The 288358-nt window shown below is 43.6% G+C and overlaps 1 protein-coding gene across 2 annotated transcripts; it reads right to left on the minus strand.

Moving 5' to 3' along the window:
- Positions 1-14547: 14547 nt before the first annotated feature.
- CEMIP2 (cell migration inducing hyaluronidase 2) lies at positions 14548-233426 on the minus strand. 2 transcript variants are annotated; one of them, XM_030193858.1, is made up of 24 exons: positions 233090-233426; positions 192208-192541; positions 161917-162057; positions 159758-160319; positions 151521-151690; positions 148710-148898; positions 142015-142184; positions 134517-134726; positions 118949-119154; positions 115285-115354; positions 113517-113645; positions 108942-109030; positions 100920-101051; positions 86221-86256; positions 82665-82820; positions 79126-79303; positions 53074-53289; positions 38931-39130; positions 35383-35565; positions 33482-33701; positions 26509-26610; positions 21100-21248; positions 18375-18481; positions 14548-15142 (listed from the first exon to the last, which is right to left on the minus strand). In XM_030193858.1, exons 2-24 carry the CDS (start codon positions 192536-192538, stop codon positions 14946-14948), a joined length of 4143 nt encoding a protein of 1380 aa, XP_030049718.1. In that variant the 5' UTR covers positions 192539-192541; positions 233090-233426; the 3' UTR covers positions 14548-14945. The 2 variants fall into 2 exon arrangements, with proteins under 2 accessions (XP_030049718.1, XP_030049719.1); XM_030193859.1 differs by lacking the exon at positions 233090-233426 and adding an exon at positions 232760-232956.
- Between the last annotated feature and the right edge of the window lie 54932 nt (positions 233427-288358).

Raw genomic sequence — 288358 nt, forward strand, 5'->3', positions numbered from 1 at the left:
GCTGTTCTGTCTTGGTCTAAGCATATATCTAATCTTTTTGCTCGAAGGAAACATATGAATCTTAATTCCCACTGCTGATAATTAAACTCAGTTAATCTAGGCACCTTGAGAGAATAGAACAATGGTGAATTTCTTCCCTCAGCCATTTTCTTAGCCTTCTGTCTGCTGTGTGGGGGGAGAGAGAGACAGACTGAATCTTTCCTTTAAAACTTAAGAGAAAAATGTGGCCTTTTTTTCTGCCTGGTAATATTTCTCTTCTTTTTCAATTCCTGGACCCTGGGCCCATAACCCTTTTGTTGGATTATTTGTAGTAAATAATTAGCAGATTTTAGTACACACAGCTTCAGCTTTAGAAATGTTAATTTCTTTCTTCATCTCTCTCTCATTCACCCCTGAATAATTCACTGCTGAGTCACTTTAAAGTTGAAGTAACAAAACATCTGTTTACTCACAGTTTGTAGTTAGATTATAATCAGACAGGCTTATATATACATATTCTTATACATTTGTATTATCAGCTCCTTCCATGTGCTTAGATGGTAATGGATGCTCACACCACCATAGATCCTCTCAGGTTAGGAGAGATCATGTGCTCCATGTGCTGCATGTGCTGCATCTATCCCCCACAGGAAGTTGCATAGCTGTGTGACCTCTCTAAGTAATTCACATCAGAGGTCACAGAGTAATCACAGAGAAATAATAGGTGACAGTCAATGCATGCAAAATACAATACATTCCAACATATTCATCATGGATATCCTGAAAACCTGAAGGAACTAGGTATGCGCCAAGGACTGGGTTTGCCCCAAGGGTTGGTTTGGGAATGGCTGGTTTATAGCAGTTCTCAACCCAGTCCTCGGGACACACCTAGCCAGTCAGGTTTTCAGGATACCCACAATGAATATGCATGAGAATAGATTCGCATACTGTGGAGGTAGGGCATGCAAATCTATCTCATGCATATTCATTGTGGGTATCCTGAAAACCTGACTGGCTGGGTGTGTACTGGTTTGAGTACCTCTGGTTTATAGGGATGTACACATGCCCAAAAAAAAAAAAATCCATTTGTTTTCATTTTTTCTGCTGTTTTTTGCCTGTTCATTTCACACATTAGTTTTGAAAGCAATTTTTAACATGCATTTTTGATTTTAGCATGCACTGATTAACTTAACCACATTCATTTGTCAGGGCACATTGAAACCACTTCGCATGCACTGAAACTTTTAAGCACATTAATGAACTGAATATGCAGTACTGAAAGCTGATCCCAAATGTTTTATTACAGTAAATATAGTCATTATGCAGAAAAGGAGAACTTAGTCCCTGAAGTCACATGCTGTAAAATATTTGAGTCTGATGCCCTTTTATGAGGATTTTTCCACTTTGCTCCATCATTCACATCATATTACCAGTCTTGATGATATTTGACTTTTCTGAATGTTCCTATTTAGAGATTTTTACATTCTTTCCTATGTTGTTTTCATATTACTCTTTCAGGAACTCAGAAGACTATTTATATATCATCATTTACTTCAGCGTAGACTGCTTTTGCCCCAAATCTTGGGAACAATTATTTAAAACATCTGCTTTACAAACTTCCAGCCCAGATCTGCCTAGAGTGGTTTTGCTTTCCTGCTTTTTGTTTTTTTTTATATATTTTTTTTTCAGCCAAAACCTTCTTGGAATCTTTTGATGTTTATAATAGCCACGTTAAAACACAATTCCAAAACAATTCCAGCTTTTTCTTTCTAGCCACTCTAATTTTTATGTGGAGCCTGTGACTTGTTTCTGAATTTCCCACTTAAATTTAATCCTCCTGGCACGCACCTCTATGAAATGTGAAGCGTGCCTGTGCTTAGAAGTGTAGCCAGTAAACGCAGCAACTAATTCTATATCATTATGCAGAATTGAACAGGCTCAAGTGCTTTGCTAGATAGACCATGTGATAGCACTATGGGGTAAATTCTATAAAACACACCTAACAAATTGGTGCCAAAAAAACCCTCACTTAAGTGCTGTTCCATAAGCCGTGCCTAAAGTTAGGTGCGGATTATAAAATAGCACTTAACTCCCAGGGGTCGTGTGTAAATTTCAGCACATCCGTTTGCACCAACAGAAATGTGGTGCAAATGCCCCACCTAAATTTACACATGGAATCCCCTTATCATATAACTGTACGTGTAACCCAAAACCATGCCCACAATCCACCCCAAACTGCCCATGACACACCCATTTCCACACCCCCTTTTTAGGGACACATCTAATTAGGCACAAATCATGAGCCTAAATTTACATGTACATCTTGATTCCAATTAGTGCCAATAATTTCTTGTTAAAACGCCAATTATTGGCATTAATTGGCTCATTGTTCAATTAAATTGCACATGCAAAGTGGGCATGTGCACACAATTTTCAGTGACTTTTATAGAATTAGAGGGTATGTATTTTTGATGTTGTTTATAAACTTTCATTTCAGTTTCCTCTTCTGCACTCAGGTTATTTCCATGCTAGCTTCTTGTAGTTGATTAACAACTTGATATACCGCCTCATTCAATAGGTTGAAGTGGTTAACAATATTTATTTATCATTTTTCAGTAATACCACAAGGTAAGTTAATTTCAAGTACATTAGTTCAATATTCCATGTGATTTAAACATGTATAATCTATACTTACCTGGGTATTGCTGTGAATATCGGCACTACCCAGTCATGTCAGATCTGGGCAGGAGAAGGGCAACCTTAGTGTGGAGTCAGAGAGAAGCCAGCTTGGCTGTGCAGGTACCAGCACTGAATGTTAGACAGCACCCACATAGCTTCTAGATCACAGCTGGAATACTGGTCTTTGCTGTACTCTCCCTCTCCCAGAACAATGTTCCCCCGCCCCAACCAGAGCTACCCCTCCAAAAGCACCCCACCTCCACCACAAGGATCCCCGGATCTATCCCTACCTTCCCTTGTAGCCTAGTGATCTTCCAGACAGAAGTGATACCCAGTCACTCCAGCCCATGCTGACTTCAGCTTCAAAATGACTACCTCAACGCAGCAGTCATGCGGTATTGCCACTAGAGATCACAGCAGCCATTCTGAGACTGAAGCTAGCATTGGCAGGAGTAACTGGGCATTGCTCCTGCCTGGAAGACCACTAGGCTGTCAGAGAATGTAAGGTGAGGCCTAAAGAGGGGGAGGGGGAGAGAGAGGAGAGAGGGATGGAAATTGATCATGCCATGACCCGCATTTAAGTCCCAGTGGCCAGGAGTATATGTCCTACAATGTATATGGTCCTACATTGGAGGCGTGACCTAGTGGTTAGAGCACTGGTCTTGCAATCCAGAGGTGGCCAGTTGAAATCCCATTGTTGCTCCTTGTGATCTTGGGCAAGTCACTTAACCCTCCATTGCCTCAGGTACAAACTTAGATTGTGAGCCCTCCTGAGACAGAGAAATATCCAGAGTACCTGAATGTAACTCACCTTGAGCGACTACTGAAAAAGGTGTGCGCAAAATCTAAATCTCTCTATATAAAACGCACCTCCAACATTCTAATGAAGCCTCACTTTCCCAACGTTCTAAAGTGAGGCGGCTGAGACCACTTTTTTGCTCCATGAGTGTCTGCCCCGCCCACGCGTCAAACATAATGATGTTGAGGGCGGAGCACTCAGCAAATAACAGCGCTCAACGTAAAATGACGTCCCATTAGATGGTTGGAAACACACTATCCGCCCTTCCCAACTTCCCCCACCCCCCCAAAGTTGCCGACCGTCACCAAAACACCCCCCCCCCCAAGGTTGCCACCGCTAACACACGGAACAAAACCCCCCAGCACGTCCCCCACCCACCAAAGTCGCCGCCCGTCACCAAAACACCCCCCCCCCCAGGTTGACACCGCAAACACACAACACCATACCCCAGCAAACACCAACCCAGGCAGGGGAGGAGTAGAATCGCTCAAGACTGCTGCCAGGGGCGTAGCCACGGCCGGCCCTAGACGGGCCCTGCCAGCCCACTTTTCCTCCACCGCAACAGCGCCAGCCCCAGCTCCCATTGCCGGCCACTGCTGCTTTTCATGCTCAGCAGCAGGGCCGGTGCTACAAAAAAAAAAAAACAATCAGCTGACTAACCTGAGCGCAAACAACAAAAAATGTAAAAAAAAACACAAAAAAAAACACAGCACCGCAGGCAGCCTTGAGCCATTGGCTGCTGGCTGTGCAGGCTCCGCCTGTCTCTTACGTCACTGCCCCTACGTCGCTCTGGGGGCAGTGACGTAAGAGGCGGGAGGAGCCTGCACAGCCAGCAGCCAGTGCCTCAAGGCTACCTGCAGTGCCGCGTTTTTACATTTTCTTAAACATTTTTTGTAGTTAGCGCTCAGGACAGCTGAGCGCTTCTTTTTATAGCGCCAGCCCTAGGAGTACCAAAGATACAACATCAAGTGGCAGGGCGGACCGGAGGAGGAGAAGGTAGGTGTGTACCAGGCAGGGGGAGGAGTCACGAAGATCGCCGATCAAGAGGCAGGGAGGGACAGAAGAGGAGGAGGTAAACATCAGTGCTAGCAGGCAGGGGGAGGAGTACCGAAGAACGGGATCAAGTGGCAGGGAGGGCTGGAGGAGGAGGAGGAGGTGGGGAGAGAGGGAGGGAGGCCCCTGGCAGGGAAGCAGACAATGGGGGAGGGGGGCCACCCTGGCACACACTCTCCTTCATACACACACACTCTCTCTCTCTCTCACAAACACACTCACACACACTCACTCTCTCTCTGTCACTAACATACACTTAAATCTGGGAGGGGGAGGGGAGGGGAGGGGAGGGAGGCGCCCCACCCTGGCACACACGCTCATTCCCCCACACACACTCTCTCTCTGTCACAAACACACACTTGCACCTGGGAGGGAGGGGGCCACCCTGTGGACGGGGGCCACCCTGGCACACACTCTCATTCTTACACACACTCACATTCCCATACACACACTCTCTCACACAGACACTCGCACACAGTCTCACTCTCTCACACTCACAAACATACACTTGCACCTGGCAGGAGGAGAGGGAGGGGGCCACATCTGAAGGAGGGGGGCCCATCCTGCTACACACTCTCATTTTCACACTCACTCTCATTCCCACACACACACACACTCTCACAAACACACTCACACACACTCACTCTCTCACAAATACACACTTACACATGGCAGGGAGACAGGGACGGGGCACCTTGCAGGAGGGGGGGCCATCCTGGCACACACTCATTCTCACACACACTCTCTCTCCCACACACACACTCTCTCACTCAGAGACACTCGCACACAGTCTCACTCTCTCTCTCCCAATCACTGTATCTGTGTGAAACACACTCTCTCACACTCACTGTGTCACACATACGCACTTCCACACACATCACACACACACTCATTCTCACAGATACACTCACACCCACACTCACTCACTGTCTGTCACACACACACACTCGCACATTCACTCTCTCTCTCACACACTCGCTCAAAAATACACTCCAAGGAAAACCTTGCTAGCGCCCGTTTCATTTGTTTCGGAAACGGGCCTTTTTTACTAGTAAATAAATAAATACATTGAATGTGCAGGTCTAATTGAGGTGGTGACAGTTGGATCATATAAAAATACTGAGTGCTGGTGCCTGAATATTGACAGGTAGGTATGCATCTGTCTCCAGAGAGCTAACAGTCTAGGTTTGCAGCTGAGGTAATGGAGGGTTAAATGACTTGCCATTCTTTCAGTGGCATCATATCATAGACATCAAGAGAAAAGCTGAAATGATCCCACAGATGCACATGGTGTATTGTGAATTAAAAGTGATTGCTGTAGGCTTAAGGTTTGGGATTCTGAGTGTTGTTTCTTGGAAAGCATATACAAGCATCACTATGGAAGTATGAATGTTTTCCAATAAGATATGAATAGTTTTGACATGCCAATAAATCGTGACTTACAGAACACTTGGGGTATATGAATTCTGAGAACTACAGAGAAAGTTTCATTTAAATTTCATTTTCTCTGATTAAGGAATATAATGCAAAGATATTCCCAAATGATGTGGACAATAAACTGTTCTCCCCATCCGATGACCATTTTAAAATTTTCTTACACAGTTTCCAACTCATTCTATAACTGGTTGCCTAAAGTCAGGCAGAAATTTGCATGTGTAGTTATAGAATACCAGTAGTTATACGTATGCGTGATTGCTATAGTTCCGCATGGAAGAGTTATAAAATACCACTGAGTGGCTAACATAGGCAACAACTTGCTTAGTGCAAAAATGTAAGGGGGTGTACATGTGGGTGGGTCTCATATTTACACACAACTTACAGAACTCAGTAAGTTATACACCAAGATGTCACATTTAGAAAGAGTTACCATATGCCTTCTTTTTAGAGGACATGTACTCCTTTTGGACTTCATCAGATATGCCTCCAAGTTCTGTTCTAATTTTTAGCAAAATATCCTCCTTTTCTTTTAATGCCTATGACCAACACCCCTACTCACATAATGAGAGAGACCATCTCTGGCCTACTAGTCAGTCTGGACACACAGGAGGGGGGTGCTAGATAAAGGCATTACCGATCTCCTCTCTGTGTCCCTGCTGGTTGAATCTGTCAAAGGAATTTTATTCGTGCAGCACAACTTTAAGCATATGCAACGACTCTCACATGTATCTCACAAGTCAGCCAAAGCTGTTGAGGGAGACCTGCTGTTCTGATAAATACGCTTGGGCTCACACTCAGTCAAACTAAAATCCGGAAATTCTTAAAAAGTAGATTGTCTATTGCTGTTCTGTAAGTCAGTCATTGTCTGACGAGAGGCCATTAACTAACTGTTTACACATTTTCTAAGATTAAATATTTCTTTAGCAAAAGTAGCAATCATTTTTTAATGCTCTTTTTTTGTCTCTGCAATACGGTAACCCTACATCTAGGTATAGCACTTTTACACCTATTGACATGCTGTAGATTGCCACATCTAGACACCAGCTTACACTTGTACTCTATAATGGCATCTGGTTGTCCTGATGCCATTATAGAATTATTCCTTGGCATATTGGCGCCTAACTTTTGACGTTCTTTATAGAATTGACCCTGAGTTATTGAAAAGAAAACCTGCTAAAGGTGGATCCCTCAAGACAGTTTAAAGAGCCTGCTGTACTCTGGATGGGGGGGGGGGGGGGGGTGCTTTTACCTTAATTTAGCAGCAGGCCTGTGATTCTTATTTTGATTACTGTTTCTTTTTTCTGGTGTGCTCTCAAACAATCGGAAAGGTTATTAACGGAACACTTGAACTGGAATCCTCAGCATAATCAGCTCTTTTCAAGGTGTTACTTTTAGATCAGAACTTTCAAGGTTTACTTCCTATAACAAGCATACATCATCAGCAACTTAGGACCTTTTTTTAAGTGGTGTGTTCAAAAGTGTTAGAAGTTCATTCTCATAGACTAGCATCTTTCAACTGATGTTCAGTGGCTGCTCCACAGGTGTGCTGTGGAGTCTGCAGGGATCCTTCATCAGGTCATAGGCGCCGCTACAGGGTGGCAAGTGCTATCCCCCCCCAAATTGCCTTGCCACCTTTTTGCCATCCCAAATAGAATCAGCATACTTCTCCCTCAGGTCTGGATTTCCTTATCTTCTTCCCTCTCTCCTCTCCACCACAGTTCTACAAACTTTGTGTGTGCGCTGGCAGCTATTGTAACAAGCCTTCCGTTGGTGAGCTCTGGGCTCCTTCCTTCTGATGCAACTTCCTTTTGAAACATGGGAGGGATGTGGCAGAGAGAAAGCACCCAGCTGGCCAGAGGAAGGCCTGTTTTAATAGCTGCTGGCAACTGCAAAGTATGTAGCACTGTGGCAGAAAGGAGATAAGATGCCCAAGGAAAGGAAGGAAGAAGGTAGGAAAAGATATCGGATCCATGGGAGGGAACAGAGGTGGGGAGGAAGAGAGACAATACTACAGAGGAAAATGAGTGAAATGTTGCACATATAGGGAAGAAGGGAGGCATGCTACACAGAAAGGGAAAGGCAGAGGGGAGACATGCTGCACAAGAAGGGAGGCAGACTGAACATAAAGGGAAAGGAAGGGAAGTTGGGGGAGACAGGCTGAACATGAAGGGAAGAGAAGAGGGAAGACATGCTAGCACCTGTGGGTTTTTATTTTTTTGCAACTACATTCAAAGTGTTTTATATAGTATATATATAGATACTTGTACCTGGGGCAATGGAGGGTTAAGTGACTTGCCCAGAGTCACAAGTAGCTGGAAAGAGGAGAGACAAGCTGCACGTGAAGGCAAGTGAAAGGGAAAACAAGATAGATTTGAGGAGGCAGAGAAATTGAAGAAAGTTGAATGTGAGCAATCAGTGCCAAAGGGCAGGAGATGAGAAAAGAAATAGCAAATGGAAAGGAGGTCCTGGAAACAGAGTTAAGAGCATTAAGAGAGGAAAGCAGAACCAGAGATTGGGAACGAGATGGTTGGAATAATGAAACCACCAGACTACAAAGGTAGGAAAGTTGATTTTATTTTCAGTTTAGTGATTAAATTATGTTGGTGTTGAGAATGTACATCTGTTAGCTTCATTTTGCACTGAACAGGACATACATTTTCAGTAGCATAATTAAATAACTACTTCTGTAGGTTATAGGATGGATGGGGATGGAGGAGATTATTTGCGGGGATGGATTTTAGTGGGGACAGGCAGGTATGGATTGGATTCCAGTTGTGAGCCTTGTAAGTGTGCCATGAGATGAAAAAGGTTGCAAGTCACTGCCATACACTATCCCCATGTGGGAGGAAGGGGATCTTATTTTGAAACAAGGTGCAAGTGTTCTCTCAGGGAGTAGCAGAGGAAGTTCTTTGCTGCCCCCTTTCCAAGGAGTGTTGGAAAGGAATGGGGTGGAGGTGGTGGGGATTGCCTTCCACTTCTAGGTGAAAAATAGAGCAAAGGTTCTCTTCCCTTGTAAGAGAGAAATTGGTGTTAGCGTTTGGTTAGAAATCTGTATTCCAAGGAGTATATGGAGCGTCGATAAAAGATCCCTGCTTGGAAAGAGGTGCTTAGGAGTTATTTTAAAAACATTTATGAGAATATTAACCAGTGGCGCAGCTACGTGGGGCCAGGGCCCCCGTGGATTTGGCCCTGGACCCCCTGCTGACGACTCGCCTGCCCCCCTCCCACCACCAACCCGCTGTCACCTGCCTTTGCTGGCGGGGGACCCCAACCCCCGCCAGCCGAGGTCCTCTTCTTCTCGCAAAAGGCTTCCTTCTGTTTCTGACGTCAGAAACAGAAGGAAGCCTTTTGCGAGAAGAGGACCTCGGCTGGCGGGGGATGGGGTCCCCCGCCAGCAAAGGTAGGTGAAGGCGGGTTGGCGGCGGAAGGTTGGGGGGGTGTCGGCGCCGCCGGGGTGGGGGGGGGGGCTAAAATGTGCCCTCTCACCTCAGGCTCTGGACCCCCCCTCCTGCCATAGTCTGGCTAAGCCCCTGATGTTAACAACTAAGTTCTGATTTCTGGAAGTGGCAACAGTAAATAAGTGTATATGTACATAAGCATTGCCATACTGGGACAGACCAAAGGCCCATCAAGCCCAGCATCCTGTTTAAAACAGTGGCCAATCAAGGTTACAAGTATCTGGCAAGATCTCAAAACAGTTTATGCTGTTTATCCTAGAAATAAGAAGTGGATTCTCCCCCAAGTCCATTTTAATAATGACTTATGCACTTTTCTTTTAGGAAGTTATCCAAACTTTTAAAAATCCCACTAAGCTAACTGCTTTTACTAAATTCTCTGACAAACAATTCCAGAGTTTAATTACACGTTGAGTGAAGAAAGCGCGGGGTACAAATGTAACAAAAAAAAAAAAATTGTTTCCGATTTGTTTTAAATTTACTACTTTGTAGCTTCATTGGGTGCCCCCTAGTCCTAGTATTTTTGGAAAGAGTAAACAAGCAATTCACATCTACCCATTCCACTCCACTCATTATTTTATAGACCTCTATCATATCTCCCCTCAGTCATCTTTTCTCCAAGCTGAAGAGTCCTAGCCGCTTTAGCCTTTCCTCATAGGGAAGTCACCCCACCCCCTTTATCATTTTCATCGCCCTTCTCTGTACCTTTTCTAATTGCACTTGATCTTTTTTGAGATGCAGTGACCAGAATTGCACACAATATTCGAAGTGCAGTCGCACCATGGAGTGATACAAAGGCATTATAATGTCCTTATTTTTGTTTTCCGTTCCTTTCCTAATAATACCTTTTCTTGTACTCTTCAGTGTCCCACCCTTTCTTGTAATAGCACCATAGATATTAGCAGATATGAGCATAAGAACTCCCAATGCAGGGTGCAACAGTGCGCCCCTCCCCTAAGAGTAAAAATCCTGAAAAGGGGGTACATAACAGGAGAAAAAGACCATTCTATTGCAACTTCTGAAAATATTTCAATAACTTCTAAATTGGCAATATCAATATCAAATGAACTTCCTTAATTGGGGGGGGGGGGGGGGGAAGATTATTTGCAAAATGTTTGTGCTACGATTTTCAGGTGATGTCTATGTAATGTGGTTAAAGTTTACTTGTTCTCTGGAACCTCCTGTGTTGATACAGTTAGACCAGGAGTTCTCAGCCCAGTCCTCAAGATACTGGAAGCCAGTCTGGTTTTTTAATATAGCCACAATGAATATGCACGAGATATATTGGCAGCAGTGGCGTAGCCACAGGTGGGCTTGGGTGGGCCATGGCCCACCCATTTATGGCTCAGGCCCACCCAACAGTAGCACATGTTTAGTGCTAACTGGTGGGAATCCCAAGCTCCGCCAGCTGAAGATTTTCCCCTGATGGTAACGAAAACGCTACTCTCCATGACACCGGCACCTGCGCATGCTCAGTTTTCAGTGCATGCCTGCTGCCAAGGTGGAAAGAAGCATTTTCCCACCAGCTGAGATCATTTTTTTTTTGGGGGGGGGGGGGGGAGAACACTTGGTGCCCACCCAATTCTTGCCTAGGCCCACCCAAAATCTGTTGCCTGGCTACGCCCCTGATTGGCAGGCACTACCTCCTTGTATACACATACACGTCACGCCTATTCATTGTGGGTATCCTGAAAAACCTGACTGCATTGAGATCCCTTTCATTCCTGGTGTCTGAGGATGGCAGCTCTCGAAAGGGCTTGCCCAAATTGTGCAATATGTTCAGATGACATCACCAGAGTGTTGCTTGTATGAATAAGGTGTAGGAATAAAGCCTTTTCTGAAGTGGGGCCCTTATGGTACAATGAGCTGCCTATTGATAAGCAGCTTGAAAGGGATCTACTACTATTTTACGAAAAAACGAAAGAACCTCATATTTTTACAGAGGTATTTGTGGGGAGGTGGAATGAGGTGGCTAAAGTCAGGTTCTTAGGAATGTGGATTCTAGACCGCATTGCTGAGTTGTTTAATGTAATTGTATTTTTTTAAATTATGCTTGTATGTTGAAACAAAAATGTAAAAAAAATAAATACAGATGTTTAATAGTGATCCAGAGATTTAACTTCCACAGTTATCCCACAGCCTTCATACACAGAAGGAAAAATACTGCTCAGGATAGTTTATATTGGAAGGTGTCTAATCACCCCAATATAACTGTACCCCAAACAAATACAGCCAGATTATATTAATTTATTTCCAACCCAATGGTAGTTGGAAAAATTATATGACCAAAGGGGTCAAGAATGTCTGTCCGTCTGCTTGTCTAGGGGCAAAATAACACTTCTAAAATATATCAGAATGGGATGACATTTGGCATGTGGGAAAATCCGGTACAAAGACACATCAAGTGCATAAGTACATAAGTAATGCCACACTGGGAAAAGACCAAGGGTCCATCCAGCCCAGCATCCTGTCCACGACAGCGGCCAATTCAGGCTAAGGGCACCTGGCAAGCTTCCCAAACGTACAAACATTCTATACATGTTATTCCTGGAATTGTGGATTTTTCCCAAGTCCATTTAGTAGTGGTTTATGGACTTCTCCTTTAGAAAACCGTCTAACCCCTTTTTAAACTCTGCCAAGCTAACCACCTTCACCACGTTCTCCGGCAACGAATTCCAGAGTTTAATTACGCGTTGGGTGAAGAAAACATTTCTCCGATTTGTTTTAAATTTACTACACTGTAGTTTCATCGCATGCCCCCTAGTCCTAGTATTTTTGAAAAGCGTGAACAGACACTTCACATCCACCTGTTCCACTCCACTCATTATTTTATATACCTCTATCATGTCTCCCCTCAGCCGTCTCTTCTCCAAGCTGAAAAGCCCTAGCCTCCTTAGTCTTTCTTCATAGGGAAGTCGTCCCATCCCCGCTATCTTTTTCGTCGCCCTTCGCTGCACCTTTTCCAATTCCATTATATCTTTCTTGAGATGCGGCGACCAGAATTGAACACAATACTCAAGTACAATGGGTCGAATTGGACTGGTGGTACCAGAGAAATAACCCCCCCCCCACACACACACACACAAATGGCCTATTGCATGTGTAAAGGAGACAGCATTCTAGCATCTGCAATAAAGAAACTTACATACAGTAAAACATAGTAGTCAAGGAGTTCCTCCATTCAAAGTACCTTTCCCTGCTCTCTGCTTTACTGATCTCCCCAAACTGCCTCCACACAAAAACCATCCCCTACTCCATAACTGTTCCAGCTCTCAACTATGGTCCCAGCAACTGCCCCACCATTCTACAAATTGCACCCCCCCCTCCAAAAAAAAGCAAAACTATCCCCCACAACTGATCACTCCTATAAAATGTATCCCCAAGTGCTCCATCATTCTGCCAAGTTCCCCCCCCCCCCCCGACTCTCCATAGATACAACACATGCAAAGCATAAACAGTACACACAACAGAGATACTATTCTGATATTTTATATATAGAGAAATTTTCTTTATTGTTATTTCTATTGTAAAAGTTTCTGAATTAAATTTACAGCTTTGTTATTGCTTGTACTGCTAATATCTATAGCTGCGGGCAGGGTTAGATTAACGGGTTGGCAAACTATACATATAACTTGGGTTCAAATCAAGGGGGTTTAATTGACTGGAGGCAACGTAAGTGTGCTTGGCCTTTTATCTGGCCTGAAGCCTTTAGGCGGAGCTTGACACCATACAAAGTAATATATTTTGAGTGTATCAAGATGGCGGCTGCTGCATAGGGAAACAATTAAACCTCCTTGGTGTAGAGACGGCTTCAGCCTTGTCACGTGATGCCACCTCCTATCAATCAAATCTCCTTGGTCCAAATGGTTACAGAAGCCCTGTCAAAATGTGTTCAGGACTCAGGTTAAGATTGACAACTGTCTGGGTTGTTTTTTTTTTTTTTTTAAGGATTCTGATGTCTACATTCATATATGGAAACTAGAAAGATGGCCATCGGGACATATAGAGGGTAATTCTACAATGGCTGCCTCTTTTTGGATGCCCTGATGCTGTATGGTTCCAGCCTATTTTATAAAGCCGACTGGACACCCCAATTCCATTATAGAATATTATTGTAACCCAGTATTGGCGCACTTATTTCAGCCATAGACCTGGCTTAACTGCAGTTGCATGAAAGTGTCAGGGACACATGTAACTGACACTATTCAGCTCTATGTTCTTCCCATGTGCCTGTCCTCCCTGCATTTATGCACTATGCCACATCCGTTCAAATTTACAGAATAGCACTTAGGAGACCTGCAGCCTCTGACATGCGTATGTGTACACTTACCCACCACTGTTCCCTCTAAGCTAAGCGGGAGTCTTCCACATACAGGCCTGCCAGTGGGGAGTGCTGTTTCACTATCACATTTTCAATAAATAGTGAGGGACAGGCAAGTTCTGCAGGACTCAAGAGAACCTGCCTCTCCCTAGCAATTGAAAACACAATATTAAAGCACAACCCCTACTCAGCTTAGAGGGAACACTGTTACCCACCCAAAGTGCTAGTATCTTCTACATTTAAGCATTCAAGTAGCGTGTAAATGTAGTGCTTTGCTTATAGTATTGCCCTTACAGAGGGTAATTCTATAAAGGCGTGATTTGAGTTTATTTCATAAAGCAAAGTAGGCATCTATTTCCTTTACAGAATACCAGCGTAGCAGGGCAAATACACACATCTATTATAGGTGCAACCACTTACACTAGCAATACAGCTGATGTAAATGCTCACACCTCACCCGGTGAGTGGGAAGGAAGCATTCTGGTGAGAGTAGCAACCAGAAAAAGCTGTAACTAGTGAGCCAGGTGCCAGTGCCAGAGATGGTAGAGGATAGTTTTCTCAATGCAGTTTCTGGGCTGACATGGTGCTTGCCAGCTTTCCCTGTGCGACCTCTGGAAAGGTAAAGTATAGTTGGAGCGTAAAATATATCCTTTAAAATCTGCTCAGTAACATCTAATGGTTTCAGATACTATCACATTTGATTACATTTATTATTCTTTCTAAACTCACCGAATGTTTGGGTGCCACACTATTCAAAGCTGCCACCTTCCCAATCTCCTCTAAGTCACACATACACACACAGAGGCGTCACGTGCTTCTCCCACTAATTAAAGAGATTTTAATATGAAAAGAGCTTTCAAGTAATTAAAAGGTGCAATCCATCATTTGCTTTTGTAGCTCTTCCAGGCTAATCCATATTATAAAACACACCATCATATATTCCCCATTAATACAAAAGTATAAAACACATACAAATGTTTACAGGAAATACAAACCAGAAAAAAAAGACAAACATCTGAGGGACACAGCTTTACAAATGGCAATAAATTCTTTCAGATTTTATACAACTAGAAGGTGCACTGGCACTACAATAATAACCATTCAGATCTCTTTCTGTATCAAACAGCAACATGAGCTACTTGGGGTAACAGTGTAATTAAAATGCCATAAATTAAATAAGTTAGTTCACATTTATTTTAGCACTTAAGGTTCATGGGTCCATCTAGCGTGTCTTTAAGGCTTTCTTCAAAAGTTCCACATCTTGGGTCTTGTCGGTGTTGACTCTTTGGCAGCCATATTCTACCAGCTGCAAAGGGATGTATTTCTCCAGTAGACCTAGGCCCTGCCCAGCAGGACCGGAGAACAGCTTAGTCCATGATGGTCTGAAATTTCCTTTGAAACCCAAAAATGCTATGCTCTCTGCCAAATATAAAGAGAGATCAAATTGAGACGCTACAAAAAATTTTTATCACTCATAAAGAAAAGGCAAAGTTCACATATGTATTAAGCATCAGTAGTAACATCAACTGGATACCCAACATTCTAAAGGTCTCACTGTTTGAGCTCTGACTGAACCACTTCCTAAAGCAAGAGAGTACCAGGCAGATGGTGGAGAGAAATCTCCTTTGCTTGGCCTCTCCAGTGCAATATGAGCTCAAAGGTGACAAGTGGAGGAGTAGCCTAGTGGTTAGAGCACCAGCCTTGACATCTTGAGGTGCCTGGTTCAAATCCCACTGCTGCTCCTTGTTATCTTGGGCAAGTTACTTAACCCTCCATTGTCTCTGGTACAAAATTAGATTGTGAGCCCTCCTGCGACAGAGAAATACCCAGTGTACTTGAATGTAACTTACCTTGATCTAATACTGAAAAAGATATGAGCAAAATCCAAATAAATAAATAAATAAGCTCATGAACAAGGGAAGGGGAAAGGGAATGGGACTTGATATACCGCCTTTCTGTGGTTTCTGCAACTACATTTAATACATAGTAACATAGTAGATGACAGCAGAAAAAGACCTGCACGGTCCATCCAGTCTGCCCAACAAGACAAACTCATGTGCTACTTTTTGTGTATACCCTACCTTGATTTGTACCTGTCCTCTTCAGGGCACAGACCGTATAAGTCTGCCCAGCACTATCCCCGCCTCCCAACCACCAGCCCCGCCTCCCACCACCAGCTCTGGCACAGACCGTATAAGTCTGCCCAGCACTATCCCCGCCTCCTAACCACCAGCCCCGCCTCCCACCACCGGCTCTGCCACCCAATCTCGGCTAAGCTCCTGAGGATCCATTCCTTCTGAACAGGATTCCTTTATGTTTATCCCACGCATGTTTGAATTCCATTACCGTTTTCATTTCCACCACCTCCCGCAGAAGGGCATTCCAAGCATCCACTACTCTCTCCGTGAAAATAATGATTATTTCTGATCTGACGAAGGGCTACCTTCGATAGCTAATCAAAAAATGTATTTAGTCCAACAAAAAAGGTATCATCTTATTTTCTTTTCTATGCTTTATTTTATTCTATTTCTATTGATTGCCTTTAGAAGTAGATTAACACGGCTACCACATCTCTCTACTGCAACTACATTCAAAGCGGTTTACATAGTATATAAAGGTACTTATTAGTACCTGGGACAATAGAGGGTTAAGTGACTTGCCCAGGGTCACAAGCAGCTGCAGTGGGAATCGAACCCAGTTCCCCAGGATCAAAGTCCACTAGGCTACTCCTATGCTGGGGACAGAAACTTTGCAACTAGGGTGATCTATAGGGCTACAAGCTAAGGCAGTCCTGGTTTTATCCTACTGTTCTTATGGAGATGTTGCTCTATTTCCTTATTGAGTGCCTGAAGCCATGGAGCTCTATGTTCACCCTATTACATAGGAGAAAATTTAAAGTACTTACTGGATATGTATATTTTGAGCTAGTCTGTTACTAGATGTAAGCAGTCCCTCATTGTCATGGTAAACCTCCCAGTGCTTTGTCGGGAATACCACTGACACATTGCTTTGCAACAGGTTACATTTATTTATTTATTAGGATTTATTTACTGCCTTTTTGAAGGAATTCACTCAAGGCGATGTACAGTAAGAATAGATCCAACATGAGCAATAGGCAATTACAGCAGTAAAAATATTCAAACAGCAATACAAAATATGGCGTAGTATACTACTTACAATGTCAACACAATACGTAATAGAACATTTTAATTGATAGTGAAGGATAAAGCAAAGATGTAACATATAGATAGGTAAGAAAGTAGGAAGTGTTAGAAAGTAAGGTGATTGGTTAAATATCTCAGCTACAGTAGGGGTGGATAAACATGTCCTGCTGCAGTATGTGCAGCCCGTGTCACTCCTTGTGTGTGCGAGTAATCCCAGAAGGGCATTCCAGAGCTCTCTGTGAAACAGCCTGGTGTCAATTTATCATGTGCCAATGGTAAGGAAGTCAAAAGCAAACTCGAGGGCCACATTAAAACAACAACCAAAAAAAAATGTATCTACAATATTACTGTAATGACAACTATCTGGCAGCAGCTCTCCAGAGTTCGAGATTAGTCAATGGGACCAGTGATCTATGCACAAGCAAAAACTAAAACAATGTTTTAATCTACTGACAGGCTCTCCCTGACATGTTTTTTTTTTTAATGTTTCTAAGGGCAATTCTTTAACTGGGCACAAGTGCACTGGGATGCAATTGCAAGCGATGCACATGTGGGTGGAGCATGTGCAGGTCATGGGCATGTCACCTACTTACATGTGAATCTTATGTAATAGTATAATTTGCACACACTGTATGTTGTACTCAGGCATGCCAACCTATGACAGCCATAGACCTGGCATAAATTGGCATGCCTAGCCAAGATGCCCTTACTGAACTGGTGCTCAGTGCCTGGCATCAAAGCACCTAACTTGAGGTGCAAAGTTATATAATTGCCCCCGTGTCTTTAAATGTGAGACAGAGTCACTTACATCTGGACTATCACCTAACTAATCAAGGGGTCTTCAGAAAAGCCAGATTCTCTTACCCCGAAAATGTACCAGAGAAAACACCTGCTACAGGTAAGTAAATTTGTTTCCTCCAAGGACAAACAGGCATAATATTCTCACAGGTGGGACTCTCCAGCTACCAGGCTCACAATTTAAATGAACTTGGCAACTAAGAAGAAAATGAGCCTGGTGGGAAAAAAAGGGCCGGAGGGCAGAGTTGACATTTAAGTAGTAAAACGATTCTACAGTGTCATCCACGGAGTCCACTGCAGACACTGCCGTAGTGTACTGTCACTTTAAAATTTTAAGGCAGTGCCCCCCATGCCTTCCCGCCAGACGCTGGAGCACAGGGCCAGCAGTACAATACTAAAGCTAAGAAAACGGCTCCAAGGGGAGGCGAGATGGACGTAAAAATATATGCCTGCTGTCCTCAGAGAATAATTTTCTTCATCAGACTCTCCCCAAATATTGCCTAAACTGTGAACTTTTATACAAGCAATATTTTCTTTAAAATCCTTTTTCTACCTTGGCTTCTGACTCCCTTTCCATGCTTACTTTGGATCATTTCTTTAATTGCCGGAAGAACAATTTGCATACAATCATCAGGTTAAGAATGAGAGATCAGAGCAGGTAAGTATATGAGGGGACGATATCTACTCACCGTTGTTTCTAAGATGTGCTGGTTTGGCTGTTCCTAGGGAAACCAATGCTTCTGCGATACCATCGAAACTTCCTACATTACCACGTGTACCCAACAAAACTATTGACCTGCCGAAGAATAGTGAAATAGACAACCTTCAGAAAAATTGCTCTATTCTGAAATGTTTCAGAACAATTATTTCTATAAACATGATAGCACCTTGGGCAAGGAAGCACTCTGATACTCAGGTTCCTACATTTTAAACTATTTTCTACCGTTACTACTAATTTCTATAGCACTACTAGATAGATGTACACAGTGCTGTGCAAACACATGAGAGACTGGAAGCTCTACTGAGTAGGAACAAACAGGGCAAAAGAGATTAGAGAGTTTTATTTATTAAAAAACATCCTTAATGAAACAAATCATGCCTCAAACCACTCAAGTGCTTCAAAAAAACACCTCTCACACGACCTTACCTAACACCTTTCCATCTAAATCCTCATCTACCTTCAGCTTATTATCGACTGTATTTAAGATCATGTAATGACTATATCCTAATAACACTCTGTAAGCCACATTGAGCCTGCAAAAAGGTAGGGAAATGTGGGGTACAAATGCAATAAATAAATAAATACATAAAAATAAACAGGTGAAGAGGTTAAGAGTTAAAGGCAGCCTCAAAAGGGTGAGCTTTTACCCAGTTTTGAATTGGGCCAGAGACAGACCAAGACGCACTGACTCTAGAAATCTATTCTAGGCATATGGCAAAGCAAGGTGAAAGGAACAGGGTCTGGTTGGTAGCAGAGGAAAAGGGCACAGATAAGTTTGATTTACCTGATGAACAGAGTTCCTAGGGAGGGATGTAGGGATAAGACAGAAGAGATACTGAGGAGCTGCAGAATGAATGCACAGGCAGGCCAGTAAGGGAATTCTGAACTGTATTCAGAAATGAATAGGGAGCCAATGAAATGACTTCAGAAGAGATGTTAATGTGAAAGAAGCGACACTGGTGGAAGTAAGTCATGGAACAGAATTTTGAACAGACTGACAGGAAGAGAGATGTTTCAGTGGTAGACCTATGAGGAGCAGGTTGCAGAAGTGGGAGGCCTTTGGCAACTATATGAGAATTTGTTTTGACTCCCAGTGGATTAATAAGATGATCAGTGATTACTAGACCCTTCACCTGATGAATGTACAAGACAGGCCACATCCCAGTGTGCTGACTGTATATATATGGGGGTAATTTTACAAAACAGTGCCAATATCAAAGTAGGTTACAATTCATTCAAAAGCTTCTCTATCATGACTGTAGATGTGATCATACCATCTATCCTATGGATTCAAATTTCAGATATTTTATTAGCAAGTCACTTAAGTATTTGGGTACACCTAAGTTGTGGGCCCGACAAGCTAACTCCTTATCTGCACTGACATTCACTTTCTTCTGAAGAAAGCCATTTGTTATTGGTCCACTGTTCTCTCTAAACTTCACCTGGGAATTGGCCCCTGCCTTGTGGAACTCACTCCCAACTGAGTGGTGAACAGAGACGGTGTTGGAGAATTTCAGGTCTGGTTTAAGAACACTCTTCTTCCATGAGGCTTTGCTAACGTTGGGCTCTGTTAAAAAGGCCGCTTCCTTAGGCCCTCAATGATGGAGGGTGGTGACTTAAGTGTGGGGTTGCAGGGGTCTGGATTGGGGGTGAAGGGAGTCAATCAACACCACAGTCCCTTTAAGCTTTGGCCTGGGAGCAGCAGGCCGTGCAGGATTAAAGAATAGGAAAATTAGGCACATGCCTTGGGCCTAAATGTTTAGAAGGCCCTCTTAGATGTGCTAGTTCAATGGCCCCCACGGCAGGCTTTTGCTTTATAAAATCAGTGTGTGTGCTGGGTGGGGGGAGGTGAGGGGAGGGTAAAGATCAAAGCCACCACTGCCCACAGAGGTCTCTCTCTTCTCCCTGGCCTCTGTGCAATGTCCTCCTTTCAGCAAGAGGTGTGGGTGAACAGTACTTTTTACCTACTGCTTCCTCTTCTGTAAGCTTTCATGTGATACATAAACACAGGGGACCCCATGTGTGGAAGTTTTAAAATATATTTATAGTATAATGAGGGGGGCTGTATATAGTTGTTTGCCTGTGGCCCACTAAAAGGTCAATCCTGCCCTGGAAGTTAGTCATACCTTTGAGGCCAGACACTCTCGGGCCACTGAAATAATGCTGCTTATGAGGTGTCATGCAAGCAGCATTATTTATTTACCATGGAAGTCAGCAACCTGCAGTACTGAAAAATTGCAAGTTGCTGATTCCTGTGGTAAATTAATGTGCGGTAAAAGTGATCGGCCAAGATATTCTCCATACAGCTTTTGGCTGGGGTTATTTTACTATGAATTTAAGGCCATAATGAGACTTGCGCTGTGGCATATTATGGTTTTTCCATGACAATCAGATGCTTTACATGCATTTGCATGTAAAGAACCTCATTACTATGCAACTCGGGTGACCTAAATATCACTGCATTAGTGCAAGACAACCTGCGTTAGATTCCTTTAGTCCCAAACAAACTTGATAGCCTCCCCCTTAGTGAAACAACTGCAGTAGGATTGGACACATTCACAGAAACACTACACTATACTTGATCTTGTCCAAAAGCCGAAAAGCAATCAAGGCCGAATATTCTCTAAAGACTTTAGCTAAAACTGCCACTTGTAGGCTGCACTCACAAAGAAAGCTTTAAAATCATACGTTACCTTTGCAAAACTTTGGTTTTTAAATGTGTTGCCAAGCGTTCTGCAGCTCCTTGAGGGAAAAACATGCTCTCTCTTGTTAATCCAGTGCACGCATCCACTACCACAAGGTAGAAACCCTCTTGCTTAAAGGGCAACTTACTGTCACCGACCTGCAATTGCACAAAGCACAACTTTATGAAATTTACAGCGCAGACTGGCCTGGTTTTTAAATGCCAGATTGGGTAGGAACATCAGAAAGGACAGTGCTGAAGGCGTAAGAAATCCAACTGTTTACAACTAATCAATGAAGCAAAAACCAAACAAACAAAAACTAATAAAAATAAAGAATCAGTGAAAATGTGTTTTCTGATTAACTCTCAAGAGCAGTTCCAAAAAGCTCATGCATCACAATTTATTTTTTGTTGGTTCTTTACATCCGTTCTCTCCAGGAACAATACGGTTACCAGGAGCTCAGTATATTCAAAAGCAGATACTACTACTACTACTTATCATTTCTAAAGTGCTACTACACGTACGCAGCGCTGTACACTTGAACATGAAGAGACAGTCCCTGCTCGACGGAGCTTACAATCTAATTAGGACAGACAAACAGGAAAAATAATTGATACGGGAATATCTCTTTCCTTTAGGAAACCGTCTAACCCCTTTTTAAACTTGGCAGAGTTTAAAAAGGAGTTGGACGGTTTCCTAAAGGACAAGTCCATAAACCGCTACTAAATGGACTTGGGAAAAATCCACAATTCCAGGAATAACATGTATAGAATGTTTGTACGTTTGGGAAGCTTGCCAGGTGCCCTTGGCCTGGATTGGCCGCTGTCGTGGATAGGATGCTGGGCTTGATGGACCCTTGGTCTTTTCCCAGTGTGGCATTACTTATGTACTTATTAAAGTGAGGATGATAAAATAAGGGTTCTGAACAAGTGAATAAGGGTTAGGAGTTAAAAGCAGCATCAAAAAGTTGGGCTTTTAGCCTAGATTTGAAGACGGCCAGAGATGGAGCTTGACGTACGGGCTCAGGAAGTCTATTCCGGGCATATGGTGCAGCAAGGTAAAAGGAACGGAGTCTGGAATTAGTGGTGGAGGAGAAGGGTGCAGATAAGAGCTTTACCCAGTGAACGGAGTTCCCGGGGAGAAGTGTAGGGAGAGATGAGAGTGGAGAGGTACTGAGGAGCTGCAGAGTGAATGCACTTATAAGACAATAAGAGGAGTTTGAACTGTATGCGGGAACGGATAGGGAGCCAGTGAAGTGACTTGAGGAGAGGGCTAATATGAGCATAGCGATATTGGCGGAATATTAGTCGTACAGCAGAATTGTGAACAGATTGAAGAGGAGAGAGATGACTAAGTGGGAGACCTGTGAGAAGCAAGTTGCAATAGTCTAAGCGAGAGGTGATAAGAGTGTGGATGAGGGTTCTGGTAGTGTGCTCAGAAAGGAAAGGGCGAATTTTGGTGATATTATAGAGAAAGATACGACAGGTTTTAGCAGCCTGCTGAATATGTGCAGAGAAGGAAAGGGAGAAGTCGAAGATGAGCCCAAGGTTACGAGCTGATGAGACAGGAAGGATGAGAGTGTTATCCACAGAAATAGAGAATGGGGGAAGAGGAGAGGTTGGTTTAGGTGGAAAGATAAGTATAGATGGAGAAAAGAAGAGGTCCCAGGACAGATCCCTGAGGTACACCAACTGACAGTGCGATAGAAGTAGAGGAGGATCCACCAGAGTATACACTAAAAGTAAGCTGGGAGAGATGATAAGAAAACCAGGAAAGAACAGAGCCCTGAAATCCAAGTGAGGACAGCGTATCAAGGAGTAGGCTGTGATCAACAGTGTCAAAAGCAGCAGATAGATCGAGAAGGATGAGGATAGAATAGAGCCCTTTGGATCTGGCCAGGAACGTACTCTTTAACAAAAAAACAAAAAAAAAAAAAGACCACCATCATCACAAAACAAAACAATATTTGTGGCCCTTAAACAGATAACTTTGGCCATTTACTACTACTTATCATTTCTATAGCGCTACTAGAAGTACGCAGCACTGTACACTTGAACATGAAGAGACAGTCCCTGCTCGACAGAGCTTACAATCTAATTAGGACAGACAAACAGGACAAACAAGAGATAAGGGAATATTAAAGTGAGGATGATAAATAAGGGTTCTGAACAAGTGAGTAAGGGTTAGGAGTTAAAAGCAGCATCAAAAAGGTGGGCCTTTAGCTTAGATTTGAAGACGGTCAGAGATGGAGCCTGACGTACCGGCTCAGGAAGTCCACTCCAGGCATATGGTGCAAGCATGCAGTTAGTGAGATGTTTAGACATGTTTCTGGGCGCATAATGCAGAAAAGGGTTTTTGCACAGGTTACTCTGCACAAAACCTCGTATAAGACCCTGGCACACAGCCTATTAAGATGAATGGTAATGTGGGTATTAGCTATTTGGCTCCAATGCAGAGAAATACATAGAAGACTTTAAAGTGAGCACAATGCAAAAACCTGAATGCAAAATCTGAAGAGGTGTAAAAGGGTTAGTTCATTCTTCTGCATTAGGGTCTGTGAGGATTTAATGCCAATTTCTTCTTTTTGCTACGAGTATAACAGTACTCACAAATTTTAAGACTGAATGGGAGGTGACAGTGCTGTGCATAGGTCCAAACAGAAAAACAAACCCTGTATTTGCACATATACTAGGATGTTGTTTTGCCATGTAAGTCATTAAGGGCTTTATTCTATAAAGGCTATGGGGACAGAGCTTGAAATAGGTGCCTTGTTACCCTTTTATCCTAGGCAGTCTGTTAAATTACTCTCCATGAGGCCATAGTTTTCTGTTTAAAATCATGGCCTGGTGTGGGGTGAGCCAGAGGCAGTGCTGTAAGTTATCAGACCTATGTGTTAGAGAATTACACGGGGACAACGTTTGTCCCCGTCCCTGTGGGTTCTGTCTCCGTCCCCCGCCCTATCCCTGCAGGTCCTGTCTCCGTCCCTGCCCCATCCGCGTAGGCTCTGTCCTCATCTGCAGAATCCTCAAAGACTTACAATTTTATATTTAAATCTTTTTATTAAAGTATAAAAAGGAACAATATGCTGAGCAACTGTTGTTTGTAAATCACAAATAGAAAACAGCAATAAAAATGAGCAACTTGTTTTCTTAGAAGATGTGCTGGTAGCAGGAATGTACAGTTTCCCCCATGCAAATTTTGCTAGTTGTGGTCAACATATTTGTTTTTTCCAAAAAATCAACACATCGTCGTCTGAATCACTCAAACATAAATAACAATCCAGTTCATTAACAGGCTTCAAAGCAGAAAATGGCACAGGGACAATGTTTGTCCCTGTCCCCATGGGCTCTGTCCCCATCCCCGCCTCGGTGGGCTCTCTCCCCGTCCCTGTGTCATTCTCTACCATGTGTGTCAATATTGTATTTGGCTGTAAAGCTTAACTTATCCATTTAAACAGCACCACACAAACAGCAGGTATAAAGATAAAGGGATACTGTCTCCATGGATTTCTGGCAGCATCCCTAGATAGAGAGTGCCTGTGAAAACACACAAAGTTAAACCGATATCCATTTAATGTTATGCAGTCAGCTAAACTGATCTCAAGAGTCCCAAGCTAATACCTTTGAGAGGAAACCAGATTTATGCTTCTTACCGCCACCCTACAAAACAAGATCTTAAACATGCACAAAAATAATAAATTCAAGAGAAACAGGTTTCTGCAAAATTTGGGTTTGCAAGAAAATAGTCTACTAAAAAGCAGTGGCCTTTGTCCAGAATGCCTAGTCTGAGTGGGGGGGGGGGGGGGGGGGGGGGGGGGGGGGGATTCTACATATGGTGCCTAAAAAAATCAACGCAGAAAACATTTTCGCCTAAGCGTATTCTATAAGCAGCACCTAGATTTAGGCACGGTATATAGAACACGCTTAGTTGATATCCCAGGTCTATATCTACATGCATCCATTTACGCCAAGGAAAACATGGCGTAAATCCCAGCACATAGATTTAGGCGCACTTGGCCACATTCTATAACTATGCGTGTAAATTTTGGAATGCCCACGAAACGTCCATTTGCCCATCCATAACCATGCCCCTTTTTGATGTGCACATTAGAAGTTAGGCACACTGCGTTACAGAATATGCTTAGTGAGTTGTGCGCGTAAATTATTGCCAATTAGTGCTCATTATTGCTCGTTAAGTGCTGTTAACAACACTGATGCTTGTTAAGCCAATTTAGTTACATGTGTTGTTACAGAATATCCTTGGATTTCGGCACGCTATATAGAATCCGGAGACAAGTGGTTACCCCTATGAGGAAAAAGTATCCAAAGTACATGTCTAGATTTTATTTTCAAATCACAGTGCACTCTGGCACTAAGACCATCAGATTTTTAAACAAAAACCCTGTGGGGTGTTCACGTTTAAAAACCCACCTTACAGACCCACAGGAACTAAAAAGTCCCTGCAATGGCTTAAGATTACCTCAGGGAGCAGAATTATCAAAGACATTTTGTAAAACTGCCCAGCCAAGATGTGGGTAGAAGTACTTGTTATATAGCCTATAAGCACATTTTTTCACCGATAGCAAACAGAAGTTTTTCCACAGGCGGGATTAGGAAGGAGCAGCACCTAATGTGAAAACCTTAAAAAGTCAAGACTATACCACCTAAATTAAACCAGAAAGACTGTACATCACAAAGAACGAGTATAAACTAACTATGAAGATTGTCTAGAATAATTTTCAAAGCCAAAACATGCATATACTTTCACTTTGAAAATCTAGCAAAGAACCCCCCCCCCCCCCCAAATCAAATGTTTGTTCGATTCCCACTTCAGGCACAGGCAGCTCCTTGTGACTCTGGGCAAGTCACTTAACCCTCCATTGCCCCATGTAAGCCGCATTGAGCCTGCCATGAGTGGGAAAGTGCGGGGTACAAATATAACAAAAAATAAAATAAAATAAAAAAACGTTGCTTCTCTGCTGACAGCCAGTATGGAAGAGTCCCATATGGACCACTTCAGTGCAGAAGACGCTCTACAAGCACAGATACCAAAACTGCCACACTGAAGCAAGCCAGGCTAAGGTATACGTTTCACTTTGGACCAGAACATTAACTGCTACTTTTAAACACATCTGCAGTGCTATTAGCTGTAAACAGAACTGTACACACACGCAAAAGAGCCAGGAACTGCTCCCAGGAGCTTAAAGTCTAGTCAAGATAGACAGACAGGAACTTACCAGCTGAAAAACTGCAATATTGTACAGTGTAAACAGGTGTCATCTCCAGGACAGAAGAAAAATGCACACGGCCAAAAACAGCCTGCTGCTGGCAATGCCCATCTATGAAAAATTATAACCACTAATAGATCCGCTACAGATGGCCAAATACCTTGCTGCTCATGGCCGAAGCATAACCTTACCGAGATAAATGACTCCAGGCTTCCTTGCTGTAATTCTGTCTTATTGAGCGACTGAAGCTGAATAACGAGGTAGGTTTTGTGAGGGTCGCTGGTAAACACGGCCTAAAAATGATAAACAAATCCAATAAAACACTCTGTCTTTTCAGGTTTTCCACACTACACATGCAGCTCTCATGCAATTAAGTATTTCCTACATTAAAAGACTGGCTGAAGGTTATTAGAGTATATCAATGAAAACAAGCTGGAAAGGGTTTTTATTAGATACTAGGAAAAAATGCCCGTTTCTGAGCGGAATGAAACGGGCGCTAGCAAGGGGCCCCCTCCCTCCGTCCCTCGAAGCTACTTGCCTTGTTCGCTGTGGGCCGTTTCGGCCCTCGAGTGTCAATAGCTCCGCCCCCAACGTCATGACGTTTTGACGCGAGGGCGGTGCAGACACTCCAGGGCACACCGGATATCTCGGGCGCCTCAACTTCCGTGGAGGCTTCAGAACATTGGGGTTGCCTTTATATATATAGATGAACTCATCTCAGTCACTAGTGGCCAAACCATGACAGGATGTTGTCATAGTTAAACAGATACCAAAGCCCAAGAAAACATGACTGATAAGGCATGCAACAAAAGATGGTTAAATACCCAAAATTAACCAAGTATATCAATAATCCTCAACTCAATAGCAATGAGAAATGCTATTTTAATAATTAAAAACAAAAAATGCAAAGCTACTGTAAAGCAGTTTAAATGAGCACATTAAACAAATATTAGTAGGACTTCATATGTAAATGAGAGAAAAAGAGTCTGGCATTACTCTTCCAGCACTTACTCATCTGTAAGATATAATCATACTGCCCGATATTCAAAGCAATTTGACCGAACAGGATGCTGCTGATGTAACCACTCCTTCAGTCTCCAGTTAGTGCAGGGCAGTCTGTGGGCGGAGCCGGTACCTACCCAGTTAACGGCAATGTTCACACAACTAACCAGTAAGTGGGCAAAAAGGCTGTCCTAACCTTTATCTGGAGAGCTAACTGGGCACCAGTCTGAATATCGGCCAGTGCCTGGTTAACTCCTAGTAGCGGCCAAGGGGATTCTTGGGACTCCCACCATCTCCCTCGATAGCAATCTCCCCTCTCCCCCATAAAGCCATTAACTTAGGGGTCGAAGAGGCCATTTTGAGACAGCAGCTGCAACGGGCAAGAGTGAGTAGGCATTGGTCCTACCAGTAGGACCCTATTGACCACCAGGGAATGAAAAGGTAGGCTGGGGGACTTTGGGGGTGGGAGAGGGCCAGGTCTACAGCTTACTGGCTTGGGGGTGGGGGGGAATTCACAATTGAGAGGAAGGAGAAGGGTTTGCAATCAGGAGTGAGCCAACCTGCTTGTATTTATGCGGGTCCCAGCCGCTATTCACCTGGGGACCCACATGTGTCTTATATGCGTGTCCCAGATGAATATTAGCTGGGACTCGCATAAGCTCTGGCAGCTTCCATATCAAGAAGCAGCCCCGAATATTGAATTCCAGTGCCTGGACATGGCTTAGCACTGTATATCCAGGGCCAATTCTGCCCATGGCAGTCACTGTTTAAAAAAGAAAAAAAAAAACACTGACCACTAGGAACTGAATATTGATCAGATAAGTCCCAAAACATAGGTACAGAAACCTTCACCAGCATTCAGTGTATTTTCTCTCTTTACACTCATATTCTCCAAGACGAGGCTATGCATTTGGCCAGGTCCCTACTGGAGATACCTTTGCTTAATTATTGTATTACAGTTGATGTTTTGATGAACTTGATGGAATCAGTTTATTTATTTATTTGTTGCATTTGTATCCCACATTTTCCCACCTATTTGCAGCCTCAATGTGGCTTACAATTTTTCCGTCATGACTTATGTCATTTCAGAATACATATACAATTGGTAATATATATAGAACATGAATGCTAAATGAACATGGGGTAAAAAAGGGAAAATATACAAATAGTATCACATATTGAACATGGATTGCATATTAAAATTAAACAATACAGTATAGGAAGAGAGTAATCCTATTGTTAAGTAAATGATGGTGAATTACAGTTCCAATTATAAGTCATTATGGTATGTCATATTAAAGAGATGTGTCTTCAGTGCCTTACGGAAGTTAATTAGGTTGTGAATTATTTTCAGGTCCAATGGTAGAGCATTCCACATTTGTGAACTCAAGTATGAAAAGCTGGATGCATGTATTAGTCTATATTTTAGACCTTTACAGCTGGGGAAGTGAAGATTTAAGAATGTGTGTGCCGATCTTTTAGCATTCCTGGGTGGTAGGTCAATAAGGTCTAACATGTAGGTCAGAGCATCACCGTGAATTATTTTATGCACCAGAGTGCATATTTTGAAAGTTATATGTTCTTTAAGAGGAAGCCAGTGCAAGTTCTCTCTCAGGGGCCTAGCACTTTCGTATTTTGTTTTACCAAATATAAGTCTGGCTGCAGTGTTTTGGGCAGTTTGAAGTTTTCTGATGCTTTGTTCTTTACAGCCAGCAAGAAGACCATTACAGTCTAAATGACTCAGTACCAATGATTGTACTAGATTTCAAAAGATTCTCCTGGGGAAGAAAGGTTTAATTAATTCTTTTAAGTTTCCACATTGAGTGAAACATCTTCCTTGTTGTATTCTTCACATGGCTTTCCAGTGTAAGATTCCGATCAATGAAGACTCCAAGAATTTTCAGGGTATCTGAAATGGGAAGGGTCACTACTGCAGAAACGTCTTCCCCTGCCTGGACCTGGTGTCTGGACCACTGTTGCCTCTAAGCAGAACAGGAGTCCTCCACCTACAGTCCTGCCAGTGGGGAGGACTGTTCCAGTGTCACATTTTCAATAGTGAGGGACAAGCAAGTTTGACGGAAAATGAAAAAAAGATACCACAAAAAATGGAGGAACCCTTGATCCCTACATAAAGGCAGTCCAGCAGAAGAAAGAGTAGGGTAGGCTGGCTCTTTAAAGAAACCAAGGGAGACATATATGCAATGACAAGTCTTTATTAAAGGAACATCAAATGACTCAAATACCACTTCTCTGTTCCCAGCGCCTCATCTGACCACTGGTGGAAAACATCCTTCACATGCAACAAGGCCTAGGAACCAGACCAAGGCAGAAGACCTTAGGATGCCTCCACCACTGTCCTCCCCCCCCAGTCCCCACCGCCCCCCCAACTGATACCATCCACCCACAGAACAAGCCCAGTGTCATCAGCGGGAGAAAAAGGAGGAGGACAAGCACTAGATGGGAGTAACTAGCAAGGTAATAAAATTTGCTGATGACACAAAGTTATTCAAAGTCGTTAACTCGCGAGAGGATTGTGAAAAATTACAGAAGGACCTTCCGAGACTGGGAGACTGAGCGGCTAAATGGCAGATGATGTTAATGTGAGCAAGTGCAAGGTGATGCATGTGGGAAATAAGAACCCGAATTATAGCTACGTCATGCAAGGTTCCAGATTAGGAGTTACGGACCAAGAAAGGGATCTGGGTGTCGTTGTCGATAACACACTGAAACCTTCTGCTCAGTGTGCTGCTGCAGCTAGGAAAGCGAATAGAATGTTGGGTATTATTAGGAAAGGTTTGGAAAACAGGTGTGAGGATGTTATAATGCAGTTGTATCGCTCAATGGTGCGACCGCAACTTGAGTTTTGTGTTCAATTCTGGTCGCCGCATCTCAAGAAAGATATAGTAGAATTGGAAAAGGTGCAGCAAAGGGCGTCTAAAATGATAGCGGGGATGGGACGACGTCCCTATGAAGAAAGACTAAGGAGGCTAGGAATTTTCAGCTTGGAGAAGAGATGGCTGAAGAGAGACATGATAGAGGTATATAAAATAATGATTGGAGTATAAAATAATGAGTGGAGTGGAACAGGTGGATGTGAAGCGTCTTCACGCTTTCCAAAAATATTAGGACTAGGGGGCATGCAATGAAACTACAGTGTAGTAAATTTAAAACAAATCAGAGAAAATATTTCTTCACCCAACGCATAATTAAACTCTGAAATTCGTTGCCGAACGTGGTGAAGGTGGTTAGCTTGGCAGAGTTTAAAAAGGGGTTAGACGGTTTTCTAAAGGACAAATCCATAAACCACTACTAAATGGACTTGGGAAAAATCCACAATTCCAGGAATAACATGTATAGAATGTTTGTACATTTAGGAAGCTCGCCAGGTGCCCCTTGGCCTGGCTTGGCCGCTGTCGTGGACAGGATGCTGGGCTCGATGGACCCTTGGACTTTTCCCAGTGTGGCATTACTTATGCACTTATGTACTAACACACTGGATGAAATAGCCCCAGTGAAAACAAAAACACGCAAAACAGCCTCAAGGTATGACAAACAACTGAAAATGGAAAAAAACCTTTGCAGAAGACTAGAACGAGCATGGACAAAAAACAAAAATGAAACAAAACTGCATGGAAAAGATGCTTGAAACAGGTACAAAATCAAAATGAGACAGGCTAAAAAGAACTACTAAAAAGAACATATAGGTTAAGACTACAGGGACACAAAAAAACCTATACAAAATTATGAATAACATAAACACCAAGCCACCAATAACGACAAATGAGGATCCCCCGTCAGCAAACAAACTCGCCATATTCTTCAAAGAGAAGATCCTCAACCTAAGGAACAACCTAACACAAAACGATACAAACTTTGAAACCCTCATACATGAACTCGACTACCCTCCAGAAGCAGCCCCATCGGAGAGGACATGGACCATCTTCACACAAACCACAACTGAGACAGTAGCATAAGATTTAGAAAATTCTCCACCTACTGCATGCTAGATGCATGTCCCAATCACATAATGAAAGCCGCCCCTGATCGATTCACAGACCACCTCACATCGGAAATACATGCTCCAGAAAGGCCGATTCCCACTGAAAAAAAGGCAACATACTGCTCACACCAATCCCAAAAGACCCCAAGAAAAACATCAAGGATATCTCCAACTACAGGTCAGTGGCATCTATACCTCTGATGACAAAAATAATGGAAGGCATAGCAGTCAACCAGCTAACTGACTACATCAACAAATTCTCCATACTACACAAATCTCAATCAGGCTTCAGATCTCACCACAGCACCAAAGCAGTGCTGATCACACTATTAGCCAACTTCAAAAAAATCTCACTTGGAAAAAATATTCTTCTACAATTCGACATGTCAATCACCAAATTTTCAAAAGAGTTCTTGACAAAATTGGTATAGGAGGGAAGGTACTCAAATGGCTCCTAGGATTCCTAACTACCAGATCCTATCAGGTGATGAATACCTCCTCTCCCCTCCATGGAAAGCTATATGCAGAGTCCAACACGGCTCGCTGATCTCACCAATACTATTCAACCTAATGATGGCTCCCCTTGCCAGAACACTATCCAAACATGGATTCAATCCCCTCATATACGCCGATGATGTGTCAATCTACATCCCGTTTAAAAAGAAAGAAATCACAACCAGAATCGCAGACGGCATAAACATAATGGAATCCTGGGCATCAGCGTTCAAGCTCAAACTTAACAAGGACAAAACACAATGACTGATAATGACATCGCCAAACAATGCCGCCCACTTCCCAAACATCTCCGCTGTGGGCACATCCCTCCCAACATCTGACAATGTAAAGATACTAGGAGTCACCATAGACCGTAATCTGACTCTCAACATACAAATCTCAAACACTACAAAGAAAATGTTCCACACCACACGGAAGCTTAAACGCATTAGAAACTACTTCCCAAGAGATGTATTCCGCACACTAATCCAATCCATTTTCCTCTCCCATGCAGACTACTGCAACAGAATTTATGTCGGATGCAGGGAACAATCCTAAAGAGACTACAAACCACAAAATGCTCAAATGCATAAACTACTTAACATTCTGAAAACACATTAAGGCCCACTTCTTTAGAAAATTCTTCTCCGATGAACCCACAATCAAACGGACCTACAATTAACACACTACGATACCTGATCACTAACTAAAACTGAACAAGACAAGCATCATCTTGTAAAGACTTTGTAACATGTTTAAATGAAGTGACTGTAAGCCACACTGAACCGACTACCTGACTGGAAAATGCAGGGTACAAATGCAGAAATAAAATAAAAATAAATGTTTAGTGTACAGCAATGCGTATGTCTAGTAGCGCTACAGAAATTATAAGTAGTACAAGTAACCTTGCCAGGTACTTTGGCCACTTTTGGAGACAAGGTACGAAAGACGCAGAAAACACGGTATATACGTTTTGCTTCTATCCCTGAGAAACAGGAGATGGAGGGATTAGCTAGATTCCTTAGCCAGACGGGGCCATGATCCCTAAACCAGAGCACGTAGAAACCACTTACTGCAAGTTAATAGATGCTTGAGTATTGATCTACAAAATCCTGAGTGGTGTAGAACGAGTAGAAGTAAATAGATTTTTTACTCGTTCCAAAAAGTATAAAGACTAGGGGACACGAGGAAGTTACATGGAAATACTCTTAAAACAAATAGGAGGAAATATTTTTTCACTCAACGAATAGTTAAGCTCTGGAACTCTTTGCCAGAGGAGGTGGTAACAGCGATTAGCATATTTGGGTTTAAAAAAGGTTTGGACAAATTCCTGGAGGAAAAATCCATACTCTGCTATTGAGACAAACATGGGGAGCAACTGCTTGCCCTGGGATTTGTAGTATGGAGTGTTGCCACGATTTGGGTTTCTGCCAGGTACTTGTGAACTGGATTGGCCACTGTTTGGAAAACAGAATACTGGGCTAGATGGACCACTGGTCTGACCCAGTACGGCTACTCTTATGCTTTTACGTTCTTAATGAAAAATGTTCTTTGCATCAAACTCTCCTATATCTAGTCCTGAAATCATCTCAATTAAGCCCTGGTAAAGCAGATGTAAAGCACATAAAGGCATCTTTTTCAGTGCAAACACAAATTTCCTTTCTTACCTGAGTTGCCCCACAGTTCCTACAGGGTGCAGTAATCCTGGTTGGCATTGGCTTGGTAACAGTCGGTGCCTGTGAATACTTTGGATAAGTTTTTGCCATGCAATTGCTGACGTTTTTGGACCGGAATGTGGCTTGGATCTTTACCCTCTCGCATCCCTGAGACGAGCAATAACTGAAGCCATCTCTGCTGTGTCGGGCTTGAAGCAATAAGAAGAGCAGCCTAGAGGGGCAAGCAAAGGCACACCGTTAGAGAACCAGCAAAAATGTGCCGTACTTGCATCTTTTATACCATAAAAATGGGAAACTTGTGATGGCACAGAATTGTGGAAGATAGAAAAAAACAAGCTGCGCTTGGCTTTGGTTTCCCCAGGGCAGTCCACAGCAGGCTACCTGGAGTGGAGGAGTGGCCTAATGGTTTGTGCAGCAGGGATGCAGGAACCAGGTTCAATTCCCACTATTGCCTAATGGTCGGCAGTGGGTTAAGATCCTGGGAAACCAGGTTCAATTCTCCCTGCAGCTCAGTGTGAGCCTGGGCAAGTCACTTAGTCCTCCATTTCCCCAGGTACAATATACTTAGATTGTGAGCCCATCTGGGACAGTGCAAGTACTTGAATAGTTATATATGTAAACCGCCTTGATTTGTGGTTCAATAGAAGGCGGTATATCAAAAATTGATAAGACCGCATAGATTCCTCGATGCTCTGAAACACTGACAAAAAAGCCCAAGAGTGCTTATGGGGAGCTTCAACAGGATACTCTTGGGCAACAGTTCCTTTACACTAGTACAGCATAGCTTCTGAAAATGGCTTACATAAAACACCATGAATTCAGAAAGTTTGAAAATATACACTGTACTTTCAAGTGTATCGGGGAGACAGGGACAGACTGACCATTCGGGCAACCAGGCATTGCCAGAGGACTCAGAGGCAATGCTCGGATGCCCGGTGGACTGCTGTGATCTTGTGGCCTCGGTGGGGGGGGGGGGGGGGGGGGGGGGGGAATGCTATCCCCCCCCCAACACCACATTTTAAAAATGTCAGCTGAGAAACCCTGCAGAAGTCTCGCGAGACTGTCAAGAACCGCAAGACTACCGCAGGAAGTCTCAGCCTCCATTTTGAAAAAACGGTGGCGTTGGTAGGCGGGGGAATATCAGCAGCAATAAACACATAGGACAGGATAGTAAAGGAAGAAGGAAAACAATGAGACGCGCGGGGGGCCACAGCGTAGAAAAGTTTGGGGCCCTTTTACTAAAGCTTAGTGCGTGATAATGGGGGCAGGGGGCAGGTGTCCTTTTTGGATTTATGTATGTACACTGCTATGCGTCCCTCCCTTGTTAAGAGGCTTATCAAGTGATTACTAAACAAATAAGATTTTAAAAATTTAGAGGTAATTTTATAAAGCATTGTCCAAGTGTAAAGCAGATTTCACAAGTGGCAAGTGGATCTTATAAAATGAACAGGATTTGGAAGGGCCAGAGGTAGCACTGCAGTGATGAACAAACTTTATAAATATGCATGTACAGGCATAGAGTACACAAACATAAATTTGGGCGAGGGAATTTATGCATTATTGGGAATGATTTGGGGTGAACAAGTGCTCTTTTGGAATTTTAACAGTGTCTTGTATGAAATTAACCACCTTAAAGAATGAATCTATGATTGTAGTATTCAATAAATGTAACTGTAGACCTACCCCAACACTTATTACAATCGGATTAGTACTTAGACTAATTTCCTCCCTTTCCCCAAGTCACTTTGATTTGTTTTCAGGATCTGTATACAGAGGACAGTTACTGCTCTGAGGCCCTTTTGACATATAAAGCTTTCAAGACCCGTTTCCTTCAGCACTGCAGCCTGCTACCTTCTCCATTAATTATTCCCAAATCCAACACACAATATTACCCAGTGCTGCTATCAAAGTAGTATGTCCTCCCCAGCCGTGTCTTCTGTAGTTCCTCCATGGAAAAGACCGGTGTGTATTCCTCCATACTATGGAAAGCAGAGGTCTGCCTCTGAAAAATGTCCGACATTACTTGGAAAGTGGTGTCTGGCGGATAACAGAGGCCAACCCGGATCCAATCATGTCTGCAACACAATAAAAAGAGAATCAGTTTATATTTATGGATATGATTTGCTCTCGCCAGCAATATACAACTCTAGTTGGATAGAAGATGCTCTAAATTACATTTTTTTGGGGGGTGGGGCCTCAATATTCACTATTTAACCAGGTACAAGAGGCTCCTCCTGGTTAAATTGTGCTGACTGGCACACACAATGATATTCAGCGGCACTTAACCGGAAAATGCCTACTAAATATTTATTTTATTTTTGTTACATTTGTACCCCGCGCTTTCCCACTCATGGCAGGCTCAATGCGGCGGGCAATGGAGGGTTAAATGACTTGCCCAGAGTCACAAGGAGCTGCCTGTGCCGGGAATCGAACTCAGTTCCTCAGTTCCCCAGGACCAAAGTCCACCACCCTAACCACTAGGCCACTCCTAGCTCTGATCACTGCTAATGCAATTCGGTTTCTGCCGGGGTGGTTCAAAGACAGTCAGGGTGAACCCGGAAGTTATTCTAGCATTGCTGATATTCACTGCCAGTGCTCAGATAACTAACCAGGCAAGCAGGACTGAAGAAATAGTAACCCAACCATGCCTAGTTATCCAATACGGATGCTGAAATCGGTCGGATCTGGATAACCTTCTGGCAGCCGCAAAAGTCCAAAACATTCAGTGCCAGTATATGGATTAGGCCCAGCAGCACTGAATATCCACGTCTGATTCAACCCATGGTGGTCAATGTTTAAACTATATGAGTTTATTTCAGGAAAATACCTATAGAGTTTAGATTTCACCATCTCATTTAAAGTACTTTTCAATAACTATGATTCAACACTGCATGAAACCAATTGTTAACCGACCTGAAACAAATTTCAGAAAATATATTTTTATTAACTGGTTGCCAGATGTGGTTCAGGCTGGTAGAATAGCCAGGGTTTCATTTCTGGGGGAAACAGCCTGGAGTGCAGTCCTACCACTTTTCTACTCTCCAGGGCCAGAACAGAATTGGGGGGGGGGGGGGGGGGGGGGTGGAGAGAGCTGCTTCAGTAACTCCTGTCCATGGAGCCTGCAGGGAAGTTCCAGGGAATGGGATGGACCTAAAGCAGACAGAGCAGTGAACGGCCTCTCCTACTAGCGAGTGTGAGGAGTGTGTGTGTCAAAGTTTATGGTACATTGACAGCCTCTCTGCACAATTCATAACAGCCCCTGCTCCCTCCACTTTTTTTTTTTTTTTACTACAAATTAAGCCCCGAGTACAGCTGAGTTTAAAGAGGTTTGAGAAGTTTGTGGAAGATAGGTCCAGTAACAATCTTTAGTTATAGTAACTTCCGGATTGCCACCTCTTAAAGACCAGAAAAAAGCAGTAGAGAATGGGTCTTCCAAATGACCCACACTGGCCACTGCTGGAGACAGGATGCCGGGGTTGACAGACCATCGGTCTAAATGTCAAGTAGTAGTAGTAGTAACCCAGAAAGGCAGGCCTCAAGTTCTCATCAAACACCAAATTCCCTTTCTCCATCTTGTACAATTTACACACTAAGCCTCTAATTCTATAAACTTGTACACCCAATTTTAAGCTTAGTAAGCAAAGCTGCCCATGTTAAGTTTTAGAATAATCAGTTGTGCATGCAAATTAATATGGTAATTAGCTAATTGGTAACCACCGATTGGCTATAATTGGTATTAATTGGCATTAATTAACAGTTACACACAACTGCTCTTAGTTGGAATTCTGCAAATTGTGTGCGCAAAAACCATCACTGTTAGGGATGTGAACACGGAAGGAGTGTGGAACAGTCAGGGTCGTGCTCAGAAATAGCGTGCAATGGATTATAAAATACTAGCACTTAGGCCTGAGCATCTTTCAACTATCTTAAGTGCTCGCGCTTAAAGTCAGGTGCACTCTGTGTATTTACACTAGTATTCCATAAAGGTAACTGCAGTTCTAGACAGTGGCGTAGCTATGTGGGGCCATGGGGGCCCTGGCCCCCATAGACTTGGCCCTGGACCCCCCTGCCGACAACTCTCTCGACCCCCCCCCCTCCCACCGACAACCCTCCCCCGCCGCTACCGCCGAGAGGGGGGAGCAGGGGGACAAAATTCCCTGGGCCTCCAAGGGGAGTCTTGCGCCGCAGTCCCCGGTCTCACCCGCCCACCCTTGGCTCCGTCGACAGCCCCCCTCCATCCACCACTGGGCCGGGCCCCCTGCATTCAAATCACAGCGCCTCACCTCTGTGTGAAACCGCAGCAACAGATAGTGGGTGGGACACAGGGAGGGAAGGCCCGAAGGGAGGCTATCTGCTGTTGCTGTGCTTTCACGTGGAGGTAAGGCACTGTGATTTGAATGCAGGGGGCCTTGGCCCGGTGGCGGACGGAGGGGGGCTGTCGACAGGGCTGGACGGGTGGAGACTGGGGACTGTGGCGCGATGGCATCGGGGAGGGGGGGGGGGGGGCGCCGGCGGCGGCGACCCTGGAGGCAGGGCCCCAGGGGCAGCCTTGCCCCGGGCCTGGCCAAGTCTCTCGGTGGCCCTGCTTAACCAGTTAGTGCCACTGAAAATAACCTGGTAGCACTGAATTGCAAACCGGTTATTTTGGGGGCGTTGTTGGCACTTGGCCATTTAAGTGCCAATATTCAGCACTTAACCAGCCAGGTTAAATCACATAAATTGGACTGCATAAAAAGCAGTCCTATCTTTGGGGGATCTTTTACTAAGGCGTACTAGCGTTTTTTTGTGCACGTTAAAAATAGGCACGCAATATCTCTAGTGTTTAGCGCGTGCCAAAAATGCTAGCGTGCCTTAGTAAAACACCCCCTTTTATGTGGTAACCTATAGCCAATTCGGTACCGAATATCATACTTAACCAGCTATGTACTAGCTGGCTCTACAAAACCTGGAAATTCAATGCCAAAGCCCAGAACCGAGTTTCTGGGTTCAACGCTGGCCGCGGTCAGCAAAGCGCTGATCGCCGCCGGCTGAATACCAGCCTCCCTAGGTGCCTGCAGTTACACCAGCCATAGTCCTGTCTCCTGTTGGTGCTTAAATACAGAAAGGTCACGTGTAACTTACAGTATTCTGTAAGTTACGCTCATAAGCGACAATGCTGACCATGCCCTTCCCATTTGAATATCCCCGTTCCATTTACACATGCCCTTACAGAATAGTGCTTCGGTGTTTTGCTGCCACTTACATAGTAAATTGTACACGTACCTGCAAAAGCACTAGTATTCTGTACCCTTACACACTGAAGTGACATATAAATGCGGGCACCCTGTTACAAAATTGCCCTTTCATTGCTTCCTGTTTTCCTTATAATTCATTTGTTACTTAAATATTCTTATAAGACAAATGTGAAAACAAAAATCTCTCTACAAAATAAGCTGCTTACTTGTCGAAGTTAATGAGGTAGAGAAAAGTGATTTGTGGTGCTTGTTCATTCCAATGGATCGTGTACCCCTTCTGCAACATAACCACGGGCTGAAAGAGAGCTCCCTGATTGATGCCTCGAAGTACCATGTACTTGGATGGATACTCATCCCTAGCAATGGTCATTGTCAGGTTCTGAGGGTTTGAGGTCTGCACATAAAGCTGAGAGAGAGATTGAGATTTAAACACAATGGAAAGTGAGGCCTCACTGCAAAACTATTTAGAGCAGACGGAGCCTTGAAGTCATATTCCAATTTCTTTTTACTCAAAATTCAGATACAAGCTTAAGCAACAATAATCTGAAACTCTTTCTTTGGAAAACCTTCAAAATGCACTAAAAGGTTATTTATTTTAGACATCTCATCCAGTGCAATACAAGAAAATTAAGCATAAAAAGCAAGCGCGCAGGTAGGTGGGCCACAGCTCTTGGCAGAACGCTGTAAAGGCTTTTAAAAAGGAAGCTGACGCGTGGAAAGAGCAGTGTGCCTGTCTCAGGAAAAATGGCTTGAAAAGACCTTTAACAAGTTTTTGCAAATGAAAACAAAACAAAACAAAAAACCCTATCTGAAACAGAAATACATTTTGTGATGTTCTGTGGCTAAAAAGCGAGAGAAAACAGTCATAGGTGAATTTTAGGCACGTCAGACAATGAGCACAGGACAAAAATCAGACGTAATTAATATAATCTCAGTGATATTATACAGTGGGGGAAATAAGTATTTGATCCCTTGCTGATTTTGTAAGTTTGCCCACTGACAAAGACATGAGCAGCCCATAATTGAAGGGTAGGTTATTGGTAACAGTGAGAGATAGCACATCACAAATTAAATCCGGAAAATCACATTGTGGAAAGTATATGAATTTATTTGCATTCTGCAGAGGGAAATAAGTATTTGATCCCCCACCAACCAGTAAGAGATCTGGCCCCTACAGACCAGGTAGATGCTCCAAATCAACTCGTTACCTGCATGACAGACAGCTGTCGGCAATGGTCACCTGTATGAAAGACACCTGTCCACAGACTCAGTGAATCAGTCAGACTCTAACCTCTACAAAATGGCCAAGAGCAAGGAGCTGTCTAAGGATGTCAGGGACAAGATCATACACCTGCACAAGGCTGGAATGGGCTACAAAACCATCAGTAAGACGCTGGGCGAGAAGGAGACAACTGTTGGTGCCATAGTAAGAAAATGGAAGAAGTACAAAATGACTGTCAATCGACAAAGATCTGGGGCTCCACGCAAAATCTCACCTCGTGGGGTATCCTTGATCATGAGGAAGGTTAGAAATCAGCCTACAACTACAAGGGGGGAACTTGTCAATGATCTCAAGGCAGCTGGGACCACTGTCACCACGAAAACCATTGGTAACACATTACGACATAACGGATTGCAATCCTGCAGTGCCCGCAAGGTCCCCCTGCTCCGGAAGGCACATGTGACGGCCCGTCTGAAGTTTGCCAGTGAACACCTGGATGATGCCGAGAGTGATTGGGAGAAGGTGCTGTGGTCAGATGAGACAAAAATTGAGCTCTTTGGCATGAACTCAACTCGCCGTGTTTGGAGGAAGAGAAATGCTGCCTATGACCCAAAGAACACCGTCCCCACTGTCAAGCATGGAGGTGGAAATGTTATGTTTTGGGGGTGTTTCTCTGCTAAGGGCACAGGACTACTTCACCGCATCAATGGGAGAATGGATGGGGCCATGTACCGTACAATTCTGAGTGACAACCTCCTTCCCTCCGCCAGGGCCTTAAAAATGGGTCGTGGCTGGGTCTTCCAGCACGACAATGACCCAAAACATACAGCCAAGGCAACAAAGGAGTGGCTCAGGAAGAAGCACATTAGGGTCATGGAGTGGCCTAGCCAGTCACCAGACCTTAATCCCATTGAAAACTTATGGAGGGAGCTGAAGCTGCGAGTTGCCAAGCGACAGCCCAGAACTCTTAATGATTTAGAGATGATCTGCAAAGAGGAGTGGACCAAAATTCCTCCTGACATGTATGCAAACCTCATCATCAACTACAGAAGACGTCTGACCGCTGTGCTTGCCAACAAGGGTTTTGCCACCAAGTATTAGGTCTTGTTTGCCAGAGGGATTAAATACTTATTTCCCTCTGCAGAATGCAAATAAATTCATATACTTTCCACAATGTGATTGTCCGGATTTAATTTGTGATGTGCTATCTCTCACTGTTACCAATAACCTACCCTTCAATTATGGGCTGCTCATGTCTTTGTCAGTGGGCAAACTTACAAAATCAGCAAGGGATCAAATACTTATTTCCCCCACTGTAATTGTTACATATTTAGTACAAATAATTGTAACCGGAGAGAGAACCTCTAGAGGTTTCACAAGTGACTTGAAATAACATTCTCAGCCTTCTCTTGCTTTGGGAAGCGGGTTAATACTCCGTTTCCTGCTCTAACCTCGACGCTGGGGCCCTGAATGAATTGCAAAGAATGCAAAGGCATAATAGCAATTCCCTGGCTTATTCTTTTAGAGTCTTATGTTTGATAAGTAATTTATAAATCAGCAGGAGAAAATTTTGAGAATTAGTAGCAGCGGAATAAGAAGATATGAAACCAAGGTAGTTTATGATATTTTGCATCTCACAGTAATAAAACAGTTGCTACACTTTCACTGTGCCACCAGTTCTTCAACATGGTTATGGGATGTCCAATCTCAATTACTGTAATACATTATGGTAGTTATTTTACAAGCCCTATTTTTGATTTGCAATAGTAAACAATATTTACATGCACATAATCAATTAAACCCAGAAAACTCCATTTTAGAAAGCCATGATTTACATGTACAAATTGTGAATACGCTCATGTGGCAAGGGAGCATAGCTTGGACATGGTTAGGGCAGGAAGGGTGACAATGTCTATGTGCACCTGGGCACATCTAGGCTTTGGCAAAGTGCCTGCTTTGGGTAGTGCTCTCCAGGAGTGATGAGTTTGGGGGGGGGGGGGGGTTGCCCCCTTAATTTCTCTACTTCCCCTCCCCTAAATGCAATTGTGACAAATGAATGCAGGCTCTTTACTCTGGGCACAGATAGACATATAGGATTCTAAAACAGCAAACATACACATCTATGTTCTGAAATTACCAACATACATGTGTAAGTACTAACACTTAGAAAAGTATGCAGCATATTGCCACCGTTCATGTCTGAGATGTTAAAAACTTTAAAATGGATGTTCCCGCCACATGTGGATAGTATATCCACATCCATTGATGTATGTATTTTAGAAAGGGCTCTACATTGGCAGACCCCTTTCCAAAATACTAACAGAATTGTATATGTCCCAATCTGGATGTTTCAATTCCGATTTGAATGTTCTTAATCTGCCTTCACATCTGGCCAGGTTTCAACTAATTCATAACACAGCAGCCAAAATTATTCCAGGCGGCCACTCCATTGCCGAGTTCTCTACATTGGCTCCCCATTAAATTCAGAATTCAGCTTAAAGCTTCTCTCTATGGCTGTCAGAACTCTTAGGGGCCTGGGTCCCCCTGATCTAAGTAAATACATATAACAATATTTACCTAACGGACCATTAAGATCTCAGCTAGAGATTTGGTTAAAGATTCTTTCAACTACAAAATTAAGATTAATTACAAGGCAGCACTCCAACAGCTTAGAAAGCTTTACCTACTGAATTAAAACTGGAACAAAATTATGTTAAGAGTCATTTACAAATGGTCAGCGTGCACTAACTGCTAGTAAATGATTCCCTTAAATATTTTGAAAAGAACCTGAAAAATTCCTTCTTCAGTCAAAGTAGCAAAGAAGATTAAGCTAGGTACTGGACAATAAAACTCAGATTGCTAGACCTGTTCCCAAATTGTTTCTGCTGTTGTTCCTCCTGGATTTCGTATTTATTCTCATTGGGCAGTCCGCACTAAGTGGTGTGGTCAGCGCTGACCCCAGATATTCAATGCCGGGCCATTTCCGTGACCACCATTGAATATCTAGGGTTATTTGGACAGGCGCTTACTTAACCAGCTAAGGGTCCCTTTTTACTAACTGGCTAAAGATGTAAAGAGCGGTGACAAGACCTTTTTCAGATATATTGGAGAAAGGAGAAAAGATAGGAATGGAATTGCGAGACTAAAAGATAATGAGAATGGTTATGTGGAAAGTGAGGAGGATAAAGCGAATGTGCTAAACAATTACTTCTGTTTGGTGTTCACGGAGGAAAATCCTGGTGAAGGACCGTGGTTGGCTGCTGAAGGAATATTTAGGAATGGAGTGGATACTGCGCCGTTTACGGAAGAAAGAGTTTATAAACAGCTGGAGAATCTGAAGGTGGACAAAGCTTTGGGGCTGGATGAGATACATCCCAGGATACTGAGGGAGCTCGGGGAGGTCCTGGTGGGACCTCTTAAAGATTTATTTAATAGATCTTTAGAGACGGGAGAGGTTCCGCGAGATTGGAGACGAGCGGATGTGGTCCCTCTTCACAAAAGTGGAGATAGGGAAGAAGTGAGAAACTATAGACTGGTAAGTCTCACATTGGTGGTAGGAAAAGTAATGGAGTCACTGCTGAAAGAAAAGGATAGGTAACTTTCTAGAAGATAACGGGTTACAGGACCTGAGGCAACATGGCTTCACCAAAAGAAAATCCTGCCAAACGAATCTCATTGACTTCTTTGACTGGGTGACAAAAGAAATGGATGAAGGCCAGGCGCTAGATGTAATCTACTTGGATTTCAGCAAAGCCTTTGATACAGTCCCCCACAGAAGACTCGTGAATAAGCTGAAAGGGCTGAACTTAGGACCGTAAGTGGTGAACTGGATAGAAAACTGGTTGACCGACAGGTGGCAGAGGATAGTGGTAAATGAAATCCGCTCGGAGGAAAGGATGGTGAGCAGTGGGGTTCCTCAGGGGTCGGTGCCGAGGCCCATTTTGTTTAATATATTTGTGAGAGATATTGCTGAAGGGTTGGAAGGAAAGGTTTGCCTGTTTGCGGATGACACGAAGATAGCCAATAGAGTGGATACCCTGGAGGGAGTAGAAACGATGAGAAGGGATCTCCGAAAGTTAGAAGAATGGTCGAGGGTCTGGCAGTTAAAAGTTAATATGTTTTACTATTACTACCAGTACTCCCTAATGTATCACATCAAGAAGCTTTAATGTGAGACCACATTTCACCATTACGGCGTCTTCAGGGGATTTGTATAGTCCAGACTCTTTACACTGTTCTCATAGTAACATAGTAGATGACGGCAGAAAAAGACCTGCACGGTCCATCTAGTAGATTCAGTTGGGGATAGAAGCGTCAATTTTCTGGATGTACATATTAGTATGCAGCAAGGACAGTACAATACTTCATTATTTAAAAAACCTACTGATCGGAATACATTACTGCATTACACCAGCTGTCATCCAATGGCCTTGAAAAACGGGATACCTGTTGGACAATTCCTGCGAGTTTATGCAGTGATCGAAACATCTTTAAACAACAAGCACATCAAATGATAAACAAATTTAAACAACGTGCATACCCCTCCAAGGTTATAAGAAAAGCACACAAGAGAGCACACAACGCACATAGACAGTAGCTGCTAGCGCCGCAATTAAAAGACAAACACCACCAAAGTATTATTCTATGTGTTCTGCCTTATTCCAATTATGGACAAGAAGTAACAAAGATTATTTACAAACATTGGCCCATTTTGCGTTTACATCCTCAACTTATGAGCAAACCACAGATATCACTTAAAAGAGCCAAAAACGTGGGTGAGCTGCTATCCGTTTTCCGAGTTACAGGGTCTCCAGATGCGACTAATGATGAAGGACATAAACGGTATAAGAATTGCATCTATTGCTCTTATGCTATGGAGAAAAATAATTTAATCAATCCTAAATCTGGTAAGCGATATCACCTACGGGGCCACACAGACTGTAATTCGGCCCAAGTCATATATGGGATACAATGCTCCTGCTCTAAATGGTATATTGGCCAAACCAAGCGCAAAGTTAAGCAGCGCATAGGGGAACATATTAGTAACCTATGGGTCAATAAGAGAGAAGCTCCACTGGTAGAACACTAGGGACAACAGCAGCATTCAATAGCAGACTTAAAATATGTGGTTTTGACCCAGGTGAACTTGCGCTGGGGGGGGGGGGGGGGCCACATATCAGCTGCTTTAGCACACATAGAGCAGAGATTCATTTTTCAATGGGGCACAGTTCAGCCCCAAGGTCTTCACAAAGAAATAGAGTGGTTGCTTTAAGATAAGGGAGTAGCCCTAATTCACACAGCTGGTGGATCAGTATAAAGGCTGAGGTTTAGACAGCAGGTGCCTCTGCTCTGATCACAGGGAGGGACTGGCAGTGATTCAACCTCCTACCGAGGGACAACTGAATCTAGAGAGAACAGTATAAAGAGTCTGGAATATACAAATCCCCTGAAGACGCTGTAATGGTGAAACGTAGTCACACGTTAAAGCTTCTTGATGTGATACATTAGGAGTACTGGTAGTAATAGTAAAACACATTAGTACGTATTGTATAACAGTTTATAGTGATATAGCACCCAAATAGTTAGAGTCAAAATTTAATGCCAAGAAGTGCAGAATGATGCATTTGGGGTGTAGAAACCCAAAAGAGAGATACCGAATAGGAGGGGAGAGATTAGCAAGCTCGACCTCAGGAGAGAGACCTTGGGGTGTTGGTGTCGGAGGATATGAAGGTGAAGAAACAATGTGACAAGGTGACGGCCGTGGCTAGAAGGATGCTAGGCTGCATAGAGAGGGGTATAACCAGCAGAAGAAAGGAGGTGTTGGTGCCCCTCTACAAGTCGTTGGTGAGGCCCCACTTGGAGTATTGAGTTTAGTTTTGGAGGCCATATCTGGCTAAAGATGTAAAAAGACTGGAAGTGGTGCAAAGAAACATGTCACCCAGTTAACATGTGAGGCCTTACCGTTAAGTCAATGGGTGGCAGTAAGGTCTCAGGCAGAAAATGGACGTGTGCCAAGTTTTATTTTGGCGCATGTCCATTTTCGGCAAAAATAAATAAATGAGGCCTTTTTTGCAGGCGCACTGAAAAATGGTTCTGCGTGCGTCCAAAACATGCGCCTACACCAGCGTGCCTTAGTAAAAGGGCCCCTAGAATATTCAGCACTGGCTGGTTAAGTTAATAGCGGGCAAAGATAGGACTACTATTTATGTGGTCAAATTTGCCTGCAAAACTTAGCCGGTCAGTGCTGAATATTGCTGGTTAACTTTCCAGCGCTGAATTAGAATATTCAGTGGAGATAATCAGTTATCTTGTGCTGAATATTTGCAGTTAGGCACCAAAACTCTAATTGGTCAGCGGCCATGTCTGGCCAGTTAAATGGCGTTGAATGTCGGGGGGGGGGGGGGGCTATCTGTTGGTGTTTGCCCCTTCCTTTACTTTCTACTACTGTGGGTGCTTGTGTTGGCTCCTGCAATTTGTCTCATATTACTCTAATTAGCTCATACGTACATCGCCACAATGTGTCCACAAACGAACAGTAAATTAAAATCTTCACAATGAAAGTGATAGCTGGGTTGCAGTGCAGAGTGTAAGCTGGGTTTTATTGTTATTTCAGAACTTGTAATATTGTTATTTAGTGATATTTATATTATATGTGGGACATGAAGAATATAAGTTAGGGTTATAAGAGTGGAGATATGGTGAGTGGATGAGATGGTGTAAGTATTTTAATGCTTGTAGATCATGATTATATATTGAATAAAATTTGAATGAATATTTATACAGTTAATTGAATTCTTTATACATATCAAGGATATCCTGAAAGCCTGACTTGTTTGTGGCCGTCAAGGACAAACTGTGCAGCCCTATCATTATAAATACGAGAGACAATTTGTGTAATTCAGGTCCTGTCTGTTACAGGTACCTTGTAAAATAACATATTTAATGGTTCTAACCAATTCTGTGCTGTTTTTGCTATCAATGTATTAAAGAAACTGATATTCTTGAGCAGAATAAAAACACAGAAATGGGGGCTGCAGGTTTTCTCCTGCAAAATTTCCTACATCAGATGTTTTTAACTCTGTTCTCGAATACCCTTGAGCCAGTCAGGTTTTCATGCTATTCACGTTGAATATACATGAGATAAATTTGCATGCAGAACAGCCTATGTAGGAAAATGAATCTATTACACATTCCCGAAGACTCTGGAGTCACCCCAGGAAAAGATCTTGGAGTCATTGTGGACAATACATTGAAGTTCTTAGATCGGGGGGGGGGGGGGGGGGAGAAAGAGTACACAATAAGATAAATAGAATGTTAGAAATTATTACAAAGGAATAGAGAATAAAATGAATACCATAATGCCTCTGCCTTGATCCATGGTGCGACCACACCTTGGGTACTGTGCACAGCACTGGTTTCCTCATCTCAAAAAAGACTTAGCAGAACTAGAAAAGCTACTGAGAAGAGCAACAAAAACAAATGGATGGGATGAAACAGCTTCCCTATGAATAAAGATGAAACAGTTCAGGGACCTTTAGCTCGGAGAAGTGGTGGTTGAAAGGAGATATGAAAGAAGTCTAGAAATATGAGTATAGAGGAACAGGTAAATAGGAATGTTTGTTTGCCCTTTCAAAAAACACCAAGACTAGGGAACTCTCCATGAAGCTAATGAGTAGTATTTTCAGAACTAACTGGAAAAATATGTGTTCCCTCAAAACAAAGTTAAGCTGTGGAATTTGCTACCAGAAGATGAGGGGAAAGCAGTTAACGTAATGGGGTCTGAAAAGGGTTTAGACAAGATCTAATATAAGACTTGTTTAACATAACATTTTAATGTCTATTCCGCTAAAGTCAATATAAGTTCCACATGGATCACAATAAAACATCAACTAGAACAATACTGGTGAATAACGAATTCAGGGGGTCTTTTACAAAGCGTCGGTAAACCCAATGCAGATATCCCTAACAGGAGGATATCTTAATAACAACTGGTCTTGGAGTCAGTGAGACCGACAATAAGAAGGCTGAAAAAATAAACGAACTATTGGTCCTGGGTTGCTACCTTGTAAAATAACAAACATAATACAGGCTATTTTAAAAGTAACACGTGTTTTTAACGGCGGTCGATGCAAATGCTGTATGTGTTTAGTAACACTTGCAAACTAAGCCACAGTACTGTTTTTAGATTATGATAGAAATCAGCAGACAGTAAATGCTGATACGCCCATAGGAATATAATGGGCATCTCAATGTTTACTGCCAACTGATTCCTCCCGCAAGCTAAAAATGCTTCCACGGCTTTAAAAGATCCCCTTACCATTACTAAACACCTATAGGATTTGTATTGAAAAGTCAAATGGCCTGCCATGTTTTGAATGAAACTGCAATTTTTTTAGCAGGTTAACATTCAAGCCAATACAATAGTCTAAATGAGGTTGTATCAACATTTGAACCAGGTAAGCAAAGTGATGTTTGTGAAAATACAGTCTAACAAGCCGGAGTTGTCTCATTCAAAAGGAAGTCTTTTTCCTACGGTGGGCAACTTGAGATTCAAAAAGTAAGAGAATAATCTAAAACAATATCTAAAACCTTTGAGCTTTTCTCAATTCCGGATGGTAAAAGGATTGCTGTTGGAACCTGAATATAAGGATTTCTAAACCATAAGTTCATAGTTTTGGTAAATGCTACCAAACTATCAGCAGCCCAACTTTGAAGCTTATTAATGCAAGATGATAGTCTATTAAATGTGTCATTAAAAGTAGAACATACTGGAACAAGCATAAAGATATAATCAGCAAACAAGAAAAGACATTAATCCTGGAGCAATTTAATTGAGCCAAGCAAACTCATAAGAACATTAAGCATCGTCGGGCACACCACACTTTGGCTGCCAGTTAAGAGAAAGTATCCTATTTTTTCTGACCTCTATATGTTCTGTTAAATAGACATTCTTTAAACTAGTTTAATACAGGCCCAGCCAGCCCAAAATCATTCAGCCTATTCAATAGCAACAAATGGTCCACTGAGTCGATGGCTGGAGCAGTATAATCTGCTGAAGTAATCTTTAATCTCAGTGACTAAGGAAAGCAGTAAAGTCTCAGTGCTATGCTGGGGTCGGAACCCAAACTGTGAAGGATGTAAAGAAGAGAATTTATCCAAGTATTGAGCTGTTTGCTTATGAGCGTTTCACAAAGTTTAGGAAGGAAAATATCTGCAACAGGCCTAAATTAGCAGTAGATGAAAGATCAAGACATTGCGCCGTAGGTATAGGCGTCAGAACGATTTGCCCCATATTCACCAGTAGACAGCCAAGAACTAAAAGAGAATTAAAAAATGAAATTATCCACCTAATAAGAGGTAATGTAAGATGTGAAGATAAATTTGATCGCCATCCATCCAACATAATGACGAGAAAGGTGTGGAACAAGAAACTGGACTTCTGCAGCAGTAATGGGATCAAATGAACTCCAAAGTTGATCAGCCACTACCGCTATATTACAGTCAGCTAGAAACCCAGATTGAGTATTGTGTGGCAACTGTTCTCCCAGAATATCAGTACGAACACTTTCAATCTTGCTTTGAAAAAAATCAGCTAGCATTTGTGTATTTGGTTGAACAGATAAAACAAGATCAGTTGAAGGAGAAGGTGAAGTCAATTTTTGGACTAACTGAAATACATTTTTTAGTGCTTTAATAACTTCAAACTCCTTTGAATAGCCAAGTAAATGACAGCAGATAAAGACCAGCATGGCCCATCTAATCTGCCTTGAAAGGAAGCCAAGTTATACCCCTTTGTCTTTAGGGTTTTAAATGACTCCTGGTACAGTTTATCCCCCTCTAGGCCTTCTTTCCCCTTTAAAGTGTAAATGTTCTTTAAGTGTTACTGCCAGTAAAAATGCTCTATACCTTTATTCCAACTTCATGCCACATAGGGATTCCCTGTGTATATCCCACACTGTTTTGAATTCTGTCACTCTCCCTCCCATTTCCCACAGAAGAGCATTCCAGGCATCCATCACCCTCTCTATGAAAAAGTTATTTCCTGATACTGCTTTTCAGTTTCCTCTGTAGCAGCTTCAGCTTAATTTCATATCCTCTAGGTCTACAGCCTTCCCCATTTTTGGCAAAGGTATGTTTGTTCATTAATATCCCCAAAGCGATTTGGGAGAGTCTTCAGTTGTCTCTGGATAACAACAACAAGGAACGGAGCTCTGTTTGGGATCCCAATAGATACGTGTGACCTGGTCTGATCACTGGCAGGCTGATGCCCTTCCGTCTGACCCTGTATGACATGCCGTATGTTGTTATCCTGAAAAACTAAGCAGTTAGGGAGTACTCCAGAACAAGGTTGAAAAACCTCTGCCATGCTTTATTGCAGAAAGTGGGAAGGTGTTATCTGGCTGCAGGGACAACGTGAAAACAGAGAGAGGAAATCCTGAAATTCAGCACTGGACGATATCCAAAATTGACTATTTCACTGATTTCCATACATTACTGAAGTTTTATGTTTACAACGTCTCCTTTCCAACTTCAGTCTTAAAATGCTCTTTGAAAATCAAGCTAGGATTTGGATTTTTAGAGTTATTATTCCCCTTTTTCAAATCCAAGCTAAAAGGTACACAAGGAGACGTATTTTCAAAGCGCTTAAACTTACGAAGTTACACAATAACTTATGGAACTTTGTAAGTCTAAGTGCTTTGAAAATACGCCTCAAGGTATTCCTCTGACCAAGCAGAGTCATGATCTAAATTGCAACTGAAGCAACTTGCCCAAGGTTAGGATAAGTGGCAATGACTGATGTGGGATTTTAGACTCCCCATTGTCTTACAGCCCTCAGGTTAATTATCTGTGGAAGAAAACATTGTTTTAAGCCGAAACAGTTGCGGCCGAGACGTTCATTTTTTTACTTGGAAGGCATTTTCACTCCTAGTCCAGTTGATATTGCCCCCTAGATAAAATTATCATGTATTTTATCTAGGGCTGTGTTCTAAGTATCGTAAAAAAACATCAACTAATTCAGAAAACTGCTCTGAGATTAATTTTTAGGGTAAAACAAATTCAGTAATGTCTCAGAGTTTATGGTAAAGCTGCACTGGCTTCTAGCAGCTGAATGTACATTGTTTAAGGCACTTTGTTTATTGTTTCAAATTATTTATGGCTCTGCTTCTCAATTAATAACAGACATGGTTTCCAACACACTGTTTGATCATTCTCCCCAACTGCACAATCAGATTATTCTCTGTACCCTTTCTTTTAGAAAAACACATTTTCTGAGAATAGTTAATACTATTTTTCTGTTATTAATATCCCGGAATGGAACTCTCACATTAGCTATCTGAATATATTTTTGATCGGCGTTAATTATTACTCTGACTCTAATATTTGTTGGTATGCTTTGTTGCTATATTTATGTAACTTTGGGGTCTTTTTACAAAGGCATCCTAGCGTTTTTAGCATGCGCTAAAAATAAACGTGTGCTAAATGCTAGAGATGTCCATATATTCCTATGTCAAATTGACAGGACCTGACAGTACTGGTGTGGCGGCCATTTTGTATATTTGCAAGAGCAGAGATTGAATTGCAAACCTCTACCCTGATGAAGAATCACGAAACCTGGACATGTTGGCACAGGTTTGACTCGAGAATTGCTGCCAAAGTTAAGTACTACTAGTTATAGTTCAGAATAGCTATAAATTAGATGCATTTTGGAATATGAATGGTGGATATTGCATGAAAAATAGTTGTGAAAAAAAAAATTGAAAATAATCGGGTAGATCTATGAGGATGTACACAGCGCCATAATTGTATGGGACGCTGTGCCCAAATGGGAAATGCTGTTGAGTAGTCTGATGATCCCCGGTGTCTTCAAAAAATAAAAAAACACTTCAAATAAAATGTTATAAAATGTATGAAGTAGATTGGAAGATATGAAGATGAAGGCAGTAGAACGAGAGGACATGAAATGAGATTGAAGGGGGGCAGACTCAAGAAAAATGTCAGGAAGTATTTTTTCACGGAGAGAGTAGTGGATGCTTGGAATGCCCTCCCGCGGGAGGTGGTGGAAACGAAAATGGTAATGGAATTCAAACATGCGTGGGATAAACATAAAGGAATCCTGCTCAGAAGGAATGGATCCTAAGGAGCTTAGACGAGATTGGGTGGCAAAGCCAGTGGCGGGAGACGGAGATGGTGCTGGGCAGACTTATACGGTCTGTGCCAGAGCCGATGGTGGGAGGCGGGACTGGTGGTTTGGAGGCGGGGATAGTGCTGGGCAGACTTATACGGTCTGTGCCAGAACCGGTGGTGGGAGGCGGGGCTGGTGGTTGGGAGGCGGGGATAGTGCTGGGCAGACTTATACGGTCTGTGCCCGGAAAAGGACAGGTACAAATCAAGGTAAGGTATACACAAAAAGTAGCACATGTGAGTTTATCTTGTTGGGCAGACTGGATGGACTGCGCAGGTCTTTTTCTGCCGTCATCTACTATGTTACTATATGTTGGAAGTTTGGGACAGTAATTAAACACATATATTCCTATGGGCATCTCTAGTGCTTAGCACACACTAAAAACACTAGTGCACCTTTGTCAAAGGACTGCTTTGTGCCTTTTTCTTCTGCTGTACACCACGCTGAATCCTAGTTTCAGGAAAACTGTGGTTAAAAGTATCCCATTAACATCGACAATGAACCCTGATGACCTTGGTTCATAACCCAATTCTCTAACCACTAAGCTACTCCTTATATTAAAAAGGATACTATAGTCTTTTACTATCCATGACAATCATCTTAAGCTGTACACATGAAGAATCTCGGAGAGAAAAACAAGCTTCACCTGAGCCAACAACAGATAAAATACAAAATAACACTGGACTAAGATCTGTTCACTGTCTGCATGCCAAACTGCAGCATTTCTTATAACAAGGTGAGCTGCATGGAAGGCATAGAAGAGACAGAATAGACAGTGGGAGATTGCTAGTGAACGCCAGGTTTCTGCCGCTGCCTTGAACGGACATGATGCAGACTGCACACAGAAACTGAGGGCTTTCTAGAGCTCTGTGCTTTGGACGGCTACATTGATCTGCAGAAGGGTAGAAATCTAACAGGCTCCCCCTTTACGAACTGCTCTAACCTGTGCGTAGGTACCACTGCACACCACTCCATTCCACTTGGTGACGTTGATGCAGTTGGGGTGTCTGATCAGGTAGTTATCAATTCGAGCCACGTAAGTGTCCTTGAATTCTGTTACAGACCCATCCACATCATGGAAGATGGAGTTTTTATCACCATCTAGTTCACTTTCTTCAAACCAGGGGCCAGGCTTTCCAAAGAACACCCTCAGAGAAATCTGGTGGAAAAAGAAAAGGAAATCAAGGTGCTTTAGAAACACACACGCAGAGGTGAGCCGAGCAGCCAAATATAAGATATACACACAATGATATCTTAGACAAACACAGCCTCGCACCATGTCATTGTGTGTTAAACAATTGCGTGAACACTGGGAGGGCTGAATCAACCACAGCCCAGCCCCATGAGGCTGTACCAGAAAAGTTTTATACACTGAAAGTGCATGATACAAAATTTGCCACTGTACACTTATATAGAGAGTAATCCTACAGATACATTCATACTTGTCTCGAGAAGGCATTCCTGGAAATAGAGCTGGACATGATTGGCAAGATGCAAAGTATATATATCTAACCTGGTAGGTGTATACATGACTTTATGCCAGCTGGTTACAAATAGAAACAGCGACTTCCGAAGGGAAACATACACATACTTTCCTTGTCTAAAGCCTCTGCTTTTTCAGAAAATATTGCCCACATCTACTTATCTGGCCAATTCTAAAATTAGCTCCTAAATTAAATGGTATGGTTTTATACAAAATTCAGTACTTTACAGGGTCTATAAACGGCAATCCAAATTCTGTGTCGAAAAGAAAGAAATTGAGGCTGAACGGTATTCTATAATGGGCGTTCTGGGATCGGTGCCCTTTACAGAATAGCGGGTAGCATCAGGATTCGCACTGAACTTTGGGCGCAAGGAGTTACACCAGCTAAAACCAGGTGTAAATCCCGGCACACAAGTTGGGCACGGATCCCCCGAATTCTATAACACTGTACACATTTTAAGGGAACGCACCTGGCTCACCCATGCTCGTCCCATGGCCACACCCCCTTTGCAGATCCATGCGTAAATGCACATTATTCTATAAATGGGTGCGTGTGTGTGTTTTTGCATGGATCTGCCGCTTCTGCCCTGTTTCAGTACCTTGCATCCATTAGAACGCTTTTTTGCACTGAAAGTTCAGCACGGCAGGAACAACTAATGTTCAGCGCCTTAGATATAATTTCCCAATCTCTATTTAAAATCAGTTTCAGTGCACTACAGAGGAAATTAAATGGCAACTCCCTGTATGTGCAGCTTCACAGTAGACTCAAGCACTTTTTGTAATGTACAGTATATGACTCTGAAAACTTAGTGAGTTTCAGCTAATAAAATCATTAAACCCAATGAACGTTTATTTATAATACACCATTGGTCTAAAAAAGTCTGATAGTCAGTGAACATGGTGGGTGCTTTTAAAATCCTCAGGCCACGTGGGATATGTTTAACTCTACAATAGTTAATCAAAGCCATATAGTGTAATTCATTTCTGATAATTTACTTTTTGGTGTTAATCAGATGAAACCACTTATCTGCAAGTTTTTCTTCTGTAGCATCATCTTAAACTTAGCTGCAGGAGTGGTCTAGAGTACTTGAGAAGAAACACTTAAATCCTGCTTCTCCCGCTGATGCTTCTTGTGAATCAAGTTCATTCACCCTTCACTGCCTATGGGGCAAACTTAGGGTTCTATTTACTAAGCTACATTATGGCAATAATGCTGGCTAATTGACAATAATTTACACTATTTTCCAATACTGCGATTTAATGCGCAACACTACACTCCAATGTGTATTGAAAAAATAATGAGCTGCTTTGCACACAGATCCATATATACACAAACAAAACAGAATACAGACACACACACACAGACTGAAAACAATTCCATGAGGCATGCTCTGCATGCTTTCTCCCCCACCCCACCCCACACATACACATCCCACCCCCATTGCTGCCACGCACTTATCCCTGATGGACTGCCTCTTAGTGATTCAGATGTGTATTTCATTTTCTTTGTTGTAAATTCTACCATTAAAAATTTAGTGGGTGAACCATATAGCTTTCTTAATGGTTGCTGTGTATGGTGACACCTAGTGACTGAACCATGAAGTCTGCTACTGCCTACCAGCTGCGTAGCTAGGAATGTTTTTACAGGGGAGTGCATCCCCCCGCCCTCCTTGTGCTGCCTTCTCCGCCTCCTCCACCTTAAAATCCTTTCAGCTTAGTCAGTGGCTCAGCACTCATAGGCTGCCTGTGGCCTGCTCCAGGACTTACTCCCTGAACTGTCCTGTCCTTCACAAAATAGGAAGTTGCATCAGACGGAGTGGGATGGTTCAGGGAGGAAGTCACAGGCCACAGGCAATCAATGACTACCGCTGTCCCTGCCTGGGTGAAGCCGAGAAGATTTTAAAAGGGAGCCGGGTCTGACAGGGGGTGCGTATGCCACAACACACATATCCTAAATATTCTAATGCTATCTGCTTTGTGTGCTGCTTCCTAGGGATTGAGAAGCATGGCAATGCCTCTTGCTATGAGACAGTGGTATCCTGTGGTCAAACTGTAAAATCTATCATTTGAAATGTGAAGTTATCCCCTAGATGAAGGGTTCTTAACCAGTGGTGCCTGCATTTCCAAGGGGTGTGGGAAGAGGTCAAATGGGGTGCAGAGAAGGGTTTTGAAATCTGAAGCAATTTACTGAAACTCTAGACAGAGTGACGGCAGTTACTAGGACAGTTTTCAAAGGAATTTGCCCAGGTAACTTAGCTAGGTAAATTCCTCAGTCTGAAAACTTCACTCAGTTTCCACACAGGTACATTATTCAACAACATTATGCAAAATTTATTTAAGTGTGTCATCTTGGAGAAGAGACGGCTGAGGGGAGACATGATAGAGGTATATAAAATAATGAGTGGAGTGGAACAGGTAACATAACATAGTAACATAGTAGATGAAGGCAGAAAAAGACCTGCACGGTCCATCCAGTCTGCCCAACAAGATATCATATGTGCTACTTTTTGTGTATACCCTACCTTGATTTGTACCTGTCCTTTTCAGGGCACAGTCCGTATAAGTCTGCCCAGCACTATCCCTGCCTCCCAACCACCAGCCCCGCCTCCCACCACCGGTTCTGGCACAGATGTGAAGTGTCTGTTCACGCTTTCCAAAAATACTAGGACTAGGGGGCATGCAATGAAACTACAGTGTAGTAAATTTAAAACAAATCGGAGAAAATTTTTCTTCACCCAATGCGTAATTAAACTCTGGAATTTGTTGCCGGAGAACGTGGTGAAGGCGGTTAGCTTGGCAGAGTTTAAAAAGGGGTTAGACGGTTTCCTAAAGGACAAGTCCATAAACCACTACTAAATGGACTTGGGAAAAATCCACAATTCCAGAAATAACATGTATAGAATGTTTGTACGTTTGGGAAGCTTGCCAGGTGCCCTTGGCCTGGATTGGCCGCTGTCGTGGACAGGATGCTGGGCTCGATGGACCCTTGGTCTTTTCCCAGTGTGGCATTACTTATGTACTTATCTTTGGTAGTATAACTGTGCACTACTGTAATTTTAACGACATGTTAGCAGCACTGTTCGCAGCTAACAGCTGATGACAAAGGTAGCTGTCAGTAGTCACTAGTGGACATATTGTTTAGGAAGGGGGTGCAAGGGTTTCACTGGTCAGTTAAAGGGGTGTGGGGGCTAAATAAGGTTAAGAACCACTGCCTTAGATACCTCTGTCAGAAGTGTTTTCCATGTGTAAAGCCTGTTTTACAAACAAAACAAGCAGAAGTATTCCCCTAACTATAAAACACAAAAAAAAGTGTAGACAAAAGTAGGGGGCAGACCAAATGTATATCCAAACAGTAGGCTTATTAAACAATAAAACAGAGTTGATGCAGTTCTGCGTTTTGGCGCCTGGCTCAGGAGGAGTCAATCAAATACTCTCTCAACCAATGATGACAACAAATAATAGGCTAAGACATCAAAGGTTACAGCACAACAACGCAATGAATCATGAAGATCGCCAAAACAAAGCATGTTAGAAAAGAGAAACTGGCTAGATCCATGTCAATCTGGTTATGGTACAGTCCTTGTATCCCTACTAGATGATCTCCACAGAAACAGAGACAAGGGATTTGCCTCGATGTTAGTATTGCTTGATTTCTCTGCAGCTTTTGACACTGTGGATCTTGATATCATGCTAGCACGACTGACAGAAACAGGTATCAATGGAACAGTACTTGCTTGGTTCAGATCCTATCTATCTATCAGACAGACAACAATCCATAATGTTTGGCAGCAACTCATCACCACCATGGACACTGACGAGGATCGATACTGTCACCTATTCTGTTCAATATTTACCTCAAACCAGTAGCTGAGCTGATTTGGTCAATGGACACTCAGTTCTACATCTATGCGGATGATGTGCAGCTACTCATACCCATTGAACCTGACTTACCTACAGCCTTGAATAAACTGATTACCTGTCTAACATCAATTCAAGAATGGGCTAAACACAACAAACTTTGCCTGAACCCAAGTAAAACCAAGCTTCTCTGGGTCCCTAACACAAGTAGATACATACCTGACATCAAAATCCCTTTTGGGAAGTATGAACTCCCCCTCAAATCACAAGTCAGAAACCTTGGAATACAGTTAGATTCAACACTTACACTGATTCCCCAAATCCAAGCAACCTTCAAGAGCTGCTTCTACTATTTGCGACAGCTAAGCTGCCTCTCTCCTTACATTGAGAAGGTAAATCTTATCCCAGTTGTACATGCCATGATAACATCAAGACTGGATTGCTGCAATGCACTATACAATGGTCTGACTACAAAGGGCCTGCACCAGCTCCAGTTGATTCAGAATGCAGAAACCATAGAAGGTTGCAAGCGACGTGACCATTTCACACCATATTTGCAAGAAGTTCACTGGCTACCACAGGGCTAAATTTAAAACTCTACGTCTGATCTTCAATGCCCTGAAAGGAAATGGCCCCGAGTACCTGAAAAATAGGATGAACCTTCACACACCACCAAGGACACTAAGGTTCTCCCAAGGATTTTCACTAACCACACCCTCTCCAAAAGACATTACACGATCTGATACCCGCAAGCGAGCCTTCTCTGGAGTAGCCTCTACACTCTGGAATGCACTGCCTGAAAGGCTGCGCTTAACACAAGACTATCTCTACTTCAGGAAGCAGGTGAAAGCTTGGCTCTTCAACCAGGTCTTTACTGGAAGAAGCAACTAACTCGTTAGTCTCACTCACACACACAAGGAGTACTCAGGCTGCATATACTGCAACAGAACATGTTTATCCACTCCTACCCTATCTGAGATAACATTTAACCATTTCTCTGACCTCATGTGCAACTTTCTTTAAATCAACCACCTTACTTTCTAACTCTTCCTACTTTCATACCCTTCTATATGTTACATCTTTGCTTTACCCTTAGCTATCACCTATAATGCTCTATTACGTATTGTGTTGACATTGTAAATAGTATACCATGCCATACTTTGTATTGTTTTTGAATATTTTTACTGCTGTAATTGTCTATTGCTCATGATCTATTCTTACTGTACACCATCTTGAATGAATTCCTTCAAAAAGGCGGTAAATAAATAAATAAAAAGTAAATGTGTGTTGCGAAAGACAAATAAATACCGACACAAAACATGCATTGTTTCAACGGTTTTATGACTCCTCGTGTTGTTATGCTGTAACCTTTGATGTCTTAGCTTATTATTTGGCTGAACGAGTAAGAGGCAGGTGCCACAAGCGCCGAAACGCAGAACTGTGTCGAGTTTGTTTTATATTTTAATAAACCCACCATTTGGATATATATTTGGTCTGCTCCCTACTTTTTCTTTTGTCTACAGTTTTAACGCCTGATTTACAAGTAGAAAAGGGCTTTCGAAAAATCATACAACAGTATAAACATACTCAAAAAGTAGATGCAAGAAATGGGTCTACTTTTTTGCAATCTGCACATACCTGTTCCCGAAGGCATAGTTTTGTGGGCACAGAAGCACAGGTGCAATGTACACGCATATTTTAATAAAATACATGAGTAAATATGTAGAGGACTTGCACACATTCAAACCTCTTGTGGAGCAACTGTAAATTTGTACATGAGCATCGCACTCAATGGAAGCTCCTTCTTGGAACCTATTTTATCAAAGCGCATGGGGGCCCTTTTACTATGGCGCATAGGCACCTACACGCGTCAATTTGGAACTACTGTCCGGCTACCACAAGCCCCGGGAAGTAGTTCCATTTTTTACGTGCATCCGATACGTGTGGCTGAAAATATTTTTTATTTTCTACCGTGTGGCGCTGACTGGGCGGTAATCAGCAGTGTACGCGTGCTGACGACTACCGCCCAGTTAACTCATGAGACCTTATCGCTAAGCCAATGGGTGGCAGTAAGGTCTAAGGCCCAAAATGGACACACACCAATTTTTATTTTGCCGCACATCCATTTTCGGCCACAAAAAAAAAAAAAGGCCTTTTTGCAAGTGCGCTGAAAAATGAACCTGCGCGAGTCCAATACACGCATCTACACCAGCAGAGGCCACTTTTCGGCGTCGCATAGTAAAAGGACCCCATGGATAGGGATTTTCAATATGATGCCCAAGTCCAATTGTAGATGCTTTGCTGAAATCTCATCCTGAATGTAGCAATTTTCAAAGTGGAAAAATGTCTATTTTTTTGGTTTTAAAAATCGCTATTTTCCAGATATTTTCACCAGGATTCTATATACTGCGCTGAGATTTCCTTGCAGAAATCAAAGAGTATTCCATAACAAGGCGCATAGCTCTAGTTAACCAGCACTGATAATTGGATGTTAACAAGCAAATATCAGCACTAATTGACAATAATTAGAATTTACGCACACTACTAAGCGTATTCTGTAACATGGTGGCGCATGAAGTTGCATAGATTATATATTTGTTACATTTGTATCCCACATTTTCCCACCTATTTGCAGGCTCAATGTGGCTTACATAATACCATAAAGGCGATTGCCAAGTCCGGTATGGAAACAAATACAATTTTATATTAGGGTTGGGTAAGGTATGTATATTCAGGTACTTAGGGATCGAGGGTAGGAAGGAATATAAAGTGTCCAATAATAGTCTATGGTTTTGCTGTGTTGCAGAGTTAAGACATCTGGTTGAAAAATGGGCGAGACATGGTCATTTCTAAAACGTATGCGCGTTGTTATAGAATACACCCACTCCGCACCTAATTTAGGCATCGGGATTTACACCAGGTTTTAGTTGGCATAATTGACTGGACCGGCACTCGGCATATTCTATATACCATGCAGAACTTTAAATCTTGTTCTATAAAATTTAGGCATACTTTAGAGAATATGCCTAGGCATATTTTTTTTTCTGAATGGAATTTTCAGACACCATATATAAAATCTAGCCATTTGTGCTCAGAATGAATATCTTTCGATACCATTAAAAAAAAAAAAAAGTCTCGCACAAAAACGCTCAAAAAGAAGCCATAAAGATAGCTGTGTGGCACCATTGCTAGTAAACTAGCCACAAAGACATCCTAGCAGAGCAGAGGGGCAGCCTAGTGGTCAGCGCCGTGGACTTGACATAGAGACCCAGGTACAAATCACACCTTAACACCTTTATTTTGTATTGTGAGCCCTCCAGAAACACCTAAAAAATCTACTTTACCTAACTGTACACCACTACAAAAGCCCTCAGGTGAAAACCATCCATCTGCCGCTTTTGGAACATTTCTCTTTTGAAAATGAGCTCCATAGGTATCTATCATGCTTTTAAAATAGGTGCCCTGTTGAATGGCTCCCACAGGCACCCGTTATACTAGGCATTTGACTTGTAGAGCTGTGGCAGCTATCACGCAGGATCAGAGAGCATACTGTCATCAGCTGGCACTGGAGATAGAGGGAGCTTCTTTTTTGGTCTGAACTCCAAATTGCAAGGCCATCTGTTTTCTCCTTGACAACCTACTTGTAGTGCATTACTCCCCTGGTCACTAAACCGCACGGCAATGCCGACACAGTCCGGGGGGTGGGGGTTACTGATTTGGGTAAGATCCTGTTAGGGTGATTGTTGCAGCTCTCCCAGCATATGCAAAATATTTTTGGCTCAGTTCCGGAACATGTGCTTCAATTTTCACAACATAAGGCTATGCTGGATGTTATGAAGGAAAGCTTGGCAAGTTGATGCAGGACAAGACCATACTGATGAAGACAACATAATTAAAAAGAGGAACCTCCAATTGACAAATTTACTCAAATAAGAGAGAACGTCTTCCAAGGACACGTTTGAAAAATACCTTTTACATATCTTAAAAGCCCCAGATTATTCTGCTCTTCCCGATATATTGTGTCTTTTATTTATCACCTTCTGGAGCAGCTTTAACTGTCGCAGATTTCATCAGACCACCTGGATTTGGCAGCTGCTTCTAGAGAGTTCGTGAGAGCTGCAAATTGTTTCTACAACTATGATTGTGCATTTTCTGCTTGAGCTGTATCACAATTGGGTAATAAGGCCTTTTAATTTAGCAACAGGAAGGAAGTGTTTACAAATCTGAAATATTGAATATATTTATTGACGTAGCTCCTAACATTCCTTCATATGAGGCCCAGGGTACTAAAAATAGTAGTACTATTATTCCTCAAGTTTCTTGTAAATCATATGAAATATATATATATTTTTTAACCCAGCTCACTTGTCCTTCAGTGTTTTTTTGTTTCGGAGTCTGCTCCTATCTCCACACCAGTTTCTGAATTTGACCCAGCAGTTTAGGCCTTTGCTTCCCCTCCTGTAACATCACGTGCCCCTTCACACCAATACATAATTTCTTATTCATTTACTCCTTAACTCTATATATGGTGCTCAAATTTGTACACGTAATTTAACTGAATAACAAACCAATTAGGGCCAGATTCTATATATGGTGACTGAAAACTCAGCGCGGAATAAATTTCCAGTAAGCATATTCTGTAAGTGGCACCTGTATTTAGGCAAGGTATATAGAATACGTTTAATTGATATCACAGCACTTAAAACTACATGCATCCATTTACGTCAAGGGAAATGTGGCATAAATGCTGACACATAGCTTTAGGTGCACAGGGGCATATTCTATAACATTGCATGTAAATTTTGTAACGCCCATGTTCCTGCCCTTAACCACGCTCCTTTTTGGCTGCGCGTATTAGAATTTAGGCGCTCTGTGTTTCAGAATATGCTTAGCGAGTTGTACTACTACTACTATAAATCATTTCTATAGCGCTACCAGTCGTACGCAGCGCTTCACAATTGAACATGAAAAAAAGACAGTCCCTGCTCAAAAGAGCTTACAATCTAAATCAGGACAGACAGGACCAATAAGGACAGAAGGACACATAGGGAAAGGGACTACTGAAGAGAGGAAGACAAGATAAAGGTTACGAGCAAGTGACAAGTTAGGAGTCAAAAGCAGCATCAAACAGGTAGGCCCTTTAGCCCGGATTTGAAGGCAGCCAGGGATGGAGCTAGACGTAACGGCTCAGGAAGCCTATTCCAGGCATAAGGTGCGGCGAGATAAAAGGATCGGAGTCTGGAGTTAGCGATGGAGGAGAAGGGTGCAATTAGGAGAGATTTGCTTAGTAAACGGAGTTCCTGGGAAGGAGTGTAGGGAGAGATGAGGGTGGAGAGGTAGTGAGGGGCTTGCAGAGTGTGAGTTGTGCACATAAGTTCTAATTATTGCCAATTAGTGCTCATTATTCCTCATTAAGACCTGTTATTAATGCTGATTATTTGGTGCATTTTTACCCCACATAAGCAGGAGCAATGTGGCTTACAATGTGATTAGCTTGTTAAACCAATTAAGTTACACAAGTTGTTATAAAATACTTTTGGATTTCGGTGCGGAATACTATATAGAATATATATATAGAGAATACTATATAGAATATATAGAGAGATACTGCTGCTCCCCAGTATCTCTCCACACTCGTCCTTCCCTACACCCCTTCCCGTGCACTCCGCTCCATGGATAAATCCTTCTTATCTGTTCCCTTTTCCACTACTGCCAACTCCAGACTTCGCGCCTTCTGTCTCGCTGCACCCTACGCCTGGAATAAACTTCCTGAGCCCCTACGCCTTGCCCCATCCTTGGCCACCTTTAAATCTAGACTGAAAGCCCACCTCTTTAACATTGCTTTTGACTCGTAACCACTCGCCTCCACCTACCCTCCTCCTTCCTGTACACATTAATTGATTTGATTTGCTTACTATTTTTTGTCTCTTAGATTGTAAACTCTTTGAGCAGGGACTGTCTTTCTTCTATGTTTGTGCAGCGCTGTGTATGCCTTGTAGCGCTATAGAAATGCTAAATAGTAGTATTAGTAGTAATCCAGGAGTTAGTGCCAATTGGGCACTATCAATTATTGGTGCTAATTGGCAACAATAAGAATTTACGTGCACATCTTCCTAGTCAGAATTCTATAAAGATGTACACGTAATTTCTTTTGCATGGATCCATAAAAGGGAGCATGCCATGGGAGGGGCATTCCTAGAATTTGTGGACAGTGTTATAGAACATGATGGATCCGCACCTAATTTAGGAATTACACCAAGTCTTAATTGGAGTAAATCCTTGTGCCTAAAATTGGGAGTGGATCCCGGTGCTAAGCACTGTTCTATAAATAAACAGTGTCCAACTTTGAGCGGTTTATAGAATAACGCTTAGCGCTCATTACTGCGGTGCTCAAATTTCAGTGACATTTACTGAATTTAGCCCTCATTATCTTCTTTGCTCTTCTTACGGCGAACTTTATCTGGAGAATAATGTGGTTTCGTTATAGGAACCTTTTTTCTCTTTTTGTTATTGAGTTCTTTTTAACCATATAAGCTCCACGTTAGGAGGGCTAAAAGATCATATATCACCAATAAACTTTTGAAGTCACCTAATCCCTTGAAAGACCTTTTCTCAATCTACCAACAAATGCTGTCTCGGCCAATTCCTACCTTATCTTGCACCATTCCTTCAGCAAAGGATCTTTCTTTATTCTTTGTTAGCAAGACAGACTTAAGTAGAGAGTCATTCTCTCTCTCTTCTATTCCTCTTTTGTTGGGGTGTCCTTCCTCTGAAATAGTTCCCCCTCCATCCCAGTCCGACGTTATTGTTTGGTCTACTTTTCAATTGCAATCTTTGCAGACTCGGAAAGCCATAATGTCCACAATGAAGACTACCTTCTGCCCTACTAATCCTATTCCTGCATCCTGGTTGAAGAACCCTATATTAGGTTTACTTCCTACCTTCCTATCATTGATCAATCTAAGCCTTTCCACCAGCCAATTCCCAGATCTTTGGAAACTAGCCATAGTGCATCCTATTTTAAAGAAAGCTACGCTTGATCCTGCAATTACTAGTCATTACCACCCAGTATCCAATTTCACCTTTATTTATTTATTTGTTGCATTTGTATCCCACATTTTCCCACCTTTTTGCAGGCTCAATGTGGCTTACATATTACCGTTAATGGCGTTAGCTGATTCCAGTCTGAATGAATTCAAGGTGATATTGGGATAGGTAAGGTACATGTATGGTAGGTACAATTGGGGGGAATTTAGGGAGAGAGGGATGGAGGAGGAGTCAGGTAATGTCCATTACGTTCTTTGGTTACATCGTGTCGCAGGTGTCCATGTATGTTTATGTTGGATCGACAGGGTATGCTCTTTTGAACAGGTCTGTTTTTAGTGCTTTCCGGAATTTAAGGTGGTCTGGCATAGTTTTTACTATTTTTGGAAGTGTGTTCCATGGTTGAGCGCTTAAGTAGGAAAAGCTGGATGCATAAGTGGACTTGTATTTGAGTCCTTTGTTGCTTGGGTAGTGGAGGTTTAGGTATGATCGTGCAGATTTTGTGGTGTTTCTGGCTGGCAGGTCAATAAGGTCTGTCATGTATCCAGGTGCCTCACCGTAAATAATTTTATGAACAGTCGTGCAGATTTTGAAGGTGATACGTTCTTTGATTGGTAGCCAATGCAGTTTTTCTTGGAGTGGTTTGGCACTATCAAAATGTGTTTTTCCAAATATAAGCCTGGCTGCTGTGTTTTGGGCAGTCTGAAGTTTTTTTATGATTTGATCTTTGCATCCCGCATAGATTCCATTACAGTAATCTGCATGGCTTCATACCATTAATTGTATCAGTTTACGAAATATTTCCCTCGGGAAAAATGGTTTCACGTGTTTGAGTTTCCACATTGAGAAAAACATTTTCTTTATGGTGGATTTCGCTTGGGTCGCAAGTGAGAGGTTACGGTTTGATTATTACTCCGAGAATTTTCAGGCTGTCTGAGATAGGGAGGGTGTATCCTGGGGTGTTAATGTTTGTGGGTTTGTATGTATTGTATTGGGATGAGATGATGAGGCAGTGTGTTGTTTCTCTATTGAATTTTAGTTGGAATGCATTAGCCCATGAGTTCATGATGTTTAAGCTGAGCTTGATTTCGTTGGTGATTTCTGCTAAATCATGTTTGTAGGGGATATATAATGTAACGTCATTAGCGTAGATAAATGGGTTAAGGCCTTGGGGGGATAAGGTCTTGGCTAGTGGTGTCATCATGAGGTTGAAAAGGATCAGTGATAGTGGTGATCCTTGCGGTACTCCGCAGTTTGGTTTCCATAGTGATGATATGTTTATTTTTGATTTCACTTGACAAGTTTTTGTGGTTAGAAAACCCTTGATCCAGTTGAGAGTGTTGCCACCGATTCCGAAGTATTCTAGAAGTCTTAGCAGTATGTTATGGTTGACCATGTCAAACACACTTGACATGACAAAAGTTTATGTCTAAAGTTCTCAAAAAAAAATCATCTTCCTCCAGATTCTGTTTTGCTGAAAAGGCACTCGCTTTACATCCTCATCAATTTAGCTTTAAGACTAATTACAGCACCGAACTGTTAGCTCTATTAAGTGAAATTCATTCTCATTTCGATAAACAAACTTGTTTTGGCAGTCTCGCTGGATCTATCTGCAGCCTTCGACCTGGTTAACCACTCCCTCCTGATCTCGTGTCTATCTTCGCTGGGTATCTCGGGTGAGGTCCTATTTTGGTTTATTTATTTTCTATCTAACCGCTCCTTCCAAGCGGTTACCCCCACCTCAACCTCTATCAAGAAGGATGTCTGCTGTGGGGATCAAGGTTAATCATTTCACCACTCCTCTTCAACCTCTATTTAAGTTCACTGGCCGCTCATATTCAAATGTTTGGTGTATCTGGTTACTTCTATGCGGATGATATCCTATTACTTTATCCAACTGATGCATCTTCTGTTTCCATCTCTCTTCTTCAATCCTGCCTAGACTCAGTTGCTAATTGGCTTTTTGATCACCAACTAGTCCTAAATGCAGACAAGACTGTGGCTTGTTGGTTCTCTAGTTCAGCAAGTCCTCCCTCTGTGCCTATTTCTCTTTTTGGGACAGGTGTGGTAGCCGTGTTAGTCCACTCTTAAAGGTTATCAATAGAAATCAAACAAAATAAAACATGGAAAAGAAAATAAGATACCTTTTTTTATTGGACATAACTTAATACATTTCTTGATTAGCTTTCGAAGGTTGCCCTTCTTCGTCAGATCGGAAATAAGCAAATGTGGTAGCAGGTAGTATATAGCGAATGCTACTTACCTGTAGAAGGTATTCTCCGAGGACAGCATGCTGATTGTTCTCACTGATGGGTGACGTCCACGGCAGCCCCTCCAATCGGAATCTTCACTGGCAAAGGCCTTTGCTAGTCCTCGCGCGCCAATGCGCACCGCGCATGCGCGGCCGTCTTCCCGCCCGAAAACGGCTTGAGCCGGCCAGTCTCATATGTAGCAAAACAAAGACAAGGGAAGACACAACTCCAAAGGGGAGGCGGGCGGGTTTGTGAGAACAATCAGCCTGCTGTCCTCGGAGAATACCTTCTACAGGTATGTAGCATTCGCTTTCTCCGAGGACAAGCAGGCTGCTTGTTCTCACTGATGGGGTATCCCTAGCCCCCAGGCTCACTCAAAACAACAACCATGGTCAATTGGACCTCGCAATGGTGAGGACATAACTGAGATTGACCTAAAAAATTTACCAACTAACTGAGAGTGCAGCCTGGAACAGAACAAACAGGGCCCTCGGGGGGTGGAGTTGGATCCTAAAGCCCAAACAGGTTCTGAAGAACTGACTGCCCGAACCGACTGTCGCGTCGGGTATCCTGCTGTAGGCAGTAATGAGATGTGAATGTGTGGACAGATGACCACGTCGCAGCTTTACAGATCTCTTCAATGGTGGCTGACCAAGTGGGCTACCGACGCTGCCATGGCTCTAACATTATGAGCCGTGACATGACCCTCAAGAGCCAGCCCAGCCTGGGCGTAAGTGAAGGAAATGCAATCTGCTAGCCAATTGGATATGGTGCGTTTCCCCACAGCCACTCCCCTCCTATTGGGATCAAAAGAAACAAACAATTGGGCGGACTGTCTGTTGGGCTGTGTCCGCTCCAGGTAGAAGGCCAATGCTCTCTTGCAGTCCAATGTGTGCAGCTGACGTTCAGCAGGGCAGGAATGAGGACGGGGAAAGAATGTTGGCAAGACAATTGACTGGTTCAGATGGAACTCCGACACGACCTTTGGCAAGAACTTAGGGTGAGTGCGGAGGACTACTCTGTTGTGATGAAATTTGGTGTAAGGGGCCTGGGCTACCAGGGCCTGAAGCTCACTGACTCTACGAGCTGAAGTAACTGCCACCAAGAAAATGACCTTCCAGGTCAAGTACTTCAGATGGCAGGAATTCAGTGACTCAAAAGGAGGTTTCATCAGCTGGGTGAGAACGACATTGAGATCCCATGACACTGTAGGAGGCTTGACAGGGGGCTTTGACAAAAGCAAACCTCTCATGAAGCGAACAACTAAAGGCTGTCCTGAGATCGGCTTACCCTCCACACGGTAATGGTATGCACTGATTGCACTAAGGTGAACCCTTACAGAGTTGGTCTTGAGACCAGACTCAGACAGGTGCAGAAGGTATTCAAGCAGGGTCTGTGTAGGACAAGAGCGAGGATCTAGGGCCTTGCTGTCACACCAGACGGCAAACCTCCTCCACAGAAAGAAGTAACTCCTCTTGGTGGAATCTTTCCTGGAAGCAAGCAAGACACGGGAGACACCCTCTGACAGACCCAAAGAGGCAAAGTCTACGCTCTCAACATCCAGGCCGTGAGAGCCAGGGACCGGAGGCTGGGATGCAGAAGCGCCCCTTCGTCCTGCGTGATGAGGGTCGGAAAACACTCCAATCTCCACGGTTCTTCGGAGGACAACTCCAGAAGAAGAGGGAACCAGATCTGACGCAGCCAAAAAGGAGCAATCAGAATCATGGTGCCTCGGTCTTGCTTGAGTTTCAACAAAGTCTTCCCCACCAGAGGTATGGGAGGATAAGCATACAGCAGACCCTCCCCCCAATCCAGGAGGAAGGCATCCGATGCCAGTCTGCCGTGGGCCTGAAGCCTGGAACAGAACTGAGGGACCTTGTGGTTGGCTCGAGATGCGAAGAGGTCTACCAAGGGGGTGCCCCACGCCTGGAAGATCTGTCGCACTACACGGGAATTGAGCGACCACTCGTGAGGTTGCATAATCCTGCTCAACCTGTCGGCCAGACTGTTGTTTACGCCTGCCAGATATGTGGCTTGGAGCACCATGCCGTGACGGCGAGCCCATAGCCACATGCTGACGGCTTCCTGAGACAGGGGGCGAGATCCGGTGCCCCCCTGCTTGTTGACGTAGTACATGGCAACCTGGTTGTCTGTCTGAATTTGGATAATTTGGTGGGACATCCGATCTCTGAAAGCCTTCAGAGCGTTCCAGATCGCTCTCAACTCCAGAAGATTGATCTGCAGATCGCGTTCCTGGAGGGACCAGCTTCCTTGGGTGTGAAGCCCATCGACATGAGCTCCCCACCCCAGGAGAGACGCATCCGTGGTCAGCACTTTTTGTGGCTGAGGAATTTGGAAAGGATGTCCCAGAGTCAAATTGGACCAAATCGTCCACCAATACAGGGATTCGAGAAAACTCGTGGACAGGTGGATTACGTCTTCTAGATCCCCAGCAGCCTGGAACCACTGGGAAGCTAGGGTCCATTGAGCAGATCTCATGTGAAGGCGGGCCATGGGAGTCACATGGACTGTGGAGGCCATGTGGCCCAGCAATCTCAACATCTGCCGAGCTGTGATCTGCTGGGACGCTCGCACCCGCGAGACGAGGGACAACAAGTTGTTGGCTCTCGTCTCTGGGAGATAGGCGCAAGCCGTCCGAGAATCCAGCAGAGCTCCTATGAATTCGAGTCTCTGCACTGGGAGAAGATGGGACTTTGGATAATTTATCACAAACCCCAGTAGCTCCAGGAGGCGAATAGTCATCTGCATGGACTGTAGAGCTCCTGCCTCGGATGTGTTCTTCACCAGCCAATCGTCGAGATATGGGAACACGTGCACCCCCAGCCTGCGAAGTGCCACTGCTACTACAGCCAAGCACTTTGTGAACACCCTGGGCGCAGAGGCGAGCCCAAAGGGTAGCACACAGTACTGGAAGTGACGTGTGCCCAGCTGAAATCGCAGATACTGTCTGTGAGCTGGCAGTATCGGGATGTGTGTGTAGACATCCTTCAAGTCCAGAGAGCATAGCCAATCGTTTTCCTGAATCATGGGAAGGAGGGTGCCCAGGGAAAGCATCCTGAACTTTTCTTTGACCAGATATTTGTTCAGGGCCCATAGGTCTAGGATGGGACGCATCCCCCCTGTTTTCTTTTCCACAAGGAAGTACCTGGAATAGAATCCCAGCCCTTCTTGCCCGGATGGCACGGGCTCGACCGCATTGGCGCTGAGAAGGGCGGAGAGTTCCTCTGCAAGTACCTGCTTGTGCTGGAAGCTGTAAGACTGAGCTCCCGGTGGACAATTTGGAGGTTTTGAGGCCAAATTGAGGGTGTATCCTTGCCGGACTATTTGGAGAACCCACTGATCGGAGGTTATGAGAGGCCACCTTTGGTGAAAAGCTTTCAACCTCCCTCCGACTGGCAGGTCGCCCGGCACTGACACTTGGATGTCGGCTATGCTCTGCTGGAGCCAGTCAAAAGCCCGTCCCTTGCTTTTGCTGGGGAGCCGAGGGGCCTTGCTGAGGCGCACGCTGCTGACGAGAGCGAGCGCGCTGGGGCTTAGCCTGGGCCGCAGGCTGTCGAGAAGGAGGATTGTACCTACGCTTGCCAGAAGAGTAGGGAACAGTCTTCCTTCCCCCCAAAAAATCTTCTACCTGTAGAGGTAGAGGCTGAAGGCTGCCGGCGGGAGAACTTGTCGAATGCGGTGTCCCGCTGGTGGAGCTGCTCTACCACCTGTTCAACTTTCTCTCCAAAAATGTTATCCGCACGGCAAGGCGAGTCCGCAATCCGCTGCTGGATTCTATTCTCAAGGTCGGAGGCACGCAGCCATGAGAGCCTGCGCATCACCACACCTTGAGCAGCGGCCCTGGACGCAACATCAAAGGTGTCATACACCCCTCTGGCCAGGAATTTTCTGCACGCCTTCAGCTGCCTGACCACCTCCTGAAATGGCTTGGCTTGCTCAGGGGGGAGCGCATCAACCAAGCCCGCCAACTGACGCACATTGTTCCGCATGTGTATGCTCGTGTAGAGCTGGTAAGACTGGATTTTGGCCACGAGCATAGAAGAATGGTAGGCCTTCCTCCCAAAGGAGTCTAAGGTTCTAGAGTCCTTGCCCGGGGGCGCCGAAGCATGCTCCCTAGAACTCTTAGCCTTCTTTAGGGCCAGATCCACAACTCCAGAATCATGAGGCAACTGAGTGCGCATCAGATCTGGGTCCCCATGGATCCGGTACTGGGACTCGATCTTCTTGGGGATGTGGGGATTAGTTAAAGGCTTGGTCCAGTTCGCAAGCAATGTCTTTTTGAGGACATGGTGCAAGGGAACAGTGGACGCTTCCTTAGGTGGAGAAGGATAGTCCAGGAGCTCAAACATTTCAGCCCTGGGCTCGTCCTCCACAACCACCGGGAAGGGGATGGCCGTAGACATCTCCCGGACAAAGGAAGTAAAAGACAGACTCTCAGGAGGGGAAAGCTGTCTTTCAGGAGAGGGAGTGGGATCGGAAGGAAGACCCTCAGACTCCTCGTCAGAGAAATATCTGGGGTCTTCTTCCTCTTCCCACGAGGCCTCACCCTCGGTGTCAGACACAAGTTCACGGACCTGTGTCTGCAACCGTGCCCGACTCGACTCCGTGGAGCCACGTCCACGATGGGGGAGTCGAGAGGTAGACTCCCTCGCCCGCATCGGCGAAGCTCCCTCCGCCGACGTAGTCGGGGAGCCTTCCTGGGAGGCGACGGCAGCCGGTACCGCACGCGGCACCGACGCCGGAGACCTCACCTCGGGCGATGGGCCAGCCGGCGCCACGCTCAACGGTACCGGTGGCGCAAGCACCGCCGGTACCGGAGGGGTAGGGCGCAGCAGCTCTCCCAGAATCTCTGGGAGAACGGCCCGGAGGCTCTCGTTCAGAGCGGCTGCAGAGAAAGGCATGGAGGTCGATGCAGGCGTCGACGTCAGAACCTGTTCCGGGCGTGGAGGCTGGTCCGGGCTGACCAGAGTGGAGCGCATCGACACCTCCTGAACAGAGGGTGAGCGGTCCTCTCGGTGCCGATGCCTGCTGGGTGCCGACTCCTTCGGCGACCCAGAGCTCTCGGTACCGACATGGGAAGGGGACCGGTGACGATGCTTCTTCGACTTCTTGGGACGAAGCATGTCACCGGAGCTTCCCGGTACCGACGAGGAGGACGTAGAATCCAGCCGTCGCTTCCTCGGGGCCGAGATCGAAGAAGGTCTGTCTCGGGGGGGCTGTACCGCAGGAGCCCTCAGGGTAGGGGGAGACCCACCCGAAGGCTCACCGCCACCAGCAGGGGAATGGACAGCCCTCACCTGCACTCCAGACGAAGCACCACCGTCTGACGACATCAGCAGAAGAGGTCCCGGTACCACCGACGTCGATGCAGCTGTCCGATGTCTCGGCGCCGATGCAGAGGGCCGATGCCTCGATGCACTGGCCGCCGAGGTTGAAGGTCTGGACGCTGAAGACGTCGATGCACTCGATACCCCCGGTGCCGATGCCGACGAAGAGCCCGAGAACAAAATGTTCCACTGGGCTAACCTCGCTACCTGAGTCCGCCTTTGCAAAAGGGAACACAGACTACAGGCCTGAGGGCGGTGCCCAGCCCCCAGACACTGAAGACACGACGCGTGCCTGTCAGTGAGCGAGATTACCCGGGCGCACTGGGTGCACTTCTTGAAGCCGCTGGAAGGCTTCGATGTCATGGGCGGAAAAATCACGCCGGCGAAATCGAAAGACGAAATGGCGAAATTTGGCACAGAAACAAGGGAAATTTCGACCGGGGCCTAAGTAAGGCCTACCCCGACGACGAAAGAAAACTTAACGGGGCGAAAAAACTCGAAGTAGAGGGAGGAAAAACCAAAAGTGGTTAATCCAAATAATTTCTGGATTTCTCACAGAAAGCAGTCGAAAAACGACGCGCGAGGCCGACTTTTCGGGGCACGAACGGTAAAGCACAACCGTACCGAGCGCGGAGAAAAGAAGACTGGCCGGCTCAAGCCGGTTTCGGGCGGGAAGACGGCCGCGCATGCGCGGTGCGCATTGGCGCGCGAGGACTAGCAAAGGCCTTTGCTAGTGAAGATTCCGATTGGAGGGGCTGCCGTGGACGTCACCCATCAGTGAGAACAAGCAGCCTGCTTGTCCTCGGAGAAATAAGAGAAACATCAAAGCATTACTTTGACAGTCTGACAGAGTGGGAGGGTGGGGGTATGCATGGGGACATCAAAGCATTTCATTGATATTCTAACAGAATGGGTGTTGGTAGGTGAGAGGAGGGTAATAAACAGAGAAATACAGCTTATGGTTTATAATGGGCTAGAAAACCCAGATCCTTATTAAGTCCTGTTTGTTGTGTGTCAAAATACTCAATCATTCTTATTTCAAAGGTCTTACGCTCCTGTATTGTTTTAAAATTACCTTTCAGTATTCTGGCTTGACTGGCACCGGCTATTTTCATGTGATGTCAGGCCAGATGCTTAACACAAGATTCAATCTGCACAGACATCACATGAAAATAGCCGGTGTCAGTCAAGCCCCCACCCCTATGGGCCAACACTTCACAAGACCAGAACACTGCACCAGTGATTTCACAGTAAGAATACTGAAAGGTAATTTTAAAACAATACAGGAACGTAAGACCTTTGAAATAAGAATGATTGAATATTTTGACACACAACAAACAGGACTTAAGGATCTGGGTTTTCTAACCCATTATAAACCATAAGCTGTATTTCTCTGTTTATTACCCTCCTCTCACCTACCAACACCCATTCTGTTAGAATATCAATAAAATGCTTTGATGTCCCCATGCATACCCCCATCCTCCCACTCTGTCAGACTGTCAAAGTAATGCTTTGATATTTCTCTTATATATACTACCTGCTACCACATTTGCTTATTTCCAATCTGACGAAGAAGGGCAACCTTCGAAAGCTAATCAAGAAATGTATTAAGTTATGTCCAATAAAAAAGGTATCATCTTATTTTCTTTCCCATGTTTTATTTTGTTTGATTTCTATTGATAATCTTTTTGGGACAGCAATCACTCCAGTCTCCTACTTTCACTATTTGGGGGTAATTCTCTTTCACTTTTCGACTATCCGTCACCTTTTTAATCACAACGATTTCCATGTACTTATTCTTGTGTTCTTTACTTCATGTCTTGACTATTGCAACATTATCTATTCTGGTCTACCTCATTCTGCTCTCAAGAAACTTCAAACATTACAGAACACGGCTATCAGATTACGTTGTCATGCTAGTCACTTTGATCACACGTCGCTTCCTATAGAATTTCAGATTTCTTACAAAGTTACTCTGTTGACTTTCAAGGCTTAAAGATTGGGTACTCCAGACTATCTCTCATGTCTTACTATTCCCTACTCACCAGTAACAGTCCTCCGTTATTTAAACGGCCATCGTCTCGTCCTCCCAGGTCTAAACCTTGCCCAGCTAGAAACAACCAGACACCATGCCTTCCTTTTTCTCTCTCCTCATATTTGGAACTCTTTGCCTCTTTCTCTTAGTGGTAAACCATCCCTTAAAAAACTAAGGTAAACCTGAAAGCCTGGCTTTTCAGACAAGCTTTTGGAGATCAGGATTAGCCGGAAGTTGCTGTCAGGTGTATGAAACGTTGTTCTCAAAAGTGTGCTTTATACTTTCCTTCGTATGAATGTATTATACTTTTCTTTGTGTGAATGTATTTCTCTTCAGTTTGTTATCTTCTGTGTGATATATCTTTTCTGTTTATAATTGGAGTTCCTTTCCTTTTTCTTTATGTTTTAGTTATGTACATCGCTCTGCAAATCTAATAAAGTAGAAGTATTCTCTAAGTTGTAACTTAGAACTGGTAATTTTAAGAAAATATGTTCTGAAATTAAGAAATCAAGCAGGTAACTTCGGCTCAAGCTTACTAATGCCCAGATGATCAAAAGCCCCACGCTGTTTCAAACAGCGCTCTAAAAATAGTGCTGGAACAGCGAAGGCTTTACTGCCCCTATGATAAGAAATAACAGCATGCAAATTTATGCACACTATTATCTCTGATCATAGGGTAAAGGGCTGGAGGTTCGTGGGACTACAAGACCCCCTGAAACAGGAAGGCCCCGGTGGCCTAGTGCCCCCACCGAACCCCCACCCCAAAGCCAGCGACACAGGGGCTGGAGGTCCGGTGGACCTCCAGTCACCCCGACCCCCCCCCCCCCCCCAACACAAGTTCACAGGGGGATGGAGATCTGGTGGATATCCAGTCTAACCCTCCCCTCGTATCCCCCCCCCCCAAAAAAAAAAGCCCTGGTGGCCAAGTGGGCCACAAACCAAGCCCCCTAACCTGGTGGTCTAGCAGCCCTCTTCCTCGCCCTCCCCTAGTATTTTTGTGTTGGAGATGGGGGTAATACACTCCCTCCTCTTCTAGCGTTGCCTCGAAAATGGCGGTGCCCAGCCCTGCCCAGTGCATCCTGAGATGTGCTGGGCAGGGCTTCACCCGACACAAGTTCACTTGGTGGCCCAGTGGGCTGAAAACCAAGCCTCCCCAACCTGGTGGTCTAGCATCCCTCTTCCTTGTCCCCCGGTACCTTTAGTATTTGAGAAGGGAGTACTATACGTCCTCCTCTTCCAGCGCCACCTTGAAAATGGCGGTGCCCAGTCCTGCCCAGTGCATCCTGATCTCCAGCCCCACGTGAACTTGTGCCAGGGAGGGGGGGGGCATGACAACTGGAGGTCTGCTGGACCTCCAGCCCCTGTGTCGCTGGCTTGGGGTGGGGGGGGCATGGTTCCTGCTACTGCGGAGGGGGGTTATATTAGGGGAAATGGGGGGGCCTGCTAGCATGCAAATGCATGCTGGAGAGTGCCCACCACTCCTTCCCAATGGTCTGCAAACCCTAATGTCAGCTCCAAGCTGGCGTAGGGTTTGCCGCAGACAGCACGCTGCCCACTGATCATTAGGGAGGAATATGTTTAGCATGCATTTGCATGCTACTTGCAGTCAGGGCTCACAAGCACGTTGTTTCACTCTTGGGGGCTCTGATCATGGGGTGGTAGCAAACACAGGCGCTAGGATGGCATTAACAGCCTCTAGCACCCAAATTAACTAACTACTCTAACAGATGAGGAAACCCATCATTCCTCCACTCCCCATCTCACACACAATATAGTTCATTAATTAAGAAAATGTTCCAAGCGGATACTTTTATGCTAAATATTCACAGTGCCCACTTACTAAATCTCATAAATGAGAAAAGTGAAAAGGGAGGAATTATGGGGCCTAAATCTCTAGAAAGGCATGGTGAAGAAGTTGAGTCTAATGGTTTGTGAAAGCGACAAGGATCACCATTCCCCTCAAAATCCTGACTTTCCTTTGCTCAACTGTTTACAATGCCTTCCTTATTTTGTGTGCAAAACATTTCTTTAAATCCTTATTTTTTTTTTCCTTTGGGAGGTATACAAAGTAACTTTTACAGCAGAAAAAGCTTTACGCGTGTTAACTACACTTTCGCGCTATTCTGTTAAGATAGGGCGTAAGTGCTACAGCGTGTAACTGCAAAGAAGCGCGGAGTGTGGGCATGTCTCCAACTTACATGTGCAACTTAGAGAATACTATGTTATGGACTAGATTCAGTAAATGGTGCTCAAAAAAAAAGGTACTGAAAAAGAATCTGCACAGAGCGCTATTCTATAAATGGCACTCCGAGTTGGGAACCATTTATGAATAGCTCTTAAGAGCTGATCTCTGCGTCAAACCTTGGGCACAAGGATTTATACCAGTTGAAATCTGGTGCAAATCCTGGTGCGTAATTTAGGCATGGATCCCTGGTATTCAGTAATACTGCGGACATCTTTAGTGAACAACCCTGACCCGCCCTTGCTCCTCTTATGGCCACGCCCCCCTTCGAGTTGCACGCTATAAGATTTGTGTGCAGATCTTTAAAACAACAGTGTGTAGCAAGATGCATGCAAATCCAAATTGTTGTCAATTAACACCAATAATTTATTGTTAGTGCCCAATTATAGGCATTCATTGGTTCATTAAGACAATTTAGGTGCGTGCGCATCACAGGATAGTGTGCAGAAATTTCAACGTAGAAATCTGCAAGCCATGTATATTGGGGGGTATACATGTTGCATTGAAATTGAAGCACGCTCATTTCCGCCTGCCGTTGACCTAGTGTGAATAGTCAAGCCTAAACCTAGGTGTGCCAATGTAGACTTAGACTATGTATATTTTATAACAGAATAAGGATGTCACAAGGAGCTGCAGTGGGAATCAAATCCAGGTCACCAGGATCAAAGCCCACTGCACTAGGCTATTCCTCCACTCTTAATCTGAAAATGTGTTGCCACCGACCATTTTCTCTGTGTCTTGCGGGATTCCCGACACTGGCCGGAAGGTCCCAAAGCGGGACCACCACTTAACTGCATCTGCAGGAGTCACCATTCACCCTGTCACATGTGCTGCACAAAGTGTCCCAAGCGGTGGGTCAGGATCTCTCCCCTGCACCAAGTAGAACTTGCAGCCCTCCAAGCGGTTCCGAGTCAAACTTTAGTGGGACTTGCTAATGCTGGCTGCTCCCCCCAAGCTCAGTTTCCACAAGTCTTAGCACAAATGAGAAAGGCTCAGGATTGATACTCAATCACACTCTCTCTAGCAAACCTCTCTCCTTTTTTTTAGTTGTGCTGGAAAAGGAGAGCTCCACAGGAAAACAGGGGAGAGGTGAAGGGAGGGAAGAATTATATTTGCAGGTCACCATGGATCTGAAGACTTCCAGATATGACTCTGCAGATTCAATCCACCTGCAAATTTCAACTGGGGCCCAGCTCACCAGCTGGACCAAGAGCAAATCACTCTAAAGCAAAGGCTGAAAAGTGTTTCCTTCCACCTGCTGGAAATAGAAAATACTGAGGGGCTGGACTGGATGGATGGCAAAAGAGATATGTCTCAGTTCAGTTTTCAGTTCTCTATCTACAACTGCTGGTTGATGGATACAACTATCCCATAGGTTTTCGAATAATGGGAAGATACGCAGTGGAATTACCCACATCTGTGTTCTGAATGTGTGATCGAGACCAGGTATTCTATTAGCATGGAGTTTTCTATGTAGGGCTGGTGTTAATGGATTTAACCAGGTGAACCGCCCTGAACCACCATGTCACAGACTGCTTGACTCCTACCCAAAACTGAAGAGGATATAGTCTGCCAATTAGTTTTGGTGGCTGCTGTCCAATTTCTGTCATTGGTCCCTGCATTTCTCTGTTTCTATTAAGAATCTGTAGTAGCCTGGCATGTTCAGTTTTCCACTACCCAAACTGCAAAGGACTCAAATACAAAGCAACCTACGCATCCAGCTTCTCCTATATAAGCACACAACTATGGAACTCTGTGCAAAAAGCTGTGAAAACAACCTACGACCATCTAAACTTCAGGAAATCACTAAAAAAACAACCTGTTCAAAAAGGCATACCCTACTGACCCAACATAAATACCTACATTCTGCAACACAGCAAAACCAAAGCTCGTAATGGACACTATATAACCTCTCCTCTCTTCGATCCCCATTGTGCCTGAACCTTAATCGACCACATCACCACCATGTATTTGTTTCTCTACCGGACTTGGTGAACGCCTTTACAGTACTATGTAAGCCACATTGAGCCTGCAAATGGGTGGGAAAATGTGGGATAAAAAATGTAACAAAATAAATAATTCATATATAAATGCTCTAGTGCTCACTGCAATATTCACAAAGCTGCCTTTTCCCAGGTAATGTCCTTGTGTGAATTCTGAGAGTTAGTGCTGTTATATTATGGTAGACTTAGTCTAAAGGTCCCGAGTGACTTTTGTAGGATTTTGTATTACTTCAAAGTTCTAGTGAGGGTTTATGCTGCTGTTAATGAAATGACACAAGAATCACAATTTTCTTTTGTACGGTGCATTCTATAGGGAAATACTGTTCTGCTCTGTACTCACTGTTGGGCAAGGGGAAACTTCTCAGGTTTTCATTTAACATCATGACATTCGGGTGTGTAGGGTTGGGATTCACTTTTTTTTTTTTTTTCAATTACAGTCCTAAGCTACATAAGTTAGCTGCTACAATATTTGCCGACTATAATCAGGGATTGCAGCATTTTCCTTTTCCTACTATATAGCATGGGAATATAAATTATGGGGTTATTTTCTTGGGGCAACTGCCTGACCAGTGTTCTAAATGGGAAAACACCCTTTTGCTCCCCAACGGACCTTCCCTTTTGTGTGCTTTAGTGGCCCATCTCAAGCAAATTTGAATCAAGCAACAGATTGCCTTGAGCCACCCCTGCACGGCACGAAGATGCTGATAATGTTCCTCTCACTGTAACTCACGTTTGTTCCAAACTTGATCATGGAAAGGTTGTTCTTTGGTGTTATCTGCCAGGGGTTCTTCATCAGGAACCCAATGGCGCTGGTAAACCTGTCAGGAGTTGGCGCGTAGTTTTTGAAGGTGCTTTTTGTAAGACGAATGGGTCCGTCATAAATCTGAAATCCTCTGATTGGGAATGTCCTGGGGGGGGGGGGGAAACAAACACAACAAACAGCTTATTTTTACACAAACACACACAAAAAAACATTGTAAAAGCATACAATACACATTGCATTTTAACAATCAGCTACCAAGATAATAGTTTCTTGAACACAAATTCATGAAAAAAGTTTAGATTGCTCACTTGGGTATTCCAGAAACTTTCTTTCTACAGAAAAAGGGGGAAACTTTTTAATGTTTTAATGTAGGAAAAACGCATATTTAGTCACATAAAAACATAGTTCCTGCCCTGACTAAAATCCCTTCCACTTTTCCCACAGGACAGGGGTGGGGCTGTAAAATTACACTAGGTGGGAAAAGAAGGGATAACTACATTTCCAATCACTGCACATACTTCCGGCAAGTACCCTGCACCTGCTTCAATGTTCTGCACGCAGGCCCTCATTTTCAAAAGAGAATTCTATGACAGGGAGTTGTCAAATTGCTTTTCCCCTTGTTTCTAGCCATGCTATAGTAACAAGGTGAAGAGTAGTTTTCTAACAGGGTGCGTAGATGAGGGAGACACAGACGCATATATTATGACTGTTCCATGAACTGGCCTCCCCAAAATGTCTGACATAAAGTTACACCTGCTCTAAGACAGATTTAACTCCGTTGGGGGAATTCTATAGATGGTGACTAAAGGTGCACATGCAAATTTAGCAGTGTGGCCAAACTGTGCACACAACTTAGCTGATTAACAAGCCAATCAGCACTGATAACTGACCAATAACAAGCAATTATCGGCACTAATTAGAACTTACACGCGTAGCTTTCTAAGTGTATTCTGTAAAGTGCTGCATGTAAATTCTAATGCGTGGATCTCAAAAGAGGGAGGGGTATGGCCCGGTTCTAAAAATAACATGCACGGTTATGGAATACCCTTGAGCTGCACCTAAGTTAGGTGTGGCCATTTACATCAGATTTTATCTGGCATAAATGGCTGCATCTAAATTTTAGCTTGAGGGACGGGCACTATGTGTATTCTATAAACCGCACCTAACTTTAAGTGAGGTTTATAGAATTGTCCTAAGTGCATTTTTTTCAGTGCCATATATAGAATTATCCCCTATATGTGCACATAGCACTCCAGTCTCTGCTCTGCCCATTCTCAGAGTATCTGCAGAAAAGTGATCCCATTGTTTTCTGAGCACGTACGTTTATGCACGTATGCGTCACGGCAATTCAATAAGTGCCTACTGAGCAAGTAAAGAAGTGTTCTACATTCTCAGCTAGCTCATAAAATGAAACCTCCATAATGGCTAGCAATGTACAATGAATGCATAAAATTAGTTTAGTAACATTTCTGATCTTTGGATTATATTAATAAGAAATGCTAGTGGTGGGGGGGGGGGGGGGGGGCAGGCTGGTGTCTCAATGTCAGTGCACTGCCATATGGAGGACCTGGATTTGGTTCCTGGGTCAGGTCTTCTGCTCTGTGGCCCAGCTGGAACTAGGAATGCTGTGAAGGCACTATTCCTCGAGGGCAAGGAAGGGCCGGCTCCTGGTCATCATGCAACAGCGATACTTTACTGACTAGACCATCAATACACTGACCTAGCTGTGAGATGGGAGGGGATATAATTGAAGAAAAACAGCCACTGAGAGATCTGAATGATGGATTCTAAATGAACTGGAGGACTAAAGGAGCAGTTAAAAAAAAAAAAAGCTGCAGTGCAAAAATTAGAATGTGTATGAAGTTTATATCCGGTTAATGGCATGCATTCAGCAGCAAATCTTACTTTACTTTACCAGCAATCCTCTAACTTGAAGAATAGAGATTGCAGTTTCCTCTGAAATGTGCTGCAAGGGCACTCTTCGACCAGCCAATAGATGGCGTGATTGGCATGCAACTGCTGCTGGTACTACAGGATCCCAACCCCTGCCCCGCCTGAGCAGCAGGAATCAGATCCAGGAACTGAACCAGAGTATTTGCACAGCGTTATACCCCACTGCTGGTGTGGCCTTGTGACCCAGAGAACAGAATTCTCTCAGCATGCCAGCTGCCATTTCCTTGTACAACGGGTACTGCACTCACTAAAGATATCTGACTTGTGAGGCATGTTGAGCTTACCACACATCACCCCAGCTTACACAGCAGCCTATGGTTAGAATGATGGACTGGAAACCAACTTCAACTTCTTCCAATCACATTCTTTGTGACCCTGGGCAAGCCAGTGTCTCGCTGTCTCAGATACCTTTTAGAATGTAAGTTTTTATTTTAGACCACCTACCAACCTTTTGGCATCGGAAAAATGTGTTTCATAATTTAATGGCGATTGAACTTGCAGTGGCTTAGTTAGGGAAGGTGCGTTCTGGCATATGCACTGCGTCAGATCTGGCCCCACCTCACCCACTTTAAAACCTCTGAGCAATGTCGCTCCTAGAATGCTTGCAGCCTTCTCCAGGACTTCCTCCCTAAACTGTTCCCACCCCCTTTAGGGAGGAAGTCCCAGAGCAGACCGCAGGCAGCCTATGAGTGCCGCTGCTTGCCCAGGTGAAAACGTCAAGAGGGATTTAAAGGGGGGGGGAGGGAGAGCGGTGCAAGGGAGACACACATCCCCCTATGAAAAGTCCTTGGCTACGCCACTGGACACTTGAGATGCTTGCTTAAACATAAGAAACATTTTTGGGCAATTTGGGGAGATTATATACAATATCTATCACCACGAGCACAAAGCTTACTACTTAATGAGTTGGACCTATAATTTGTGACAGTAGGATCTTCTCACGTTGCTGTCTTTATGATGTTGAAAAGGGTGGGGGGGAAGGGTTAGAGGGTTCAGTTCAGAATGTCCAGATCTTAACTGTCAATCTGTGGAGAGTCATAATAGTCTGGGCTCTCCACACTCAGTTGATCTCTTGCTATACATATCTGTAATTCCTGGTTTGTTTACACTGGTTGTATTTCTTTGAAAATGAATAAACATATTAAATAGAATGTAAGCTCTTAAGCAGAGGAATTTACTGTATCTGAAAAAAAAATGTTGTAATCGTCTTTGAGCTAAAATTGGAAAGGTGTTTTAGAAATACCAAATTATTATTAAACTGAAGCACAACAAAACCAGTGCTGTGATTTAGCCCTGAAGATAAACTGACAAGTTACCACCAGCATTGCACAAATTTGGGATGAGCAAAGCAGGAAAAGTCTGGATCTCTGATCCTACGAATCAGCTTATTTGAACTATAATTAGCAGATTCATTACACACAAAGATTAGTATTGCCACAACAGTCTGGTGCTGTTCACAAATGTAAAGCAATTAAATTCCATATGCATGCTTATTGTCTCACTTCCACAGTACATACAGGCAAGGTTTCATACTTTATACAATGTGTTTTTACCTGTTTCTAGGTAAGGTGCGTGTTTTGTTCTCTATCCCTCCTATTCCCCAGTACTTATTCTGGCCGCCCTGAGACCCGTAGTTTCTGCTTTCTCCAACAAATAGCGATTCTGAGACTTCCTGACTAGAGCCTTCATCCTTTGGGAAGCTTCCATCACTGTCAGTCAAAAAGCAAGTGTTAAGGATCATTTCTGAAACACAGTGGCATTGTGTATGACGGGCAACTTTTTCACTACTTCTTTAAGAAAGTTTAAAACAAATTCCATTATATGTGTGTATGTACGCGATGAAACTACAGTGTAGTAAATTTAAAACAAATAGGAGAAAAATTTTCTTCACCCAACGTGTAAACTCGAATTCGTTGCCAGAGAACGTAGTGAAGGCGGTTAGCTTGGCAGAGTTTAAAAAGGGGTTGGACGGTTTCCTAAAGGACAAGTCCATAGACCGCTACTAAATGGACTTGGGAAAAATCCACAATTTCGGGAATAACTTGTATAAAATGTTTGTACGTTTGGGTAGCTTGCCAGGTGCCCTTGACCTGGATTGGCCGCTGTCGGGGACAGTATGCTAGGTGCAATGGACCTTTGGTCTTTTCCCAGTATGGCATTACTTATGTACTTATATATTATTATTAACATTTGTATAGCGCTACCAGACGCACGCAGTGCTGAACATCTGACATAGAGAGACAGTGCCTGCTCAATAGAGCTTACAATCTAAAAATAATACAGACAGACAAGACAATTAAGGGCGAGGGAGTACTGGGTGAGAAGGAACAAGGGGAGGCAATTGAGTAGTAGCTAGGAGCCAAAAGCAGTGGTGAAAAGGTGGGTTTTCAGCATAGATTTGAAAACAGGTAGAGATGGAGCTAGACGTACAGGCTCAGGAAGTTTACTCTAGGCATAAGGAGGCGCGACGGAAAAGGAACGAAGCCTGGAGTTAGCAGTGGATGAGAAGGGGGACGACAAGAGAGATTTGAGATATATTGTATTTTTACAGATCTAAGGACTAGATTCTATATATGGAGCCTGAAAAATCAGACATAGGCGCCTAAATTTTATAAAATAGGCTTAAATTTCTGTGCGATATACAGAATACGCCAAGCAGCTCGCCAGGCAACCAAATTAGGTCATGTCCATTTAGGCCATGTTTTACTTGGTGTAAATCCCGACAGCTAAATTAGGCACAGAGAGAGTGTATTCTATAATAACACACATAAATTAAAGAAATGCCCACGTCCACTTTTTAACCACCGCCACTTAGAATTTAGGTGCATCACATTACAGATTACGTAAATCTTAATTAATGCCAATTAGTGCTAATTGCTTAACATCCAATTAACAGCACTGATTAGCTAACCAATTAAGTTATGCACACTGTTACAAAATACGCTTCAGTTTCCATGTGGAATTTCAGGCGCCATATATAGAATCCAGGGGACACACCTTAATTCTATACACAGAGCTGAAATTTGCATGTGCAAATTTGGGCATGCACCGAACTTGCACGCACAATTTAATTGATAACTGGGCTCTAACTGGCATTAGTTTAAATTTATGCACTCATCTCTAGGGCCCGGATCCATGAGTAAATTTTACACGTGGATCAGAAAAGAGGGGATGGCCATGGGAAGGGTATGAGCAGATCAAGGGTGGGGTCCTGGAATTTGCTCACAGTGTTACAGAAAAGGAGAGATCCACGCTTAATTTAGGTGTGAGAATTCTACACCAGGTTTCAGTTGGTGCAAATCCTCATGACAAAAACTGGGCACGGATCCCAGCGCCAAACACTATTCTATAAACTGCGCCATTTATAGAATTTAGTCCATAATGCATACATGCATATAACATGCGCCACACCAGTTTATTTTTCTAAGACTGTCTAAATGCTAAACACATGCATTTGTTTTTAAGGGCTTTCCTTTTTATATTCTTGCCTTATTGCTGCAAAAAAATTAAAAAGGACAAAAAAAAAAAAGCCTTAAAAACAAATGCCCTAATTTTCCAATTAGCGCAGTGAGTCTTAGTAAAAATATTCCAGTATAGCATGCCCATTCATACGGCATGCAGGGGATGTGCATGCTGTATGTTAGTAAAACACATGTATTGGACTAGATTCTATATATCACGCCTAAAAATTTGGTGCCGAAATGAAATGCGCATAAGCTCAGTCTATAAATCACTCCTTAATTTAGGTGCACTTTATAGAATAAGCCTAAATTTCCACGCGGTTTATAGAATACACTGAGCGCCAGTCCGCATGGCTAAATTTAGTCGCGGGCAGTTTATGCCAAGTAAGACCTGGTGTAAATGCAGATGTCTAAATTAGGTGCGGACCAGGTGTATTTTATAACAATGCGCATAGATTCTAGAAATGCCCAAGACCCACCAATTCCACGCCCACTTTTCAACTATGCAACTTAGAATTGAGTGTCAATACCTGCTTATTAATTAGCAATCAATGCTGATTGGCTTGTTAACCAATTCGTTTATGCGCACTGTTATGAAATACGCTTTGATTTCCACAAGGAAATCTTGAACCGATATACAGAATCTGGGGAATAATGTGCATGTTATATGTGTGAATATAGGGTACATATAGACAGATTGATAGATATGGAGGGGGAAACAGGAAGAGAGCACAATTTTCAAAGCAACAGAATACAAAACAAACAGGTGTTTGTATAGCTTTCATTACACTGTAAAAGAGCCGAACCCAGGACCAACCACTGAATCCCTGGCTTCACTGAGAAGCCCGAGAAACGTGAAAATTTTCAAGGACACAGATTCATACTTCGGAAAGTTTCTGAATTAGAGCTATTTGCTGTATATATATCACATAGGCAGAAACTGGAGCTGAGACATTACAATCAACCATCTAGGGAAGAAATTCTGTCTGCAGAAAAAAATCCAGCATAGCCAAAAGTTTAGGTCAGAGTCAAACTGTTCATGAGAACTGCACTAAACAACGTTTCCCAAAGTGCAAGGAATGCTATTACAGAAGCAGGCCTTGCTACACAGAGGACAAAGAAATCTTATGGCAATGCTTTTATACCTAGCCCAGATCACATTAATACATCTCTCAGGTGGATTGTTGGGTTCTGCATTTGCTTTGGGTAATGGACCTTAATTTTAAAACAAATAGATGCTGGTATATTCTGAGTAATGCTAAAAATGAATCAGCTGGATTAAGGAAAAATGCATTCTTAAAAACATTATCTTCAAATTTTTCAAACCTTTATACCCATTCCTAAAATTTCTATTAGTTTACACTTCCCCCTGTTGAAGAATGATGTAGAAAAGAACCAAGTCCAAGAGATCAGTCCAATAAAGTTGTGTTTGGAGCATCTTACCCTGTTGTACTGGACTGATCTCTTGGACTTGGTTCTTTTCCACCTTATTTTTTGTTGTGTTTCGTTTTTGTGGAGAGCGTGAACCCCATTTGTTTCTTCTGAAGAATGATGTAGACCAGCTGAGTCAGTCCGAAATAAATAAGTTCAAAACAGCTTCAGCACATCTAGGTAAAAGAAAATTGAATAACTTAAATATTTAACAAACCTGGCAAATGTTAATCCTATCCCATTGTCAGCAAACCTATAACAAAAAGAAAAATCATAAAAATTTCATTTTCTCTCATGTAACACAGTAGATGATGACAGGGGTGTAGAAATACACAACAGAATGCACTGAGGCACCATTACCCAAGATTAGTTTTTCTACAATACAATAATAAACCTTGTTTTCCACGAGATATCTTACCTTATAGATTAACAAAGAAAACTAGTCAATACTAGAATTTACAGTATCGCCAAAACAAAATAAACCATACAGAAATAATCTACAATTTTTTAAAGCTTACTGTAATAAAAATTTCAACTGTCGCCAAAAACAAATGTAACTTCTACAAATTCTTAAAGTAAGTGGTAAAGAATGCCATATTTTGGCTATTTGAAATGGAATGGATTGTTCAAATAACTTTTTATAGGTGACCTCTTTAGGGCCCAGGGAATGAAATTTTGTGAAAGCTCCGAGAGGTTCTTCCCTGAATACCTAACAATGGCAGAAGTAATTTATTCAAATCTCATGGTGCCGGAATATGCAGAAGTTTAAAAGTTATAATACATCATTTAAAAATCCCACGTTCCTGATTAGGGAGCCAATATAAATCATAAAGTAAAAGAGAAGCCCTAATGTATTTCTTTGCACAATACAGTAGATGGGTCACTGTATTTTGCAGTGTTTGTAATTTCGTTATCACAGAGCCTGAACAACCACTGTAACCCCCCCCTTTTTTTTTTTTCACAAAGCCTCGCTAACGGCTACCGCACAACAATGCCAACACTGTCCATTCACTCTGAACGGGCTATGTTGGCATTACCGTACCGGCAACCACTAGCGCAGCTTTGTGAAAAAAAAGGGGGGGGGGTAAGTAATATTACATTAGTCCAGCTATGTTAATAGTAGCAACTTGGACCAGTAATCAAAAAGTACAAATGTCTAATTCTCCACAGCATTCTCAGCATCAGAAAAAATGTCCTTATCAAGCCATTCACATATTATGTCAAGGGATAATGTAGGATCTAATGTGACAGCTAATATTTCAAATACTTCTCTCCCTAGGAAAAGTAATACCGTCAATCTATAAAGAATCTTCGTGGCGTTAACCATAAAAATGTTTGTTTTTCTCCATTAAGATTCAGACAACGTAACATATTCCAATTTTCCACTTTAGACGTAAATCTACTCAATTGGAGTTCGATCTCAGAAATTACATTAGGTACTGTAACTAATAATGTGATGTCATCTACAAATGAATACTTGAACCCCATCCCCTTTCAAATATTTTTAGTCCTTATTTGGATATATTTGACCAGAAATGTTATGCTACAGGAAGCAGCTCAGCTACGTTACCCATTCAAAAGCTATTGCAGCTTGTTTTAGGCACATAAATCGGTTCTTACAAAATTAAAGGTTCTGTTTACTAAGCCACGCTAGAGACACGTGTTTTTAGCACACGCTAATCATATAGATGCCCATAACATTCCTATGGGTGTGTACACGGTTAGCGCGCTCTTAATTTTTAGCACATGCTAAAAATGCTAGCACACCTTAGTAAATAGGGCCCTAGATGGCACCTAAAAGTACACACAGGTCAAACCGGCACATGTTTTCACAGTAGGTGTGATCAGGGGAGGAGTCAGGGCAGAGTGAAGGCGGAGCTCCCATCTCTGCACATAATTTTCCCACTATGCCCTATCTCGGGGCAACATAGAAGATTAAAATCAAACAACAAATAATGAGCGAAATAAAATATGAAATTTGCCAAACAGAAATCAAAAGAACCCAATACCTTTTATTTCAAACACACTAAAGAGAATATAAAAAAATGTTTAAGGCACCTAAATCTACCTTTATTAAAATTCCCCTCCCACTGAGCTCCTAAACTTAGCTTTCTAAAAAAGTAGGCAATGCCAGATCAGAAGTTACTTTCACAATTAACATAAACTAAATGAGGGCATTATCAATTTACCATAATTATATAATACAGATTTTTTTCTGATCACAAACCATCTTGATTTAAGTTCATGCATAAGCCAATCAAAACAAACACCTGAATTGTGCAATGATACGTGTAAATCTGCTTTAACAATACTAAGTACTGCCTTTTCTAAAGTTCACTACTTATATAAATATTCCATTTTGCACTTAAAATGTTTTATTCCTAAAACTCCTGTTTTGTAGAATGAGTTCTATATGTTATGCAGAAAAACATGGCTGGGTTTTAAATGCCTTCAAAGGTCTACACCAGATCAACCACAACACTTTGTTCAAAACGCGTTTAATGAAAAGAAATCCAAGACTAAGCAACATTTCGGCTAGACAAAACCTAGCCCCTAATTAGGCAGAAGCCACAGCACAGCAGGTGGCCGCGGCTAAAATTAAAACTGTGGTTTCTGCAAAAAATAACTCTGTCAAACTCTGCTCCTTAAGGAGTACAAATAGATTTTTAGGAAAAAGTATGCTAACCAACTGTAAATCAATGCCACATTATGCAAATAAGCCAGGTAGATCAATGCCACTCTTTCATACCTTGCTTCACTGATCATTCCATATATATATATCCTCTTGTACCCTTCGATCACTTACCAATAATAGGCTTGTCCTTACCCACCCTTCCAAAGCATGTTGGGAGTCTACCCGGTCCTCTGCCTTTTACTTTTTTGCACCCCACCCTCTGAAACTCACTCCCACAACATCTACAGCTTGAAAAATCTTTTTCTCTTTTCCGAGTATCATTACAAAACCTTTTTTTTTTTTCAATTAGCTTTTGACCATTGACATTCATTCCGGCTGGCCTATATGATGAGAGGAAAGATCCCAGTACTAGTCCTTGCTTTTTTTGTTTTGTTTTTAAAATGCTGTGCACTATTACCTATGAAAATGTTAAAACTAAAAATATGTTAAAAGCACCGTGTATGGACTCTGTCTCTCCTATTCTTGCGTGATTGACTGTGCTTTCCTATTACCTTATGGCGTTCTTTTCCTAGTCTCTTGTTTTTATTATGATACTGTAAAACATTTTGATTTAATGAGAAGCGGTATAGTAAACTTAATAAACGATAGTGCATGTGGCAACTTAGCCACTCACTGCGCATCTGTACAAGCTCACCACATGCCCATAACTAAGACGAGTTCACATAACCTTATTCAATAGTATTATAATTTGCCTTCAATTTACCCACCCATTATATAACCCAATGACACTGTTTTACCCATCTTGTCTGTGTCCTATTTATTTGATTCTTTATATACCGGCATTCTGTGGTACAATCAAAGCGGTTTACATATTACAATTAGGTACTTTCTTTGTCCCTAGTGGGCTCACAATCTAAGGGGCCTTTTTACTAAGTGGTTGTACCACTTGCTTACTGCACGCTAAAAGGCACTACCTTGAGACACACTCAGGCACCAAGTGGTAACCTTGGGATCGGTAGGCGCCAATCCCATGCTAAAAAAATATTTAAAATTTTTTTTAAAAAAGGGGGTATTTGGGGGCAGAGAGTAAGCGTGGCCCTGCACTAAGTGGCAACCATGTGCTGCCAATTAGCGCAGGTAGGGCTCCCGTGCTAATAGCCATGATTATTAATGGAAAAAACTAAAACTGAAGCCATTTTACTGCCATATTAAGAGTAGCCTGCGTGCAGCAAATCCACATGCTAAAAATAGCACAGGCCACATTTTAGCACAGCTTAGTAAAAGGACCCCTAAGTTTTCTACCTGGGGCAATAGAGGGTTAGGTGACTTGCCCATGGTCACAAGCAGCAGTAGTGGGAATCAAACCCAAGTTCTCAGTCCACTGCACTAACCATTAGGCTACCCCTTCACTCCATAACTGAAATGCACTTCCCTCCCCCCCCCCCCCCCCCCAAAGCTGCCATGGAATATTTTAAGACCTTCTTCAAAGCTGTGGCACCTATGGAATGGCTGGTAGGGATGCCCAATCCCCACTAGCTGAAGTGGTCTGCTGCCTAAACCCTGAGCTCCATGCTACAACCAACGACACCAACACCCCTGTGGCTAACGTCAGTGACTGAAACATGTTACAGACAAACTCAGGGAGCATGGAGCTCGGGGCTCAAGCAGTAGACTGCTTCAGCTGCTGGAACTTGGCATCCCCATAAGCAAAAGTAGGACTTAACTCTGCCATCATCGTTGTCATCTTGTCGTCACTGCCAGGGAGTGGAAGGGGGGAGAAGCCCTGAGAGGAAGTGTGTGTCCTAAGGGCGCTGTAAAAACATTAAACACTAAGGGCATTGTGAACCCAGAAAGTTTGGGAACCACTGCCCTTGGCACCAATTACCTTATCTACTCATTCACTCTGCTCCCACATCTATGGGTTCCACTCATTCATTCCCTCCTCCAATAAATCACTTAGCCCCACTGCCACTTATCAGGGATTCCAAGATGGGGGTAGGGAGGGAGGGGAAAAATTCCAAGGCTCGGCCTCCAAGGGGGGGGGGGGGGGGGGCAGGCCCGGCAAGCTTCTTCTTGCCTCCTGCTTCTGGGTCTGTCCTCCCCTGCTCCTGCATGCCGCCCAGGACCCGGATGATTGAATTAGCACGATATCACATTAATGCAATCATCCAGGTCCGGACTCCCAGCACAGACAGGAGCAGGCGAGGACAAACCATGGGAGCAGACATGCAGGAAGCGGCTAGATGGCACCAGGTCCATGCCCCCCCTTCATTGGAAGCAAAGACAGAAAAGTATGGGGGTGGGCAGGAGCAGCGGTGTGAGCGGAGGGGGCGACTTGCGGCGGTGTGAGTGGGGGGGGGGGGGGGGAACTTGCGGAGGTCCGGTTCTGCCCCAAGCCTGGCTATTTCTCTCAGAGGCGCTGTCACTTATGACATTCCCATGTACTGTCATTCATTTAAGCACCCTTGTCACACTTACCCTCCCCCCCCCCCCCCCCCCCCCCATCCACTCACTCATGCTTCGAGCATGCCTTTTTCAACTTAAGAAGTGCTTCTGCTTCAGCTGAATCTCTATTCTTTTATGGGTTAAAAGAACTCTTTATCATTACCTTGTGTGTTCTAAATTTAGAGGCAATAAAAACAAAACAAAACCTTGAACAAGACTAAACCACTGCAAAAATGAAAACTATGTACTTTCTGGGTTTTCAATTTTTAATGAATACAGAGTATTTGTTATACAAGATCCTGTTTTCGCTCCGATTTTCCTCGTAATCAGCAGAGTCAGTTCCAGGAAAAGTAGAGCAGTCATCATATTTATTTTTGTTTGATTTGGTTTTTAGTGTCTTTCTTCTAGCTGCCTTAATGAACAGAAACATATCATGTCAGGCTATAATGTGAATCATCAGCTAGAGATCTTGGAGAAAAAGGTGACTTCCAGGTTCAGACATCCTATATACAAGCCCTGGCGATGCACCAGCGTTCAGTCCCAGCCCAATAATTATGTACAATTTTGTCTTTAAACAGCTGGTAAGGAGAAGAAAACCTCAAACCAGGAAGTCTCTTGAAAATTGTGGCTTCTTCTCTTGCTGGAAAAAGGCTGTCTTGTGCAGCTCGTGTGGCCATTTACTGAATTAATACGGCATGGGGCGCTGAAGCCTCAATGTGCCTTCTCAGGCACAGTTGTAAGCAAAGGCTCCAGTTTATGGCAGCAGTTCAAGGAAGATTCTGTGGCAGATTCACAAATTCTGTTGCGATTGTATTTCTTTGTTACATTTGTATCCCACATTTTCCCACCTATTTTTAGGCTCAATGTGGCTTACATAGTTCCAGAGAGGTTGTTACAGACTCCGGTGTGAACAAATACAAATTAGATAGTACAATTTAAAGATCTGGGGTGGTTCGCTCCATGCGAGTATGGCAACTCTGCATAAATTTAAATTAGTTTGCACATTAAATAATGCAACTTTATTTTGTTCAATAAAAATTAAGCGGTTGTCTAACCAACTTTGTGTCTGAAGATTTTGTTTTTTTCTAGTTGTTTGGGTGGGGTGTTGTAGGTGGAGAATTTGATATTGCTGTGGGATAGGAGAAGAGGTGATCTTGGGGACACAAAGGCGAGCAGGAAGAGGGAACAGAAAGGTAGGAAGAGAGGATAGGATAGAGATGGAGGAGCAGGAGGGAAGACTGGGGGTGAGCAGACTGGATGGAGGAGAGAACACTGAGAAGGAAGGGAAAGGAAAAGCAGTTTTCAATACTGGGGGGAAGGGTGGATGAAGGAGAAGGAAGTAGTTGTTGGGAAGAAGGCAGTGCCCCTCTCTTAACTCTGGCACTGTCCCCCCCTTTCCCCAATCTAATCTTGGTCTTCTCCCTTACTCTCTCCACCTCAGGTCTTTTCTCTGTCCCTTAAAATGCATACTCCAACCCACTCATCTTTCCTTCCCTAGTTTCTTTTACACACAACTTGTGCACTCTTGCACACAGCCACTATTCCTGCCAGCCCTTCTTTCAGAAATCCTTTGCTCCTCTATTCTCATATAATAAAAAACAACTCACAACTCTGAATGTTTTTTCCAGCATTCAGAGTTGTGAGTTGTTTGGTTGATCGTTATACAATAGTTGTGGTCACCTTGCTGGTTTTTTATTATATGTCCTTTATGTTTGATGTGTATAAATCGTATTTCCAGTTGGAACATTGTTTCTCCACAGTCAATAATTTAGCCCCCGACACATCCCCTTTGGGCAAAACACAGCCTGTGTCGGGCAATATTCTGGTATATGCTATCAATAAAATCTTCACGTTTATCTTGATCTACTGTTTTGTTTGTCCACATTGGAGTTTGTAAATCGATTGCCTTGCTGTTTCATACCCACTGAATATCAACAGTGCCCAGTTAACTTCCAGGTGCAATTGGATAGTGCCACTGAATGTTTGGGCTGATCACCATGCACTATTTAAAATCCAAGTTAGGCGCAGTCAGCCAACACAGTTAACTAGAAGTGAATATCGGCCTGTTTAAAACTTATCATATGGGCTCAAAAGGCATAGGCCCAGAACTATCCATAAACTTTTTATTTTATTTTTAAAGCAATTTAAACAATTTTACAAGAAAATTTGACCAAAAAGAAACATATAGCATCACATGGTGAGGAATACATGAAATATAAAGGAGAAAATTAATATAAGAAATCTCTTAATCCTTGCTTTATACAATTCAGATTAAAAAAGGGGAGAAAAATAAGGAAATCAACAATGTGATAATTGTATTTCAAGTCCACAAGGGGACAGAGAGGCAACACACAATTGAAAGAAATAAGGCTACCTAGGAAAAAAAAAAAGGGAAAAAGTCAAAACCAAAAAATATACACATTATGGGGTAGATGTTAGTTGTACAGACAATGGGGGGAGGGGGAGGGTGGAAAGCTGAAGGTCACAAGATGAGAAGGTTCAATGAAAACATGTTTGACTGACTGTAACTTGATTACACATTTAACAAGGAAAATTAAGCCAAAAAATACCCCCTAACTGCAAAGCACCTGGATAAAATTTCAAAAAAAGACCGATGCCTACACTGAGTTCATCTACAGATAATCAGGAAAAATTCTAATTTTATGATTCAAAAATAGTTCTTGCCTACGGCGAAAAAAACATCTTCAAAATCCAATCTCGATCTGGTTGCAGAACAAAGTCAACAATCCAGATAATTGTCTGGATACCCAAAGTTTCATCTTCTATCGTCCAAGTTAATTTCAATTATCAAAATGTACCTCTGACCCCTCTACTATTAATTGTTCAGAAGGTTTCTTTATATAAGGTAGCAAGTAATATATTCTAGACAGCAAGGGGGGGTTACGATTGTTCTGGTATATTCAAAATGTCAGCAAGATATCTTTTGAAAGTAATAAGAGGAGATACAGCTGGCAGTTAAACATGTCTTCAATGTCTCCTGATTTTCCAAATTCTGTAAATTTCTCTGCAACATCAAATTCTCTTTAATTAAAGCAAACTGTCCCTTCTTACGTTTTTCAGTTTCAGACATAGTTGATGATTCAAAGGACTCTAAACGCTGTATTTTACACTCTGTATCAGCAACTTTACCAGGAAGTGATTGAGTTTTGAGCCACAAGAGTTGAAATCATATTAGAAAAAAAAAAGAGATCTCCAAACTCACCAGGGCTTCCCATATTGTCTCTATAGTTATTACAACAGATTTTGCAGGCAGCAGGCATTTACACTGTACCACTGAACCAACCTGGGTATTTTCACTGCCCTACTCCAACACCTCCTCCATGCCAGCACCTTGATCACTTACGGAAATTGGAGCAGCACTCTGCTGCACTGCTACACTCAGCAGTCATTTGCTCTGGTCTGTTTCTGCACCCAGAACTGGCAGTCCCTCTTCCGGGCACACTGGTCCGGGAACATCACCGAGCAAAGCTTCCGGCATCATCGGAAGACTCCGCGCATCCGGGCTGAGAGGGATGTCTGCTTCAAGTGGGGGGAGCAGTTCACCTCCCGCCTGCAGCAAAGATGCTGGCCCTAAACTTGTGCTTGGGACCGCAAATCGATCCATCAGCCCCCCACGGGAGAAATAGGAAACCGTAGGGTAAGTCCCCTACTTTCCCCTTCGCTTAGGCATAGATTAAGGAAAAATTAAAATTAAGACACCAAGAAGTTAAGGAGGTAGAGCAGTGACTTTCAATGCTTTCTACTCCCTCCATTTCTATCCATAAACTTTTATGCTATGTTTATTTTATTAGTTATGATATTAGATTTCTTGCTTATAGTTTTGGGATGTTTTATAGTACAGATTTTTCTGTTCTAGATCTAAGATTCTGGATTCTAGGTCACTGTGATATAGTGGGGTCAGTTCAGGGGCTGATGCACGAAAGCTTGCGCTAGACGAGTGTAATACTATGTCATGCCAAAAGCTGATGGCATACAAATTTTATGCATGGGAAACTTGAGGCTAATGGGGGAGGGGAGACAGGGAGAATGTTGGACACATACACACAAAGGTTTCACAGTAGCATGGCTTCCTGTGCGTGTGTCCAAACAAAAATTGAAAGTGTCAGCACACATTAGCACCTGTTCTTCTGTGACTAAATAAGAAGAGCCTCAAAAAAAAATGCTTGCACATAAAACCTTTTGTAAGGCTCATATTTAAGCACAGAACAGGCACCAATGTGTACTTTCATTTTCCATTTTGTTCAGACACTCGCACATGTGTGTTACCTCCCGTCTGCCTTTGAACATTGCAGGGGCTTCCTTCTGGTTGCAAAATGATACAAAACTGGCAGGTAAATCTCAAAACCTGACATAAAATTTCCTCTGCAAACCTTTATATGCTAAACTTCCGGAAATCACTAAAAACCAACCTGTTCAAACAGGCATACCCGACCGATCCAACCTAAATGCCTGAACCATGCAACACAACGAAACTAAAGCACGTAACGGACACAACATAACCCTTCCGCTCTACAATTCCCTAATGTGTCTTTTCACATGAACCTCATCCTACCAAAACACAACTTTGTATTTGGTCAAACTGGAGTTGGTGAACGCCTCTCCGGCACTATGTAAGCCACACTGAGCCTGCAAATAGGTGGGAAAATGTGGGATACAAATGTAACAAATAAATAATAATGGTCAGATAGCCTCATGCCGTCTCCTGTCTTATTAAACCTCCTTGTGTAGCACTCTGTCTTCTCTGAGCTGGTGCGAGAGGAGATGAGGGGTGTCACTGGAAGGGTCAGCAGAGGGAAGGGTCAGCAGAGGGAAGGGTCCCCCCCCCCCCCCCCCCCACAAATTCTGATGCCCTAGTCCACCTAGTAGCAGGGCTGACAACATAGAGCCTTTTCTAAAATACTTGCAGGAATGCACATGTATATGGTGGCATACGCGGTGAGACCATCCATCTGACAATAATAAACCTGGAAAAAATTCTTAGGGGAAATGTGGAAACTTAGAAGTGTAAGCAGCAACATTTAAACATGTAACTTGGTATTTTCACAACTTACAGTATGTGTGAATGTGTCGGTACTTGTACATGTATGTCAGCCGTTCTGCAAAAATAACATGTGTGTATGCTGCTAATTAAATACAGAGGCTGCAGTGGTCACATATTTTTCACATGGAGGTGGAAATACATAACTAGGGATTAAGGAGGATGCCTCATTTAACCCCTCCTGTAAAGCGATAGCCAAATCGGGCACTTTTTAAGAACTTGTACATGGGAAGGATCAGGTGCACACACCGATGTTGAAATAGTGGGGCATACGGGTGCATTTCCTTTCTGAAATGAGGAGTCCATTTGTAGATAGTGGTTCTGTCCAAACCTGGCCCAGACCATGCCCCTTTGCAATTAGTGTAAATTTCCATGTAGAAATAGCAGCTTTCTGAAATTGGTACTTATATGTGTATGCGATATACACTTGTAAATGCTACTATTTCACACCTGAATAGAGCTTCTGAAATAAGTGTCTGAATATATATTTAAAATATTACAATTAAAACAAATACAACAACCAGAAAACAGTCTCTCTCAGAGCCCATTCAAAAATTGGCCATTGGCCAAGCCCCCAGTATTACTAGGGAAATAAAGTTTTTAGCAATTTGATTCCTTCAGTGAGTCATCTGGTGATGTATTCCAACCCTCTGGGACTACTATCCTAAAGGTTTGGGCAAGTTCCTGGAGGAAAAGTTCATAGTCTGCTATTGAGATAGACATGGGGGAAGCCACTACTTATCACTGAGATCAGTAGCATGAATCTTGCTACTATTTGGGATTCCGCCAGGTACTTGTGGCCTGGATTGACTGCTGTTAAAAGCAGGATACTGGGCTAGATGGACCATTGGTCTGACCCCGTATGGCTATTCTTATGTTTTTCCAAATATAAGCCTGGCTGCCGTGTTTTGGGTGGTCTGAAGTTTCTTTATGATTTGTTCTTTGCATCCCACATAAATTCCATTGCAGTAGTCTACATGGCTCAGTACCATTGATTCAGGTTACAAAATGTTTCCCTCAGGAAGAATGGTTTTACGTGTTTGAGTTTCCACATTGAATGGAACATTTTCTTTGTTGTCGATTTTACTTGGCTCTCTAGGGTTAGGCTACGGTCGATTGTAACACCGAGGATTTTCTGGCTGTCTGAGATAGGGAGTGTTTATATTTGTGGGGTTGACCGCATTGTATTGGGATGAGAGGGTGAGACAGTGAGTTTTTTTTCTGTATTGAGTTTTAGTTGGAATGCATTTGCCCATGAGTCCATGATGTTCAAGCTGAGCTTGATTTATTTCTGACAGATCATGTTTGTAAGGAATGTATGTGACATTGTCTGCATAGATGAAGGGGTTTAGGCCTTGGTTGGACAAGGACTTGGCAAGTGGGATCATCATTAGGTTGAAGAGGATCGGTGATAGTGGTGATCCTTGGGGTACTCCGCATTTTGCTTTCCACGGTGATAAGTTTGAGTTTGATTTCACTTGATGTGTTCTGGTGGTTAGGAAACCCTTGATCCAACTAAATATATTTCCACCAATCCCAAAGTAATCTAGTAGTCTTAGTAGTATATTATGGTTTACCATTTCGAATTCACTGGACATGTCGAATTGGAGGAGAAGTATGCTTTTACCTGTTGCTATTTCCTGCTTGAATTTGGCTAGCAGAGTGATTAACATCAGTGCTATGGAGAGGGCGAAATCCTAATTGTGCTTCATGTAATATTGAAAATTTGTATATATAATCAGTAAGTTGTTTGGTAACCATGCTTTCCATCAGTTTGACTACCAGTGGGATAGATGCTACTGGGTGGTAGTTAGTGATTTCGTTTGTTTTTTTCTTGGAATCTTTTGGTATTGGGGTGAGTAGGATGTTGTCATTTTCTTTAGGGACGAGGCCATGCTGAAGCATGTAGTTTAGGTGGGATGTGAGGTCTGCTATGAAGCAGTCAGGGGCAAATTTTAAGTAGCTGGGACAAATATCGAGCTTACAGTGAGTGTTGGAGAACCTACTAATCGCCTGGGTCACTGTTTCGACGGTGAGAAGAGCGAAGTTTGACCAGGTTCGATCAGCTGGGTATTCTCCAAAGGTTGGGTCCAAACCATTGATGAAGTTTTCAATATCGATATTGTCCTGAGGTAGCATGTTGCATAGGTTTGCAATTTTTTCATTAAAGTATTTGGCAAGTTTATCTGCGGATGGGATGTCTGTGTTGGTTGTAGTGACCGGGGTGGTGTCTAGTAGTTTGTTCACAAGTTGGTATAGTTTCTTCGCGTCTTTGTAATCTGGTCCTATTTTAGTTTTATAGTATGACCTTTTGGTCTGTCTTGTTGCGTATTTGTATTTTCTTTGTATTTGTTTCCATTTGTTTCCATTTTTTTCCCAGCTGATTTTTCAGCCAGGATCTTCAGAGCTAACTGCTCCGTGACCTCTAGGTCGCGGCCTCTCTTGATTATGTGGGCTGAAGCTTGCTGCCACATTGAGTGACCCAAAACATTTGAAAAACAATAGCAAATATTGAAAAACAATAGCAAACTTGTGTTTTATTAAAACTCCTTTGGGGGGGGGGTTGTCCTGGGTACACTAATATGGCAGTTGATGGGGGAAACCAGCTTCAAATTTTTGATGTCAAGCCATCCGTGTCTTATTAAACCTCCTTGGTGCTGCAGCGTGGGCCTTGTCCAGCCCCCTATATTGCTTCAATACTCATAGGGCCCTACAGTGCTCTATCATTAAGCTTGGGGCTGTTGACAGTGGCCAAGAACGGGGGAAGAAAAGAGAGAAAGGTGAAACACTGGCCAACTGGGAGAGGAGGTTAGAGGAGAAGAGGAGATGCTAGCAATGTTTGGGGGGGGGGGGGGGGGAAGAGGGGAAAGGGAGATGCTGGCAACTTTGGGGTGGGATTAGAGGGGGAATGGAGGTGTTGCATTGGGGGCGGGGGGGGGGGGGGGGGGGGGGTTTGGATGGGCATCTGAAACCCTTGGGCCAGATCTGGGAACTGTGCTGATCCAAACTTCAACTTCTCTATCTAGAATGGTCCTTCACATGTTTATTATATTGAACACCATCAGGAAGATGATACACAAACATTGTATATATAAACATTTTAAATAAAAAATTAACTTTCAGTTTTCATTTAACTACAGGCTCTGTCAGACATACCCTACATTCTCTAGCTTAAGTAGTGCTGTTTTCTGTTATGGTATGTACAAAATTAAGAAAGGATATCGAACATATAAATTCATGAAACTGCAGCGCTCAAATCACACTGGTGTTTATCAAGGTTACTTAGTTTTTGGGTTTTTATTGTTACATTTGTACCCCGCGCTTTCCCACTCATGGCAGGCTCTATGCGGCGGGCAATGGAGGGTTAAGTGACTTGCCCAGAGTCACAAGGAGCTGCCTGTGCCGGGAATCGAACTCAGTTCCTCAGTTCTCCAGGACCAAAGTCCACCACCCTAACCACTAGGCCACTCCTCCACTGCTTCTATCTTCTACTAAAATAAAATGACTTGAGCAATAAAGCTTTACAACATTCCTACAATCCTCTTGCTTTGATTCACAGTAAGTCAGTACTGCAATAAATTTAAGTATTAGGACTTTGATATGACACACTGAGTGGCTCAGGGTATCTGTTCTCCAATATCTACCGCAGTCTGACTTCGGCTAGCACATTTCATTTCTTTATTACATTTATAAATCACTTCTTTCAGTAAGCTCGAAGCCATATACAGCAAGCTAAAATAAAATGCAGCATAAAGAGACATGAAACAAGTCACACCACTAGATTCCACCAGACAGTCAACCCAGTGGCAGTAATTCTACACTTGACTTCAGCAAACATGAGCAATGCTAGTTCTGCTTATGTCTGGAATTGAAGCCAGTCACCTATTGTGCCCTGCAATAAAAGAACACTCTAGAATCTGAATGCATAACATTTATGTAGTAAGAAAGAGGGAGTTTAAACAAAGATGCTTGATTGCTTGATAAGAGATTATTTCTTTGAGGGAAAAATGTTCAGGACATCTGCCTCTTGGGCTGATGCAGAAAGCCTCACATTAGAAGCCATGCAGTCAGCAGCTGTAATGCAAGATTCCTGCAAAACATTTACCTTGGAATGCAGTAAATCGGTGAGCATGTAAATTACTGCCGTGTTAAAATTGCAGAAATAATGCATAGCTCACTATGAAATGTCACCTTTCCTATTAATGTGTGAGCGATGACTGCCTCATGCATTAACATGAAGAGGCGACATTAAGAAACAAAAAAGGCTGCAGGGCTTCACTGGCCCCAGGCCTCGACTTGAATGTAGCTAACTCAACCCTGCCCTTCCAGACCAAGTAGCCGACCTGCCCCCCCCCCCCCCCCCCCCCGAGACAAGATAACCATCCTCCCTACCACACCCTGACCCCCACATTAAATTAAAAAAAAAAAAAAAAAACAATCATCCTTAGTAGTCTAAGAGTACCCCTCTTCCCACCCCAAACCCCTCCAGATCCACCCCAAGAACTCTGGACAGGAGTGATGCCCACTTGCTTCTTCCTTTGGGGCCACCGTGATCCCAAATGCTGGCACCTAACCTCTAGCGGTGGACTGTGATGCACCTCTAGAGGTCAGTCTAACAAATAAGGCATCATATCTTTCTTGGGTCAGACAATAGGCATGTTGGTCTCCAGTTGATTAAACAGTGCTCCTTGAAATGAGCATGCATCACTTCATCCTATTTATTCTTACATCTTTGTACCACTCAACGTTTTGTGTATGTTTGCCAAGCGACACTCACCCTGAGTTCACAATAACGATGTCTCCTCCACGAACCCAGGCCCCATGGTCGTTGTTTTTAAAGGAGATCAGCCTGTCGATCCGAGCAGCCACTCGAGGCTTCTCTGGGTCAGCATCCTGATGAGGTCGAAATCTTAAGAAGAAAAAAAATAAACCAGGTAGTGACTAGAAATGAAAACATTGAAGCCTCCGTTGAAAACTGTCAGGTATTTTTATCAGTTGCCATGTTTGAAGCCTGATAAAGTCGTGGAAGGATCTATGACAGCACAGGTATGCATGCATTACAAACAGGTGCACAGAAACACAGGGGGATATTCTATAATTGGATGTGTCCATCAGTGGGGATATCCTGAAAACCCCCGACTGGCTGGGTATGCCCCGAGAAATGGGTTGAAAACCTCTCATTCAAGCACCCCAAGGCTGAATGGTAGGGGCCTAGCGCTTAACAGAACCTGGACAACTAGGTTCTGTTATACAAGAGAAGCACAACCCGGGTTCTATGCGCCAAATATGTAGGCACCTGCACTTAGGTCAGCCACAGAACTACTACTACTACTACTATTTAGCATTTCTATAGCGCTACAAGGCATACGCAGCGCTGTACAAACATAGAAGAAAGACAGTCCCTGCTCAAAGAGCTTACAATCTAATAGACAAAAATAAATAAAGTAAGCAAATCAAATCAATTAATGTGAACGGGAAGGAAGAGAGGAGGGTAGGTGGAGGCGAGTGGTTACAAGTGGTTACGAGTCAAAAGCAATGTTAAAGAGGTGGGTTTTCAGTCTAGATTTAAAGGTGGCCAAGGATGGGGCAAGACGTAGGGGCTCAGGAAGTTTATTCCAGGCGTAGGGTGCAGCGAGATAGAAGGCGCGAAGTCTGAACCACCTAAATGCAGTAGGGACGTGCATAATTTCAGTATACTGTAAGTTACATGGGTAAATGGGAGACAGACCTACATCCCAACCATCTGCCTCCCCTGTGTATGACACCCTCTGTAAGTTAACTATTTGCAGAATAGCACTTCCATAGAATACCTACATGCATGTCATTATTCTACATATTTACACATATAACAGTATGCTGTTTTATGCTGAGTAATATCTTTGTATTGTGGTTGATTATAAATGTTTTTATGGAAACCGCATAGCTATAGGCAAGTTTTTAAAATAAATAAATACATGCCAGTGACATATTTAGGGTAAGTGGGTTGTAGTGTATGCACCCCTTGTCAGAGACACACCTCTTAAAATCCTATTGGTGTCTTCACCTGGCAGCAGGGAGAGGGGGGAGGCAGCAAAGGGGGAAGATGCACCCGCTGTAAAACCTTCCTGGCTACGCTACTAACACATGTATAAAGGTAAGCACCCACTCTATAGAACTGCCCCTGTGGTACCATAGACATTGTTTGTGTGGAGGAGTGCAGCTGTGAGGTACACATGTACAGCATAAAACATGCACTTATTTGCACCTGCCCTGTGCAGGTCCATTTGGGTACTACAGGGGGTTAGTTCTGAGAAACTGGCCAAGAACGGCTCCTGGCTGGTTAAATAATACTTAACCGGCTATCTGCGAATATTCAGCATTCTGCCAGTCAAGTTAAGTGGCCAAATTGGGCCACTGAAATAGCAGGCCTATCTTTGGCCACTATGAACCTAGCCAGCCAGCGCTGAATATTGACTTAGCCGGCTATGTTTATAGTGGCCAACAATAAACCGGATACTCAATGCTGGACAACGGAAACGGTCTGGCATTGAATGTCTGGGCTCACTGTTTACTTTTTTTGAAATATTTTATTAAATAAAGGAAATAAACACAGATACAATCAGTTGCTTAGTATCTCAGAACAAGACAGATACAGTACAAAATATCTTGCTGAATACATAACACTTCACACCATAGTTCTTTGACATGATGCATAACCATATGGCTATAGCAAGGAGCACTCCATAATCTCTATCCTCTCAACTATATCCTACTACTACTTATTTCTATAGCGCTACTAGACGTACGCAGCGCTGTACACTTGAACATGAAGAGACAGCCCCTGCTCGACAGAGCTTACAATCTAATTAGGACAGACAAACAGGACAAATAAAAGATAAGGGAATATTAAAGTGAGGATGATAAAATAAGGGTTCTGAACAAGTGAATAAGGGTTAGGAGTTAAAAGCAGCATCAAAAAGGTGGGCTTATAGCTTAGATCTGAAGATTGCCAGAGATGGAGCTTGACGTACCGGCTCAGGAAGTCTATTCCAGGCATATGGTGCAGCAAGATAAAAGGAACCGAGTCTGGACTAACCCCCGGGCTCACTGTTTACCGCAAGAGTTAGCCTGGCTGCCTCCTACGGTCTATCAGCTCCTTTTGTGCCTTTATAAAATTGTTGTATATTTTGGAAAAATTGATAGGCACCCTGATATAAAAATGACCCCGGTGGGCATATCTTTGGAAATCTGTAAGCATGTATTTACGTGCACTCTGCCCTGATTTCACCCTTGGGAATGCCTCCCTGACACCCACCTACAACGATGCATGTAATGGTTGTACACGTTTCACTGCACCCATGTATGGGGTGGACAATTCTCAAAAACCCATTTCCAAAAGTAGAACTGCTCTAATGTGCAGAAACACCTTTCAAAACTGTCCTCAAAGGGGGTAATTTTACCAGTTGCGTAGCTATGGGTGGGCACAGGCCCACCCATTCTTGGCTCAGGCCTACCCAGCTGCAGCGCCATACTGCTCTCTTCCCCCTCTCCTCTGTGGCATCCTGGCATCTGCCCTCCAGTCTCTGAACCCCTTCCCTCCCCGGTGTCGGTACAGGTGTCCTTGGCATTCATTCTTGCTGCTTGCACCGGCCCCACAGGCTTCCATTTGCCCCGTTCCATCAGACAGGAAACAGGCAATAATGTCAGCCAGGATGGGACATGGAAAGGGAGAAGATGTGGGGTAGGTGAAAAAAAATATCTCCAGGAAGATATTTGTGGTTGTGGGGAGGGGGGGGGGGCCAAAGGGGGCACGTGGATGTGGAAAGGCCCATCTGATTTACCTCTGGGCCCATCCAAAATACTGAGCCTGGTAACGCCTCTGAATTTTACAATGCTCTTCTACAAATACAGCCGGCTTTACCCACAGAAAAGGACTTTTCTAAAATAATGCGACCAAATATGCACATAAAAATGGCATGCACAGAAGGCATTTGCCTACTTTACACGATTTGCGCACAGACATTCCCAGGGGGGTAGTCTGGATGGAGAAGGGGTGGAGCTCTAAAGATCAAATATGAAGGTACACGCCCTCATTTGCACCAAGTTCAGAGCAGTTGTGAATACGTGCAACACCATTTCTATGTTATTAGCACTGCCTCTGGCAACCTAGCTCATAAAGGCACAGAGGCACCTGTGTTACCTTTCTCAAATAGGCATCCTGTGATGAAATCATGATCAATGAAACCAACTTGATGTACAAAAATGTCAAGGTCAGAGAAAAGACTATATTTATTTGTTTCAGCATTTGTTATATGATCCAGAGATATCAAGGTGGTTTTACAAAACAGAATTAATGGAACATAAAAACTGAAACACATAAGACAGACATTAACAATATGCAATATTGGAAGGGTGAACGTAGCAAAATAAAGTTTAAACCTATGACATAATTATCAGTTGAAAATTTTGTTAATTAATATTTATCTCTCTCTCTAGGGGGCACTGGTACTCTTAAGGAGCTTCTGAATATGCTTTCGTCTGCTTCTCAACTGTGTGTGTATCTGTGCGTCTATGTACATCTGTGTCTGTGTGCTATTAATGTGAGAGAGGAAGCAAACCAAAGCAGTACAGAAGCCACTGGTTCCACTGAAATTACGTTAAAACTTTACAAACTAGTTTGCACTTTCTGCTTAGTTGATCGTGCTACGCTCCCTCTTCCGAATATTAGTATCCAAACGTAAGGTGTGGTAGTATTGCTTTTGAAATCTTCATTACGAGGATTCAGTCTAATTTACCATGCAGTAAGTGATTAATAATTACAGGAATGGATCCTAGAATTATCCAGGACATCTTGTAGCTCAGGTTTGGTTGCATTCCTACAACTTTGCAGTGTTTCTCACCCCCCGCATAAAGTTCTGGTTACTAGGAGGCCACAGGGCTTGAGAAGGACAAAGTGCTTCCCTCATGTGCTGTTTCCATCATCTCCCAGTCTACAGTTCTTAGCTCTTGAGCTGACAATCAAAAGGCAACAGGAGGATGCAGGAGCAACAGCATTTTAAAAAAGTGCTACCCACCTCCCAAGCCCTGTGACCAGCTTCTGCTTTACTACCAGAGGGGTATGGTGCAAAGTGCTGTAGTACAGCTGGTGAGGGGGTTATAGTGAAAGGGGAGGGGAGACATGAATGAGAGAAAAAGCAAAGTATAGCAAAATGAGATATGGCAGCTTGCGTAGGAGAGCAACAGAGAGAGACACACATCAACAGCTAGAGGAGTGGTGATGTGACAGAGCAAGCGAGTGAGGCCTGAACAGGGGGAGTCAAGATTTTGCACCACTGTACAGAGGAAAAGCTGGGGTTAAACACAGGGAGGAAGATGTTTCCACATACAGTTCAAACTCCTCTTATTGACTTACAAGTGCATTCTCTCTGCAGCTCCTCAGTACCTCTCCACACACTCCTCCCCAGGAACTTTGTTCACTGGGTAAATCTCTCTTATCTGCACCCGTCTCCTCCATTGCTAACTCCAGACTCTGTTCTTTTTATCTTGCTGCACCATATACCTGAAACAGACTTCCTGAGCCAGTATGTCAAGCTCCATCTCTGGTCGTCTTCAAATCTAGGCTAAAAGCCCACCTTTTTGATGCTACTTTTAACTCCTAACCCTTACTCACTTGTTCAGTACCCATGTTTTATCATTCCCACCTTAAGTAATTCCCTTATTCTTTATTTGTCCTGTTGTCTGTTCTAATTAGATTGTAAGCTCTGTCAAGCAGGGACTTGTCTCTCCATGTCCAGTGTACAGTGCTGCGTATGTCTAGTAGCGCTACAGAAATGATAATTAGTAGTAGTATTAAGATGTGCATAAAAATATTAGAACTCAGAAAAGCTACAGATGGAAAAATTAAAAGATGGTGATGGGGTGTGAAGAGAAATAAAAGAATAAATAATCTAAACAGCAGGATTACATAGCTTTTTTTGATAGTGACTGCCAGAAAAGACCTTATATAGCGACAGGTGCCACTGGCAAGGCTGGTCTCTTCCTGTTTTATTCACTGCATTTTGCTGGTGGCACTTACCTGCATAACAAGCTCACCAGATGCAGGAGGATTTGTGGCTTTCCTTTCCCTTCCGTACCGGCCTCAAGGTCGCTAAGGATTCTCACACAGTCTAGTAGCAAATGCTTTAAAAGCTTCAGTCACAGATTCAACCCAAATAATTCCCTCAAACAAAATTTCACAGTAAAAGAATTCTTTACCTCTTAGCATGCATTTGTTGCTCACAATGTTCCAAATCAATATGGAAACTCAAAAGAGTAAAACCTTTCTTCCCAAGAGAAATATTTCGCAGTCTGGTACAATCAATGGTGCTAAGTCATCTAGACTACTGCAATGCACTCTATGCTGGATGTAAAGAACAAATCACCAAGAAGTTTCAAACAGCCCAAAACACTGCAGCCAGACTCATATTTGGTAAAACAAAATACGAAAATGCCATACCCCTAAAAGAAAAACTACACTGGCTTCCACTTAAAGAACGCATTACGTTCAAAGTCTGCACCCTGGTTCATAAAATCATTTACAGTGATGCCCCGGTCTACATGTCAGACCCCATAGACCTACCACCCAGAAACACTAAAAGATCATCACGCACATTCCTGAATCTCCATTTCCCCAGCTGCAAAGGACTAAAATACAAATTAATACATGCATCCAGCTTTTCCTACATAAGCACGCAGCTATGGAATGCACTACCACTTGATGTGAAAAAAATGCGCGACCTAACCAACATTCGGAAATCACTGAAGACTTGCCTTTTCAAACAAGGCATACTGCAACGATCCATCATATGAACTTTAACGCAATACCACTTTACCTCTTATTCCGAATATGATCTCTTTATACTTGATTGCTTAATCTACTATGTCCCTCATGATCTTTATGTAATACCACTTGTATCTCTCACTCTGGAATGGCGATTGCCATGACGGAACAATGTAAGCCACATTTAGCCTGCAAATAGGTGGGAAAATGTGGGATACAAATGCAGCAAATAATTAAATACATTATTTTCATTTCTGGTGGCTCTAATAATTCTGTTATACCTTCATAGTGGATCCAGAACAGAACAGTTTGGGAACCATTTGGTTAAAACCAGCCCCCTGTCTGACATCTGAAATGGAAGTATATATCTACTTATGTAACAGGATAGGAAACGGTGCTGGTGCCTGTGAGAATACAGAGAGCATGCCCTACATCAGAGATACCAGTGTTCAGACCTTGAGTACTAGAAACAGGTCATGTTTTCAGGATATCCCTAATAAATATGTATGAGAAAAGATCTGCATACAATGGAGGCAATATCCATACAGATCTCTCATGCATATTCATTAAAGGATATCCTGAAATCCTGATCTGTTTCCGGTACTTAAAGCATGAACTCTGGCATCACCGTTTCCTATCCTATCTCTTGAAAATCCATTGTATAGCTAGACAAAGAGCACAACCGCCTGGAATGCAGAGCCAAGCTTTCAACACGTGAGCACGCAGCTTTGGAATACACTGCCGCGCAACTTAAGATTAACGAACAAGCTTCCTTCCGCAAATTATTGAAGACCCATCTGTTTGAAACAATTTACGGAAAGAGCCAAAACACATAGAGTCCACACTCACTGTTCATCAATGCATCATACATCCACTTCTGATCTCTCAACCCCCGTAATTCCACATCACTCATACATTTACTCACAGAAATATATACACCATATGTCTTTGTGTCTTAATACTGCCCTTTATGCTTCCCATTGTCTCCTTCCAATGTATCAATGTTGATGTCCCATTGTTATATTCCTAACGATACTTCGATGATCTCGCATAACTTGTACAATGTAACCCATAACCAAATTGTAACAAATGTATTTCCATTATTCATATCTTATTGTAAGCCACACTGAGCCCGCAAAGAGGTGGGAAAATGTGGGATACAAATGCAATAAATAAATAATAAATAAACACAGAATTAAGCATAACTGACCTGAAGGAAATTCTGGTTAAAAAATAGAACAGAAAGACATTTTCCTGGCTTAACTCTGATTTACAATGCTGGAGCTGGAATTCACACTGTTGTACTCTAAGTAAGAGCAAAAGAACGAAACCGCAGTCACCGACAGCTATGAACATCTGTAGAGGTTCCTACGGTTAACTGTACACCGAGGTGTGCTGCTGTTCGATCCCTCCTCGTTCAAAGGGCTTGTTACATCACCCCAATATGCAACGTAAGAGATACCATGCTCAGCCAGGATGCACAAGCTTCCTTTCAAGTTCATCCCGACTGCTGCTCCTGAAGAGGACCTATGTTGTTCCCTTGAACGCTTGTACACATCTTGGTTTAATTGCAAAGTTGGTCCAATACAACATTAACTGCAAAGTACTACTTTTCTTTGGGAGTCCCTGATTCTATGTATGCTTTGAAACCAAAGAGAAGGGGGAATCACAGCTGCTTTATAGTACAAATTTCAGGGAAAAAAAATCTCCAACAACGTACATTCCTAAAAGATGACATGCAAACCAGGAAGAAAGAAGAGTGTATGAGCTTCAATAACACAAGCCATACCAACCTAATATCTGACTCTACAAGATTAAGATATTTACACGCCAAACCCCAGAAATCAGAAAAGCATATTTTAACGATCAAGTCCACAATTTGACATAAAGACTTCTTTAGATACAGTTTTAAAATTGGTAGCTGATATGCGAGGCCTCAGCTATTTCCTTTCCTTTTGTTAGAACAGACCATACGCATGTTAGTAAAATGCATAAACCAACCTTGCATTGTTGTCCAAACAGAGGTATTCTCTTGGATCCTCGACGCTGGCATTGGAGGTTTTGACACCCTTGTCGATGAAGAGACCAGCCTGAAATAAACAGTAACCATTCCCTGTGACATCAAATAATCACTTCAGACAGTATTCATATAAAATCAGTCATGTTTCTCACACCCTCAGTGGAGGATTGAACCCTCCGACCTGACCTATGCACACACAATCCATTACACCTTTCTGAATTTATGAATTGCAGGTGGCTTGGGGAGAGTCCTCACTCAATGATGCACTAGCTGGCCATCCTAATAAAAGATCTGTCTTCAGCGACTGTGAAGGCTTTTGGTAACAGGGTGGTCAACCTAAACAATCGCCTACCCTATTTACTGAAAGGTTTCCCCCCTCCTCGGTGCACTGTGCTTTTCTCCTACATCTGTTTCATCTTTTTCCACAATTTTGCCCAATTTGAAAAAAATTTATATATTTCTTTTAGTCCACAACTTCCAAAATTGTGGGTCGAGATCCAAATGAGATCACACAATCCACATTTAGGGTCATGAATAGGGTGGGCTCTCCATAGGTGTATCATTATTCTGTGCCACTGGGGGGGGGTCCGCACAATTTTATTTGGCCACACTCATGGGATCACAGCCACAAAAAAGATTGAAAAGCACTGCTTTAGACAGCGAGAGCTGCAAGGAAAAAGCAGAGGAATTACTTTCCATCTTTCTAAATAGCTCCTGGTGCACTTATGTTTTATAGTTGTTGTTTTTTTAATCTCTTATGTAATTACTACAGTTGGCAATAAGGTTTCACTTACAATCAGGACAGCTCAACGACTGAGATCAGACACACCTTCAGAAATAGAAATGAATTGAGGTTCAACAGCAGAAAGTCTTGAGTTACTACAGCTTGTGGCCTAAGTTCTTGAGTGCACACTGAATATTTCCAGTAACGGCACTTATTTTATTGAAAACAGATCAACAGATGATGACTGACTGACAACTTCAGGTCTATTTTTCCTTCCTATTGTAGTAACCCAGACCTTATTTCAGGGATTCTTAGTCTGAGCACGGTCGCATTACAGAACAGGCACCCAGGGCACGGTCACATTATAGAATGGGCAGCCAGGGCTGCCTTCTTTTCCTTGCCCACCTGAGAAGCAAAGCAGATATGGATGAGGAATGAGTAGGACCTTCTTCTTCCATGCTTGCTTGATGTACAAAGGAGCTGGGGATAACTGGGGCCAGCTGCTTCCTCTTTCCTATCTGCCTGACAGAGAGAAACTAAGGACAAGTGGCTCTGACTGATTCTCTCTCTCTCTCTTCTTGTAAACTGCAGTGTGTAAGGGACAAGTGAGGTGATCTATCTCCACTACCAGCACCCTGTCATCCTTCCCCCCCCCCCCCCCCCCCCCCCCGCTTCCCCACCATGACCAAAGAGACAGAAGTCAGCATTCTACTTCCACTCACCCGGCCAAGGAATAAAGAACTAACGATAAGTGGAACTCTTTGCCTAAGCCCTCCCGGCTTGTAAAGCTGAGAGCAGCCACAGAAATAAGCCCCCATCCCACAGCTGCAGATGGAGAGAAGAGACAGCAGAAAAGCCAATTGCTCCATCACTGCCAAAGGACAGAAAAATCAGCAACATTTTCTCTACTTCAGTCTGTGAAATTCGTTTTTGTATGATAAGCTTTATCAATTAGGGTGTCTGAGCTAATTAATTTTACAAAACAAGAGGGAGGAGAGGCTCAGGATACACACGAAGACAGTTGCTGCTGTACAGTGAAGTGGCTTAGCTGTTAAGAGCAAGGGTTCTCAACCCAATCCTTGAGACACAGCCAGCCCAGTCAGGATTTCAAAATACCCACAATGAATATGCATGAGAAAGATTTGCATGCAGTGGATCAGAGCCATGGGATGAGAACCAGGTAAGTGAGAGCTCAATTCCCACCTCTGCCACTGGCAATCTTTGTGAGCTGGGCAAGTCATTTTATCTTTCATTGTCTCAGACTCTAAGCGCTTTGAGGAAAGGAACATGGTACCTGAATACTCTTCACCACTGTATAACGTTATGCACATCCTGTAGCATTATTAAAAGGATAATACGTATTACCACTGCCTTAACGTTCTCTCTCACCATGGAGTTTACCTGGAGATCTGATACAGCAAAACTCTGCAGTTTTTACTGAGCCCTCTGCTAAAACAGTTCCACTCATTTGTACTACCTTTTCCCAACTGGACACTAACACCCACAGCCGGCATATTCCTGAGGTGATACTGGGAACTAATTGCACAGGGATAAAGTGTGCAGCTACTTTTGGCCTGGAGGCTTTGCACCAATATTCAGCACAGTGATGTTCTCAAACCTGCCAAATGTAAACAAGTATCTGCAGACATCTGCATTTTAAACAACATGTCTAGACTTGAAAATGCAATGTATGGACATTTTTCTTTCCCTGACCCACACAAACCCATAGGCATGCCTCCCCCCTAATGCAGCTGAAGTCATATGTATTCTGGGACAGAGAGTGGACTTTTAGCTATGCTGAGGAAGGGAGTAATAACAGAGTAAATGGCAGCAGATAAAGAGCTGTATGGTCTATCTAATCTGCCCAATTAGATGGATAGACTTGTACCTGCCTCTCTGCAAAGGTCCCACCTCTTTGCTTTAGTTTAAGGTTGTACCTGCTTCTTCATGCAGCTTACACCCCACTATGCCTTAGTTTAAGGTTGTACCTGTCGCTCCATGCAGGTTACACCCTTAGGTGCCCTTTTACTAAGCTGCGGTAGGGTCTACCATCAAGATATAACCATCCCTACTATCATAATCTTAATACAGGGTTCAGCAATTATTAACCATTAACCTCAGGAGGAAAAAGCCCTCAGAATTTTGCTTGAGCACCGTTATGTGCTTTCTCAAATTCTATCACTGGCAGAAAAATCCTCCACCAACGGTTAATGTTTCTAGGAACTTGTACACAATCTAATGTGCAACGTATATCAAGATAAATTCTTGTTATCTGATCATAAAGTATTACTCAAATCAAGCTAACAAACTTATCTGTTGAGTCACTGTCCTGTTACCCACACAGAAAGGTGGTGCAAATCTCTGCAGGTTTAGCGTTTTCTGGGGGCAGTAATCAAAGTTAAGTTGCCCGTGTAGTGTGCAACAAACCCCGCATGCCATGTTTACAGTGTTTACACCAATTCCTAAATGTACACCTTTCAGAGAACTGTCAACACCTGGAAATCCTGATGAAAGAATGCAATCAAATGGAATGAAAAATACAGAGATGATTTTAGAAGGGTTCGGTGCTGTTTCCAACAGAGAAGTAGAGATTTTAGAACAGACATTACTGAAACATGCTGTGGGCAGACATTGAAATTATACATGTAAGACTAATTTGCACTGAAAAAAAACCGCTTGGTGCTAGTCTATGAACGGCATTTAAAGTTAGGCACCATTTATAGAACAGAGCCGAGAACTGTGACTACATTTACGTGTAACCATTTAACCAACAAAATTTTGGTGTAGCGGACTGCCGTTATTTTATAACGCCACACATAAATTGTGGGAACACCTCCGATCCACCCATGACCCTCCCACTGATGCACCTCCCTTTTTGGACCTGTGCATAAAATTTACATATGCAAATTTTAATTCCAAAGCCAATTCTTAGCACTAATTGGCTCATTATTCAATTAAAAGGCTCCCAGATTAAGTTCCTAATAGCAAACACATCCTCACACACAAATTTACAACTGCTCTAGAGAACATGATCATGTGAACATGTACCTGTATATAGTTTTATAAAACACAAGCATACATTGCAAACCTACCTCTGTTCCACCCAACCCATGCTCCTAGAAATAAATGCATAGTAACAGAGTAACACAGCAAATGTCAGCAGATAAAGACCTGCACGGTCCATCCAGTCTGCCCAACGAGGAGGTCAGAGTTGAATCTGGCACTCTGCTCAGGTTCTATTTCTTCATGATTAAACATTGGAATACTTAATCTCTGTCTTTTCCTGCCAATTTTGGGGCATAGACCGTAGAAGTCTGCCTGACACTGGTCCTATTTCCCAACTACCGGATCTGCCGTTGAAGCCCACTCTAGCCTCGATCCTGATCTGTTTTTGTCATTTAGGGGACCCAGACCGAAGAAGTCTGCCTGGCATTAGTCTTGCTTCCCAACCTCTTAAGCTGGCATCAAAGCTCGCTCCAGTTATGAGGCCATTTAAGGCCATGTAGAAAGAGTTATTTGGTTTCCAGTGTCTTCAACAAGATCTAACTGCAGCAAATTTTGCAGTGTGTAGATGTAAGGACATATTCTACCCAAGGAGGGGAAAACTGGGAAATAAGTGTCTGAACCTACTTTTCTAAACCTTATTCCCATAGCCACAAAATGAATGTATATGTGTTTTATTGTGCTTTTTAAAAGATTAAATTGTAAAGCCCTGAGAGGTTTTTCCTGGATAAGCGCTATATTGAGTGCTTCTCAATAAGTAAAATAAGTATTCTCTCTCTGTGTTGCCACACTTGGCCGATTCTCATACTGATTATAGTTATTGCTGTACCTTAAAATTTGAATGAACTCTGTTGTTATAGAAGATCCCTAAAGGTGTAAGTTCGGCTTTGGTTTCTGGGACCCTTCCATGAGATTCTCCCGTCGACATCTTGTGGAAGACAAACCATATCCCAGCGTCCTGCAAACCGAAGAAAGAGAAAACCACACTGATGTGTGCCATTACCACATAACTACATCCAAACCTGTGCTTCCCCCCCCCCCCCCCCCCCACAAATAACTGTGCTTCCACCTTGCACAAAGGCGGTGGGGGTGGGGAGTGAAGAGAATGGCAATTACAACCCTGACCACCTTACTGCATAGAAAGGATAGGAAGGAGTGGGAGTTCTGCTGACTGGGTGAGGAATTGGAATAGAGTCTTTGTACAGGAGGGCAAGTGGGTTATTTTATTTTTTTTTAATTATGATTTCAATTATGTAATTTTTACATTTTTTTTGTTGTAAATGCATTGGGCAATACTTGTGTATAGAGACTGTGATACAGAAGAAATATATGAAATGATGTACTGTGCTATTATGTGAATATTATAGGAGGGGTGTCTCAGATTGTAAAGACTGTGTATTATATATATATATATATATATATATTTTTTTTTTTTTTTTTTACAATTTTTCTGGAGGTTTCCAAAACAGAGTATGCCCCTGGAAGAAATGTTGTTAAAAAGACTTGTCAATACGTTTGGATCATTTGTTTTTATAGCTGCTTGACGCCTATGTTTACTAAGGTGTGCTATGGGCGCATTAGCGTTTTTAAGGCGCGTAAATGGTTTACGAGCGTTAAATGCTAACGTGCCCATAGAAATGTATAGGCGAGTTAGAGTTTAACGCCCCTTAAATTTAGGGGCGCGTTAGAAACGTTAACGCACCTTAGTAAGCATACCCCTGAGTGTTTTAACTTCTATTTGTATTTTAATTTGTCTTTTAGGTGTCCCATTTGATGTATATATTTAATTTTAGTGTACATTATTTTGAATGGACTGTACCCAGGAAGGTGGTACATAGAACTTTTAAATAGGTTTCTGAATATGTAAGAGAAACACTGGAAAATGGAAAATAGAAGTATTTGTATGCCTTTTCTGATAAAGTAACAAATTATATGTGTTAATAAAACACCACTGTTTGATTGGAGGAGTAGCCTAGTGATTAATGCAGCGGTCTGAGAACCTGAGGAACTGGGTTTGATTCCCACTGCAGCTCCTTGTGACTCTGGGTAAGTCACTTAACCCTGCCTGTATATAAATGTGTAAACCACTTTGATTGTAACCACAAAGGCAGTATATCAAGTCCCATTCCCCTTCCCTATTTCAACGCCCCTCAGAAAAGGGCATTTTTGTCCTCCTGAACACTGCACTGGATATCACTGAACTACAGTCTCACATAAATACCAGTAGAGAAATGCTTGTGTTCGTTATTTGTAAAAGGGAAATTAATGAGATCCAGACAGCAACAAACAACAAACTTCAGCAAGATAATTAACAAGGAACCAGCCTAGGAAAACTTCGACAGAAGTAAACCTGTGAGAGTGGGGGATGGGGGGGGGTCATTAGGACAGGCTTGAGATGCCCTGAGATAAAAAAAAAAACTGCACCCATCAATACTGTGTGCAATGAATTAATTCAGAAAGGAGCGCTAGAATTATCCAGCGAGAACCAAAAGAGGAAATTAGTGGCCACAGAGAATAGCTCCGTCGCTCTATTCCCCGTAGGCATGTCTGACAGCTGTCCATCACGGATAAAACAGATGCAATGTGACCTGACTCACCTGCGAGCCTGCAGCAGCGTTACTGATCATATGATTATTGGGATTAGCAATCCAAAATGTTGAAACCGCCCTGGAACACATTACAATGGCAATAATGAGCTTTCATTTCCGTTCAGTGGTGAGTAATCCTCATGCACATCTAAGGAGTTCAATATACAGACTGGACATGCATTCAACCGGCCTCTCAAAATGCTGTACTGGACTACCAGAGATGTTCAAATCTCCTGTAGCCAAGCTGCACATGACTAGGGAAGAAGGTGGCAAAGTGTTCAGAAACAAACAGCCAACAGATCTGGGCTTTGTATTACTGATGTCCTCAAAGTCATTAAATAGAATGACATAGCAGTGAGGAAAATACCAGAATGCCAGGATGTACTGGAAAAAATATAGTGGCAATATTTTGGTGCATATCTTTGGGGAGACTTCCTTTTCAGTACCAGGTTCAAGTCTTGAAGTTGCAAAATAAATATATACATACACACACACACACAGATTAAGGATACTCCAGAGGGCTACTATCAAAATAGTACAGCTTCTTTATCTTATCCCATTAAGTTGAAACATAAGGCCCTAAATATTTACAGTCTAGAGGAGTAGGAGGCAGATATGGCATTTAAATACCCCCAAAACTCTTCTCACCCAGATTATGTTTTCTATACAATGAGTACATTTATTTCTATATTTATATATCTATAAAGGGTGTTTACTGAATGATATTTACTGACCACTAACTGATGACAAGGTGGGTGTGTAAATCTCGTTGGTATAAAGTTCACCTCGAGTGGCACCACAGAGGTCTTTTTGGTTATAAACTTGATATATTTTTCAAGAATATAATCCAGGTGAGAAGAGTTTTTGTGGTTTGAGAATCCCCTAGATGCTTACAGTTATATTTAAGAAGAGCCTGAAGTCTGATATTTAAATACCTCAAGCTAACCTGTGGCCCTATCTGGATAGTGCCACTGAATATTTCTTCTCTCTCTACTGTTGCACTTTCCGGACAGTGCCAATAAATACTTCCACTCTTCGCCGTGGCACTATCCAGACAGTCCCTACATATATTAGTTAGAGCGAATAGAGTACCTAAATATTCAGAGAATCTAAAAATTATACTCTATATATTTGCTACTGTGGTAATTAATGGAGGAAAAGCCTCAAATACGGATGGATACTCCTTTGTTGATACACAACCTAAGGGAGCTCCATCTAATCATCACAGGCTGAAAAACCTCCAAGTAACGTGACTCCTAAACACTCAAACTAGTAAATGTGTAAGGATCACTTATCTTCCAGCTGTTCAATTGATATGTCTGTCGACTGTGGATAATAGACATATCGATTGAACAGCTGGAAGATAAGTGATCCTTACACATTTACTAGTTTGAGTGTTTAGGAGTCATGTCTCTCTATGTCAGGTGTTCAGCGCTGCTTGCGTCTGGTAGCACTATAGAAATGTTAATAATAATGTTATCCATGGCGGCTGGCTTTTTAAATAACACTGAGCACCGTGGGCTCAATACTATCCCCAATCTATACTGGGCAAGCACCAGTCAGTGAGAGTGTGCAATATGATGGCAGGTCAAATTCAGAACCAATTTAATGAAGCATTTCTTCACATGATACCTGTAGATGCAAGAACAGCCTCCCAATAGAGGTGATGGGGGAAATACAGCATTAGAAGTAAAAAAAGGGCATGAAGAAGACAGAAATGATCTTCAGTAGCAGGAGAGCTGAGTTAATGCTAGAGATCGCACACAAACAGTCTGTGGTAAGGAAGTATGTAGGAAAGAGATTATATAGGCTTTGTGGTCTTTCAGTTCTTTATTTATTTAGACCAACTTCTGAGGCAGAATTACTGACCCAATACTGTGGATTAACATTCAAAGGGGCCTTTTTACAAAGCTGCAGTAAGCACTAACGGATGCTTATCTCAGCAAAATATATCCCAGTAATAACTTCTATCAACAAGTCTTCAAAACATCAATTTTATAATGCATAAACCAATCATATTTCATATTGACTTCAATCAAATAGGACCATCAGAGGCGGAATAGCTCAAACATGCACTTCAAAGATGCTAATTGTTCACCTACAATCAAAGATATATTTGAAGAAATAATATAACTATAAATTAAGGACCGATGATGGTTGTAGATGAATAACTAGTAGTACTGGACTGCATGTTTGAGCTACGCCATCTATTTGGTTGAAGTCAATATGAAATGTGATTGGTTCTTGCATTATAAAAATTATGTTTTGAAGACATGTTGATAGAAGTTATCGCCGGGATATATTTTGTTAATTTATGAAGCTTCACCATGTTAAGTATCTGATGTCCATTTGAATTGAGAGGACAGAAATCTAAAAGGCGATTTCTTAAGCTTTGGACACTAACTGCAAGGGTTCGTTCTACTATACTGAATGATTTGGAGACTTAATTTTTCTCAGTAACCTACTGCTCTGTTTCCAGCAGGCTTCATGTAGAAGGAAGAAGGGGGGAGGAGGTGGTGGGGGAGTTGGTATTGGGATAACTGGAGCTTTGTTTCTCTTATACTGCAATTTGTACTCATTGATTCGTGTTTGTGCTCTGTTGTATGTAGACGTTGTTGTGGGAAATACTAATAAAGATATTCAAACATAAACTTGATTCAGTATTCTGTAACAGCATCTGGGCACCTAAATGGAGCTACCCTCTACAGAATTACCTCCCTTATGTGTGTCGCATCAGGTGCCCCAGCTAAAATAGGTTTGTATTTCTTTGGAAGTGGAATAGCCACCATGATCCATGGGTTTCCAAGGGATGTGATCTCATATGGGATGAACTTTAGAAATCTTACAGATTAGCTCTGAAAAAGGAACCCGGGGGGGGGGGGGGGGGGGGGGGGGGGGGGGGGTTGGCTCCAAAGCTCGGGTACTCCAACATCTGTTTTGTTCATTCAATAAAAGATCGCTATCACAATCTTCAGACTTCGTTTTTTCCAGGATCAATACAGATACTAGCATTCTAAACCACAAACTGTGAGTAGAAATTATTTTATGTGGGGGTTCTTTTTCAGGGTCACAGAAAAAGTGGGAGAGCGACCAAGGAAGCCAGAGACTGGAGGATGTGGGAACAATGAATAATTTTATTAAGAAATTTGGAGACTCGACACAACGTTGTGTTTCGGCCGTCAGGCCTGCATCAGGAGTCTTTGTGACAAGATATTGTCAAAGAATATCAATGATAGTTGTTCAAACGTAACGTTATAGTCTTTAAAAAGACTTCGTTAGAAATCAAGTGACCGTCAGGTACACAGCTAGCGCTGAACCACATCGCGGACAATATCTTGTCACAAAGACTCCTGATGCAGGCCTGACGGCCGAAACACAACGTTGTGTCGAGTTTCCAAATTTCTTAATAAAATTATTCATTGTTCCCACATCCTCCAGTCTCTGGCTTCCTTGGTCGCTCTCCCACTTTTTCTGTGACTCTGTTTTTTATCGTGGGGTGTTTGAGTTCTCCGCTTTTTTGGCGGATTTTCTCCCCGGTTCTTTTTCAGGAACATTTCAGTACTTTAAGCTTTCAGCCCCAACTAAAAAGCTTCCCTGTAAGCATGCCACCCAGCATCTTCCTTAGCAATGGCTGATGCAGCCAGCTGGGTCTGTTTCGGATGCTCATACTCACATGCAATCTGTGGCAGGCACTGGTATGTAGCTCCCGTGAACTTTGTCCCTGATAGCAGTGCACATTGTACTGTTCCGGTCCGTGGGAAGAAGAGTGCCTGGCTTGGTGACCAGACCCAGGTTGTGGTACAGAGTATTCCTCTGCTCGATGCCATCTTCCAGGAAAAAACAATGGCCAAGCGTGTCATAGCCAATGGTATCCTTGACCTGCAGAAGAGTAAAAGAGCATTTCTGAAGATTTACACAGCAAGAGTCATTCTGTATAACGATGAAAAGAAAGCCACGGAGTTTTCACAGCTAGGCATGATGGAAATCAGACGAATCACTTATTTGCACTTTGCGAAATGGTAAGTAAATATCAGACACCATGGTGGGTACCAACCGTATTGGAAGACTAACATGAAAAAGCTATTTCCACAAGTTAAAAAGGGATTTACCCACAGAAACGGGCTTCTAGAAAGCTGTCCATATGCATACATGTCCACTATATTCTCAGTGGGGGGAAGCGTTTGAGAGGTGGAGTTTGCAACTATGTACCTACTTTTGAATTTTTAAAAGTAGGCACAATTTTTGCTACAAAATTCACCCATTCAAATCAGCAGGTGTAAATGTGTGCAGGAACTGAAATTATGCACATACCTTGGCTCTGGAAATCAGTTCAAAGCCAACGGGTAAAAGTACCCACCACTGTGCAGCCTGTGAAATTACCCACCCCTACCCACACATGTCCAAAAGACTTTGTTCAAGCCTCATCAGCACTTGTGAAATTTCTATTCTTGCCTGGATCAAACATTTACCTCTTAAAACTTTCATGTTTGCTACCAATTTAAAACAGTCATGACAGGATTCAGAACATTCACATTTTCTCCATCTGAAAAGCAAATGGCATGAGGATGTAGGAGAGAAGAATGCTTAATAAATGCCTGAACTGGTACCTATGTCCTTTGAATTCTAAAGACCTTTTTAAAATGTTTTTCTGGGAAGGGCTGAAGCGACTGATCTTGACAGCACACCGTTGCAATAAATAAAGAACCAAGTGCAGTTAGGACAACCCCCCCCCCGTAAACACCGGAATACTACAGTAAGGAGTGGACGGTTGGTTCCCCGTCTCAAATGTATCCATTTTCCATATCAATTTTAAAAAATGTAAAAATGATTTAGGCAGTAACCTGCATGAAGTTACCAGTTATAACCCAAACAGCAGTGGTACCACAGCATCAGGTTTCCAAGAAGGCTGAACAGACCTGCACTTGAACCCAAAGTTCAAGAAGCACTGGGAAGGGTGTGTTATTTTGCAACTGCCTTACTGATCTCGATGGCGGAAGAGATACTACCAAACTCAGGGCCCTTTTACTAAAGCGTGCCAAAAAATGACCTGCGCTGGTGTATTGGACATGTGTAGGAACAGTTTTTCAGGGCGCTTGGCAAAAAAGACCTCTTTTTTTGGCCGAAAATGGATGTGCGACAAAATAAAAATCAGCACATGTCCATTTTGGGCCTGAGACCTTACAGTCACCCATTGACTTGGCAGTAATCATCAGCACGTGTACACTGATGATTACCGCCCAGTTAGTCCCACATGGTACAAAACAGACATTTTTTCTGCCACGCGTTTTGGACGCGCTTCAAAATTAGAATTACTGCCCGGGGTACGCGGTAGCCGGGCAGAAGTTCTAATTTGACGCGCATTCTACGCGCCTTAGTAAAAAGGCCTCTCAGTAACAAAACAGAAAAGAGGCTGGGTGTTGGCTTACGTGTTAGTCTTGTAAGAAGCCACTTTAGACAATCTAAATTTGAGTATTTATATTTGGTCAATTGCCAGAGTAGGAAGTTAGACGGCATCACCATACTAAACTAAAAACATAACTAAAATAATAATGATCATATATAATAATTTGCACCTCCAATGTTCCATGTCTGGCTGCCTGGGTTCGTAACATCTCCTGACGTCAGCCAGCCTCCAGCGTTCCATTCCCCCTCACTGTCCTGCCCTTGCGTCAAGACGCAATGACATGAGAGGGTGGAACAGTGAGAGGGAAGGGAACGCTGGAGGCGAGCTGACGTCAGGAGGGATGTTACGAACTGAACGGACGCCAGCGCCAGCCAGCCAGAGAACGTTCAGGTACAAATCAAGGGGAGGAAAGAATCACAGGACATCGAGGGGAGGGCAGAGGAGAACTGATGGATGGGATGGGAGGACAGTAGAGGAGAGAATCGTGGGATACGGATGGGAGGGCAGGGAAGAGGAGAATCGCTGAACATGGAGGGGAGGGAAGAATTGCTGGACATTGAGGGGAGGGGAGAGAGGGAAAAAAAAAAAAAGCTTACATGACAGCCTTTCTAGGGCCCGTTTCATTGTTGAGGAAACAGGCATGGCTCCACTAGTATATTTATAAAGATAACAAGGCCTGAAAAGGTCCACTAACAGAGAAGATGGAGGCCATCACTGTAACAAATGTTGATGTGCTTGGGACAGATATGGAGAGCAGCGGCAGGAAGGTAAGGGATCATGGATTTGATATTCTGCCTTTCCATGGTACCACCAAAGCAGTTCACATTTATTATAAGCAGGTCTTTTTCTGTCCCTAATGGGCTCATAATCTAAGGTTGGTTTTTTTTTTTTTTTTTTTTTTTTGGGGGGGGGGGGGGGTTACAATCCTTGTAAGACAAGATGCAACCCAACCAAACCTGCCCACGGTGGAGAAATTTCTCAACTGGACAAACTGGATGGACCATTTTGGTCAATAAGGGTTATAAGAGTATTTCTGCATTTAAAGCCTGTACATGCAGAAAAGAGTTTTTAGAACATTGTGTGACTACATACATACATACCTAAAAGGTATGTATATGAAAAGCGTGTACTTACTTTCACACAATCTGTGTATAGGCGTAGCTTCAGCGGCGCGAAGGAGTTGCAAAATAGGGTATTTATTTTATACATGTATAGGTGCCTGTCCTGCCTTTATAAAACAGGCTTAAAACAGATACCTTTTTGGACTTCTCACATAAATATTCTGTTATAAACTCAGGCCCCTTCTTCTACAACCAGGGATTAATAGAAGGAATGTGTGTGGGGCAAGTGGGATTGTGTAGGAGGTGCATTTGTGTGCACTACTGTGCACGCAAGTGTTTAGGTGTGCATGTATGGTTGGGGGGGCTAAAGGGGTCCTGGGGATGTGCATGTGTGTAGGAAGTGTATGGAAAACAGATGGAGAGGTATGTGTGGAGGTGTACAGGACTGTCAGAGATGGGCAACATGAGAGGCCACCAATGGTGCCACTGCTTATCTGTGGATGTGACACAACCAATTCCTGTTACTCCTGTGCATTATGCAGCTGATATGAACTCCATCGGGATGGCAACCTCAGCTGAAGGGTCCAGACCCTACTGCCTGACCAGCCCTGATCCCTGGCCTGATGTCAGTGCTACTGGTAACTGGTATTAAGGTCTGCGAGAGGTGGTAAGACACTATCCCCCCCCCCCCCCCCCCCCCCGCACACACACACCCATTTGGCTGGGGAAATTACTTCATGGATTGGGGTGGAATTTTTATGTTCCATTTTTTGTTTTTAAGTAGGGGGTTAGGAACCTCTTGTCACCTACATGTTTCCTTTGGTAACTAGGAGAATGAGAGAATGATGGGGAAAGCCTGGGGGGGGGGGGGGGAGCAGATTTTTTTTTTTTTTTAATAGAGTCAGAAGAGGCAGGGGGCGGTGTCAAGATGTGTAGGTGCACAGAGAACATTATTTTTATTTAAAGAGTGAGAAGATATTGGGGGGGGGGGGGGTCATTTTTATTTAGCTATTTGTAAAGAGAACTTAGCTGACTAACATTAATTGTCTAGGTTTCGCCAAGGAACTACAGATTTACTAAAATTAGCTACTCAAAATTTGGAAAATATTTGGCTAAAACTCAGGTTCACCTTTCTGATGCTGCTTTTAACTCTTAACCCCTATTCACTAGTACAGTACCCATGTATGTTTTATCATTCCCACCTTAGTAATTCCCTTATTTGTCCTGTTTGTCTGTTGTAAGCTCTCTTGAGCAGAGACCGTCTCTTCATGATCAAGTGTACAGCACTGCATATGTCTAGTAGTGCTATAGAAATGATAAGCTGAAACAGCACTTGCTAAAGTCTCCAATGACCTGTTCCTGGCCAGATCCAAAGATCTGTACTCTATCCTCATCCTTCTAGATCTATCTCCTACTTTTGACACTGTTGATCACCATCTACTCATTGATACTCAATCCTCACTTGAATTTCAGGGCTCTGTTCTCCTGGTTTTCTTCTTATCTCTCCCATCGTACTTTTAAGTGTATACTCATAAAGCATTTTGGCAAGAAATATACGATAACTGGGCACCAAAAAACGATTCAACTGACTTCTTCACTGTTTGGGACGAACAATGCAACAAAATCCTCAACAAAATAGCGCCAATACGTACAAAATCAGCACAAAAATGCAATAAAATACTCTGGTTTAATGAAGAACTAAAAATTCTAAAAACGCAAACTAGAAAATTAGAACGAAACTGGGAACAAAAACCCAAAACGAACAAATCATTAAAGGCCTGGAAAGAAAGTCAAACAAAATACAAATATAAGCTAAGACAATCCAAAAGAAACTTCTACAGAGAACAAATAGGCACAGATTACAAAGACACAAAGAAATTACACAAACTAATAAACAACTAACTTAACACCAAAATGGTAACTACACCGAATGCAAACCTCCCACATGCAGACAATCGTGCCAAATACTTTGAAGAAAAAATTACCAATCTACGCAAGAATCTGCATCAGGGAAATATTAATCAAGAAACCTTCATAAACGAACTAGATCCGAACCCAAGGGAACACCCGGCAGACCGTATTTGGAATAACTTCACTCATCTAAGCACCGAAATAATAGCTCACACACTCAGAAAATTCTCCTCCGCCCACTGCCAACTAGACACCTGCCCCAACTATATAATGAAAAAAAAACCCCTAATCAATACGTCACAGAACTCACAGACCACCTTAATTATCTATTCAAAAAAGGCCTATTCCCACAGGACAGAGGAAATATCCTACTAATTCCCAACCCAAAAGACACCAAAAAAGAAAAGCAGACGACACCTCGAATTACAGACAGATATCATCCATACCACTAACAACCAAACTGACAGAAGGTATAGTCGCCAAACAACTAACAGAATACCTCACTGATTTCAACATACTGCACAAATCTCAATCTGGCTTCAGACCTCACCACAGTACAGAAACAATACTACACACTCCTGACCAGATTCAAGCAGCAAGGGGCAAAAACATCCTCCTACTCAAATTTGACCTACTCAAATTTGACCTATGAAGCGCATTCAATATGGTTGACCACCACATACTACTGAGAATCCTCAACAAGATAGGAATTACAGGAAAAGTACTCTCCTAGATCAAGGGATTTCTGATATCCAGAACATACCAAGTCAAATCAAACTCAGATATATCTCCACCTTGGAAAGTGGAGTACCACAAGGATCACCGCTCTCACCTATATTATTCAACCTAAATTGACCGCAACCTAACACTAGAAAGCCAAGCTAAGAACACAACCAAGAAAATGTTCCACACTATGTGGAAGCTCAAACGTATAAAACCTTACTTTCCCAGAGATTCATTCCGCGTCATGATCCAAACCATGGTGCTAACCCATGTAGACTACTACAATAGTATTTACGTTGACTGCAAAGATCAAATCATAAGAAAACTACAGACAGCATAAAACACGGCTGCCAGACTCATCTTCGGAAAAACATGCTTTGAAAGCGCAAAACCCCTCCTAAGAAGCTTACATTGGCTTCCGATTAACGCTCGCATAACTTTCAAAATATGCACAATAGTCCACAGAATCATCTACAGACTCGCATCAGATTGCATGATGGAACTTATCGATCTACCAATAAGAAACGTGATGAGAACAGCAAGAACCTACCTAACCCTTCACTACCCCAACTGCAAAGGTATAAAATACAAATCTGAAAGCACATCTTTTCAAGAAGTCTTTCCCCCCCTGGATCTGCCTAATCCCACACCACCTTATATTATGAAAAGTTCTGAAATGGGAAAACAATAATATTAACCTCTCTCACAATATGCTAATATATCAACCTAAGCATTTATTGTACTTCTGTATTATGTACTAGACTTCTACAAATCTAAATTTTATAACTGCCTTTTTAGCAATATGTAAGCCACATTGAACCTGCCATACAGTGGGAAAATGTGTAATACAAATGCAATAAATACATACATACATACTCTGGTGGATCCTCCTCCACATCTATGCCACTATCAGTTGGTATAACTCAGGGATCTGTCCTGGGAACTCTTCTTTTCTTCATCTATACTTCTTCCCTTGGCGCTCTGATCTCATCCCGTGGTTTTCAGTATCAGCTTTATGCTGATGACTCCCAGATCTACCTCTCTATACAAGAAATTTCAGCAGAAATCCAGGCCAAAGTATCAGCCTGCCTGTCTGACATTGCTGCCTGAATGTCTCACCGCCATCTGAAAATAAACACGACCAAGACTGAGCTTATCTTTCCTCCTAAACCCACCTCTCCTCGTCCCTAATTCTCTATCTCTGTGGATAATACTCTCATCCTTCCCGTCATCAGCTCATAACCTTGGGGTCATCTTTGACTCCTCTCTCTCCTTCTCTGCACATATTCAACAGATTGCTAAAACCTGTTGCTTCTTTTTCTATAATATCACCAAAATATGCCCTTTCCTTTCTGAGCACATTACCAGAACCCTTATCACCTCCCACTACTGCAACTTGCTTCTCACATGTCTCCCATTAAGCCAGCTCTCTCCCCTTCAATCTGTTCAAAATTCCGCTACACGACTAATATTCCACTAGTGTCGCAATGCTCATATTAGCCCTCTCCTCAAGTCACTTCGTTGGCTCTCAGCATACAGTTTCAAACTTCTCTTATTGACTTACAAGGGCATTCACTCTGCAGTTCCTCAGTACCTCTCTGCTCTTCTCTCCCTACACTCCTCCCTGGGAACTCCATTCACTGGGTAAATCTCTTTTATCTGCACCCTTCTCCTCCACTGTTAACTCCAGACTCCCTTCCTTTTATCTTGTGCACCATATGCCTGGAATAGACTTCCTGAGCCAGTACATCAAGCTCCAATCTCTGGCCATCTTCAAATCTAGGCTAAAAGCCCACCTTTTTGAGGCTGCTTTTAACTCCTAACCCTTACTCACTTGTTCAGTACCCATATTTTATCATTCCCATCTTAGTAACTCCCTTATTTGTCCTGTTTGTCTCTACTAATTTGATTGTAAGCTCTGTTGAGCAGGGACTATCTCTTCACGTTCAAGTGTACAGTGCTGCGAACATCTAGTAGTGCTACAGAAATAAGTAGTATTAGTAGATTCAGCTAAATATTACCAAACGTTAACTAACATTAGTTGGTTACTTTCCTTACTCAGCGGGTATTTGAATATCTTCTAGTTCCTATCTCCTTAGGCTGAAATGATGGGCATACTTTTGACCGTCCCTATGAAGAAGACCAAGCAGCTACAGTGCTCCTTCTGCTTGATGATAAGCAGACAAGAAACAGAATAAGCTTGTTTATCTGCACATTAGCATAGGCTGATGTAAAACCAAGCAAAGAAAAAAAGAAGTCAATAAATCAAAGAATCCCAGATGTAAAGAAAAATCAAGTTTATTAAAAGATCAGTTTTTAAAAAGACAACATGGCCGTGTTCCTGCATTGGGAGTCTGTTGAAATCAGAGCGACAAAGCGAAAACACAGTTTGCGCCATCGTAGCGTGGAACACTGTCTATGCTGTGTACAGTTTGCTAGACAATCAAGTGGACTTTGGATGTGATGAAAGAATGAAAACTGCATAATACACTGAACCTGGAATAGTCCTTACTCCAAGACAACCCTTTACTTTTGCTGAAGGGATCCAAATAATAATGAACTGCCACATCCTCTATATCTATATCCTCTATATCACTACCCCCCCCCCCCCCCAAAAAAAAAAAAGAAAGAAAACCCACCATGGTCAGCATTGGCTTCAATCGCTGACCACGATGTTTAAATTTATACCTGGACATTCAGCGGTGGAACATACCCAGATACTGGAACTGAACATCCATGTTGTTTCAGGGTATCATCAATATTCAGTGCCAGACGCAGCTAACCATCCAGATAAGTTAGGACTGAAGAGTGTCAGGATGGTCAGTAAAGACTTTTACTGGCATTATCTGGATAATGCTTCTGGCAATTAGTGGTTGCCCGAGTAAGCGGCACTTATCCGGGCAGCAGCTACTCCTACCTGGATAAATACTTCTGAATATTGACTGCCAAGCATTTAGTCCTCAAAAATAGTTCCAATAGCATGCTAGATAGCTTCTTTTCTAAGGTAATGGAGAACTTCACTGCGTGTGTTAAAGAAACTCCATGCAGCATACCATCGTAACAATAAGAAATGCAGGTAAAGATCACAATGGCCCTTCCAGTCTGCCCAGTAAGGTAGCTCGAGGCTGTTACTTCACTCAATGCAGATTCATCATCTTCTTGGAAGTCCCGTAATTTATTGCATTACAGTTTGGAGATGAAGTCCTACTCTATCCAGGTTATTTTGCTGGTTATTTTTGGTATGGGGGATTTTCTCTCTTTCTTTCTTGAGGAAAAGTGTTCTTTTCTTTTCTTTCCTTTCCTGTATTTTTACATTTTGCTAGTCTTTTTTCCTCCTTAAAGCCATTGCCCCCCATTCTATTAATTCCTTCTTTTTCCTCCCAGTGCTTCCACTTGGCCCAACAGCTTCCACTGCTCCTCCCCCCACACCTCATTTCAGGTACACCATATACCTCTCACAGTTCTTTCCCCTTTTCCAAGCTCTCTTCCACCTACCCCACTTCCCTCTCGGAAATCTCCCCTACCTTTCAGTCTTTCCCTCCTAAATGGCTCGGTGGAAGAGGAGGCAGCCCCTGGCCATGAAGTTTATGCCAGTGCTCTGTTGCAGGCAGAAATAGCATTTATCTCTCCATTCAGGATCTGGCAGCAGCTGCCATATCTCTTCCTCTCCTGGGCCCTGCTGGCAGTTGCTGCTCTCTACCGCGGCTTCACTGGTAGCAAATAGCAGCTGTATGTCTTCCTGGGGAAGGCAGAGGTTGCTAATAATTTTTAGGCATATGAACAACCAGTTTTTCCCAGCCCAGCTAATGAATTTCTAAATCTTTCATCCATCCCTATGTGCAACCATTTATCTGGAAGAAGGTCTGTTGAAGGCACCAGGGTTACATCCTTATTACTGTCTGGGTTCTTTCATGTGCAGAGACAGGGATGATATATTTCCTCAAACCTTGGCAGTGGTGCAAATTGTACTTGGACACCTTGTTCTGCCATAAAGTTTCATACACCGAGTCCAGCGATTCTGTCTCTTGCCCTGCTACACTGTGCCTCACTTTGTTATGCAACCAAACTCCAACCCTCCTTATACAGCACTGCAACAACCAACAGCCCATATGACAGACAAGAGGGGAGGAGCCAACCTGGTTAGCTCCTGCTGCAGATGGATGGATGGATGACAATATACCAAAGTAGGACTCTTTCAAACTTTGTAGAAGAGCAAATTTAAAAAAAAAAATTTAAACTTGTACGAGAGAAAGTCAAAACAAAACAAACTGTAAACCTCAGTCCATCTCCTTCCCTTCAGCAAACACATGACTCCCTATAACAATGATGAAATTACCAATGACACTGTGTCGATTCACAGGTAGGAAACACATGGATTACACACACCCTGATGAACAATAAACTCATCTCTGGTGATATTGGTGAGAACGCAACAATGAAATAAACAGTTCAGTACTTTTATTATTGGTCCACCATAAAATAACAGGTTATATGGTCTTACACGTATAATATGCCACGCAAAAGCCATTACACCTTTCTACATTTTTTGCATTCTGAAGCCCCAAAAAATACAGCTCAAAATGCATTAATGTAGGAGTTTCACTGGTGTACACAACATACTCTACACTGTCAACATACTACAGACATATTCATAGTTATTCACGAGTTAGCGGTAAAATAACACATCTTAAAAGTATCCCGAACTGATAACTACTCCCCTAACTGCTAGTCTACAAAGGAGTGTGTGAGTGGCATCGCATTTAAATGCAAGAAGGGGCAGAGATCTGGGTGGAGCATGGGAAGGGCTTCTATTTATATTCGCAGCTTACACTATACAGAAAATTATGTTTATGCTTATTAGGTATTTAATACACTGCCATTCAGGGCAAGAGTCAGAATGTATAAAATAGGACAGGAATACAATAAAAAAAATAGGAAAGAGAGAAAAAAAAAAAAAAAGAGGATATAACAGAAAAGAAGAGAAAGAGATGAGAAAGTCACTAAGAGGAAAAATCCCTGCCTCCCCACATTCTGTCCCCCTCAGCATAGGCCAGGGAACACAACTAAGCCTTTAAACAGGCCCTAAAGCACAGCTGGGAAAGTTGTGTCCTGATGTCACGTGCCAAGTTGCAAAGCGACAGGGAACAGTAATAAAGGCTGAATGATGTGTAGTTTTCAACCTGGAATAAAAAACAAGGGGAACAGTAAGATGCTGCTCCTGGGCAGACTGTAAGGCCTGAGTGGGCTGACAGAAGGTAATCAAAGAGGCCAAGTAGGGATGAGTTCCTTGGTGCAAAACCTTAAAAGGTCAGAGTGATAGAATTTTGAGTAAAATCCGGTATTTAATAGGGAGCCAGTGATAACGTTTCAGGAGTGTGGTTACATGGTGATAGCGATGGGAATGAGAGAGAATGAGAACGGCTGTGTTCTGGACTCAATGCATGGGAAGGGAGCCCGGAGTAAATGACATTACAGTAGCCAAGCCTAGAAGCTACTAAAGCGTAAAGTGGCACAAGAATCTATAACACGATAAAGGAAGATGGAACGAATGAGACACAAAGAACTAAAGCAAGAATGGACAAGAGAGGAAATATGGGCATGAAAAGACAGTTGAATATCTAGAAGGACACCTAAATATTTTAAAAAATTGACTAATTGCATAGGAGACCCCTGAAGGGTCTGAGTCAGGGATCCCTGCCACATTTACCCGACTGCAGTTATGCCAGATATATGGGCATATAAAAGAGTCAGGCTCGCTGATATCGGGCTACCATCATCAACAGAAAGACGGTACATCAAAAACCTAATAATCATAATGTTCTATAATGGAATCCATGTGCCCAGATGCCGTTATAGAATAGGCTCTCATTGCATAGTACTGGGGTGCATAAATAGAGGTGCCTACTTATAAAATTGCCTTCATAGCCCACAAAGGAAGAAACATCTACCCCTCTTTACCGTAGAGGGGCACAACTGGCACAGAAGTGTGCCAAACAAATCTCTCTATTCGCCCAGTAAATGTGAACTGGTTCCTTCCTTGTCAAAGAAAAATCTCACAGAAAGGAAATTCTTCCACAGCTGAAGCAGCAGAAATCTTGCATTATTTAGCAAGGATATTCAAGGGTGTTGTAGAAACAATCAACAAATGGAGGTGTGTGAACCAAGATCCCAGCCAGTATACATTTATCATAGCATGCATCTGTAGGCCTGGTCTAATTATCTAACAACATACTTTAACAGTTGAATAGACTGAATCCCGAGATTGCTGATGACTTATTATTCAGCCAAAGATTTAAAAAATCGTAACAGTGCTTCATAGGGCATATTTCTCCCCTGCTAGGGCATTTTGTACCCCTGGACATTTTAACAGGGTGGATTAGGGTTCCTTGGGTGGTAGAAATCAGCTATTGTTGGGGTTGGAAGGGTAGAGGGTAATGGGGGAGGGGGGATATTATAGATGCTCGTTATTATTGCTTTTCTATTTGTGGTTTATAAACAACAGTTGTACAGATTATTAATCCTTTTTATACTTTAATAAAAAATGTAAATATAAAATCTTAAGTGTTCGAGACTTCTGCAGATAAGGACAGAGCCTCTGCGGGGACGGAGTCAAAGTTTGTCCCTATGTCATTCTCTTTTTTTTTTGAGCTTCAGATTTCTGCAGCTGTTTGCTCCAGTATCTCATATCACAGAATGGCTGCCCTTTCCTTGAGCAAAATGATGTTATGACTATTGTACATGTTTTGTCACTTGACTACTGTGAGATAGTCAACACATTAAGCTTCTAAAAAAATCACTCTCAATACAACTACTACAGAATACTGCAAATTATATTTTGCTCAGCAAGACAGGTATGAATTAGGATTAACATTTCAGATATCATGTGTGGTACCCCTTCCATTTTGCTATCCTATACCTCGGGACCAACAATGTAAAGTTTTATGAAAATCAGACAATATTTAAGAGGTCACTCATGATATCTGTACTTCCTAGAAATACTACTGATAAAGCAGTGAGCAATTAGCTGCTTAGCACTTATCTTATGATGAATTAAAAGCAGCTGTCTTCACTGTTCATACAGTAAAGACAGCAATTTCAGTAGTTTCTAATAATGTTTATCGAATAATTGTTGCAGCTAACAGCAGTAACGTTTATTCAATATTTCAGTTACTGTCACTGTCCAAACTGCCTGCTGCCTCTGGCATTTGTCCAGCCAGTAATGATTTTTTCACTTCTGGAAACTCTGACTGATGTTCTGATACAATCCAAAGGAGAAACTGCTTTTGTTCCCCACTTTTAGTGATGCTGTTATTGAAGTCAGTTTAATGCCCCTCTCAGGCCTGTGTCACTGATGACTAAGACTTGCCACCATTTTCTTCAGCTGCTGGGTCTTAGTTCTTCTGTTGCAATTCGTTTTTATTTTTTTATTTTTGTTACATTTGTACCCCGCACTTTCCCACTCATGGCAGGTTCAATGCGGCGGGCAATGGAGGGTTAAGTGACTTGCCCAGAGTCACAAGGAGCTGCCTGTGCCGGGAATCGAACTCAGTTCCTCAGTTCCCCAGGACCAAAGTCCACCACCCTAACCACTAGGCCACTCCTGTCAAACATCTTTTCTAGTTTCTGAATCGCATTTCAGCCTGTCATTGTGGGAATGTTAGCCATATTCCACAACAAAATGCAGCTTCAACTGTGGGTCGTGAACACTCCCGTGTTCCTTACTTGCACATCTTACAGTTATGGCTTTCTAACAGGCCCAATGATCCAAACATTTCTGACAATGCCTGTATTTAGGGGCCCTTTTATTAAGTTGCACAAAAAAAAAAAGTGGCCTGTGCTATTTTTAGCGTGTGGGTTTCCCGCGTGCTGAGGCCACTTTTAGCACAGCTGTAAAATGGCCGCAGTTTCTTTTTTTTCCCATTAATGGCCATGTGCTAATTTCCCAATTAGGGCCCTGTTTACTACGGCGAGTTAGCGTTAGCACGCGCGTTAACCATGTACACGGTTAAGGCGCGTGCATGTTTAACGTGGCTTAGTAAACAGGGCTCCTAGCGTGTGGACATTAGCGTGACAGCCCTTACCGCCACTTATTTTGTAGGTGAGAGGGGCTCCTGCACTAATCGGTCAGCATGCACCAATGCCGACAGGCTGATTAGCGCAGGGAATGTCTATTCTCAGCACACCCAATGCTAAAAAACAAAATCTATTTTTTAGCGTGTGTGAAGCGTGCGTCGATTCTGAGCGTATTCCGCGGTAATGCCTTTTTAACCTGCAGTAAGCAAGCACTAGTGCTTACCGCAGCTTAATAAAAGGACTCCTTAGCTTTTTATCTGGATTGAAATCACACTTTTTTCAGTACAACAGGGAGAACATATGGTTATACTAAGCCCCCTTAACTAACTGAAATTGACATTTTGTTCCGAGAAAAGTAAATGACTGCCGATGATGATTTGTAAGACAACTCTGAGGCCACTATTATACTGAAAACTATCACACTTGATAGAGATAATTGTTAAAGAAGAATTTTAAAAATGTATATCATGAGTAAAAATGTTCATGCTATGTCCCGATCCAAGTTAAAAAAAATTGAAACTATGAAATTGTTAAAGTAGATGCTTTCCAAATGGCAGCAATTAAATCCAACTAATAATAACCAGGACTAATATTGTAAGTAAATCTCATAATAGCCTTGTGCAGCTGCAAGTTACAAAAGCTTTATCATTATTTATAAGCATCAGGCACACTGATAGACATAACTGATTTTTAAACTGCTTTGTTAGCAGTATTTAAACAGAAATACACAATTGCTAAATTAGAGTGACCTCTAAATATCATCCAATTTTACTCAAAACATGGCAGCATTCACTACGTATAACAAATCAAAAGGTACCACACTGGAGAATTTGAAATTTTTTTAATCCATTTGGGGACCATCCATGGACCATGTTCCCTGTTGCTTCAAAGCTTTCATTGGCTTCCTGTTCAGTTTATGAAACAACTTAAAATTATCTGCCTTGTTTTTAAATCAGTCCATTAAGTTAGTCCTAAATATTTGCCTAAATTTCCTCATGACATATGACCCCTTGAGGAGCCTTCATTTTACTCCCAGCAGACACAACTGGGACTGAGCTCAACCAGGGCCATTCAGCACTAATTCAGAAATGTGCTTCCCCCCCCACCCCCCCCTTATGTTGCCTCCTCACCATGGAATAACATTTTAAAAATAAAAAAAAAATACAATTATATAAAAATGTACACTGGATGTATTAAAAAAAAAAACATCAGTTCCTTTCATGAGAAGCTGAGCACCAAACCTGCAGGAAAAGCAAGTGGGCGCGTCTTACTTAAGTGTCTTACACTGCACAGTCTGCCAATAAATGTTAGTTATGATTTACGTAGCGTTCCTTTAATCGTAAAGGGCTACTTTTACAAAGCCACGCTAGCGATTGCCGCGCAGCAAATGAGAGGAAGCCCATAGGAACTGAATAGGCTTCCTTTCATTTGCCGCATCAAGTATCAATAGCGTGGCTATGTAAAAGAGGCCCAAATTGTTTACATCTGCTAGGAGTTTGAGATATGATTCTGTGAAGAAGCTGACAACTGATTTCTTAGTGTCTACACATTATGCTCCGATCAGGGCTGCAGCATTCTCAGTTGCAGGTCCAGTACTGTTGAACGACTCGCCTGGTTACTTACTTGCGCTTCTGTGCCAACTCTGGACAATTCAGGAAGTTCTTAAAAACATTTATTTGACAAAGGGTTTTTTTTTTTTTTTTAAATTCTTGATGCAGTTAGGCAGCAGCAGCTATTATTACTTTTTGGGAGATCTTTGTGGGATAATAATGTAATTGTTGTTTGTATGATTATGATTTTCATTATGTATGTTATGTTGTTAGCCGCTTAGGTTTAAGCGGGGGTCCAAGTTTTAAAAATAAATAAATAATGTAAGGCCAGATAAGCAATTGGTTACTTCCCAGCGTTCTTATACTAACTGGCTCTCTTGGCCAAGAGATCAGTGTCCAGGAAAAGAAGCAGCAGCAGGAAATCAATACACGATGAAACAACCACCAAACAAGAAAATAAAGGAAGGGAGAAGGGGATGAGGTTCAAACAAAATACAGGTCAGAGTTTGCTCCACTTACCAACAAGCCATTTGTGGCATGAACAGTGACGCATCTGGAGAAACTGTGGTGAATGGCCAGGCCCTCCACGTAGGTCTCCGCACCGTAACCCCCAAGTTCATCTACATCCCCGCAGAGGTGAAAGTGCACAGGATAACTTCCCATCAGCTGCTGGCCCATGTGTTTCAACTCCACATTGGAAAGGTGCACCGATGTGAAATTTTTCAAAATCTATTACAAGAAAAGCATACACTCTTAATTATCTACAATTTTAAAGACACAATCAAAAACAAAAATTAAAAGAAACTACATGCCCACCATTTTCCAGAGGTAAGCCTGCTATGTCGGGGGGGGGGGGGGGGGGGGGTTAATCTGTATTTCTTTTTATCAGGTTCTTGGCAGTAACATCAATGAAATAGCTCAGGTTCATCTAATCTATTCATCTACTGAGAAAATCAGCAGGCACAGCTAGTATGCAATATTTCACAGAGGCTGTTAGACCAACTGGATACACAGATCTAATCACCAACCTTAACTACTACAGGAGTAATAATATTGCTTTACAAAGGGGAAAAAACAATCAATCGATTAAGAATACATCCCCTCACAACCCCTTCATGACTAGCAAGATGAGATGAGATATGAACGCCCCCCTCTCACCCACCACCACAAGTCTGCCTGAGTAATAGAGGGCCATGGCTTTTTGTCCATATTCTTCCTCGAGATTGATTTTTAAGTGAGCTGAAGTCATCAGACAATTTAACCATGCTTTCCAAAAACACTAAGTTGAGCTGGCCTGCAAAACTGTTTTCCTTAGGAAGTATTTCAGCCTAGCCATTATCACTGGGAACATCTCAATAGCGGTTCAAGAAACCAGACCAAGGCAGAGCTGAGGGGGAGATATGATAGAGCTCTATAAAAGAATGAGTGGAGTGGAATGGGTAGACATGAATTGCTTGTTTACTTTTTCCAAAAATACCAGGGCTAGGGACTCACAATGAAGCTACAAAATAGTACATTTAAAACAAATCAGAGAAAATATTTCTTCACTCAAAGTGTAATTAAGCTCTGAAATTCATTGCCAGAGAATGTGGTAAAAGCAGTTAGCTTAGCGGGGTTTAAAAAAGGTTTGGATAACTTCCTAAAAGAGGAGTGGAGAAGTGGCCTAGTGGTTAGGGTGGTGGACTTTGGTCCTGGGGAACTGAATTCGATTCCCACTTCAGGCACAGGCAGCTCCTTGTGACTCTGGGCAAGTCACTTAACCCTCCATTGCCCCAGGTACAAATAAGTACCTGTATATAATATGTAAGCCGCATTGAGCCTGCCATGAGTGGGAAAGCGAGGGGTACAAATGTAACAAAAATAATAAAATAAAATAAATGTCCATAAGTCACTATTAAGACAGACTTGGGGAAAATCCACTGCTTTATTTATAGGATAAGCAGCATAAAATGTATTACATTGTTTTGAGATCTTGATGGGTATTTGTAACCTGGATTGGCCACTGTTGGAAACAGGATGCTGGGCTTGATGGACCTTCAGTCTGTCCCAGTATGGCAACACTTAAGTTCTTATTTTCTTATGTGGAGAACACCTCTCAATTTCAAACCCACCACCAGAATTATTCCAGACTCACTGATATGCTTCTGAAAATTAGTTTATTCTTTTCATTTCCAAATGCTTTAAGATTTACTTATTCTACAAGAAATTTAATTAAATGAAGCCTCTTCCAGACCTCTTTAAATATTAAGCTGAAATATAATTTGAGAAATAAGAACTTTAGGGGGAAGAGGTCATTTTAAAAAAAGGATTTCTCACACATAAAAGGTTGCTTAGAAAATCACTCCAGATGTAAAAGTACATGCAATAACAAGACAGCACACATACTTCTATGCACCCCAACAATAGCCATGTTTGGAGGAGGAGTATGGCTGGAAAATGGGCGGAGTCATGAAGCATACTGTTCAGACCAGCTCAAAAGTATTTGTGTAAAATTACCCATGAGAACTATGACGACACAGCTGTAAATATGTACGGGCAGTCCACCTTGGTTAATTTTCAAAATGGAGAAGTAGCCTACTGATTGCAGAAGAGGGCGGAGAAGCCAGGGCTCAAATCTCAATGATGCTCCTTGTGACCTTGGGCATGTCACTAAGGGGTCCTTTTACAAAGGTGTGCTGAAAAATGGCTTGTGGTAGTGTAGGTGTGGGTTTCAGGCTTACGCCGATCCATTTTTCAGTGTGCCTGTAAAAAATGACTCTTAAATTTTTGCGAAAAACAGACGTGCGGCAAAATGAAAATTGACGCGTGTCCATTTTGGGACTGAGACCTTACCGCCAGCCATTGACCTAGTGGTAAAGACTCTCATGGTAACCGCGCAGTAATTTTTCAGACGCACGTATCGGACGCATGCCAAAAATGAAATTACCTCAAGAGCCACGTGGGTAGTAGGGCGGTAACTCCATTTTGGCATACATTGGGCACGCATAGATGCTTACACGGCTTAGTAAAAGGGCCCCTAAACCTTCATCACCTTAGGCACAAGACTAGATTGTACGTCTTCAGTGGGAACTAAATCCCCCAATTCTTTTTTAAATAAAAATATACTCTCTCTCTCTGAAAATCAGTGTAAAGTTTATAGTCAAACTATCTGCGAACTTCACACCTGTGTGGACCATTACAAATTTATCCTGTGTGTTGGCAACACAGATACCTACAGAAATAAAGAAGCTCAGCCATGCACAGATTGGCTGAACATAACATTTCCATCCTTCCCAAACCCTGACTCACAAGCTACAGTACCAAGATGTTTTCAATGTGATTTTCAGCAATTAATTTCAAAATAATCCTTACAGGTCTGGTACACCTACTCTGCATCAGATCAGAAGACATGGACATGTAGCAGTTAGCTTAGCAGGGTTTAAAAAAGGTTTGGGTCATTTCTTAAAAGAAAAGTCTATAAGCCATTATTAAGATAGACTTGGGAAAGTCCACTGCTTATTTCCAGGATGAGCACCATAAAATCTGTTTTATTCTTTTGGGATCTTGATGGGTACTGGTGACCTGCTAAGCTAACCACTTTTACCACACTCTCTAGCAACAAATTCCAGAGTCTAATTACACGCCGAGTGAAGAAATATTTTCTCCAATTTGTTTGAAATTTACTACTTAGTAGCTTCATGCATGTCCCCTAGTCCCTGTATTTTTTGGAAAGAGTAAACAAGTGATTCATGTCTACCTGTTCAACTCCACTCAGTATTTTATAGACCTCTATTATATCTCCCCTTAGACTTCTCTTCTCCATGCTGAAGAGCCCTAGCCTTTTTAGCCTTTCCTCAGAGAAGTCGTCTCATCTCCTTTATCATTTTCGTCATTGTTCTTTGTACCTTTTCTAATTCTGCTATATCTTTTTTGATGTGTGGTGAACAAAACTGCACATAATATTCGAGGTGCAGTCACACTTAGTATAGATAGGACACCAAACACAAAGGTTATTAGAGAAAGGGGTGGGGGAACTGGGAAGGTAGAAAAGCACAAACACACCGATAAGGTGATCTCATAAGTCCAGTTTTCTTCCTTGAGGGGCCCTTTTACAAAGGTGCAATGAAAAATGGCCTGCAGTAGTCTAGACGCATATTTTGGGCACGAGCAGAATCATTTTTCAGCGCACCTGTAAAAAAATGCCTTTTTAAAATTTTTGCCAAAAATGAATGTGTGGCAAAATGAAAATTGCCGCGCATCCATTTTGGGTCTGAGACCTTACCACCAGCCATTGACCTAGTGGTAAAGTCTCACATGGTAACTGGGCGGTAATGACCTACGTGAGTCAAATTTTATCCTATCTCATATTTCAGGGAAGACCAGAAAGCTGGTGGGTGATGGTATTGGAGGAGTTAGGAGGTAACTAAATATTAAGATGGGATTTGGTAACTGAGTAAGCATGGAGAATAAAGAAAAGTGCTTAGAATCAAAAGAATCTGTTTGCTGTGTGTGTAATCTGCATAATGAAGCGGCACAGGAGGAGAAGACAATATATAGATTTGAAGGTTGCCAAGAAGTTGCGCTGGAAAACGTTTTACATTTCCAAAAGTGTAAAGCAGCCTTTAAAAACAGCAAACCTGGCCCATGATCCTGCCTGAAATGAGTTCCCTGCTTTAAGCAACAGTCATGTTATTAACTGCGAGTCTTCGAAACCCTTAATAAACTTTCATTTTAAGAACATCCTCCAGTTTCTGATATCCTTGGTCGCTCTCCCACTTTCTGTTCTCTGTTGTCTTTACCGTGGGGCGTTTGAGTTCTCCGCTTGCCAGCGGATTTTCTCTCACATTAACTGTGATACTACAATGTACTGTAAAAGCCCCTATCTCAAATCTCTACACTGGTTCCCAATGCTCTACTGAGCCAAGTTCAATACACCAGTACTGGTATTTAAGGCTCTCAAAAACTGTGAACTGCTCTACCTCAGTGGCTGTCTCACACTATATACGCCTTTCAGCACTCTGCTCTCTTTGCCAAAAGGCGTCCTCCTAGCTGTGCTTATAAGTATGTATGTATGTATATATATATATATATATATATATATATATAGTTTTAGACTCCTGAGGCAGGCATTTTTGCCGAAACACAATTCCGTTTCGAGTCTTCAAAGTGTATGAGTATATCGATCACCAATAAACATTATATCTAACAAACTTTTGTTCCTTGCTGTGTTTTCAAAAAGCAATCCCATCTCCCTACTTCTTTTGGACATTTAGATATTACTCTCGTAGGGATTCCTGTGTTCCTCCACCTTTTGGTGGTTTCTTTTACCGACACTTAAGACCTGTCACTCAACAGCTCCAGAGGGAAATCCTTCTCAGGAGTAGTTCCATGCATGTGGAAACGACTGCCACTTGACATCAGACTCTTTCCAAAAATACTAGGACTATGGGGCACGCAATGAAGCTACAAAGTAGTAAATTTAAAACAAATTGGAGAAAATATTTCTTTACTCAACATGTAATTAAACTCTGAAATCATTGCCAGAGAATACGGTAAATGCAGTTAGTTTAATGGGGTTTTAAAAAGGTTTGGAAAGCTTCTTAAAAGAAAAGTCCATAAACCATTATTAAGAAGGACTTGGGAAAATCCACTGCTTATTTCTGGGATAAGCAGCCTAAAATGTATTGTACTGTTTTGGGATCCTGCCAGGTACTTGTGACCTGGATTGGCCACTGTCGGAAACAGGATACTGGGCTTGATGGACCTTCAGTCTGTCCCAGTATGGCAACACTTATGTACATAGGTCACCCTTGCATATGACCCATTTCCCTTAGTCATTGAGAAACCTGCTAGGTTCATGCTTCATTTCCCCCAAGCATATGGTCTGACTATTGGTCATTTCCTCAGTTCCCCTAATCTTACAGGTATTCTCTCCAGAATTCTCCATCTTGGGTTCAACAGCAAGCTCCTTTGAGAAAGCATCCTCTTTTTCACTGAAGCAGCCAACATCCTCTGCAAAACAGGTCAGCTTCCTTTTACAAGACCCAATATCCTTCCTGCAACAAACTCTGCATTTATCCAGTCAGATGGGCATCCCTTTCCTACTGAAGTAACTTCCACCTTGGCAATAATTCAGAATCCATTTCACCAGTTGCAAAACTTCCACTCCTTCAGTCTAGCAGGCTAATCATCCAAGTGATCAGCATCCTTCTTCAAAGACTCACCCTGCTTGGGCAAAACTCTTTGTTTTCAACTACTCTACATGAAGTTATCCGATTCACTTACTTGCAAAAATCGGTTGGAAATTAAGAAAAGCTAGTCTTCCTTTGGATGCTGGCTTGGGGCTGGCTGTTTAAATGAAGCATGGATATATATTGAGAGATCAGCACACTCATCACTGCCAGAAACTCAGGCCCCTGTTTCTCAGCTACAAACCTGAGCAACTACTGAACAAGAAAATGCTTAAAGCAAAGCGTTGGGAGGAGGGTCAGAGTGGAGGAGTAGCCTAGTGGTTAGTGTGGTGGACTTTGGTCCTGGGGAACTGAGGAACTGAGTTTGATTCCCACTTCAGGCACAGGCAGCTCCTTGTGACTCTGGGCAAGTCACTTAACCCTCCATGGCCCCATGTAAGCCGCATTGAGCCTGCTATGAGTGGGAAAGTGCGGGGTACAAATGTAATAAAAATAAAATAAAAGATGTGAACCCCTTGATCCAAACAAGCATAAAATGAACTAAAGTCATCTCAGAACAAAATGCAGGGAACCTACAAGCAAGGTCATTAGCGATAATGGAACAGGGACTGTCGCTTATGTATCTGTAAAGAGCTGTATGCACCTCATGGAACTTAAGAAATAAGTTAATAACAGAAGTAAGAGGGTGGAACAATACTAGAACCTAAAATCCCATAAAGATCTTCTGAGGAACACAGGTGGTACCCACTGCTTTAAGGTTGCTGTTGAAAAAAAAAAAAAAAAAGACTCCAACAACCAGTAAGTTGTCCTTAATAAAAAAAACACCAAGCATTTTTATAGCACTAAGGTTGTACATAGTGCACAGTGGTGGTTAGTATGTCACGACAAGCTTGCCTGCCTTTATTTACTGCCGCCCTTCCTGTCAGTAGTGGAAGGCATACAGAACCAAGGTGACTCAAGGTGGTGAGAAACAATCTCTTGATCATCTTAGTGCTGTACCCCTTCCGCTCCTGAGGTTCGCTTGCGCTGTCATGTGGGACTATTGGTTTTCTCCTTGTTTTTACCCTTCCTGTCAGTGCCTGAGCCAATCACTGCGGTATTTTGCCGAAGAGCTGCAGCTCTACTGCGAGGCTTACTGCATCTCTCCCTGAGTAGGCATGGAGAATAATGAAATGTGCTTAAAAATCAAAAGAATCTGCTGTGTATGTAATCTGTATAATGCAAAGGAAAAAGACAGTATGGGACAGACTCTATAAATGTCACCGATAGATTTTGGCGCTCAACGCTATTCTATAAAGGGCGCACAGAAAGACGAACCCTATAGCATTGAGTAGAAACCTGATATAAATCCTGGCATACAAACTGGGCGTGGATCCCCGCTATTCTGTAACACTGCACGCATCTTATATGAATGCCCCTGACCCACCCATGCCCCTACCCCCTTCTGAGTTGGGCACGATCCATTTTAGGCACCCAGTACTACAGAGTAGCATGTAGCCAGTTTGGTGCCTAAATCACAATTAGTGCCAATTAAGTGCTGGTTAGCTTCAATAATTAAATCATTGGAGCCCATTAATTAATTATTTTGGACGCCGATCTAGAAGGTCTTTTACTAAAGCTTAACTCAATTTATTTGCAGCAGGGCCCATAGGAATAAAATGGGCCCTGCTGCAGATAACTCGAGCTAAGCTTTAGTAAAAGAACCCCCTAGTGGGTACCTGAGGCAACTGGAGATAAAGTGACTTGCCCAAAATCCCAACAAACTTTGTTTGTTCTCACAGTCCATAGCTCTAAGCACTTGACAGACCCTTTCAGTGAAAGGATAGCTATAATGAATCTTCTCAAACCTTAATGTGTCCTCCAAAGGTGTCGTAGTTGAAAAACTGGCACAAGTTGTCCCCGTAGCAGGATGCCTCCATCTCGCCTTGGATGAAGATGTTCCTGGTGAGATCTGCAACCTCGGCTCTCATGTCCACCCCCTCTACAATCTCGCCCATGTGAAGGAACTGAGGCTTTTCTGTTGCAAGGATCAAGGAAAAGAAAGATTAAGCACTCTGTTAAAAAGAAAAAGGCTTACACCATAAACTTAATCACATTTATATTCATCATGTGGATAATTTTCAAACATGGCAGAACAGCACAAGATCAAATAGAAGTGACCGTATATACATCCCGTTTATAAACAATTACATACAAAATAGAGAAAAGGGTAAAGATATGAAATCAAAATATATACATAAAGCTTGTCTTTCTCTGATTCACCAAAGCGGAGGTAAAAAGCAGCGTGCAGCCTTTACAACAGACACCGATGTTTATATAACAGATATTTGTCTCCTTTTTCTCACCAGATAATAGCGGAGACCACTAGACCCTGAGGCAGGTCACCGAAACGCTGGCCATCGTAGGTCATGGTCAAAGCTTCAGGTGATAGAAGGACCCGAACGAGAAGAAACAGCAGACAAGCTTAAACAAAAGCTAAGTAATCTGAGTGCTATATAAAAGATTACATTTTGAATTGACGAGTAGCATTAAGAACATCGAGATAAAACACATAAAGTGAAGAGGTTTTTGGCCGATGATGAAGCAGTCCAGCCCCCGAAGCTGAATATTGAGCTGGGGGCTTCTCGAGGCCTTTTCCTCTATAATACGTACAGTGCTCAAGCAATGAAAGTTTTAGCTTGAGAAACATATACTTTCATACATAGATTCTCCTATTCTTCTAGATATTAGAGTAGACTGGAAGGCCATATGGTCTTTACCTTCATTTTTCTACATTCCTATGTTTCTATTTACCCACACTGGAATGATGTTACGTGGGCATGCCTAAATGTTGACACACAGATGCTGAATGACACTAGTAGTCTATAACACAATTAGAATAATTTTTAAAATGCATTTAATTGGAATCTTGGTGCCCAGATGCTGTTATAAGATTAGCACTTGGTGCAATACATCTAGGCCCCTACTGGTGGTGCCCAGATCTAGAATTGTCCCCTATGTGTGATAAACGAACAGACTAGTAATCGTTAAGCTAAACATCCAAAAGAACAAAGGGACTGCTGTGCCAAAAAAAAAAAAAAAAAAGCTACAATGAAAGAGAAAAATATCCTGATGCAGCACTTTCAGGAATTCAGGTTCTTGGCATCATAAATGCTGCACTCGAAAGAGCAGCTCCTGCATGTCACAACATTAAAAAGTTCGAGAGTCTCAAACGTGTCAAATGCAGTTTCTGTTCAAGTATTAATCTGGCTCACAGCCCTACCACAGAGAGGAACAAAGCTCAGCGTGATAAGATCGGGGTGCAGCTGCTCTCCTAGATGGTAGAAAACAGGTTGGAAGGCAGCAAATTTTTACTTAACTTATGGAGAAACACACAGCTGAAGCTAATTTAGAAGCGGCAACGGGAACAGGAAGAAAGAGCAGCAGGATGGCATAGGGAAGGGCGGAGCATTGGGATTTCAGAAGTAGAAGAGCAGATGGGGCTGTATGTGATAGGAGGTGAGAGAGACCACAGGGTGATACTACTTGAGGATCTCAAGTTGATGAAACAATGTGCCACAGCATTGGCCAAAGTCAGAAGGACGATTGGCTGCACAAAGAGCAGTATAACCAGTAGCTTGATGGAGCCACAATCCATCGCAGCAAGGTGATAAGTGAACAAAGGCAGGATATAGGAAGCACAGCTTAGTGATAATGAAGGCCAAGAAATAGATGAGTTGGTATCAGGAGGTTGCAAGGCACTAGAAACCAGTCACAGGTTGGTTGTACCATCCAGCAAGGCCACAGGGACTTTGGAGGCTGAATGTCGCTGAATCAGTGGATAACTCTGAAAAGGCGATTTAAATGGCCAGAAGCCTCTCCTGGCCACTTAAATCACTTTGAACATCGACCAGTATAAATTTAGGCCTGCCATTCATTTGGCTAGATTAATGAGCATAATTTACGCGCCTACTGCTACAAATCAGTGATAAGCTCATATGTTGTTTTCACCACCCTAAATATGTCCATTGCCACCAAATTTTAAATGTCCCTATAGTTAAGATTTTAGTGAAATTTTAAGTATAAAAAAAGTTATACACTCAGCCCTGGTAGCCAGGAGAGGCCAGTGTATGTGAAGAGAAATGTACAAAATACACAGCAGGTTGAGAAAGAAGGTACAGAAGAGCTGAGGAACAGATGCAGAGAACAGACGTAAAAGAGAGGCTGGCAAGCATAAAAGGAAGTGACAAACAGAGTCTCATTATAATGAATTCACTCCCAAGTAACTGGGTACAACGGATACAAAGAATACTGTCAGCAGTGGAGAATTCCTCTCCCTATCATGCAGCAGCCCCTCTCCCTCTCTCCAGGCTCTGGATCACCCTTTACAAGGCTCTTAATATAAATCAGACAGGATCGTGGCCATTGAGATGTGAAATTTCAGTCATTGACAATTCTTTGCAGTGGTCTTATCACCATGAACTGGAACATAAAATTTTTATATACCATCTCTACCCATAGCTCTAAATGGTTCACAACAAACAGTGAAATGACTAGTTTTTACAAAGTACAATTTAAAAAAGGTGTTAGGAATGTATTCTGAAAACAAACAAGATGTTAGCAATTTACAAAAAAGCTAATTAGTTTCACTTCAAATATGAAAAAGGTAAAGAATTCCAGGAATTGTTATGAAAAGATTTTTATGCGATGAAGCCAAATGAATCAAAGAGGCTCTCCGAATCTCAATCTTGTTTAAATTAGGGCTGTACATTGATTAAAAATTTTAATTGCTCAATTAATCACGCTACCCAAATTAAAGAGTTGAAATACATTTAGCATGTACCCATAGTTGTTTACATTTTTTAATGGTTTCTACATCATTCAACAAATAACAGATTCTAGTTTCCTTAAAAATAAGTTCCCTCCTTAGAGGGGTAGTGGGGGGGGACTTGTTACTTAAAACAAAGTTTCGAAAAAGCTTTTGAAGTGTTCTGGCATTATATGTTGAAGGTTAAAAACGAATGTTATTGGTAGGTACTAAGCACCGATGGAGAGTGTTGTATGGCCTATGTAGCTTGGTGCTTCCCTTCTTCTTTATATTGAATATTTAACCTGTTAATAAAGACTTCATGCAAATAAAAAAAAGTTCCCTAAAGCCAAGTTATAGAACTGCCTCTCCCCCCCTCCCCCCTCTTATCCCCATTGCACAGAGTCACGTTCTGCTTCCCCCTCCCCCATGGCGCACGGTCACCTAGCACTGCTCCCCACCCCCATCACACTCTCACTTTGGGCCCAATGCACAAAAGTCCTCGTTATAAACCGTGTATGTTTAGATTCTCAGTAGAACTTACTGATTTGGAAATAGCTAGCGATGCTCAAAGGAAATTGCATGAAAATGAGCTTTCCCCAATTTCAGCAAACAGCTCAGTAGAGGAAGTGCCTAGCACATGCGCAGAACAGTTTCTCGGTGTCACTGTTCTGCGCATGTGCTAGGGCTGGTGTATTTTTTCCTTTCCCCTACAGTACTTGCTGGCTCCACTGTCCCCCTGTTTCCTTTCCCTTGCAGCGCTCTGGTGCTGGTTCCACCTTCCTCCTGCAGCTTACTTGGCTTCCATCTTCCCATTTCACATGGGAATCTCTGCCTTGCTGAAAGCCCCTCCAGCTGACATCATGGGGGCTTTCCCCAGCCGATTGGCTGTCTGCTCGTTTCTCCACCCCTAAGTTCTTCTCTGCTCTCAGACACTGTTTGCTATTGAAAAAAATGTCCTCTTTGCTGAAAGCCTCCCCCCCCCCCCCCCCCCACAGCTATTTCTGTGGCCCTCTAAACTGTTCTGTTCTCAGACAAGTTTTGTTATTGAAAAATGCAAGCAGGCTGTGCCTCTCAGAAGTTTCCCCTCAAACAACAGCTCAAGACCCAATGGAAAATTTTGAACGTTAAAGGTAGGCGCTCCTTTATGTGTAACACTCGGAATGCTCATTTCAGTACTAATGAGCTCTTTGTAATACATTTGCATAGGATTATGCTGCTACCCTGAACGGTAAAAACCACACAGAATCCCTTTGGGCATCAGACTATGAATAATGTGATCGGCAGACTGGCTAGAACCAATTTAAATCAGACGCTGCTAGCGTGGTAAGCTTTAAGCACCGTCCCCTTTGTTCTGTCCCTTCTCATTGTCAGCCAAAGGCAGCAGCTAAGCTGTTCACTCTCTTTCCCTCTCCCCTACAAGAGGAGGAGGAAGTGAACGGCTGCTTCCTCCTCCTGTACCCGCCTAGAGCCGACTGCCCATGTGAACTGTGGGGGCTTCTGTATAGTGAGCAGTCAACTCTAGGTGGGTACAGGAGGAGGAAGCAGTCGGCTGTGCAGTCCTTCACTTCCTCCACCTCTTGCGGTGCAATTTTAGCAGGGGAGAGGGAAAGTGACCAGCACAGCTGCTTGTGCCTGTGCCGAATTCCACCAGGGGAACAAAATCTTAGCAGAAGCTCTGTGGAGGTCAGTGGCAGCTCTAGCAACTCAAGAAAGGTGTCATCAGTGGCAGTGGTGGCTCTCAGTTGTTGGCAGGGGTGGTGAAGGCTTTGAGGTGTTGACAGCTCTGGGCAGTTAATGGCAGGAGATGCCCCTGCACGTCTCTCAGTCTGGTTTTACTTCCGGTGTGCCACCGGAAGTGAAAGCAGATGAAGTGCCACTGTTCAGTTAGGGAGAAACATAGGTGAATGAGAACGCATCTCCCACCATTAATCTCATTAAGGTAAAGGTTTTTAACCCAGTCCTCGGGGCACACCCAGCCAGTTGGGGTTTTCAGCATATCCCCATTGAATTCAATGTAGTCCCCACAATTGAGTAAAGCCTTTTTCCCAGTTTCATATAATTTATCACCAATTAGTAAATGTAACTCTTAAAGCATATCAAAATTCTTTATTAATTCTCAAATCATAATAATAATTTCCTTCCACTGATTTCAATGGAGATATTTTGAAAACTCAGACTAGCTGGGTGTGCCCCAAGGACTGGGTGGAAAACCATTAAGGGGTCCTTTTACTAAACCGCAGTAAAAAGTGGCCTGCGGGAGTGTAGGCGCGTGTACTGGGCGCAAGCCGGGCCGGTTTTTACCACATCTAAAAAAGGGACTTTTTTTTTTTCTTTAAAGGGACAGGAAGAGGGCATGCGGTAAAACAAACCAGCGCGCAACCAAAACCGGCCTGAGCCCTTAATACCACCCATTGATTTAGCGGTAAGGGTTCACACGCTACACGTGCGGTGACCAGTCAGTGCGCGCCAAGTGCTGACTCCCGCTGGAAAAAATATGCATGGAAGGAAATAAATAAATTATCCAGGCATTATGGGCATGCACCAAATCTGAAATTGCCACCAGGAGGGCATAGTCTCGTTTTGGCGCACGCTGCACATGCGTAGCACCTAACGCACCTTTGCAAAAGTGCCCCTAATTTTTTTTTTAAAACACCATTTAAAAGTTTAATACGTTAATAGCATTAAAAACACGCTTAAATGGGCAGCCCTAATTTAAATTGATTGAGCAACTAGAAACCAAAGTACTTCTCATCTTCAACATCATGATCACACAATGCAGACAACTTCCTTATAAAAGTTTAAAAGTTAAACATTAAATTTAAATTTTATCTGTGCCTCTACTGATACACAATGTTATGTCTGCAAGAAAGGTGCTGCTCAATTATATTTAGAACTGTACAATATAATCTTAGCTGCTGTATCTTGTAATAGTTGCAACCTTGACAGAGTTATAAACTTGTATAATCCAAGCTGCAAAGACATTTCCGCTCTCCCTCTACCACCATGTTTGGCTAAGAGGCATCCTGAATCTAACCCAAAGCTGTTCCCCTGCCCACTGGTATGTTCAAAACAGTGAGGCTGGCAAGGTTCATGTGAGGCAACAACAAAAAAAGGAGGGTCCAAAGTACAAAACAAAATCCAGACCAAAAAAAAATAAAAAGAAAAAGTACCAGGAGCCTTCACAAGCGGGACAAAATCTTTATTCACACTACAGATAATCCGTACTAAAAAAAACTTGTATCACGGACCAGACACAGGCCGTGTTTTGGCGCAAAACGCCTGCGTCAGGGGTTGTTGACTTTTGGTCGTCCTCTGACAATTGAATCCGAATGTGACCAAACTTTAGTCTAAGCAAAACCAAAACGTACAATTATCCTGCCAACCGTGGACAGGATCGTGGCTTCTGTCAGAAATGCACAAGAAGCCATGATCCTGTGCAGAGCTGGTGGGATAATTGTACGTTTGGTTTTGTTTGGACTAAAGTTTGGTCACATTTCAGTTCAGTTGTCAGTGGACGACCCACGGCCTATGTCGGGTCCATGATACAAGTTTTTTTATATGGAATATCTGTAGTGTGGATAAAACTTTTGTCCTGCTTGTGAAGGCTCCTGATACATTTTTTTGTCAAGGTTCATGTGAGGTCACTGCCTGGTATCGCCAGCCCCTGCCAAAGCCAGAAGCACACTACTGGGTTATGCACAATCATCACCCTTTCAGTTCTCATCACCCTCAGGCTGACGAGCTGCATCCTACCTCGCACTTTGATCTGATACTTGCTGCACTCTGGGCAAGGAAGGAGTGTGAATTCTTCTGCTTGGAACATGGAGTAGTCTGTGCTAGCAACCACAATCTGGTCTCCTGGGTTCCAGCTGCTGACATCATCCAGTACATCCAACACCACGCCGTCTATTGCCTCTACCTGGAAAACCGAATGCGGGACACCTAGTACAAAGATGTACAAAGAGGAAAGGAAAAGAATTGATTACTGCAAAGTAGAAAATGCAAAACCGCACATACCACTTCCATCTGGACAAAAATAAGATTTACATGAGGCTGTACTGTGATTCCCAGCTCACATCCGCTAAGTACTCTTGTGACAATCCCCCTTCCACATACCCTACAATAAAACACATGGTTCCAGTGCTTATTGTGGCAGATGGACATTGGGCAAGTCACCAACACATGGTATCAGCCATAAAAAGAAAACATCTCCAGCTTTATAATCAATTTCCACTTTGCAATAACTGAAAATGATAGAAAATGTTTTGGGATTTCTAGTCCACTTTTCCAAATGATGTTCATGAACTTTATGGAACTATTAGGATTCAGGTAGGATTCTGCACCAAAGAGTTTACAGTCTAAGAGGGTATCCCAAGCCAATGGATAATAAAAGTGACTTACCTAAGGTGACAGAGTCGACACCTCTAGTGTTCTGCCATATCAAGAGCTGCAGAGACCTATAATGGCTCTGCTAAATCATTGAATTTTAACTTGTAAATACCCCCACAGTTTCTGAAGCAAGTGGAGAGCTCTCCTGCCCAGTGAGGTAGACACCTCTTGTAGGGAAACTGTGCTGGTATAAAACCCAGCCCAGTCTGATTTTTTTGTCTTTGGCTCCTGCTTCCCCAGCCACTGTACCACACATTTAGGGGAAGAGGACCTCTGGCTAACAGAGCCACTGCACATGAAGAGGCAGGCAGTGAGCAGCAGTGTCACACCAGGATTAAGGAGAGAGATATAAAAGGCAATTAAGAGCCAGCCTTGAGTAGCAGGAGAGAACCAGAAGAAAGTTCTGGGTTCTACCAAGTCTAAGGGATCAAGTTCTACAGAGAAGTTCCCCTCTGGGGAAGGAGAAATCTAAAGATGGCAAAACTGCAAAAGGACTTCTATCTGAAGCCTCCAGCAAGGGAGAGAATCCTAGAAAGAAAGAAAAAAAATAGACTGTATGTGAAGAGTCTAACTTGTTACTCAACTCAGGCTGAAGTAGTGCAAGAGATATAAACAGTTATCTCGTTTGCTTGAGACTCCAATGTTTAAGTAAACCCTTTTGTGGCCTGGATTATGCTACTGTGTGCAACCTCCCAATATAAACTGGTCCCAGCCCTGACCCACCAACAAGTGTCTGTTTATGCTTTCCAAAAATACTAGGACTGGGGGGCATGCGATGAAGCTACAAAGCAGTAAATTTAAAACGAATCGGAGAAAATTTTTCTTCACTCAACGTGTAATTAAACTCTGGAATTCGTTGCCAGAGAATGTGGTAAAGGCGGTTAGCTTAGCAGAGTTTTAAAAAGGTTTGGATGGCTTCCTAAAAGGGAAAGTTCACAGAACATTATTAAATTGGACTTGGGGAAAATCCACTATTTCTGGGATAAGCAGTATAAAATGTTTAGTATTTTTGTGGGGATCTTGCCAGGTATTTGTGACCTGGATTGGCCACTGTTGGAAACAGGATGCTGGGCTTGATGGACCCTTGGTCTGTCCCAGTATGACAATACTTATGTAAACCTGATGATCACTTAACCAACATAACCAGCCTGATACTTATCCAGGCAAAATAGGAGTCTCACACACACACACAAACAGGAAAACAGTACAGCGTCATAGTGAAAAAAATGGGAGGCCCAGGTTAAGGGCACTAACATCTGAAAATACTGCAAAAAGATTTGATACACACACACATATATATATATATCAAATCTGAAGACAGTGGAGCTTCATATCACTACACCTACTGCACATGCACACATAGCCAAGCAAATGAAGAGGTGAGCGGCAGCAGTAGGTACAGGATCGAGACAGGAAAAGAGCGTAATCTTTCGCCTACGTTTCCCAGATTTGTTTTGAAAAGCCCTCTTACACCACATTTCTCACAGGGTCTTCGGCAGCACTATGGGGAACAGGGCTGCTGGACTCAGGCCTGCATGTGCTACTAAGGTGACATGCTGGGATGTGATTTTAATGCACTGCCACCGTGCTCTCTTTACACACAAATCTAGTATTAAAAATGCACAACAGCCTTCATTAACTTCAGCCGCAGGGCTCCAAACTTTGCCAGGAAACGGTCCGCCAACTAGATACAAGAAGCTCATAAATGCAGAACGGCAAAGGCAACAATCAACTTCACATGCAATGTCGAGGCCTAGAAATCACAAAATGTCAATTATCTAATAACAAAACACAAAAAGATAGCAAAAATTCAACCTAAAATATCAAAAAGTCTGTATTTTCTATAACGTACCAATGCATGTTAGTTTTTTTCTTTTTTTTTTTACAGGGTACTAACAACTTTAAATAAATGAAATCTCAACTGCCCCAGGAGACACTAAACAATAATCACCCTGAAATGGGCTACTATCACAGGTTCCCGTTGGCCAACTTCAGGATGATTACTGTTTCCTGGGGAAGTTGAGGTTTCATTTATTTAAAGTTGTTAGTTTTTGGGGTTTTTTTTACAGGACACTAACATCCATTGGTACATTATAACAAATGCTGATTATTTTTTATATTATCTGTCTAATACAATTTTGCTATCAAAGTTAATGCCATTTCTTATTCTCTTACCATTATTCCATTCGCTATACGCTCTGACAATAAACTTTTCACCATCCACTGTGTAGAAATCTCTCTCAGCGATTGCCTTTCCGCCAGTGCTGTGATTTTCATAGTCTCTGACCGATTCGCTAGATGAGGAATTTCCACCACTGATAACACCAACAAAAGCCCAGGACTGTCTATGGAAAGAAAGAGGGAAACATTAACAAACTGACCTGAACAACAGGAAAGACCTCCCTCACTGTCTCAAAACAGCTCATCTGATGTTCTGCTCTGATCTCCGGTTATAATTTTTTATTTTTGTTACATTTGTACCCCGCGAACGTAATACATTGATATGAAAAGCCCAATGCATAAACTCTTCATCCTGTCTTTTCCACTGAATAGATTTTGAACGAGAATGGATACAGACTTATCTAAATAGCTGTTTACAGGGCTGACAACCTCTGAAGAGCATATGAGGGACTCCTGTGTTAAACCCAAAATTATAATCAGAAACACACAGTCTTGGCCAATAAAATAAAGTAAATCACACTGGCTCTGGTGCATTGAGCCATTCAGTAGCATCATCTGGAGAGGTCTAAGCTGTCCAACGGTCATCCCGAAAAGCTTTAAGTGTAGCCGGGTACTTCCTTCTCCAGTAAACCATACCATGTCACACCAAACAAATTATCTATTGCATGCTACAAACACCCTCATCAGGACAGGAGCTCACCAGACCCTACCCACAGTCCTAAAATTTCTATTTTGACTTGTCCCACTAGCCATTCTTGACACAAAATTGCCCATATCTTCTCCACTGTCAACTAATGCTGCAATGCCAACCCAAGTCTAAGTATTAAGCTTCACCCTGTTCTATGGTTTTATTGCTTATTGTTATGATGTTATATTGTATAATGTTACGATGTAAGCCGCTTTGAACCAAACATGTTTTGGATAATACAGGGTACAAAAATAAATACATAAATGAAAGAGCAAGATGAAGTGAACAGAAAAAGCAAGAAAAGAGAGGGCAAAACCTGAATTCCCAAAACAGAGTGCAAGAGCGATCTACTAGTTAGAGCTGTGGACTGAGAACCAGGGAAGCCAAGGTTCAAATTCCACTGAAGTCTTGTGACCTTGAACGAGTCACTTAACCCTCTATTGTGTCAGGTACAACACATATGAACTTTGCTAGGGATCTACCCTACTGTATCTGATTGTGTAACATGTTTGAGCTCAGATTTGGGAAGCCCAGCAATAAAATCCAGCAAGCACACATATTTGATTTCTCACCCCATAGCCTTGCCGGGGTGGATGGGTGGATGTTTAAGAATTCAAAAGATACCACACGCTCTGAAAAATAAGCGTTCCTTGCGCTATTCTTTTGAATCTAACAAAATCCCAAGGTGATCTTTAATAAGACTACAGAAAAATACCTGCGAGCAAGGTATTCAGGGATACAATTAGTAACCTGCAAAAAATCCTTCATAATTGCAATAAAATGAAGCCATTTAATTGCATGCAGACACCATACAAAAGCAAATTATAAACAGGTTGTTATAAGGAAAAAGTGTGTTTGTAGGCCTGATGCTACAAGTAAATGGAGACAAGCTCCAACCTGTTACCTTAGGTTTAATCTCCACACACCGTAGAAACCCTTATAAGTTCTTAACTGTGTGTTAACAGTAAACAAATGTGAGCAAAAATATATGAACTATCCATTTAGCTTTGTGTACAATCCACATCGGAGAAAAAGAGCTAATAACCCATACATACAGACTATTTGACTTTGGCCAGGGAGGGCTGCTTTGCAAAGACTCTCTGATGAAAATCTTCATATAGCTTTCAGTTATAAAGACATGAATATGCGGGCCAATATTCAAACAGAGTTTACACATTCACCAGCTATCCCTTATATGGGCAGTATCTGGCTGAAAATCTATCTAAAATGGCCGAATACTATCCACCTAGTGATGGGGTAAAGGGAGAGCAGAGGAAGGATGGAACATGAAATTATCTGGACCGCAGAGGGGGCAGCAGTGACCACATGAGACGTATGTTCATCACTAGCTTTGGCGGTTTATTTTGACTGACGGCGTTCTACAGGAGCCTCTGCATTTTCCTTGGTGGGGAATTGTACACTTAACTAAAAATCTGCTCCTACGGAGCTCCCCACATTGATATTAAACAGACCCCTGAGGTAGGCGTTGTGTACCCCGAAACACGGCCCGTGCCGGGTCTTATCTAAATAAAGGACTTCCTGTTGTCTTAGTCTTGAAGGCCCAGTTGTGCTTCTTTTCTGTTCACCAACTATACAGAATGAGTAAAATGCTACTTATTCTACTCGCCACTACTGCTGAATGCACAAATTTTTAGGGGGAAAGAAAAAAAAAAAACACCTTACAGGTGCGCAGCACCTGGTAAACAGAGCAGGCTGCGGGTTTTGACATGAAGACAAATAAGTTATATTATTCTCTCTCTCCAACACCAGGAAACCATGAACTTAGCAATAAAACCAACCACCTGGCACACATTTTACACAGTCATGACTTGCTCTGGATCATGACGTCAACCAGATCCAAGAAATCATTCCCACTATAAGGCAAGTCTATAAAAGGAGTGCATTTAATATTTAGGTGCCAAGAAGGTGCTGTGGCACCTATGTTCCTTACAGAATACTAGTGCAGCAGGGCAAAAATGTACAGATATTATAAGCACGACCACTTACGCCAGCCACAGAGTCTATGTAAATGCTTGCACCTGAATTTTAAAAATAAAAAATAAATAATGCACAGAAAATTATAGTAGTCTGTAATTTACAGCTGTTAACTGTGTGCCCCCTCCCCTGCAGACTCCACCCATACTTCACCGGTCTTAAAAGTACAACGCCAGCGCATTTAGGCACCACTGTAGACAATTTTAGCATTTACATATACATATATGTGCACACAAGCCTTCTGGTCAATAATGGAGTGGCGGAGTGGGATAATGGTTAGTGCAGCAGACTCTGATCCCAGCATCCTGGGTTCGATTCCCACTGCAGCTCCTTGTGACTCTGGGCAAGCCACCTAACCCTCCATTGCCTCAGTACCTGCTTATAACTGGACTGTAAGCTACATTGAACCAGAACTCTGTTTGGGATAATGCAGAATATGAATGTCATAATAAATAAACAATCCTCAACATCATCTCCCAAGCTTCAAATGCTACTCGTGGAGTACAAAAAATCCTGAAAGGGAAAAGGCCTCAGTACCCTCATCTCCACCCACTGCTCAAGCTTATAGGGTGAAAAGGACTTTACCAGGGTAATCTCATCACAGGCATTTTAAAAAAAAAAACCCTTTTAAAACAATTTTTAAAAGTCCACTTGCATATAATTTCTGGATAAGTATTTAAATGTAACCAACCGCACCCCCCCCCCCCCAAAAAAAAAAAAAAACCAAACAAGAAAGAGTGACAACTTAACATTAAAAAAAAAACCCCGTGCTTATCCACTTTCATAAATCACACCAATTGTGGTCAAAGTTTTACTATAAAGTCGTCTCAAGGCATGACCAAATTTCAGCGTTCCTCAAGCACAACTATTTTCCATGTCACTTGTATTCTTGGCACCTAAATATTGAAGCTCTCCTTAAAGAATTAGAGCACTGCTCCTTTCTTCACTGCAGCACACTTTAAGTGGGATACAGCAATGCGGTGCTCACCAGCGGCACAACGGAACATCAAAAAGGTGCCACAAGCATGGGCGCTGCATATGGCTGACCCCATTTACCATTTGCAGACACACACATCAAAGCAAAAAATGGGATTTGCTTTAATTCTATTTTTATGTCCTTTAAGATCTTTTAAAGTAGCAGTTCCAAGGTCAGTTTTTCACTTCTTATTTATTCACTTAGGGGCAGGGGCGTAGCTACATGCGGCCACGGGGGCATAGGCCCCCGTAGATTTGGCCCTGCCCTCCCCCGCCGCCAACTCCTTCGACCCCCTACCCCCACTGCCAACCCTCCCCTGCTGCCGTTGGGTACCTTTGTTGACCCCCACCAGCCGAAGTCCTCTTCTCCGGCGCGGCCAAGTTGCTGATCTGCAAGGGCAGGCTTCTGTTTCTGTGAGTCTGACGTCCTGCACGTACAAACAGATGTACATGCAGGACGTCAGACTCGCAGAAACAGAAGCCTGCCCTTGCAGATCAGCAACGTGGCAGAGCCAGAGAAGAGGACTTCGGCTGGCGGGGGTTGGGCACCCCCGTCAGCAAAGGTACCCGACGGTGGGGGAGGGTTGGCACTGGGGGGGGGGGGGGGTCAAGGGTGGTGGTGGCGGCGGGGAGGTCAAAAAACGCAGGGGGGGTAAAATGGCAGGGGGGGTCGGCGGTGCCGGGGGGGGGGGGTTAAAATGTGCCCCCTCACCTCGAGCTCTGGACCCCCCTCCCGCTGAAGTCTGGCTACACCCCTGCTTAGGGGGGTATGTTTACTAAGGTGCGTTAGCGTTTTTAACGTGCCTGTAAATTCAAGGTGAGTTGAACACTAAACGCGTATACATTTCTATGGGTGCATTAGTGTTTAATGCGCGTAAACCATTTGCACACATTAAAAACGCTAAATGTGCCCAAAGCGCCGCTTAGTAAACATAGGCGTAATTTATTAATTACATTTGTATCCCGCATTTTCCCGCCCATTGGTAGGTTCAGTGTGGCTTTCATTGCCATTTGTTGTCGAACATGGTTACAATTTGAATAAAAAAGTGAGAGATTGTGTAGGATTCATAGCAGTTTGAGAAGAGCAGGGTAGAATTTGGGTAGGTTTATGAGAACAGCATGTATCTTGGTAATGACTGGGTAATGGAAAAAAAAATGACAAAAAGCCAAAAAGACAACTCATAGTGCCTTCTTTTTTTATGTACATTCTGGCATTCTCGCATTGCCAAACTTTCTTAAGCTTATGATTACACCCTTAACTTGGGTGCCTCGGAGAACAGGGAAGTGACAAAATACAACTTGTTTCCCCTAATTTGAGGCTGCACAGGAGGTCCTGGAGAATAGCTACTCAGTAAGACTGGCATATATAAAAGTCCTCACTGTTTAAAAGCTGGATCAGAGGCTGAACAGTAGCAAATGGGCAATAATAAGACTATAATGAAGCATTCTGGGCCGGCCCTGTTCCATGCCATGCATCAGTCTCCTCATTTCCCTATATATGTGAAACTGACTATCCATTCCTAGAAATCCAAAATGGCTCTGGCGATGTCAGTTCCCCTAGAAAAAGGTGCAGGTTCAGGCTGTGATGTCAATGTAATCTAAGGAAAAGAAATCCAAAACCCACACCCACTCTTCATTCCTACACTGTCTTGATTGCATGCACTTATTCACCCCAGCTCCATAGGAACCAATGAGGAAAACACCATTACTCACATATGTGCAAAAACGCTATGTATGGTAAACATTATCATCTGTGAGGTTTGGGAAGGTAGCAGCTATCACATGCTGCAGCCCATAACACGCAACTGAATGCAAATCTTCTCTTCTACCATTACTGTATTTTATAAAGAGCTGAGCAAAATGAGAGGCAAGAATGACCAGACCAGTTGAGAAGTAGGAGCACGGTGAAAACAGTGGAACACCAGTACGGAAAAAAAAACAAACAAAACAAAACAATGTTTATTGATCAACAAAAGCATCCTTTATGAACGGCTAACCTCTAGAGTCACAGCTGTCATTTTAAAGCGGAAGTCACTAAGGGCAACAGCGAGTGGAGCTCGTTCCTGCCCCAAAGACCTGCTTGACTACCGGGCAGTGATGTGCTGGTAAATGTTTAACAGGCTCTCTCCCTGGTCCCCCTCTGCGCCCCCGCCCCCACCACGTCCCCCTCTGTACCCCCCCCCCAAATTGCAGAGCTGGCTATGGCCGAGGAGAGAGCCTGGGGGGGGGGGGGGGGGCAATGCATTCCTCCAGGAAAAAAAATTAAATGATCCCAGGTTCCAATCTAATTCATGTTTAATGTGCGATAAAATGCCATAAATTAATATAAACTTTTAATGTTGAGCACCTGATTCTCAAAGTGAACATATTCCAAATACTATAATGAAAATAAAATGATTTTTTTTCTACCTTTGTTGTCTGGTGACTGTTTTTCTGATCATGCTGGCCCAGTATCCGATTCTGCTGCTATCTGTCCTCTTAACTCCGTTTCCAGGGCTTCCTTTCCATTTATTTCTTTCCTTTCCTCCTCTCTGCTTCATTTCTAGTCCTCAGCTTCTGCCTATTTTCTTCATCCATGTGCAGTTTTTCTCCTCTCTTCCTTTTCCCTCATCTCCTTCCTCACTCTTCTCTTCCCTCCATCCATGTCCAGCATTTCTTCTCTGTCCCCTGCCCTGCATGCACCCATGTCCAGCAGTGACCCTCCTCTCTCCTGCCCTGAATGCACCCATGTCCAGCAGTGACCCTCCTTTCCCCTGTCCTCTACCCACCCATGTCCAGCAGTGACCCTCCTCTCCCCTGCCCTGCATGCACCCATGTCCAGCGACCCCCTCCATCCACCCATGCCCAGCAGCGACTCCTTTCCCCCCTGCCACCCCCTCCCGAGTTGTTTGGCGAATTCTCCTCAATCCCCCCCTCCCGATCCAGTCCCTCACCGACCGCTCTTTCTTCAAATTCTTCGGGACAGGCAGTATTGCCTACCCGCTTCCAGCGCTGACTGCCCGCGCTGCCGATTCGTGCTTCAAAATGGCCACCGAGACTTCAGCAGAAGTCTTGCGAGGCCGCCTCTGGAAGTCTCGGCAGCCATTTTTAAAGTGCGAACCGGCAGCGGGAGACAGTCAGTGCTGGAAGCGGGCAGGCAAGACTGCCTGCCCCGAAGAATTCGAAGAACAAGCGGTCGGTGAGGGAGGGAGGGAGGAGAGCCAGAGCCGGCTCGCTGTTTTCAACAACCGGCTCACAAGCAGGAAGAAAATTTAACAACCGGCTCTTGCAAGCCGGCTCCAGCACACCACTGCTACCGGGGACCTTAAGGTAGGCCTGGGGAGGCTAACTTACACATGGGAGAGGGGGAATTTGTATAATACTGTCAGGGTCTCAAGGTAGGTGGAGGAGGGAAAATCTGAATTGATCCATGTATGCAGGTACCAGCTGACCCACATAAGTGTCTTATGAAGGTCCCAGCTGAATATCAGCCAGGACCCACAAAAAGCCAGGTTGCAAACTCTTGGCTGGTCAGCCCCAGATGGCCCGGCACTGAATATCTGTGGTTAAATTAGCCGGTCAGCTTTAAAAAAAAAAAAAAAAAAAACACTGACTGCCGCTGACTGAATACTGACCACAGTATAATTAGGATAAAGGCCTTGAGAAGGCATATAGCAGTGTATCTAGTTTGACAAACCCTTAGGGGCAGGACTGGAGGAGAGCCTGATAATAGCGAGTAAAGAAAGTATTTGCCTCCTGTATGCTCTCAATACCTTTTAAAGGGTTCATTCCAAATAAATTTCAAGTGCTTCAAAACTCCATGAAGAACACTGAAACACCCCATTTTATAAACAGCCTGATATTCTGCTCTTATTTACCTCATGAAGGCCCAAACCTCCAAAGGTTAAGTGAGCCCTGAGCCCACCATCCATAACTAACAGTGAACATAGACATCAGTTATAGTGCTACATTTTAACTCAAACACCTCCAGCCCCATGTAGAAATCTGTGAAATAAGTTAGACTGGCAGGAATAAAAAAAATGGTAGAAATAAAAAATGGTAGAACTGTGGACCAACCAACAGAGTTTAGGGGAATGAAGACAGAGGCAACTAACAGACATTTGACTATGTTTGAGGAACTTATCTAAGGCTACGTCGGAAACAGAGCTATAGCACATTATTTCCCTTTTAAATAAAAAAATATCACAAGTTCACTTTTTCATTTTACATATATCACAGTTGCCTCGTTATTTAAAGAGGATCATTACATTTATTTTGAGAAGCCGTAAGATGATCCTGCTTATGATTAAATTTAGACTGTTGACTTCCAATGATATTTGTCAAGAGTTAACTTTGGGTAACTTCAACCGAGAGCCTCCTTCGGAATAAAAACCTGCCAAGATGTTTGTTGTTAATAGTCTCATGTTACATTCTGTCAAAAAGCATCATAATAATAATTTAGTGAATGAACTGAGAATGCACCTTCACCAGAGCATTTTTTAGTGCTTGGAATCAGTCCACATTAGTTTCTTACATGCTCATATTTTGTTATTTGAAAAGGGAGAGATACTTCTTTTTGGCTGGGGTGAGTTACCTGTAACTTAATCCTTTGACAAGTCTACTGCCTAGAAGATTCTGAATAGTCCGCCTGGTTTCATCCAACAGACTCTTGGCAGCCGAGTCTCCCACTGCAATAGCAACAATGCGACCAGGATCCTGAGCTTTTAAAAACTCCTGTAATCTCCTGCTTTCATCTGCATATTCATGGGTATCAAACCTTTCTGCTTCCAATACATGTGCGGTGTCTTGGTCAATCACTCTCACATTTAGTCCCCTGCTAAAATTCTTTTGAAATGAGTAAGAACCAGAGGAAAGCCCTGAGGAATGTAGCGTCCTTGTCAACAAAGTCCATGAGGCCTTCTGAGCTCCATGCAATTCCAGTATTCCACCAGCAGCCACACCAATGAACTTTTTGCCAAACTTTGGCACACTGTCACCTTTATCCGATCTGCCATATAAAGTGATAGTTGCTTTGGATTTGTAGCGACATTTTTCTGCTCCAATATGAAGCGCTCCACCATCCTTTATCAGGATATAACGAGTTCTCAAAGTAATATTTCTAGATCCCTTTGCATCATCTGCAAAAACAAGCTGCCCTGTAGGAAAGAGAGAGTATGTCAAAGATATATCTTGGTAGTGTAATGCTCAAGCTCAATGACAAGAATCGATTAAAATGTTGTTCAGCTTAGGCGCCAATTAACATCTTGGCTTGGACTAGGCCTAGTTAGCACTTGGGATAGTTGGCCTCCATGGTGCCCCGGGTATTTCAGAGGATGGTATTGGCTCAGAGGTAGGTACAGTTCATACTCAGCAATTTACCACGTAACCAAAACCATATAAAGCTCCCGGTCCTTGAAGTCCACTAACAGGTTAGGTTTTCAGGACATCCCTGATACGCACAAAAGATTTGCATACAATGGAGGTAGTAGGCATGCAAATCTCTCTCATACATATTCACTAGGGATAGTTTGAAAACTTGACCTGTTGGCAGCCCTGAAGGACTGGGAGTGAAGACCAACAGGCATATTTTCAAAGCACTTAGCCTCCCAAAGTTCCATAGAAACCTATGGAACTTAGCCTCCCAAAGTGCTTTGAAAATATGCCTACAAGGGTGTAAGGTGTTAAGAGCGAACTCTGACAACAGTGAAGGTTCTGACCTTTGGAGAACATTTCACATTACAGGTCATCTCCACACCACCACTGAACCTTTTAAAGGTCCAAGTTCTATGAATATTAGCCCTGGTTTTATGGCCCATTTCATTTCAACCTTCCCCCCCCCCCCTCCCAATAACTATTTTTCCCCACACACAAAACCAGTAATTCCTTAGTCCTGTACAGGTTGAATAACAATGGGAAAACCACCCTACACAGCGCCAGTGTTCTAATGCACCATGATCCCATCTGTCTCGTTTTTTTTCTTCAGATTGTTACTGAATTTAAAAACCGCTAAGATGACGGTGTACCAAGCACATTCCAATAAGACATCAGGTCACAGAGCAACCTAAAAGAAAGAAAAAGAAAAACTGCCCAACACACCCACACTCTCCATAACTAACAACAGACCACCAGAGAGGATCAATGTAATACAGCTGCTATTTTTTTCTCCAAAACTGAATTGCAACTTACCTCCTCTGACCCAGGTCTCATCATGGCTCTTTTCCCCCAACGTATCACCACATTTCAGGACTACCACAACTGCTCAATACTTGAAGAAAGGGGCGCAGCTAGACCTTAACGTCTGGGGGGGGGGGGGGGGTCCAAAGCCCAAAGTGTGTGGAGGGGGCACAGTTTGGCCCGCCTCCCTGCCACAACCCCCAGCCCACTGCAACCCCACACACCTTGGCTGGCAGGGGGTCCCCAACCCCCGCCAGCTGAAGCTTTTCTTCAGCGCTGTTTCTCTGCATACTGCCTGCCCTGCTTCCTCTCATGTCACGTGCATACTCTGTTTTAGTGAAACTGAGCTTGCCCGCCACGTGAGAGGAAGCAGGGCAGGCAATGCGCAGAGAACAGCACTGGAGAAAGGCTTCAGCTGGTGGGGGTTGGGGACCACCGCCAGCCAAACTAGGGTCCCTGGATCCAATTTCAGGGGGCAGCAGGTCCCCAAGCCCCCCCCCCCCCCCCCCCCAGCTATGCCACTGCTTGAAGACAACATGCTACAAAATGGGAAAAATAAGTCACGGAGAGCAAACGTACCTCCATCTTGTACGATAATGGAGTGCACTGTGGCATCTGACTTCAGAAGAAACTTATCCCCCTTCTTGATAACAATTCTCTTCTCAGCATCATGCCCCGGGTTCCAGTGAGTAAGAAAATAGTTTTGATCTGGACAGTTTTCTGAAACACAGCAGAAAAGCCAGGGTCAGCAGACAAATATACCATGTGCACGTGTCCACACAGAGTTCATGCAGAAAGAAAATGGCAGAGATGCAGAGTGCCGCTAAATTCATTCAAGTAATGCAATCCACGCCAACAAACGGGAGGAGACAAAATAAAGATTAAGTGCTGAAATGCTCAGGGACTACGATTTCAGGGATTTGTTAAAACTACTTTAGTTAAGCAAAGATGAAATGAACCACAACAGTACATAGTGCCATTATACTTCTTGCTTTCTCTCTCTCCAAAAGAGAAATAAAAGATTAATTTTCTCCATGATACCCCAAGAGAAATCAGTTCTTTCTCCTGTAGTGTTTGAAAGCCCATTAAGCTGTCAGGGAGCTACTAGATGCCTTGGGGAGATTCACTTTTTAGTGCAAGATATTAAAAATCTGAGGAAAATGTCCTTGGGTTCAGTCTATGGCTCACACAAGTTCTGCTGGGGAGACCTCAACTCATCCTGTAATTCAGGAGAAAACAGTATACCAGGGAAAGACTGCAGTGGGTCCAGGTTACTGGCCTACGTATTTAAGGAAGACTTCTATGTTGGAGAATCTATTTCTGACAATTAACATGCACACAGGTCCAGAATCAGTGTCCGGAAGCTGTAGTCCATCTCCCACTTTACCTTCCGGTGAAATCTTCAATGTCTAGGGGAGCCAGTTTTCAAGCAGATTTTTAGCCCGTCTTCCATCTAAGCTCATGCCACATCTCCACTCCCTCTGCCAGCACTGTGACCCAAAGAACCCCCAGACCTCCCGTTAATTTTGCAGCAGGAAGTATGGGCGGTAAGATTTGAAGTTGCTCATGGTCACATGCAGGGAGAGAAAAAAAAAAGTGGAGTAGCCAATCCCAAGTCTCCTGTGTTCTGCAGGAGTCTCCCTCTCAGTTCAAGAGAGACTTGGCATGTCTGGATCCATGCATGTTTGGATGCTCCAGTTCTCGCTGCCTATACCAAAGTGTGTTGGGTTCACCATCATAATATAAATACATTTTAAAATGCCCACAAATGAGCCCTGCATCATTCTGCTAGAAGAAGAAACAGCAGTTTACAAAGCACTGCTCACCAACATGAGGCTGGCATTAGGGGTAGTGGCAAACAGGGCAGCTGCCCTGAGCCCCAGAGCTCCAAGGGAGTCCCTGTTGACTAGCATCTTTTTTCCATCTCCCCAACCTGGCCCAACATTTACCTCACCTTCCCAGTCTACTTAATGCCTTTAAACCTTTAAACAGGGTTGCCGGTGCAGCAGCGGTTCTGCTACACTGCCCGCAGCCTCCCCAGAGCTTTCCTTCTGCCGCATCTCACCCAGATGGAAACAAGAAATTGCATCAGACAGGGTGGAACGCGGCAGTCGGAAAACTCTGGGGAGGATACAGGCAGCATATCAGAACTGCTGCTGTACGTCAACTATGTGAAGAGAAATGTGCTTTAAGACAGACTGGAAAGGGGAGGGGAGGGGAGGGAGATGTTAGACTGGGAAGGGGAGATGGAAAAAAGATGTTGGAATGTTTTAAGGTAGACTGGGAAGAAAAGTTGAGGGGGTGGAAATGCTGGACCAGGGATGGGAAAGGGACTGGAAGAAAAAAAATGATGGACCTGAGAATAGAAGGGAAGGGAAGAAAGATGGTGGACAATGGGATGGAGGGAAGGAAGGGAGACAGAGAGGCTGGATGTGAGGGCAATCAGGAAGGAAAAAAGGAGAAATGCTGGACCTGGAGGTGAAAAGAAGGAAAGGAGGGAGGGAGGGAAGAGATCCTGGATTATGGGGGGAGGGAAGGAAGAACAGCAGGAATGAAAGAATGATGTAGGGCCATGGGTGGGGGGGGGGCAGAAAGGAAGAGAGATTGGACAGTAAGATGCTTGGGAGTGGAGGGAAAGGGACAATGTGTCAGGCCATGAGGCGAGGATGGGGTAGAGTGGGGTGGGGTTGGTGAGAGGAGGAGATGATAGGCTATAAAAGTGGAGGGAGGGAGAATACTGGAAATGGTGGAACCATGTGGGAAAGGCCGGGGGGATGTGGCAAGGAGATAAGCGAGAGGAGGATGGTATTGAGACAGAAATGTAGTAAAGGAGAGCAGATGAAAGGGAATGGGAGACTAAGGAAGGAGTGATATGGGAAATGGTGGGAAAGTAGCCTAATGGTTAGTGCAGTGGCCTGAGAACCAGGGTAACTGGGTTAAATTCCCACTGCAGCTTCTTGTGATTCTGAGCAAGTCACTTAACCCTCCATTGCCCTAGGTACAAAATAAGTATTTGTATATAATATGTAAACCGCTTTGACTGTAACCACAGAAAGGTGATTTATCAAATCCCATCCCCTTTCCCGTTAAAGGATGGGAGAGTTATGGTGAGAGAAAAGTTGATAGGTATCTGAAAATTCAAAAGAAGGGTGAGAAAGAGAATGAAATCTGAGCAGACATAAAAGAAAGAGGAAAGAGCTGAAAGGGAAAGATCAATATGTCAGACAGGTGCAATGAAGGAATGGAACAAGACAGAAGAGAGGAGAAAAGACAAATGCACAACCACTCGAAAGAGAATTAGCAGGACAGCAGATGAGAAACACTGGGAACAACATGATAGAAAAATAAAATGTCAGATAAGGTAGAAAAAGTGTGTTTTAATTTGAATTTATTAACTGAAATATGCTAGCTTTAGGATATGTGTATCGCAGATGTCTATGTATTGTGTTCAGTGGTGTAGTCAGATGACTGATTTACAGGGAGGGAGGCTGAGCCCAAAGTGGGGGCACCCAGGTGCTCCCCTTGGCTATACCACTGATAGTGTTCAGTAGAAAAGGAAATGCATTTCTATTTTTATTTCTCCAGTGTTACAGTACTTGCCAAGTTTTAACTTCTTGGGGCTCCCAGTTCAATGTTGGTCTATTTCTAATTTGTGATCCCTCGGTTCTGTGTTTGGTGAAGGTTTGTCTATGTATTGTGTTTGAAGATGTCATTTAAAGATGTTTTATGTGTGATAGTAATGACGGGTGGGGAGATCGAGAAAGGGGCAGGGAAGACAAAGGATCGGGATGCCCCCTCCTTGCCTAGCATGTTAACACCAGCCCAACACCAACTCCTCCTGTCCACTACAGAATAATCTTCAGCAGAATGTGAAAAATAAACAGATCTCTATAGGAAGTGGTATCTGTTTCCCTCCCCTCTCACCTCCTTTCTACAAGCAGCTGACTTTCAATTGTTCCCAAAGCAGATTTCTGCCCAGCTAGCACACATCTGCGATACCCCACCCATCAAACATTTGTACCTTAGGTATACACTCAGGGGGAGTTGCACAGAACTCCAGCACTGTAGGGAACAACGTCCGTCCGAAAACACCGGCTGAACATCGAATTGGAATTACCAACCAATGCTCAATACAGCATAAAATTATATATACATTGTTAGTGTTGAGCATTGGTCGATAAAGCATTCCTGGCACATGCCCACAAGAGGTGTGAGGTAGGCACCTGAAACTGAACATGTCCAAGACCGAGTTTATCGTCTTTCCACCAAAACCCACTTCTCCTCTTCCTCCACTCTCTATCTCAGTTGATGGCACCCTCATCCTCCCCGTCTCATCTGCCCGCAACCTCGGAGTCATCTTCAACTCCTCCCTCTCCTTCTCTGCGCATATCCAGCAGATAGCCAAGACCTGTCGCTTCTTTCTCTTTAACATCAGCAAAATTTGCCCTTTCCTCTCAAAGCACACCACCCGAACTCTCGTCCACGCTCTCATTACCTCTCGCCTTGACTACTGCAACCTACTCCTCACTGGCCTCCCACTTAGCCATCTATCCCCCCTTCAATCCGTTCAGAACTCTGCTACACGTCTTATATTCCGCCTGAACCAATATACTCATATCACCCCTCTCCTCAGGTCACTTCACTGGCTTCCAATCAGATACCGCATACAGTTCAAGCTTCTCCTTCTTACCTACAAATGCACTCAGTCTGCAGCCCCTCATTACCCTCTCTACCCTCATTTCCCCTTACGTTCCTGCCTGTAACCTCCGCTCACAGGACAAATCCCTCCTCTCAGTACCCTTCTCCACCACCGCCAACTCCAGGCTCCGCTCATTCTGCCTCACCTCACCCTATGCTTGGAATAAACTTCCTGAGCCCTTACGCCAAGCCCCCTCCCTACCCATCTTCAAATCTTTGCTCAAAGCCCACCTCTTCAATGTTGCTTTCGGCACCTAACCTTTATACCTTTCAGGAAATCTAGACTGCCCCTATTTGACTGACTGTACATTTGTCCTTTAGATTGTAAGCGCCTTTGAGCAGGGACTGTCCTTCTATGTTAAATTGTACAGCGCTGCATAACCCTAGTAGCACTTTAGAAATGTCAAGCAGTAGTAGTAGTAGTAGTAGTAAGTGGATAGGACAAGACTCTGCTTTAAGGCCCAACCAGATGCCTATCCGCATGAGATCATATGTTACTAAGAACCAAAGATCTATGCTGTTGAAAAGACATGAAACAGGCTAACAACAGTAAAAAGCAAAAAACTTTTTAATACTTATACAGCAACGCTCACAAACTACCTAAATAAATTCTCAATACTACATAACTCCCAATCAGGATTTCGGCCTAACCACAGCACTGAAACAGTACTAGTTACCCTTATGACAAAATTTAAACAAACGATTGCAACCGGCAACAACATACTACTTCTACAATTCGACATGTCAAGTGCCTTTGATATGGTCGACCATGGAATTCTATTACACATCCTTGAATACTTCGGCATTGGAGGAAATGTCCTAAACTGGTTCAAGGGATTCCTAACCTTACGCTCATATCAAGTAACATCAAATTCGACTACATCTGCCGCATGGACACCTGAATGTGGAGTCCCGCAGGGATCCCCCCTTTCACCGACTATATTCAACCTAATGATGATCCCCTTGGCCAAACTACTATCAAACCAAAACCTCAATCCATACATATACGCCGATGACGCAACGATATATATTCCTTTCAAACAAGACATCAGTGAAATCTCCAACAAAATCAACCAAAGTCTACACATCATGAACACCTGGGCAGATGCATTCTGGCTGAAACTGAACACAGAGAAAACCCAATGCCTAATACGAGTAAATTTACCACCATCAATACACCAAAATTAAATATGCCAATCTCAAATACCTTAAAAATCCTTGGATTTACTATTGACCGGCACCTAACACTTGAGACCCACGCGAACAACACAACCAAAAAGATGTTCTACTCAATGTGAAAATTGAAAAGAATAAGACCAGTTTTCCCAAGGGCAGTCTTCCGCAGCCTGGTGCAATCACTTGTGCTCAGCCATTTAGACTATTGCAACTCACTCTACGCAGGCTGCAAAGAACAAATACTGAAAAAACTCCAAACAGCCCAGAACACAGCAGCCAGACTTATATTCGGAAAACCAAAATACGAAAGTGCAAAACCCCTACGAGAAAAACTGCACTGGCTCCCACTCAAAGAACGTATCACTTTCAAAGTATGCACCTTGGTTCACAAGATCATTCATGGTGAAGCCCCTGCCTACATGTCAGACTTGATAGACCTACCACCCAGGAATGCTAAAAAAACATCCCGAACTTTCCTTAACCTCCACTTCCCTAACTGCAGAGGCCTAAAATACAAATTAATGCATGCATCAACCTTTTCCTATATGAGTACACAGCTCTGGAACGCACTACCACGCAACCTGAAAACGATTCACGAATTAACCGACTTCCGCAGACTACTGAAGACCCATCTTTTTGACAAAATATATCACAAGGATCAAAACACATAAATTCCTTATATATAGTTAGAAATGTCTCATAATATTTCCTTTTGCACTCTCATCTTACGTACCTTCACCACATATGAAACCCCTCCCTCATAGCTAGAAATGTGTCATGTCACATGAAATTATCTCCAAGTTGCTATCCTATAGCTCTCATTGCCTCATAATGTTAGCTTATTTTGTCTTCTTATAATTCCTCACCATGTAACCATAATCAAATTGTAACAAATTGTATTTCCATCATTCATGATGTATTGTAAGCCACACTGAACCTGCAAAGAGGTGGGAAAATGTGGGATACAAATGCAATAAATAAATAAATACATTATAAGTTTATAACTAACTCAATATTTTTTAAGAGTACCCTCAGAAATATCCACCTATTTTAAGGCAATATCATAGGTTTTGCCAGCATTTCTCCATGAGGAGAGCTGTGTTCTAGGATAGTAATGGGCTTGCAGAACAGAGTCCCAATTTATAAACCTTCTGCTGTGACTCTAGATGTCCTACAGAGTGCAACAGCTTCCCTGGAAATTTCTGTTTCTATACCAACTCATCTTACAATTGCTGAACACTCAAAAATTCAGATACATGAAGCTGGCTTATCTTGCTTGGCTGAATGAATTAAGAATCTTAAGGGGGTCCTGGACAGGATTCAACTATCCAGACAACACCGATGCAAGGAAGGGTGGTGATAGCCTATACAGGAAAATCTGGAGAATTCAGAGAATTCCTTGAACCTGCAGGAGGTGAAAATTTCCTGTCATCCCTCTCATTTCCCCTCACTGAAGCATAAAAAAGTACCTTGGGAATCCATGAAGGTGTGATACCACCCACTAGCAAAATTTGCAATTGGTCTCTATGAAGGAATGTGAAGGCCAATCACAAAAGGGAAACTCAAAATTCAGCGGCAGCCTCAGTTGACAGCTTGCCTTCCTAGAACGTTTAAATGGAAAGCAAAGTCAGGAAGCAGCCTAATTTTTTTGACCAGAAAATATGGATAGTTCCAGATCTCTGCATCAAAAGAAATTTCTAGAATTCCCTGCTCTGCTCCAGGATCATCCCCTCCCTTCCTCTTCCCTGCAGTCTTCCAGGAAGCCCGGGACTGCAACAAAGCACACCTGCTGCTCTGGGGTTGGAAAGAAGCACAACTGCATTCCAGGCTATTCACCCAAAAATCAAGCCCTGCTTCTCCCTTTCAAATGATATTTTTTTTCTATTCTCATTTCATCTGGATTTGTCCTTTTTAATAAGCTTTGATTTTGCATGGTAGAAACACTGTTTGACTTGAGCAAGATCTGTATGGGAGTGAAGCTGAGGGAGTACAGAAAACAAGCAGAAATCTAAGCAACCAAAATAGAAAAAAGTGATCAAATGCATGGCAGCTATGATTCAGTGCAAAAAAGAAAAATACTGTCATGCTTTTGGTACGAAGCAATACATGATGAGATGAGACACCGACAGGCACTAAGCAGGAAAGAGACCTTGGGGTAATAGCGTCTGATCGCACCAAGGTAAGCAACAAAGAGGCCAGAGCCAGGGAAAATCTAAGGTGTAAAAGTAGAAATACATATAGTGTAAAAAAAATACAACAGGAAAAAAAAAAAAAAAGAGGTGATAATGCCGCTGTATGTTATTGGTGGAATCTCATCTAGAATACTATGCCCAGTCCTGGAGAATAACTCCAAAAAGAGATAGACAGAGTGGGGGGGGGGGGGGGGGGGACCCATAGAAAGGATAGCAAAATGGTGCAGGGTTTTACTCTTGGAGGAATTCTGCACAACTGCATAGTGCATAAATTTGTGCAGAGATAAAATCAGAAGAGGAAATACTTCCTTACAGAAAGAGTGGGAGATGCATGGGAACAGTCTCTCTAGGGGAAGTGGAGGGGGGGGGGTGCGGGAACACAAATGCAGAAACAATAACCATTAGGAAAGCCTGGGACAAGTGCAGAGGATTCCTTGCCCTGTAATGTTCTATTACTTGCTCCACTTGAAATTGATAAGGATCTATCAGGCAACATATCACTTCTGAACTCTGACTGGGTAGTCATGTGTCTTGAGCAAAACAGCCTGAACATTAATAACAGCTTAGAGGCACCAATTATTCTCCACCTGAGAAGGTTACTTTACCTGGGTATGATAACCCAATTTGTTTGGATGTTGCATATCTTGTCTAGTCTTAAACTTGAGGCACATCTTTCTGTGCAACCCCACTTCATAAAAACTGTGTAACAAGCATTCTTTAAACTACACATGGAATGCAGATTACTTTCCTGAATTTTGAGGATTTTCAAAGGATCGTGCAGACATTAGTACTGCCCTTTTTAGAGTACTGAAATATGCCATATTTGGGGCCAACTGATGTCATATTAAACTGCTTCATCTATCAGCAAACACTGCAGCAAGAGTGATTATGGGTAGCCGAAAACATCACTTGACCATGTAGCTCTGCTCCTTAAATGAGGAGAATTGGCTGCCGGTGGCCTATTGAATACCATTTGAAATGCACAAGATTTATAATAACTCTCTATTTTGTCACGTAATGAAATCCCTTATACTTCTGCACGACTTTTTATATCTAGTCAACAAAATCTTTTTGTGATAACTTCATTCCCATCTATTTGGTTCATTACTATTCATCAGGTATCTTTTGCAGTAACGGCCCAGTATGGAATGATTTGCCAAGATATTTGCGGTTGGAGATCACATTCCAAAAATTGAAAACACGGTTATAAACTTGATTATGTGACGAGAGAGTATAATCTAAACCATCTAGATGTTTTATAATACAAGGTACAGTGAAAAATACCACTTGTATGCACACCGTTATTGCGTGGGTCCGGATTATGTGTGACAGCAACATGACTCCCAATTATGCGAAGTTTTTTTTTTGTTTTTTATTTGTACCCCACACTTTTTCCCACTCATGGCAGGCTCAATGCGGCAGGCAATGGAGAGTTAAGTGACTTGCCCAAAGTCACAAGGAGCTGCCTGGACCAGGAATCGAACTCAGTTCCTCAGTTCCCCAGGACCAAAGTCCACCACCCTAACCACTAGGCCACTCCTCCACTCATTTGTATACAATACAATGTGGTATTGTAATCCTTGATGCCCAGTTTTTGTTTTGTTTTTAAATCAGCAGCCTTCCGTCTGTCTCCGGAGTTGCCTGCACGCTTCGTTTGCGACTTGAAGAGGTGCTGAGAGAGGACCTGCTAAGGGGAGGAAGACTTCACTGGTGTATCTTAACTGCCAGAAATTGCATTCAAACTTGGGAAAAGGTAAAATTGGGGTTGAACAGGTAACTTCATTGTCTTTTTTTTGTTAAATACTGTACTTATTTAGCAAAGTCAGTATAGACAATAGTGTAGCCTTTTTAAGTCTCTGTTAGGGTTTAATATAAATAATAGAGTTTTAGAGTCTAGTATTTTAGGTTACATTTTAGAGTTTGGCATAACATCAGTTTAGACTAGAGCATAGATACCAGCTGAGCGAAGCTTCTGTTTTGAATTGCCAATTTATTAGAAAAAGCCAGAGATTAACCAGGATCCATGTCGCTACACTAGGAATGAAACTGAGCACAGTAGAACAGTCTAATGATCCTTCACTATTCCTGTGTTTCTAGGTTTCCTTGGTGGAATTATTATTGTGTTAGAAGGAAAACCTACCCGAAAATTATTGAGGTAACACTACCTCCGCTTCCTCTGCACTTACTGTCCTTACCAGAAGTGTAAAACCTTCAATACTTCTGCTATAGGTTATACAGCGAGTTTGAAGTCCAGCAGAAATCCTGGTGTGTAGCCAAAAGTGCTCTCAGCCCCCCCCCCCCCCCCCCCCCCCCCCCCTTCCTCCTTGACTTGGCTTTCGCTCATTCCAAGACATTCTGACTTACTGCTAGAAAGAAACTGGACACATCCGTGCACTCGCAAATTCTCTGCTTTTGGCAACATAACACACACTTCATCTGACTCAACAGAGCAGAATTAAGCAAAGATATACATATATATATTTCACCTGTCAGTGTGACATTCTCAGGTTCCTCTTGTAATGGAACAACCTCACGTTTTCCTCCTACCTTGCCACTGGAAGGTTTGAACAGATAGAGCTCTAGCGCATTCACCAGATCTGAACTGTTTACTCCTGCCAGAATTCTGCAAGTTTGTCATAATTTAACCAATATTACAGCCATTTTTCCTAGCACCCATCTTTCTTTTTCCAGCCCCCTCCCCTGCAGCCACACACCATCCATATTTTTTCCAGCACCCTCCCTGCACTCCCACACAGCAGACCCCGCCGTCCACGACATCCACTTTTCTTTTTTGCACAACCCCCCTCCCTTCAAAGCAACCTTTTTCATTCACCTTTTCACAGTCCCTCCCCTCCTTTCCTCCACTCACTTTATTTTTTATTTTTAACCCCTCCATCTTTTTTTTTTACATAGCTCCCAGCCTTTCTTCCCTGCACCCACACACCATCTGTATTTTTTTTCAGCTGCCCCTGCAGTCACCCATGAGGTAGGAGGACTGGAGGAGCTGCATCAGGAGTACCTCTTTGGGGCAGGAAACAACCCCACTGCTTGCCGTCGCTTTTTCCAAATGGCCGAGACTTCCCGTGGCAGTCTCATAAGATTACTGCTGTATCTTTATTAAAAAAAAAAAAAAACACTCAATGTGGTCCACATTTCGCTCATACAAAGGCTGCTTCAGGGGTAGCAAACTATGTCGGGACTGATAAAAAAAATTCTCAATACCAAAGAGAGCCTTTGTTCAATAGGTTACCAATACAGGCCTCCTGCAGCAGGAGAAATATGTGGGACTATGATGGCCGGTACGGATAGTAGTTTTGTTACTCTTGAGTAGTCCTTGTATAGGCGAAACCACATCAGGTGATTTTTTTTTTTAAATAAAGATACTGATTTTATCACCACTTCTGGTCCGTTGTGTTTTGCATTTACTTCTGGTGCAGATCTGAAGAACCTCTCCTTTTTTGGGCATCTAGATGTTCATGAGTACGTATAAATTATAACATTCTATAATTTACATGTGTGGATCTTACAGACTCCTGTCCACCATGAAGGAATGGGTCTCATGAACATGAAATACTTGTCAGTGGCTGGTCAAATGAGACATATAAATGACATATAAATGGCTCCATCTTCTGTGATATTACTAATCGGGACTCAGATTCTTTGTGGTTATGCACATTTGGAGTCATCATAGTGCCCTTCCTGAAGCAGCCAAGAATTTGGCGAAACAAGGCGCACTTGTTGAGGGGTTCAGAATTAACAAGTAAAGAAACAACAGCCGGGACACCACTCGGACTAAGCCGCCATCAACCTCAGTCACAGCATTCAACACGACTTGTAGTTAAGTACTGCGGGTTTTCAGGTTTAGTATAGAAGGTTCCAGGGTACATAGTTTCGATAGATTGGTGAGTTTGTCACACGGGGGGGGGGCGGGGGGGGGTTGTCCATGCAAGTTCTGGTTCACATGAGAGTCGGGTATTGTCTGTTTTAGTTTGTATTTGGGTCTCTCTCACTAAGTAAAGAGCAAGGGAGTTTTTTAATATCATGCGCTTTTCTCATGTAGAGTGAGTTTTTTGCGTTTTGATTATTTTTTTCTCAATTGCTCCTTACAGGAACCAATGATAGGATTGGACTCCTAAGTTGTAGTGATTCTGTCAAATACAATTGTATTTTTCACTATTCGGAGCTTTGAGGTTCCAATTTATGTAATTTATAGATTTCCTGATTGAAATCATTAAGCAACCAGAGGAGACACCCACAAACTAAATTATCTTATTTTCAAACTTGATTGGTTGATGTATAATAATTGAGTTTGGATTTCCCTAAGTGATTATAGAGTTTTTCTACATATAAATGATTGGCATAGAAATACTAGCAATTTCTTCTGCACTAGGTTAGAGATGCAATTATTGCCTGGTATCCACATTAGTAGTCTGTTGCATGGACTGGACATCCTACCAAAGGGCATATATACAAGCGCTACCCGATGTACAAGACAACTCGAGAGACTTGGAAGTGGATTTGTCATCACTTCTCAATTTCACCAAATGTGACCTCTTACTTAACCTTTTGTGGCAACCCAGACTTCCCTCCGGGACTACGAGAGAGCGCTTTCAAGCGTTGGCAAAAGCTTGGTCTCAAATATCTGGTGCACTTTGTTGACCAAGAAGGGAAACAGAAATCCTTCTCAAAGATTCTGCCGGAATACCATTTACCTACCTCGGACTTATTTGCCTATATTCAGGGTCATCATTATGCCAAATCGTTAGAATGGACAGCACTAACAGAGGAAGTGCAGGAGTTATCATCAGAGATTTACATTGGGCGCCCAGACACTGGTATCATTGCGCTTCCATCACAGGGCGCTATTGGATATGACGCCAGATGTCAACTACATGGCAATTGCTGGGCAGTGGTCGGCAGAACTAAGACATCAGCTGACAGGAACACAACTTCAACCATTTGTTTTACTGAACAAGGAGTACACAAGTTGTGAGCTGCACAAAGAAACCTTGTATAAATTCGCTCTGCGTCTGTACATCTCTCCCTACAAAGCCTTCAGGATGAGACTTAACACAAAAGGTTCCTGTCCCAGGTGTGGGCTTCCGACGGCACACTTGAGCCACATGTTCTGGACATGTTTGGTTGTTAAGGAGTTTTGGATGTGCCTTCTCAAGCATTTCATTCAAGTTGTGGTCCGTTTCTGTGGTGCATACTCCCCCTGCTGCTATTTGGGGCCTATATTTTGGGAACTCCTACAACGCAGAGCAGCAACAGATTTCTTAGGCAGTTGGTGTTGTTTGGCCTTAAATCCATATTGCAATCTTGGTGTTCGGACGAGGGACCTACCTTTCAACAACGGAGAATTTTAATGATCCAGGACATGAGAATAGAACAAATGCACATAAAGGACATCTCAAAAGAACTGGGCCTACAATTTCACGCCATACGGTCACTCTTTTGGGATGTGTTATCCCCACGAGTGAGGAGTCGTTTGCTCAACTTGTAAGTCTGGCATTATTTCTCATCTGGTGCGGGGAAGGTTCAAAGATTTAAAGGATTACAGTTCTATAAGGTGGGAGAGGTGCATAAGGGATGGGATGGGATATAAGTTAAAAGTTAGCATATTTACTCTTGGATTATGGAGGCGGAAGTACTATACAAATGTAGTACGGACCATTATATACTGTGTTTACTCTGAAGTGTCTTCATATGCTAATAAAGATAATTTAACCATAATATACACGTGTACATGTGCACGCCATGTGCTCACCCACTGGCAAAGTTAGCACCATCAAAACAGGGTGTACACTTTTCCACTAGTCATTTACACACATACGTACAGCCTAAAACTAAACAGCTCCTTACAGAACTTTCTACCCCCACGAAGACGATCAAGTCGTTTTCACACACGTACGACTCAATTTTGGGTACCGATAAAATTAACACCGAGCACTATTCTATAAAATTAGGCATCGTTTATAGAATAGCATTTGGCGCCGGGATCTGCGCCCCATTCTAGGCACGAGGATTTATACACCAATTAAAACCTGGTGTAAATTCTCACACCTAAATTAGGTGTGTATCTCCGTTATTCTGTAAAACTGCATGTGAATTCCAGGAACATCCCTTTTGCATACAGCGCTTCATAAATCTTCTAGTGCTACAGAAGTGATAAGCAGTAGCAGTAATACGGAAATTCATTTTAGTAAAGTTTAAGCTAATCAAATGACATTAGCTATGCTGTATTAAGCTTATATGTCATACTTGGGATGGCCTTGTTTCTTACTGAGGGCATGTGAATGACACTTACTTTTAATGGTTGTGTTTCGGTTTTTTTATGTTTGTTTTTTTTAATGATAATGAAATGGAAGTACAAATGTTGGGCAGATACATGTGACTGGTTGGCAGCCAGAGCTCATAAGTGGAGCTCCTGTCACAAATTTCTAGCTTGTGCTAATTCAGTCTCTCTGTAGTTAAGACGTAAGAAAGACCGCTATGCTTTATAAAGAAACCTAAAAAAAATAGGAAAGCTTCTATCTCAAGAAATAGGCTTACCATGTCTTAGTAGTTTTAGGTCCTAATGCAAGACTGATAATACACTTCCAAATTCATTGGTCTTACAATAAACGCTACTTGTGAGAATTAACAACGAAAATGATAAAGGGGATGGGACGACTTCCTTATGAGGAAAAGCTAAAGCAGCTAGGGCTCTTCAGCTTGGAGAAAAGGCGGCTGAGGGAAGATATGATAGAGGTCTATAAAGCGAATGCTACATACCTGTAGAAGGTATTCTCCGAGGACAGCAGGCTGATTGTTCTCACTGATAGGGTGACGTCCCCGGCAGCCCCTCCAATCGGAATCTTCACTAGCAAAGGCCTTTGCTAGTCCTCGCACGCCGATGCGCACCGCGCATGCGCGGCCGTGTTCCCGCCCGAAACCGGCTTGTGCCGGCCAGTCTCATATGTAGCAAAAACCAAGACAAGGGAAGACACAACTCCAAAGGGGAGGCGGGCGGGTTTGTGAGAACAATCAGCCTGCTGTCCTCGGAGAATACCTTCTACAGGTATGTAGCATTCGCTTTCTCCGAGGACAAGCAGGCTGCTTGTTCTCACTGATGGGGTATCCCTAGCCCCCAGGCTCACTCAAAACAACAACCATGGTCAATTGGGCCTCGCAACGGCGAGGACATAACTGAGATTGACCTAAAAAATTTACCAACTAACTGAGAGTGCAGCCTGGAACAGAACAAACAGGGCCCTCGGGGGGTGGAGTTGGATCCTAAAGCCCAAACAGGTTCTGAAGAACTGACTGCCCGAACCGACTGTCGCGTCGGGTATCATGCTGCAGGCAGTAATGAGATGTGAATGTGTGGACAGATGACCACGTCGCAGCTTTGCAAATTTCTTCAATAGAGGCTGACTTCAAGTGGGCTACCGACGCTGCCATGGCTCTAACATTATGAGCCGTGACATGACCCTCAAGAGTCAGCCCAGCCTGGGCGTAAGTGAAGGAAATGCAATCTGCTAGCCAATTGGATATGGTGCGTTTCCCCAGAGCCACTCCCCTCCTATTGGGATCAAAAGAAACAAACAATTGGGCGGACTGTCTGTTGGGCTGTGTCCGCTCCAGGTAGAAGGCCAATGCTCTCTTGCAGTCCAATGTGTGCAGCTGACGTTCAGCAGGGCAGGAATGAGGACGGGGAAAGAATGTTGGCAAGACAATTGACTGGTTCAGATGGAACTCCGACACGACCTTTGGCAAGAACTTAGGGTGAGTGCGGAGGACTACTCTGTTATGATGAAATTTGGTGTAAGGGGCCTGGGCTACCAGGGCCTGAAGCTCACTGACTCTACGAGCTGAAGTAACTGCCACGAAGAAAATGACCTTCCAGGTCAAGTACTTCAGATGGCAGGAATCCAGTGGCTCAAAAGGAGGTTTCATCAGCTGGGAGAGAACGACATTGAGATCCATGACACTGTAGGAGGCTTGACAGGGGGCTTTGACAAAAGCAAACCTCTCATGAAGCGAACAACTAAAGGCTGTCCTGAGATCGGCTTACCTTCCACACGGTAATGGTATGCACTGATTGCACTAAGGTGAACCCTCACAGAGTTGGTCTTGAGACCAGACTCAGACAAGTGCAGAAGGTATTCAAGCAGGGTCTGTGTAGGACAAGAGCGAGGATCTAGGGCCTTGCTGTCACACCAGACGGCAAACCTCCTCCACAGAAAGAAGTAACTCCTCTTGGTGGAATCTTTCCTGGAAGCAAGCAAGATACGGGAGACACCCTCTGACAGACCCAAAGAGGCAAAGTCTACGCTCTCAACATCAAGGCCGTGAGAGCCAGGGACCGGAGGTTGGGATGCAGAAGCGCCCCTTCGTCCTGCGTGATGAGGGTCGGAAAACACTCCAATCTCCACGGTTCTTCGGAGGACAACTCCAGAAGAAGAGGGAACCAGATCTGACGCAGCCAAAAAGGAGCAATCAGAATCATGGTGCCTCGGTCTTGCTTGAGTTTCAACAAAGTCTTCCCCACCAGAGGTATGGGAGGATAAGCATACAGCAGACCCTCCCCCCAATCCAGGAGGAAGGCATCCGATCCCAGTCTGCCGTAGGCCTGAAGCCTGGAACAGAACTGAGGGACTTTGTGGTTGGCTTGAGATGCGAAGAGGTCTACCAAGGGGGTGCCCCACACCTGGAAGATCTGTCGCACTACACGGGAATTGAGCGACCACTCGTGAGGTTGCATAATCCTGCTCAACCTGTCGGCCAGACTGTTGTTTACGCCTGCCAGATATGTGGCTTGGAGCACCATGCCGTGATGGCGAGCCCAGAGCCACATGCTGACGGCTTCCTGACACAGGGGGCGAGATCCTGTGCCCCCCTGCTTGTTGACGTAATACATGGCAACCTGGTTGTCTGTCTGAATTTGGATAATTTGGTGGGACAGCCGATCTCTGAAAGCCTTCAGAGCGTTCCAGATCGCTCGTAACTCCAGAAGATTGATCTGTAGATCGCGTTCCTGGAGGGACCAGCTTCCTTGGGTGTGAAGCCCATCGACATGAGCTCCCCACCCCAGGAGAGACGCATCCGTGGTCAGCACTTTTTGTGGCTGAGGAATTTGGAAAGGACGTCCCAGAGTCAGATTGGACCAAATCGTCCACCAATACAGGGATTCGAGAAAACTCGTGGGACAGGTGGATCACGTCTTCTAGATCCCCAGCAGCCTGAAACCACTGGGAAGCTAGGGTCCATTGAGCAGATCTCATGTGAAGGCGGGCCATGGGAGTCACATGAACTGTGGAGGCCATGTGGCCCAGCAATCTCAACATCTGCCGAGCTGTGATCTGCTGGGACGCTCGCACCTGCGAGACGAGGGACAACAAGTTGTTGGCTCTCGCCTCTGGGAGATAGGCGCGAGCCGTCCGAGAATCCAGCAGAGCTCCTATGAATTCGAGTCTCTGCGCCGGGAGGAGATGGGACTTTGGGTAATTTATCACAAACCCCAGTAGCTCCAGGAGGCGAATAGTCATCTGCATGGACTGCAGGGCTCCTGCCTCGGACGTGTTCTTCACCAGCCAATCGTCGAGATATGGGAACACGTGCACCCCCAGCCTGCGAAGTGCCGCTGCTACTACAGCCAAGCACTTTGTGAACACCCTGGGCGCAGAGGCGAGCCCAAAGGGTAGCACACAGTACTGGAAGTGACGTGTGCCCAGCTGAAATCGCAGATACTGTCTGTGAGCTGGCAGTATCGGGATGTGTGTGTAGGCATCCTTCAAGTCCAGAGAGCATAGCCAATCGTTTTCCTGAATCATGGGAAGGAGGGTGCCCAGGGAAAGCATCCTGAACTTTTCTTTGACCAGATATTTGTTCAGGGCCCTTAGGTCTAGGATGGGACGCATCCCCCCTGTTTTCTTTTCCACAAGGAAGTACCTGGAATAGAATCCCAGCCCTTCTTGCCCGGATGGCACGGGCTCGACCGCATTGGCGCTGAGAAGGGCGGAGAGTTCCTCTGCAAGTACCTGCTTGTGCTGGAAGCTGTAAGATTGAGCTGCCGGTGGACAATTTGGAGGTTTTGAGGCCAAATTGAGGGTGTATCCTTGCCGGACTATTTGGAGAACCCACTGATCGGAGGTTATGAGAGGCCACCTTTGGTGAAAAGCTTTCAATCTCCCTCCGACTGGCAGGTCGCCCGGCACTGACACTTGGATGTCGGCTATGCTCTGCTAGAGCCAGTCAAAAGCTCGTCCCTTGCTTTTGCTGGGGAGCCGAGGGGCCTTGCTGAGGCGCACGCTGCTGACGAGAGCGAGCGCGCTGGGGCTTAGCCTGGGCCGCAGGCTGTCGAGAAGGAGGATTGTACCTACGCTTGCCAGAAGAGTAGGGAACAGTCTTCCTTCCCCCGAAAAATCTTCTACCTGTAGAGGTAGAGGCTGAAGGCTGCCGGCGGGAGAACTTGTTGAATGCGGTGTCCCGCTGGTGGAGCTGCTCTACCACCTGTTCGACTTTCTCTCCAAAAATGTTATCCGCACGGCAAGGCGAGTCCGCAATCCGTTGCTGGATTCTATTCTCCAGGTCGGAGGCACGCAGCCATGAGAGCCTGCGCATCACCACACCTTGAGCAGCGGCCCTGGACGCAACATCAAAGGTGTCATACACCCCTCTGGCCAGGAATTTTCTGCACGCCTTCAGCTGCCTGACCACCTCCTGAAATGGCTTGGCTTGCTCAGGGGGGAGCGCATCAACCAAGCCCGCCAACTGACGCACATTGTTCCGCATGTGTATGCTCGTGTAGAGCTGGTAAGACTGAATTTTGGCCACGAGCATAGAAGAATGGTAGGCCTTCCTCCCAAAGGAGTCTAAGGTTCTAGAGTCCTTGCCCGGGGGCGCCGAAGCATGCTCCCTAGAACTCTTAGCCTTCTTTAGGGCCAGATCCACAACTCCAGAATCATGAGGCAACTGAGTGCGCATCAGATCTGGGTCCCCATGGATCCGGTACTGGGACTCGATCTTCTTGGGGATGTGGGGATTAGTTAAAGGCTTGGTCCAGTTCGCAAGCAATGTCTTTTTAAGGACATGGTGCAAGGGAACAGTGGACGCTTCCTTAGGTGGAGAAGGATAGTCCAGGAGCTCAAACATTTCAGCCCTGGGCTCGTCCTCCACAACCACCGGGAAGGGGATGGCCGTAGACATCTCCCGGACAAAGGAAGCAAAAGACAGACTCTCAGGAGGGGAAAGATGTCTTTCAGGAGAGGGAGTGGGATCGGAAGGAAGACCCTCAGACTCCTCGTCAGAGAAATATCTGGGGTCTTCTTCCTCTTCCCACGAGGCCTCACCCTCGGTGTCAGACACAAGTTCACGGACCTGTGTCTGCAACCGTGCCCGACTCGACTCCGTGGAGCCACGTCCACGATGGGGGCGTCGAGAGGTAGACTCCCTCGCCCGCATCGGCGAAGCTCCCTCCGCCGATGTAGTCGGGGAGCCTTCCTGGGAGGCGACGGCAGCCGGTACCGCACGCGGCACTGACGCCGGAGACCTCACCTCGGGCGATGGGCCAGCCGGCGCAAGCACCGCCGGTACCGGAGGGGTAGGGCGCAGCAGCTCTCCCAGAATCTCTGGGAGAACGGCCCAGAGGCTCTCGTTCAGAGCGGCTGCAGAGAAAGGCATGGAGGTCGATGCAGGCGTCGACGTCAGAACCTGTTCCGGGCGTGGAGGCTGTTCCGGGCTGTCCAGAGTGGAACGCATCGACACCTCCTGAACAGAGGGTGAGCGGTCCTCTCGGCGCCGATGCCTACTGGGTGCCGACTCCTTCGGCGACCCAGAGCTCTCGGTACCGACATGGGAAGGGGACCGGTGATGATGCTTCTTCGACTTCTTGGGACGAAGCATGTCACCGGAGCTTCCCGGTACAGACGAGGAGGACGTAGAATCCAGCCGTCGCTTCCTCGGGGCCGAGACCGAAGAAGGTCGGTCTCGGGGGGGCTGTACCGCAGGAGCCCTCAGGGTAGGGGGAGACCCACCCGAAGGCTCACCGCCACCAGCAGGGGAATGGACAGCCCTCACCTGCACTCCAGACGAAGCACCACCGTCCGACGACATCAGCAGACGAGGTCCCGGTACCACCGACGTCGATGCAGCTGTCCGATGTCTCGGCGCCGATGCAGAGGGCCGATGCCTCGATGCACTCGATGTACTGGCCGCCGAGGTTGAAGGTCTGGACGCTGAAGACGTCGATGCACTCGATACCCCCGGTGCCGATGCCGACGAAGAGCCCGAGAACAAAATGTTCCACTGGGCTAACCTCGCTACCTGAGTCCGCCTTTGCAAAATGGAACACAGACTACAGGCCTGAGGGCGGTGCCCAGCCCCCAGACACTGAAGACACGATGCGTGCCTGTCAGTGAGCGAGATTACCCGGGCGCACTGGGTGCACTTCTTGAAGCCGCTGGAAGGCTTCGATGTCATGGGCGGAAAAATCACGCCGGCGAAATCGAAAGACGAAATGGCGAAATTTGGCACAGAAAAAAAGGGACATTTCAACCGGGGCCTAAGTAAGGCCTACCCCGACGACGAAAGAAAACTTAACGGGGCGAAAAACTCGAAGTAGAGGAAGGAAAAACCAAAAATGGTTAATCCAAATAATTTCTGGAATTTCTCACAGAAAGTAGTCGAAAACGACGCGCGAGGCCGACTTTTCGGGGCACGAACGGTAAAACACAACCGTACCGAGCGCGGAGAAAAGAAGACTGGCCGGCACAAGCCGGTTTCGGGCAGGAAGACGGCCGCGCATGCGCGGTGCGCATCGGCGTGCGAGGACTAGCAAAGGCCTTTGCTAGTGAAGATTCCGATTGGAGGGGCTGCCGGGGACGTCACCCTATCAGTGAGAACAAGCAGCCTGCTTGTCCTCGGAGAAAATAATGAATGAAGTTGAACGGTAGATGTGAAGCGTCTGTTTACACTTTCCAAAAACACTAGGACTAGGGGGCATGCTATGAAGCTACAATGTAGTAAATTTAAAACAAATCAGAGAAATGTTTCTTCACTCAACGTGTAATTAAACTCTGGAATTTGTTGCCAGAGAATGTAGTAAAGGCGGTTAGCGTAGCTGAGTTTAAAAAAAGGTTTGGACGGCTTCCTAAAGAAAAAGTCCATAGACCATTATTAAATGGACTTGGGGAAAATCCACTATTTCTGGGATAAGCAGTATAAAATGTTTTGTACTTTTGGGGGGGGGATCTTGCCAGGTATATGTGACCTGGATTGGCCACTGTTGAAAACAGGATCCTGGGCTTGATGGACCTTTGGTCTTTCCCAGTATGGCAATACTTATGTACTTATGAGTATACAATATATCAAAAAGCAAGGTTGCTGAACCTGGGAAAACCTGTAATGCACCTCCAAATAACAATTAAGAGAAACCTCAAAACTCCCGATATACATACGCTGTTTGTGCAGCGCTGCGTACGCTTTGTACCGCTATAGAAATGCTAAATAGTAGTAGTAGCAGTAGTATTTTCTTAATAGAGCACTGTTCCTATCATTGGTTTCTGTTTAAGGGGAAAAAAGAAGCAGGGAAAAAAAATTCCATTAAATGTGGAGAAAAACAACCGCTCCTAAAAATATATATATATATATATATATATTTTTTTTTTTAACCATAATCAAAGTGTTGTCACAAATTGATAAAGGGAGGAGCTGTGAAGGTCAAAAATGTATATCAGGTGTGGATGCTGGTCAAAAATACCATCCTGGAAACCCAGGCCAAATATATTCCGTGTATTAAAAAAAGGAGGAAGGAAGGCCAAGCAACAGAAGGCATGGTTAAAAAGTGAGGTGAAGGAAGCTAATAAAGAAGGCAAACACATAGTAAAAACTTTTTTAGGTATATTAAAAGCAAGAAGCCGCCAAAAGACTCAGTTGGAACGCTAGATGATCAAGGGGTAAAAGAGGCATCCAGGGAAGACAAAGCCATTGCAGAGAGATTAAATGAATTCTTTGCTTCAGTCTTCACCGAGGAAGATTTGGGAAAGATACTGGTGCCAGAAATGGTATTCAAAGCTGACGAGTCGGAGAAACTGAACGAAATCTCTATAAACCTGGAAGATATAATGGCGCAATTTGACAAACTGAAGAGTGGCAAATCACCTGTACCAGATGGCATTAATTCCAGAGTACTGATGAACTTGCAGATTGTTAGTAATATGTAATTTATCTTTAAAATCAAGCATGGTTCCGGAAGATTGGATAGTGGCAAATTGACGCCAATTTTTTAAAAAAGGTTCCAGAGGTGATCTGGGAAATTATAGACCTGTGAGCCTGATGTTGGTGCCAGGCAAAATGGTAGAGACTATTATAAAGAACAAAATTACAGAGCATATTCAAAAGCATGGATTAATGAGACTAAGCCAACATGGATTTAGTGAAGGGAAATCTTGCCTCACCAATCTACTACATTTCTTTGAAGGGGTGAACAAACGTGGATAAAAGTGAGCTGGTTGATATCGTGTATCTGGATTTTCAAAAGGCATTTGACAATGTACCTCATGAAAGACTCCAGAGGTATTTTATTTATTTATTACATTTGTACCCCGCTCTTTCCCACATACAGCAGGTCCAGTGCGGCTTACATAGTAAAAGAAAGCATCTTACATAGTAAAGAATACAGTAAAAACAAGGAAATGTAGGAACAGTATTAGTGTTCTATTGTGGATTAAAGACAAGTTAAAAGATAGAAAACAGAGAGTAGGGTTAAATGGTCAGTATTCTCAATGGAGAAGGGCAGATAGTGGGGTTCCCCAGTGGTCTGTACTGGGAGCGCAACTTTTTAACATATTTATAAATGATCTAGAGATGGGAGTAACTAGTGAGATAATTAAATCTGCTGACGACACAAAGTTATTCAAAGTTGCAATTTAAGTTGTTAAATCGCAAGAGAATTGTGAAAAATTACAAGAGGACCTTACGAGACTGGGTGTCTAAATGGCAGATGACATTTAATGTGAGCAAGTGCAATGTGATGCATGTGGGAAAGAGGAACCCGAACTATAGCTACATGATGCAAGGTTCCACATTAGGAGTCACCGACCAGGAAAGGGATCTAGGTGTTGTCATTGATGATATGTTGAAACCTTCTGCTCGCTGTGCAGCAATAGCTAAGAAAGCAAACAAAACGTTAGGTATTAAGAAAGGAATGGAAAACAAAAAGGAGGATGTTATAATGCCTTTGTATCACTCCACTGTGCAACTGCACCTCGAATACTGTGTGCAATTCTGGTCACCGCAAGATATGGTGGAATTAGAAAAGGTACAGAGAAGGGTGACAAAAATTATAAAGGGGATGGGACGATTTCCCTATGAGGAAAGGCTAAAGCGGCTAGGGCTCCTCAGTTTGGAGAAAAGAGGGCTGAGGGAAGATAGGATACAGGTCTATAAAATAATGAGTGGAGTGGAACAGGTAGATGTGAAGCGTCTGTTTACTCTTTCCAAAAATACTAGTAGGGAACACAATGAAGTTACAAAGTAGTAAATTTAAAACAAAATAGGAGAAAATATTTCTTCACTCCATGTGTAAACAAACTCTGGAATTCGTTGCAACATAATGTGGTAAAAGCAGTTAGCTTAGCGAGGTTTAAAAAAGGTTTTGCTAGCTTCCTAAAAGAAAAGTCCATAAGCCATTATTAAGATGGGCTTGGGGAAGATCCACTACTTATTTCTAGAATAAGCAGCATAAAATGTATTGTACTGTTTTGGGATCTTGCCAGGTACTTGTGACCTGGATTGGCCACTGTTGGAAACAGGATACTGAGCTTGACGGACCTTCGGTCTGTCCCAGTATGGCAACATGTACTTATGACGTTTGTTTGAATTATTCCCCTAATTCTATAAAAGTCGCCAAAAATTGCACAAGCAAATTTGGGTGGGTGTCCAATTTGCACATGCCATTTAATTGAATGAGCCAATTAGTGCCAATAATTGTCATAAGCAATTATCTGCAGTAATTGGAATCAATTAAGTTGTGCGTGTGTAAGTTGTAATCCACGCCTAAATTTTATACGTGTCTCGAAAAAAAGAGCATGGAAATGGGAGGGATATGAGCGGTTCAGGGCAGATTTTGGGCGTGGTTTTCAGTTACACGCACAATTATAGAATAAGGGGTTCTGCACGTAAATTTGGATGGGGCACGTATACCATGTTTTTGTTGGTGCAAATGGATGCGCCTAAATTTATAGGCAACCCCTGGGACTTAAGTGCTATTCTATAAACCGCGCCTAACTTGCTTATAGACAGTGCTTTTTTTGTACAAAAAAAGGTGCCGGTACTCATTATGGGCGGGGTCACCACATATGGCTCCACCCCTATGATAGCCACACCCACATCAACCACACCCCCTACACCAGCCATGGCGCATATAAACAGACATCATTGAAAATATTACAGTACTCTAGGAGAAAAAAATAACGTGATTTTTTTTCATTATAAATAATCTGTATCTAGTCTCCCCTGGGAGGCGTTAGCAGAAGATGTACAGGAGAAGCTACCCTCAGCGCTCTCCCTACACTCTCAGCAGAAGGTACCGTTGCTCTACCATCACAGGCACATTAAGGATACTAAATTGGAATTAGACTATGCCAAATATGCTAAAGAATGAGAGAAAGACTTATCAATACAGTTAACAACCCGTGTTTTTCAGGAACACGTTCTAACTCTGAGACAGATGACTACTTGGACTGATCTATGGGAGCTCCAGTATCGGTTCGCGTTACGGCTTTATGTTCCACCCCGAAGAGCTTTTCATATGGGATTGTCCCCTGATGGAGCCTGCCCTAAATGCAAAGGGAGCGGAGCAACATTAGGACATATGTTTTGGAACTGTCCGAGAGTTGCCCAGTTTTGGTCAAATTTGCTCAGTCAAATAGAGTGTTTGTGGAAAGCAAAATGGAGATGCTCGCCACTGCTGTTGTTCGGCAAACCAGAGATTAGCCGACCTGGACCTAAAGGATATCTAGCATTTGTGAAAAGAGCTACTATGATGGCAAAGAAAACGATTTTAATCGACTGGCTTGAAGTAAAAGGTCCCTCAATGCAGATATGGAGAACTCAGATGATAACCATGATGAGAATGGAACGATTACAGGCTAGAGAGAAGCCTCACCAAGAGTTTGAACTATTTATGGACAGATGGAGCCCATTCCTGAGCACAATGCCCTCTGAATCTAGAAGCCAGATATTGAATATATAATACCATATTCTTGCTGTATTTGTATTCTGTTTGATTTGGGGGGGGGGGGGGGGTAGAGGGGCGGGTTAGAAAGAAGTAGAAGGGGAGAAGAGAGGAGTTAGGGGATAAGTTAGGAATAGGGAGAAATATGGTACAAGAGCTTTGTGTAATGTCATTATGAAAGTTATGTTTTGTTATTCTTAATAATAATAAAAAGATTCAAACATAAATAATCTCTGTAAGCTCTTACAGCTCCAGTATACCCAGTGCAAAATAAGACAGCCAATGTAAATTCTCAAATTGGACATATTACAAACACTAAAATGAAAATAAAATGATTTCTTTCTACCTTTGTCTGGTGACTGTTTTTCTTTCCATATTGGTCCCAGTCTGTGATTCTCCTTTCCTTTATTTTCGCTTAACTCTTCTGTGCCATTTGTCATTTTTGTCTCCTTTTTCTTTGCTTTCTTCTATATTTTTCAGGCTCTCTCTCTGTCCAGATTTAATTCATTCTTACTATCCATTCTTTAATTTCCTTCATCTACCTGTGGCTTTTCATCTTTTCCTCACCCTTGTTCTCCCCATCCCCCTTCCTCTTATTCTCCAGTCTTTCTCTATTCCCCTTTTCCATCCAGCAGCTCTGCTTTCTCTCCCCATCCTTCCAGTGTCTCCCCTATTTCTTTCTGCATTCTTCCATCCAGCGCCTTCCCTCTTTCTCTCCCTATCCTTCCGTTTTCCCTCTCTCTCTCCCCATCCTTCCATCTGTTTTCCCTCTCTCTCTCTCCCCATCCTTCCATCTGTTTTCCCTTCCTCTTTCCCCATCCTTCCATCTGTTTTTCCCTCTCTCCCCAATCCTCCATCTGTGTTTTTCCCTCTCTCTCCCCATCCTTCCATCTGTTTTTCCCCTCTCCCCCCAATCCTTCCATCTGTGTTTTCCCTCTCTCTCCCCAATCCTTCCTGTTGTTTTCCCTCTCTCTCTCCCCATCCATCTGTTTTTCCCCTCTCTCCCCATCCTTCCATCTGTTTTTCCCTCTCTCCCCATCCTTCCATCTGTTTTTCCCTCTCTCCCCATCCTTCCATCTGTTTTCTCCTCTCTCTCCCCAATCCTTCCCTGTTTTCCCTCTCTCTCTCCCCCCAATCCTTCCCCTGTTTTCCCTCTCTCTCTCCCCAATCCTTCCCTCTGTTGTTTTCCCTCTCTCTCCCCAATCCTTCCCTCTGTTGTTTTCCCTCTTTCTCTCTCTCCCCAATCCTTCCTTCTGTTGTTTTCCCTCTCTCTCCCCAATCCTTCCCTCTTTCTCTCTCTCTCCCCAATCCTTCCCTCTGTTGGTTTCCCTCTTTCTCTTTCTCCCCAATCCTTCCCTCTGTTGGTTTCCCTCTCCCTGCCAAGTTTCCCGCGAACGGCGCGAAGTTGCGACGCACGCGGCACCAGCCCCTATTTCCGACCGCTGCTACTACTCCTGTTGAGCAGCAGCGGCCGCTACACAAAGAAAAAGAAGATTTAAAAAAAAAAATTGAAACCTGGCTGAAACACGGCATCCCGGCACTGTAGACAGCCATTAGGCATTGGCTGTTGCCCCGCAGCCGCTCCTCCTCTTGCCTCTATGTCACTGCCCCTGGAGGAAGACCCGGAGGAGAGCAGTGATGTAGAGGCAAGAGGAGGAGCGGCTGCGGCCGGGCAACAGCCAATGCCTAATGGCTGTCTACAGTGCCGGGGTGCGGCGTTTCAGCCAGGTTTGAAGTTTATTTTAAAATCTTTTTCTTTGTGTAGCGGCCGCTGCTGCTCAACAGGAGAAGCAGCAGCGACCGGAAATGGGGGCTGGCACTGCGTGCGGGACATGGACTCACGGGGCGGGGGGGAGCAAAAAGAAAAGGTGCCGGTACGCCGTACCGTTGCGTACCGGCACAAAAAAAAGCACTGCTTATAGAATAGCACTTTTTTTCGGCACCATATACAGCAGTGGTTCCCAATCCTGGTCATGGAGGCACCACAGCCAGTCAGGTTTTCAGGATATCCACAATGAATATTCATGAGAAAGATTTGCATGCACTGGCTGGGGTGCCTCCAGGCTGGAGCAATGGTACAATCTTTAATGAAAATGATCCGACATGGGCCATGTTTCCGCAGAACATGCACCACCTGCCTCAGGGGTCAAGAAAAATGTTCTTTTTGGTAAATATCTCAAGTTGTCCCTTGGAACTGTATAGATTTTTCAGCAGTAAGCTGTACCAAACACTTCCAAGAGTAACAGCTGATTCTAAGGGACGATTTGAGATATTTATTTACTAAAAAGAACATTTTTCTGCCAGTCAACATAGCATTGCGAAGTCTGCTGAGTAAGCTTGGGAGGCACTTATGTAAGGTGGTTGTATGACTACTTTTAGGGGTTCCCTTTGCTTTTTACCCCTATTAGTTTTTTGTACCCCTGAAGCAGCATGAGGGCGAAACGTGGCCACGTCGGGTAACCTTGCAATAAACCACTTCTTCTGTTACCCTCCTGTTCCATTTTTTTGTCTTTTTTGATCTGCTTTTTTTTTTTTTTTTGGTTTGCCAAAGTATGCCCAGACCACAACCTCTCTAAATCTCTATCTCGGGGATCTACACATAAACATAGAGGCCTTCTAAAATCTGTATTTACATGCATGTGTTATCTAATCGTGTAGATGCTTCTAATGATCTCCTTATAAAACTCATTTAACAATATTACTCGTCTACCTTTACTACCTGCCATAACAGCCACTGACTGCATTTTTAGAATTAATCCAATCGATTGTACATTGTTCATAGCTTTTTAAAATACTAGGATGCCTATTTTAGAAGCATTTCTGTGTCTAAATAGTAGCTTTCAGGCTAGATGTGCAACGAGCAATTTTGGAAAGTTACTATTTACACCTGGAGATCCATAACACATGCAGAATTTAATAAGGCTGTGTGGTTTGGGCAAGCTGAAAATCTACACGAACTCCCCATTTTACAAGAGGAATACAAGTAGCACACATAACATTAACATAGTAAGTGACGGCAGATAAAAACCTGAACCTAAAATTTCCACCTTAATTTAAACCTTCCCTGAGGCACACATAAGTGCCAGCTTGAAGGGGCAAGTAAATGGGTCAACAGAACCCCACCTGCCATGCCCCCTCCCCAATAACATTACTATACAATCCCCTCTCCTGAACCTCCATTTCCTCCCCTATCATTACTAGATACTCCAACTACTACTACTGAAAAAAGGTGTGAGCAAATACAAATAAATAAATAAATATCCCGCATCCACCCCACCCCCAACAAAAGCAGCCCTCAGACCCTCTCCAGGTCTAATCAGGGGGTCTCCCTGGTGTTTAATGGGGAGTAGGAGTAATCACTCTGGACCTTTGAACACCAGGTTCAAAATAACAGCTGTTGACTGGAGATCGTTCCAGCTTCCCTGCCCCCCACCCCTCCCTTAAGGGCAGCAATCTTAAGAAACTTAGGGAGAGCAGGATGTCCTTTTTCTCTACATGCAGCTTTTTAAAATTGCTGCTCTTGCTGGATTGTCAGTAGATATGCATGCACTCCTGAAATGTCATTATCATAGTTTACAAAAGGCTCCACATTTGGCACAGCCTTTCATAAATTACCAGGGGAATTAAGAATGACCCAACCTGGACTCTCAATTCCTATCTCAACATTTTCTGAGAAACAGGCATTCAGACTAACAGCTGCCTTGCACCACTGCTCTAGCCTAGATTGTTTCATGTGCAGGAGACAGAACTATTTGTTTTCCTCAACGGGAGGGGAAGAAAAGTATGTGTGCTTTAATATTCTCTACCCCCGCTTCTTCCAGCTTGAGCTGCCTGGACTCAGGATTATACAGAGAATCTCTGGAAACTGTAGCTCAGCTACAGTCTCAGTTGTTCACCACACACTCTCGTGCAGAATATAAAAGGCTGAAGCAAAGGTCAAACATTTTATTTTCCCAAAAAGTATCAAAGCGTGAGGAAGAAACTCTGCCAACTTCTGTCAACTGCTCTTGTGGCTCAAGCTAATTCCTGTCAATTACGTTTCTGTAAATGTTCTGTGAAGCCGCTGGTAGACTACAGAAAAAAAATTCTCCAGCACGGCTTAACTAAACGCAGACTCGCTAACATTAAACTTCTAACTTTCACACAAACAAGTGAAAAATCCAGAGTCTGAGCATGTAAACATTCATTTCTCCTCTGGCTGGACTAACACCAAGGGTTCCATTGACAAAAAGCATGCCATGCCTAATCAAGAACTAGTACTTCCAGTCAGTCCCAGCAAGAGAGAAAATGATGATACACAAGGACTGCAGGGCCCATATAAATCAGCCCATTCCTGATGAAATACTACAAAAGTGTAGCCACTCTCAAGCTATCCCCTTACATCCCTGATACAAGGATGCTCCGTGCTTATCCCACTTTTTTTTTTTTAATAAAATGGTATGGTAGCCATGTTAATCCACTTTTAAAGGTAATGAATAGAAATAAATAAATAAGACAATACTTTTTTTTTGGACTAATAGTATTTTTTTCTGAAAAAATGTACTAAGTTACTCCAATAAAAAAAAAAAAAGGTATCTTTTCCTTTTTTTTTTTTTAATTTTCTATTCATTACCCACATTTTTTTTAATTCTTATTGTTTTTGCTTTGGTCGTCATCCCCCAAGAGGCTATTCTATGAAAGCCACTCCTTTTTATAAAAACATACCTTTATAATTTACTTCCAAGTTTGTTCTCTTTGAGCATCGTAAGAAGAGCTCTGGTGTTACTTATAGAATTACAAGTCCACAAACTAAACCCATGTTGACACCTAATGAAGTTTAACATGCATTAAAAACAGTTAATGCAGCGCATTAATAGCACACTATCATGTCAGGAGATGGGAAAGAGGTGCAGAGTGTGCCTTATAGTTAAACACGTGTTATTAATGTTAATAGCTGTATTAATGGTTAATAAACATATAGTAATGACCACTGCCATTCCCGAAGTACTAGAAGGCCCCCAACATTTACTGAGAAGATTTCAAAGCTACTGCAGGCTAACTTTTGCCATTAATGTGTATTAACTGTCAAATCTTATATACCTGATATTTAAATGTTTCTATCTCAACCCCCCCTCTCCTGTCCTCTAGTCACAATGCCTTATGAAGTTATACAAAAACACGTCTGGATAGGAAACGATCAGTAAGATTTCTGTTTTTATACAGCTAAAAAAAAAAAAACAAAGGTAATAATGCTAGTCTGGATTTCTATAGTGTGTTTCATGCCATAAAGACTGCCACATGTGTGCCAATTTCATACAGAAACATCACTGCAGTCGTTTTTCAGGCAAACAACAAGGCAGGATGATGCTGAATGAAATCATTCTCAGAAGGGAAAGAATACACTTTGTTACACCTGGGGAAAACAGAGCCCCAGGAACTAAAGCGACTGCCCAAGGTCACTCCTCTGCCAGGCTTCCCCCATTCCCACTTCCACTCCTAGCCCTAGTACTATAACCACCAGGCTACACCACCTTCCATCTGCTCTAATCATGCTTAAATCGCCTTTGGCCCCCAAAACATTTCATCCATGCTGGACAGACTTACCATCCGGAGCATATTTCGACGAGATTCCTAAAACTATTGCGAGTACGACAAAAAATGAGAGGCTAGACATGGCAACCAAATTGAGAGTGTTTTTGTGTCGTTTCCTCCTGCAGTTTTCTGCCTGTCGCCTCTCTTCCTCCGAGGGGACTGCAAACGTGGCATCGGCCTCCTGCCCTGCACAGGCAAATTTAGCCAGTGCCTGGGTCTTTGGCAGCGGCGCTGGGCGCAGTGGAACAATTTTCCCTGGCACATATCCAGAGGACCGGTGACTGCTTCTGCTCTGAGGCTGCAGGAAGAGGGGGGAGCTACCCCTGGGATGAGTCGCTTGCATGGTCTGTAGGGAAAATGGAACAGAAGAAAGTAAGTCTTTGTGTAAGAGTACTACTACATCACTTGCGGTGAGCAATTATTAACATACCCACATTAATTGAGGAAGCAAACTAATTTTTTCCATAGCAAATATGGTATGTTAAAACAGTTTTCCCTGTTAAAGTAATGTAGGCATTAAGAAAAGACGCCAAAGATCATCCTAACCAATGAGTTGGAAAAGACCAGAACAGAAGACGTTTCAGCTGGAACTAATAGCATCTACATATCTTCATTCATCTGCATTTCACGCAAATCCACAGACCCAAATTAGAACCTGCCCCATCTGAATCCTCACACATACCTTGACATGTTCTGAAAATCTGACAAGGACAGGCTATCCAAAACAAACTTTATTAGACAAACAAGAGACAAAACCATCTCACAGGCCTTCTCTGCCTTCAGAAAGAGCCTGGAACTTTCCAGTGGCATCAGGGGGGAAAAAAAAAAGCAGACAGCATACATAATTCTGTACTAAAAGCCTTCATGCACAACATATTTGCCCCTGGTACAAAAACTTACATTGTGAGCTCACTAGAAAGAACCTGCATATAATAAAATGTAAACCGCTTTGGCTGTACCGCAGAAAGGCAGTATATCAAATCCATGACCCTTGACCCTTTACTCTTTCAGTATCCCTTCCGTTTTGGGCTCACAGCCTCTCAGAATGACAGCCCTATGCATACAGAACGGGCATCTATTTCATTTGACTTTTGCCAGTGTTCTTCCCACAAGCATGTGCAAGGTGGAGTAACAATTCAACAAATAAAAGTACATTCAAAACTCAAAAGAGATAGGAATTCATTAAGTAATAAGTAGAATCCAGAATATAAACAATCTGAAGAAAAATAAAGGATAAAACTTTTAAATTACTGCCGGCACTCTAACAAAGGGCTAAAACAAACAAATCAGATAATAACTAGAACATTACAGTTTAAAGAAAATACTGTTTCAGTCACAGCAGTTCCAATTTCTATACTTCCCTCAGCTCCCAGCAGGGAAAAAGACCAGGTACAGACTTATTAGCAATCACCCAACTCCCTAAATTATCCACAAAACGCCAAGCTAAAACTTGCCAGAGCAGTAGCACGTTTAAAAAAAAAAAAAAAAAAAAAAAAGACACAACAGGGAGCACCTCCTCTGAACATCAGGGTGAGGTGACATTGCACCTAGACAGCTGCGCCTTCAGGTGCATATGCTTCGTCACAGGGGCAGGGGAGATTTCACACCCATTTCTGATACAGTCATGCAAATGCCACAAAAGAATCACTTCCGTTCGACAGGACCTCTGGTCTCACAGAAGGCATTCAGGTATTGCTGGGAGAAGCCAAAAATCCCTACAGTTCACCTACAGGCAAGCAGCAGACAAGTAAGTAAGGCAGTGCCAAAAATAAATGCTGCCCTCGCCCCCATCCTTTCGATGAAAGCATATGACAGGTTCTGAGTTGGGGGAGTAGTGTAAAGCCAAAGTGCAAACTCCACTGCTGCTTCTTGGGATCTCCACTGAATCAGGTACAAACAAGCCATAGGAGCGACAGGAAAATTTATACAGCAGCTGAATATAACTCACCTTAAAATACAACTGAAAAAGATGCGAGTGGAACCCAAAATCTTTTCCCTTCGCTTTTGGCCAAACAACTCACTGATTCTCAACAATGCCAATCCACACCTAAGGCACTGGGACAGAGCAATACTGAGAGACCTGGCAGCGTGCACCGGAAAACACTCATATGAATCCTTTTCTGGCTGTAGTACAACAGCATGCCCCAGGAAGTCTTCTGATAATGAAAGAGAATGGTTTTGTAATCTTTCACAGCGGCAGAAGGGAAAAGACAAATCAATTCAAGAATGGGCTAAACACAACAAACTTTGCCTGAACCCAAGTAAAACCGAGCCTCTGGGTCCCTAACACAAGTGGATACATACCGGACATCAAAATCCCTTTTGGGAAGTATGAACTCCCCCTCAAATCACAAGTCAGGAACCTTGGAACACAGATTCAACACTTACTCTGATTCCCCAAATCCAAGCAACCTTCAAGAGCTGCTTCTACTATTTGCAACAGCTACGCTGCCTCTCTCCTTACATCGAGAAGGTAAATCTTATCCCAGTTGTGCATGCCATGGTAACATCAAGACTGGATTACTGCAATGCACTATACAATGGTCTGACTACAAAGGGCCTGCACCAGCTCCAGTTGATTTAGAATGCAGCAGCAAGACTCATAGAAGGTTGCAAGCGACATGACCATATCACACCATTTTTGCAAAAACTTCATTGGCTACCAATACAATACAGGGCTACATTTAAAACTCTATGCCTGATCTTCAAGGCCCTGAAAGGAAATGGCCCCGAGTATCTGAAGAATAGGATGATCCTCCACACACCACCAAGGACACTAAGGCCCTCCCAAGGACTTTCACTAACTACACCTCTCCAAAAGACATTACAGGATGCGATTACCCCGCAGCGAGCCTTCTCTGGAGTAGCCCCCACACTCTGTAATGCATTGCCTGAAAGGTTCCACTTAACACAGACTATCTCTACTTCAGAAAGCAGGTGAAAGCTTGGCTCTTCAACCAAGCCTTTAATGGAAGAAGTAACTAACTTGTTAGTCTCACTCACACACACAAGAATTGACTCGGGCTGCACATACTGCAGCGGGACATGTTTATCCACTCCTAGCCTAAATGAGATAATATTTAACCATCTCTCTGACCTCATGTGCAACTTTCTTTAAATCAGTCACCTTACTTTCAAATTCTTCCTACTTTCTTACTCATCTATATGTTACAACTTTGCCTTACCCTTCACTACCAAATATAATGCTCTATTACGTATTGTGTTGTCATTGCAAGTAGTACCATGCCATACTTTGTATTGTTATTTGAATATTTTTATTGCTGTAATTGCCTATTGCTCATGTTTGATCTATTCCTACTGTACACCGCCTTGAGTGAATTCCTTCAAAAAGGCAGTAAATAAATCGTAATAAATAGGTCTGCTTTCTGGTGCAGAGAGTCATCTCGGATGCAAATTAAGACGAGGGCAGCGACTGCTCTGTGGCCCATACTTCACTCTCCCCTCCCCAGGTTTTTCTTGCATAGCTTGTTTCTGGGATCAAATTCAGGAGTCCTTTTATTAAGCTGCATGAGGCGCTAATGCGTTCCTAATGCAGCAAAAATGGCCTAATGCAAGATACACTAAAGCACTGCACATTAGCTTTCCCACGTGAATGGTAATCATGCAATTTTTTTTGGAGGGGGGCAAATCAGGGCAGAAAATTAGCATTCCTGCACTAAGCAGTCAGCATTACATTACCACATGCTAACTTGGTTAGCACATGAATAACGAAGGAGTCCTAACCATCCTCTTAATAGGCTGCGGCAATCGCTTCTGCGGCAATCTTGAAAAATGGCTGCGTGCATTTTTTCCAATGATGGCAACATTAGTGTACGTACAACTCTATAATCCTCTTCAAAATATACTGGCTATGTTTTCACTAAGTTGCTTACTTTATGCTCAATTCTTAACAGCTGCTCAGAAAATGAAAAAAAAACAATGGAGGAAAAAGCCTCAAACGGGCTCCTTATAAAATGTAGCATCCAGCCTACTGTACCAAGGAGCTTTCACTATCATCAGCAGCAAAAAACCTCCAACCATCACTGAACTACATTCTAAGTTCAATGCACACAAAACTCTTTATAACAGAACTTATCTGAACATGATGCCCAGTGTTGTCCATACCCACATTGAGCATATAGTAAGCAACTTAAAGTGAAAACATAGCCAGTATATTTTGAAGAGAATTATAGAGTTGTACGTCATAGTGGTATCCTCTCTAGCTCGTATTAAGTGTGATAGAAGATTCTAAACATTAGTGTACAGTCATTAAGGGGATGGACTTAATATATACCACCTTTCTGTGGTTACAATCAAAGTGGTTTACGTATTATATACAAGTTCTTATTTTGTACCTGGGGCAATGGAGGGTTAAATGACTTGCCCAGAGTCACAAGGAGCTGCAGCAGGAATCGAGCCCAGTTCCCCAGGTTTTCAGGCCGCTATACTAACCACTAGGCTACTCCTCCACTACGTTAATGGAAAAAAAAATAGAAAATTGGAGTTTTATGTTGCAGTAAAAACGGCCTGATGCGGGAAAGACCTATGGTAAGGCCATGCTAAGCCACTTTGACCACAGCTTTGGAGATACAGAGAGAACTTTAGAGATAGCTATATGTGGTAATATCTAGGCAGTTTCTCCTCAGTATTGTCAATACCAAAGCAGTGGAAATCCAGAAAGAAAACCAAGCACGCCAAACACTCTCCTACCTCAATAAACCAAATTTAGAACCTGAACCGCTCCAGTAGGAGGTAGACTCATACCACTGAAGCGGAAACTGAATTATGCTTTTGTCTAGTAATTTTTTTTTTTTGCTAAGAAAGAAGGCAACTGCAGTAACTCTTCCACACCATGAACAAACACGGAACTCAAACAAACCACAGAACATTGTCATACAAAGGGCAGGCCACTGGATTGATCTGTTGGGACTAATGGAAAGAAAATTAACAGGTAAGAACTAATTTTTCCTTCCATAGTGACCCAAAGATCAATCCAGAGACTTGCGGGATGTACCAAAGCAGTCATCAAGTAGGGTGGGAAAGATCCACCCCAGAAGAAAGCACTGAAGCCCCGAACAATGCATCCTGATGGGCCGCCACATCCAATCTGTAATGCCTAGTGAAGGAATGCACCAAAGCCCATGTGGCGGCCCTGCAAATGTCCTCCAATGAAATCAAACATGCCTCAGCATGCGACACCAACTGCACTTGCATGGAGTGTGCCCACACCTGCAAGGGAGGAGAAGCAATCGCTTCTTGTAACCAACGCGCCACCGTGGCCTTGGATACCATGTCTCCTTTTTTTGCTCCCAGCATGAAGGACAAAATGACGATCCGAACGGTGGAAGTCATTAGTGACCTCCAGGTAATGCATAACAATGCGATGAATAACCAGGCACGGTAGTGCCCTGAATTCTGCAGGTCAGTCCTCCTGGTGAAATGCAGGCAACATCAGCGCCTGGTTCAGATGAAGCAGGGACCCCACCTTGGGCAAAAAGGATGGCTTCGTTCGAATGCAAACTCCCGCTTCTGTTAAACGGAGAAATGGGTCCCTGCACGATAAGGCTTGCAGTTCCGAAACCCAGCGCGCTGAAGCTATAGTTACCAGGAAACCCATTTTCAAGGCGAGATTCTTCAATGATAGGCAGTCTAGAGGCTCAAAGGGAGGCTGTTGCATGGCCCACAAAACGAGGTTCAGATATGCAGATGTTTCATCCCCACCCCCCCCCCCCCCCCCAGAGGAAGTGAACATCCAGGTGCAGCTAACGAGGAGCCTTGCAGTCAGCCCTGAAAGCAGGCCAAAGCAGCCACTCAAACCTTCAGGGTATTCAAGGAGAGAGATTTCTCCAGACCCTCCAGCAGCAAGGCTAAAATAACAGCAACCGAAGCAGAGACTGCGGGGACGCCAGATAAAGAATACCATGCTTCAAACATTTGCCAGACTCTAGCATATGCTGTGGAAGTAGAGCACTTTCTAGTCTGCAGCACGGTCACAATAACCATGTCAGGGTAACCCTTCTTTCTCAAATGTACCCCCTCAAGGGCCAGGCCATAAGACCAAAGGGGGAGAGATCCTCCATTCAAATGGGCCCCTGGAATAGGAGTCCTCCCTGAAGATGCAGGAGGCAATCTACCAGCAGCCGGACAAGATCCGCATACCAGGAATGCCAAGGCCAATCCGGTGCCACTAGGATTACTCTTCCGGGATGTCTCGCAATCCGGCCCACTACTCGTCCCATCATAGGTCACAGCAGAACACAAAGAGTCCGGAAAGCCAAGTTTATAGCACAGCATCGATCCCTTCTGAACCAAACTCCCTTCTTCTGCTGAAGAATCGAGATACTTTGGCACTAGCCCCGATGACCATGAGGTCCATCACCGGCATCCCCCAGTGTTCTGTGATGTTTGAACACCAGTGGCAAAAGCTCCCATTCGCCCAGGTCCAGAATGTTCCAACTGAGGAAGTCCGCCTGCACATTTGCCGATCCCACAATGTGCGCCGCTGAGAGCAGGGATATGTGCACCTCCGCCTCCCTTGCCAAAGAGGCCCTCTTTGCTCCCCCCCTGCCTGTTCATGTAAGTCACCGCTGTCGCACTGTCCAACAGAACCCACATGGGGCACCCCCACAGGAGGCTCAAAAATTCCTGGAGAGCCAGGCGAATCGCCCGTATGTCCAAACGGTTGAAGGACCAGGACGATCCCACAATGTGCACTGCCAAGAGCAGGGATAGGTGCTCTGCCTCCCTTGCCAAAGAGGCGCTCTTTGCTCCCCCTGCCGCATTGTCCGACAGAACCGGCACAGGGCATCCCCGCAGGAGGCTCAGAAACTACCAGAGTGCTAGACGAATTGCCTGTAACTTCAGCCGGTTGATGAGCCAGGACGACTCCACCAGAGACCAAGACCCCTGGGTCATCCGGCCCAGGCAGTGAGCCCCCAAACCAGAGAGGGAAGCATCTGTGGTCACCACCAACTCTTGCTGTGGGCTGCGCCCTAGAGGCAGAAGGCCAGCACTTGAAACAAAAGGACTGCGCTTTCTGTTGAAACCGAGGTCTTTTGAAGGCCTCCTGCGTATCAGACCCAATCGAGCTCCGATCGTTGGTCTATCCTCGGGTATATCACTGGTCCTTAGAGTCACCCAGAACATTCATAATCTTTTCCAGATCCTCCCTGAAGAGCAGTTTCCCCCAGTACCTGAAGTAGATAATCTCTGTTTAGTTTTTTGTTTTGGAGGCAGGACAGAATAGCCGAGGCTGGCGAAAGAAAGGTAAATACGCCTGGGAAACAGGAGAGGTCGTCAGGGTGGGGGGGAGGGGGAGGGACCTGGCACTAGCAGGCATACCCCCCCCTAAAAAAAAAATCTCAGACCTCAACCCCTTTCCAGAATCAAAAGAGACTCCTGGGACGGGCTAAGAGCTGGATCAATCCAGAGCTGAACTGTTATGACCCTCCACCTGCTAGATAGAGAGAATACTGAAGAGAAGTTGGCTGCTGCACATGACCACATATAGCTCTCTCTAAAGTTCTCTCTCTATCTCGATCTGATGGTAGACATAGCCTACAAGTCTCTGGATTGATCTGTGGGACACTATGGAAACAAATACACACACATACATACATACATCTTACACGAGCAAAAAAGAGCCGACTCAGACAAACTTCCATGCCATACTCAAAGATTGATCAAATCACCAACTAAATAAACCCTGTTAATCCTTTCATTGGAAGGGTTGAAGATTAGCAGTCATGGAGCTGTAATACATTCACAGCAGAGTGTCACTATTAGGAAAGACATGTCTGGAAAGGTTTCAAAAACAGTCACCTGCTTCCTTCTCTACCAAACCTCTGGATGTTTCTCCCTGCCAGAGTGCAGAAGACCCTGGGATCCTCATGACCGCTCCCTGCAGGGGACAGGGAGAGACACTGACCCTTGCACTTCTTACCTCGAATTACCATCACTTATTCCCTCTCAACTGTAACTAGGCTACAGACAAAAAAAAAAACATAACTGGAAAAAAATAAAAGCACAAAATGCACAGTGCATCAAATTCAACATGCACAGCTGGTCAAACCATGCTCAAAACTTGCAGGGTTAGTTAGCTGATATACTACCAGGGATTAAGTCCAACTGATGCCCTAAGCACAGCCTAACAGTGGCACCCCCATTGCTTAACTGAAGAGACACTAATAAATACAGTGCACTCCATTTAAGTGCATGTTGGATAAGCGCATGCTCTGTTTAACTGCATGCCGTACTTCGGTCCTTTTTTTGGCACCATCAATTTCTATGGGGACAAACTTCGGTTTAGCGCACCACTGATAAGTGCAAGATTCGCTTATATGCTTGGTTCAAGACCGCTCCTCTGCAGGAAAGACTCTGCATAAGCGCACGCATGGAATATGGAAGCCGACTGGAGCATGACAACCAACGAGATTTCAAATTTACTTCCTCTTTAACTGCCATAGGCAGAATAAGTGAAAGAATGTTGTTGATACACCGGGGTCGTCGTCGTTGCGGCGGATCTGTAAGACTTTAACACTGGCTGAACAAATAGAAGTTCTTTAAAAAATTAGAAAACAAAGTCAAGCATCTATTGCTAAAGAATATGGTGTCAATCCCAGTCAAATTTCACGTGTCTTGAAGCAGAAAGACCAGCTTCTGGAAGACTGGCAAAACAATACAAATCCACAACGGAAACGAAAACAGGCGGGAAAAGCTGGAGAAGATGCTGCTCTTCGGTGGTTTTCTCGAGTCAGGAGCAGACAGTTTCCTGTCAGTGGTCCACTGCTTATGGAGAAAGCTAACCAGCCAGCTGAAAGTCTTGGACTAACTGAATTCAAAGCCACTGTTGGATGGTTGGAAAGATAGGAGAGGAACAGCATAAAATTCAAGAAACAGCATGGTGAAAAACAAGATTTTGGTGCTGAAAATTGGGTTGTTTCAGTTCTTCCTACCATCTTGAACGAGTTTGCTGCAATATGGATGGGAGTGAGAATTTGGAACCCCTTGTCATTGGAAAGAGCAAACAGCCCCGTTGCGTCAAGAAAGTTAAGCGACTTCCTGTGTCATACGAGGCTAACGCAAATTCATGGATGACTGGGGAAATTTGGAAGCAGTGGCTAAAGAAGTTAAACACTAGAATGTGGGCACAAAAGCGTCAGATTTTGCTGCTTTGTGATAATTGTGCTGCATACAGTGATGATGTCAAGCTAATGTCAAGGTGGTCTTCCTGCCACCAAACACTACCTCTCTGATCCAACCTATGGATCAGGGCATAATAGCCAATTTCAAACAACATTATCGGACTCTTGTGCTACGTCGTCTGATGAGCGTTATGGATGACCAGACTGGCAAGGATAAACGTTCTGTTGAACTGGCTCATAATCTATCACTGTTGGACTCCCTACATATGCAGAAAGAAGCCTGTAATCATGTTACACAGGCAACCATAGTGAACTGCTACAAGCGGGCAAGCTTTGTTAAGGATGTGGAAAGGGATGAAACAGATGCAGCTGTTGCAAACACGTCAAATGAACAAGTTATTGATATCCCAGCCGGTGTTACTGAAGAGGAGTTCCATCGCTACGTAGCTGTTGATTACAATCTACAAACAGCTGAAGACAGCACTGTCGAGATATGCGCCTACACACAGACAACAACGGCTGATGATGGAACAGATGAAGAAATGAGCAGCGAGGCACATGCTGACGAAATTCAACAACCTCCTCCTGTCACTTTTGCAAGAGCACTGGAGTCTCAACATCGTGCAGGCCTATCTGGAGGCCACTGGATGTCACTGCTATGACAGTTTTTACCATCTGGCAGAGGTAGTCTATGGAACTCATAGACCCAAGATTGTACAGAGGACTATAACTGATTACTTCAAGTAAGCCTAATGTCAGTTAACGGAGACTGAATACTGTACGTATAATAACAGTACTGTACATATGTTTATCAGATGTCAAGCTTCTTTGGGTCACAACGGTTAAGTGCATGCTCTAGTTAACTGCATGCATTTCTTTGGTCCCAGATCCTTGCACTTAAGCGGATTGCATTGTACTGAGAAATATCATTATTGTGTGAATCATCACATATATTTAGAATGATTAGAAAAACACCTGAAATACATGTTGGATAATGGGTGTGAAAGACAACAGTAAAAGAGTTAAGGGTGTGATAGCCAAGGAGAGAGGAAAAAACCCTCTGTGGTGCCCCTTCCCTTGGTGTCCTGTACACATGCTTATTTTGCTCAATAGTTAATCCAGGGCTGAATACTTCCTGCAAATAAAATCTAAGACTCAAAAACAAGAGCCCATCCTATTTGGACTTTGATTTATGGCTTTGTTTGGGAGGGGGATGGGGAAGGTCAAACAGCTAAAGCTGGTCCTGTAGGGCCAGAATCAGGGCAGCTCCCCATCGCTGGATGCTCTGCCTATTCTGAAGAACAGGGAGAGGAGAGGGATTATTTGTCCTTCAGGGTGCAATCCCTCTTATTTATAGCAGTCTTTCCTAAACTAGATGTCGTCATTAGAGGTGTACATAGGAGACCACAGAAATGTAGAACATGACAGTGCATACAGGATCAAAAAAAAAAAAAAAAAGCATTAATGGACAAAGTTTCAAATATGTCATTGCCTTTGTACCCATAAAACCAGAGGCTACCTGCACTCTAGGTGGAAAATGCCGTTTCTTCTGATTTAGGATAGTTATAAACAGATACTTCAACCAAGAGCCCTACCTCTGATTCTGAATAGGTCTGCAGAGTGACAGGACTCTTTCAGGACAGATATTTGAACAGGTGTGAGAAGATAAGCAATCCTTGTTGGCAGGAAGGAGGAGGGGACAAAAGGAAAGGAAGTCAAAAGGGAGACAGACCCACTAGAAATGGAGATTAATTGCAAAGGGGATGAGGGGGAGGGGGAAATAGAAGTGATGAAGAGGAGGAAAGGGAAGATAAAGGGGGAGGGGATAACATAATACCTAGTAGATGATGGCAGAAAAAGAGCTACATGTTATTAAGACATTATTTTAAAACAATATTGCCCGCGTTTTTCTTTAAGTTCTCATTTCATCTTGTATAACAGGGCGGGTAGTTTTAAGTTACGAGGTCAGGCTCTAAGTAATTGATGAGTGGTATTGGGGGGACACATTAGAAGAGGGGTGTTTCACCTACTTTAACTCTATAGTTAGTGAAGGAGAAGGAGAGTTTTTATGCCATCCGTTTTTCTCATGTAATTATGAGTTTTTGCGGTTGGCTTTTTTTCTTTTCTTTTCCTCACTGGAACCAGTAATAGTATTTTACTCCTTTATTCAAATGGTGGACCAAGCTAATGTAGCAGAGTGTTCCCTATGAGGAGGTTTGAGGTTCCTTGTTTATTTATTAGAGGTGATCCTAATTGTGGATTATTGAGTTACAGGGTGTAACACCACTGAAGTTTATTTATTTTTCAAACCAATCTTGGGTAGTAGAATTTACATTAAAAGGGTTTGGAATTTCCCAGTTTTTGTTTATAGAGTATTTTCAAAACAATATTGCTAACATTTTACTTCCTAATTTGAACCTTAAGATTTCTTCCCCTGCTGAAATACAGAGTACCCACACTTTGGCACAGAATATGAATGTGATAAGATACCCATAAGGTGGGTAGTGAGGATACTGGGGTAAAATGATTTTTGTATAAATTTGGTAACAAACGTAACACAATGATGTTGACTGATGTTTATGTTGGTGTGTTGTGACAAATTACAATGGATTTTAATTAAAAGATTTGAATTTTAAAAAGGAGCTACCTGAACACGCCTAACCGACGTGGGTGAAGTAGATTTGCAACCATCTTAAAGTACGTTCATACAGTACACCCAAATTTGATCGCTTTTTTTTTTTTAAGTCACTTTAGAGGTCTGTGTTAGATGTACATGTGTATCTCACATTCTCAAAGGCAAAAATATAGACTGCATGTCGCTAATATATGCTACAGTACCTAAATGTACATATGGGATGTATAGCAACCCAATTTTCCAGTCAACTTAGTTAGGTTCTCCTACCCTTGAACATCAGCCTGTTTAGTTCATAGTACAAGGCACATGTCTAACTCTGCAGGTAAGGCTGTCACTGAAAATTTCACCCTATGCCTGTAAATACAGTGGTCACAGAACAAACAATACTAGCCAAATACTCCCAACCTATCTTACACTCTCTTTACAACTGTTGTCTCTCTCACACTTTTTATCTACTTTTTCTTTCATTTAAAGGAAGAAAATTGTCTGAGAATATATTTTCAGGATATAAACAGTGGCATAGCTATATGGGGCAACGGGGGCCTGGGCCCCCCTAAATTTCTTCTGGACCCCTGGTTTTGCTGGCGGAGGTCCCCACCAGTCAAGGTATTAAATTGCAGCAGCGAGGTAGCATGGCGTGGCGGCAGCAGATCAAAATGTGCCCCCCCCCACCTCGGGCTCTGGCCCCCTCCTGCCGCGAGGTCTGGCTACGCCCCCAGATATAAGTAAGAAAAATCTGCATATACCAATCTTCAGTAAAGGCAAATCTCTCTTTCTGATGCTTATTCACAATGGATATCTGGAAGACCCTACTGGCTGTGGATTCACCATGACATGTTTGCAAAAAAAAAAAAAAAAAAATGTATATCCAAAGGCTCAATATTCAGAAAGTGCTGAACTCCTAAATGTGTACCCTATTTTCCACCAGATTTAGGCGCAGAACTTGTCAGCTGAAAATTCAACCTAATTTGGAGCTTCAGAGTTATGCACATGTTTAGGCCTGCCATTTGTTTGCCTAGATTTATGAGCCTAATTTGTAAGCCTAGTGCTGAAAATCAGTGCTAAGCTCCTTTTCCCCACCCTAAATCTACTCCTGTTGCCACCTGCTTTTTATGCTCCTAAATTTAAGAGAGCTTAGTGAAAATCTGAGTAAAAATTTATGCGCTCCGTTTCAGTCAACTTTCAAAGAGGCCAATTTATGAGGAGTATAAATCCTTTGAATATCAGGCCCCAAATGTTTTATCACCTCCAATGTGCCACTTCTTAATTAAATGCAGCCTACAGAAATACAGTTAATTTCAGGATCCATTTTGGATGAAAGGTGCTGAATAGATCAAAATAATCATTATGAAGCACAGCTGGGAGGGTATCTTCTGAATGAGACACCCTGTAGGGGATTAGATCATGTCCACCACCTCAGGTATTAATCTAAAGATGTGCATCCGTAACATAACCCAACTGGACCAGAAATTGTGAGGCAACAAATTATATCAAACAGATTCCTCACCATTTGCATCTGATAAAAATAAAAAAATACACACCTAAAGGTTAGTGTAGTGGTCTGAGTACCTGGGAAATTGGGTTCAATTCCCAGTGTAGCTCCTTACGACTCTGGGCAAGTCACTTAAACCTCCCCATTGCCCTAGGTATAAAACTGAGGAGTTCTTTTACAAAGGCAAACTGAAAAATGGCTTGTAGTAGTGTAATCGCAGGTTTTGGGCGTGCGCCAATCCATTTTTTAGCGCACCTGTAAAAAAGGCCTTGTTTTTTTTTTTTCTTTTTGCCGAAAATAGACGTACAGCAAAATCAAAATTGCTGTGTGTCCATTTTAGGTCTGAGACCTTACTGCCAGCCATTGACCTAGCTGTAAAGAATCCAGGCGGTAATGACCTGCGCGCATCTGTTATGCGCGCACGAAAATAAAAAATATTTTTCAGCCATGCGTATTGGACGCGCACCAAAAATGAAATTACCGCAAGAGCTACGCGGCAGTCGGGAGGTTACTCCATTCTGGTCCACGTTGGGCGCGCGTAGACGCTTACGTAGCTTAGTAAAAAGGGCTCTTTGGATTGTGAGAGTACTAGGAACAGAGAAAGTTTGGTTGCACCACAGAAATGCGGTATATCAAATCCATGACCCTTTACTCCTTTGACCCCCTTTACCCTTGAATATGAACGGGGTAAACTGGTAAAAGGAAATCAAACAATGATGACCATGTTGCACTGTGAACATGAAGGGCTTCTAGCCGAGAGTGCTAGAGGCAGGAGAGACTGAGAAGGATTACAAAAAGCTCTGTGTACATAGAATATGAGCTGCACACTGTCCCAAGCACTTCAGTGTCAAGTTCATAGTTCAGAAGTTCAATTCACAGAGCTAAACTCCCTGACTGCAAACCCTCAAACAGCAGACAATGCCAAGGGAAAAGAGAAACCCTGGGTATAAATAGGCCATGGAGATGCACAAAGACATCCTAATACTTAATTCAGAACTGCATACACACAGAGCAGGGGCGTATTTGAAAGTCGGCGGTAGCGGGGGCCGAAGCCGCCATTTCCGACCCCCCCCCCTGCCGCCGTGGGTACCTTTGCTGGTGGGGGACCCCAACCCCCACCAGCCGAGGTCCGCTTCCTCCTGCCGCTGCGAGGTTTTTTAAGTTCTTCATCGGGATTCGTCCTCCGTCACTCTGTGCTGCTGTTCAAAGAAGCTGCTAGCTGAATGCAGTTTCGGACTGAGTCTGACGTCGCTGCTGCACGTTGTACATGAGTCTGACGTCCTGCACATACAACGTGCAGCAGCGACGTCAGACTCAGTCCGAAACTGCATTCAGCTAGCAGCTTCTTTGAACAGCAGCACAGAGTGACGGAGGACGAATCCCGATGAAGAACTTAAAAAACCTCGCAGCGGCAGGAGGAAGCGGACCTCGGCTGGTGGGGGTTGGGGTCCCCCACCAGCAAAGGTACCCACGGCGGCAGTAGGGGGGTCCAGGGCGAAATCTGCTGTGGCCCCACGCAGATACGCCCCTGACACAGAGAGAGAGGTCCAGAGATGGGGAAACCCCAAGAGGCTCATAGGCAGGTAGGCAGAATCAGTTATTTTCAGCTTTTTTTTTTCCACTTGATAGTTGAACACCCCCCCCCCCCCCCCCCCCATCTGCCCACTAAAAGGCAGCTGAACTGGGCACAAATGTCTATTTCTGTCATGTTATTTTTCTAAAGGGAGAGGAACATGAACAAAGGATGGCCGACATGATTCATGCAGCAGGTACAACAGGACAGGGAGCTCCCTTCCCCTGGGAACTGACACCTATGTGTGAGGAAATAGGGTCATAAAAGTTATGGGAAGCTACAGAAGCAGAGAGAGGGCAGTGGATCAGAGGGCGATTTAGCTTTATTCTAAATGACATGTGGCAGAGCCTCCTCTTCAGGCAAGACTAGACAGAGGGCTCTTTTACAATGCAAGGGTGAGGTCACCCTGGGAGTAGCAGAAAGCAAGCATGCCTCAGAGATGAGGGCAAGCTAAGAGGGCAGAGGACAGTGAGGCTCACACAGGATCTTTAAAGAGAAAATAAAAAGCCTGCCAAGAACAGGCTTGCTTAGGAGAAAAATGAGTCTTGATGCTGCCTTTTAGGTGAATAGCAAAAAGGTGCAGATGGAGAAGCTACTACTACTACTACTATTTAGCATTTCTATAGCGCTACAAGGCATACGCAGCGCTGCACAAACATAGAAGAAAGACAGTCCCTGCTCAAAGAGCTTACAATCTAATAGAAAAAAAATAAATAAAGTAAGCAAATCAAATCAATTAATGTGAACGGGAAGGAAGAGAGGAGGGTAGGTGGAGGCGAGTGGTTACAAGTGGTTACGAGTCAAAAGCAATGTTAAAGAGGTGGGATTTCAGTCTAGATTTAAAGGTGGCCAAGGATGGGGCAAGACGTAGGGGCTCAGGAAGTTTATTCCAGGCGTAGGGTGCAGCGAGACAGAAGGCGCGAAGTCTGGAGTTGGCAGTAGTGGAGAAGGGAACAGATAAGAAGGATTTATCCATGGAGCGGAGTGCACGGGAAGGGGTGTAGGGAAGGACGAGTGTGGAGAGATACTGGGGAGCAGCAGAGTGAATACATTTATAGGTTAGTAGAAGAAGTTTGAACAGGATGCGAAAACGGATAGGGAGTCAGTGAAGGGTCTTGAGGAGAGGGGTAGTATGAGTAAAGCGACCCTGGCGGAAGACGAGACGGGCAGCAGAGTTTTGAACCGACTGGAGAGGGGAGAGGTGACTAAGTGGGAGGCCAGCAAGAAGCAGATTGCAGTAGTCTAAACGAGAGGTGACAAGGGTGTGGATGAGGGTTTTGGTAGAGTGCGCGGAAAGAAAGGGGCGGATTTTACGGATGTTGTAAAGAAAGAAACGACAGGTCTTGGCGGTCTGCTGGATATGAGCAGAGAAGGAGAGAGAAGAGTCAAAGATGACCCCAAGGTTTCGAGCTGAGGAGACAGGGAGAATGAGAGCGCCATCAACAGAAATAGAAAACGGGGGGGGGGGGGGGGGGGGGGGGGAGCGGGGAGGTGGGTTTGGGGGGAAAATGAGAAGCTCGGTTTTGGTCATATTTAATTTCAGGTGGCGTTGAGACATCCAGGCAGCAATGTCAGACAAGCACGCTGAAACTTTGGTTTGGATGCAAGGTGAGATATCAGGGGTAGAAAGGTAGATTTGGGAGTCATCAGCATAGAGATGGTAGGAAAAGCCATGGGATGAGATTAATGAACCAAGGGAAGAAGTGTAGATAGAAAAGAGGAGGGGACCAAGAACAGAACCCTGAGGTACGCCGACAGGCAGAGGAATAGAAGTAGAAGAGGATCCACCAGAGTGAACACTAAAGGTGCGGAGGGAGAGGTAGGAAGAGAACCAGGAAAGGACAGAGCCCTGGAATCCAAGTGAGGACAGGGTATCGAGAAGTATGCTGTGATCGACAGTGTCAAAAGCAGCGGAAAGATCAAGAAGAATGAGGATGGAATATTGACCTCTGGATTTAGCCAGTAATAGGTCATTGGAGACTTTAGTAAGCTATAGAGATGGCAGAAATGGAGAGAAATAATCAGGCTGAGGATCACAGGAAAGGAGAGAGGAATGATGATCTTGGCTAGGATATGGAGGAAGAAGCAGAAAGATTTCCTTGGGGGCTTAAACAGACTATGGCTGATATTGAGAGGCACTTATTTGGTTAACAGACTCTGCTAACCAGATACGTATTGGCACTAACCAGAATGTGTCGCCGAATATCCCCTCCGACTGCTTCTGCGCTATCCAAACCGTGCCACGGCAGAGCTGAGGTACAGCCAGAGATTATCCAGTAGGCACCATACTCAGACCACTAACCACATAATAGTTAGGACAAAGGAAGGCATCTCATTAGTGGTATGAATATCACCGTTATCTGGATTACACTTCTGGGTTGGCGCTGAAACTGGGTATTGAGTGCCGACTGGTACCTAGATACCGGCACGGAATATCTAGCTTAATTTTAACTGTGGCAGCTGGCGGTTTCTTTAACCACTGACTGCCATGATTGAAGAAATTGGGCCCATTAAACATAACCTTAATGAATCCAGGACTTCCCAACAGGTAGCCATCCTATCACCAGAAGGCTACCCCTGTCACTCAAAGTGGTAGTCATATTATTTGTTGGCAAGTTGATGTGCTATCTTGAGTGCGCACTATTGACAACACGGGGGGGGGGGGAACTGAAATTTGGGGGAGGGGAGGTCTTGTCATTTATCTAGTAATCATATATGCTTGAAATTCTTTGCATATATTTTAGATTCATGGTGCCCACATTTTCCTTTCAAGCTTCCCGTGCATATGTAGCAAAACACATGGCTATTACCTATCAAATTAAAAGATGAAAATGAAAGATGTGCTTTTGTAATTCTCTCACTAGGGAGATAGAAGCTTCAGATATTCCTAGCCACTCGCTCACTTGTTCTTTCACTCCTATATGTTCTGGTCGAGCAGCCCAAAATGGGCTTCATCAGGGCCCCCAGTTACAAATCTCACTTGGCCCATCAATACAGGAGTTCCCACTTCTGGGTCTAAGACAGAGGCCAGTCTGCAGGAGATGAAGCACTTGTTAGACCCATATCCACTTTCAGTTTCATCACCTGCTCCATTTCTTTATGCTGTACAACTGACAACATGCATTGATCTGCTCCTCTTGTAAATAGAAACAGCATCAAAATACATATAATTCCCTCAAAATGAATCTGAAGTACCAATCTTTCCAATAGATGGCCAAAAAAATGGAAGGAAAAAGCCTCAAATGAGGTCCAGGCAATACAATCCCTTCGGAGCTGAAACTTTCATCAATGGCATTAAAAAAAACCTTCAAAAGCAACCATCTTTAATATTAACTGAATATTTGTTAAATATTCCAATTCACTTATTTTCAAAATCCATAGTTCCTTGTACTTATTTTATTGAGTTCTGTTCATAATCTTATATTTATAAAGAGCCATCTTTATATTTCACTCTGTAGTCTTAGGTCCCACAACGCTCTGTTGTATCTAATAAATACTTCCTAAAAATATTCAATTATTATTTATTTATTTATTTAGATTTTGCTCACACCTTTTTCAGTAGTAGCTCAAGGTGAGTTACATTCAGGTACTCTGGATATTTCTCTGTCCCAGGAGGACTCACACAATCTAAGTTTATACCTGAGGCAATGGAGGGTTAAGTGACTTGCCCAAGATCACAAGCAGCAGCAGTGGGATTTGAATCGGCCACCTCTGGATTGCAAGACCAGTGCTCTAACCACTAGGCCACTCCCCCACTCCATGCAGAAGCAGATGATATTCTTAGTGATTGGTTCAGAGCCTACGTGAGCTAAGGGGCTCATTTTCAAAGCACTTAGACTTACACATTCCATAGGTGACTACCGTAGATGTGGGGAACTAGATAATTCAAGAGTTACATCACAACGTTCCACAGCCCTTCAACCCCAGGGTCACCCATTCAAATCCAGCTCATGTTAGTAGGGTGTTAAAAAAAATGAAGACCCCCCCCCCCCCAATACAGGACCTTACTGTCCTGATACGAGACGACAGGAATAAAGAATCAACAAGTGTGTTCACAAAAATAAATGCATCACAAGGTACTATACCTTAAACAGAAAATCAAGAATACACAATTACAGATATCCAGAGTGCATTTCCAAGAGACATCTACAGTACCCTGCACAGATAGAAGCAGAGTGTGCCATTTCTTAATAAAACACCGCCAATTTACTGTTACTTTAGACTACATTGCTGGTGCAGCAATAGAGATCAAATCATTTTACCTCTTGCCTATGAGAACTATTTTCCTTTCAGGGTACATATGCCAAACGCTGGTATCCTGCAAATGCCAGCTGGAAAGGTTTCCCACAACGTTAAAAAAAAAAATCTCATTCCAATTAGCAGCATGAAAGAGGCACTGTGAAAGACAGACACCCCGGCCACATTGGATTCTACTGGCACAGGAAACTTCCAACAGGATATGGACCAAGGCCCTTGCTTAATACTTTATGAGTACCAAGGAAGTATCTTTCAGTTTTAAACTTTCTGTAACGTTTTGCAGCGGAAGGCTTACATTCCTCTCGCTCTGCTTCTCTTGTACTTACAAAAAACAGTAAAAAAAAAAAAAAAAAATCCAGTGGAAACAAGTGAAAAAAAGGGAACCAGGTTATTCTATGCTCAAATGCCATGTTGTTTACTCTGAACATACCTGTGGCTTATGACTAAGCCCATATTTGATTTGGACAGCAGCTGTTTAAAATGTACCATTGCATCTTAAATAACCATAAGAACATAAGAATAGCCATACTGGGTCAGACCAATGGTCCATCTAGCCCAGTATCCTGTGTCCAACAGTGGCCAAGCTAGGTCACAAGTACCTGGCAGAAACCCAAATAGTGGCAACATTCCATGCTACCAATCCCGGGGCAAGCAGTGGCTTCCCCATGTCTGTCTCAATAGCAGACTATGGACTTTTCCTCCAGGAACTTGTCCAAACGGTTTTTAAACCTAGATACGCTAACTGCCGTTACTACATCCTCCGGCAAAGAGTTCCAGAGGTTAACTATTCGTTGAGTAAAAAAAATATTTCCTCCTATTTGTTTTAAAAGTATTTCCATGTTCCATCAGAAAGAGAGGGGGATTGTTTTTCATGATCTATTGCTTTCTGATCTACTCTCTGAGATCCTGCTGTGTACTTGTGACCTGGGATTGGTCACCATCAGAGCCTAGGTGCAAGATTCGGTGAGCTTTTGTTTGGCCCAATACAGCACATACACAGCTCAGCAGAAAAGCTAATGGTGTTTGGTTTTTTAATGAATTTGTCTGGATGGATGATGTGCCCTCCATATGAGCTCCAATTCCACAAAAGCTACGTAGAATACATGCAGCCCCAGTTTAGACAGAAATAAATTGAAACCGAGACATCCAGGTCAGGATGTCTCAAGTTCAGTAGCATTTTCGAGCAGAATCTGCTGAAGTAAAGGCTGCTCTACTATACAAGAGAAATGGGCATTTATGTGTTGAGTGCAGGCACCACAAACATCAATTTTAGAAAAATAAATGTAAAAAAAAATTTTAGCAAGTTGAAAACCTGCAAATAAACACGTATTTTGTCAATGACTGTTTCTTAAAAATATCCCAATGGATGAGAGCCAATATACCGGAAAACTATAACTTTATGGGTAGTGGGGAGAAAGCCCCCTCTTCCACGTTAAGAGCTTGATAGAAATTTTATACTTCTATAGATAACTGTTCAGAATTTGAGGATTTTGTTAAATTCAACCTTAAGTGGATGTCCAAGAACTGTCATCTATATCTTATGATCTACAAAAACTATCCTAGGAGTTGGTCTTTTCTTTTATACACTATTGTAATGTTTTATATTTAGGAATAATGCCCAATTCATTACCTTGATTACAGCTAATTCAAAATATGGTAGCTAGACTTATACTGAATAGATCAAAGTTTGAAAAGATTACTGCACTGTTGATGTCTTTGCATTGAATGCCTGGTAAAGATCATATTGTTTAAGGTTAAGTCTAGGTTTTTTTTTTTTTTTTAGGTTTTATATGCGATAAGCCCAATTTGGACAATTTTTTGTCTACGTTCTACTGGCAGAACGGGTAGACAGCTTCGTATAAATAAATTGGATTTATCATTCTTTTCAAACATATGCTTACTCTCAACTTGAAAAGTTTATTTTTTTGCAGCAGCTCCACAATAATGAAATTCTCTCCCTATGAAATTAAAGTTTGGCTCACATTGTAAACATTTTTCTAAATTCTTAAAAACTCGGGTTATTTCAAAAATATGTAAGTATGTTCTTAATCATTTTATAGCATTGTGGTGTATATTTAAATTTTATTGGAAGTTATTTCCGGGATTCTATATAAACGAGCCTTAATGTCTGCGCAGAAACAGAAGCATATTCTAAACAGAAGCATATTCTAAGTGCGTAACTTAACTGTTTAACTAATCAGCGCTGTTAATTGGATGTTAATAAGCAATTATCAGCACTAACTGGCATTAAGATTTTCGCGCGCAACTTGCTAAGCGTATTCTGTAACATGGTGCGCCTAAATTCTAAGTCGCATAATTGAAAAGGGGCATGGCCATTTCTAAAATCTGTGTGCGTTGTTATAAAATACACCCACTCAGCCCCTAATTTAGGCATTAGGATTTACAAATATTGCGTAAATGGCCGCAACTAAACTTGGTCACACGGAGAGGCACTCTGCGTAATTCTATATACCACACAAAAATTTAAGCCTATCCTATAAAATTTAGGAATGCTATACAGAATATGCCTAGGCATATATTTTTTTCTGCATGGAATTTTCAAGCACCATATGTAGAATCTAGCTTTACTAGCCGTTGAGCCCGTTAAAATGGGCTAGTATTGGAATGGGGGTTTTCCAAGGCCCCTCCCCCCTCCCGAGGTCGCCGCTACCGGTACCCCCCGCCCTCCCCGGAGTCGCCGCAGCAGGCAGATCAGCTCCCATCGGCCTGCCTTCTCTGCCTGTGTCCCGCCCTTGTGTGACGTAACGTCGGCGAGGGCAGAACACAGGCAGGGAAGGAAGGCCACGGCAGCTCAGCTGATCTGCGTGCTGCGGCGATGTAAGTTGAATAGCGAAGAGAGGGCCCCGGCCGGGTGGAGGGGTGGCGACCTGGGCGGTTCCCTCCCTCCCCGTCGTGGTTTCCCTCTCTGTCCCGCCCCCATCATCACGTATTGACGCGGGGGCGGGACAGAGAGGGAAGTCTCTACTGCGCATTTGCGGGTAAGTACGGTCACTCGCAATTTATATGTTTGATATGTAAACCATCTTTAGCTTTTGGATATTGATGGTACATAAAAAAATATATGCATTATTTTTTTTAATTTATTTAATTTACTTTTTTATTTGAGATTTACTAACTGCCTTTATGAAGAGACTCACCCAGTACAGTTAACATAAAACTTATAATGTTAACAGCATAATTGTAAAGATAAACTTGAAAACAATAAATTGAAACCTACCATTATGTAATGGCATATACAGCTTTATCTTTGCCAGTTTAGAAATAGACATGGATACCTGGAATGCCACCCTCCCAGTAGAAGTGAAGACAAAAACGATGACAAAATTTTAAAATATGTGGAATAAAAGGATCCCTAAATCGAAAGAGAATGGCATTATAAACAAAATTTAACATATCAATAGCTATGAGTTCAGTTATGATGGGCAGGAGTGGGCTTCGATGGCAACTCCAGTAGTTGGGAAGTAAGGCCGGTGACGGACAGACTTCTACAGTCTGAGTCCCGAAAATAAAAGTTGGATCAGGATCAAGTATGCATATTTTATACCACATTCATATCGTATGCTATGAGTGTGGGGGAGGGAAAGACATCTTAAAGGGGTATGTAGTGAGTACAATGCTAGTAATGCTATTGGATTGTTGGTTCAGTCATGAATTGATTATGAATGCGATCGCTGAGCAGACTGGATAGACCATGAAGGTCTTTATCTGCCGCAGTGGCATAACTACGTGGGACCACGGGGGCCTGGGCCCCTGGTTTGGCTGGTGGGGGTCCCCAACCCCCGCCAGCTGAAGCCTTCATCCAGCGCTGGTCTCCGGAGCCGCATTGCCTGCCCTCTCTTCCCCTCACAGACCAGGAGGTGGTGGAAATGAAAACGGTAACGGAATTCAAACATGCGTGGGATAAGCATAAAGGAATCCTGTGCCGAAGGAATGGATCCTCAGGAGCTTAGTCAAGATCGGGAGGCGGGGCTGGTGGTTGGGAGGTGGGGATAGGGCTGGGCAGACTTATACGGTCTGTGCCAGAGCCGGGGTTGGGAGGCAGGGCTGGGGAGGTGAGGATAGTGCTGGGCAGACTTATACGGTTTGTGCCTGTGCCAGAGCCGGTGGTTGGGAGGTGGGGCTGGTGGTTGGGAGGCGGGGATAGTGCGGGGCAGACTTATACGGTCTGTGCCCTGAAGAGCATAGGTACAAATCAAAGTGGGGTATACACAAAAAGCAGCAAATATGAGTTATCTTGTTGGGCAGACTGGATGGACCGTGCAGGTCTTTTTCTGCCGTCATCTACTATGTTACTATGTATGTTTTAGTTAAAAACTGAGCATATGCGCATGCTCAATTTAATTAAAACAAGCAACCTGGGCACGAGAGGTAGAGAAAACAGGGCAGGCAATGTGGCGGCACCGGAGACAAGCGTTGGACAAAGCCTTCATTTGGCGGGAGTTGAAGACCCCCGCCAGCCAAGGTATGTGCGGCGGCAGTGGGTGGGGAGCGGCGGAACAAAAGGTGCCCCGCCCTGCACTTTGAACTCTGGCCCCTCCCATCTCAAGGTCTGGCTACACCCTTGATCTGCCGTCATTTATTATGTTGCTATATATTTTCCTGACATTGCCACAGAAATCAGTAGCCCTTGCCAGTTTTGCTGGGGGACTGGCGGCAAAAACCACTGGGGAACTTAAAGGGAGCAACCTCCTATAGTGGAGTGCTGGTCAAATGGAGCAGTATGCCAACACCTAAACATCCTTGATAGCAGGTGTAAACCCTAATGTTGATCTATTAAGACATGGACATTTATTCCCCTTCTGAAGTGGGGAATAAATGTATCCTCTAGGAATGCCCCAGTCCTGCCCAAAACCTACCTCGACCATGTTCCCTTGCCATTTGCATGCATTTAGGTTTTAGATAGTCATATCCCAGCTTTGTAAAATGGAAATGTAGATGTTTATCCAAAATAAACATTTAAGTGACAGTTTATACACTGCAAATAGCCTTTCTAAAATGGCCGCCACTGCTTCTCCCTGAAAGCCTATGTAAAATTTAAAAAAAAAATGAATATAAAAAAGGGAAAATAAAATGACATCTGGCAGGCTCCCAACCACCTTTCTGGGCAGAATAGATGGGGCACTTTGGCCACCAAATGTCATCATCTACTAGGTTACTATTTAGGCAGGGAATTTGAAGAATAGAGAGGAAACTGCTTGGAACAAATGGGGGAAAAAAAAGGAATGTGGCACAAATCTCCCAGTCTACCCCCCTATCCCCTTTCAAAATTTCTAGGGATCAGAGGGAGGTAGATTTGGCCTTGGACCCTCCTGCCGATGACCCTCTCGACCCCCCCTCCCGCCGCCAACCCTCCCCCGCCGTCGCCGTGGGCTACCTTTGCTGGCGGGGGACCCCAATCCCCGCCAGCCAAGGTCCTCTTCTTCCCGCAAAGGCTTCGTTCTGTTTTTGACGTCAGACTCACAGAAACAGGACGTCAAAAACAGAACGAAGCCTTTGCGGGAAGAAGAGGACCTCAGCTGGCGGGGATTGGGGTCCCCCGCCAGCAAAGGTAGGCGACAACAGCAGCGGGGGGGGGGGGGGTCAAGAGGGTTGTCGGCAGGAGGAGGGTCTTCAAAGTTGTTGGTGGTGGCGGGGGGGGCTAAAATGTGCCCCCTCACCTCGGGCTCTGGACCCCCCTCCCGCCGAAGTCTGGCTACGCACCTGCTACATACACCGTATCCTTACCAGCATCATGCAGAATTAGTTTTGAATAAGTCTGTCAACATGATAAACAAAAGAAGTACACAAAGTGTGTGTATACACATTACAAAAAAATTAAAAATGCATTACAGTATGATTTTGTTTTACTGATTCCAAACTTTCAACCTGAACGTACAAACTAACTGCTGTTAGCAAAGAGTTCCAGAGCTTAACCCAGTGGTTGCCAAACCTGGTCCTGGAGGCACCCCAGCCAGTCAGGTTTTCAGGATATCCACAAAGAATATTTATGAGAGAGATTTGCATGAATTACCTCCACTGCATGCAGATCTCTCTCATGAATATTCACTGTGGATATCCTGGAAACCTGATGTCTCCAGAACCAGGTTTGGGAACCACTGGCATAACCATTCGTTAACTGAAAAATATATTTCCTCCTACTTAACGCGAGTTAAACTTCTTAACGTGTTAACTGCATTATTAATGCACAAAATGCGCAGCCCTAGTTAAAAGCCATCTTCCATTCATTCCCCTCCCCAGTGTAGGTAGATCAGACTGTACACCCCCCGAGAGGTCCAATTTTAATAAATCTTAATGCCATTTATCTGGAACAATCAGTACCTCAAGGCATATAAACATTTTCTTTAAACTTATCCTGGAGTTTTCCTGCTGCTGTATTCAGCGTGTTTAGAACTTGCTTCAGATACATTTCATACAACAAAGAGCTTGATTCTTCATCCAGGCATAGTTGAATCAGTTAAGCTATTTTGACTGGACACAGGTGGGAGTCTATTTAACTTATTACGGGCCTTGTTAAGGCAATTTTTGGAAACTGAAATAATTTGGGTCTGCTAAGACAAAGGATGTGAATATTTACGCAATCAAGACTGTTTCTTAATTACTTTTTGAATATTTCTGTAAACGTTCTCTCACTTTAAAAGTTTAGAGTGTAGATAGGGAAACAAATCCTTGTTTTAATGCATTTTGAATAGTATTTTTGAGACAGCAGAAGGTGAAAAATGGAGAGGGGTGTGAAAACCTTGCAATGCACTGTACGCGTGTTTATGTTTATTGCAGAATTTGATATACTGCCTTTACATTACTAAGGTCAAAGGGGGTTTAAAAATGACACAAAAATCAATTACAAGAGAAAAGAAATCCATAAATCATAGCCAAGATTCACACACCATAGAGAAAGTCAATCTCGTACAAATCATACTACAAAACAATAAATAAAACTAAATTAGCTTTATAAGGCTAAAATAAAATTAAAACCTAGAGCCTAACAAATACTTCTGCTTCCATTTTCACAATTACTACTAGTCTACTTAGCTCAGAGTGGTTCCAAATGCTAAACTGAAAAAAACAGTCTTTTAAGGGACGATCTAAATTGAAGAAAAGATAGCTTAGAACGAATTGGAGGTCATTCCAGAGTTTCGGGGGCCAGGAAAACGAAAGTAGCAGACCTGGTAGATTCATAGTGCGCATTATGAGGGGAGGGAAGGACAAGACCGTCACCGTCTAAAGAATGAAGGGTACGAGCTGGCGTGTACAAAATAGTGACAGAGGAGAGAGATGAAGGACTACCAAAATGCAGAACCGTGTGTAAGAATCTTGAACTATGACTGGAAAGAAATCGGAAGCCAATGCAGTTGATGAAAAGCTGGTGCTACATTAAGGGGCCCTTTTACTAAGGTGCGCCGAAAAAATGGGCTACACTGGTGTAGGCGCATGTTAAAAAAAGCCTTTTTTTTTTTTTAATTTTTGCTAAAAATAAACATGCAGCAAAATAAAAATTGCCACGCATCCATTTTGGGTCCGAGACCTTACAGCCAGCCACTGACTTAGCAGTAAGGTCTCACGCATTAACCGTGCGGTAATCGTCTACGTGCGTACAATGATGATTACTGCCCAGTTTCTGCCACGCGCCAGAAAATAAAAAATTTTCCAACGCACTTCAAAAATGAAATTCCTGAAAGGGCCATGCGGTAGCCGGGTGGTAACTCAAAATTGACCCACGTTGGGCATGCGTAGGCACCGACGCAGCTTAGTAAAAGGGCCCCCAAGAGTTGAAACTTGTGAGCAGTAGCACCATCAGCTAGACTTGACTTCTATCCACTACTCACTCACCCTGTACCCTTTTATCCCCACCTCTTTAATTCCCTTACCTCTTAGTTTTCTGTCTGTCCTACTTAGATTGTGAGCTCTTTGAGCAGGGACTGTCTTTTCATGTTTGGTGTACAGCGATGCGTATGCCTTGTAGTGCTATAGAAGTGATAAGTAGTAGTAGTAGACTTCAGTTACTGGTAATGATCTATTCACTCACTTCCCATAAGCACTCAAAATCTCCACATCTGCACACAAATGCAGTAAAGCAGCAGTAAAGATACTTTTGAGGCTGTACTCCCTCCACCTCACTCTCTTCATTCATGTAACTTGTTGGGCTCCACTCCCAACCGAGTCCAACATTTCATCACTTTAGAGTTAAAAAGTTCCATGTCATAGTCACCTAAAAGTGGACACAGAACCTTATATAATTTGTAAGGTGACGACTGATTTTGTTTCCTGTGATCTAACCAAGATTTACAAGCCCAAAGCTTTTATATTTGTATTCCAATCTAAACAAAACAAAAAAGAAAAAGCTAACGCACCTGCCCAACACTGTTCTTATTATGCCAGATCATTCACATTCCCAGAAGCGGATGCTCAAAGGCTCGTAGTCGAGTCCTTTTCTACCGCAAAACTAGAACACAAAAATAAAAAAATAGCTGGGGCATGCTCCAACTAATGAGCATGCAAAATTACTACCATGTTAAAAATTGCAGCAGCAATCTGCAGCTTAGCACAAAATGTCAACTTTCTGGTCAGTGCCTGAGCAGTGATTGGCTCACATACTGACAGAATAGATGGCATTAAAAAACACACACACACACACACACACAAAAAGCATGCCAAACGGCATGCATCGGCCCCTTTCCCCCAACTTGACATTTCTTCCAGCCCTCTCTCCCCCCCCCAAAAAAAATATATATATATCCCTGTGTCCAGCAGAGCCCACCCTGCTCCCACATGACCGACTGCCCCCCCTTCCTAAAAAAAAAAAATGCCCTAGTGGTTGAGTGTGTCCCTTCTCCTCCTCAGTCTAAAAAGGTCCACCCCCTACCCTCATACCTCATATGAGGCAGGAGCGACACGTACTTGCTCCTGCCTCCAGGCACTGTCATCTTTAAAATGGCAGCACCCCACGCAGTGCATCCTAGTATGCACTTTCTATCTTATATAGTAAATCAGCCCAGCCCCACCCAGTGCATCCCAAAATGCATCACGCAGGGCACCATTTTGAAAATGATGGTGCCCAGAGGCAGAGTGAGTGAGCATCACTCCTGCCTTCTACAAGGTATGGGGGCCTCTGGGGGGGGGAGGGGGGCTTCCACTAGACTACCAAGGCAATTTGTGACTGGAAGGAGGGGAGAGGGCTGGGGAGGGGGGGCACTGGATCACCAGGGCATTTTTTTTAATTGGAGTGTGGAGGCCGATGCTCACTATGGGTTAGATCAAGTCGGGAGGTGGGCCATTAGACCACCAGAGTATTTTCTTTTATTAGAGGAAGGGGGGGCCGGGTTAGGCCAGGCTCAGCTTGGCTTGGAGGGGGGGGGGGCAGGAAGCATTCCAGGGCTGGGTAATTGGGTTTGAGGGAGAGAAGGGGTGATGCTAGACACCCACTCCTCTCCACCCCCTCTTCCTGTGACCTGGCATAAAGTTTCCCCGCGTTAAATCCACAAGAGAAACTTTTTTTTTTTTACCATGGCTGCAGGCTGGGTAATAACTACATTAACAAGCATTTTAACGCAATCTGCGCTAAAACCACTGGAGCATTCAGCGTACCACATGCACACAAACCTGGCATTAACCCCATGTTAATACTGGCAGTAGTTTTGTGCATCAGTACCCCCCCCCCCCTTCCCCAGTTTCCACATCACTGCATAAGGCCAGCATCAGGCAAGATGAGGGAAGTTTTTGAGAGGAGATTCTCCTTTCCCAAATGAATTCTTAGTTTGGTTTAGTTTATTTAGGGATTTGACATACTGCCTTTTGATCCTTGGAGGAAGCAAGGAAATTTACAAAATTAAAAGTTAAAAATAGAAAGGCCGATACCTTTTACTGACTCACCTTTTGAATAATCCAGATAATAACTTATCAGGCTGGGACGATACGCCACAACCTTGCTAGAAAGTGGTAAGTCAGAATTTCTCTAGGGTGCTCTCTCATGCTGGCTTGAGGACAGGAAGTGGTAAAAGGGAAAATTGCTGAAAGAGAAACAGCGGTGGACGGCTGACTGAAAAACAGTATGAAAACTTGCTTCTTCCCAAAGCCTCTGCTCTAGCTGAAAGCCTATTTCCATTTCCCTGCAAAAAGAATTCAAAGGCTCTTCCCTCTTCCTCTCAAATGCAACACAGGCCTGTTAAGTGTATGCCAAGGTTCAAACAACCACAGTAGGTGAAGAGAAGAATTGCTGAGCCTAAGCAGTGCCTCCCCTACCTGAAAAAAATAGCAAGATTTTGTGTTTTATTTATCAGCAGTTAACAGGTTTGATATTTCCCCTAAAGGCCAACTCATTTTTCGTTGAAACATAATTGCACTGCAGCCTGTTTTGTGTGTGTGTTTTGTCTGTCACATTTGTTTGATGGTTTTAATTCTTGGGCCTCCTGACTCCTATGTTAATACAGCAAATTTGGCTGAAATGATAGTGAACTGGGGTGATGATTTCTCACCGATCAAGATAGTTCCCTGATGAAAAATTTGGATTAAAAAAATAGCACCTATTTTTTTGGTCTGACACTTAACATTTAACCAATTTTAAAATGTATTTGACCCATGTGGCAAAAATGTGCTGGGCTAGTATATAAACCATCCTCCTATATAATAATTCTCACCTCCAACAGGATGTGCTTGGGACCGTGCCTGCCGGAAGTGGTCTGCTAGGCAGGCATGCTCTGACCTCAGTGACATCAGTGACAGACAATTTGGCAAAGCAAAACAATCTGAGTGCTGGCCATTAGGACACAGGGTTGATAGGAGAGTTTTAAAAGACTGAAGGAACCGAAAGTGTTAAATGGGGGGAGGGGGGGGGGGGAGTTCTGAACCACTGAAAGACATGAACATTTGGGAACAATCTGAATGCTGGCCATTAGGACACAGGGTAGATAGGAGAGTTTTAAAAGACTGAAGGAAACGAAAGTGTTAAACTGGAGAAGGGGGAGGGGGGGAGTTGTGAATGACAAAGACATGCAAATTTAGGACAGGAAAACAATCTCAATGCTGGCCATTAGCACACAGGGTACATAGGACAGTTTTAAAAGACTGAAGGAACCAAAAGTGTTGGGGGGGGGGGGGGCAAGTTCTGAATGAATGAATGAATGAATGAAAGAAATGAAAATTTACGAGAGGAACACAATCTGAATGCCAGGCATTTGTACACAGGGTAGATAGGACACTTTTTTTTAAAAAATGAAGTACGTGAAAGTATTACATCTTGGGGGAGGGGTGAGGAGGAAAGCGGTGGGGTATCCGGATACTGGGCGTTAGGGCCACGGGGGTACATAGACTTTTGAAAGCCTTAAGGAACCCAAAGTGTGGGAAGGAGGAGGAAAAGGAGGGGAGGGAACGGGGTGAGGGGCATTAGGAACAGGGGAGGGAGGGGGTCCTGTCACACACTCTCATTCTCACACAGACAGTCTCACTCTGTCACACGCCCGCACATTCGCTCTGGCTCTCTCTCTCAAACATACACACTCCCAGGAAAACCTTGCTAGCGCCCGTTTCATTCGTTCCAGAAACGGGCCTTTTTTACTAGTGTTCAATAACTTCCTAGTTCACCCTCAGGCTGGAATCTTTGATAGCTTTAACCATTTAAAACCTCACCCACAGCTAGCCTGTCCTGAAGGAAATTCACAGGATGGTTTTACAGTCACCTGATGGGTATCTAAAACTGCCTTCAAGGTAAAGGGTCATGGATTTGATATACCTCCTTTCTGTGGAAACAACCACAGCAGTTTACATATATATTACATGCAGGCATTTTCTCTTTCCCTAGTGGGTTTCCGATCAAGTTTTTTTTTTAATTGTACCTGGGGCAATGAAGGGTTAAGTGACTTGCCCAGGGAGCTGCTGTGGGACTTAAACCCAGTTCCCCTGGTTCTCAGCCCACTGCACTAATCATTAGGCTACTCCTACTGTATATACAAGGGCAGAGTGCCAGCAGGTTCATGGGAAGTCCTGACAAGTCTGAACTGTAAAATATGTAATATGACAGTAAAGACCACAAAGCTCATACAAGCTGCTCATTTTCCCTTCCTACTGGAACACTGCAGAGCCCCTTTCATCTCCAGCTTTATCCTTGGTTTCCAAAACCTCACCTTGAGGCTGTGGCAATGACAGACAGGCTCTGCTGGTCGATCTACTCACTTCTACACTGCATCTTTATTTCTAAACTAACCACTGCAGTGAATCTCTTAACAGCATAAATTAAAAAAAAAAAAAACACTTCAGGGTATTTGCATTATTCCAGTGGTTCTCTAAGTGGTCCTCGGGACATACCGTTCATGATACAGATCCATTACAAATGGATCCCGTTAACCCGTGCAAATCTGTCACACGTATTCATTGTGGGTATCCTGAAAACCTGACTGGCTGCACTATTCTATCTGCATTTATAATCCACTTAACAGTCAAGGTCAAGGCGAAGTATAATCACAGATTATTTGCAGGTACTTTCTCTGTCCCTAGAGGGCTCACAATCTATGTATTGTATGTGAGACAACAGAGGGTTTGATGTCCAAGGTCACAAGAAGATGCAGTGAGAATAGAACCCAGGTTGCCAGGATCAAAGCCCACTGCACCAACCGTTAGGCCACTCCCTCAATGCTCAGAACCGACTAGAACCGGCGTTAATCTGCACAGACTGTTCAGAGGGTTTCAGAGCAAGAAACAATGTGCGTGCCAAAGATGGCCACAAATTGTATTTAATTGTAGTCAAACATATGTTGACGAGGTCATTTGCTATTCCCCCCAGTGCTCAGAGTACACTGTAAGGCTAAAACCCTGCATAAGGCATTACAATTCACCACTAGACTGCAATATGAACCTGACTTTTACAGACCTGACTATTTTCAGACTTAACGCAGAGGCTTGGTACTGTGTGAAGGTCTCGAGGTGCCTAAAGGAGTCATCCAGTCTGACAAAAGGCTAAACAACTGGACAATAACAACAAACTGTTAAATTTTTATCAGCATGGACGTCACTACTGGAAATTTAGGTCGTCAAGCTCCAGATCAACTGGCACTAAAAAAGGTATAAAGATCCCTTCCTTGAAGGTGTTATCAGCTTAGCTGGCACACGCGCTGTTATCTCCTCAACCTCTGTAACAGCCCTCAGCTGGCTCCGAGCCCTGCCACCCGATGAAGGCTCGTTAATCTGTGGCATCGCTGCCTGAGACTGCCCGACTGGGAAGACCACCTGCTGCTTGTGCCTGAGTAAGGGGCATAGCCAGACCTTGGCAGGAGGGGGGTCCAGAGCCCGAGGGGAGGGGGCACATTTTAGACCCCCCCACCATTGCCGGCACCCCCCCCCCCACCACCACCAACTTTCACTCCCCCCTGCCGACAACCCTCTCGACCCCCCTTCCCGCCGCCAACCCTCCCCCTCCGCTGCCTACCTTTGCTGGCAGGGGACCCCAACCCCCGCCAGCCAAGGTCCTCTTCTTCTTCTTCCTGTTTCCGAGTCTGACGTCCTGCATGTACAACGTGCAGGACGTCAGACTCAGAAAAAGAAAGAAGGAAGAAGAGGACCTTGGCTGGCGGGGGTTGGGGTCCCCCGCCAGCAAAGGTAGGCAGGGGAGGGTTGGCGGCGGGGGGGGGGGGTTTGAGAGGGTCGTCGGCAGGGGGGTCCAGGGCCATATCTACGGGGATGCGCATCGGCGATCTGCCCCGGGTGGCCGCCAACCTAGGATCGTCACTGCCTTGAGCTACTACTGAAAAAAAGTGTGCGCAAATACAAATATGCATGTCAGAAGACAATCTATTCAAATTAATTTCATGCACATTTATTTAGAATACAGTTTCCACGACAGTTGTAAACAGCCCTGCATTAGTGTGAATACTGAGAAAGGTATTTAAACAAAGTAACTGAGATAATAACAGAAAAAGACCAGATGGCCTATCCAGTTTACCAATCCACACCAACTGCCAAGCTCTACAATCCTTTCCTGTCCCTGCTTCCTGAAATCCGCTCTCTGACCCTCCTTTTCACTAAAATGTGTCTTCTCTACTAGGAAGACAAAACCTCAGATAAAACACATGCAGAAACTTCCCCCCCCCCAAGAAAGACCACTGATCCTCTATAAACACTCAATATACCGCTCATCCAGGAAAAACCTCTGAGTGCTTTATAAATTTATTTTAAAAAGCACAATAAAAACAAACACACACACACACACACACACCAGGGGCGTAGCTGCTATGGGGCCATGGGGGCCTGGGTCCCTGTAGATTTGGCCCTGGACCCCCCTGCCGGTGACCCTCTCAAATCCCACCCCCTCCCGCCGCCTGCTACCTTTGCTGGTGGGGGACCCCAACCCCCGCCAGCTGAGTCTTCTTCCTTCGTTTGGTTTCTGACTCTGACGTCCTGCACGTACAACGTGCAGGACGTCAGACTCACAGAAACAGAACGAAGCCCTGCAGATTGCAAGGCTTCATTCTGTTTCTGTGAGTCTGATGTCCTGCACGCTGTACGTGCAGGACTTCAGACTCAGTCAGAAACCAAATGAAGGAAAAAGACTTCGGCTGGCGAGGGTTGGGGCCCCCCGCCAACAAAGGTGGGCAACGGCGACGGTGGGCGGGGGGGGTCAAGAGGGTCGTCGGCGGGGGGGGGGCAAAGTTGTTGGAGGTGTCGGCAATGGCAGGCGGGCGTTCGGGGGGGGTCAGTGTCGGCAATGGCTGGCGGTGGGGGGGGCTAAAATGTGCCCCCTCACCTCGGCTCTGGACCCCCCTATCATTGAAGTCTGGCTATGCCCCTGACACACACACTCATTTTGTAGCTATGGGAATAAGGCTTAGAAAAGTAGGTTCAGACACTTATTTCCCAGTTCTCCCTTCCTTGGGTAGCATATGTCCTTACATCTACAAACTGCCAAATTTGCTGCAGTTAGATCTTGTTGAAGACACTGGAAACCAAATAACTCTTTCTACATAGCCTTAAATGGCCTCATAACTGGAGTGAGCTTTGATACCAGCTTAAGAGGTTGGGAAGCAAGACTAATGCCAGGCAGACTTCTTCGGTCTGGGTCCCTTAAATGACAAAACAGATCAGGATCAAGGCTAGAGTGGGCTTCAACGGCAGGTCCGGTAGTTGGGAAATAGGACCGGTGCCAGGCAGACTTCTACGGTCTATGCCCCAAAATTGGCAGGAAAAGACAGAGATTAAGTATTCCAGTGTTTAATCATGAAGAAATAGAACCTGAGCAGAGTGCCAGATTCAACTCTGACCTCCTCGTTGGGCAGACTGGATGGACCGTGCAGGTCTTTATCTGCTGACATTTACAATATATGTTACAAAGATTGGGTTTTTTTTTTGTGTGTCATAATTTGTGAAACTCCAATAATAAAAAAATAAAAACTGATCCTTAAAAACACAGTACAATACCAAGCATGTACAGGAAAACTAATCTCAAAACATACAGGCTTCATTAAGTGCCGTGTTTAAATGGATCTTTTTTTCCCAGCAAGTTGATTTTCGAAACTTAGAAAATGACGGGCCGAAGCTCAGAACTCAGGCGCAACAGGGAACAGCGCACAAAAATAACTTCCCGATGCGCGACGTTAACAGCATGCAAATTATATGTGAGCTGTGTTAAGGGGGAGGAATGTGCCTGGCTTATTCACACAAGAGTTCTGCGGTAAGCAAAGCCGTTGTCTGCATGCCCATTGAAACCCGGAAGTGCAAGCACACATTACTACCGTTCTTCTGCTCCTTAAATATAAGCTTTTCAAACAAAAAAAATAATAATTTGTTTTCACTTGAAAAGCTCACATTTAAGCACAGAAAACAGATGCCAAAGTGTGCTTCCAGTTTTCGTTTTGTTCAGACTCGCACACCTTTGTTCCTCACCACCGGTGTTCAGAGGCCTGCACAAGCTTCCTTCCTCTTCCAAAAGAAGTTTTAAAAAGAAAATCATGAGAAATCTTCTCTTATAACCCCTCAACACGATCTCAAGAGCTGGCAGTAGGTTCCCGATATTAGGGTAGGGTTTGTTTATTGAACTGTTCTCTGAGCATTGGGAGGGAATAGCTAATGACCTCATTTACATCCGTTTGTCTACATTTAAATGCAATTTGCATTCATCTTTGGCACACTTTTCTTCCTGTGCTAATAACGCCGGCGCTAATCCCTCTAACACCGGAATTAGGTTTTGAGCATCGGCCTATGAATCTTTTGGAGATACTGAATCTATCACCAAAGGTGCTGAGTTAATTCAGGCACAGCAGAAAGGTGACAAGAAGGCTGTACCATTTTACAACAATAAGACTTGACTAGTGAAATCTTAATCTTTGGCCAGTTTGGTTATCACCTAGCTGGCTCTTTTGCAAAAGTTGTCTTCTAATAAGTGGCTTTCACAAACAAAACAAAACACACTTCAGTGGATATTGAAGGATCCCAAGGAGTAAGGGCCGGTCTAGCCATGGTTTGTACTATTCAAATCCACGTGCTAAGCTAAAAGGCACAGCTGCTCAGCGGCACTGCAGCAGACAATACAGGCCAGCTGGCATGTCACAGTCCAGATGATTTTCTAAGCTCCTTTGTCTCTTTGTGAGCCCTCACTTTCTCCTGGCTACCTCGGTCTGCATGCCTGTATGAAAAATCACTTTCATAGTCACATTCTTGGCCCCTAGGGAACAGCCACGGAGAGAGTGCTACTGCCCCTGTGACAATCTCTGCCTGTGGCAAATAGCCTAATGGTTACAGCAGAAGGGCTGTAAACCAGGAAAGCCCAGTTCAAATCTCAGTGCGGCCCCTGGTGGCCTTGAGCAAGTCAAATAACCTTCTGTTGCTTCAAATCCAAATTTATATTGTGAGCCCTTCAGGGACAGCAAAATACCTAGCATACCTGAAATACAGGTGAAAAGGTGTCGTCCAAAACCCAAATAATGTTCCCTGATAGTGGGTATGCAGCCAAAATAAGTATTTTCCTTTTGTTTAGTTTCCCATGTCATTCACAGGTGGATTTCGAGGCCGATATTGTCAGGAGTATGCAGTATTTATGGCACAGGGGAATAAAACAAAAATTTCAGGTTTCTTCTTATTTATTTATTTAGATTTTGCTCACACCTTTTTCACTGGTAGCTCAAGGTGAGTTACATTCAGGTCTACACTGGATATTTCTCTGTCCCAGGAGGGCTCACAATCCAAGCTTGTACCTGAGGCAATGGGAGGGTTAAGTGACTTGCCCAAGATCACAAGGAGCAGCAGTGGGGTTTGAACCGGCCACCTCTGGATTACAAGACAGGTGCTCTAACCACTAGGCCACTCCTCCACTTCTTGTCATTTCAGGCAGCAAACGACATGAGCAGTGTCAATGGCATGGTCAGTGTCCTTACAAGTGAACGCATCTCTACTATCCGATAATGTGGTCATGAGCCCGAGGATGCTCCTCCCATTCTGAACTCCAGTTCTCACAGCCCTCAAACAGGTCTGCTGCTGACCATCCTGTACATCACATGTGGCGTAGTGGCATAATGGTTACTGTAGTGGGTTGTGGAACTGGGTTTGATTCCCTCTGCAGCTTCATGTGACCCTGGGCAAGTCACCCCAGGTACATTATACTACTTAGTGAGCCCATCAGGGACAGTACAAGCACCTGCACAATTTAATTTATTTAGCTTTTGCTCACACCTTTTTCAGTAGTAGCTCAAGGTGAGTTACATTCAGGTACACTGGGTACTTCTCTGTTCTTGGAGGGCTCACATCTAATTAACTGTATGTAAACTGCCCCGACTCATGCTCGAAAGCAGCAGTATATCAAATTAATAAACAAAATGAACTATTGCCAACTGGCTCAAGATTCGCCCAACCGGACTTGTTCATGGTTTTACAACATAGCATGCAAGGACTTGTACTTATGATTTCCCTACTGTATTCTCTAAGAAAAAGCAAGACTGCAGTGGGGCAAACCCAGGACTGGATCAAACACATTGGATGAAACTGGAGCCAGCTGGCTCTCCTATGTTGTACCTATTCTATGATCACCAGTGCTTTCACTCGGACACCTTATAAGATGAGAAACCTGTTTCTAGTGGGTTTGTTACTCATTAACTTATTCTGCTTGGGGGAGGGGGTGGGGGAAGGGGCACAGCACATAAGGAGTCCTCTGTTTGGGTCTTAGCCAATGTTCTCTCTAATTTTTGCTGGCCCACATGCGCATGAAAAACATTTTGTGCACAAGTCCTCAGCCTCGACTCGATGTGTGGGGTGTAGCCTATGTTCACAATAAAGAAGCTAAGTGATGTTTTACTGTCAGTAGATGGCATAATTTTGTTGTTTTGGTCACAATTGTGTGTGTGTGTGTGCTTTTGACTCGTAACCACTTGTAACCACATGCCTCCACCTATCCTCCTTCCTGTACACATTAATTGATTTGATTACTTTATTTTTATCTATTAGATTGTAAGCTCTTTGAGCAGGGACTGTCTTTCTTCTATGTTTGTGCAGCGCTGCGTATGCCTTGTAGCGCTATAAAAATGCTAAATTAGTAGTAGTAGTAATAAAGAAAGCCAGCAAAAGCTTTGGGTGTGCAGCTGCTAGGAATGTGTGCTCCCTGTCTAACCTACGTTCACATGCACATAGAGGAACACTGGTTTTGGCCCTAATTCACAGCTCTTCAGATTGGCAAAGGCCAAGGGCACTGTGGTGGTAGGGTCTATAGTTCCGGAAGGGAACATCAGCCATTATGCAACAGCAACACCTACTGATTGGTCAATAGCATATACGGATAAGGCAGTCGTACACTTACCAAATTATATAGAAAAGGGAATAGACACTAAAATGAAAAGATTCATGGCATCTTAGATACACTGCAGGCAGGTCCAGCTGAGCCAGAAAGCTAAAGGACCAGGAAGCAGTTACAACTAGGCAAAAAAAGTCTCACCTCAACAAAGCATAAAGCTTGGAAACATTTTGTTTTGCTTACTTGTATCTGGGTCAGAAACTATCAGCAGGATGTTTCTGTAGATGGACTGAACTAGAGAATGACACGGAGACGGGGACCCACGGTAACCGTGGGGATAGGGCCAGGGCCACATCCCACAGTGACAGTGCAGAGATGGAGACAAACTTTTCCCCCATGTCATTCTCTATTTTAAGGGCTGTTAATGAAATGAACAGTTATTTATATTCGAGGGAAGCAGGCGATGAAGTTTTCATTTTTTGGAAAAACAAGCAAAAGTGCTGGCCACAACTAGCAAAGTTTGCATGGGGAATCCTGTACATTCCTGCTACCAGCTCATCTTCTAAGAAGACATCTTCTATTGCAGGAAGGACTGTGGAAGACAGGAGAGCTAGACTGAATCCTAAGATTGTTGATGACCTATGATTCATCTACAGATTTTAAAAAATCATAACAGTGCTTCATAGGGTATATTTCTCCCCTTTAGGGCGTACAGAATGGGTTGTATTTTGTACCCCTGGACATTTTAACAGGGTGGATTAGGGTTCCTTGGGGTAGTAAAAGTCAGCTGTTGTTGGGGTTGGAAGGGTAGAGGGTGGTGGGGGGTTATTATAGTTTTCAAGTTGTGATTTATAAACAGTTGAACAGCATATTGTTCCTTTTTATACTTTATTAAAAAGATTTAAATATAAAATCATAAGTGTTCTAGGCTTCTTCAGATAAGGACAGAGCCGACGGGGACAGAATCTGCAAAGACAGGGCAGGAATGGAGACAGAACCTGCGGGGATGGGGACATTCTCTAGACTGACCTATTTATTTATTTGGATTTCCAAGGTGGTGTACAGTAAGAATAAATCAAACATAAGCAATAGACAATTCCAGCAGTAAAAATATCCAAATAACAATAAAAAGTATGGCATAGTAAACTACTTACAATGTCAACACAATAGGTAATAGAACATTTTAATAGGCAGTGTAAGGTATAAGCAAAGATGGAATATATAGCTAGGTAATAAAGTAAGAAGATTTAGAAAATAAGGTGACTAATTTAAAAGAAAGTTGCACATGAGGTCAGAGAGATGATTAAATGTTATCTCAGCTAGGGTAGGAGTGGATAAACATGTCCTGCTGCATGTGTGAAGCCCGAGTCACTCCTTATGTTTGTGAGTGAGACTAACAAGTTAGTTACTTCTTCCATTAAAGGCCTGATTGAAGAGTCAAGCTTTCACCTAGTCGAGATCGGGAGGCGGGGCTGGTGGTCGGGAGGCGGGGATAGTGCTGGGCAGACTTATACGGTCTGTGCCCTGAAGAGCACAGGTGTAAATCAAAGTAGGGTATACACAAAAAAGTAGCACATAGGAGTTATCTTGTTGGGCAGACTGGATGGACCGTGCAGGTCTTTTTCTGCCGTCATCTACTATGTTACTTGCTTCCTGAAGTAGCGATAGTCTTGTGTTAAGCAGCCTTTTAGGGAGGTTGATGCATTCCCAATGACTTTCACAGTGGAAACCACATAACTAACTCACAGCCCACTTACATAAGCGGAGCTGAAACAACACTACTACCACCACAGCACACAGCTTCTGGGATGCTTGACAATCCAGCAAACTTCCTTCCTCCCTTTTCAAGGTGGGCGCCTTTGCCTCTCTCACTAGACAGCTTAAACCCATTAAAGATGTCGGTACAGACCCGTAAGTACTAATTATACTGGGCACAACAAGGCAGTGGCATAACTTATCTGCACCGCAAGAAACTCCCTAGCTGACCTGCACTTGCGAAACCAACTCGATCAACTCCTATACTAGAAACACGTTTAATGAAAATCAAATAATTGAGCATTCTAGCGTGATAGTGGTTTTATCGTCACCAATTACTCTCCTCAGCCAAAACTGCCTTGCAAGGAGAAAAAAAACGTGTAACAAAAAACTCCCACCGGCATTATCAAAGTAAACAAAACAATGTCAGCAAATCTATCACGCGATCTCTTTGTACTACAAGACTCAAAAATATTCAGTAACTTCACTTCTAGTGTAATCCCTCTACGTGGCCCATTAATCTAATATTTTTCATCCATGCTTATATGTAATCAGGCGGCTATCATTCAAAATACTTGCGGGTGCAAAACCCAATGGAAATGACCCCTCCCTGGACACATTCAAGGAAGTTGGTCAATACTGGGGGGGGGGGGGGGGGCTCTAGCACTCAAAGTACCCACAGAGCGTATTCAAGCAATGAGATCCTGACGGTAATTAACAGAACAATAGACAAGGCAACCTGCTCCAGCCTACGGATTCACTTCAAACAGGAAGTCAAGAACAGCCAGTGTTACTAGCACAAGTACACAAACAATAATAAAAAAAAAAGGTACCAAAATAAACCTGCCTCCTACATTTTAGTTCTTTAAAACTGTTGGATGGTGCCCATCTAAAATAGTCAAGTAAAATCCCTCCTGATCCTCACCTTGCGCTACAAGTGAAAAAGTCGTTAGCCAAATTAAAATACAGAAATAAAACTTCACCTACTGCCTACCTTACTGTCAGTTCACTCACACACCGCCGCTTCCTTCAAAGGACCTAGACGTCTGGTTTTAAAACATTGTTTTTGATTCTTATTCCATTACATTCTGTATTGGGGGGCTTAGGCTGAGCTCAGTAAGGTCCGACCCGTCCCAGGGACTTCAAAGCAGCTCCTAGATTAAAGGTACCGTCCGGGAATCCGACTCGGAGTTTAACATACACATCCACACACACACAAAAAAAGCAGTAACAGATCGCAGCCTCCTGCCACACTTTTAAATGGAGGGGGAGGGAAGAAAGCGCTCTCGCCCCTCCCCCCCATGGAAAGGGAAGCAGCGCTTACCTTGGCCGGGAGCTTTAGTCTAAGCCGCGGTCCCCGAAGCAGCGCCGCTAGCCATTGCACAGCAGCCGCATGCGAACAAAACCCAAGCCGATCCCTCCTCCTCCTCCTCTCACTCTCGCTAGTCCCGTGCCAAACTTGCCCCCCACCGATGCAGCTGCAGGAACTTTCGGGCCCCCTCCCCTCGGTGCTGCTCGCTGGCTCGGGAGTGCCGGGGAAGGGGCGGCGATTCAGGCGTCGCTGGCTGCAGGAGGAGGGGGCTGCGATCGGGACATGCTGCCGTGCCCGAGCAGGAATGGCACCCGCGCCAGCCCTCCCGGCAGGAGAGGGAGGAAGTGAGGAACAGAGAGGGGAGGAGGCAGAGGCTGAGCCTGCAGCACCCTCCAACCTCAGCCCTACCCGAATAGGTTTTTCGGCCCACGGCTCGTAAGGAAGGACGAGTACACAGCGCCCCCTAGCGCCAGTCTGGGCTCCTCAACCGGGAAAAAAACAAAAGAAAATCCTTTCCTAGGCATAGTCCAACTCCACAGCACAAGTACTAACGTTTCAAGAGGAGGGGAGGGGCTGGGCTGGAGGCATAGGTGTAAGCTCTGTGGGTTCGTGCACTTGCCCCCCCAATATTGTCCAAGGGGGTGTAACTTGTGATGGGTTTAGTATCTCCTATTCTTCTGAAAAGATGGTTCCTATGATTGGAGAGCAGGGAAATTAGGTTCACATTAATTGATTTGATTTGCTTACCTTTTTTTTTTTTTGTCTATTAGATTGTATGCTCTTTGAGCAGGGTCTGTCTTTCTTCTATGTTTGTGCAGCGCTGCGTACGCCTTGTAGCGCTATAGAAATGCTAAATAGTAGTAGTAGTAGGTGAAACTTTAGCATTGAGCCCCCTCTCAATTATTACTCCTAGCAATCTAGGAGATTTTGGTAGCACATTGTGGTCCTTTTACTAGGCCACATAAGCGTCTACGCATGCCCAATTTTCGTTTTGCCGCACGTCCACTTTCAGCAAAAATGTTAAAAAGGCATTTTTTTACAGGTGCACTGAAAAATGATTCTGCGCGCGCCCAAAACACGTCTACACTACTGCAGGCCATTTTTCAGCACACCTTTGTAAAAGGGCCCCATTGTTTCCAGAACAATCATATAAAAATATATATTTGGACATCATACTTTTAAACATTACATATACCTAAGAACATAGGACTAGCCATACTAGGTCAGACCAATGGTACATCTTGCCTAGTATCCTGCTTCCAACAGTGGCCAATCCAGGTCACAACAAGTAAACTGACAGAAACCCAAATAGTAGCAACAGTCCACGCTACCAATCACGAGGGAAAGCAGTGACTTCCCCATGTCTGTCTCAATAGCAGACTGTAGACTTTTCCTCTAAGAACTTGTCCAAACCTTTTTAAAACCCAGATACACTAACTGCCATTACCACATCCTCCGGCAACGAGTTCCAGAACTTAATTATTCTTTGAGTGAAAAAATATTTCCTTCTTTTTATTTTAAAAGTATTTGCATGTAATTTCAATGAGTGTCCCCTGCTTTTTTTACGTTTTGAAAGAGTGAAAAATCAATTCACTTTTACTAATTCTACACCACTCAGGATTTTGTAGATCTCAATCATATGCCCCCCTCAGCTGTCTCTTTTCCAAGCTGAAGAGCCCTAATCCCTTTAGCCTTTCCTCATACGAGAGGAGTTTCATCCTCTTCTTTGAACCTTTTCTAATTCCGTTATATCTTTTTTTGAGATACGGTGACCAGAATTGCACACAATACTCAAATCCCCCCTATTTACTAAGCCACGCTAGCGGCTGTCATGCGCTAATGCCGACACTGCCCATTCACTTTAAATGGGCTGTGTCAGCATTGCAGCATGGCTTAGTAAACAGAGGGAAAGTGAGGTCGTACCATAGAGCAATACAGATGCATTATAATATTCTTTTTTTTTTTTACTTTTTACATATGCTTTAAAGAATAGTTCACAATATACAAAGTGAATAAAAAATTAACACTAATATTCCCAAGAATAAAGAAAACAGACCACCATAATAGATTGGAGGAATCTGCAAAAATAAATTAATAAAAATCACAAAGTAATCAAAGGGCTAGACTACAGCGACTACCAGACATATCAGCCAACCTGAACAATGCTGAACTCTCTGGTAATGACTCCTTAGCAAGCACACTGTCTTTTAATTTGTGTCAAAAAATAAGAAAGATTTACCCTCAAAAACAGCCAAACATACACAAGGAAAATTCAGTTTATAGTTCGCTCCAAGAGCCAGGGCCCTGACATCTCTTCTGTGTACTTCTTGATAAATCAGGAAATATACAAATCTGTGACCCAAAAGACTTCATTCAAAAAAATACGCAAAATTTGGTCCCAATCAGGCTCCAACATAAAAGTAACAATCACAGTTGATCTCTGCATAACCACCTCCAAAGATGACTCAAGGAAGCCAGTCAGGACCGTGGTAGCTATCTCCCCACCTTGCTCTCCCTCCACCTGCTCTCCCAAGGCCAGGAAGACAGTATGCTTGGGAAGATGGTATCTTTGGGATTTCAAGGAAATACTGGCAAACAAGATCAATAGCAGTAATTAATGGAGAACGTGGAAAATGTAATAATCTCAAGTTATTTTTTTCTTGTTTGATTCTCCAAAACTTCTAGCTTTTGATGCAAATATTCCTTGTCCTTCATTAAGGCAACCGCTCCCTCCTGCAAATGAGAAGATCTCCCCTGAACGGACTCCAATCTCACAGCATATTGTTGCATACGAACAGCCTGGTCTTGCTTGACCTTTTTAAGATCTTTATGCATCACGATTTGACGTACTAGTGTTTGTAAAGAAGAGTTCACCATATGAATAACTCTAATGTCACAATAGCAGGGGGTTTCTTTTCTACATCAAGACTCCCAGATTGCAGATTTTCCACTTGCACTCCACAGGAAGCAGCAAATCTGGACAGAGATGATGACACTGTGCCCCCAGCACTGGGAGAGGAAAAAGCCACAGAAGGACCCTCAAGCAAGGACAGAGTCCGTACCAGCCCGACTCCACTACTCCGCTCACCTCCCATGAACAGTACTCTTCTGAGTTGTTAGGGTGCTGTCAGCACTGTGGTCTGACAATGTAGACCCGGTCGAAGACACAGCTAGAGACACTGACTCGGTCCTCACCCCGCATGCCTGCAAAGTTAGCTGCTTAGAAGCCGAGGAAGGTTCAATCACTGGGGGGATGGCCTTGACTGTCCCCTTCCTCTTTTTCCCCATTACAAGGGATGCATCGTGGCACTGTGGACCTGGGTTAGTGCAGAGTTCAGGATTGAGCGACTAACTCCAATGCCACCTCGACTCAGCATTATAATATCCATTTCCTAATAATTCTTAGCATCCTGTCTGCTTCTTTGGCTGCCACTGCACATTGGGCAGAAGATTTAAGTGTATTGTCTATAATGACACCTAGATCCTTTTCTTGGGTGCTGACCCTCAAGGTGTACCCTAGCATCAGGTAACTATGGTTTGGATTATTCTTCCCAATGTGCACTACATTGCATTTGTTTCACATTAAATTTCATCTGCATTTGGATGCCGGTCTTCCAATTTCCTCAAGTCTTCCTGCAATTGTTCACAGTCCGCATGTGTTTTGACAACTTTGAATAGGTTTGTGTCATCTGCAAATTCTTTAATCACCTCACTTGTCATACCAATTTCCAGATCATTTATAACTATGTTAAATAGTACCAGTCCCAGCACAGATCCCTTTTGCACTCCACTGAGTGGAGGAGTGGCCTAGTAGTTAGAGCATCTGTCTTGCAAAACCAGAGGTGGCCAGTTCAAATCCCACTGCTGCTCCTTGTGATCTTGGGCAAGTCACTTAACTCTCCATTGCCTCAGGTACAAACAGATTGTGAGCCCTCCAGGGACAGAGAAATATCCAGTGTACCTGAATGTAACTCACCCTGAGCTACTACTGAGTAAAAAATCTAAATAAACATTCACCTTCCTCCATTGAGAAAAATGGCCATTTAACCCTACCCTCTGTTTCCTAATCCACAACAAAATATTGCCTCCTATCCTATGGGTTTTTAATTTTCTTACGAGGGACTTGGTCAAAAGCTTGCTGAAAATCTAGATATGCTATGGGGCTCATTTTCGAAAGAGAAAAACATCTAAAAAGTGGCATAAAGCAGCATTTGGATGTTTTTCTCACCAATGCATTCAAATTGGTATATTTGAAACCCATTTTCCAAATGTTTTTCTATGCAGTTTGTCTGCAGTGAATCCAAATCTCAAGGGGGCATGTTAAGGGTGGGATTTGGGCGTTCCTAAGACCTGGATGTTTTTCAGCCATAATGGAACAAAACAAAAATGTCCAGGACTAAAGCTAAGACATTTTGAGCTAAACCTGGTGTAATAACAACTAACCACAATCCAAAAAATCAAGTGAGGAAAAGTGTTCTCTGTAGCTACCATTTTATTTATATGTATATTGTATAAAAAAAAGTTGGGGGAAAGACCTCAGACGCCTGTGACACTCTCTTCGCTGTACCGTTATTCGATTACAGCGGCTGAATCACAGTGCTGGCTTCGATCATGGGTCATGAAAACCCCCAACAATATGTTTTTATGTGTGCAAAAACTTTATCAAAATGTGACAATGAAACAAAAAACAAACTTAGCTTCTATGCGGCAGTGTGAGGCAGTTGAAAAATGTCCATATGGGGACCCGTTTCGCCATGTGGCTTCCTCAGGGGACTCGGTGCTGCCTTGCTTCGAAAGTACTGCTCAATGTCTGCGGCTGTGCACAGTGTTTGCAAGTGAGTTTCCAGCGTATTTTGATACTTTAATAACAACTAAGCCACAAAAAAGTGCCCTTAATGACCAGAAGACCACTGGAGGAATAAAGCAATGATCCCCCCCTTACACCCCCAGTGGTCACGGACCCCCTCCCACCCACCCACCCACCCACCAAAGATGTAAAAGAAACAGTACATGCCAGCCTGTATGACAGCTTCAGATGTTATAGCCAGTCCTATTAGAGCAGTAAGAAGGTCCCAGGAGCAGTGGCGTAGCTACTATGGGGCCACGGGGGCCTGGGCCCCCGTTGATTTGGCCCTGGACCCCCCTGCCAATGACCCTCTCAACCCCCCCTCCCGCTGTCGCCGTCTGCTACCTTTGCAAGGCTTCGTTCTGTTTCTGTGAGTCTGACGTCCTGCACATTGTACGTGCAGGACGTCAGTCTCAGAAACAGAACAAAGGAAGAAGAGGACCTCGGCTGGCGGGGCTTGGGGTCCCCGCCAGCAAAGGTAGGTGAAGGCAGCCGGGCGGGGGGGGGGGGTCAAAGTTGGTGGTGGTGTTGGCGGCGGCGGAGGGTGTCGGCAATGGCGACGGGGAAGGGACTAAAATGTGCCCCCTCACCTCGGGCTCTGGACCCCCCTCCTGCCGAAGTCTGGCTATGCCCCTGCCATGGAGTATCCTAGTGGTCAGTGCAGTGTACTAGGGAGAAAGGGACCCAGGCCCATAATCCACTCTGTTACACTTGTGGTGGAAAGTGTGAGTCCTCCAAAACCCACCAAAAACCTACTGTACCCACATATAGGTAATACCTGCAGCCATAAGGGCTATTGTAGTGATGTACAATTGGGTACAGTAGGTTTTTGATGGGTTTTGGAGGGCTCACTATACAATATAAGGGTAAGATATGTAATGAGAGCTTTTAGGTGAAGTCCACTGCAGTGCCCCACTGCTCTGCTGGGATGTCTGTGTGGCCATTCTACTAAGAATGCTGGCTCAATTGGATGCTTTTTGTTTGTTTGTTTGTTTGTTTGTTTGTTTGTTTGTTTGTTTTTCAAAAATAGACCACAAAGATAAATGCACAAAAACATCTAGCAAGTGGCTATTAAAAAAAAAAGATATAGGTTTCTTTCAAAAATGGCTATATTTGCTATTAAGATTATAGACATTGTGAGCAAAACATCCAAACTCAGACTTAGATGTCATATCGAAAATGCCCCTCTACATCAACCTGCTCACTTTTGTCCACATGTTTATTCATGCCTTCAAAGATATGAAGCAAATTGGTGAGACAAGACTTCCCTTGGCTAAACTGACAAGAACATAAGAATAGCCATACTTGGTCAGACCAATGGTCCATCTAGCCCAGTGTCCTGCTTCCAACAGTAGCCAATCCAGGTCACAATGACCCGGCAGAAACCCAAATAGTAGCAACATTCCATGCTACCAATCCCAGGGCAAGCAGCATCTTCCCTCATGTCTATCTCAATAGCAAACTACGGACTGTTCCTCCATGAACTTGTCCAAACCTTTTTTAAACCCAGATATGCTATCCGCTGTTACCACATGCTCAGGCAAGGAGTCCCAGAGCCTAACTATTCATTGAGTGAAAAAAAGATTTCCTCCTATTTGTTTTAAAAGTATTTCCATGTAATTTCATTGAGTGTCCCCTGGTCTTTGTACTTTTGAAAGAATAAAAAATTGATTAACTTTTACCCATTCTACACCACACAGGATTTTGTAGACCTCAATCATGTTGGAATGTAATTGTATTTTACATGCATTGCCTGTCACCTATTATTTCTCTGTGATTACTCTGTGACCTCTGATGTGAATTACTTAGAGAGGTCACACAGCTATGCAACTTCCTGTGGGGGATAGATGCAGCACATGCAGCACATGGAGCACTTGGAGCTCATGATCTCTCCTAACCTGAGAGAATCTATGGTGGTGTGAGCATCCATTACCATCTAAGCACATGGAAGGAGCTGATAATACAATGTATAGTAATATGTATATATAAGCCTGTCTGATTATAATCTAACTGCAAACTGTGAGTAAACAGATGTTTTGTTACTTCAACTTTAAAGTGACTCAGCAGTGAATTATTCTGGGGTGAATGAGAGAGAGATGAAGAAAGAAATTAACATTTCTAAAGCTGAAGCTGTGTGTACTAAAATCTGCTAATTATTTACTACAAATAATCCAACAAAAGGGTTATGGGCCCAGGGCCAGGAATTGAAAAAGAAGAGAAATATTACCAGGCAGAAAAAAAAAAAAGGGCCACATTTTTCTCTTAAGTTTTAAAGGAAAGATTCAGTCTGTCTCTCTCTCCCCCCACACAGCAGACAGAAGGCTAAGAAAATGGCTGAGGGAAGAAATTCACCATTTTTCTATTCTCTCAAGGTGCCTAAATTAACTGAGTTTAATTATCGGCAGTGGGAATTAAGATTCATATGTCTCCTTCGAGCAAAAGGATTAAATATATGCTTAGACCAAGACAGAACAGCTGAAAATATGGCTGAATGGGACAATGCAAACTATTATGTGAAGTGCATGCTTTTGGAAGCTCTCTCAGAGAAACAAGCCATATTAGTGGAGGGAAAAGATACACCAAAGGACATTTTATATAAACTGAGAACTATGTATGCAACTACATATGCAAAGCAGCAACCAATTTGGTTGGCAGAGTTGAATGAAACCAAATTAAGGGATAAAAGTAAATGTAATGATCACATTATGCATCTTATGTCTTCATTTCAAAAGCTAGAACTTTCTGGAATTCCCATGTGTGATGCATTGAAAAGAGCATTTCTTTTTACCTCACTATCAAAGAAGTTTGATGTTTTTAGGTCTGTAAATGAGGCCATTGAAGGGCAATCTTTTGAACAGGCAACATCAAAACTAAGGCAGGAATGCATAATAAATGATTCTGAGGAGATGTGTTCTCAAAGCAAGTCAGAGAGAAATGAAACAAATTTCTTGGCAAAGAACAGAGGAAGGCGGAGCTATGGGAAAACTCCACCCAAGGGCAAGCTGATTTGCTACTCATGTGGAAAGGAGGGACATGTATCTAAATGGTGTAAGGAAACACAAAACACTCCCTCTAGCTCACCTAAGCCAATGGAACTAAAGAATTTTCAAACCAGGAAATGTATGAAGGACAAAGATAAACACAAGGGCTTTCTAATGGCAGAAAAATCTTTGACTATGGTAAATAATAATTCAAATGAAAGTACTTGGATTTTGGATTCAGGGAGCACATGCCATTTAACCAATTGTAAGAATTTCTTTCAGGAAATGTGTCCAGAGGAAGGTATTCTTAAAACTGCAAACGCAGGGACTGCTAAGATCCAAGCAAAAGGTATTGGATTCTTAAAATGCAAAGTGTCTAATGAAGTTAAAGAAATTCCTGTAAGTGATGTCTTGTATATTCCCCAAGCAGTTTGCAATATGCTTAGTGTATCTACATTAGATAAGAAGGGTTTTGTGATTCATTTTGAAAACAGTAAGTGCACAATCTCTAAAAATGATGAAGTGTATGCTGAAGCTTTTATGCATAATGATATTTATAAACTGAGCATTTCAGGTGAAGCCTCACATATGGCGCAAGTAAGGAAGAATGATGGTAAATGTAGTCTGGAAATCCGGCACCGCTGCCTGGGACATCGTGATTCTAAGGTGATCCAGGATCTTTACAGTAAGCAACTGGCCACCGGCATTCAGATAAGTGCAGATGCTGGTAAAATGGAGAAATGCATAGACTGTGTTACTCAAAAAGGTGTGAGACCCTCATTTCCTGCATACACAGGAAATAGGAGTAATAAAGTACTGGACTTAATACACAGTAACTTATGTGGACCGTTTAATATCCCATCATTGGGAAATAACAGATTTGTGCTAATATTCTTGGATGATTTCTCTAGATATTGTGTGGCCTATTTGCTGAAAGAAAAAAGTCAAGTCACAGACATGCTGAAGAAATACGTAGCCATGGTGAGCAATAAATTTGAAAGAAAACCAAAGGTTCTTCAGACCGACAATGGTGGTGAGTTCACTTCACAAAGCATGCGCACATTTCTAGAACAAGAAGGCATTCAGCATATCACAACAGTAGCTTATACACCAGAACAAAATTCTGTTGCAGAGAGAAAATTTAGGTCACTTGTGGAAATGACCAGATGTATGCTGTCAGATAGCAATCTCCCTAAAAGACTATGGGGGGAAGCCATTCTCACAGCAGTGTACCTACAAAACAGAATGCCAACTAAAGGCGCTGAGCGCACACCACATGAGACATGGCATGGTAGGAAACCAAACCTGTCACACATAAGAACATTTGGAAGTACAGCATATGCTCATGTACCAAAGCAAAGAAGGCATAAGCTGGATTCCACAACAGAAAGGGGCATTTTAGTTGGCTATGCTCCAGGACACAAAGGATATAGAATTTTGAATCTGAAAACTGGCATTGTTGGCATAAGACATGTTACATATTTTGATGAAAACAAAAGGGTTGATAAAGGCTGGATTATCCCAGATGAGCCTTATCATCCAGAATATGAAACTAGAACAATAATAGACATGCCAGTGTATATAAATGCCATACCAAGGCAGATGTCTGAAAGCAACTCACCTGTATCTAACGAGGAACAGGCAGAGGAAGCAGACACAGAAAGGATCATTGAAGAAGACAGTACAGTTGGAGAAGGGGAATCAATTGGAGAAGAACTCTCAGATTTTGAGGATGCGGAAAGGTCAGACAAACCTGTTGTCAGACGCTCATCCAGGGAAAACAAAGGTGTTCCACCCCTAAGACTGTCTTACCTAACAAAGTCAGCAGAAGCTCAAGAGCCCTTAACATGGGATGAGATTGAGAAAATGCCAGCAGAAGAAGCTGCTGAATGGCATAAAGCTGCACAAGAAGAAATTGATGCATTGGATAAAAATAATACTTGGATTCTTACAAAATTACCTCCTGGCAAGAAAGCTATAGGATGCAAATGGGTATTCAAGTTAAAAAGGAATGCACAAGGAAAAGTGGAAAGGTATAAAGCCAGATTAGTGGCAAAGGGATATCTTCAAAAATATGGAGAAGATTTTGATGAAGTGTTTGCACCTGTAGTGAAACACACGACAATAAGAACACTTCTGAGCATTGCAGTCTCAAAAGGCATGCAAGTCAACCACGTTGATGTGAAAACAGCGTTTCTTCATGGAGATATAACTGAAGACTTGTACATGGAACAGCCAACAGGTTTCATAAATACAAAACAAAGACAGCTAGTGTGTAAATTAAACAAAGGTCTTTATGGATTAAAGCAAAGTGCAGAATGTTGGAATGACAAATTGCATGAAATATTGACAAATTTAGGATTTAAGCAAGGTGAAGCAGATAAATGTTTGTACACTAGGTGCACAAATGGACAATATGCATACATTTTAGCTTTTGTTGATGATCTGCTCATTGCAAGCAAAAGTGAGCAAGAGTACAAGGACATTGTAAAGTGTTTAAACCAGAATGTTGAGATAAAAGAACTTGGTAATGTGTCATACTATCTTGGTATAGAAATTGAGAAACAAAATGATGGTTCTTATCTTCTAAGCCAGAAGCAGAAAATAAATGAGCTTATTGAAAGTTTAGGTATGCAAGATGCCCAAGTTGTAAGCACTCCCATGATCACTGATTTTCTGAAGGATGAAACAGTAAGAGAACCTTTACCAGATAACATCCAATATAGATCAGCCATAGGTAAGCTTTTATATCTAGCTACCACATACAGGGCTGATATAGCAAATGCAGTAGGAATTTTGAGCAGAAGGGTCAGCTCACCTACCAAATCAGATTGGACTGCAGTTAAAAGGATGGTAAGGTATTTAAAGGGTACCATTGATTGTAAATTAAAGATTTCAGCCAATAGTAATCCAAAACTAATATGTTACTGTGATTCAGATTGGGCAGGGGATCATTCTGATTATAAATCCACAAGTGGATATGTGTTTATGTATGGAAATGTACAAATTTCATGGGCCAGTCATAAACAAAGTATTGTGAGTTTGTCTTCTACAGAAGCTGAATACGTGGCTGTATCGGAAGCGTGCAGAGAACTGATGTGGATTGAAAAACTTTTGCTGGATTTCGGAATAGCTGAAAAGAGACCAATCCAGATAATGGAAGATAATCAGAGCTGCATCCGACTGTCACAGAATGACAAGGTTCAGTCACGCACCAAGCACATCGCAACGAAATACCACAACGTGCGAGAGTTGGCAAAAGAAGGGGTCATCAGTCTACACTATTGTCACACCAGTGAGATGACAGCTGACATCATGACCAAACCGTTACCCAGAGAACATTTTGTGAATCTGCGTATAAAGCTTGGACTTTGTATGAATAAATAATTACATGACAGTTATGCATGAGAAGGGGTTTGTTGGAATGTAATTGTATTTTACATGCATTGCCTGTCACCTATTATTTCTCTGTGATTACTCTGTGACCTCTGATGTGAATTACTTAGAGAGGTCACACAGCTATGCAACTTCCTGTGGGGGATAGATGCAGCACATGCAGCACATGGAGCACTTGGAGCTCATGATCTCTCCTAACCTGAGAGAATCTATGGTGGTGTGAGCATCCATTACCATCTAAGCACATGGAAGGAGCTGATAATACAATGTATAGTAATATGTATATATAAGCCTGTCTGATTATAATCTAACTGCAAACTGTGAGTAAACAGATGTTTTGTTACTTCAACTTTAAAGTGACTCAGCAGTGAATTATTCTGGGGTGAATGAGAGAGAGATGAAGAAAGAAATTAACATTTCTAAAGCTGAAGCTGTGTGTACTAAAATCTGCTAATTATTTACTACAAATAATCCAACAAATCATATCCCCCTTAGCCATCTCTTTTTCAAGCTGAAGAGGCTTAACCTCTTTAGTCTTTCCTCGTTTGAGAGGAGTTCCATCCCCTATATCATTTTGGTTGCTATTTTTTGAACCTTTTTTATTCCACTATATCTTTTTAGAGATACGGTGACCAAAATTGAACACAGTACTCAATGTGAGGTCGCACCATGGAACGATTCAGAGGCATTGTAATATTCTTGGTCTTATTTATCATCCCTTTCCTAATAATTCTTAGCACCCTATTTGCTTTTTGGCCCCCGCCGCACACTGGACAGAAGGTTTCAGCATATTGTCTATAATGACACCTTAATCCTTTTCTTGGGTACTTACTCCTAAGGTGGACCCATTAGGTAACTGTGATTCAGATTATTCTGTCCCATTAAACCATGTTTTTTCTCTATGAGTTCTGTAATTTTATTCTTTATAATAATTTCCACTATTGTGCCCAACACTGGAGTCAAGCTTACTGGTCTGTAGTTTCTCGGATCACCCCTGGAACCCTCTATAAAAATTAGTGTTACATTGACCACCTTCCAATCTTCCGGTACTACGGACAATTTTAACGACACATTACAGATCACTAACTGCAAATCAGGATTTCATGTCTGAGTTCTTTCAGTACCTTGGGGTGTATTCTATCCAAATCAGGTGAAGGCAATTCCAACAACCATTTAAAGGGCAAATAGGCTTTTTGCAAACTATTCATGTTTATGACCCGCACTTGATATAACATATAAAAGTTTTTTAAAAATGCCAACAACTGAATAAGACAGAATCCTGCAGGTAAAAGTATAGTTTAGTGATTCTTTGAGTGTTTTTATTTGACAGTAGCTGTCACTCAGGAGCTGCTGTCCTAAGCGACCACCTAGTTTGCATAATGGTTGGGCCAGCCCTGACTGGGGTTGCTAAAACACAACACATATTACCCATCCCTGGATAGAGTGCAGGAGTTTCCTCAATATTGAAGATGCTCAGCACCCACACAGCCCTAAGGCCCTATTTACTAAGCTATGCTAAGGGTGCACTAGCGTTTTTAGCACGCCCTAAATGCTAAAGGCACCCATATATTCCTATGGATGTCTCTAGTGTTTAGCTAAAAATGCTAGCGTGCCTTAATAAACAGGGCCTCTAACCTGATAGTGTAACATGTCATACTATCATCCTTCTGCTCCTCTGCCTGTTCTTTATCTTCAGCTCAGTAGCGTAGCCAGGTTGAGGGCGTGGGGGGAGTGGACAGTGGACTGCTATTATAGAATGCTAACATAAGTCCACAGTTATGTGCCTAACTTTAGGTGTGAGCACTTATGCCAACTCAATGGCTGGTGTATACGCTTGTGCCTAACTGTTGTCATTTAAGCGCATAACTGACTATATTCTAAGTAAGTTCATATGTGCTGAGCACACTCCTGACACCCTAGCAGTTGTGTGCTAAAGAAACTATGCACTAAGGTTATACAGTGGAAAAGTAAGTGCAGTTATGTGCATATCTGGAAATTAGTGCCAATTATAACCAATTATTGATATATCAAAGATATTTACCTGTAGCTTATGTTCTTTGAGGACAGCAGGCCAATTATTCTCACATTTGGGTGACGTCATCTGACTAGCGAGTAAGTAGAAAATTCTAGCAGCGTCCCACCGTGCATGCGCTGGTGCCTTCCCACCCGACGCGCAAGTGCGGATTCTCCAGTCAGGTGAAAAAGCAAAAAGTACATAAGTATTGCCATACTGGGAAAGACCAAAGCTCCATCAAGCCCAGCATCCTGTTTCCAACAGTGACCAATCCAGGTCACAAATACCTGGCAAGGTCCCAAAAAAGTACAAAACATTCTATACTGCTTATCCCAGAAACAGTGGATTTTCCCCAAGTCCATTTAATAATGGTCTATGGACTGTTTCTTTAGGAAGCCGTCCAAACCTTTTTTAAACTCCGCTAAGCTAACCACCTTTACCACATTCTCTGGCAACGAATTCCAGCCTACAACTAAATTCAGCTCCTAGAGGAGGTGGGAAGGCATGTGAGAATAATCGGCCTGCTGTCCTCGAAGAACACTAGCTACAGGTAAGTATCTTTGTTTTCTCTGAGGACAAGCAAGCCTTCTTATTCTCACATCTAGGAATCCCTAGCTACCAGGCTCACCAAAAACAAGAAAGCTAGGATAACTGAGTCTCAAAACGTTGAGACTAAAAGTTCAATCAACCTTAAACTATTTACATACTAGCTGTGTAGATACAGCCTGGAACAGAATAATAAGGGCCTAGGAGGGTGGATTTGGAATCTAGACACCGAACAAATTCAGCAGAACTGCCTGTCCAAACTGCCTGTCGTGTCGGGTGTCCTGATCCAAACAGTAGTGGGAAGTGAACAAGTGGACTGAAAACCACTTTGCAACCTTGCAAATCTCCTCTGTGGCGGCTGATCTCAAGTGGGTTACCGACGCAGCCATGGCTCTGACATTGTGAGCCATGACATGACCCTCAAGAGTCAGCCCAGCCTGGCCATAAGCAAAGGAGATGCAATCTTCTATCCAACTTGAAAGTGTGTGGTTGCTGATGGCCACCCTCAACTTGTTGGGGGGTCACAAGAAATGAAAATTTGGATGGACTATCTGTGGGCTTTAGTCTGCTCCACATAGAAGGCTAAGGTTTGTTTGCAATCTGAACTATGCAGTATACTTTTGCCAGGATGGGCATGAGGTTTGGGGGAAAATGCTGGCAGAACAATTGACTGGTTAAGATGGAACTCTAATACTACCTTAAAAAGGAACTTAGGCTGCATGCGGAGGACTATTCTGTTGTGATGAAATTTAGTGTACACTGGATGAGTTACCAGGGCCTGGAGCTCACTGACGCTGCGAGCTGAAGTGACCTCTACCAGAAACACAACTTTCTAGATCAAAAAATGTCAGATGACAGGTATTCAGAGGCTCAAAAGGAGCTTTCATCAGCTGGGTGAGGACTATGTTGAGATCCCATGACAGTGGGAGGTTTGGTAGGGGACTTTGTCAGCAACAAACTTCTCAAAGCGAACAACTAAAAGCTGTACGGAGATGGACTCGCCTCATATACGGTGATTGGTAAGCCCCAATTACACTGAGATGAATCCTTACAGAGTTGGTTTTCAAACCAGACTCAAAGAGGTGTAGGAGGTACTCAAGCAGTTTTTATGTAGGACAAGAGAAGGGATCTAAGGCCTTGCCCTCACACCACTCTTCCACTTCCGCAGAAACCCCCATAGCTCCTTTTCTAAGAATGGATGCAAGGCAGAAAAAGGGCATTTCCCCAGGAATTTACCATACAAAAAAAGTTGATTTGGGTGTAATCTCAGTAAAAAAAAACATAGACCATCTTCAGTCCCAAGCATATTGTGAAGTACCTGTAATACAAAGCCTACAAAAATCATTCAGGACCTATAGAACTAATCTACTCTACCATAACACCACTAACTTACAGAAGCAACAAGACAATGACCCTACCTAGGATAATGCAATACAGTAAATATTGTAGTCAGACCTATTAAGAATAAAATTCTTTCTATTCTTGTTGTGTGGTTGTTTTGTTTTTTTCCCCAATTATGTTTGTCCCAGTCTCCAATTTCTGCTTTCCACCGTCTTTTCTTAACTTTCATTAAAAGATCTTCAGCAGTGGCGTCTCCAGACAGAAATATTTGGGGTAGCAACAGGGAGGCAAGCTAGGAATGGAGGGGAGCAAGCCAAAGTGAAATTTTCACACATGATGCCCACTACATCAAACACCCTCCCCCTCAATCCCCTTTTTTAAGTTAGCAAAATAAGACAGCATGGCCTTCTATGCACAAAGAAACCCTCCTCCTCCAGCTACTTTCAGCTTCCAGGTAAAACTGCCATCATAATTGATAACATCATTCAATCAATTCTTCTATGTAGCATGACAGCTGAATTCTCTACAGGATTGGATAGAATCTCAATATAAATCCTGCATTTCCAGTTCTGTATCACAAACTCTATTTTACCCAACAATGGAGCTATCTCTCAATCCACATGTCATACATAAAATATTCAAATTGTGAATATCACCTCTGGAACAGCACAATGCTCCTTCCACTGTCAGAGACTTTGATTAAATCAGATGGGATTGTTTATGTGGTGACTCTATAGGATAAGGAGACCAATAACACAAAACCCTGCAAAGACTAGGGTTACCGTGAGCAAGTCCAGGTTTTACTTTCATTGAAAGCCATTGCCCCATGTACAAATAAGTACCTGTATATAATATATAAGCCGCATTGAGCCTGCCATGAGTGGGAAAACGCGGACTACAAATGTAACAAAAATAAATAAAGCAATGGAAGTAAAATCCAGACTGGCCCAATCTTTCCTCCTTTTCTGGAGCCATATGGTAACCCTAGCAAAGACACTTTCAAAACATATATAGCAAACTTACCAGACCATAACTCACTTATGAAAAGACAGTTCTATAAATATTACTCTAGGCTCTAGAGCACTGCTGGGAAACTAGAACACGCTGAACTATTACAGATTCCAACACAGACACTACATGCTAGCAGAATCCTTTACGTCAGCTGCAGATCCAGAACATGGACAGATCCTCACCTGATACACTACAAAGACAGGTGTACAAAAACTGAAATGGAGATCTCCCTCCCCTATGCCCAAGAAAGCTAGACCCTATAAAAAGAGAAACAAAAAACTAGACCCTGGTAAAAGAGAAACAAAACATGTATTTTTTCCTGTACTCTATGAAATAAAAAATAGAAAAACATTTACATTTTCCCAAAGCAGACACATCTCAATCCTTTATTAATTAATATTTTTTATTTCTACCTTTGTTGTCTGGGCATTTTATTTTTCTGATTGGGCTGGTCCCAGTCTCTTTTCTACTTTCCTTGGGTCAGTCTTCTCCCAAACTATTTTCCAAGTTTGAGTGAAAAAATATTTCCTCCTATTTGTTTTAAATGTATTTCCATGTAACTTCCTCGAGTGTCCCCTAGTCTTTGTACTTTTGGAACGAGTAAAACAATTTACTTCTACTCATTCTACACCACTCAGGATTTTGTAGACCTCCCCCCATACCTCTGTTTTCCAAGCTGAAGAGCCCTAACCTCTTTAGCTTCTCCTCATACGAGAGGAGTTCCATCCGCTTTATCATTTTGGTTGCTCTTCTTTGAACCTTTTCTAATTCTGCTATATCTTTTTTGAGATATGGCGACCAGAACTGAATACAATACTCAAGGTGAGGTCGCACCATGGAGCGATACAAAGGCATTATAGTATTTTTCATCTTATTCGCCGTCCCTTTCCTAATAATTCCTAGCATCCTGTTTGCTTTTTTGGCCGCCACTATAGAATAGCGCTCAGCTCTTAAATTTTTTGGCAACAATTTCTTGGCGTCATTTGCAGAATCTAGTCCTATGGTGTGTTCCCATCATAAATGTTTGTTAGGTGTCGACAGCAAATTGTAAGTACATGTTAAGGGGCTGAAGGGAATCCTGATGGTGGATTTTAATTTTAAATCCTGATGTATACCCATGTGCTTTTCAGAAAGTAGGTTCCATTACTAGCGCATGGAACTTCTTGTTAAATATATTTCAAATGTTTTTTTCTTTAACTACTGTAACTTAAAAATCCCATACACCTTGCAAGTTATTAACATAATTCTTTCACATTCCTCCTGGCCTAAAATTACTCTGCTAGAGATATATGGGAGAATTACATATTTCCTGTACAGTTTGTCTCCAAAGAAATATTTCTTAATCTTCAAGAAACCTAGGGGCTCTTTTATGTAGGCGTGCTGTCATTTTTAATTCATGTTAAAAATAGGTGTGCGCTAAACATTAAAGACACCCAGAGGAATACATTGGCATCTTTAGCGCGTGCCTATTTTTAACACGCACTAAAAATGCCAGTGCGCCTACGTAAAAGCCCCCCCCCCCCCCAGCTTCTTGACAGCCTTTTGCCGTGCGTCTGTGCCACAATTTACAGTGAGAGCTCAGAAGAACTCTGGGGACAGCAGGTGAGGGTCCATAATGATCAAAGGTTGACAGCACTACTGTGACCACCTTTGGCCTTTCCTAGGCAGCAGTTGTATTGGAGAGGGGTATATGTCCAATTCCAACCCACTTACTCAACTGGGCATCCATTCTACACTGCTACTACTACTACTTATCATTTCTATAGTGCTACTAGACGTACGCAGCGCTGTACACTTGAACATGAAGAGACAGTCCCTGCTCGACAGAGCTTACAATCTAATTATTTCACAGCCCAACAAAGCGCAGGCTACCTGGACAGAATAACCAACCTGAAGAAGAAGGCTCTGCCTTCAAAAACTTGTCAACAAATTGAGGGGTCCTTTTACTACGCCGCGGTCAAAAGTGGCCTGCGGTAGTGTAGACGCATGTATTGGGCGCACGCCAGACAAGTTTTTACCGCATCTACAAAAAAATTTTTTTGTTTCTTTTAATGGGACGGGAAAAGGGCCTACAATAAAAATGAAACCAGCATGCACTCAAAACCAACCTGAGCCCTTAACGCCACCCATTGATCTAGAGGTAAAGGCTCCTGCGCTACACATGCGGTGACGGGTTGGCACACGCCAAGTGCCGATTACTGCGCATAGGAGGAAATGAATAAATAATTCCTCCAGGCATTATGGGCGTGCGCCAAATCTGAAATTACCGCCAGAAGGGTATGCTGGCCTGGCAGTAGTCTCATCTTGGCACACGCATAGAGCCTACCACGGCTTAGTAAAAGGGCCCTTTATTTATTTCTTTATTTACAAAATTTATAGCCTGTGTCATCTAAAAATCTAACAGGGTACAAATAACATACGTAATAAAATCAATATAAAAACTTCAATAAACGCATAGCATAAAAAAAAATTAAAAATTGAAATGTCTTTTCATCAAAGGATATAGAGCGCTGCTATTGTCTCACTCAGGAAAAGCTTTTAGCTGTGAAATAACTGTGATATAATTGTTCTCAACTCCTGTAGCAAAGAGTTAAGTTAGTCCAATAAAAAGGTATCTTTTTCCTTTCTATTGTTTGCTTTATTACTCTTTATTATCAGAACAGAGTGAGGTTGGAACATATAATCAAGACTATCTCGGAGAAGGGGATTATATTCATCTCTGCAATGAAGGGGATTTTTTTGTTTTAATGATCATTTCAAATCAAAGAAACTAAAGCTAAGGCAGGAGGACAGCACATAGATGTTAAAATACTCCTGTGAGTATCAACATTAATGTGACAATCTAAAGGAACATCATTGTTTGAATACTGAGAAAAACAAGCATCTGGTATATATCATATCATATAATGCACTCCATATGTTAATGTCTTTTTGTTAGCACTTAGTACTTCTGAATTTGTTCTGCAGGATTTAAATTTAATACTACTGTAAATGCAATGGAAGCTGCTTTTAGCTTTTGTATCTCTCTCCCCCACCCCCACTCCCTTTGGATGTTAAAGAAAGCACAGAGCATATTCAGGTGATTTTACTGCTCCTTCTCTTCCTTTTACCCACTTCATAATTATGGTTCTTCTGAATGTTTTAGGATGTCATCTCTTTTCTTAATCCCTCTCAGTATTTTGGAGTTAATTTTCTATGGTGAAAACACATGATGTGGTTGTTTCACAAATTCTTAGATTACAGCCTGGGGCATTTGAGCAGTTGCAAAATACATGTGATGTGCTAATCAGTTAAACAATAAATCTCAGTACAGCCGCTGCCACTTGGTGCAACAATCACTTGCTCAAAAAAGCCCAGTGTACTGCAGTGCAAATTAAATAATTAAAAAATATTTTAAAGCAGCAATAATAGAGTCCCTCTCTACAATAAGGACTCAATTCTGTACATGGCACCCAAATTTGGGTGGCCAAAAAAATGTGCACTAAGCACTGTTCTATAAATGGCACTCAAAGTTAGGTGACGTTTAAAGAATAGTACTTAGAGGCGGAGTCAAGTGATGCTATGCTCCAGAGCAGACGCATATATTTGCTGCTCCTGAGCCCAACTGCTTAACAGTGTTGCCAGGTGGGCGGTTTTCCGCAACCCGCCGCGGGAAATTTTTGCCCGCGGCGGGTTGCGGTTTTTTGGGCTTCTTTTTTGTGTTTTGGGCGGTTTTTTTGGCGTTTTTTCGGCCGCGGGGGGGGGGCGGGGTTAGTGACGTTTTGGGCGGGGTTAGTGACATTCTGGGCGGGGCCGATGATGGGGAGGCAGGGCCGATGACGGCGGGGGTGGGGTTGATGACAGCGGGGGCGGGTTGGTGACGGCGGGGGCGGGGGTGATGATGCGGGGGTGGGAGTGTCAGGGGCGGGGTTTGAGTTTGGGCGGGTTTTGGGCTGGATTTAGGCTGGTTTGGGTGGGAAAAAAAATTTCCACCTGTCAACCTTGCTGCTTAACCTCTTCTCCCACAGCATTATTCCAAGCTTTGGACATCAACAGTGGTGGGATTTGGTGCTTGCAGACTCCACGGAGACAGCTTTTTTGTGACCCGGGGTCTGAATGGTATCAAAAGGTTTCAAAGGAAGAGGAGCGTGCCAAAATGGTGGCCCCATATAGCCTATCCTCACCTTCGGTTAGCTCAGTGTGGACGGCTGAGGTAGTGGCCAAAGTGACTGCTGCAATGGTTTTATCCCTTAACCAAACAACTGCGGCCTACTGCGGAGCAATTTAGCTTGGTCTTAGAATGCATAGTGGAGTTTTGGTGTGAATTTAGCGTGACTCATCATCCAACAGCAATTGGATGTTACCTCAAAGGGAACAGTCAACAGGCTCAAAGAGCTCGAGGACATGGTGGAAGATCTAGAGAATCAGGTCCTGCAAAATAATCTCAAGTTAGTCGGTCTTCCTGAAGCCATCATGGAGGGGGACCCTCGTGGTTTCCTAGAAACCTGGCTGGGCTTGTTGCAGAATCGTGCAGGGCTCATATGCACTGAAAGAGCGCACTCTCGCAGGGAAGTGAATGTGAGACCCAGAACTGTGATATTTAGACTTTTAAATTTCTACAACATACAGGGCGTTCTGAGGGCCCCCTAGGTCGGGAAAATCCCTTACCTATGAGGACTGATTGCTTCCAAGATTACTCGGCCAGAGTGACTGCACAGAGAAAAGCCTTCATCCCTATCTGCAAGTCCTAGTTTGAGAAAAAATTTTGTTTTGCACTTCTTTATCCAGCATGGCTGAGAGTAGAATATGAGGGCTCCTTGCAGTTCTTGGAGAAGGTGGCCATGGCATGAGACTTTTTGCAAACTAGTACATCTCCAACCCTGGTTAATGTCTTTAATCATATTGTTGAACACCAGGTGGTGCCCCCGAGTTTAGTCTCTGCCCAGATCATAGTTCTCCTGAAGCCAGGTAAGGATCCTCACTTACTGGAATCTTATCGGCCTATCTCTCTCCCATGTGTTGAAATTAAATTATTGGCAAAAATTCTAGTGAACCGTTTAGCACGTTTCCATCCTTCTCTGGTACTAGAGGCTCAGGTTGGTTTTGTATGGGACTGTTATACAGTTTTGAATATATGGAAAATCCTGGCTTCTATAGGAGAGTACATCACAACCGCAGGACCTCACTTTTGGCCAGCTTTGTTGCGGAAAAAGCTTTTGACCAGATCCAATGGGTTTTCAGTTCTCTCTCACTATGGCATAGAAGGGCGCTTTTGTCAGGCTATTCATGCATTGTACTCTGGTCCCCGGGCTAGAGTGTTGGTCAATGGACGGGTCTCAGTGGACTTCCCCATTTATCAAGGTACTAGACAAGTTTGCCCTTTGCCCCCCTCTCTTGTCTTGACGTTGGATCCTTTCTTGCGAGAGGTTTAGGGGAATCTTAAAATTATGGGGGTTCAGTTTGGGTCTCAGCAATTTAAAATAGCGGCGTTTGCCGATGATTTATTGGTCTATCTTACAGATGCTTGTGATTCCTTAGCAACCTTATTAGAGAGTTTCACGGAGTATGGTGATTATTTGGGCTTCAATATTAACTATCAAAAGTTAGAGGTACTGGCCATAGGGATGGGTTGGAACAGGAACCTGGGGATTCTTTTCCTTTCCAATACTTGTGGATCCTGTTGCCTTTAGATCCTGGTCAATTATTTATTTATTTACAACATTTGTATCCCACATTTTCCCACCTATTTGCAGGCTCAATGTGGCTTACATATTTCCGTAATAGTGAGTACCAGTTCCGTAGAAAAAGAAATACATAGTTAAGGTAGAGGAGACAGAATGGAGTAAGTATTCAGGAAGGAAAGTTCATCTTATAATAAAATCGGGATAACTTAGTTTGAAACAATCATGAATATTAAACTTCAAAATAGTATGAGTGATAGGAAATAAAGAGTTAGATATTGTGAAAGTCACTCTTTGAATCTCTACCAATTGTTTGAAGAGACAAAAAGACACTTGGTGGCTTGGTCACAGCTGCCTCTTTCTCTGAGTGGTAGTATTAGTTTATATCGGATGACAATTTCCCCCAAATCGCTCTACATCCTACAGGTTCTTCCCATCAGATTGCTCAGGAGGGACCTCCAGATGTTGCAAGACCCTATTGGAATGTCTTCCTCGGGGGGGGGGGGGAGGAAGAAACCTAAGTTGCAGCTGTATTTTCTTTTTGACAACTGGAAAGTATGTGTGTGTGGGGGGGGGGGGGGGGGGGGGGGGAGGGTGTTTGGGCTTGCCTGACCTGAGGAAGTATAATCAAGCTTGCCTGGCTTGGCATTTGAAAGAATGGTTGCTGGGTACTCAAAATTATACCCCTAGGGACATTGAGATTGAACTGTTTCGCCTCTGGCATTTTAACTATCTTCTCCATGCTCCCAATGAGCTTCTGCCAAATGAGATTCAATACAATTGTGGTTCTATTTGGAGACCTAGTGTGCTAAGAGACATCCAGTTTGAAGATTAAGCAGTGTCTTATTGCAATTTTATGCACTCTTTGGACATTATGCACTGTTTCAAGACCCCTGACACAGGCAGTTATGCCAAAACATGGACTGTGTTGGGTCTATCCAATGAATGTTTTTTATCCTACCAGAAAGAACCGGTTGGTGAAACATCAACAGGTGGACATCTGCCGCAGTCCGATCATGGCCAAGTGACACCGCCAAATCAGTATATCAAATCTAGAGATAAATCCAACCATTTGGAAAATGACCATGACACACAACCGAGAAAAGAGGAAAATGCACAAGTAGCCCTCCTAAGGAAAGAAGAAGAAAGAGGGTGCACCATGGTATCAGCACAGAGAGCAGGTCTTTGGAAGTAGATACCACCGGTAGCAAGTATGAGGCTGGTAACGATTCTGAAACTGTGAGTGGTTCTGTTATAGACAATGTGTATGAAAATATCACAGCGGACCCTGAACCAGTGAGATATATACTGTTTGTGAAAACAAAAATGTTATGTTGAGTGACGTAGGAAGATTTGGGTGGGATACCAGTGCCAGAAATGGTATTTGATGCTGATGAGTCGGAGAAACTTAATGAATTCTCTGTAAACCTGGAGGATGTAATGGGGCAGTTCTACAAACTGAAGAGTAGCATATCTCCTGGGCCGGATGATATTCATCTCAGAATACTGATAGTTCTGAAAAATGAACTTGCGGAGCTATTGCTAGTAATATGTAATTTATCCTTAAAATTGAGCTTGGTACCGGAAGGTTGGAGGGTGGCCAATGTAACGCCGATTTTTAATAAAAGTTCCAGAGGAGATCTGGGAAATTACAGACCAGTGAATCTGACGTCGGTGCTGGGCAAAATGGTAGAGACTATTGTAAAGAACAAAATTGCAGAGCATATTTAAAAAGCATGGATTAATGAGACAAAGTCAACATGGATTTAGTGAAGGGAAATCTTGCCTCACCAATCTACTACATTTCTTTGAAGGGGTGAACAAACATGTGGATAAAGGTGAGCCAGTTGATATTGTGTATCTGGATTTTCAGAAGGCGTTTGACAAAGTACCTCATGAAAGACTCCAGAGGAAATTGGAGAGTCATGGGATACGAGGTAGTGTTCTATTGTGGACTAAAAACTGGTTAAAAGATAGAAAACAGAGAGTAGGGTTAAATGGTCAGTATTCTCAATGGAGAAGGGTAGTTAGTGGGGTTCCCCAGGGGTCTGTGCTGGGACTGCTGCTTTTTAACATATTTATAAATGACCTAGAGATGGGAGTAACCAGTGAGGTAATTAAATTAAGTACAAATAAGTACCTGTATATAATATGTAAGCCGCATTGAACCTGCTGTGAGTGGGAAAGCGCGGGGTACAAATGTAACAAAAAAAAATTTGCTGATGACACAAAGTTATTCAACTTCATTAAATCGCAGGAGGATTGTGAAAAATTGCAAGAGGACCTTACGAGACTGGGCGTCTAAATGACAAATGACGTTTAATGTGAGCAAGTGCAAAGTGATGCATGTGGGAAAGAGGAAACCGAATTATAGCTACGTCATGCAAGGTTCCACGTTAGGAGCACAGATCAAGAAAGGGATCTAGGTGTTATCATTGATGATAACGTTGAAACTTTCTGCTCAGTGTGCTGCTGCGACTAAGAAAGTAAATAGAATGTTAGGTAATATTAGGAAAGGAATTGAAAACAAAATGAGGATGTTATAATGCCTTTGTATCACTCCATGGTGCGACCGCACCTCAAATATTGTGTTCAATTCTGGTCGCCGCATCTCAAAAAAGATATAGTGGAATTAGAAGAGGTGCAGAGAAGGGCGACAAAAATGATAAAGGGGATGGGACGACTTCCCTATGAGGAAAGGCTAAAGTGGCTAGGGCTCTTCAGCTTGGAGAAAAGACGGCTGAGGGGAGATATGATAGAGGTCTATAAAATAATGAATGGAGTTGAACGAGTAGATGTGAAGCGTCTGTTTACGCTTTCCAAAAATACTAGGACTAGGGGGCATGCGATGAAGCTACAATGTAATAAATTTAAAACGAATTGGAAAATCACTCAACTTGTAATTAAACTCTAGAATTCGTTGCTAGAGAATGTGGTAAAGGCGGTTAGCTTAGCGGAGTTTTAAAAAGGTTTGGACGGCTTCCTAAAGAAAAAGTCCATAGACCATTATTAAATGGACTTGGGGAAAATCCACTATTTCTGGGGTAAGCAATATAAAATGTTTTGTACTTTTTGGGGATCTTGCAGGTATTTGTTACCTGGATTGGCCACTGTTGGAAACAGGATGCTGGGCTTGATGGACCTTTGGTCTTTCCCAGTATGGCAATACTTATGTACTTATGTAACCCTGTTAAGCTAACTGCTTTTACCATATTCTCTGGCAATTGAATTCCAGAGTAATTACACACTGAGTGAAGAAATATTTTCTCCAGTTTGTTTTGTTGCATCATTGTGTGCCCCCTAGTCCTAGTATTTTTGAAAGAGTAAACAAGTGATTCACATCTACCCATTCCATTCCACTGATTTTTTAGACCTCTATCATATCTCCCCTCAGCCGTCTCTTCTCCAAGCTGAAGAGCCCTAGTTGCTTTAGCTTTTCCTCATAGGGAAGTCATCCCATCCCCTTTATCATTTTTTGTCACCCTTCTCTGAACCTGTGAGGAAATAGACTGGTTTATTTCCCTTATACATAGTAAAAAAGTTTTCCTTTTTGACCTTACACTGCCCTCTGTGTTTTCTGAGGGTTCTATGCCTCCCTAACAGATCACATTATCACACTGCTTTACATTAGGTGACCAATTATATTTGCTAGTAATTTCCCCATTCTGTGTCCCCAGATTTATACTGCTGAAACAAAATATGCTGCTTTTAGCTCTTTTTTTTTGTCAGTAACTCATTTAATCATTCTTTGATTCTCACCGAATTATCCTGAGCATCTGCTGGCAACTGAGATACAAACATCCTATGATACTTCTGCAACCCTGGCGTTAACTGTAACAGCTGGTGCTTCATTTTTCTCCTCAAATATTATTATTACATCATATATGCCTTGTGTCCTATAATTCTTCCTCTTAGTACTGGCTTCTCTGCTTCCTAGAAAATAACAGGGTTCATCTCGACTGCTCTATTATCTTGATCTGTATTTCCGCCAAACTTTCCTGTAGAAAATCATGGAAGACCTTATTGTCATAGTCCATTGGACTCGACTTCCATAGGAAATCCTTTAGTGCCTCCACTAACTTCAGGGTGATGCTCATCAAAGAATGATCAAAGAGATAATTTAAGAATGGAAGTCTTACAGCAAACAAAATATAGTCCAATCTGGCATACACTTTCTGAGGATTAGAATAGAAAGTGCTCTTGCCAGGGATGTGAGATTCTCCACATATCAAGGAGATCTAGCTCTTTCATTACAAAATTAAGTTCCCATTCAGTGTGTCTTTGTTTTTAGAATTTTAGCACATAAAACAAACATAAACCAGTGGTTCTCAACCCAGTCCTTGGGACACACCTAGCCAGTTGGATTTTCAAAATATCCACAATGAATATGCATGAGACAGATTTGCCTACAATAGAGTTTGTGTATGCAAATTTATTTCATGCACATTCATTGTGGGTATTGTTTGGGCTTGTTGGTGCTGGGCCTCAGAACCAAAAACCCTACACCTCACCCAAACAAATTCCTCAACTGATTTCTTATAAATGACCGGCCTGATAAGTACCAAAAAACAACTATAAACAAAAGAAGCTTCTCACGTTAATAAAGTTTATTCTTACCCAAGAATATAAAAAATAAGAAATTAATAGCAGCAAATAAAAAGCAGGGTAATAAGGGAACATAAACAAAAGGGATTTGCCATTGAAATGCACGCCTATTCCTTAATAAGTTAAGACATGCCCTCCTGCCTTTCAGACCAGGCACTTATATAGAGTTTCTCAGCCCAAAGCACAAAGAGCTGTTTTTTTTCATTTCAGTCCTTTTGTTAATTAAACACATCCTCAGTAAAAGATCCCTTCTCTCACTTCAAAAGGGTCAGGATCCAGTTCTCACAGAGTCCCCATCCTCACAATATGTCTTTTCCTTCCCTTAAGACTACAAGAATCCTGTCCCTCTCCCCCCATGTCCATCTCCTTGCTCCCTTCAAATGGTAATTAATTCTCAACAGATGGAAAGCTGCTGCATCCAAGTAGTCTCCAAATGGCCTCTTTGAACACACCCGGTGAAAACAGTGAATTGCATGACTCGTGGAGGGGCATAATCGAACAGGGGCGCCCATCTATAAGGGCGCCCATCTCCGGGGATGGCCCCGGGAAGGGGCGGAGCCAACTGTATTATCGAACAAGATGGGCGGCCATCTTTCGTTTCGATAATACAGTCGGGGCCGGCCAAATCTCAACATTTAGGTCACTCTTAGAGATGGTCGACCTAAATGTTGAGATTGCCGGACTTAGAGATGGCCGGCCTCAGTTTTCGCCGATATTGGAAACCGAAGCCGGCCATCTCAAAACTGGCCAAATCCAAGCCATTTGGTCGTGGGAGGAGCCAGCACTTGTAGTGCAGTGGTCCCCCTGACATGCCAGGACACCAACCGGATACCCTAGGGGGCACTGCAGTGGACTTCAGAAATTGCTCCCAGGTGCATAGCTCCCTTATCTTGGGTGCTGAACCCCCCCAAAACCCACTACCCACAACTGTACAACACTACCATAGCCCTTAAAGGGTAAAAGGGGGGCACCTATATGTGGGTACAGTGGGTTTCAGGTGGGTTTTGGAGGGCTCCCATTTACCACAAGTGTAACAGGTGGGGGGGGGGATGGGCCTGGGTCCGCCTGCCTGAAGTGCACTGCAGTACCCACTAAAAACTGCTCCAGGGACCTGCATACTGCTGTCATGGAGCTGGGTATGACATTTGAGGTTGGCTATGATGCTGGCAAAAAATGTTTGTAAATTTGTTTTTGGGTGTGAGGGGGTTGGTGACCACTGGGGGAGTAAGGGGAGGTGATCCTCGATTCCCTCTGGTGGTCATCTGGTCAGTTCAGGCACCTTTTCAAGGCTTGGTCATGAACAAAAAGGGACCAAGTAAAGTCGGCCAAATGCTCATCAGGGCCACCCTTCTTTTTTCCATTATCGGCCGAGGATGGCCATCTGTTAACTACGCCCCCGTCCCGCCTTCGGTACACTGCCGACATGCCCCCTTGAACTTTGGCCGTCCCCGTGACGGAAAGCAGTTGCGGCTGGGCAAAATCGGCTTTCGATTATACCGATTTGGCTGCCCTTAGAAGGGTGCCCATCTCCTGATTTGTGTTGCAAGATGGCCGCCCTTCTCTTTCGAAAATAAGCAGGATTGTCTCTCAATTACCTGGCCAGAAGAGGGGAGGAAGAGGGGTGCTTGCTTGTGTTGGGCACCAAATGGCCTTGTTTGTTTTTTTGTAATCCGCAGAACAAAAAAAATGTCTACTTTCCATACTTCACCATCTGTACATTATGGTTATTCTTTATATTAAACATTACCAGCACTGGAACCGCATATTCTAGGCCTTCATCATTGCATCCCCACCAACAGTATCCTGAAAACATGACTGGCTGGGTGTGTCCTGTGTATTTGGTTGAGTGCTATAGAGCAGTGGCGTTCCTAGGGGCGCTGACACCCGGGGCGGATCGCCGATGCGCCACGCCCCCCGGAACAGTACAACCCCCCCCTGGCAAAATAACCCCCCCCCCCGGGTGCAGTGCGACCCCCCGGCGAAAAAAATCCCCGCTGGGGGGGGGGGGTGCCACGCGCCTGTCGGCTCTTCGTTTCCATGGTCCCTCTGCCCTGGAACAGGAAGTAACCTGTTCCGGGGCAGAAGGAGCATGAAAACGAAGAGCCAACAGGCGCGCAGCACCCCCCCCCCCAGTGGCGTGCACCCGGGGCGGACCGCCCTCACCACCCCCTCTTGGCACGCCACTGCTATAGAGGGACATAATCGAACGTCACCGGCGATCTATTTTGGCGGCGGCGCAATAGCTGGCCGGAACCATATTTTCAAAAAAGATGGCCGGCCATCTTTTTTTTCAATAATACGGTTTAGCCCGGCCAAATGCCAGAGTTCACCGAGGTTGAGATCGCCGATTTTGTTTTTCAGCGATAATGGAAAAAACTGCCGGCCATCTCAAACCCAGCGAAATGCAAGGTATTTGGTCATGGGAGGAGCCAGCATTCGTAGTGCACTGGCCCCCCTGACATGCCAGGACACCAACTGGGCACCCTAGGGGTCAGTGCGATGGACTTCAGAAAAAGCTCCCACATGCATAGCTCCCTTACTTTGGGTGCTGAGCCCCCCCCAACCCCCCCCCCCAAAACCCACTACCCACAAATGTACAACACTACCGTAGTGCTTAGGGGTGAAGGGGGCAACTAAATGTGGGTACAGTGGGTTTTGGAGGGCTCCCATTTACCAGCACAAGTGTTAAAGGGGGGGATGGGCCTGGGTCCGCCTGCCTTAAGTACACTGCGGTACCCACTAAAAGTGCTCCAGGGACCTGCATACATGCAGGCCTCTAGGACTTGTTGCTGCTGTATAATCTTGGCACACCAATTGACACCTGAAGACTAATCAGTTTGAAAGTCCTTTATTTGAAAAAGCATGTTTACTCACAGTTAACTGCAGATCAGAGGTTGTGCCCCACTGGCAAAGAGTCTCCCTGGTACTGAGATTAGCAGTAGGTCAGAGCTGGCAGAATGGTGTACAATGCCCTCTTTCAGCAACATTCAAGGTAATAACTAAGTTCTCTAACGTGTTTAACACATGAAAGGGATCTAAAAGTGGCTGACAAAAATGGCCACTACCTCATGGACTACCGGAAACAAAACTGGACACACTCTGACCCAGTAAGCAGGGGGGAAAGCACCATGGGAGTAGAGCCCACTACCCTACACCCACCACAATGCATTGCTGATGTGACTGCAGTGCACCTAACAGAAAAGGTGTCACACTTACCTGGAGAGCCACATCACAACCAGGGAAAGGCTGTCAGAGGATAGAACACATTCTGCTGTCATGGAAGTGGGTCCGGCATTTGAGGCTGGCATACAGGCTGGCAAAAAAGGTTTTAGTTTTTTGTTTTTTTAGTGTGGGAGGGGGTTGGTGACCACTGGGGAAGTATGGGGAGGTCATCCCCGATTCCTTCTTGTGGTCATCTGGTCAGTTGGGGCACCTTTTTGAGGCTTGGTCGTGAAAATTAAAGGACCAAGTAAACCCGGCGAAATACTGCTGAACGCCGCTTTTTTTTTCCATTATCCACGAAAGCCGGCAATCTGGTAGCCACGCCCATGCCCGCCCATGTCCCACCTTCGCTACGCCGCCAACACGCCCCCTTGAACTTTCGCCGGCGAGGCAACGGGAAAGCGGCGATGCTGTCAAAAAAGCCGCTTTCGATTATACCAATTTGGCCGCTTTTGCGAGATCGCCAGCCATCTCCCGATTTATGGCCGGTGATCACTTTCGAAAATAAGCTTGATAGTCACTCAGAAATAAGCAGGGAAAGAAACCTGTAGCTATAGATGTTTGGTGAATATATATTTCACAGCATCTATTTTTGACCATGGAGAGTCTCTACCAGTTTGTACAAGCATTTAACTTATAAGACTGTAATGAAACTTACAGCGTTTTTCTGTATGTTGCCATTTTATGTCAGTGGTTCTCAACCCAGTCCTCGAGGCACACCCAGCCAGTCAGACTTTCAGGATATGCACAGTGCATGCATGCCCTCTTTTCTATGAAGCTCTACCTCATGCTTATTCATTGAGCATATCCTGAAAGTCCAACTGGCTGGGTGTGCCCCGAGGACTGGGTTGAGAACCACTGTTTTATATTTGTCCATAAAAAGTTTATGTATGTTTGTTTTGGAGTCCGTTCAGGATATTCTTGTCTAGAACAGAATAAAAATTCAGTAGATACAAGGAAATGAAATGAAATCCGCATTCACTCTTTTTAGGCTTAGTATTTTGCTTCACAGATGGATGCCACCTAGGCTCAAGGATACCAAGGTTATATTAGTAGTAGGCATTACAGTGCAGTTTGCACTCACTATTCATATTTTTGTTCACACCTGGGGAAACTTTTCAACTAGGTCTCCACCAGTTGTACACTTTTATTCCTTTACTCACAGGACTGTCAGCAATAGCCACAGCATACATCACTTCAGCATCATCAGTGATTATATGTTATCTTAGTCTCCTTTAATTGCAATTCATTATTATTATCATCATCCATTCTTTGCTAGACCCTCTCATGTCCTTCAGTCTACTCATTCAACATCCATCTTAAACAAATACACCATATCCACATCTGCTTCTTTCCCTTCCCACCCTATTTCCTCCTCCAGTTCCAGAAACAACCCTCTCCCACATGTTGCCTCTATCTTAGTTGTTAAAAATGGGAATTGGATGACTTGGGGCTCATTTTCAAAGCAATTAGACTTGCAAAGTTCCATAGGTTACTATGCACTTTGTATGCTTATGTTAGTATGGCAGACTGACTTTTCCTTTATTGAAATGGAGTTTTTGTCATTATTTCCTGCACTTTATGTAAACCACTTTGGCCTGCTAGTTCAGTGTAGGTGTGTATGTATGTAGGCATGTGTGTGTATCTGTGTTGGCTCTGTGTACTGTGGCCGGGAAAGGAGAATAAAGACAGTTTGAAAGGAGTAATTCCCTAACTACTATGCTTCCGCATAGTAGTTTCTGTGCTGGCAGCTGTAACAGCTTCTCTCATAGAAATGTATTAGGTCATTTTTGGGGAACTCTATGGGCCGGACTCAGTAAATGGTGCCCAAAATTAGGCACCAGAAAGAACCACATAAGCTCATAGTCTATAAAGGGGAGGGGGGTCCAGCCACGCCAAACACCCTTTATAGAATAGCATTTAGCACTGATTACAGCACCCAATTTTTGTGTGAGGACTTATATCTGCTGAAACCTGGTGTAAATCCTCTCGCCCAACTGATAGCCGTTGGGTGTGCAAATGACCCTACTGTATAACACTGCACCTACATTTTTGGAATGACCCTGACCCATCTACCCTCCTTTCCATGGCCACGTTCCCTTTTCAGTTGCAATCAAGACAATTTTGAGCATGCTGTGTCAGGGCCACCGAGGGGGGGGGGGGGCAGGGGAGGCAAGATTTCCCAGGCCCAGCCTCCAAGGGGGGATGGGGTGGCCCCAGTGCCAGGAAGATTCTTCCTGCCTATTAGCTCTGGGTCTGTCTCTCTCCTGCTTCTGTGTGTGAGGACCCGGATGATTGCATTAACAGACCAAGAGAGGATTAGACAAAGGAAGGTAAGGGTGCATGGGCGACAGCCCGTGTGGGGGGGCAGTGGCCAAGGTGAGGGGGCGGTCCTGCCTGTGTTACAGCATGCAGGCAGATCCACATGCAAATCCTCATTAAAGCCATTTAACATCAATAATTGATTATTAATGGCTTGTTAACTAATTAGTTTGCGTGCGTATCTGAGATCCGCACCCAAATTTGGTCACCATATACAGAATTCGAGGGTATGTCTCTAGAACCCCTAATTTGATCTGGTCCATTTTCAATTTCATGTCTTTTCCCAAAATTTGGTCCCATTTTCTTAAGCCTTTGGAGAGTTATTTCGCCTCCCAGATTACAAATGGACAGATAGTCCTGACCCCCTTGTGTATAATTTCTTTCCAATTCCATTAGGTTGGAAGAAAGCGAATGCTACATACCTGTAGAAGGTATTCTCCGAGGACAGCAGGCTGATTGTCCTCACTGATGGGTGACGTCCACGGCAGCCCCTCCAATCGGAAACTTCACTAGCAAAGGCCTTTGCTAGCTCTCGCGCGCCCATGCGCACCGCGCTTGCGCGGCCGTCTTCCTGCCTGAACCGGCTCGTGTTCGTCAGTCCCGTATGTAGCAAGACAAAGACAAGGGAAGACACAACTCCAAAGGGGAGGCGGGCGGGTTTGTGAGAACAATCAGCCTGCTGTCCTCGGAGAATACCTTCTACAGGTATGTAGCATTCGCTTTCTCCGAGGACAAGCAGGCTGCTTGTTCTCACTGATGGGGTATCCCTAGCCCCCAGGCTCACTCAAAACAACAAACATGGTCAATTGGGCCTCGCAACGGCGAGGACATACAGTGGTGGAAATAAGTATTTGATCCCTTGCTGATTTTGTAAGTTTGCCCACTGACAAAGACATGAGCAGCCCATAATTGAAGGGTAGGTTATTGGTAACAGTGAGAGATAGCACATCACAAATTAAATCCGGAAAATCACATTGTGGAAAGTATATGAATTTATTTGCATTCTGCAGAGGGAAATAAGTATTTAATCCCTCTGGCAAACAAGACCTAATACTTGGTGGCAAAACCCTTGTTGGCAAGCACAGCGGTCAGACGTCTTCTGTAGTTGATGATGAGGTTTGCACACATGTCAGGAGGAATTTTGGTCCACTCCTCTTTGCAGATCATCTCTAAATCATTAAGAGTTCTGGGCTGTCGCTTGGCAACTCGCAGCTTCAGCTCCCTCCATAAGTTTTCAATGGGATTAAGGTCTGGTGACTGGCTAGGCCACTCCATGACCCTAATGTGCTTCTTCCTGAGCCACTCCTTTGTTGCCTTGGCTGTATGTTTTGGGTCATTGTCGTGCTGGAAGACCCAGCCACGACCCATTTTAAGGCCCTGGCGGAGGGAAGGAGGTTGTCACTCAGAATTGTACGGTACATGGCCCCATCCATTCTCCCATTGATGCGGTGAAGTAGTCCTGTGCCCTTAGCAGAGAAACACCCCCAAAACATAACATTTCCACCTCCATGCTTGACAGTGGGGACGGTGTTCTTTGGGTCATAGGCAGCATTTCTCTTCCTCCAAACACGGCGAGTTGAGTTCATGCCAAAGAGCTCAATTTTTGTCTCATCTGACCACAGCACCTTCTCCCAATCACTCTCGGCATCATCCAGGTGTTCACTGGCAAACTTCAGACGGGCCGTCACATGTGCCTTCCGGAGCAGGGGGACCTTGCGGGCACTGCAGGATTGCAATCCGTTATGTCGTAATGTGTTACCAATGGTTTTCGTGGTGACAGTGGTCCCAGCTGCCTTGAGATCATTGACAAGTTCCCCCCTTGTAGTTGTAGGCTGATTTCTAACCTTCCTCATGATCAAGGATACCCCACAAGGTGAGATTTTGCGTGGAGCCCCAGATCTTTGTCGATTGACAGTCATTTTGTACTTCTTCCATTTTCTTACTATGGCACCAACAGTTGTCTCCTTCTCGCCCAGCGTCTTACTGATGGTTTTGTAGCCCATTCCAGCCTTGTGCAGGTGTATGATCTTGTCCCTGACATCCTTAGACAGCTCCTTGCTCTTGCCCATTTTGTAGAGGTTAGAGTCTGACTGATTCACTGAGTCTGTGGACAGGTGTCTTTCATACAGGTGACCATTGCCGACAGCTGTCTGTCATGCAGGTAACGAGTTGATTTGGAGCATCTACCTGGTCTGTAGGGGCCAGATCTCTTACTGGTTGGTGGGGGATCAAATACTTATTTCCCTCTGCAGAATGCAAATAAATTCATATACTTTCCACAATGTGATTTTCCGGATTTAATTTGTGATGTGCTATCTCTCACTGTTACCAATAACCTACCCTTCAATTATGGGCTGCTCATGTCTTTGTCAGTGGGCAAACTTACAAAATCAGCAAGGGATCAAATACTTATTTCCACCACTGTAACTGAGATTGACCTAAAAACATATCCAACTAACAGAGAGTGTAGCCTGGAACAGAATAAAACATGGGCCTAGGGGGGTGGAGTTGGATTCTAAACCCCAAACAGATTCTGAAGCACTGACTGCCCAAACCGACTGTCGCGTTGGGTATCCTGCTGCAGGCAGTAATGAGATGTGAATGTGTGGACAGATGACCACGTCGCAGCCTTGCAGATCTCTTCAATAGTGGCTGACTTCAAGTGGGCCACTGACGCAGCCATGGCTCTGACATTGTGAGCCGTGACATGACCCTCAAGAGCCAGCCCAGCCTGGGCGTAAGTGAAGGAAATGCAATCTGCTAGCCAAATGGATATGGTGCGTTTCCCCACAGCCACTCCCCTCCTGTTGGGATCAAAAGAAACAAACAATTGGGCGGACTGTCTGTTGGCCTGTGTCCGCTCCAGATAGAAGGCCAATGCTCTTTTGCAGTCCAATGTGTGCAGCTGACATTCAGCAGGGCAGGAATGAGGACGTGGAAAAAATGTTGGCAAGACAATTGACTGGTTCAGATGGAACTCCGACACTACCTTCGGCAAGAACTTAGCGTGAGTGCGGAGGACTACTCTATTATGATGAAATTTGGTGTAAGGGGCCTGGGCTACCAGGGCCTGAAGCTCACTGACTCTACGAGCTGAAGTAACTGCCACCAAGAAAATGACCTTCCAGGTCAAGTACTTCAGATGGCAGGAGTTCAGTGGCTCAAAAGGAGGTTTCATCAGCTGGGTGAGAACAACATTGAGATCCCATGACACTGTAGGAGGTTTGACGGGGGGCTTTGACAAAAGCAAACCTCTCATGAAGCGAACAACTAAAGGCTGTCCTGAGATCGGCTTACCTTCCACACGGTAATGGTATGCACTGATTGTGCTAAGGTGAACCCTTACAGAGTTGGTCTTGAGACCAGACTCAGACAAGTGCAGAAGGTAGTCAAGCAAGGTCTGTGTAGGACAAGAGCGAGGATCTAAGGCCTTGCTGTCACACCAGATGGCAAACCTCCTCCATAAAAAGAAGTAACTCCTCTTAGTGGAATCTTTTCTGGAAGCAAGCAAGACACAGGAGACACCCTCTGACAGACCCAAAGAGGCAAAGTCTACGCTCTCAACATCCAGGCCGTGAGAGCCAGAGACTGGAGGTTGGGATGCAGAAGCGCCCCTTCGTCCTGTGTGATGAGGGTCGGAAAACACTCCAATCTCCACGGTTCTTCGGAGGACAACTCCAGAAGAAGAGGGAACCAGATCTGATGTGGCCAAAACGGAGCAATCAGAATCATGGTGCCCCGGTCTTGTTTGAGTTTCAACAAAGTCTTCCCCACCAGAGGTATGGGAGGATAAGCATACAGCAGACCTTCCCCCCAGTCCAGGAGGAAGGCATCCGATGCCAGTCGACCGTGGGCCTGAAGTCTGGAACAGAACTGAGGGACCTTGTGGTTGGCTCGAGATGCGAAGAGATCTACCAAGGGGGTGCCCCACACTTGGAAGATCTGGCGCACTACTCTGGAGTTGAGCGACCACTCGTGAGGTTGCATAATCCTGCTCAACCTGTCGGCCAGACTGTTGTTTACGCCTGCCAGATATGTGGCTTGGAGCCACATGCCGTAACGGCGAGCCCAGAGCCACATGCTGACGGCTTCCTGACACAGGGGGAGAGATCCAGTGCCCCCCTGCTTGTTGATGTAATACATGGCAACCTGGTTGTCTGTCTGAATTTGGATAATTTGATGGGACAGCCAATCTCTGAAAGCCTTCAGAGCGTTCCAGACCGCTCGTAACTCCAGGAGATTGATCTGCAGATCGCGTTCCTGGAGGGACCAGCTTCCTTGGGTGTGAAGTCCATCGACATGAGCTCCCCACCCCAGGAGAGACGCATTTGTAGTCAGCACCTTTTGTGGCTGAGGAATTTGGAAGGGGCGTCCCAGAGTCAAATTGGCCCAAATCGTCCACCAGTACAGGGATTTGAGAAAACTCGTGGACAGGTGGATCACATCCTCTAGATCCCCGCAGCCTGAAACCACTGGCCATTGAGCAGATCGCATGTGAAGACTAGCCATGGGAGTCACATGAACTGTGGAGGCCATGTGGCCAAGCAATCTCAACATCTGCCGAGCTGTGATCTGCTGGGACGCTTGTACCCGGGAGACGAGGGACAGCAGATTGTTGGCCCTCGTCTCCGGGAGATAGGCCCGAGCCGTCCAAGAATCCAGCAGAGCTCCTATGAATTTGAGTCTCTGTACTGGGAGAAGGTGGGACTTTGGGTAATTTATCACAAACCCTAGTAGCTCCAGGAGTCGAATAGTCATCTGCATGGACTGTAGAGCTCCTGCCTCGGAAGTGTTCTTCACCAGCCAATCGTCGAGATAAGGGAACACGTGCACTCCAAGCCTGCGAAGCGCTGCTGCTACCACAGCTAGGCACTTCGTGAACACTCTGGGCACAGAGGCGAGCCCAAAGGGTAGCACACAGTACTGGAAGTGACGTGATCCCAGACGAAATCGAAGATATTGTCTGTGAGCTGGCAGTATCGGGATGTGTGTATAAGCATCCTTTAAGTCCAGAGAGCATAGCCAATCGTTTTGCTGAATCATGGGAAGAAGGGTGCCCAGGGAAAGCATCCTGAACTTTTCCTTGACCAGATATTTGTTCAGGGCCCTTAGGTCTAGGATGGGACGCATCCCCCCTGTTTTCTTTTCCACAAGGAAGTACCTGGAATAGAATCCCAGCCCTTCTTGCCCGGATGGCACGGGCTCGACCGCATTGGCGCTGAGAAGGGCGGAGAGTTCCTCTGCAAGTACCTGCTTGTGCTGGAAGCTGAAGGACGGAGCTCCCGGTGGGCAATTTGGAGGCTTCGAGGCCAAATTGAGGGTGTATCCTTGCCGGACTATTTGGAGAACCCACTGGTCGGAGGTTATGAGAGGCCACCTTTGGTGAAAAACTTTCAACCTCCCCCCAACCGGCAGATCGCCCAGCACGGACACCTTGACATTGGCTATGCTCTTCTGGAGCCAGTCAAAAGCTCACCCCCTGCTTTTGCTGGGGAGCTGTGGGGCCTTGCTGAGGCGCACGCTGCTGACGAGAGCGAGCGCGCTGGGGCTTAGCCTGGGCCGCAGGCTGTCGAGAGGGAGGATTGTACCTACGCTTACCAGAAGAGTAGGGAACAGTCCTCCTTCCCCCATAAAAACGTCTACCTGAAGAGGTAGATGCTGAAGGCTGCTGGCGGGAGAATTTGTCGAAAGCGTTATCCCGCTGGTGGAGCTGTTCTACCACCTGTTCGACTTTTTCTCCAAAAATGTTGTCCGCTCGGCAAAGGGAGTCCGCAATCCGCTGCTGGATTCTATTCTCCAGGTCGGAGGCACGCAGCCATGAGAGTCTGCGCATCACCACACCTTGAGCAGCGGCCCTGGACGCAACATCAAAGGTATCATATACCCCTCTGGCCAGGAATTTTCTGCACGCCTTCAGCTGCCTGACCACCTCCTGAAACGGCTTGGCTTGCTCAGAAGTGAGCTTGTACACCAAGCCCGCCAACTGCCGCACAATGTTCCGCATGTGGATGCTCGTGTAGAGCTGGTAGGACTGAATCTTGGCCACGAGCATAGTAGAATGGTAGGCCTTCCTTCCAAAGGAGTCTAAGGTTCTAGAGTCCTTGCCCGGGGGCGCCGAAGCATGCTCCCTAGAACTCTTAGCCTTCTTTAGGGCCAGATCCACCACACCAGAGTCGTGAGGCAACTGAGTGCGCATCAGCTCTGGGTCCCCATGGATCCGGTACTGGGATTCGATCTTCTTGGGAATGTGGGGATTAGTTAGAGGCTTGGTCCAGTTCGCCAGCAATGTCTTTTTTAGGACATGATGCATGGGTACTGTGGACGCTTCCTTAGGTGGAGAAGGATAGTCCAAGAGCTCAGACATCTCAGCCCTGGGCCCATCCTCCACAACCACCGGGAAGGGGATGGCCGTAGACATCTCCCGGACAAAGGCCGCGAAAGACAGACTCTCGGGAGGAGAAAGCTGCCTTTCAGGGGAGGGAGTGGGATCAGAAGGAAGGCCATCAGACTCCTCGTCAGAGAAATATCTGATGTCCTTCTCCTCCTCCCACGAGGCCTCACCATCGGTATCAGACACAAGTTCATGAAACTGTGTCTGAAGCCGTGCCCGACTCGACTCCGTGGAAACACGGCCACGGTGGGAGCGCCGAGAGGTAGACTCCCTCGCCAGCACCGGCAAAGCTCCCTCCACCGACATCGTCGGGGAGTCTTCCTGGGAGGCGGCCGCAGACCTCACCCTGGGCAAAGGGCCAGCCGTCGCCTCGCTCGACGGTACCGGTGGCGCAAGCACCCCTGGTACCGGAGGAGAAGGGCGCAACAGCTATCCCAGAATCTCTGGAAGAACGGCCCGGAGACTCTCGTGCAGAGCGGCTGTGGAGAAAGACTGGGAAGCCGATGCAGGCGTCGAGGTCAGAGTCTGTTCCGGGCGTGGAGGCGGTTCCGGTCTGTACAAGGTGGAGCGCATCGACACCTCCTGAACAGAGGGTGAGCGGTCCTCCCGGTGCCGATGCCTACTGGGTGCCGACTCCCTCGGCGACCCAGAGCTCTCGGTACTGAGACGGGAAGGAGACCGGTGTCGATGCTTCTTTGATTTCTTCAAACAAAGCATGTCACCGGAGCTTCCCGGTACCGACGAGGAGGACGTAGAATCCAACCGTCTCTTCCTCGGGGCCGAGGCCGAAGAAGGTCGGTCTCAGGGGGGCTGTACCGCAGGAGCCCTCAGGGCAGGAGGAGACCCACCCGAAGGCTCACCGCCACCAGCAGGGGAATAGACAGCCCTCACCTGCACTCCAGTCGAAGCACCACCATCTGATGACATCAGCAACAGCGGAGGTCCCAGTACCACCGACGTCGACTCAGCCTTCCGATGTCTCGGTACCGACGATGCAGAGGGTCGAAGCCTCGATGCCGTCGATGCAGTCGATGCCGAGGTCGAAAACGTCGATGCTGTCGACGTCGATGCACTCGATGCGTCCTGTGCTGTTGTCGACGAAGAGCCCAAGAACAACACGTTCCACTGGGCCAATCTCGCTACCTGAGTCCTCTTTTGTAAAAGAGCACAAAGACTGCAGGCCTGCGGGCGGTGCCCAGCCCCCAGACACTGAAGACACGAAGCGTGCCTATCAGTGAGCGAGATTACCCGGGCGCACTGGGTGCACTTTTTGAAGCCGCTAGGAGACTTCAATGACATGGGCGGAAAAATCACGCCGGCGAAATCAAAATTCACGATGATGACGAAAGGCACCAAAAATAAGGGAGAGAAAACCCATACCGAGGCCAAAAAGGCCTATCCCGAAAGCGAAAGGAAACTTACGCTGGGGGAAAAACTGGACACACGGGAAGGGACAAAGACCGAAGGTCTCTTTTTTTTTTTTTTTTAGCGAAATCGCGAAGACGCGCGAGGGTCAACTTGAGGGGCACGAAACGGTGGCAAAACACGACCGTCACAAGCGCGGACAAAAGAAGACTGACGAACACGAGCCGGTTCGGGCGGGAAGACGGCCGCGCATGCATGGTGCGCATGGGCGCGCGAGAGCTAGCAAAGGCCTTTGCTAGTGAAGTTTCCGATTGGAGGGGCTGCCGTGGACATCACCCATCAGTGAGAACAAGCAGCCTGCTTGTCCTCGGAGAATAAAAATTCGCAGTATACACTCCTCTTGGCCCTTGCAAATGTAAGAAACACATTTCTATTTTTTTTAAAGGATTATGACATTTATCCTCTGACAGTTCTCAATCACAACCAAATATGCTGTGTATGCTCTCCCATTAGATTCTTAATTTAGAATAATTATGTTAATCCAAGGGGCAAGCTTATGGAGCCTTCCACAGCATTCCAGGCTCCTATTTATGAGATCACGTGAGTCACTGAGGATCAGTGGAGTGTCAAGCATTTAAGCAAGATCTGTGGTTAAGACAAAGAAAGTTGCATATTTCAGCCACTGCCAAGTTAGCTTTTGGCAACTAAACCTTTTTGGAAAGTGTGTCTAGATTCCTGGCAATAAGAGGACTGACTAAAAATGAACAGAAAATATAATAAATAACTAGTTTGCTTGCAAGAAAAAAAATTGCTTCCTAGTCTCCAATGCAGTTATAATCATAAAAGTGAAAATTATTAATTTTTCGAAAGGCCATTTTTCTTATTTGGGGGTTGGTAGGTGAAATAAATATTACCATTCTTACTTTCTGATGAATTTTAAATGTTGAAATGCAAAGTGAATGTAAAAATATCATTGGTTTGTGCTGGAATATAGTAAGGAGGCCAAAGCATGGACAGTGAGACTGATAAAGCAGCCTCAATCTAACATTCCACATGCTAACTATCTTTATTCTCTTCAACCCACACAGATGTTAGAAAGTATGCATGAGGGGTTTAGAATGTCTGCCTCTCTGGGGTAAAATAATTCTTTGAAACTTTTTCAGAACAGGACCAAATCTGGCAAGGTCAAAACAGATGGAAAGACTCATTGAGTTTGACAATGGGTCAGATCAGATCAGAAGATCCAGAGGACTAAGCATCCCCACCCCCCCACCCCACCCCACCCCACCCCCCCAAAAAAAATAGCCCAGTGCATTTCTATCAGAGAAGCAATTCCAGCTTCTGCAGCATAGAAATTTACATATGGTGAAATAGAGCAGTTAGGGAATTGTTCCTCTCAAAATGCCGCTTTACTCTTTTCCCCTCTCCCTGTCACAGAGAGATCCAACATAGGTATACCCATGCACAGTCCCATAGACACAAAATAGACATAGAAACACACACAAATACACAAAGAAATGAAAATATAAATACCTACACACAAACAAAAACCATTAAGAAAGCTAAACAGCTAAGCTACCAGCTTTCAATGTGGCATTTATGACAAAGAAAAGTATCTGATTCACTAAGGGGCTCATTTTCAAAAGAGAAAAATGTTCAAAAAGTGGCATTTGGATGTCTTGCTTGCTACAATGTTCAAATCACTATTTTTGAAACCCATATTCTAAACGTTTTGCTATGCAGTTTGTCAGCAGAACATTCAAATCACAAGGGGGTCTGTTGGGGGCAGGATCCGGGCATGCCTAAAACCAAGGAGATTAGATAACAGGAGATGGGTTGACATGAAAAAGGTGGAGCCAATTAGGTTAATCTCCCTTTCACTCTCCTCCACAGGAGATGGGTTGACATGAAAAAGGTGGAGCCAATTAGGTTAATCTCCCTTTCACTCTCCTCCACACAGCCGCCATCCCTGTTCACCCAAAACAAAGCAAGCAAATATATGAGCTGTTCTATCCACATTGTCGTTCTTTATTGTTGGTAACATTTGTATTTGATTTCACTTAGGGGCCTTTATACAGACCAGCAGTTAGCCCAATGCGGGCTTACCATTGCTATTCCAGGACCACCACTGGCCCAACGCGACTGCCGGTGGAAGTTACGGGTCATGCGCACACCATTCCCAGGGGTGGGAAAACCCCGGAAAGGTTAGCGCAGCAGTAGCCTGGTGGTAATCGGGCATCGCTGTGTGCTGCCTGGTTATCACAGGAGCCCTTACCGCCACCTCAATGAGTGGTGGTAACGGCTGCCTGCTGCATGGCTATGCGGCAAGAGTTTTCTTACTGCATGGCCACTTTGTTTTTGGGACTTTTGATCCACTGCGAGAAAACGGGCCTGAGGTGCAGGAAAAATGGCCCCAGCTGCTACCCACAGCATGGTAAAAGGACCTTTTATATTTTTGCTGGTTTGTACAGCATATGGACATACACAGAGGAAGTATTAGTTTCATCGGTTAGAATAATAATTAGTTCTAAATTTTAAATCATTGTGTCATTTGGAGGTGCTGCTTATAGGGACTCCCTCTATTTATGTAGAAATGTTTTCACCTAGTAAAGGGCCACCAAAACAGACATCATGTTATAAGAATCAAGTGCTTAACAATCAGACTTACTATTTATAAGTACAATTAAAAAATATATATATTAATTAGGTTGAAACCTGGGAGCATTTAACATCTTTTTTTATCTTGTGTCTACATCAAAAGAAAAAGATGGCAAGTGGGAACTTGCTCATTTTGTTTTGTGAATTGCAGGGGTATATTATAAAAATGCCCTTGCCTTTTTTTATCATTACTATTTCACAGAGAGGTATTGAATAATGAGGGAAGGGCTTCCTTCATGCAGACGTTCTGTCGAGTCAGTCTAAATGTGCCAGCATTGTCCAGTTCAGCACACTATTAGCCATCAAGTTCATACAAAGTTAATTATGTTCAACGGAAAATAAATCTATTGGATCAGGCTGCTTGCTATGTGAATATTCCATCAGTCCAGACAGGCAGAAAGAACAAACAAATGTGTTTATTTTCAGAACTTGGAACAGTGGACTGCAAAAATGTGCAAATAACAAACAGTAACAAGCAACTGAAAAATGGATCAATTAGAAAATTAACTAAACATTTGCATACTTCCTAGAAAGTGCCTGGGGAGAACAGGGCATATATCTGTTCACAGAGTTTCAGCAAATAGATCTCTCTCTCTCTCTCTCTCTCTCTCTCTCTCTCTCTCTCTCTCTTCTCCCGGGCTGAAACTGAAGCAACAGCCAGCAGCTGCTGGGAAATTTCAAACTCCAGGCCAATCAGAGCCAAGAACAGTCAAGTTTCAAATAAAAGCTGGTTACATCACTACAGGCACTTCCTACCGTGTTTCCCCGAAAATAAGACACTGTCTTATATTAATTTTTGCTCCCCAAGACACGCTAGGTCTTATTTTCAGGGGATATCTTATTTTTCGGGGAAACATTGGAGTTGCCCCCCCACCCGAGGTCACCGGGCCCCCCCTTCACCCGCCCTCCATCTCTCCCGGAAGTTGGAACTAACCTTAAACGCCTCCTTTCACCAAGTTCGCACTCGCAGCAAGCAGCAGCAGGGCAGGCCACTCCTTCCTTCTGTGCCCCGCCCTCGCAAATGTTATGTTACGCCAGGCGAGGGCGGGACACAGAAGGAAGGAGTGGCCTGCCCTGCTGCTGCTTGCTGCGAGTGCGAACTTGGTGAAAGGAGGCGTTTAAGGTTAGTTCCAACTTCCGGGAGCGACGGAAGGCGGGTGGAGGGGGGGCCCGGCGACCTCGGGTGGGGGGGGGGCGACCTTGTCCAGCTCTCGGCAGCCCTGCTTTAAAAGAAAAAAACTTTGCTAGGTCTTACTTTTGGGGGAGGCCTTATATTTTACAATTGCAGCAAGACCTCTACTAGGTCTTATTTTCGGGGGATGTCCTATTTTCGGGGAAACACGGTATTATCTGTGTGCCAACTAAAAGAAAGAGAAGTCCTGACATGTACCATCTGCTGGCCAAACAGGAGAAATATACTTTAGACATATTTAAGACAAGAAAATATCCAATACATTTTACAGGCTTAAAACACACTGTTTCTTCACAACTAGGAACAATATTCAATATCACACTTCCTCATGTACAGCCACAAAACAACCTTTTAGGGTGGATAGTGTTCACAATGAGCTGCTTTTATTATCGACCAGATAGAAGGTATAAGATTTTTCAGTTTTGTCACAGTATAAGTCATCACAAGAACAAAATATAAGAATACCAATGGTCTGCATTAGGGGCTTGTAGCCTATTTACTACTACTACTACTATAAATCACTTCTATAGCGCTACCAGTCATACGCAGCGCTTTACAATTGAACATAAAGAAGACAGTCCCTGCTCAAAAGAGTTGTGTTTAAACAAAAAGAGATCTGCATGAAACAAAATATTTATTTTTATCTTCACTTATAAAACCACTTGTCCCTGAAACATGCTCAAAACAGAATAATCAATTTGTGTATCCAAAATGAAAGCTTCTATAAAACAGATGAAGATGTGATTCCATGTGCCCCAATGAAAGGAGAGTTTAATTTTAATTTTATTTAATTTCAATATATTCCATGTTTATAACACCAGGCTTTCCAAGGTAGATTACAACAGTTAAGATGAACCCATCAGGAAACAGGATATCCTCACTGAAAGTTTGCCATCTGTATTGTATAGAACAGTGTAGAAAAATGAGCACAAAATACAGAGTTTATAAATGCTGTTTCTACCAGCTGCAATAATTTTTTAAGCTGTTTTAGTAATATTCAATTTTTATTTCATGATATTTGATATGGGAAGCTTTCAAATAAAATACAAAGCTGTCAAATAAGTAAAAAAAAAAAAAGAATTCTTTTGTCAAATAAGTAAAATAAATAAATCTTTTGTCCTCCACCTTTTAAGGCTCTACCTATCCAACTGGAACAGCTTTTGACTTTTTACAGTTGGACCACACATAGGTAGTCTGTTATTTCTAATAATCTTTTGCTATTGTATTCAATAGCGTTTGCTATTGTTTTGGGTGAGCAAAAATGGTGGCAATCCCCGCCTATTGCTTGCAAGCTCTGCCTACTGGCTTCAGCCCATATAATGGGCTAGATAGGCTCACCCCGTCTCCTGTTCTCAATCTAACCTCCTTGTCTAAGACTTGGACGTTTCTCTGCCATAATGGATCAAAACAAAGTCGTCCAGGGCTACAATTTAAATGTTTTGGTCTAGACCTGTTTTTATCATGACTTAAGTCAGAAAAAGGTGCCCTAAGTAACTAGATGACCACTGGAGGGATTAAGGCATAACCCCCCCTTACTCCTCTAGTGGTCCCTGACCCCCTCCCACCCCCCAAAGATGTGAAAGAAACAGTACACCAGCCTCTATGACAGCTTCAGATGTTATAGCCAGTACTCTTAGAGCAGCAAGCAGGTCCCTGGAGTAGCCTAGTGGTTGGTGCAGTGCACTGTAGAGAAAGAACCCAGGTCCAAATCCCACTCTACCGGTTACACTTGTGAGTCCTCCAAAACTCACCAAAAACCCAGTGTACCCACATATAGGTGATACCTACAGGCATAAAGGCTTTTGTAGTAGTGTACAGTTGGATATAGTAGGTTTTTAGTGGCTATTGGTGAGTTCCCTATCCAATATAAGGGGATAATGGTAAGATGTGTATCTGGGACCTTTTATGTCAGGTCCACTGCAATGGACCAGTGCCCTCTAGGGAGCCCCACTGCTCTGCTGGAATGTTTGTAGCCAGCATAATAAGAATGCTGGCTCCTCCTAAATCACCTCATCGGGGTTATGGCGGCAGCAGCGGTAAAAAGCGTGCCAGCTTGGCGCTTAGTTCAGTCTTCCCTTCTCTCTATCTCAGCTCTGGTCCCGCCCTTGCAGAAACAGGAAATGAGGGCGGGATCAGAGCTGAGAGAGAGAGAAAAGGGAAAACTGAACTAAGCGCCGAGCCTGCACTGACAGGCTTATTTTCGAAAGAGAAGGGCGCCCATCTTTCGACACAAATCAACATAATCAAAAGCCATGTTTGTGCAGCGCTGCGTATGCCTTGTAGCGCTATAGAAATGCTAAATAGTAGTAGTAGTAGTAGTAATCCTCAACTGCTTTCCGTTGTGGGGACAACCAAAGTTCATGGGGGCGTGTTGGAAGCATAGCGAAGGCGGGACTGGGGCGTGTCTAACACATGGGCGTCCTCGACTGATAATGGAAAAAAGAAGGGCATCCCTGACGAGCACTTGGGCGACTTTACTTGGTCCATTTTTTGTTACGACCAAGTCTCAAAAAGGTGCCCGAACTGACCAGATGACCACCGGATGGAATCGGAGATGACCTCCCCTTACTCCCCCAGTGGTCACCAACCCCATTCCCTCCCTAAAAAAAAACTTTTAAAATATTTTTTGCCAGCCTCTATGCCAGCCTCAAATGTCATACCCAGCTCCATGACAGCAGTATGCAGGTCCCTGGAGCAGTTTTAGTGGGTGCAGTGCACGTCAGGCAGGCAGACCCAGGCCCATCCCCCGTACCTGTTACACTTGTGGTGGTAAATGTGAGCCCTTCAAAACCCACCACAAACCCACTGTGCCCACATGTAGGTGCCCCCCTTCACCCGTAAGGGCTATGGTAGTGGTGTACAGTTGTGGGGAATGGGTTTTTTTTTGGGGGGGGGGGTTGGGGGGCTCAGCACACAAGGTAAGGGAGCTATGTACCTGGGAGCAATTTCTGAAGTCCACTGCAGTGCCCCCTAGGGTGCCCGGTTGGTGTCCTGGCATGTCAGGGGGACCAGTGCACTACGAATGCTGGCTCCTCCCACAACCAAATGGTTTGGATTTAGTCGTTTCTGAGATGGGCGTCCTCGGTTTCCATTATGGCCAAAAATCGGGGACGACCATCTCTAAGGATGACCATCTCTAAGGTCGACCTATATTTCGCGATTTGGGCGTCCCCAACCTTATTATCGAAACGAAAGATGGACGCCCGTCTTTTCAATAATACGGGTTTCCCCGCCCCTTCACCGGGACGTCCTACGAGGACTTGGGTGCCTCTTTCGATTATGCACCTCTGAGTGTCCATTTTCCAGTGGGGAAGAAAGAGCAGAGCCACTCAGGCATATGAAAAACAAACACTCAGCAACGAAGTGCTTTTGGAAAGGTATCAATTTCAGAAACAGCTAAATAAGTATCACTTTACATATCTGTAATGAGGATAATTCACTGCTGCATGTTTAGCTTAGAGCAGCAGTGCTCTTGGAGTCACAATGCATCCAAGAATGAGCTGAGTCAAATCTCTATCAAAACCTAAAATTGGTGAGAGTCACAGGCAACAGATATTGCCAGTGAGAGCCTTGTGGTTAAATAAAGCTTTTGATTTCATTATCTTCTTTGGTTTAAGTTGTCTCATGTTTGATATATGACTGTTTCCCTTCTGAATGCTGTATCTACAAATTTCATCCCTCGTCCGAGCCTGCTTCTTAGCTCTCCGTCAGTTCAAAATTTTTTACACCTTACCTTGACATCTCTTCTCAAAAACATTTCTCTATGCACTTTTGTTTTCACATTTTGATTACTGTAGGACTCCCCCAATCTTCTATTCACCGTCTTCAGACAATACAGAACACTGCAGCTCGAATCCTTACCTATGCTGCCAGATTTGACCGAGCTACTCCGCTTCTTTTCAATAACACTGGTTGCGTATTGCCCATTATGTTCACTACAAGATTCTTGCCCTCGTTCACAAGATTCACTACTCGAGCACTCTGTCCTATCTTTTCTCTCTTCTTATCCCATATACCCTACCCAGAGTTCTTGGTTCTTTACTGACAATCGCTTGTGAAACCCCCCCCCCCCACCCCAGAGAAGCCTGTCATGAATCTACTCATGCTTGTGCGTTTTTATGGTTTGAACCCTTGCTCTAGAATTCTTTTCCCTCTTCCATTCACCTCGAGCGTTCTTACCTCAAATTTAAAGTGTTACTAAAGAGATATCTCTTTGAAAAGGCTTTCTCTGTTTAATTAGACCCTGGTGGCCCTCTCGGAATCCACTAGCCGAACTGTGTGTCCCCCCCCCCCCCCCCCCCCCCCCCCCCCCCACTCTCCACTTTTTTCTTCCTCCCACAGTCCCTTTTCTCTTTTTCTCATTTCCTTTAAAGTATTTAGCATTCTTTCCTTTTTCTTGTCATTTTAATTAAACCGTGTACATCACTTTGTTATTTCCTTGAGGAAAGGCGATTAATCAAGTTCTAATGAATCAAATCAAGTCAGGCTCTTTCCTGCACCTGGTACTAACCTATGGTACTGCCTTACTGTTTCATTATTTAAAAACAAGAAACTGAGGGGGGGGGGGGAGAGAGAGTTGTCAAAGTGGGCTACCATTAAGATGTGTTATTTTACAGTTAATCCCAGTTATTAGTAATTAGGTGTCATTGCATAAAATGGAATCTGTGCTAAAACAATATGAGTTAGTGTTAAAATAACACATCTGAAAAGTAGACCATATTAGCAACTACATCTCTAAGATGTGGAGCCACAATGCTAGAATCCTGCAAATGCAAAAGACAAACACTGATTTGTCATGTGCAGGCATCACCAGTGTATGAGCAGGGGTTTTGCAAAACTATATGTGAGCAACAGTGTAGTCCACTAGCAACCCCTGGGGAACTCCTCTCATATGAGGAAAAGCTAAAGAGGTTAGGGCTCTTCAGCTTGGAAAAGTGACGGATGAGAGGAGATATGATTGAGGTCTACAAAATCCTGAATGGTGCGGAACAAGTAGAAATGAATCGATTTTGTACTCTTTCAAAAAGTAAAAAAGACTAGGGAACGTTCCATGAAGTTACATAGTAACATAGTAGATGACGGCAGAAAAAGACCTGCACGGTCCATCCAGTCTGCCCAACAAGATAAACTCATATGTGCTACTTTCTGTGTATACCTTACCTTGATTTGTATCTGTCATTTCCAGGGCACAGACCATAGAAGTCTGCCCAGCACTACCCCCGCCTCCCAACCACCAGCCCCGCCTCCCACCACCGGCTCTGCCACCCAATCTCCGCTAAGCTTCTGAGGATCCATTCCTTCTGAACAGGATTCCTTTATGTTTATCCCACGCATGTTTGAACTCCGTTACCGTTTTCATCTCCACCACCTCCCGCGGGAGGGCATTCCAAGCATCCACTACTCTCTCCGTGAAAAAATACTTCCTGACATTTTTCTTGAGTCTGCCCCCCTTCAATCTCATTTCATGCCCTCTAGTTCTACCTCCTTCACATCTCCGGAAAAGGTTTGTTTGCGGATTAATACCTTTCAAATATTTGTACGTCTGTATCATATCATCCCTGTTTCTCCTTTCCTCCAGTGTATACATGTTCAGGTCAGCAAGTCTCTCCTCATATGTCTTGTAATGCAAATCCCATATCATTCTCGTAGCTTTTCTTTGCATCGCCTCAATTCTTTTTACATCCTTTGCAAGATACAGCCTCCAAAACTGAACACAATACTTTCAAAACAAATAGGGGAAAATATTTTTTCACTCAATAAACTCTTTGCCGGAGGATGTAGTAACAGCAGTTAGGGTATCTGTGTTTAAAAAAAATTTTGGACAAGTTCCTGGAGGAAAAGTCCATAGTCTGCTATTGAGACAGACATGGGAAAGCCACTGCTTGCCCCAGGATTAGTAGCATGGAATGTTGCCACTATCTGGGTTTCTGTCAGGTACTTGTGACCTGACTTGGCCACTGTTGGAAACAGGAGGCTGTGCTAGATGGACTATTGGTCTGACCCAGTATGGCTATTCTTAAGTCTCAGAGACAGTAGACAGGCTAGGCCATATTTCAAAAATCCTCACTATGCATGCAGAAGCCATAAAGTGTTGAACACTTTATCCTGTCATACTGGAAATATGTTAGTGCTTACCTGAAAAGTATTGTCACCGGGACGCATTGAGCCAAGATTTAAAAAATGAGCAAAAGTGAAGATATTTTACTTTAGAAACTGCTGTATATTCTGCCCGTACAGATTACAGAAAAATAGCAGGCTGAGCTCTTTTTATCTGTGGCACAGAACACAACATTTAATCAGTTTACACAGGAAGAGCACAACTGTCTTTCATGCTGTGTTCAGGATACCATTCTGACCTTTTGTTTTCTGACGCACAAAAACAGGAATTTAAATGTCTCCCATCAAAAATTGATGGGATCCAAAAGTTACAAAACAGAGATAATGAGGGGTTTTGTTTTATAAATGAAAAAAAATGCAGCACTATTGAGTGACACATCCATTTATCACTCTTTTCTTTCCATTCACTTCAGGTTTTGCTCTTAGGACAAATAAAGATGGCGGATGTGCTTGATCTCTCAGTCTTAAGCAGAATATTTTAAAAATTAGGTCCTGCTACCTCAACAAAGAATGCACCGTAGGGGTGTGCTGGCCAAAAATGGTGGTTTTCTTTAGTTTCCCTTGCTGATTACATGAATTTTAATTTTGATACATTTTTTGAATTTCCATGAAGGGGGCAATGCCATAAATAATATAGACTCTTCAGACACAGTGTGCTCTCTGTGCAAAGAGAACATACTTTAATACTATTTACATGCAGATTATGCACATAAATTAGAATAATAGCATATATATGCCTATCCTGCTTATTTTCGAAGGAGATGGCCGGCCATCTTCCGACACAAATCAGGAGATGGCCAGCCATCTCCTAAACCTGGCCAAATCGGTATAATCAAAAGCCGATTTTGGCCGGCTTCAACTGCTTTCTTTCCGTCGCAGAGCCGGCCAAAGTTAAAGGGGGCGTGTCAGCAGGGTATGGAAGGCGGGGCGGGGGCGTGGTTACGAGATGACCGGCTTCGGCCGATAATGGAAAAAAGAAGGCCGGCTCTGACGAGCATATGGCCGGCTTCACTTGGTCCATTTATTTTTAGGACCATGCCTTAAAAAAGTGCCCCAGTTAACAAGATGACCACCGGAGGGAATCGGGGATGACCTCCCCTTACTCCCCCAGTGGTCACCAACCCCCTCCCACCCTAAAAAAAAAATTAAAAACATTTTTTTGCCAGCCTCAAATGTCATACCCAGCTCCCTGACAGCAGTATGCAGGTCCCTGGAGCAGTTTTTTGTGGGTGCAGTGCACTTCAGGCAGGTGGACCCAGGCCCACTCCCCTACCTGTTACACTTGTGGTGGTAAATGGGAGCCCTCCAGCCCCCCCCCCCCCAAAAAAAAACCACTGTACCCACATGTAGGTGCCCCCCTTCATCCCTAAGGGCTATGGAAGTGGTGTAGAGTTGTGGGGAGTGGGTTTTGGGGGGGATTTGGGGGAGCTCAGCACACATTGAGAATACTGACCATTTAACCCTACTTTCTCTTTTCTATCCTTTAACTAGTTTTTAATCCACAATAGAATACTACCTTCTATCCCATGACTCTCCAATTTCCTCTAGAGTCTTTCATGAGGTACTTTGTCAAGCACCTTTTGAAAATCCAGATACATAGTATTGACCTGCTCACTTTTATTCAAATGTTTGTCCACCCCTTCAAAGAAATCTATTAGTGAGGCAAGATTTCCCTTCACTAAATCTATGTTGGTTTTGTCTCATTAATCCATGCTTTTGAATATGCTCTGTAATTTTGTTCTTTATAATAGTCTCTATCATTTTGCCCAGCACTGATGTCAGGCTCACCAGTCTAAAATTTCCCATATCTTCTCTGGAACCTTTTTTAAAAGTCGGCGTTACATTGGCCACACTCCAATCTTCCAGAATCATGCTTGATTTTAAAGATAAACTATATATTACTAACAATAGTTCCGCAAGTTTATTTTTCAATTCTATCAGTACTTGGGGATTAATACCATCCAGTCCATGAGATTTGCTACTCTTCATTTTGTATGCTGTTATTCTTATTCAAATTCCATCTTTCAGCAAAATGTCCAGCAAGCAATGAATAACCTCCAACACAATTTTGCATATACTTTGTGAATTCTGCTTTCAAAATTTCTCAATATCACTCATAGGCTCAAAACCCAACATGGTCCATGTTTCGCAAAACTCGTCATCAGGGATTGAGACTCACATATTGAAAACTCATTACACAGACATCAAGCAGCTGGCACTCAAACAGAAATGCTCCTCCGCATGAAGTTGGTTTTACATACAGTTCCTGCAGATATCTAAACAGAGACATGAGAGAGTCTGCCTGGGATGATTGTAAGGGATGGGGTAGCACATAAAAAGACATTGAGATTGGCTATATAGCTGAACTTACCTGTGCAAATGGCGCTATAAAGGAAGAGCAAGATCCTGTATTTGAGATTAGCAGATACCAGAAGCCAGTATTCATTCTTAAACAAAGGGGAAATATGATCCTGGTGACAGACAGTATATATTACCTTAATACTAGTCAGGTTGATCGCTTCTTTTGTTCTCAATGATCGACCCACTGTAAAGGATCATCTTGAGTCGGATCGTGTCATAGAACATATTGAATGTCATCAGTGTGTTGCTGTTGATTCTGCCTTTATGAGAGTGGTATTGACTTGACAACGAGACACTATTACATTTGGGAACTTTGTATAGGATGAGTTTCATGCCCTTGGTCAAAGAAGAAAGAACAAGCAGTGTCGGATCTATTTTTTCTTTGTCGGTTGACATTTTCTGGAAAATAAGATAACAAACTGAAAATTATGTTTGGCAACATTAAATGTAATATTGTGATCACCAAGTCAGGTTGTTAGTAGTATGAATGAGTGTTGTGAGTGAGATAGGAGTAATTATATTTTCATATAATAAATGTTTTTGATATGATTGAAAATGAGATCTGGAGTATTTTTGTTAAAATGTATTTGAGTTAACTTACTCTGGTTTTACTGTGTTAGTCCCCTATTTTTGCATTAACATACATAACAGTAGCCATGGAGGGGCATAACTGAACGGAAACGCCTATCTCCATGGGCGTTCATCTCCGAGAACGGGTCCGTGAAGGGGCGGGCCGAACTGTATTTTCGAAAAAAATAGACGTCCATGTTTTATTCGCCAAGTTGTGAGCTGGGCGTTTTTGCTTTTCAGCGATAATGGAAAATGAAATCGCCCAGCTCAAAAGTGAATAAATCCAAGGCATTTGTTTGTGGGAGGGGCCAGGAGTCGTAGTGCACTGGTCCCCCTAACATGCCAGGACACCAACCGGGCACCCTAGGGGGCACTTTTACAAAAACAAAAAAAAAGGTAAAGGAGCTCCCAGGTGCATAGCACCCTTCCCTTGTGTGTTGAGCCCCCCAAATCCCCCTCAAAACCCACTGCCCACAAGTCTACACCATTACTATAGCCCTAAGGGGTGAAGGGAGGCACCTACATGTGGGTACAGTGGGTTTGGGGGGGGGTTGGACGACTAAGCATTAAGCAGCACAATTGTAACAGGTAGGGGGGGGGATGGGCCTGGGTCCACCTGTCTGAAGTCCACTGCACCCCCTAATAACTGCTCCAGTGACCTGCATACTGCTGCCAGGGAGGTGGGTATGACATTTGAGGGTGAAAATAAAAAGTTGTGAATCATCATTTTTTGTGGTGGGAGGGGGTTTGTGACCACTGGGGGAGTCAGGGGAGGTCATCCCCGATTCCCTCCAGTGGTCATCTGGTCATTTAGGGCACTTTTTGGGGCCTTATTCGTGGAAAAACAGGGTCCAGGAAAAGTGCCCTAAATTCTCGCTATTTGTTTTCCATTATCGGCGAAAGGCGCCCATCTCTGATCGCCCGATAACCACGCCCCAGTTCCGCCTTCACCACGCCTTCGACACGCCCCCATCAACTTTGTCCGCATCCGCGACGGAGTGCAGTTGAAATCGTCCAAGGTCGGCTTTCGATTATACCGCGTTATTCGTTTTTGTGAGATAAACGTCCATCTCCCGATTTAGGTCAGAACTTGGGCGTTTTTCTCGTTCGATTATAAGCAGGATAGTGGGTCAGACCAATGGTCCAGCTAGCCCAGTATCCTGCTTCCAATAGTGGCCAAGCCAGGTCACAAGTACCTGACAGAAACCCAAATCATGGCAACATTCCATGCTACCAATCCCAGGGCAAGCAGTTGCTTCCCCATGTCTGTCTCAGTAGCAGACTATGGACTTTCCTCCAGGAACTTGTCCAAACCTTTTTCAAACCCAGATACTTAACTGCTGCTACCACATCCTCCGGCAAAGAGTTTCAGAGCTTAACTATTCATTGAGTGAAAAATTATTTCCTCCTATTTTTTTTAAAGTATTTCCATGTCGTTTTCTTGAGTGTCTCCTAGTCTTTGTACTTTTGGAATGAGTAAAAAATTGATTTACTTCTACTCGTTATACACCACTCAGGATTTTGTAGACCTCAAACATATCTCCCCTTGTCCGTCACTTTTCCAGGCTGAAGAGCCCTAATCTCTTTAGCCTTTCCTCATACGAGAGGAGTTTCATCCTCTTTATTGTTTTGGTCGCTCTTCTTTGAATCTTTTCTAATTCTGCTATATCTTTATTTATTTATTTATTAAACATTTTACAAGCATCAACATCTTATATAAGGAAAAACAGAGATAGAAATACACACACAAAAAAGGAAATAAGAGTGAAAATATTTTCCCACTCGCTAAAATTATGAATCAAATTATGCTACTCTTCCTTAGACCACAATAATGTGGGGGGTTAGTCATTTAATTAGAGAGATCTTAAGAAAGAAAATTGAAATAAAAGAAAATGGCCTGACTCTATAATCTACCCAATTATTTTTCCATGTTAACCGTTATTATCCTAAGCTGGATTTACATTGGAAAGCTTTTTCTGTTCTATAAAACATTTAAGCTGTTGTGGTTCGAAAAAAACATATTTAACATTTGAATATTTAACTAAACATTTGCATGGGTAAGACAACAAAAAAGTGGCTCCAAGTGCTCGGGTTTCCTCTCTCATAGATAGAAATAATTTCCTTCTGTCCTGAGTAGATTTTGTAACATCAGGATATATCCAAAGTCTTGACCCACAAAAGGTCTTCAGGGAATTCTTAAAATATAATTTGAACAATGAAGTCATATCTTGCTAAAAAACAAAAGATATAAGTAATGTTTGTCGTTGAGATATGTCAGAGAAGGATTGCTCAAGAAATGTTGAAATATCCTGTAAATTATGTCCACCTTCAGCTTGAGATCCTTCCTTCAATTCCCCCTGACTTTTTTTTGAAGAGGAAATGCAGAAAATCTTGTTTAGAGGAGGTATAAGAGAGGGGGAATATTGTAATACCTCAATTAAATATTTTGGGAATAATTCCATCGGGCCAATACCTTCTATTACAGGAAAGTTCAGGATTCTTAAGTTCAGTCGTTTGTTATAGTTCTCAATTTGTTCAATTTTCCTCATCATAGTTGTTTTATCTTTAATTAAAGTGTATTTATAGCCTTCATTGTTGTTATCTCAGCCTGAATCGTTTCAAATTTTACAGAACAGTCAGTTTTGATATTTTCTACCATTTCGGTTAAAGAATTAACTTTACT

Source organism: Microcaecilia unicolor, chromosome 2, assembly GCF_901765095.1.
Source record: "Microcaecilia unicolor chromosome 2, aMicUni1.1, whole genome shotgun sequence".
Lineage (NCBI taxonomy): Eukaryota > Metazoa > Chordata > Amphibia > Gymnophiona > Siphonopidae > Microcaecilia > Microcaecilia unicolor.

Bases quoted from the DNA above. Each gene is read 5' to 3' on its own strand.
- CEMIP2 (XM_030193858.1), bottom strand. From the start codon at position 192,538: ATGCAAGCGACTCATCCCAGGGGTAGCTCCCCCCTCTTCCTGCAGCCT. The intron at 151,691-159,757 runs GTAACTCACCCC...TTCTTTCCATAG, and splicing joins GTCAAAGGATTAAGTTACAG to ACAGTCCTGGGCTTTTGTTG. The intron at 15,143-18,374 runs GTGAGTAGATAT...TATATTTGGCAG, and splicing joins AGCACATCTTAGAAACAACG to AGAGCATAGCATTTTTGGGT.